Source organism: Patella vulgata, chromosome 5, assembly GCF_932274485.2.
Source record: "Patella vulgata chromosome 5, xgPatVulg1.2, whole genome shotgun sequence".
NCBI classification, from domain to species: domain Eukaryota; kingdom Metazoa; phylum Mollusca; class Gastropoda; family Patellidae; genus Patella; species Patella vulgata.
Window position 1 is genome coordinate 23070084 of NC_065883.2, and position 288358 is coordinate 23358441.

The 288358-nt window shown below is 36.3% G+C and overlaps 9 protein-coding genes and 2 long non-coding RNA genes across 18 annotated transcripts; 7 read left to right on the forward strand and 4 right to left on the reverse strand.

Annotated features, from left to right (window-relative positions):
- The first annotated feature begins 60262 nt into the window (after window positions 1-60262).
- Window positions 60263-68192, forward strand: LOC126821975 (zinc finger protein OZF). Of its 3 annotated transcripts, none has more exons than XM_050550654.2 (2): window positions 60263-60308; window positions 64643-68192. In XM_050550654.2, exon 2 carries the CDS (start codon window positions 64664-64666, stop codon window positions 66110-66112), a length of 1449 nt encoding a protein of 482 aa, XP_050406611.1. In that variant the 5' UTR covers window positions 60263-60308; window positions 64643-64663; the 3' UTR covers window positions 66113-68192. The 3 variants fall into 3 exon arrangements, with proteins under 3 accessions (XP_050406611.1, XP_050406612.1, XP_050406610.1); XM_050550655.2 differs by lacking the exon at window positions 60263-60308 and adding an exon at window positions 62879-62966; XM_050550653.2 differs by lacking the exon at window positions 60263-60308 and adding an exon at window positions 62895-63026.
- Window positions 68193-92570: 24378 nt separating this feature from the next.
- On the forward strand, window positions 92571-136126 carry LOC126821980 (uncharacterized). 6 transcript variants are annotated; one of them, XM_050550680.2, is made up of 5 exons: window positions 92571-92676; window positions 129227-129409; window positions 131160-131379; window positions 133523-133646; window positions 134709-136126. In XM_050550680.2, exons 2-5 carry the CDS (start codon window positions 129250-129252, stop codon window positions 135222-135224), a joined length of 1020 nt encoding a protein of 339 aa, XP_050406637.1. In that variant the 5' UTR covers window positions 92571-92676; window positions 129227-129249; the 3' UTR covers window positions 135225-136126. The 6 variants fall into 6 exon arrangements, with proteins under 6 accessions (XP_050406637.1, XP_050406636.1, XP_055957444.1 ...); XM_050550679.2 differs by lacking the exon at window positions 92571-92676 and adding an exon at window positions 106970-107345; XM_056101469.1 differs by lacking the exon at window positions 92571-92676 and adding an exon at window positions 113363-113557.
- A 7231-nt stretch (window positions 136127-143357) lies between these two features.
- Window positions 143358-158807, forward strand: LOC126821973 (solute carrier organic anion transporter family member 2B1). The gene is made up of 10 exons (XM_050550652.2): window positions 143358-143488; window positions 147678-148451; window positions 149431-149517; window positions 149874-150065; window positions 150552-150716; window positions 153106-153295; window positions 153810-153948; window positions 154401-154555; window positions 155481-155545; window positions 156897-158807. Exons 2-10 carry the CDS (start codon window positions 147701-147703, stop codon window positions 157220-157222), a joined length of 2070 nt encoding a protein of 689 aa, XP_050406609.1. The 5' UTR covers window positions 143358-143488; window positions 147678-147700; the 3' UTR covers window positions 157223-158807.
- On the reverse strand, window positions 158428-174022 carry LOC126821981 (uncharacterized). Its single transcript, XM_050550683.2, has 4 exons — window positions 173694-174022; window positions 159798-160378; window positions 159128-159173; window positions 158428-158634 (listed from the first exon to the last, which is right to left on the reverse strand). Exons 1-4 carry the CDS (start codon window positions 173799-173801, stop codon window positions 158428-158430), a joined length of 942 nt encoding a protein of 313 aa, XP_050406640.1. The 5' UTR covers window positions 173802-174022.
- A 6486-nt stretch (window positions 174023-180508) lies between these two features.
- Window positions 180509-207006, reverse strand: LOC126821971 (cap-specific mRNA (nucleoside-2'-O-)-methyltransferase 1). Its single transcript, XM_050550648.2, has 24 exons — window positions 206912-207006; window positions 205223-205311; window positions 204478-204559; window positions 202750-202991; window positions 202205-202363; window positions 201962-202054; window positions 201172-201243; window positions 200439-200533; window positions 199731-199803; window positions 199251-199443; window positions 198092-198210; window positions 197416-197512; window positions 196422-196554; window positions 194672-194857; window positions 193847-193903; window positions 192833-192890; window positions 190832-190900; window positions 190200-190334; window positions 189838-189951; window positions 189330-189421; window positions 188454-188570; window positions 187587-187699; window positions 186995-187103; window positions 180509-184999 (listed from the first exon to the last, which is right to left on the reverse strand). The coding sequence occupies exons 1-24, from the start codon at window positions 206943-206945 to the stop codon at window positions 184864-184866; spliced, it is 2667 nt and encodes an 888-aa protein (XP_050406605.2). The 5' UTR covers window positions 206946-207006; the 3' UTR covers window positions 180509-184863.
- A 204-nt stretch (window positions 207007-207210) lies between these two features.
- On the forward strand, window positions 207211-218584 carry LOC126822653 (peptidyl-prolyl cis-trans isomerase G). The gene is made up of 13 exons (XM_050551634.2): window positions 207211-207267; window positions 208566-208630; window positions 209224-209298; window positions 209446-209553; window positions 209794-209838; window positions 210558-210645; window positions 212640-212669; window positions 213132-213277; window positions 214104-214281; window positions 215931-216056; window positions 217624-217744; window positions 217998-218206; window positions 218533-218584. The coding sequence occupies exons 2-13, from the start codon at window positions 208567-208569 to the stop codon at window positions 218582-218584; spliced, it is 1242 nt and encodes a 413-aa protein (XP_050407591.2). The 5' UTR covers window positions 207211-207267; window position 208566.
- An 11497-nt stretch (window positions 218585-230081) lies between these two features.
- Window positions 230082-234750, reverse strand: LOC126822654 (proteasome subunit alpha type-2). The gene is made up of 7 exons (XM_050551637.2): window positions 234602-234750; window positions 232877-232953; window positions 232362-232494; window positions 231826-231948; window positions 231494-231581; window positions 231041-231114; window positions 230082-230394 (listed from the first exon to the last, which is right to left on the reverse strand). Exons 1-7 carry the CDS (start codon window positions 234637-234639, stop codon window positions 230220-230222), a joined length of 708 nt encoding a protein of 235 aa, XP_050407594.1. The 5' UTR covers window positions 234640-234750; the 3' UTR covers window positions 230082-230219.
- Window positions 234715-237826, forward strand: LOC126822655 (39S ribosomal protein L32, mitochondrial). Its single transcript, XM_050551638.1, has 3 exons — window positions 234715-234849; window positions 236289-236543; window positions 237185-237826. The coding sequence occupies exons 1-3, from the start codon at window positions 234756-234758 to the stop codon at window positions 237406-237408; spliced, it is 573 nt and encodes a 190-aa protein (XP_050407595.1). The 5' UTR covers window positions 234715-234755; the 3' UTR covers window positions 237409-237826.
- A 3113-nt stretch (window positions 237827-240939) lies between these two features.
- Window positions 240940-243818, forward strand: LOC126821310 (uncharacterized). The gene is made up of 4 exons (XR_007680398.2): window positions 240940-241041; window positions 241928-242016; window positions 243143-243212; window positions 243751-243818. It is a non-coding gene; the product is annotated as an uncharacterized LOC126821310 (long non-coding RNA).
- A 3178-nt stretch (window positions 243819-246996) lies between these two features.
- On the reverse strand, window positions 246997-251667 carry LOC130013052 (uncharacterized). Its single transcript, XR_008788341.1, has 4 exons — window positions 251509-251667; window positions 248892-248980; window positions 247984-248044; window positions 246997-247414 (listed from the first exon to the last, which is right to left on the reverse strand). It is a non-coding gene; the product is annotated as an uncharacterized LOC130013052 (long non-coding RNA).
- A 184-nt stretch (window positions 251668-251851) lies between these two features.
- Window positions 251852-275012, forward strand: LOC126821285 (PHD finger protein 14). The gene is made up of 23 exons (XM_050549686.2): window positions 251852-252002; window positions 256627-256749; window positions 257879-258129; window positions 258936-259012; window positions 259260-259315; window positions 259676-259776; window positions 260298-260353; window positions 260764-260875; window positions 261205-261299; window positions 261725-261773; window positions 263835-263975; window positions 264359-264434; window positions 264999-265093; window positions 265675-265765; window positions 266371-266477; window positions 267192-267287; window positions 267952-268046; window positions 268517-268648; window positions 269230-269368; window positions 269581-269685; window positions 270947-271086; window positions 272537-272654; window positions 273533-275012. Exons 1-23 carry the CDS (start codon window positions 251942-251944, stop codon window positions 273644-273646), a joined length of 2430 nt encoding a protein of 809 aa, XP_050405643.1. The 5' UTR covers window positions 251852-251941; the 3' UTR covers window positions 273647-275012.
- The last annotated feature ends 13346 nt before the right edge of the window (window positions 275013-288358 follow it).

A 288358-nucleotide genomic window follows, 5' to 3' on the forward strand; every position in this document is an offset into this window, starting at 1 on the left:
ATTGTTGACGATTTTGAATAGCAGTAAAATTAAGCTTCTTGGTTATTACAGCAGATTTAGAAATTACGTTCGTTTCATTTTTTAAATCGCTTTATCATTAACTGTACCGTTAAGAGCGGTATCTTTTGGTTTAGTACAAATACTATCTCTGAAACACTCGGGTTAGACAGGAACATGATACTAGCAGTAGTTTCATTTTACTTTTACAAGCTTCTTAAAACAATTGTTGAGCTAGCTAACGTGCTCATTTCTAAATTCAATTTCTTGTTCTAGCTTTCTGTTATGTTTCGTAAAAAAGTAGTCTTGATTATCCCGACCTGTCAATCAGCCTTAGAATGGTCGATAGACTGGTTAAGCGAGATTAATTTCAAAACAAGGGCACGTAACCTATCTTTTACTCAAAAGTGTCTGGATGTTATGGACGACACATGGAACCAGTTTTCAGTCTATTATTTATAGATGATTAATTGTCATAGCTTATTAAATACAACATGATCGTTTATTTAGTGACTATAATTGTGTGAAACTGATTTGAGGCTTGGCATATATATAAATATTGTGGCGAAATTGTCGAGATATATGGAGATATTTATTTATGGTGGGTCACCCTACTGTTGCATTTTAATCTCAAAATGAAGAAAGTGAATATATTGGACAATCTCACCGAGTTTTTAACTCTGTCACGTATCGCCCTCACAAGATTTTAGAAGTCCACACGTAAATAGGGAGATAACTCTGAACACTTGCGATCGGAAAATTGTGTATTTGTCACAGATCACTAACGATTTCCCCATTGACTTTAATGTTAATTTTCGTCTCTTAGACCGGCTCTAACTTTCTACCACAGATAGATGGAGCAACATGTGGCAACCTTTTGCCCAGAAGCACGTATGAGGTTCTTCATGAAATACTTGAGATACACAAGCTTCAAGTAGAGACAAGTAAACATACAATTTCACCCAGGCCCCACACTCACCAACAAACCCCAAGGACGATGTGCACCGCACTGCCATTCAACCGGACAAATCGACCTAACCGTCATAAAACGTTACTGTCTTCTGTACATATATATAAATATCTAATAATTCATTAATCCTTTTTTCACTAATCACATTGTAAAATACTGCACCATGTATACATAACATGTTATTGTCTGCGATATTACCTCGGTGGAAGCGGACGTAAAATACAACTAACTCACACACACCTACATTTTAACCTAACCGACCTCTCAACTCGTGTATCCGCTTCCGCCTCAAAACCATGAACATTCACCAAAACCTGGTAGAAAGTGTATTTTCAAACCCTTTTCCTCGGTTCTACACCAAAAAGTCAACACAAATCGCCATGCTAAATGGAAAGGGAGAGAAAGACTAAAAATAACTTTCGCGCTACATTCGTGACGACGTAGGCATATTTGGTAAGCTGTATCCATGTCGGCATGGGTTTCGCTTATAGGTGGTTCAGGTTATAACAATACACGATTACATTCAATGTCGGCGTATAAAAATGTAAGCTACATATACAACATAGGACTAGCTCTAGAACTTCATTTGTATACGCCCACATTTCCATGAGGACGTATAGTTTCGTCGCCCCTGCCGTCAATATATCAGTCCTTTCTTTTACATTTTGTTTGTGGACACTCAATTTTGACGAAAATTGAAATATAGGTTTATATCCCAAGGATCTTGCTTTCTTTCGATGTTGGCATGTATTGGATCGGAACTTCACGGATTGATTATGCCCCCTGATAGTACGGAAAATCACGTTTTTACATGTAGCTTGTGGACACAATTTTTGTCAGATTTTGATTAAACTTAAAATGTATGTTGATAACCCAACGATTTCGGTTCCCTCGTTATTGGTACATATCGGACAGGAATTTACTGGATTATGGCCCCTTATTCTACCCAAAAATCGCGTTTTTAGCTTGTGGACCCTCTAAAGGTTGCAATGTTTATTTGATTTCAAAAAACGTTCATATATATACATGTATATCACCATAATTTTGGTTGAATTCAAATATATCACTTTTACACCATAATGACGGCCGAGATGGAATTTCGTGAAAGTCAGACCTAAAATGTCGGACAAAATGGCCGCTCGTCTGTTTGCAAATAGTGTAAACGTACAATACCAAGTAAAGGTTTTGGACCCTCTGTTGGTCACAATTTTTGTCCGATTTTGTGAAACTTAAAATATATGTTTATATCGCAAAGCTCTCGGTTCCTTTCGATATTAGCATATATCAGACAGTAACTTCATTGATTATGACCCCTGATTGTAAGAAATATCGCGTTTTAGCTTACGTTTATTTGATTTTTGAAAAAAAAACCCTTGAAATATAGGTTTATATCCCACAGATCTCTGTTCCTTTAGCTACTTGCATGTATCAGACCGTAACTTCGTGGATTATTCCCCTCTAGTTGTACGAAAAATCGCGTTAATAGTTTATGGTTCCACTTAAGTTCACAATATTTAATTGATTTTCAGCAAAACTTCACACATATCACCGCTACACCATAATAACGGTTGGGTTCGAATTTCGTGAAAATTGGACCCAAACCTCCGATCAACATCGCCGCTCCCCTTTACGCAAATAGTTTAGTAGGATGCAATACCAAGGTTGTGGGCCCTCTAGATGTAACACTTTTTATCTGATTTTGATGAAACTTAAAATGTATGTTTATAACCCAAAGATCTCGATTCCTTACGATATTGGCGCATATCATGGAGTATGACACACGATTGTACGACACATCGCTTTTTTAGCTTGTTCTCTGTCCATCTCTTGCGAAATGTGGACTATCGTGCATGGCAACCATTTGTTGTACCTGAAAACACATCGAACAGCTTTTATATCCGAATACTGTTTTAGTGAGATCGAAGCTAAGTAGTGGTATAGCAAGATATTTGAGGACTAGAGTGAAAAGTGTAATTCTGCTTGACAGCATGTTAATAGCGTTGATTAAACCCTCAATCACTTTAACGACACCACTGATTTCCATAAACATGCAACGCATTGCATACTCAATAAGCTAACTGGTCGCAGCGTTGAGAAACACAACAACGATTCCAATGTTTTTGTCATTAGTTTCAATTCGCAAACGTCAATTTGTGACAGCGATCTGCTTCCTAACTTTTCAGAAGGATAAAATCACCAGCCTGATATAAAGAAAGTACTTGATGCTTCTATATGGCAGGAGACGATTTAATGAATGACATCACGTGCCTTCAAGATTCTTTACATGGTTCCTGTATTACAAACAATGTTATACTTAGGTTGTACATAGACCCTTCACTGACAATCATCAGGATTTAATGGAACCATTCTAGCTGGATCGATTAGTTTAATCTCTATGATTGCGGTTATTTGTAACTTTGGATACTAAAATTGTGGCGAATTAGACAACTTGAACGTTATGTTTATGCCAAGGAAGAATCTGAAGAGTTTCAACATTTAATAACCTCTCGTGCTTTTCCTGGGTGTTTTTTTTATATTTTTTTTTAGAAAAGTCGATTAATAGAAATAATCAAAACCATGGAGAGATTTATAGGCGTGGGTGACATAATATTCCCGTAAATAACACCACTGTTATATCTGTACCCAAGGAGGTGTAGTCAAGTTTTACCGGGGGAAATGTTTACTTGCTCTTGTATCCATGGCAAAAGGCACTTGGGACTAATGTTGTATAAACATACAACCAAAGAAATACAGCAGACATCTTAAATATGCATAATGACAGTTCTCGCTGTACTAGTTTAAAAATAGATAATGGAAATGGAATATACTGAACATGTTAGTCAAAGTACTTCATTGTGAGTTATGTAATGGCTGTTTGAAGAAAGGCGTGGTCTCGGCTTTCATTACTACCGTTGATGCGATAATAAACAAAGTCTCGATTATCCACGTTTAAATAAAATTTGTAAATGGCGATCGTGTTTCAATAACTTCAAAATCACAACCTTCTGATAGTCTACAGGGTTGCCATGTAAATAAATGTCAAAATGAAATGAGGTTTAACGCCCTACTGTTCTGCTCCGACTGGGCTAATGGAGGGTACGAAAGATCTGCAGTAGGCAGATTCGGCTCTTACATAATGCATCTTTAAGTAGAGAATAGTTCTATTATCGCGACGAATAGAATTCCGTGACTATGGGGATCTTTGAAAGTAAGTTGTTTCGTATAATATATTGAAGATTTTCACGTGTCATTGGTGAACTTTTGTGCTTAATCATCTTGGCAGGTGGTCATTCATTCTCTTAAGGTTGTTTTCTATCCAGGTACCTGGTTGGTATAGATTCGTCTCTGGAAAGGGCGAATCTATACGGAAACGTCAATTGTCTTTAAAAGCGACGTATGTCGAGTACAAGACAAGACATCCTTGCTATTCCCAAATCACCCCTTTGAAACTTCTAAATACAAAACAATGTTTGAAAAAAGAAATAGCACGTGTTCTATAGTTGCAAAGTACTGTTATAGTGTATCCTTGTATATTTTGTATTACTGTTGAATTTTTTTCAAAATAGTAATTGACCCATTTCCGGATAGATATATCACTAATCTTTCATGTTCATACTTAATGTAACGATGGAATAGATGTTTCATATTCCACTGTAACTTTTGTCTGGGGATCGGCTCGCCCTAGCGATCGATACCTATCTGGTTATTGTGACCGTTAGGCAGTTCTGAACACTCGTTTATTAAAAGTACAATTTTAACTATTATCAGAGTTAGTTTTGGAATAAGCTGCAACCCCCAGAATAGTAATACAGCACAATGGCAGTACAAACAAATTTGTAATTAGTAATTCATGATTTTTGTAAAAAAAAAAAAAAAAAAAGCTTAAAAGCATGTCCAGTTAAATTCGATATTAATTCAACAATTAGCATAATTATTGTTATATCATTTTTATTCTCCAAGTGACTACATTAAGACAATGGCGTATTATGGGTCTGAGTGTCCGGACGTAGTAATAATTTTAAGAACGGCGCTCAACGTCAGACTCCGTAGTTATCGAGGCAATTGAATTGCTTGATTGATATGGCCGATCTAATTTTCAAAATGACTTAGACTTAATGTTCTTCCTTATAAACCGGTTATCCAACTTGGACTATGTTTATTATTCTATATAATGATCTCACTGTAACCCAATCTATAATGATCTATAAAATCCCTATAATGATCTTACTGTAATGTTATTTGATGCTCTACATAATTTGAAATCGGTCTAATAATGATCCTGAAACAGTACTTACTGTGGCGGTATTGTAGAATATTGAATAAGTCATCAATGATTTTATGAGTTAATGATCACCATTGATAAGAACAAATTCGTCTTGTCTGCATACTGATGTATAGGAAAGAATAATGTATAATTCTTAATAATTATCAACAGTGAGGTGTGGCACGCACCCGGGTACGTTTGTTTTGTTTTTTTAACTCGGCGAAATTATTTAATCACTACCTCATAATTAAGATCCATACCAAAATCATAAATTGTTCGATTGAAAATTACCTCCCTTTAAGATTTGGACGGCACATTTATATTTGATAGGTGACTCTGGAAGATGTCTTATTTTCGCAAAAAGTAACAATCCCACAAGCTTCCATTCGACAATCTCTCCTATACGGTAGCCTTTCGGTATCATTCATTATTTAATATTAAATATTTCTATCAAAAGTAAAATTGAAATAACAAAAAAAAGTAAAACCAAATTGCAAACAAAGTTAAATAAACATGAAAAAGTAAAATGAGTTTGACCTAACTGACCTATGACCGTTTTGACACAGGAAAAGATGACTCGCGATGTAACATGTGGTTGTCATTTAGATTATATCCATGAACATCGTTTCTAAACAATTAAATTTAATTGAATTAATCAATGAAATCTTCGTTGTGTAGAGAAACCCGTATTATTTAATGCATATGTACATGTAAGACACTTAAACGATGCCGGAGTGGAAATGGTTCAAGTCAAAAACGGATTTAAGAATACCGAAGGGAATCTCTCACCCGTATTCCAGCACCCGGGCGCCAATAAAAATCTATATAAAATTATCACCTTTATATTAGAAAATAAAATTTTAAGACATATTAATGCAAAGTATATGTAATAGACACCCCCCCCCCCCCAAAAAAAAAAAATTACCGTAAACATACTAAAATATCACATCAAAAAGCACCCACACCAGCATTGGTGGCAAACTGTTATTTATTTCACAAAATCAAGGGATGAACAAACTACCAGACTGCAAAATTCCAGAAGCCGCCTAATGCTCGAGATATATTACCGTAACCAAACTAAAAATATAGAGGAATGGGGTTAGGTTAGGCTCATTGCGCACACAATAACTTCTAAACTAGATGTCACGAACTCGACAGATGCATAAGGTTGAACATGCCAAATTTAATTAACTATCTATGTTGGCGTATCGGGTTCTTAGCACCCGGATTCGAGGCGAGGATCGTGGGTTCAATAAACAAAGGATATGTCCACGCTGCATCAAAAAGCACCAGCTTTGGTGGCAAAATGTTTATTATTTCACAGAATCAAGGGATGAATAAAGTACTGAACTGCAAAATTTCAGAAACCTCCTATGTTGTCTTTTCGAGATATATTATCGTAAACATACTACAAAATGGGGGAATGGGGTTAAGGTAGGCTCACTTAGCACATAACTTCTAAACCAGTCTGATTAAAATACAGATGTATATTTCGTTAGTTTTTTTGGTCTGTTTTACTTTCGATGGCCTACACTACATGGAGATCTGACCGACTGTGGTAAAAGGTCGCGTCAGAGGTCGTGCGAACGGCTTTTGACCTATGACGTCAGACATTGATTAATCAATCAGCGTTGACGTTTCTAGTGGTTTACCCACAATTCCGTGCATTCACGCCAAGAAGTCGCCGTAATAGATGGTTTTATTGGGTAATCCCTCGTGCTACTCCATCTAACGCACAGCAATTAGTCCAATGAGTAAAGAGACTTTTTGTTGCAGGGTTGGCGTACCCTTTGTTTATTGAACCCACTAAGAAATTTGCGATGATATAACTCGATACGCCAACATAGAAAGTTAAACAAATTTGTGATGTTCGTGCCTTATTCATCTGTCGAGTTGGTGAAATAAAGATCTTCGAGCCACCCAAGGTAGCTTAGAGGTTATGGTGCGCAGTGAGTCTACCCTAACCCAATTTTCCATATTTTTAGTGAAATGAAATGAAATGGGGTTTAACGTCCTACTGTTCTGCTCCTATACTGGGCTAATGAAGACGGACATAGGCCATACAGTGTGCTATGGGGGAAATTTTGCCCGGGCAGCGGCACCATCGCCTACTATTATATCGAATTCCAACTGCCAGGGGATCTTTTACGTGCATTCCAATATATACACGGGACCTCGGTTTTTCGTCTCATCCGAAGGACTAGACAGCTGTCCTTGCCAGGCCCTCCGTCCTGCGTCACTGACAAGGAGGAACCACGCCGGAAAATCGGGATGAACTTTCTCGGCCAATGCAGGGATCGAACACCCGACCTCCAGGCTAGCGAGCCAGCGTCTTACCCACTTAGCCACGTGATCCCCCATATTTTTAGTATATCTCGGAAACCCAACAAAAAAGGCTACTGGAATTTTGCAGTCTAGTAGTATATTCATCCCTTGATTCTGTAGAATAAAAATATTTTGCCATCAAAGCTGGTTTGGGTGCTTAAAAATATTTTGCCGTCAAAGCTGGTTTGGGTGCTTTTTAATGCAAAATGAGCGTACTCTTTTCTGCATGGTCAGTTAGCCTAGTTTGCGTTATTTTATTATGTTTACGGTAATAGGCCTTTTTTCTCTATACTTTGCAGTAATGTCATAAAATGTTATTTTCTAATACAAAGGTATTATATATATAAGATAATTGTATAAGATAAGATGGCGCTAGGAATATGTTTGCTAACTTCATTTCGAATCCGGGTACTGAAATACGGGTGAGAAATTCCGCTCGGTCTTTTAAAAGACGCATCTTTTGTGTTACAAAGTATGACCCCAAGTAAGTAGACAAGAAGAAATAAACACCCACATTGGGGTTAAGGAATTTGTACCTTTCCAATACGAAAACGTTAGCATCCATAGCACCAATAAGGCCATGCTCTTCGCAGTGTTTATTTTGATTAGATGTAATTCCAGGCAACCACTGCTAGACTGACTGATAATTGCTGTCCGAAATTTATGACTGGTTAACAACCAATCCGTTGCAGCGTAAAGAATTGATCTGAGTTAACCAGAGTTCTACATATACTCTTAAAAAAGTAGGGGATATTGAAATGCAAATACACTGTACATATGCAGGTTGTGATATGATAAATAGTTATGGACACTTGACATGCTTTGAGAGTATGTTCACGGATGAAGAACATATCGTCCGAACAGAAGCACTGAGCTACATGTGCGACACGTGGGAGGGGTTCATTGTCAAATTTGACACTTCAAGGTAGGGTTGATGAAAACTGCCGCTTGCTTGTTTATCCTATCCATGTTTGCTTTCCTATCGGTTCTTGCATAAGATTTACTGTATAACGTATCTTTGCTTTAGTGTGTTACGTTTAATTTGATCGGGAGACGTGTTCGTCAACGTCAACGGACAACGGACAACACTGCAAGAATTGGCCGTGGCACTGCAAGAGGAGTGGGTCAGATTGTCCCAATAATAATTATTAAGACAAAAATCAAAAACGTCCTTTTCACTTTTGACAGTATATCTCTGCGAGTGAAATGGGGCCGTCAGATAAGCCGCCCATATGAACTCTTTATGTTGATGTGTAGACAATTGGCCTGTTATTAACATACACTGGTTACCTCTAATATTTGTTCTTTATTTTGGCGGAGAAAATATATGGCTAATAAATTAAAATGAAAATTTGGCGGAAATAAATGAAACCCAGAGTGAGCACTGAAAACAGCAGTGCATTTCCGCAGTTTTGTATTGTTTCTGAATATCCCCTACTTTTTTTGAAGAGTATACGTTAACATCAAAAGTGTATAATGACCATCATCGCGGCTACTTATGAAATTCATTATGAGCGATTAACCAGAGAATAGCAAAATATGACAGAAAAACTAATTAAATTGTGCAACAAACGAGGATGCAAACGTAAACATTGGATAAACGCCACATGTAGAGTTATTTAACCATCTGTTGGACCACGCAGATATTTTCGCCATTACTACGACTTCAAACGGTGGCACTTAGGCGAGATTTTATTGGACGATAAAACTAAACACAAGTGTGTCAAAAAAACGTAATGTTTCGCTCCAGATGGATGAAGCTATGGCCAGAGAAGGATTTCTCTGAGCCATCGCTTCAGGAATATGCAAGAAGGCATATATCTATATATATATCTATAGCGAAAAAATTAAAAATAATACTCCGCAAAAGAATAAATATCTATTGTTTATAAAACACATAGCTAATATAAAAAATAACATTCACTAGCAGGATACCCGGCTTCGCTCGGGGATCATAACTCCGAAACTGGAAGGGGTAAACTAACGCCACCTGGCCTATGTTACTCCCCGGTCCGAGCTACCCCTATACCCCAAATTTCACACTCGGGGCAGACCCAGTGTAGCCGCCAACCCCGAACAGACCGGCTTCGCTCGGGGGTCATAACTCCGAAACCGGAAGTGGTAGACTAACGCCACCTGGCTTATGTTACTCCCCGGTCCGAGCTACCCCTATACCCCAAATTTCACACTCGGGGCAGATGTAGCCGCCAACCCCGAACAGACAGACTTCGCTCGGGGGCCATAACTCCGAAACAGGAAGTGGTAGACTAACGCCACCTGGCCTATGTTACTCCCCGGTCCGAGCTACCCCTATACCCCAAATTTCAGACTCGGGGCAGACCTAGTGTAGCCGCCAACCCCGAACAGACAGGCTTCGCTCGAGGGTCATAACTCCGAAACCGGAAGACCAACGCCACCTGGCCTATGTTACTCCCCGGTCCGAGGTACCCCTATACCCCAAATTTCAGACTCAGGGCAGACCTAGTGTAGCCGCCAACCCCGAACAAACAGACAGACAGACAAACGACAGTCACAAATATAAGTAATTGAACACGTATATGGAAATGAATTTATAATATAGAGCCTACTGTACATGATTTTTTTTTTTTTGATTTTTTTTGATTTTATGCATGCATATGATGATTTTATAAATATTTCTGTTTATAATATACTTATATGTGTGTTGTGTAGACTATCAATATGTTGTATTGTATTGTATTGTATTCTATTGTATAGTTTTGTAATGTATCTTAATTTTAATTAAAAAAAAAGAAGGCATGTGTAGCTCATTTGGAAAGCGACAAAATATATGATATTTTGGAAGGCGGACAGTAATGATAATACTAATAGGAACAGTGCAAGACAGTACCATCAATGGTAGTACTAATAGGAACAGTGCAAGTACCAGCACCAGTAATGATAATACTCATAGAATTAGTGCAATTGAGTGCCAGCCCCAACAATGGTAGTACTACTAGGGGTAGTGCAAGTACCCGCACCAACGGTACTAGTAGGAATAGTGCCAGTACTAGCACCCGCAATGGTTGTACTAGTTGATTAAGTGTATGTACCGCGCCGGCAATGGTGGTACTAGTAGAGGGGTAGAGCAAGTACCAGCACCAGCAATGCTAGTACTAGTTCGACAGTGCAAGTACTAGCACCAGCAATGATAGGTGTAGTGCAAGTACCACACCGACAATGGTAGGGATAGTGTAAGTACCAGCAATGGTAGTACTATTTGATCTAGAGGAGAACACGTCATTTACAGACTTCGTTCCAAATAATCATACCAACGCCAAAACTGGTAATAATAGAAGAGAGATAATTACACAATCCAAATCAGGAATCTATAGCTTTGCCACAACAGACTTTGTTATTAGCTGATATGATAAAAATGGGATAGGTTACAAAACATTTTTGGACCAGGAGTAAACGGCCACTAACCGTTACTGCTTGGAGTGACGCTCTTCGAAAAAGCCTTGAGCCACGGCGGCTAAGTGGGTGGGTAAGGCGTTAACTCGCTAGACTGGAGGTTTGCTGTTCCGATTCATGCATTAGCCGAGATAGTTCATCGGGATTTTCCGACGTCGTTTTCCCTTGTCAGTGGTGCAAGACGGGGGCCTGACAAGGACAGTTGTCTATTCGTTCTGATGATTTATCTTTATAGTATTTGAGTTTTATGATTAACGATACTATATTTTATGCACCCAAAATATATTTTTTCCTGCATCATGTCTGTTTATAAATGTGATGTAATTCTACATCAATTTTTATGCAATTTCTTTTTTTCCAGGTATTGTTTGAGTGATGTGTGTGACGTCATAACCACCATGTTTGATGTCGGATCAAATCACCATAGTAATTTTCTTTTTTCAACAAGAAACAGTGTTCTAGAAGTATCGATATCGCTTTCCCCTGATATTTCTAGTTCTCACAAAAGACCTTTTATCAGATGGCCTCTCTCCCGTTCATCACAGAAAAATACAACGTTACAGTCGAAATGCTATACCCAAGTTTAAAGTAGCTCAGTCTCTAACTCAGTATCATCCAAAGTCTTCCGCATTGAAAACACGAATTATTTGTCAATTTAAATCAACATGGATGTGTGATCTTACCGGGAAAAGATGAGCTTCTGATATCCAATATTTAAAGCTCACCGGAAAAGGTTCATAAATATTTTAAATAATGCAAGAAGAGGGAAAAACGTTATTCCAAGGTATTTGCTTTTCAAAAGTTCAAATATCCACAAATTTGTCAATTGTTATATGAAATATTTTACACTTTCGATATGTGTAGAATATGCATTTTTATAACAAATCGGTCATGGTTGGTTACCTATTGAAATACTTTTGGCGCTTTAGACCCAAAATACCCCTACCCGTTCAAGTGGATATTAGTAATGCTCTTGTAACAAAGCATTTAATAGGTTTATAATGATATTATAAGATAACAATGTTATTCATCATTGAAACTGTGTGATTTTGGTCAATTTCAGCTGTTAATTTACTCGTAAATTGATTCTAAATAAAGACTTACAAAATTTAATTCTATGAATAATAACTGTTTGTAAAACATCATTTGTAGACGAGTCAACTGACTCTTTTTATTTGTGACCGAGTGAATTTTTATTCTAATCAATATGACGCCTTCCTATGATTGCCAGGACCATTCACGATTAAATTAGCTATGTCTCTAACTTAATATCATCCAAAACCTTCGACATTGAAACACGAATTCGTTGTCGATTTTAATCAACATTGGTGTTGTGATCTTACCGGGAAAAGATGGGCATCTGATATCCAATATTTAAGACAAAATAAACATTTTACGATTGGTACACGAATCGTGTACCATGATGCGTTTCAGCGCAATTTGTAACACGTGACTCGAAGAAGGAGGTTCGACATATTCCACAAGTCATGTCAAACGGTGACTCCATATTCTTATCTTGGGAGCATGCGCAATAAATACTATCGGTGTAGACTGGAATAACCAGACGCTAGAGATTTCCATTCGATTGAGACTTCTGGCGTATTTCGCCGAACATAACTGCTTTGAAATTAGAGTAAAAACGGAAACGATTGAATGTAAATCAGTTTATTTACATTCATATTATATTATTATATACGTTGTACCAATTTGCAGGTCCGAAATATTAACTATTTAGCTCCTTTAAAGAAATCTGTGAGCCGGTAATTTCAGCCGAAATATTACTTTATTTATATACAACTTTGTGTACACCGCAACGTAATGTAATATACCGCAACCCCATACCTATATGGGCACAAGCTGTTGTCGCTGTCGCACGTTGCTTGCTAACTCTAGCATCCATCCATTCATCAAGGCAACGTTAAATTGTAGATTGTAACATCGAGTTCCGTAATTGTTCCATCACGAACATTTTGATACACAGATAACCGATACTAGTATATTCTGGCTGTCCGGATGCATTTTTAATGTATCCTTGTCTGATATTTGGTAGAAATGATGAAACATTTAATGATATTGATACGAATGTGTGTATTCCCTGTTTGTGTCTGAGTAAAGGCGCTAATTTGATATTAATCAATCCACGTTTGTACACTGGATGCCCCTTATTGTTTAGATATACTAAAGATAACAAATCTACGTCTTCAGCCGAGGTTATACTTTCCCGAAAACGAGACTCCTGGGAGATATCAATAACCATATCCCGGAAATTGGCTGTTCGGGAAGTGTGTTTAGATGATTTCCGGTTTGTCGATAAGGACACCAATTTCAGTCGCCTTCACCTCTCACATCGTGTATGCACTTCCGTTTCACCTTGAATAGTGAATTATCGGCCATCAAAATATCTTTATAAAAACTTGATTTTAGATTATGGAATACAAGTTAGAATTGAAATATTGGTCACAGCGATAAAATTATTTAAAAGAATTAAAGCTTGGTGTATTAAAACAAGTGATTTGTTAATTAAATTATATTTTGCCAGAATATTGAATTTGAAAAGAGAATGATTATCTAGCATGATTTGGAAATTTACGGTTTTCAGTTTGATGTATAATACTTTCGACAAAAACACCTATAAATTATACATACGTACATTTCCTGCTGCTTGCGTTTAGTACTTCTACGTTTACTATTAAGTGACCACCGTCATCAAGTTGACTATTTTGTCACCGCTGGTGTGCGCATTATAAATTAATGCCAAAATGAGGAATTTTATAAATTGTGTGCAATAATATACTATTCAAAAAAAGTAGGGGATATTTGATTTTGGGGGCATAATACTAAAATATGCAAATGACTACGAAAAAAGTCACTATAGAACCTAACAGAAGAAACATTTCCAGTTACATGTGACGCCCAAACGCACCAATAGCTACCGCATGGAATGCAGGTGATGCTTGGGATCATCATGGGGGTCCAACCCAAGATTTGCACGACTCTGACTTTGAATGTTACAGTCATTGTGGCATTGAATTCCAGGGTGGAAACATCAGTTTAATTGTTTTAGTGACCAGAAAACAAATTTTGATATGCGTCGGCTTACCCAAAATGAAAGGTTACGTGCCCTTGGCATGCTACAGATCGGCACAACACAGGCGGTTGTGGCGCGGACGATGAATGTTTCTCAGTCTGTCATAAGCAGGCTATGGTCCAGATACCGTGATACACAATCTGTACAGGACAGACCACGCTCAGGTCGACCAAGGGCGACAACTCAAGCCCAGGATCGATTTATCCGTACCTTGGCCTTGAGAAATCGTGTCATCACAGCAAATCGGATCAGCGCTCGTCTTCAAACAGACACTGGTGTGAGAGTGAGTGGCCAGACGATTCGGAATCGACTGCATAGGGGTCACCTTCGCGCCCGACGTCCTCGCGTGATCCCTTGTTTGAGAGATCATCACATTCAGGCAAGACGTCGTTGGTGTAGGGATCGTCAACACTGGGATAATCGACGCTGGAGCAATGTGATGTTTTCAGATGAGTCAAGGTTCACTGTTGATTTTTTGGACAGACGTAGGAGGGTGTGGCGTCGTCGAAACGAGCGCTTCCAAGACGTTAACGTCATCAGACATGATCGATTTGGGGGTGGTTCTGTTATGGTGTGGGGAGGCATCACTGTTTCGGTAAGAACGGCTTTACATGTTGTTGCAGGGCGTGTTACAGGCCAGTACTACCGGGACAACATCTTGGCAGTCCATGTTGTGCCATTCGCACGACGTCATGGCCGCCGTTTCATCTTCCAGGATGACAACGCAAGATGTCACAGGGCCCGGATCGTTACAGGTTACCTCCAACAACAGAACATCACCACATTACCTTGGCCAGCACTGAGTCCCGACCTCTCCCCCATTGAGCATGTCTGGGACATGCTTGGACAGAGGTTACGTCAACGTCAACAACGTCCTGCCAATGTCCAAGAACTTGCTGCTGCGTTGCAACAGGAATGGGACAATCTGGACCAAAATGACCTTAGACGTCTCATTAGGAGTATGCCACGTCGGATCAATGCTTGTTTGGCAAACAGAGGAGGATTTACCCGTTACTGACTTGGTTGTGATGCTGTGGTAACTTTGCTGTTTGACCCCGGGTATCATTTTACCCTTATAATGGTCAGTCTGTGCCTTACTTAGTCTAACGATCATTTGGAATAAATCGATGAATGTGAACTTCATTTCATTTTGTCATTTGTTTCTTCGTCAGTTTCATTAGGTGACTTTAATAACACTTAAAAATCAAATATCCCCTACTTTTTTGGAATAGTATATTTATAGAGTGCAATATAAAGGTTACTCTTTGTTCTGCAGTAAATTTTTGAAGGAGTCAAGACTTGTTGCAGATGTCAATTCGGTGGGTTAAGGCATTCCACTCTTTGATAATCTGTGGATAGAAAGACTCTTGTGGTATTACACGGATGCAATTTGAAAGAGTTGGCATTCATAGTTAAGAGTTTTATTTTTTGCATCGATGTTGACTTCTTGGTTGGCTATTTTGTACAGCAGTGTTAGCCATGCATTTTTCGTCTTTCTTCTAGTTCTAGCAATTTAATTTGTTCATTCAGTGAGTCCAAGGATGATGCCTTGTAGTAACGGTTAGTATTATATCGTGCTAATCTCTCTGCCATTTCTAATTTGTCCTTTTGTAGGTATGAATCCCAAACTGAACTCGCATACTCCAATGTCGGTCTTACTAGAGTTATATGTTGGATATGTTCAGGTTATGTTTTAAAAACCCAACTGTTCTACTTGCCTTTTCGCAGATGTTGTCAATATGGCTATCCCATTTTGGGTTGGATGTAATTGTTATGCCAAGATATTTAGCGGCTGTTACATGCTTTAGATATGACCATGGACCGTGTATAGATGGACAGGCAACGCCCACGAAGCCTTTAGAATTCTGTGCCACGGCAAAAGAGAGACCTGACAATCGTGACTAAATTAAATTAGCTCCCCTCGCGCAAATACCTGTATTAAGTTTAAAAGCAAAGAAACAGAAATCAATTCATAATATTTTTATTAATCTTGCTACTCTTTTTTTTGAAACCCATACATTGATACTAACTGATGATTGGGGTGTAAAAATATCAACACATCGCCTTTGTTTACTTCGGACGCGTCTATGTGAATCCGAAAAAAAAACCCGTCGAGTTTTTCTTAAAAACAATCTACTAAAACACTCTTTTAATTTTTACTTCTGCACAATTAATCATCATTCCGGACAGTATTATACCTGAACTTTATTTTCATAACTTTAAAATCCTTCATACATACGGGAATTTGGAGTATTAAGCAAAACCAAAATGCTTACAAAACCTACGAAAATATTGAAATCGATAATTTCACAATTTTCAACTGCTGCATTTGGAAATTTCAAAGTTTCAAACTGGACAAATTCGTCACTACCGGATAGGAATACTTATCAGGTTGAAAAATTACCATGTAACTATAAGAATACCGTAAATTCCAAGGAGGAGATCGAGAAATTAATCAGTATAAAATCCCGCAATGTCAAAAATCACATCGCTTGATTTGCCGTTGACATTGAGATCTCGCCATGTCTCGCGCGAGCGGCAGAGAATCCAACAAACGGGTCTCGTTGCCTGTCCATCTATACACGGTCCGTGATATGACCACGAAGAGTGTAGTTCTTATTAACAAGGTCTTGTTTGGCATTTATCAGGGTGAAATTTCACCACCCACTTTTCTTCCCATGTTGCAAGTTTGTCCATATCTTCATGGAGGATATTACAGTTTGAAGACACAGTTAGGTATGCAATGGTGTCATCTGCGAAAAGACATACTGTTGATGCGATAGCCCTTGACGTGTCATTTATCTAGGAAAGGAATAGGATCGTAGTAACGATCCTTGTAGTACTCCAGAGTAGACTTTGATGTTTTCTGACTTTTCCCCCGTCTACTAAGAAACACTGTGTTCGGTCTAATATGAAACTTTGTATCTCTTGTCGGTTTTTCCTCTAACTCCATAGTGATGTTATCTATGAGCTAGTAGGCGGTGGTTAACCTTGTCAAACGCATTTGAAAAATCCATAAACGACAGTCTGTTTGCGGTCCCTTGCCCATATAACTGGTGACATCGTCAATGAATTCCACTCTCACGTGAAAGTTGTTTTCTAAACCCATGGTGTGACTTGTACAGAATGTTGTTACATTCTTGTACGTGTTACATTCTTGTACAGAATGTTGTTAGATTATGCTGCATGATGTGGCTGGTATTTATATGTTCCATGGGGGGTTGGATGACCGAATGGTTAGCACGTGCGCGCTGCATCATAAGGCCTGTCTTTGAGTCAACTGCCGTGGTTTCTAATCCCCGGTTGTACGTGACAAGGAGTAGGGTCGCCTGTCCAACCTCGTGGGTTTTCTCCGGGTCCTCCCACTGCTAAAGACCCCTACGCGCAAGCGAATTATTGAAATAAAATTAAACCATATGTTAGTCTCGAAATGACCTAGTTTGTGTCGAGTGGACGTTAAACCTCATTTCTCTCTATATATGTTCCATTATTTTACAGCATATACAAGATAGTAAGACTGACCTGTAGTTGCATAGGATCTTTTGAAGATTAGTGCTATTTCCTCAGCTAGTTCTTTCAATACTCGATGTGTTAAGTTGTCAGGACCCCCGGCTTTATATGGGTTGAGGCCTAGTAATAGTTTCTTTATTCCATTTTCAGTGATGCTGATGTCTGATGCCGTTTAATATGTTCGACTCATTTTACATTTTTTGTTGAAATTTGTTATGTTTGGTGTAACTATGTCTTCTATGTATTTCTAATAAGCGTGCCTTACTTTTCAGATTTTTGTAATATGTTCTTTCGGGGTAATTAGGTCGCCTATTGGAACACCCGACCTCAGTTTTATCCTGCAAATGTGTTGTCAGCCATGAAAAATATAATTTAAGAGACGGGATAAGAGACATTACGTGTCGGCAGTGACATAACGTGTCTGCATAAACACGGGGTATAGTGATCATAGGTTTCATTAAAAATATCCACGTTTCTAATTAAAGATGCATAATTATGCAACAGCTTAATCTGTCTACTGCAGGCCTGTTTTCATCAGACTTTAAATGTTATATAAATTGTAATTTAGACAATAATTCACATTAAAAGCCAATAATCAACCCTCAAGATCATCCGGTTGCTGAGATATTAAATGGATTGGAGATCCTCGCAATATACTCGGTTAAGGTTGAAACAGACAACCGTAAAAAGGGAACAAATTAAGCACAAATAAATGTTAGAATTCACTAGAATTTAATACAACCATCATCAATCGAAATAAACACGAAATTGACTATATTATCTCGCTTTGAACATAAAAGTCCCTCTATAAGATGGCGCTAAATCACAGTTCGAAGAGCCGTCGATAAATTCTGTAAATTTATAAATACATTTTTAAGTTTACATTTAGCAAGATACTATGTACGGGTTCGAGAAACACGGAAAACAATGAAATACGAGACATATTGTAGTTTAGATTCACTACACAAACTCTTAACAGGATTGCTCACCAATATGTAACTCGAAACAATAGTCGACACTCAACTATAATATAAATGGAACCACTTTTCGATCGGAGAAGCGAGAACCGAACGAAGGGAAGTGAGCTGTTTGGCAATACTTAAACAATATCAAGGCTATTAAATGTAAAATATCTGATGACCCTAGATTGAGATGAAGTGCTATCCCTTCCTAATTGATTTTGGTTAATAAATACAGAATCGTTGTTCATGCTATTAACTGATGTCTGAGAAAACTGCAAATTTCCATGACATTGATGATGAGGGAGAAAACTTATGGTATAAAAAACGTGTCTCGTTCTCAGGTTTTTAAACAAGCTTAACAACAAAGCTGTGAATTATCTTAGCACAAAATCTAATTGTGTCTGTCAATCTTGAATGTGTATCATACGACAAGGGATTGTTACTACTGATTTCATCTATTAACGAATGCGTTCCTTTAGATAAAAGTGCCATTCTCTTTATGTAATTATTCATGCCCAATGAAATCAATCAACAACATTTCTGTTTCCATATTATTAAAGTGGAATAAATTTTAAAATGCACGCAACAACATTTCGGTTTCCATATTTGTAAGGTGGAATAATTATATGCATGCAGTTTCTTAACAACGATGCTGTGAATTCTCGTAAACGATTCTCTATAATAGTATCACATTTTTTTTTACATTTCAGCCAATTTCACATCATTATTTTTAACTTATAAACTACCATACTAACGTGTCATCAAGTTACTGACTAGATAATGTATAACAAAATTGAGAATTTGAAATATATTTTATTCCTTCTAATAAGTGTGATCCTCTCTTGTTCGTTATGACGCTTGACTTGCCACCATAAACAATTTTCTTCAAGTACCAACTGAAACACCATTGTTTCACTCTAAAATACAATAAACTTGACTCTCAACGTTATGAACATCCTTTCAAGAGATAATATAGGGTGATTTTTCTCGAGGGATAGAATGTCAATGTGATAAGAGCCTCATTGAAGATATTGCTTCAATCCATCCAATGTAATTATTTACTGTAAAAAACGCCCTTGTCCTTCCTCGATTAGTAGATTTGTACGTTCTGAAATGAAAACAGCCCTCTTGAACATTGAGAGGTGGGGTGATAAGGGTGGTGTAGGGCTTGGTAGTTTCATATTATACATTGAAGTATTCCTTTAAGGGTCATGAATCGTTTATTAACAGCTTTATTATTTTTTTCTTGTACGTTTACGATTATTAACATCTTTACTGTGTTGAAACCAATGAGCTAATCTCAGATAGGGCTAATTTCTTTAAAATCCTGTTTTTTCGTAATAAATACTTGATGCTGGGCAAAGAGAAAGGGAATAGTTGAACATACTAAACATACCCAGTTTGGGCACCGAAGCAACAATATTTTATTTGAAGTGATAAAAAAAAATCGTATCGGATATATTTTAGTGAATAAATCTATTTTTTAAAAATAGTATTAGAGACCATCCACGAATCGCATATTTATCTGTAGCTCTATAAATTTTACGACCAGTTTTAAAAGTTAGCCCAGAGTGTCTGCCCGTTTATATCCCATATTACTGTGATGGGTGACAACCACCTGATGCCCAGTCAGTATTTTGTCCATTCCTTCTGAGAGTTGGAATTTGTTTTGAAAATAAGACATTTTTCTCATGGATTCTGCCATGATATTCTTTAAATTATCACAGACCAGCCACGTTTCCCCTCCGAATTCCGAATGATTGAGCGCGCGTGCGTTAGATCACTGTCAAGTGGCGTGATCTCGTAATAAGGAGTCGAGTCGTCTGTTTAACCTCGTGGGACCCCTCCGTACAAGCGAAGTATTGAAATAAAATTGAACCATATGTTAGTTCCGAAATGACCTAGTTGGTGTCGAGTGGATGTTAAACTCCATTTCTGTCTCTCCGTAATGCACCACCGACATCCGTAGATGTGGTAGTTCTGTTGTCTGATAATTCGAAGGTCCGATAGGCAGAGACACAGATAGTTTTAACTCGAAATTACGCGGTCACGAATTACCAAAACAAAACCAAACTAACCGAATTTATAGCCATGCTTACCCAACCCAAAAATATTTAAGAAATTCGACAGTCAAATTCTAAACATAATTAACTAAGAAAAATAATCGTGTGTTTCCCTTTTTATGTTGTTATACAATTTATTAGTAAGATCAACTGTTAATATATATTCAAACTCAATATTCGCGCCAAATATAATTTTATTAGTGATCACTTTTTTTAATAAACTGAGCTTGAATTCTTTTAAATAATTTTATCGCTATGACAAATATTTCATTTCAATTTTGCAGCCCATTATATAAACTGCACAATATTCGAGCAATAATATTTGCTTAGCTATCATTATTATTTTCCATGTGTTTGGGGTTTTTACAATTTTTTAAATTTTCAACTTGCATTCCATCGTTCAAGGAGAAACGGAAGCGAAAACACGACATGAGACGTAAAGGCGGCTGAAATTGGTGTCCGGCTGACAAATGAAATGAAATGGGGTTTAACGTCCTACTCCTAAACTGGCATAAGCCAAACAGTGTGCTTTGATGGAAATTTTGCCCGGGCAGCGGCGCTACGGCCTACTCTTATATCGAATTCCAACTGCCAAGGGATCTTTTACGTGCACGCCAATATGTACACGGGACCTCGGTTTTTCGTCCCATCCGAACGACTAGACAGCTGTCCTTGTCAGGCCCTCCGTCCTGCATCACTGACAAGGGGAAACCACGCCGGAAAATCTGGATGAACTTTCTCGGCCAATGCAGGGATCGAAGTCCGGCTGACAAACCGGAAATCATCTATACGCATGTCTCAAACAGCTCATCTCCGTGATACGGTTAGTGTTATCTCCCGAGAGCCTCGTTTTCTCAAAAGCATATGAATAAACTCTGACGAGATGTACATTGGTTTGGTTTGACTAACCTATTTTTTATATTTAAATGAATGAAATGTTATGTACAAACTTGGATTGATTAATTTCAAATCACCTGAATATTACATAACAGGGGAATAAATGTATGTCTATTAATACCTCGTGGTTCTATTAAAAGCGCATATAAGGTGGTCAGATAATAATAGGGTAGGGTATCAAACATGCACGTGATTTAAGGATCATGGGGCAAATCAGTACCATATAACTTTGCCAGGATGCAGTAATGTGGCTTCGGTTGCCGGGCTAATCCATTCAATATTGGACACCGAACTCTAAACACCCAACATCAAAATTAACATATCATTATTTCTAATTCATATATTATAATATATGTCCAGTCAGCCTTCTGCTTGACTTATTCAGCTTAACTAATTTGAGTGTAGGAGCTGTTTGAGCAGAATCCACAAGATCTAAATATTACCGTTGCCAGTCAGCACGTCAGTTATTTGCTTAACCGGAACTATATAATAAATTGCTAGCTTTTTTAAAAGAGACAAATTTTTATTCCAAATTTTAATTGTATATATTTATCATATATTGTGTTTTAAATATTTATATATGTAAAGGAATTGGTATATTTATTTTTAATTATATTTTCTGTGATATTTGTTTTTATTTGCATATATGAATACAAGTCTGTGATATTGTTTTAATTTGTCTCGTTAAATTCACCATATGTCTGGCGCAATATAGCCCGGTTGGAGCTGACGTGCCATAAAATAACATTTCATTTCATTTCTGTTTGAGCAGAAGCAATAGGTTTGGTTCCTGAGGTCTGACACGTTGTCGAAAGTTAAACAGACTGAGTAACGCGACAATGAAAATAAATCAGGGGTAGACGGTCGGAGGTCTAGAACATACCCACCCCTGCACTGAACAAATGATTTGGGTAATAATTTAACCGACTACAAAGAAACTTCGGCCACCGCCATGCCCCTTTATTAATTACGATGTAATAACATAACTTGATGCGGAACATTTGTGCGGTGTTATGGAAATACAGGTGGTGTGTGCATTGCTTTCCGGTACTCCAAAAACTGCCAGACCAGCCTACTGGATCCAAAGATAAAAGATATGCGGAAAAAAGATTTATCATGCTTAAATCAATAAAGCAATAATTGTTGGAGAAGATTGGACCAAGAAACAGAAAGCCAGATAAAAGTTGGTATAAATTAGAGATATTAGATAATATGATAGAGGGATAATTATAGTCATATTAACAACAGATACGATATAACCATCATTCATTATATAATGACTGGATCTGTTCAAGGGAATCAATGGTGTATTATCAGCTAACGATTAACTATCGACCGTAATTTACTTAATAACTTGGGAAATATCTTGTTCTTTAAGATTGTTATCAAAGTGTGAAAATTTCTAATTTAGTTTCTGTATACATCATTTATATTGAGGTGATTATAGCAGAGGTTAATAGGTATAAATATATTGAAATCGGGATATATGTAATCAGGCATTCAACAGGTAGATGGATATAGCTCTAAACCGGAAGTTAAAACAAAGCTATTCCGCCGTAAATTGCGGAGAATAGCAGGTCATTGATTGGTTTATCATGACATAACTAAAGAAGTTCGCTTGGAATGCAATTGAATGCAATGTTAATATAGCGTTCTTGGTTATTGAATAAATCGGGACATTACTTTTAAAGAGAAATGTTTTCATATTTGAAATTGCGTCACATATACATTTGAATTGTAATCTGGAAGCCACCAGGTTAAGTCGTTAAGGTGTTGAATCACTGATCAGGGGGTCCGGGGTTCGATTCCGGTGATGGCTGTGGATTTTACAGCCTGGATTTCCCTGTCCAGTGGTTCAAGACGGGGGCGTCTAGTCGTTCGGATTGGACAAAAATCTGATGTCGCGTGTACATGTTGGCGTGAACATAAAAGTACCCTTTCTTGGTGGACTTCAGTTGATGTCCGGGTAACATGGATTGGACGAAAAACTGAGGTCGTGTGTACAGGTCGGCGTGAAAATACACGTACCCTTTCTTGATGGAATCCTTTCTTGGTGGAATTCAGTTGATGTCCGGGTAACATGTCCTTCATCGCACGTTATATGGTGTATGCCTGTCTTCATTAGCACCCGTTGGTACAGGGAAGTACGAGGTTAAACCGCATTACGTTTTTTCAGTAATGCATAGAGAGAAGGGGACGGGGATTAACGTCCAATCGACACATATGGTTCAAAGTTGTGTTCCTTGAATGACATTTAGAAGTAGAGGTACAATATTCATAATAACACAACTTTATGGATTATATTTTAGTTAGTTGGTGGCTTCAGTCCCCTATTTAATCAGTATATTTAAGAGAGATAGTGAAGTCATATTCAAAGGGAAATTTTTGTTGTCATAAGTCTTAATTAATGTTATGTTTTGATTGTTATATTGTTTTTACTCATGGATGTACTATAAATGTAGGTTATTATTCATTATTGATCATTGCTTGATAAATATACCTCTAAGAGTATCGAAACGTTGCATGTAATAAACTAAGAATTACTAAATCCATAAAGTTGTGTTATTATGAATGGTTCAAAGTTATTTCAATAATTCGCTTGTGTCCAGGGGTCTTTAGCAGTGGGCGGAACAACGTATACAGAGCCAGATACACACCAGACAACTAACAATATATATATACATTGTATTCGTAATTGCTAAGGCATCTTCAACTAATGCACTATATAACAAGCTTTTAACATATAGTTTTTAACATTCGGTGCGACATAACCTAAATCGCAGAAAAGACAAGTCTAAAATCGTGTGCTGAAAAGAAACTCCTTTGATTTAAAATTGTTGTTAATGTAGGAAAAACTTTTATCATAATTTGATTCTTCCTCTAGTCGACAATGATGTAATAATGTACAGATTTTAGAGAGAAAACTTCATTATTTTCTGATTATAGTTTTAAATTTCATTATGTTGAGTTGCGTCAGTTCATTTGTGACATTTTATGCTAGGGTGTAGAGATTCTTAGCGAGATTTATTTGATTTTCGTTTTAAGATAAATTCTTCTATAATCATTTGTCTGTAGCTACTTTTGTGTACTTACACCGACGTGCACCACTTGTAACAAAATGAAATATTTCGTTAACTTTGTTAAACAGATGTTTCTAATAAAATAAATATATACATAGTTATTGACTCACCAGAATATCGGCGTTTAAATTATTATAAATTTGTTAAAATTGCAATTCACGACTTCCGAAAGTTTGGACATTAAAGAAGCTAAGTCGCTAATATTTGGGATCTAGAAATTGACACAAATGGGTCGCAACCCATACAATAATGTATATGAATGTATATAAATTGATTTACATTCAATCGTTTCTGTTTTCACTGTAATTTCTAATCAGTTAGGTTCGGCGAAATACGCCAGTATTCTCAATCGAATTTCAATCTCTAGCGTCTGGTTTTTCCAGTCTACACCGATAGTATTTATTGGGCATGCTCTCCAGATAAGAATATAGCGTCACCGTTTGACATGACCTGTTGAATATGCCTATCCTCGTTTTACGAGAACCTTATTACAAATAGCACTGAAACGCATTATGGTACACGATTCGTGTACCAATTGTAAAATGTTTATTTTGTCTTAAATATTGGATATCAGAAGGTTATCTTTTCCCGGTAATATCACAACACCAATGTTGATTTAAAGCGACAAATAAATCGTGTTTTCAATGTCGAAGATTTTTGATGATATTGAGTTAGAGACTTAGCTACTTTAAAGATCGCCTCTTAAACGCTAATGATTAGCAGATTATTAATCTTTGGAGAGAGAGAGAGAGAGAGAGAGAGAGAGTATGTAAATGATAAGAGAAAATAAAACAATACTGCGGCAATTTCGAGATTCGTATATGTATTGTTTTATGGTCACGCCTTCGATGCTTTGGTGGAGAAATTTACACGGACAACGGTATTTGCTCCGAATTACAACTCTCCGTGACCCGCCAAGGTGTACAGGGTAGGCTTCGAGGTTTTTGTTTTTTGTCACACTCAAACGAGTAGTCAACATTAGGCGTTCGCACATGCGCTATCCCTGACAAGTGGGAGCCGACTCTACAAAATCCCTAGATTTTTGTCGGCATGCGGTAGGATTTAAACCCAGTAGAATTATTTTTATTTTATTTTATTTTCCGAACATTACGGAGAGGTAAAATTGGTTTTATTCACTATCATCTACCATCTTGGTAATCAGATTCTCTTAAAATCTTTCTTTCTTTTTAACATCACTATTAAACGCTTCTTTAAATGGTTGAATTTTTTCACTTTATCCCTTCGAATTTGATCAATATTGATTTATACAATCACATTAATACTACAGTAAATCGCGAAATCTTGCAAACCAAGGAAGTCTTCATTTATTTCCTTCCTAAATAAATAGCAACGAATGGGTGATTGTCAGTAAAGTTGTGAGTGACATTTAAAAGTGGGAATTTGGATAAAATAGGCTGAGCAGTTCAACTTTAAAAATTGTGGATCACAAATGATTATAAACTTGTTAAGACCTTGAAAATGGTGGATCAGAAATAAAATAAAACCAAGTACGAACAATCCAACCCATTAGACAGAATTCGAAGTCCTAAAGAATGGTACCGGGTACAAAATACACGACAAACACCCGCCATAGCTAGGGTGCCCCGCCATAAATAAATATCTCTAAATATCTCGACAATTACACCACAATATTTATATATACACCAAGCATTAAATCAGTTTCAAACATTAATTGTGACTAAATAAACGGTCATGCTGTATGACCATTTAATCATCCAAAAATAATACACTGAAAGATGGTTACGAGTGTCGGCCATACCATCCGAGCACATGTGCTTAAAAATAGGTTACGTGCCCTTGTTTTGAAAGTAACCCCACTTAACAAGTCTACCGACCATTCAACGCTCGATTGACAGGCCGTGATAATCAAGACTACTTTTTTTACGAAACATAGTAGAATACTGGAACAAGAAATTGAATTTAGAAACACGTACGTTGGGCAACTCAACAATTGTTTTAAGAACCTTGTAAAAGTAAAATGAAACTACTGCTAGTATCATGTTCTTGCCCAACGCAAGTATTTCAGAGATATTATTTGTACTAAACCAGAAGATGCCGCTCCTAAAGGTACAGTTAATGATAAAGCAAACGAACGTAATTTCTAAAGCTCCTGTAATAACCAATAAGTTAAATATCACTCCTATTCAGAATCGCCAACAATAGATTTTTTACGGCTTTAATAGTTGATAGATGTGTAGAGAATTGCACATGCGATGGCTATTTATAGTATCATAGACTCTACGGCTGAGTATTATACTGCGTAGTAAGCGAGAAATCACTTCGAGACAAGCCACTGACGCGTGTACATTCGCCGTGTATAGAAAAATTTGAGTGCACGGGTCAACCTACCATAGCTGCATACAAACCATAAATCGTTAAAGAACCAAATATTATATGTAAAATGACGTGCAAACAATATATTATCGTGTGAAAACTCGGTGGTTAAATAACGATATTTTAGCATGTGCATTTGTAAATAATATGCTTTACGGTTGTTAAAGTGGTTATAAGTGGTAATTAAACAACCTCAAAGTGTGGTAAACCATATCATTCCCTATATTAACATTGATCAATATAATGCAAACACATATCTCATGTCATACGGTCTCAATAGTTCTACAATGACCCACAGAAACAAAAAAAAACAAGATTAAACGGAATGGTGAATTTTGATCGGTAAATTTAAATTGCTCAAGTAACAACAAAGCATGTTCAAATGGCGATTAGAAGCACCGTTAGTTGTGAATTAACTACATACATCTCACGTTACATGTTAACAGAGCTGTTTAAAGATTAATATTAGTGAAATCTGAGTTAAATTAAACATTACTGAACGTTAAAAACTGAAGGAGATTATTGATATAACGTGATGGTTTGATAGGAACAAAGAAAAATTGCAAATTTGGGTGATTGGATAAAGCAGTTATTGGTTTCAAGGATGATCTGATGTGTCTTCACTGTAATATAGGGCAAACAGTGAAGCTGATGTCCCATCCCTCAATCTCAAAATACATAGACGACACTCATTACTTCCACGTGTTTATATTATGATAATATATCTAGCAATCAAATTGATTACCCCTTGGCTTATCCTACGCAGAAGCTCAAGTCAAGATATTGATGTAATGAAACTTTATGCAAGCGTTATCACTGCCTCTCAATTTGATGCAGAATTATTGTGTTCTGAAGTAAAGACATTCACATTTCGAGCATCTACACTATGTTTGAATATTCGCAATCACAGAAGTAAAGTTATTGTGTCCCAAACACTGTTATGGATAGGCAAACACACCGGCCGATGAATTACAGCCTAAGCATTAAACAGTTATCGAACTCTGATAATTCTAAGACCAAAGGCTTTTAATGGTCATGCATGCCATATAAGAACTTGATAATTCACTAGCTACAGAAACATCAACTCAACAACTTCAACAGTACTCAAGAATTTAAACAACAAATCAACAACTTTAGCATACTTAACTTAAACATTAATATCAAATTTATATCTTCAAAATGCTTAACAACTTGAACATCAAATCAGCAACTTCAGCATTCTTAAAAACTGGAACATCAAATCAAAATCTTCCAAAACCAGATCAACATATTCCGCATATTTAACAACTGTAGCATACTCAACACTCTTGAAAAACGACACGTATTATAAACTCCCCCTGAGTATTCAAAAAATACTATTTCTTTTGTGGAAAGGACCATTGGAATCATTGGAGACAGTAGTTGTTTTTTCTCGCTGCAAGGGCGGATCTCGCTGCGGTTCTATCACATTTTTGACCGTAAATCTTGTTTCCCAATGTCTGAGGTCGAGATATTAGTTATTGATCAATTTCCTTTAATATTTTGTAGGTTGAAAACACGAAGGCTGTTAAAGCTATTCTATTTTGAACTGGGTCTGGGATACGTTAAATCCCGTCTATAATGACTATTGTATCATTGGTACTGTATCAATATTTATCTGGACGTTTTCTGCCATATTTGTCAAGAAGTACTTTTCTACTCATGACTTATCACGTTTCTTCTTATCCCTAGACTTAGTTTAACATCACCCAATCAGCGTTATCGTAACAAATAACACACGTATCTTCGATTACAGATTTCGTAACTCCTACAATGTGTTCTTAAGAAAGACGATACTAATCCCAGTTATTATAAGACCTGAGCTACGTTGGTTGCAATCTTTAGACTGTGACCCATTGGATATAAATGTTCGAATCATGAAAGATCGAACATTGTTATGATGGCTTCACTATCTAAGACTAGACAGTTTAAAAAAGCGTTTGCTGAAATAAAACTTTAGATGATTTATAAAATGTGGTTAAAGCCCCCATCACACCAAACTAGTTCTCACTACATCTGGAAAATGTTGCTAAACGGGTCCAAACGATATGCGAACGGTTGAACGTAGTAGCAACTGTTTACGATCTGCTTATGAACTTCCAGGACAGGAAGGTGCTCTAGAACTTTGAGCCTGTTTAACATTTTCCCCTTCCTGCAACTAGGAGTGACTATGAACGGAATTGGTGTACTATGAACAGAATTGCCGTACTTCGACTCTACTATAGGGACGTGTTACAACGTAACGTGGTCGGGTATCAAATAGCAGTACGACCGGATCAAGTAGTAGCTCGAGCATCAAATAACAGTACGCTCGGACATGGTAGGGTATAGATATGTGGGCTGTTTCCTCGCAGGTTCATCGTTTGGCTGGAGATTTCTTGCCGTGCAGGTTTGAATAGAAACCCGTGGCCTTTAACGTGTTGAATATTGGTTTCACGCATCTTCTGTAGTAAGAAGAGCAAGAGTACAATGAAATAGTAGAACTACAAATAAAGAGAAAACCAAGAAACGGTCGGGTTAGCAATTGGCTGAAATATGAGAGCGGAATAGCCATGGGACATTATCATCAGCTTGTGGAGGAGCTCCGATCGGATGATCAAGAGCCCTTCTACGACGTCTTGAGAATCACCCCACCCATGTTTGACGAACTTCTTGAACGCATCACCCTCTTCATAAAAAAAACAACTACAGGGAAGCTTTGGAACCAGGGATGAAGCTTGCCATCACACTGCGTCATCTCGTAACAGGGGGTGTATGGATAGCCAGAAACATAATATGTTTGTTGGTGAAAGAAGTCTATGATGCTTTGGAGATGGAGCTAAAAAATGACACACACATGGAAAGAAGCTGCTGGAGAGTTCATAGTGCGCTTTTGAATGTCCCACATGCGTGTGGGGCCCTGGATGGTAAACATATAGCCATCAGAAAGCCTCCCAAGACTGGAACCATGTACCACAACTACAAAGGCTAATTCTACCCAATAATGTTAATGGACCATTGTCCTTCCGTCTAGTTATAGGACGGCGAAAAAGTTGAATAGGCTCAAAGTTCTAGAGCACCCTGTCAGTCCACGAAGTTCTTAAACAGATCGTAAACAGTTTCTACTACGTTCACTCCGCTCGCACACGGTTTGGGCTGGTGGGAGCTTGATCACCACAGCTCGAAGCAACAAGAGGAATGGCAACAACGCGATAGGTTTTTATAGTCCTCGAGCTAGGACGGTATTGCCCACACAATAGCAGCGCGTTCGAACGCAGTAAGAACGGGACGAGGACGAATTGAACTGTCTCTAAACTTGGTGGTCGGGTTACAAACTAGTTAAGAGTTAGAACCCATTGGGGACGTGGTAGTTCTAGTTACGAACGGGTTTAAACTTACTACGAGCTTAACTTAATATCCACTGACTGTGGACGGGATACTGACGAACGCGCTTGGATCGTATTATAGACATTATTTAAAGATTGTACCGCGACTACAACCCGTTTTGCGATTTTCTACGGCCCTTTCCAGAATGTAGTGAGAGCTAGTTTAGTGTGACATGGGCTTTAGATTTTTAATACATTTTGGACGTTTTGGGTTTAATTGTTATGGTCATAGAGTAACTTTATTTACCTAGTCAATTATCTTGTTTTGTTTTTTTGTTGTTAATCTTTTTTTTTTACATTTTACTTCTCATTGTTATCATTTTTAATCTCTGTAAATGGTTCCATCATGCAACTCTTATATATTCAACTCAAGTTTACTAAATGTCGTTGTGCTTGATAACGATAAGAAGATACTTGTCGAAACGTCGTGCTTCGTGCTTTCTGAATAAAACCCTTGATTGTTTTCTCATAGATATTGTTTTCAGTTAACTTTAACACAATTTATTTCTCTTATTCGCATTCTACAACAGTTGTTATTTGGATGTCTAAGCAATTACTTTCCAAATATTTCACCCGTTGTTAAACTATAATGTATGTCTGCTTTTTCAAGATATAGACCCTGTATTATAGCATTTACCACATTATCTCAATTCATAGTTTCAATATACCCAACTGATCCATACTGATTGACGACAAATAATATAATTAAGGATTTTATAGTGTCAATAACGCGTATTATAAGAAGTAAAAACCTATCAATCCTTAGAAGTCTCCTGAGTATAAGATTTAATATGAAGCCAATAAGTCTATTTGACAAATATAGCGATTGAAGACATCCCCGTGTGAGCGTGATGCGAGTGTTAAACAACCATAATATCCTATTGGATGATTGATAGCCTGTGTTGCTTGTTGCTTGAATACAAAGTCTAGAGGATCTCAGAATGATAGCAGTAATAGCCGTTTATGAGACGGGGTGCAGGTATATTGATTATTGAAGGCTAAATGAAAATTACAACTGCTGATACCTTTTTGCAGTTAATAAAACCGATGAAAACCAAGAGGAGCGGGGCAGGCATGGACCCGAAGATCAAAACAATTCCATTATTTAAAGGGACAATAACACCCTTGCTGGCTTGACAGCTCCAGTAAATAAATATTAGCCTTATTCTGAATATTAGATGTTGAAGTATCCTACCTGTTGTGTAAATTATCCATTACATCCTATTTTACTTGTCCAGAGGGTTCGAAAATATTTTTAAAACCAAGTCATATTTGAAAAGGTTTACGTTAGGCTTTTCAAATCATTTAGTTGAATTTTTCCAATTTTTTAAATTAGGTGTGTTAAGATGAAATTTATATCACCAATTAATTGGAATATTGTAAAATAGTACAATTTGTTGACCAGAATAAAGACTGGGACATATTATTCTGTTACAACAAGAGTGGTATTGAGCCTTTAAATATGACTTCATTTGGGGAATTTTATGAAAAATGACATTCTTTTCTAATATGATGATATTTGTCAGGCATTCTCTTAATCATAAGTATTTTGTCATTATTTAAAGGGTGCTGGCTTGACAGCTCCAGTAAATAAATATTAGCCTTATTCTGAATATTAGATGTTTAAGTGTCCTACCCGTTGTGTAAAATATCCATTACATCCTATTTTACTTGTCCAGAGGGTTCAAAAATATTTTTAAATCCAAGTCATATTTGAAAAGGTTTACGTTAGGCTTTTCAAATCATTTAGTTGAATTTTTCCAATTTTTTAAATTAGGTGTGTTAAGATGAAATTTATATCACCAATTAATTAGAATATTGTAAAATAGTACAATTTGTTGATCAGAATAAAGATTGGGACATATTATTCTGTTACAACAAGAGTGGTATTGAGCCTTTAAATAGTCTATCGATAGAGGTTCTTTGTGGGTGGGATTAGAGATTACAGTAGATTAGGATCTTAGTCTGGGATTAACAAATATGTTTGTTTACCATAAAGTTACTACCGATAAAAGGCGATGAATTTTCCGTTTCAAGGCATCACCCTACCAGATTGTCCAATTATTATCCATGGATGGCATTGATCAGTGGATCAACTAATCAGGCTGCAGATAATTAAATATTAATGGATGGTATTGATGTCCGTCTTGGATTTTTTGATCCACACCCATTCACTATAATTCACATCATTTCGTTTTATAGGATCAACCATTGCAGTAGCCTATTTAAATATGCACGAATGGTGCTGATATTAGAAATTTGTCAAGTAGCCATGATAATCAGTTAGCAGTTGGAAACTCATTCAATACAAAAAAAAGTTGTTGCGTTTCAAATTGTGTGACGGTAGGACGGAATGCCCAATTTAATTACCTCCTCAACCGCTTCCACTGAATACTTTAATAAGTAGATCTCTCGCAGACGGAATAATGTTCACTAGTCAAAAAGTAATAAGCGGGTAGGTTGGTTTTGCGGGACACTTTTAATGATAACTATGATTAAATTACCCCCTAAACATAGTCGCTAATCAAGAAGTTGGCAAGACGTTAATGATGCTAAATACACGATAATCAAGATTTGATCTTAGATTTCTAAATCACGCTTCTTTATTCGACAGGTAGTGGTCTGAGTTTCAGTTTTGATATTTTGCATTGTATTAAAACATTCATGCACAAGCATGGGTTATAACAATATACGAATAGGTATATTGTTTTATATGACATGGGAACCGCGGTGGTTTAGTTAGACGTTGACTCGCTAACCTTCAGGTCCCGTGGTCCATCCCGGTGTCGGCCAGGTGTGTTTATCGTGATTTTCCGGCGTTGTTCCAAGGCACTGGACGTAGGGTCGTTCCTATGGGACGAAAAACCGAGGTCCCGTGTATCCATTGGCGTGCACGTAAAAGAACCCTTGGCAGTTCGAATTCGATATTAGAGTTGACTGTAGCGCCGCTGTTCGGTCAAAATATCCCCTCATAGCACACGTACTGCATGGCGTATGCCCGTCTTCATTAGCCCAGTCGGAGCAGACCAGTAGGATGTTGATTTTCATTTCCTTGTGCCCATTTTCATTAGCCCGGATGGAGCAGAAAAGTGGAACATTAAACCCCATTTCATTTATATGACTTCATTTGAGGAATTTTATGAAAAATGACATTCTTTTCTTATAATATGATGATATTTGTCAGGCATTCTCTTAATCATAATTATTTCGTCACACGGGCGTTGGTGCCTTTCTTTGGTTTATCATTGAACTTATTATACTTCATTGGCCAGGTCATAATATCCCATTATTGTAATTTAGTTTCAGTGCAAAAAGGTGCAGGACAAAGTAGTTGGTATTTGTTACTGGTTAAACAGTGGGAAACTCGCAACTTGTAGTCGAATATGAAGTTTCTATGTAACTTACAAATTACACCCGTTTGTCAAAATGCATGGATATTGACACCGTGATTGGCCTGTCAATACAACTTTTACAGGAGTCACTGAAATCTGACATTTTTCTTGTCTCATTAGCCAGGTCAACCCGTCGTTACATTACAATTCCACCTATGTGTATTGCTCCTGATTAACACTGAATGACATATACCTAATGAAGTGTGTAAGATCAGACGACCTGTTGACTAGGTCTAGTCCCCCAGAGTTATCCCGCTTGGTCTCGTGAGATTACACGTCACTCACTCTGATAGGAAATTTGATCATTCGCTTAACATGTTACAGAGTAAGAAGGTTTGTACAGTCTGCTTTGGCGCCATGGAATTTGTTTAGTGTCGAAAAAAGATACATTACATTTTTTTCGTCTCGCTTCTGTTACTCAATCATGATGTTATCCGTTTCTTGATAACTTAGTCTGTCTGAACGTGAGTGTCGACCATGTTAGCTACTTGTGAATTCGGATACCTGTTTTTATTTCACTCTGTCTCTAGGGTTCTTCTGGCTCGAACGTTTCTCTCTCTGTTATTTATCTGAACTCAAATGAATCTCGACTAATTGTTAATGTACACGTAAACGGAAAGTTATCCCGAGACACGGCTCTAGAATTGCTCTGCTGACGTCCTCAATGTCTCATAAAATGTTAGAATCCGAAAAAAATGTTAAAATCCCAACTAAAATACATAAATAGGAGCACATCAGGATACTATAATTTGTTGAACGGTTGATTTATGCCATTGTTCAAAATCTTCCAAGTCTGTGCATGATATATAGACTTATAAGTCCCTTTCCCCACGCAGGTTCATGACCCCATGCCATTAACGGAAGCTACAGACGAAGTTATCGATATTGTAATTAGAGAATTAATCAGAAGTATAAGATTATTTTTATTCCATGACAGAATGGTCTCGACTAATATCATTTATCATGTTGAATTAAATAGTTTGTCTATATTTCAAAGATCATCTAAATACTCGTCGTATATATCCATTGACTAATTCGGATTTCTGATAATTCATCATCATTAGAGGCCCGGTCTAATTATAGATTGGTTGGCTCTGCCTGTATTAACGATTTCTTATTTCCATTTGATAATTAGATGTCCTATATATGTATTAGAATCAGTAAAATGTAGATTGATTTAATAAGATATAATAGATGAAATGAAATACGGTTATTGCAGATTCTTTATATGTTAGTCATATTACTAAATTACATTGAAAAAAGCTTTGCTTCATTGCGTAGCACGAATCAACTTCCAGCGAGTAATTTCACCAAACAGATGTCACATGTCCTCGCATGACGATTGATATACTATGACCAAATTCTTTCTTTTTTGAGCAATTCAGTTTTCAGCTTTCTATTGATTTCTCGTTGTAGAAAATACATTCATTTAGTTGCCTGGAGTCGCGGTGGCTCAGTGAATAAGGCACTGGCTCGCTAACCTGGAGGTTCCGGGTTCGATCCCGGTGTTAGTCGAGTAAGTTTCTCGGAACGGAAATCCTTATGTCCTTGACAGTTGGAACCCATTTGCTGTCATTCATTCATTTGATTGCCTAATGGGTTACATTAACGTATACTTGTATATAGCATCGAACCTCCATTGAAAAAGGTCTGTCATGAAAGCGATCAAAATCTTCAACTAAATATTTGGGATGACTAAAGAATGGTAATATCTGTAATCCTATTGAATCGCTTATAGTATGTCCATGTGTGTGTCATTAATTATAATTAAGTTTTAAATTTTAACACGGTTCACTAATCTGGGAACAATTAAAATGAGTGTTCGTAGTATTGTCCCTTGTTAGATTACTAGACGATTTCATGATGATCAGGCAATTAGAAGTATTATAATCAATCCATTTAAATCAGCAAAAAATGAAAAGAAACATAAAATTTACTGTTCAGATTTAATGAAAATATAAAATATCAAAGATGGACTTTTTATCATTGATAAACACGTGTACGTGCAACATTTTCCAAAAGTATCATAATTTTTCGTCGAAGGTTCCTATACATGGTTAGCGTTTGAAAAAGAGGAATTTGAGCTATTTTCCTGTTTGAGTCGATTTTCACAGCTAATTTTACAAGAAACCAACAAAGAAATGACGTTTAATAATGTTGGCTCAAACAATACCCATGGATACCTTATAAATGTGATATATAACAACTTCTAATATGGTGTAATAAAATGTCTACACTGTATCGAAATATTGATTTCTTTTGAACAAGTATCAATTTTGGCATTCAAAGTACTCCATACACATCTGACAGCACTTGTTCTGAAAAATGTGATGGCAAATTATTAATCTATATAACATTCTCTTACAAACCCGACAATTTTAAGAATATAGACTAACTAGAAGGAATACAATCAGATTACAAAAATCGAGTCATATAATAGTACAGGCATTGGTCCACTTGACACTGCTCCGGTATATGATTGACACTGGTTAAGCATTATAATTATAATGTTGAAAACCGCATTGAAACCTTGTGATTTTGTGCCATTTGCGAGTGAGCACAAAAACTCGAGGAGGCGAAAAAAAAACCAAAAACATGATGCAAAGCTCGTCATTGCGTGCGTCCCTCTCATTTAGCCCCTGGGATTAACATCCTACATTTTTTGCACCAACTTGCATAACGAAGACGGTGATTGATAAAACTCACTATGTAGTATTATGATCGAATAAACCACTGTCCCATATAATCTATTTACAGTGAAGACACACAAGATCATCCTTGAAATCAATAACTGTTTTATAAATCATTCAGTCCGCATTTTCCTTTGTTCCTATCAAACCATCACGTTATATCAATAATCTCCTTCAGTTTTTAAAGTTCAGTAATGTTTAATTTAACTCAGATTTCACTAATATTAATCTTTAAACAGCTCTGTTAACATGTAACGTGAGATGTATGTAGTTAATTCACAACTAACGATGCTTCTAATCGCCTTTTGAACATGCTTTGTTGTTACTTGAGTAATTTTAATTCACCTATCAAAATTCACCTTGTTTAAGTTTTTTATGTGATATTGTAGAACCATTGAAAGCATATGACATAAGGTATTTATATCGATCAATATTAATATAGAGAGTAATATAGTTTTAACACACATTGAGATTGCTTAAATACCACTTACAACCACTTACACATCTGATAGATAACATATTGTTTACACTTAAACATGACAAAATATCGTTATTTAAACACCAAATTAAGCGGAAAGTGAATTTTTATTTAACTGTATATATGTCTCTTAAAGTATCTAAGTCTCTAACTCAGTATCATCCAAAACCTTCGACATAAAACACAAATTATTTGTCAATTGAAATCAACATTGATGTTATGATCTTACCGAGAAAAGATGGGCTTCTGATATCCAATATTTAAGACAAAATAAACATTTTACCATTATGAATCGTGTACCATAATGCGTTTCAGCGCAATTTGTAGCAAGCGACTCGAAGTACGAGGTTAGACATATTCCACAAGTCATGTCAAATGGTGACCTCATATTCTTATCTGGAGAGCATGCGCAACAAATACTATCGGTGTAAACTGGGATAACCAGGCGCTAGAGATTGCCATTCGATTGAGACTTGGCGTATTTCGCCGAACATAACTGCTTTGAAATTAGAGTAAAAACGGAAACGATTGAATGTAAATCAGTTTATATACATTCATATTACATTATTATATACGTTGCGACCCATTTGTGTCAATTTGTAGGTCCCAAATATTAGCGATTTAGCTCCTTTAAACATAAAAATGAGATTTTATTTAACATGGGAGTATAAATTTTAAGTTGCATTATAAGAGCTAAATCTGTTCATAGTAATTTATCCATATAACAAGCTCATAGATCACGATATTTCGTTTATTATCATTGCAATGTTACTTGACAATCGGCTATATCTTGCCAAAACTTCAAACACCCATAACTTCGCTCAGAATATTCACTTTCTATTATGGTAAGGCATGTCAGCACTCTATCTAAATCGTATGTAAAGCATCTTGATCTGTAGCGACGTGGGTATTTACCACACTGACTTTACATGAACACATGTATAATTCCGACGAACTGTTTGTGGGTTTGGTTTTTTTTATTTTAAAACAAGAAAAAAAAGTATGATCCACATCATTATTCACGAGCTAAATTTACATATTGTCTATGTTTAGGCCTTAAATGTTATATGAATTATTAATTAGACATTTATTAACATGACAAGACCATAATCAACTCTCGGTGCCATTGGATGCTCGAGATTTGAACTAGATTAGAAAGGTTCGGCCATTTAATGATTTAATTTAAAAATGGAGAAGCGAGGGTAAGACTCGAATATATACAAGTACTGTGGTTACGATAATAAATAATCAATGCACACATCTTATCAAAACTACAAACAGTGATAACTTGGCTCTAAATAAAGTAATTTGAATGGAATTTTCAAAACATTAATTGTGCATTATCTATTTTTGAACTATTATAGCACAAACGGCCAGCTTCGTATCTAAATCTTACATAATGTAGAGCGCCCAGTTTAGTAACATGAAGTGGGCGAAAACATTAAGTTCCGTGCAAAAAATTTAGAAAGGAGCCCGCTCATAGTGTGATAATCTATACATTTTATTTGACAGGGCTTTCTACTTATCAAACTTCATTCTCTCTATATCCTTCTCTGGTGATCATCAGTGATAATGGGGAGAAGCAAAGCCGATACCGAAAACAGCCTCATAGCCATGTATAGTATTGAATTACTCTGGAGAACAATGAATTGTTTTTGTTGATTGATTAGACTAACTAACAATTGCTCAGCCACGGCTATTTATTTAGGAAATCAAAAGTAGATACAGACTTCTTAGAGTTGCCATTTCCTCCTGTTTAACTGTAGTATTAATGTGATTTCCTGGGAATCAATCTTGATCAAATTCAAAGTGCTAGATAGAGTTAAAACATTAAAAGCGTTTAAAGAAGCGTTTAGTAGAGACGTTACAAAGAAAGCCGGATTTTAAGAGAATCTAATTACTAAGCTGGTAGATGGTATAAAACAAGTTGAAAGTGATAAAACGGATTTTACTTCCATTTGAACTTCTAAATAGAAAAAAGGGAAGTCGATTTTAGAACAAAGCTAGGGATTTTATTTTTGTCTTTACACGTTTATCTAGTATTAACGACCATTTGCTTGAACAGTTGCTGGGTTACTGCAAAACAGGTTTCCTTTAAGTATGTAAATCAAACGCCGCCAAAATGGCAAAGAGATTACCTTGTTAACAGTTTCAGTTCTAAATACTGAGTCATTTTGAAAAAGATAGCCAATAGGGATCATCATCTGTTGACCACAGTGCTTTACACCAAATTTGAAACGAACCCGTCAAACACCTTCTCGTTCTTGTTCACAGACAATTGTTGAGGTACAGACCAAATGACAGGGTGACGGCATAATACATCCACACTGAAATGTGGGCGTTTAAAAACAACCTCATTTGTCTTGGTTTATCTCCAAAGCATTAGGAAGACCCTGTTCTTCCAAGAACTATAAGTTATTTATGGCCTGCATGCGAAGCTTTAAAATTAATTCCATTGAACTATCAATAATCGACCGTGATAAAATCATAAACAATATTAAATCTAAGAACACATTTCGAATTACGCATCTTTTGATTTTGTACAAATTTTGATTATAGAAACTCTTCAATAGGGTTTTATAAAAGCATATTTGTTTTTCATGATTCTATGTTTTATACCCATCGGCGAATTAATATTTTAGTATGTATATTATATCTAATCAACCGACTAATATTTGTTTTATCTTTAACATCAATTTAATAAACTCATCTACACAACTCACTTCATTACGTGTTCATTTATATAAAGCTCACATCACTGTAAGTACATGTTTAAACATGCGACATAAAACGTTACATAAAAATCAAAGTTGGAATATTCTCATTTTGCTTCAATGGGTATCAAAGAAGCTATCTAAAGAACGAAAATCAAATAAATCTCGCCTGGAGCCTCTACCCTAACATAAAATGTCACAAATGAACTGACGCAAGTCAAAGTAATGAAATTTAAAGCTGTAACCAGAAAATAACGAAGTTTACTCGCACTAAAATCTGTACATTATTACATCTGTGGCAACTAGAGGACGAAATCAAATTGTACAAAATGATAAAAGTCTTCCCTGCCACTTACAATAAGTTTAAATCTAAAAGACTTAAATTTCTCTACGGCAGAGATTTTTATGATTGTATTATCTGCTAAATTCTATCGTGTCGAAAGTGAAACAAGATATATATTTATTGAAAATTGGTTATTGAGTGCATTGGCATTATATTACATGTTGGTTATCGCGGATATATTATCTATTAATTATGCTTAAAGAGCACATGAAACTAACGAATAAAATTAGTATGTGCTTGAAGGGTTTTTATACACTAAAAAGTGGGGTTTACGCATTAACATGGCTAATTTTAATCCACGTGCATATTTTATATGAAATCAGCGAGAAAATGGTTTTAGAACTCATTAAAGGGTTGTTTTAATTTTTGATTCGATGTAGAATTTACTTTACCGAGGCCATCACAGTTGTCATACTTCCGTGACGGTTAGATTAGAATAAACTTGAATAAGCCAACAATACTCCTTTCTAATTGAAACAATACAAGGTGTGTGATATGGCTAATTTAAACAGCAATGAATCCGCCCTAAATAAGTTTTTTGACCATTTTGAGATGCACTAAGAAAATGGAGGACGAATATGAGAGTTATCCTGTACCTTTCAAATGAAATAGTGTATAGGATGCAGATTTGTCCATAGAAATGATTGTTGTGTAGCTTAGTGAACGGACGGGGATGGGTGGGGCTGTTCAAGGTATATTTATTTTTGAGGACACCATATGCTTCAACATCGGCCTAAAATGGTATTTAGCTACATTTGTCACTATTTTTAAAATATGATATGTGTAGTTAACTGTTATTCCCTGGATTGATAAAGCAATCAATAACCTGCCCGTCTTATTGGGGCCCAATTTCTTAATTTGCCATTAAGAGCTTGCCCCAGGCGAATATTGGTAAAACTATCACTGGCTACAAAGATTATTGAGAGTCCTTGTCACTAGCTGAACAATTATTTGACCGGAGCATAATCACGTATACTACAATCGATGTGACAACAATCTAAGCCTGTTTAAAAATAATATCACAAAAAATCTTACATGTCGAGTATTTACCAAAACTGTTAACGGCAATTTCCTCTCTATGGTCATGAAGTGTAGGGGTATAAAAAGCATTTTTAAATAGATTAAAACGCAGCACCAAATGTAATCTGCACAATCAAATCAATTCCTCGCATCAGTGAGGGTTTCTTCAGACTTTGTGTGTTTATATCCAGTGGTCATAATAATTATTTAATTCATTGAGAAAATGAAATGAAACGGGTTTAACGTCCTACTATTCAGCACCATCCGAACTAATGAAGACGGGTATACACCATGTTATGATGCAATAACGTTAGCTACGCCCACACAGAAGCAATGTTTCGACAGCAGCTTATCCGAAAGGAAAACTTGGATGTTGACCGAAGTTGATATTTCAACAAAGAGTGGATAACTCTGGAACTGGAAGTCGCAGAATAGTGAATATCGACAGTGCTCGTGCTCTAATGACCACATTACGTCACATCAACTTTGAATATAATCTGTAGTATTCATATGGGTTTCGGAACAGAAAGGTCGGTCCCCTAATGACCACAATATTGTACACCAAATTTGAAAAGAATCTGTCTGTAGCCCTTATTGCGTTCACATTGCCATTTGTTGACAACTTTGAATAATATCCGTTAAGAATTTATAGTTCGCATCGCATTAACGAGGTTTTCGTCAAAGGGTGTGTGTGTGGGGGGGGGGGGGTACTCCAGGCGGCAGGTCGCCGATTGCTGACCACTGATAGGGTGTGTCCTCTTATGACCTCATTGCTTTCCATCAAATTTGTAAAAGGTAAGTTATAAACTATAGCCTCTATCACGTTCACAATGTTTTCGGAAAGAAGGGGGGGGGGGGTAACGTCAGAGCGGAATGCTAATTAACGATAGGGTTTTTACTCTCATGACCTAAATGCTTTCCACCAAATTTGAAAAAGACCTGTTATAAACTATAGCCTCTATCACGTTCACAAGGTTTTCGCCAAAGTAAGAATAAAACCGGAACGGAATGTCGCGGAACACTGAGTATAGATTCGGTCCTATAAATATATATATATAGAGAGAGAGAGAGAAATGGGGTTTAACGTCCACTCAACACAAACTAGGTCATTTCGGGACTAACATATGGTTTAATTTTATTTCAATAATTCGCTTGCGCGTAGGGGTCTTTAGCAGTGGGAGGAAACCGAAGGACCCGGAGAAAACCCACGAGGTTGGACAGGCGACCCTACTCCTTGTCACGTACAACCGGAGAATCGAAACCCCGTCAGTTGACTCAATGACAGACCGTATGATACTGCGCGCGCGTGCTAACCATTCGGCCATCCAACCCCCTATATATAGTTCCGCGTGTTAAAATATAAGAAGGTCAAGTCATGAAAAAGGTTAATATCATTTGTTGAAAGTTTGTTGTAGATCATCACTGAAATATGATAAATGTGCTAATGTCACTTTTTCCGCCTTTAATTAATAATCAAATTGTTATATGACAACAACTGAAACATCTGCGCTGATTCTTCAATTACAACTATTCAATAATATTTTCAGTGGTTGTCATGCATTTCCTATCATGTCAAAATTATTAGATGTTGAAATGAAAAAACTAGGATAATACCAGTAGAGTAATATGGGAATATAATGAAATATGTCTTCTATTCTGTGAAATATATCCCACACAAATGATATTGCGTGTCGCTATTTATTGATAATAAAATACCAATTTCTAATTTTCTGTTTAATAATATAAGCTAGATTAATCTCAAGTGAAGAATAGATAGCTATGAATTGATTAACTGCGATCAAATAACACAATTTTCAGTACGATATTAATAAGATAAGCAATTTAATGTCAGATTCGATCAATTGTTTTTAAGGGGAACGTCGATTACATGCTTTGATAAAGTGGTTTTCGTTATTCGTTTTGCATTTATCACTCGAGAGGAAAATGACAGAAACCAAGATGGTGACTATATATCGACGTTACGTGATGATTACTTGCGATGATAAATGAGACATATTAGGCTCTTGTAGGATGACACGTGAATCTCCTTGTGTTAAATTTGAAATGATGATTTTTAAATGTCCGTTACTGTCATCCGAAAGGACAGGGTCAATCAAATTGAAGGGAAAAAGTTAAAGATTTTCCCGTGTTTTGTCAGAGGTGTAATGCTACCCAATTTATCATCGAGAGCCCCCATCATTAAAGTTACTGTCATTCGAGTATTATTTTCTAATTAGATGTGTAAAATTAATGGAGGATAAAATGGGGATTTTAAAGGTTTTTAAATCCCCCAGTTGATTTTTTAATCCCACTAACAGTCTAAAAGAGAGGCCGTCGTTCAGGCTTATGACACCATCATTGTTTTTGCTTGACCCACACAAAGCAGCAGGTGGCAAGTTTCAACTTAACCTAAAACATTGGCTTTAAAGGAGCTAAATCGCTATTCCTTGATACCTAGAAATGGATACACATGGGTCAAAATGCATATAATAATGTAATATGAATGTATATAAACAGATTTATATTCAATCGTTTCTGTTTTGCTGTAATTTCTAAACAGTTATCTTCGGCGAAATACGCGAAAAGTGCAAATTGAATGACAGTCTTTGGCTTCTGGTTATTCTAGTCTAACGCGGTAGTCTTCCGTTGTGGGATATGTTTAACCGCGTTCATCGAGTCGTTCATAACAAATGACGCTCGCTGCTCTCAAGGATTCTAGAACGCGATTCGTGTGCCAAGTTTAAAACTTTCACGGTAAGATAACAACATCAATGTTGATTTAAATTGACCAATAAGTCGTGTTTGCAATGTCGAAGACTGTGGATGATACTGAGTTAAAGACTTGGCTACTTTAAAGCCGCAGGTCGTCATTTGCATCTTCTGAGGACAATTCCACCATTTTTGTGCCGATATTCGTTGTAGACATTCCACTTCCACAACCCCGTCTTCATTAGCCCAGCCGGAGCAGAACAGTAGGACGTTAAACACCATTTCTTTTCCACTTCGACAAAATATCTCTAATAGAGCATTTCCACACGAGGAATCACGGTGGCTCAGTGAGTAAGACGTTGACTCGCTAACCTAGAGGTCACATATACGATCCAAGCGTTGACCACGAAAGTTCATCGCTATTTCCAGGTATGGATTCTCCTTGTCAGTGGTGTAGGACAGAGGACCTGGCAATGAACAACCTATAATCATTCGGATGGGACAAAAAACCGAGGTCCCGTGTACACATTGGTCTACATGTAAAAGAGGCCTTTGCAGTTGGAATTCGATAAGAGTAGGCCGTAGTGCCGCTGTCTGAGCAAAATTTCCGTCATATCACACTGCATGTCATATGCTTGTCTTCATTAGCCCAGTCGGTATTGTTTTATTTCACCACCTAAAAAAAAATGCAAATGGACAAAGATAGAAATATGTAGCCACACTCCGGAATTAATCTATCATTCTACTAACACGAAGATTACCTGCAGGGAAAATTGTAATTAAAGGTAAATGTGCAAACAATTACATGTATAGCCAGAAAGATTGTCTATTCATCATAATTTGTCAGACATAGCTAAATCAGGAAACATTGCGTGATTGTTTTAATCGAATGTAAACATTAAACAGTAGCATTGCAAGATGTAGACGGATAGTGTTTCAAATCAAAATAATTTAAAGACTAACGAAATAAAATATATAATTATTTTCTCTGTGGAATTCTAATTTGTTATGTTAGGGTAATAGTATTTTCTCAAATTTATGTGCAATGTGGGAGTTCATTTTTCCAAGGAAGCGATAAACCTTGTGGTCAATCAACGGGATTTGGCCAGCTCAGTGGCCATCCCAAGACCAACATACTGTCAATGATTACATGTACAATGTTAAGCCACAGAATCTTACGCGGACAGCAGCGATTCCAACTATACTCGTCATCTTTTACATATACAACCAATTGTACACGGGACTGGTTTATTACAGTCGTGGACACCCTCGACCCACGCCGATATTCGAACCGGGAATGTTTTGGTTGTGAGTCATGTTTCCTTGTCATGGGGGGGGGGGGGCGGCTGGCCGAACGATTTAGTGCGTGTCATTGAGAGGGTGACGTGGTTTCGATTCTACGTGACAAGGAAAAGGGTCGCCTGTCCCATCCCGTCCTCCCACAGCTAAAAACTAAAGACCCATTCACGGAAGCGAATTATTGAAATAACCGTATGGTAGTCCCGAAATGACCTTGTTTGTGTCGAATGGGAACACTCCTCTCTCTCTCGCACACACACCCACACATACACGACATCGGCAAAACTAAATATTAGTTGTTATTACGATGTATTAACGCAATGAAAAAATTTACAGGATTTAATGAGAATGTAAGTATAGCAGTCACTGATGGCGGGTGAGGGGGGGCGATTGAAAATCACGAGGAACTTAATAGATAGGGGTTAACGTCCACTCAACACTAAACTAGGTCATTTAGTGTCTAACATATGGTTCAATTTTATTTCAATTATTCGCTTGCGCGTAGGGTTCTTTAGCTGTAGGAGGAAATCGAGAGACCGGAGAAAATTCACTAGGTTGGACAAGCGACCATACTCCTTGTCATGTAAAAGCAGGGAATAGAAACCACGTCAATTGACTCAATTACAGAATTGTACCAAGATATCATGTTGCATAATTGTAAAAACAAAACCGTTCAATTATGTACTGAAATCTGACTCAACGTATAGTTCGGGATTATTTTATTCAATAATTTTATACTATTTATACCCAGTATCTACCACCAGACGGTCTAGTCTTATACCGATATAATTATGACCCATAATTCACCATTGGAGGAGAAACGGAAGTGAAAACATGATATGAGTGGTGAAAGCGACAGAAGTTGGTGTCCGTATCGACAAAACGGAAATCATCTATACACACATTCCGAACAGTCAATCTCCGGAATACGGGTATTAATACATCCCTGGGGTCTCAACTTCAGTAAAGTATAACCCCCTGACGAGACGCATATTGGGTAAACTGAGTAACTAAATTTATTCAAGTTAATGGATAAATTGAATGAGCATCTAATCAATAGGCGGCATCTAGTATACTAACTGGGAATGATTAATTTCAAATTAACGCCTTTATCCAGACTAAAATAGGAAATAAATATATTTGGATAAATTCGCCATTTCTGTGAAATTTCAGACAGTGTTACATTAAAAATCCATTCGGCCAGTTCCGGAGGTACTCGGGAGCACCATCTCTAAAGGTATAAAATAGTCGAAGATTATACGATTATCAGGAAATGCGAATCGGGTGGAAATCTAGGCCTATTCCTTCTTATACATTGCATTTATTAATTTAAGGTTAGGTTTGGTAACCCAATCTTTACCACCAAAAAGGTGATCCGAATATATCAACCAAACATACGTCCATTGTCATCTACATTGTTCGTAAAGTAGAAAATATTTGCCATCAATCTGACACAAATGTTAACGTTATCCATAAATGCTGATTTTCTCTCCAAAATTAAAGGGCAAGACGATACAAAATTATAGTCGAATGTTTCGGAAATGGGCTTAAAATCAATAGGATTCTCTATTTTACAAAGGATAATTGACCTATAGAGTGATAACAAGGAGTAAGTCTTTTCTCCCAAAGACTTCATTAAATTTGTGCATCTGTGTTTTGACGAAACAAAATGGTGTACAATCTTGGCATTGTTATAGTACGTGAGAGAAAGTGAGAGAGATAGAGAGAGAGAGAAATGGGGTTTAACGTCCAGTCGACACAAACTAGGTCATTTCGGGACTAACATATGCTTTAAAGTTATTTAAATAATTCGCTTGCGCGTAGGGGTCTTTAGCAGTGGGAGGAAACCGGAGGACCCGGAGAAAACCCACGAGGTTGGACAGGCGACCCTACTCCTTGTCACGTACAACCGGGGATTCGAAACCATGCCAGTTGGCTCAATGACAGACTCTATGGTACAGCGCGCACGAGCTAACCATTCAGCCATCCAACCCGCCTGTTATAGTACGTAGATGTTAAGGTCCAATGTTTAGTCATACATAAGTATACATGCCTTATCACACCTCCTTGAAAAGCCTTTTCCTGCAGAGCCAATGTACATTAAACATGAACATTTATGATAACAAAACGTTGTATAATTATTGAAATATTTAGTTCTTATCAAGATCCCTTACTCAACCTTTGTTTAGTTAGATTCGCAACATTAATTGCGGTTTCCTAGAATCATATGGTTAGAACACTCTTAGAAACTAAGAGGATTAAAAGGTACTTAACACTGGCGATAAGGGTTAAAGCCTTAGGGTATATATGGGAGTGAGGCCTGTGCAGCTCTTCACTCACTCACACTGTATATACCAGCACCCGTAATAAATGTTAGTTGTTCTTAAAAGTATTCTTTTCCTATAGGTAAGTCTAAATATTTTGATTGTTATATTTTAATTGTGTTAATTTTAATTGTGTTAATTTTAATTATGTTATATTTGATGTGTATTATTTTATATTTGAGGGATTAATAGAATAGTCTCCAATATTGAACATACCATGTTGGTACAATTTAAAGACCAAATAAAAATATGAGTTAACGAATAAAATCTTGTATTGCATTATTGATATCCACTGTCATGTTGGGTGACATATAAATAGAGCGGGAGCCCAGGGGGTTAACCTAGCTGAAAAGTGTACCAATTTTCTCCTATATGATATCAATGCATGTATATCCGGTATCATCAGAATGTAAGTCTGTCGGGTTTCTGGTGGTGGGTCTGGTATTCCACGCCCAAAATGCCATGCCCCACAACTAGGCTAGATTAGCTCAAAAGTGTACCACATGAAAATCGTACAGCAGTGTACCGTACATCTTCAGGTGTTACAAAGACACTCTAACAGGCTAGACATTTCTAGTGGTGGGTTACCCCTGACAGAGCTATGTAATTGTCAGACATTTCTAGTGGTAGAGTATCCCTGACAAGAGTTTTCTAATTTCCAGACCGCAGCTAGGCTAGATTAGTTGAAATCTGTACCACCTAAAACAACTTTGGAGTTGTTCAGTACCACTACAGGAATCATGGATGACCACTGCCAGACAGTTTGTGCGGTGGGTTACCCCTAACAGACACGCCCAAAATGCCCCCCACCCACTACGATAGATTAACCGGCACTGTTCCCGTGGTCCAAAAAATTTAAATATTGTGCGAGGATTAACACGGTTCGGCTATTTAAGGATTATATTTAAAAATGGTGAAGCCTGGCTGAGCTTCGAACAACCAGTATGGTTGTTACAATCAGTGCACACATCTAGTCAAATTTTCAAAGACTAATATCTTCGCTTGCAATAAAGTAATCTGAATGAAATTTTCAATTTATTATTCATTTTGCATTATCTATTTTTTTTAAACTTTCTTGCTTTGCTTCTTTAATATTGTGCAATTATTACACGCACGCATACATGCTCCATGTAAAGGTGGGGGTGAATGGTTAGCACATGCGCGCTGTATCATAAGGTCTGTCATTGAGTCAACTGGTTTGGTTTCGATTCACCGGATGTACGTGACAATGAGTAAGGTCGCCTGTCCAACCTCGTTGGTTTTCTTCGGGTCCTCCGGTTTCTTCCCACTGCTAAAGACACCTACGCGCAGGGGAATTATTGAAATATAAATTGAACCATGTGTTGGTCCCGAAATGACCTAGTTATGTGTCGAGTGGACGTTAAAACTCTATTCGTCTCCCTCCATATAAAGGGCATTGCATGCGCTCCGTGTCGTGTACTAGTTTATTACATAAGACGTATATATTAGTCGACATTTTATATTTCTTATAATCCGGTCATTTTGATTTTGGAGCTGTGTAATGCTATATTGGCATATTTGTAAAATGGGAGAAAAATTAATTATGTTTAGCAATCATGTCCTTTTAATTATTATCAATGCAAATTTAATATTTTTATCTTTTCCGAACACCTTGTTAATAAAGTGCACACAATTCCGATCAAAAACATAAAACTAACATATCAAACCAGTATTGAAAAAGCCATCTTGTTGTTTGTTGCTGGCATCGAGCAATTAACAAACCTGACCCCTGGCATCATATTTTTCACACCGACTGGTCATCCGAGTCAAGTGGTCTATTGTCCACAGGCGTTGGCTATTCTGGATGTTCCGGACATACCCTGTGGATATTTTAACCATTTTCAATTAACTTGTTTATTTCGTTTGCGTCTAGGAAATGTGGACATCTCGTAAAAATGCTATTATTTTGTCATTTTAAGTTTCCATTAACCTATATCTAAGAAAAGGTGAAAGTGATAGTTCGAACAATTATAACACCGTAAGTATATGACCTGTTTCAGGGCTTATCTGTGAGTGTAATGAACGATATCATGTGCTGAGTTCACCTTGCTTAAGTACGTCGTACATTAACGCGGTAATAAGACGATAAAAACCAAATAATTTGTCGTCATAAATCTGCTTATATTAACACTAATTGATGAACATTTATATTAATTTAGATATTATAACAGTTTAAGCTCTAGTAATTGTACAATCTTCTGTAGTAATGTTTATCTCTAGAACGTCACTTTCTGTAAACTATGGAAGCCTGTTGCGACCTTTTTTGCAATCTCGACTTTTCGCTCTTACGTCCTTTTGTGTGTGCCAGAGCTGGACGGAGTCAAAAGTTTGGCTTAGCTAGTTAAATAGTTATTTCAAAACCCTGATCTGTAAATAATCAGTGAATATAAAAACCAACAGCGCCTTAGCAACTGTTTTCTTCAGTAATAACGCGCTTTATAAATGACGATATTATTATTATTATTAAGTTAACTAGATAAAATAGGATAAAAAGTCAGAACAAAAGAAAAAACACATAGCAAATGAAGGATATGTTTATCCAACGTGACATTACAAAATATATTTAATCATCTTTACTATTTTCATGCAAGAAAACGATTGCAGATGCCGTGTTTTTAAAGCCTTTCGTATCTGATCATATATGAGTCGGAGTCACGGTGGCGAAGTGAGTAAGACGATGGCTCGCTAGCCTAGAAGTCGCGGGTTCGATGTCGGTTTTGACCGAGAAAGCTCTTAGTGATTTTCCGGTGTGGTTTCCCCTTGTTAGTGGTGGAGGACCGAGGGCCTGACAAGGACAGTTGTCTAGTTGTTCGGATGGTAAGAAAACCCAAGGCCCCATGTACACATTGGCGTGCACGTAAAAGATCCCTTGGCAGTTGGAATTAGATATAAGAGTAGGCTATAGTGCCGCTGTCAGGGAAAAATTTACCGCATAGCACACTGTATAGCGTATGCCCATCTTCATTAGCCCAGTCGGAGCAGAACAGTAGGACGTTAAACCCCATTTTATGTATGAGTCCATGAGTTGAACATTTTTGTACTTAACTCACAAAGAGATAGATTTCCTTGTTAAAACTTTAACTTTAATTTAACTAGTTAATTAACCAGTTAACTCCGCCCAGCCCATTGTGTGTGTGTGTTTATGAAATAGCTTTATTTAAAATACAGGTGTGACGTCATCCTTTGATGTTGGCGTACCATTATTTCAAATAATCGTACGGGCAACTTGCCAATCGTACATTATTTATACTAGTGAAATATTGGACTCGAGTGACGTATTACACTGTAAAAGCACGTGCGGAGTGTCTGTATTTTAAGTCGTTTAATGGTCTCGAGCTTAAAGCGGGGCTTCTGGCGACTTTGCAACCCAAAGCAACTAGTTGCAGTCAGTTGCAAGAGTGCTTATGTCGATCATATCAGCAACTGTGGACAACTGGGAGCGACTGAATCCGGAGTGCTTATGTCGACTCGGAACTGATAGCGATCACACTGAACACGTGACTGTTAATTTATTCAACACGTCATCAACAAAATGGCGAATCACTTAGAAGAAGCAACCCAAGGGCATGGTCGGTCTTGCTACAATTCTATTAGTATATTATTGTCGACATCATCAAAACCTGAAAAGTTAGTGTCTTCGTTCGCTTCCATTTGCTTATTTATAAAGTCACATGACACATGTCTTTTATCACGTGATGTTATATTATGTCGACTGCCACTAGTTGCCGCTAGTTGCAGTAAGTTGAACATCTGCAACTGACTGAAACTAGTTGCTTTGGGTTGTAAGAGGCGCTCTGGTCGACTTTTTTTCAGTTGCATTCAGTAGTTTTCAATTGCAAGGTCGGCATAAGCCCCCCCCCCCCCTTAAGACATTGCGTAATATATTGTAAAAATACTCGGGCCTACGGCCCTCTTGTTGTTACAATATATTACTTAATGTCTCGCTCTCGACCATTAAACAATACTTAACGTACACTTCCACCGAAGTGATATCGCCGACAATGACATATAATAGATTTTTCTAATTGAAAAGCCATATTATGAAATGGCCACAGCAGGCACCCATATTACCATAGTTACCACATGTTGCTAGTCTGCCAATTTAAGAATCAGTTTTCAAAGCATCTTGAGAAATATTTAGGTTTGTAAGATTCGATTCGATAAGTTTGCAGATGACCATAATATAGCATGTTTCAACTCTGTGCAAAGCTTTGGCGTGGATGGATTTTTTTTTATAAATTAATAAGAGTACTGCTACTTTATTTCGTTGTAGGACGCTTTGCCACTCACTTTGACATTTGCAATTATCTGTGCTTACTGTCTGTTAGACCAAAATTTGAAAAATGTTAGCAAGTTAGTAAGTACAGAAAAATAATCAATTGCACTATATCAATAAGGTTGGCATGCAATTACCCATATTAATAGATGTCACCATTAAAGTAGCCAATTTCTTGGATTTAAGTCGATTTTATAACATCGGTTTTATAAACGACAATTCGTCTTTGATAAACATTTTACACCTGTGAATTAAGTCATTGTTACGATGTAACCGATAATGTGTTACACTGTCAACACAGTAAGTCAAAATGAATCTAAAATTAGTAACCAAGCTTTCCACACCACCAATCATAATACCCAATCAGATTAACACAGTTCAATACTTTTTATCAAAATCCCAAATCAAAGAGATTCGACTCCTTTAAGATAACAGAATGTTTGTAAATACATATGACACCGAATGTATGAAAGTAACCAAACTGTGTCTTCCAGAAAAGCATCATTGAAAAAAATAATACTGCTACTTTCAGTTTCAGATGACCGTATTTTCAAAATTGATAAATTCTGTCAAGAAAAATAACAATAAATATTTCTTTCATAGTGATTTCAAATTTCAAATGGCCATGGAAGAGAAAGATGGTGTTCTTTGTTCAGAATTTCGACGGTGATTGACGAGCCAGGGGCTAATTTGAAACAAGATAATGAAAAGCAAGTCTTTAAGTTATATTTTACAAACATTAGACAGGCGTGTGTCGGGTCGCTTGTCGCCGACGCCATTATCTTAATGAACAAAAGGCATCTGAAGAGTTATCTTCTCTTGGGTATAATTGATCTCATAGTTACGTCATTAACCTCCGCGTGTTTCTAATAAGAAGGGTGGATTCGGTGTTGCAATAATGAGAGGTTTGAAACAATGAATTTGGAAAATACATTTTTGATAATATCTCTGTTCCTTTCAAATGACGAACTGGAAATCGACAATACCATCTCGCCAGTCAACCATGAGGAATGGAAGTCCAGTTTATCAAACCATTAGATCTGTTTTTAGTTTATGGATTTTTTTCTGCAAAAGAAAAGACGTTAAATTAAGAGATGGAAAACAATGACAGGTCGCCGTCTCTCATATTTTTCTTTCGCAGAGCGCAGATAACAAAAGCGATGAATTTTCTCAAATTCTTCAATATTTTTTTCACACAATTCTTGTGAAATATCGTTGAAATGTCTGCAAGGATTAAAACTCAAAGATAAATCTGATTCAATGTTATCCTCGGAATTAAAATGGGCATTTCGATGAGCTTGAAACATTATTTTTTTATGACAGGCCGGTTAAGCAACAATACAAATCTGAAACATCACATTATTCACAAAATATTTTTCTCGCCTCTCGGCACAATGACAAATGAGCTTTAGCTACCCGCATATAAAATTAAGGATATTTTGTCATCAATTTTGTTTATCAAGAATGCTGATCTAAATTTGAGTTTTAGACAAATATCCATAAACAAATAACCACGAAAATATCACCGTAATACACCATAATTTCAGCATAGTGGGCGTTTATGGATGTATTTAGTACTTGGTTCGTTAATCTGGAGGTCCCGAGTTCGATACCTGCGTTGGCCCGGAAAGTTCATCGGGATTTTCCGGCGTGCAAGGTTCCTCCCTGTCAGTGGTGCAGGACCGAGGGCCTGGCAAGGGACAACGTATAGCCGTTCGGATGGGACGACAAAAACCGAGGTCCCATGTACACAATGGCGTGCACGTTGAAGATCCCTTTGAAGTTGGAATTTGATATAAGAGTAGGCCATAGCGCCGCTGTCTGGGCAAAACTTCCCCCATAGCACACTGTATGGCGTATTCCCGTCTTCATTAACCTAGTCGGAGCAGAATCAAATGCTTGCTTGACCTTGACACCTCATCTATACAATCATAAGACTTTTAAAATGTAAATAGATATTTATCACGTGTATACATTAACTAGTGGATAGTTTAGGTGCACCAAGCAGACGTATATTTTAATGCTTCTACATAAAGATATCAATTGTTTTAGGAGTGTTCCTGTTTACGTAATTTCGAAGGAAGGGGTGGGTGGGGGGTGTCTATCATCCATAAAGTGGCGATTTCACCTCACGCTTGCTTGTTGCCCCACTCCGGTGGCGCGAGAGTATATCCTGACGTTTCTAGCTTTAGGGCCCCTAAACTAATTCCGAGCATTTACTTCTTTAGGGGCCTCGAGCCTACCATATTCACAGCTTCGTTCTCAGTCCCTGATGTCTTCATACGTACGCTTTTTCCGTTACATCTCATGAAGAATGAGATGATATTTGTATATCTGAAAGGTGTATAAATATATTCAAAAAAATCATACACTTCAAAGTTTCAACTGTCCCAAGGGTCATGACAAGTCATCGTAGTTTTAGGGTGAGTCATGGGCAAGAAACGAATTTGCTTCAATTCCCACCACTTAAACGGTATTCAATTTTCCCTATCTCCGACGTCGTTAAATGGCGCCAACTTCAGGATACAGCAAGAGAAAATTTGATCCGCTAACAGGATACACATACAAAAGTTCTGAAAATTACGCGCGGATATTCGATTTCAACACAGTTTCTTGCAAACAACTTAAGGAATGCAATACATGAGATCAGTAAATTGGATGTTGGTTTTCAGAATATGGAATATGAAGAGAAGAAATCGGGTTCATTCTTAATTAGTTGACATGTCAACATAAAAATCCGATATTAAATCAAGTCAAGGGGGATAACTGATGGCATTCCATTCTTCCGAAATCACTTGTCGCGTGGTATCTTGATGAGTTTTTCGTGTGACAATTTAAAATATTATTTTAATCTCAGTTTCGGATTTTAATGAATTCATTTCATTAACGGGGTTATACGACCATTAACTTGTGGCGTTATGTGCATTCCTCTTGTTCAAGCCCAAGAATTATTGACGTTATTATGGTCCAAAACACAATACTTGAGACACAACGTTAAAGAATCTTTCTCAGTGACATCCAAATCTCATTTAGAAATGCTGATTTATGCCAAAATGCCCTCGAAAGGTCGGCAAATTTCACGATGCCGATGTTTAAAGTTTGAAGGTCAGAATAGCAAGACAATATCTTTGAACTTTTTACCATTTTAAGTGCTTAGGTCCTAATGGATCAGTCTCGTGTATTAGCCATAAAACCTCTGTATCATAACTCATAAAGAGCTTATCAATGGTTTGAAAGCCTTTAAGATGATTATAGTTTTATGTCGGTTATTATTAATGTTTTAATGAGTTGATGTCTTTTTGGAACAATTAAAGTAACGTAGTCTTCGGTCCGTCATCAGTCACCAGCTTCGTGTGTGTTTATAGTGAAGAGCAAAGGACTTCTTCCTCTGTTAAAATACCATTTATGTCATGGAAAAGAGTATTGACCAACATCAATACCATCAATGTATATCAATATGTAATCCATTGGGAAGGAAAAATGACTGGCTCTGCTAAAATACCGTTTATGTAATGAATAGCGCATTGAACAGCATCGACCCTATCAATGTATATTAATAAGTAATCCATAAATGCTGTTATTTAAATGAAGTGGGTGATGGATATTTATTTTCATTAACAAGCTGTGTTAGACGTAAAGGGAACATATGAAGATTCAACCCCAAAAAATGGAGGCGGTTAAATTTCCTACTCGCTGTTCCATTGTTACCCTATGTTAGACTTGCCTCTCAGTCACGACAGACTTTTCCGGAAAGTCTACTGGGAGACACATGTTTACGATGTCTACGATAACAGCCTGGGTGGAAGCGGACGTAAAGCTCCATGAAGAAATATGGCCGCTGGTGGGCTTTGTCCGTGTGCTAGTCCTTCAGGTGGTAGCTTCGGCTTCTAAATTCCAGGTACATACCATCTCTCTATTTGTAATGGAAATTGTACACGTGGCAGTATATGCCTTGCCTTTACAGAACCTCAGACAGTACTTCCTATTAAAAGGCGTTGACGCAGGTAACACATTTATGTTTTACTTTGATCTCAGTAAAATGATTCTTGATAATATATGTTACAGGTCAAATTTTATTTAATCACATTATATGAAATCACTAGCCTATAAATCAATGAATCAACCGGGCGAACTATTAAATGTTTATAAACAAACTTTTATCACATCACAATCTGTTACAAATACTATCGTATAAACAGCTACACTATTTCCACAAACACCGTTCCTTCCAGTGCCACGAATCATCTCAGCACGGTTTGTCACGGCAAACGACGAACGACAAAGGACATGATAGAGCGAGTAAAACTAATCTCCGCTCGGATGTTATTCTATTCCATTATTCTTGGGATGCCTCTTTAAATCGGTGAAAACAATAGCAGCATGATCAATGGTGTTAGTTTTTAGGAAATGAATGGAAACGGGTTGACTGTAAACTATTTAAAGCACTCATCGTCATTAGTTCTTTATTTAGCAAAGATATCGATCAGATTCCATGGTTTTCTTAGAGACGATGATTATACATACATGTAGTTAAATTATTTTTAGTTACACATATAATACATCAAAGTTTTTCTCATCCTTAATCAACTTCATATATTTTATACGAAGCAATCGTGCTTGTGCAAAATTCCTGACTAAAATTCTAAGTTAAAAGTGAATTAAGCCGCTAGCTACGAGAACCTGAACCTACCATGAAACGACAACAGTCCACCAACAAACTAACGGTTATATGGTCTGCAATCATCTATGAACATCGGGGCCAAAATGATATCTAATTCTAGGTTGTTTGCTCAAGTTTGTTAAATCTACATAACCTTTCCAGAGCTTAATTTTCTGAAAGAGGCGTTATGCAAGCGCTAAATCTGCATATTGCAGATCTTTCTTTCGGCCTCAAATGTTATATAAATTACTAATTTATTAAAACAAGCCCATGATGAACCCTCAAGAACGTTAGATGGTTGTAATTTTGAATGGATTGAAACACGATGGCTATTTAATAATTTAATTTGAAACTGGATAAATGAGACTTTCTTTTCTTATCGTAACAACAGTAGCAATGACAATCGAGACTACACTATTTTTCAGCCCAACCGTCATAACTTCGGTCAGAATGAAGTAATTTAACTAAAATATTTCATTATCTGTTTTTAGACTTTCAAACTTTTAAACTGTTATAGTGATAACTGTTATCTCTTTTATCTAAATCCAGGGCTTAATTTTGAAAAATCTATATATGGAAAAGCTTATTGACCTCCTAGCATGTTGGTCCTTTAGGCTAATAGAGAAGCTACTAATACTTAAAAAGATAGCCGTGGAAATACGCCCACACAGAAGCAATGTCTCGATAGCAGCTTATCTGAAAAGAAAACTTGGATGTTGCCAAATTTCATATTTCGCCAAGGGGTGGATAACTCTGGAACTGAAAGTCGCAGAATGCTGAATATCGATAGGGTTCGTCCCACACCAAATTGAAAAAGAATCAGTTAAAATCTACAGCATCTATGTGCTCAAAAGATTTTCGACAGGGGGTGTGGTAACTATCGAAGACTGAAAATAATCCGTTAAAATATGGCCTGTATCGCGTTCACAAGGTTTTCGGCAAAGGTGGAACATTAGATCAGGAAAGCCACGGAACACTGAATATCGATAGGGTTCGTCCCTTCATGACCACAATGCTTCACACCAAATTTGAAACTTGAGGCTCTATCGCGTTCACAAGCCCATTGTTGAAGTAGCCATACATCTAAGTTCTCGTAAATTAAGGCACGTGTCTACCGAGGGATGGGCCTCAGACATTCTAAGATCAACATGCTATTATTGGCCTAATTGTTCAGCCAATTTACTTACAATCAAACATCGTAAGGCAAATGCATTTATCATATCTGAGAATATATCTTCTTTAAACGTTGCGGAGTTAAGACTTTTATGTTCCTAACAACTCGGGACACATCAACGCCAATTCTTTCAGACAAATTACAGCTGATCAATGACGGTCTATAAACATACACCGCCATTATTACAGATGACATCTTTCAATAAATAGATACCCCATGCTCATTTTGTGAACAGTTTTGACACGCTATTATTCACTGATGTCTGATTGTGAAAGAAAGATGGCGACAACATGTCGAGACTCTTGGTTAAATCCATATTCTGAACACATCAATTTACTTCTGGTATAAAACCCCATCATTTCGGACTAAGAGATACATATATGTTTAAGTCTAGAGACAGTCACAGACTTAATATTATTTACTTTGAAGTTTCTAGCAACATTACTGGTGCCATTAAGATCTTGAATTATGGGAAATCACGGTTACAATTTATTTAAGACTATGTACACTTATAACATTGGGTACACAGGGTTTATACATGGTCGATTTTGTGTTGGTAATTCCAACAAAGATGGGTGCCCAACTAACGAACAGATCATTTACAAGTCAAGAAAACAAGGTGGATAATGCTCCATCGATTTCATACGCCCACTTTGCAATAAATGAAAATTCTTCAGGCGGTGAATTCACTAGTTGGGTCATCATCCCCAGTTATTGTCCTTCGTAGAAGCCTGATAAACGATCAATACGAATTTTCCGTTCAGGTCGAAATGACGTACGCGATTTCCTGATACAATTCAAACAGAATAAGTTTAGTTTATCAAACGAACAAAGGCGTTAACAGAACCGAAACTTAGAAAATCGAATGCTCGTATGACGAACTACCCATGACAGACGTATCGTCGGGACCAGGACCGGATTTAACTGGTGAGGGCCGTCATCTATTTACGAATGCAAAAGTTCGAGGGGGGGGGGGGTATGTAAAAAATGCTCATAACCAGATGGACAGCAGTTTGATCGCTTTAACCGACAGAAAGGTATTGGTTATGATCCCTTGATTATTTGAACTGGTACCCGGACCACTCGGACCAAAGACCACTCGGACCAAGACCAGTCGGACCAAAAAAAAGACCACTCGGACCAAAACGGAGACCACTCAGACCAACCTAAAAGACCACTCGGACCAATCAATTTATGTTGGAAGACCACTCGGACCAATATTTATGTTGCCTCTCGGACCAATCAATTTATGTTGGAAGACCACTCGGACCAATATTTATGTTGCCTCTCGGACCAATTGATTTATGTTGGAAGACCACTCGGACCAATATTTATTTTGCCTCTCGGGCCAACCCAAAGGATTTATGTTGGAAGACCACTCGGACCAATATTTATGTTGCCTCTCGGACCAATTAATTTATGTTGGAAGACCACTCGGACCAATTAATTCATGTTGGAAGACCACTCGGACCAATATTTATGTTGCCTCTCGGGCCAACCCAAAGGATCGCTTCTCGATCCAATTATTCACTTAAGAAATAAAATACAGATTTTAAATTAAATAAATATTTTTTATTAAAAAATAACAATACAAAGAAGCAAATAATTTATAGGTGAATCTATACATAATTAAAAAATGTCCTCCTTCCTTACATAAGATAACTTTTTATTTTTAATATGCCCGTGACATATGGTACAGGTAAGGATTAATAATCATGTACAAGGATAATATTTACATATGCACATTTAATAATCTAATGTCTTCAACGGCGATTACATTGTCTAGATTTGTAAGCAATTAAATGTACATACCAGTATTACAGGTTCTATGCTGTCATCTTTCACACCCGTCACACAATACAGCCTCCTGCCTTGGTCGAACTAAAGAATCGCAAACTATACACGTATCGGATATTTTGACAAATGATAATGAAATATGAACAGTGAATGTTAGCCCGAACGTTCGTTCGTTCGTTTCTAGAGTTTTTTACGTCCACTTACTTTTTTTTTTTTAAATATGTTTATTTACAAATATTATTACAATATTATACACTTATACAAAATATAAATAATACATGTAATATGTAAAATTTGCAATATGCAATGGACAACAATATAATACATTTTATAGCTATTTATATGCAGCTATTTGTTGGGGGTTTAGTTTTTTTCAAAATGATTATATACAAATAATATAGATATACAGCTGTGTATTATACGTGTTATTGTTATATCACTAGTAATATTGGATCATTGCGGAAGAACAATCTTCACGAGAAAACAGGATTTTTCAAAAGATCTCTGTCTTCCGCTGTTCGTTTACGCAAGACGAACAATTTTTCAGCAGGGATGGTATATTATCTTGTTTTATATTTTACTTATATTATTTGAGAGATAGAGGGGGAGAGGGAGAGAAAGAGAGAGAGGGGGGATGTGTGTCAATATACAGTATATCATATTTGATATCCACACCTGTAGTTGAGACGGGACATGTAATTAATGTACAATGTTCCGACTAAAAACCACCATTCCGCCCAGCTCTAATAGATTTATTGCTACATTTGAATTCTGATTGTGATGTTAATATCGAGCACCTAGCTAGATAACTACGTCCTGTATTTACATGAGTTACATATGCTCCGTATAAATAAAGTTGATTGTTTCGTAGGTCACTTTACCGATTGAATTCGTTTATTTTACAACAAAACAGAGTAAACAGTTTAGAGTACATGAAGAAAAGCGTAAGATGGGTTTCAGTTGTTTGGGTAGTTTAAATATAACATCGTATTTGAGGTCAAGGCCAAGGGTAAAGTTATTCCCATTATTAATGATTCAACCGTTATGAGTGACGTCATCCAAGGCTTGTCCTGTGTCTAACAATGGTGAGTTGTTTTAACAATTATATTGTCTGATTGACGGTGGTGTAGATTTGAGCATAAATCTCTCACTTAGCAAGCGTTGCTAATAAAGCCACACTGACAACAAACCATTATATGTTTGACTTGAGCTTGGATGCATGTGATATGTTCAATGTTGATAAATTTGACGATTATGAATGAAGGCAAACTAGAAAGTTCAAGGTCGTGTGGAGTTTAATAACGCTAACCATAGACAAAGAGACACGTACGCGTAGACTATTTATTTGCTGAAGTGAACATTATACTTCAGCAAGTACTGCAGATATATACTTTAATTTTACCAGTGGTTTTGTGTAAGTTATTATTCCTTTCCATATGTAATTGTGTTAACATTTTTGATACTATTTCATATTGTTCGTTGACGTAATAACCGCTACTCAGGTGTAGTATTTCTTATAAGTCTAAACAGATAAGATCTTGTATACAAATTGGAGCCACGGCGAGTCGGTCAGTAAGACATTGATTCACTAACCTGGAGGTTCGTTTCATCGGGATTTTCCACCATGTCAGTAGTTGTTCGGATGGGACGAAAACACCGAGATCCCGTGTAAACATTTGCTTGCACGTAAAAGAACACTTAACAGTTGGAATTCAATATAAGAGTAAGCCGTAATGCCGCTGCCCGGGCAAAATTTCCCTCATAGCTCTTTGTGTGGTGTATGCCCGTGTCCATATTTGTTTATTTGTTTACAAATTTATGTAAATGACCCCTATCTCCACCCGATAGATAAAATTCGTAGCAGGATAGGTGGACATGTCTCGGTCCTAGCAAAATTATTCTTAAACATACAAGCGTGCAAATTAAAGATTTTAATAAATAACAGATGAAATGGGCCACGTTCTGTAATCTTTGTCTGGCATTCATTACACATACCTCACAATACCGCGGGGGGGGGGGGGGGGTAACGCCCACTCGACACAAACTAGGTCATTTTGGGACTAACACATGGTTCAATTTTATTTCAACGTGAGGGTCTTTAGCAATGGGAGATAATCGGAGGACCTAGAGAATACCCACGCGGTTGGACAGGTGACCCTGCTCCTTATCAGGTTCAAACTGGGACTCGAAACCATGACTCAATGACAAGACATTGTGATTTCACGCGCACGCGTTAAACCACTAGACCACCCAATCGTCCACAATACCATAATTATAGCATATCTAATCCATATAATTGCATAAGTGATCACAAAAGAAGCCTTTCGTTTCCAATATGTAATCCAATTTCTGTATAATATGAAATGAAATCGGATTTAAGTCTTGCTTTTCTGCACTGACTATCACACAATGTGTTATGGTTTAAACAATATTTATTTACCATATAGTACATACTATATACAATACATAATAATTTATTTGGATTGGGAAACAAGCTATAAAGCTTATATTAATCCGTCAAAATAAAATAAAATTGGCATGTCTAATGTGCATGAAAATTATAATATATTACGTAAAAAAAAGTATAATATCGTGTCATTACTGTCACCGTGGCATCATTATTTTCATCGTGTGTCCTCATCCGCGGGGCGGGGCGGGGGATGGGGGGGGGGTAGTTTAGGGGTTTTAATCGATTACATCACTACTTTATCAGTTTGAATCGTCTTGTAGCACTAATACACGAATGAACAATTTCAAAACAGGCCTGGTTCTCACAATCGTTTACGTTCGGGTTTCCGTCAAGAATTGCTGAAATATTGCGGAAATGGTAGGGGAGATCATCGATGGTACGGATTCGTTCTTCCTTGTACAGTGGGCAAAAAAAAAAAGAAGAAAAGGTGTTCTGTATTTTCCATGTAGTAGCCACGCTTACGTGAAGGATTTTCGGATACATGCATTAGAAATTTATGATAATTTAGTGCGCTTTTACCATGTCTATGTGTTGTATGGACGACATTTACTGAGCGATTGCCAAAGTAGAAGTATAAGGGGGCTTGTTTATTATGTTTGGAAAGATGCTGTGTAAATGTTTTAAGTGAAGAGGAATCTTTAACATTGGGAGGTAGTTCATTCCAATCGTGCACTGTGTTATGAGGGAAATTTGTAACCGTTCTCTTTATTTCGAATTCCAACTGTCAAGGGTTTTTTGGCGCGCAAGCCTATGTGTACACGGGACATCTGTTTTTGTCACACCGAACAACTAGACCCTGCTCCTTGTCTGAATCCTGAATCACTGACTAGGAAACCATTCTGAAAATCACGAGGAACTAACTCGGCCAATGCTGGGAGCGATCCCGAAACCTCCTGGATAGCGAGCCAACCTCTTACTCACTGAGCCACCGGGGCTTCCCAATGATGATGGTTGTTATATTCTAATAATATTTTCGTCATCACTTTCCCGTGCTAAATGTAATTTAGTAAAATGTGTATCGAATTAAGAATGCCATATTTTCAGTTCGTTCCTTCATTCATATAGTTTTACGTCCACTTCCACCAAGGGTGATATCGTAGACAATTATTTACAGTGAATGGCCCAAGGCTTAATAACGAGATTCTCGTCAGATGTTGGTATCCAAGCGAGAATCACGTTAGGTGGCGCTTTTTACACAGCCCCCATGTTTGTTGTTGTATTTTGATAGCTTTAACGTCTGTGTTTTAAAGAGAAGAATCCTATGACTTGTCTGGTAGTGTTAAATATTATATTATGTATTTGTTGTAAAACCCCTGCTTCGTATTCATTTGAGGTAACTATAGAGCGTATAAGTATTTATATCTGTGCCAACCCAGTATAGAGAGAAACACTGTATAGGATAGATCAATAACCGTGTGTGTTGTTGTACAGACGGGAACCTAGTTTAAGTCATGCGCAACAAGGGCATTATGTATGGCTTGTTGTTATAGACAAGTAAGCCAGTCCACATTAAACCACAGTGTGTGTACAATATGGTATTTTAATCCCAGAAGTGCATGTAAGCCTTAGACTCTCTTTATTTCGAATCGCCGATAGAGAGCCGACCGGGTTACAATGACGATGTTACTACTTGCCATAACTTAGGTAAAAATGTAGTGCCATATATAGTACTCTTTTGGGGGGTCTGTTGCTTATTGTCCCCCGCATTTCGAAGAAAGCAGGGGACTATTAAAATGGGTTCGTCCGTCTGTCTGTCCGTCCGTCCTTCAGTCTGTCTGTCCGTCGCACTTTTTGGGACACAATAACTCTCTTTCTAATTGAGCTAGAATGTTCAAACTTGGTGTGGGTGTTTATTCGGTCAATGCCTTGATGGAATTCGAAGATGAACATTTTCTGCTTAGGGTAAGCAGAGATAAGCAATTTGATTGGTTGATGCTTTGGGACACAATAACTTTAGTTCTAATTAAGTGAGAGTGATGCAACTTGGTGTATAGTTTCATTACATCAATACCTTGACTAAGTTCGATAGTGAGCATTTTCTGCTCAGGATAAGCAGAGCGATAAGCAGTTTGATTTGCCGAGACTTTGAAACACAATAACTCTCCTTCTAATTGAGGTAGAATGTTCAAACGTGGTGTAGGCGTTAATTAGGTGAAAGCCTTGACGGAGTTCGATGATGAACACTGTCTGCTTATGATAAGCAGAAATAAGCAGTATGATTGGTTATAGTGAAGTGAGAGCGATGAAACTCTGAAGATAGATTTATTATATCATGAAACTTAGTGTATAGTAGTTTGATTGCTCGATACCTTTGAAAAAAAAATAAATGTGCGATTAATTAATATGTGTCATCTACATGTATTTATTTTGGGAAATCGGCGGGGGATATCAGCCTCACTGCTGGCTTGTTTTAACAATAACGAAAGGTATGGCCAAGACGAGACTTAGTGATATCCTTAAAATAATAATAGTAGTGATAGAGAGAGAAATGGACTTTAATGTCCACTCGACAAAAAAAGGTCATCTCGGAACTAACATATGGTACAAGACTCATATCTGCAATTCAATTGCACGTAGGTGTCTTTAGCAGTGGCGAGACTCCGAGAAAACCCACGAGGTTGGGTCGACCATCCTACTCATTGTAACCTACATTGGGATTGCAAAAATGCCATTTGACTTAACGACAGACCTTTTGATCTAAAGCGCATGTGTTAGACCACTTGAGCACCCAACTCCTCTGGTGGTAGTAGTACACCGTGGTGTGTGTGTGTGTCTGTGTGTTAAGGGTGGGTGGGGAGGGGGTGTGAAAGCCTCACTTTGGCAAATGATAAATACGCTTTTAGGTACAATCGACTTTATATTGTATAAATGTTTATATTTTTTTATGGAATTATTCAACAACATGGCACTATTTTAATATTGATTAAATTATTTATATTATTTCCACAGCCGTGACTCTAACCACTTTCAATGGAAGAGGATATTAAACCAGATTCCTTGGACCTGGCCTTGACTGTAGCCTTCAACATAACTAGTAAACTGTTCGAGGACTCTGGTACATCATCGGAACCTGTAGAACCGTATGTTAAGTCAGTAGAGCCACCAGATACACCCGTTGAACCATTTAGTACACCCGTGGAAGCGTTTAGTACACCCGTGGAACCGTTTAGTACACCCGTAACCGAAACAAGAGTGAAGAAAAAAGAGAACGGATTTAAATGTGATATTTGTTCTAAATGGTTTAGACAAAGAAGTATGGTCGAGATTCATATGGTAGTTCATACTGGCGAAAAACCCCATAAGTGTGAAGTCTGTAGTAAATATTTTACCCAGCGTAGTGCCTTACTAAAACACATGAAAATTCACACCGGAGAAAGGGCTCATCAATGTGATATTTGCAACAAATCATTTAGGACTAATGACCATCTAAAGAGACACACCAGAATTCACACAGGAGCAAAACCTTATAAATGCGATGTTTGTGATAAAGCATTTAGCTCTCAATATCAACAACAGAAGCACATCATGTTACATAGTGGAGAGAAGCCTTTTAAATGTGAGGTTTGCGGTAAATCATTTAGTGACAACCACTCCCTAACAAAACATATAATGCTTCATACGGGGGAGAAATCCTATTGTAGATATTGTACCAAATCATTTTCTACCAGATACAAGTTGAGCAAGCATATAAACATTGTTCATAAAGGTGAATGTCCCTATAAATGTGATTTTTGTACTGAAGCATTTGTTACGAAAACCGAGTTAAAAGCACACGTCGACACACATACTGACGTGGATCCATTCATATGTGACATTTGTCATAAATCATATCTAATTAAGAGTTCTTTTAACGCACACGTCAAACTACATTCAGCATCCAACCCTTGTAAATGTGAAGTTTGCAATAAGCCATACTCAAGTTACGCACAACTTCAGGTTCACATGAGGGTCCACAATGGCGACCGACCATATGAATGTGATGTATGTGGTAAATCATTTATTGAAACCAGCAACTTAACGACCCATATGCGAATTCACAATGGCGTTAAACCCTATAAATGTAAAGTTTGTGGTATGTCATTTACGCAAGGAGGAATTCTAAAAAGACATATACGAACTCATACCGGGGAAAAACCATTTAGATGCGACATTTGTGAAAAATCGTTTGCTGAAAAAAGGTGTCTGGAAAAACACATCATGATCCACACGGGTGAAAGGCCTTTTAAATGTGATGTTTGTAAGAAAGCATTTATTACTAAATATGATAAACAGAGGCACATGGAAATTCACACGAGGGACAAGCTTTATCCATGTGATATCTGTAGTAGGTCATATACTACCAATCGTGGCTTAGAGAAACATCGAAATGAAAAACATAATGAACAACTGTCAGAAGGGGATCTTTACGTTACCAGTTGATTATGAAATATATTTTATTTAATTATTTTTATATGCGAGTCGAGTGTTTTTCTCTTTCAAACAGTTAGATTATGTAGAGCAGAGAGAGAGAGAAATGGGGTTTAACGTCCACTCGACACAAACTAGGTCATTTCGGGACATGGTTCAATTTTATTTCCATAATTCGCTTGCGCGTAGGGGTCTTTAGCAGTGGGAGGAAACCGGATGCTTGGAGAAAACCCACGAGGTTGGACAGGCGACCATACTCCTTGCCACGTACAACTGGGGAATCGAAACCACGCCAGTTGACTCAATGACAGACTTTATGGTACAACGCGCACGTGTATGTAGAGCAGGAAACGTGCTCAACGATGTTAAAATTTGTAGACTAGAAACGTGCTTTACGCTGATAAAATTTGTTAAATACGATGATAGATGATACATTAAAGGAGTAGAAACCTGCTAGATACACTAATCAAATTTGTAGTGAACACTGGCAATATAAACTGATAAAAGAAATATTTGTACATTTTATAAATATGTATATATTTTATCACTTCAGTATATTATAACGATAATCGTAATATAATTATGTTTTTGTAAAAGAAGTATATAAATTTGCAAGTAGAAGATATTTACATAGATGTAAAATATACATAACATTGTTTTTATGTTAAATAATTTATTAATGCATATTTTCTATGAAGTAGATATTCGGGGTATAATTGTTTTTGTATATTGATCATAGTTTTTCTGCTATCGTTTAAAATAAATTATGTAAATGTGTTGGAAGAAGACATTTCATATATACATATGATATGTATTGTACGTTTATGTTGATTAATTTATTAGGGTAAGATTCTATTTATAAATACTGTAGATGAATGTTGATGAATTCATCGCACCGTACCAAAGACAATAATTGATATTTAAAGACTTTTTGTCAATCTTGACATATGGTGATGATGCTAAGGCTGGACCCATAAAATTCTTTCAGCTCACCATCATGGTCTGTAATACGATGAACAACAGATTGGCGTGATAGTCAGACTGGGAGAGGGAACACCCAACCGCGACTTCGATGGACTATCTGATCTATTCACGAAACTACATCTAATGGCATATATTTAAAAGCATGCACCCAAAACAACCAAACAGAACATAGATTGTCAGCAAACACAAAGTCCCTAATTAGTTCGTATCAAAACACGAAGTTGCCCTACATCTTAAAGGCACAATTGTAATGCTATTATGTTATTTACATTTTAGTTTCTGCACCAACCGGGATAATGAAGACGGGCATACGCCATGCAGTGTGCTGTGTGACAATTTTAACAGTGGCAATGACGTAGTACACTGCACTATTTTTCCAACCCCATCTGGTAGGAGATACGTAACATGCTGTCAACGGGAGCACCTCCGTGTTCGTCACAACCGGGGAACTCTTCTCGGCCATGCAGTGTGCTATGTGGCAATTTTAACAATGCCAGTGGCGTAGTACACTACTCTATTCTTTTTTCCAATCCCATCCGATAGGAGATACGTAACATGCTGTCAACGGTAGCACCTCCGTGTTCGTCACTCCCGGGGAACTCTTCTCGGTCAACACCGGGATAGTACCAGGGTCATCCTTAACGTGCTACCAACGGTACGCACAGGACCTCGGTTGTCATGCTGTACCGCTGATCAGGTCAACCTAGACTGGAAAATCCGGAGGAACCAGGTACATCTTGGTTAGTGAACCATCTCCACACATACCGAACCACCAGTGACTCCCGCCTTTAATCGCTACTAGATTACCATACAGACGCTGGTTGTAACATTTCTGGTTTGCTTGATAATACCTATAAATATCACATAACCTATTCAAGTCTCAAATTATATTTTATTATGGCTGTAACAATGGTTAATAACAGACAACTTCCATTAGAGTTTTAAGACATAAAGTTGTTAAAACTAGATAAAATCCCAAATAACACCGTTTATGGTATAAAACGAAGATTTATGGGTATTTTTATAGCGGTTTGCCTTCTTTAGAATCATTAAATTGTGCTGTAGTACGATGGTTACTGGTCATAATATATTAAATATACCCTCCATTCTTATAGTTTGTTGTTATTCAATACATACAAATTCACCCAATTGACATCTTTTAGATTTATAAAGATTTTATGTAATTACAGAGTCTGGGGAAACGGTATTTAATGATGGCATAAACTGGCGAAATGTACAACGAACTTCTTTTCTTTCTTTATAAAATTCATAAGGTTATAACTATAAATAATATGTTATATCGATAACAATGCTTGGTTTCATAACAGGACATAAAAATAGAGCCATTTGAGATGTGATAAATGCAAATCAGGTGAACGAACATTACGTTCACTTAAATGTCAGTCTCTCATTAATCTGAAGTAAAAATGTCAGGGATTTTTGGTTGATATCTGTATTTAACAACAACTCCAATTGTGGATTTCACAAATAAAATGCTATTTTGTTTAAACGCAAAGCTAGATTAGATCATGGTGGTTATTTGGCTGGCAGCAGTAGTGTAAGCTGTCTAAACCGATACGCCTCAAAATAGTGTAACATTACACGTAAATGAAATTGGATTTAACGTCCTACTTTTCTGCTCTTTCCGGGCGGATGAAGACGAGCATACGTCATGTAATTAGCTATAAGGGAAATTTTCGCGCACAGTGGACGATGGCTTGCCAGATCCTTTGAACTGCACCACTGATGGGAGAGGGGGTGGGGGGGCACGATTGAAAATCACGAGGAACTTTATAGTTTCCTCTCAAACATAGGGATGGAAACCGGTACCAGCAGTTAGCGCTTTACTCAATTTTAACGTCCACTTGACACAAACTAGACCATTTCGGGACTAACATACGGTTCACTTTTATTTCAATAATTCCCTTGCGCGTAGAGATCTTTAGCAGTGTGTGTGTATGGGGGGGGGGGGAGACCCGGAGAAAGCCAACGGGGTTGGGCAGGCGACCCTACTCCTTGTCACGTACAATTGGGAATCGAAACCACGCCAGTTGACTCAATGACACACCTTATGATACAGCGCGCGCGATCATTTTAAAAAGTTTGCATATAGATGTATATATACAAACTAACAGTTTACTCCGTGTAGAATAACTTCGAAATTTTAAGTGACAGTCCATCACTACCAGGCCTATGTTAGTCCTCGGTCCAAGCTACCCCTATACACCAAATTTCAGCCTCGGGACATCTCTAGTGTAGCCGCCAACCCTGGACAGGTAGACAGATAAACAAACGACAGTCACAAATATTAGTATAGTTATTGCTGCCAATCCGTTATGGTAAATACACTATCAACATTTTGCGGACTTGACACAATGAAATGGGGTTTAACGTCCTACTTTTTGCACCGACCGGGATAACGGAGATGGACATTTGACGTTCTCATTTCTATATAAACATATGGTTGTAAATCGGTTTCTAAATAAGCACATTCACTTCTCGAAAAAAATAACTGACGGTGTAAACAGTCGTCTTCCAGCTGACGAGTTTTTCATTTTGCATGTTGATTTTGTCGATGCCTTCATTGATTGTAAGTTGGTACCTTTACAAATGAATTTACATTATCAAATTATTAAGTTTCCTCTTCGATGTTTAAAGAATCACGACTTTAATCAGAATTCTAATATTCACACATATTTCTTGTTGTCAGTAGAATTGATGGGGTAATTGGAATAAGTTTGACCTGAAGCATATCTCACACAAACTTTGATCGATAGCATATCCTAGGTTCTAGATAAAGAAAAGTACAAGATGGTTACAAAAGATTTATTTGAAAAGAATCTAAAATCGTATTTGGAAATTTAACCACAGTTAAAGTGTAGAGATGTTTGCCGGAAGTCACCCAATCCTATCTTCTTCATGAAAACATTCGCCAAACATTTACCGTTAAAAAGCAGAACCATGCGGTTTGTTGAGTGCCCCGGGTAGAAACTGGTGGATAGTGAATAGAACGGTTGACTTTTGGTTTTTTGGACTAATTTCCAATCTTATTTTTCTTCCCGTGTAGACCAAGTTTTATTCATAGAGCGCTTAAAGCGTAGCTTGTGGATAGCCTATTGACAGGCAGTGTGTTATTGTAGTAGTCTAGACCAACAAGTAGCAGGTGAAGCTCAGAATACTGATAATTAAGAGATGAGAATAAGAAAAGAAGTGGGAGAGGTCTTGATTCCAGGTTTATCATCTCATGTCAGACTATTATACAGTTAAGGATAGAAAATCTAAACAAGTTCTCTAAAGCTGACTGGCTATAAACGATGTTTTTGTAATGAGAAGAAAACATCAAGTGATTTATTGTTCAGTAGACCAAATATTCTGTTATAATCTCCTAAATTTCAATTTTTGTGTCGCATATTTCTATCAAATAAACGACGTTTTATTGATGAAAAGGAAACGCCGAGTACGCAGTAGACCAAACATTCAACTGACATTAAGTTTGTATAACACTAGGTTTGGCATTGCGTCATATAAATCTATTGTAATTTATATATGCCCATATATTTTGAATGTGATATCAAGTTAAATGACTATATTTTGTCTTTATGGCGTAATCCCATAAATATATTTCATGCACTAAAACTGATTAATGCTGCGTGAAAGGCTCTTAGAACCATTTTAGTCTAGCTCATTGATGCGTTTTCAACCGGTGTGCCTCTTTAGGGAGCGGGAGCCACGGTGGCTAAGTGAGTAAGACGCTCCCTAGCCTGGAGGTCGCGGGTTCGATACTGGTGTTGCCTGAGAAATTTCATCGGGATTTTCCAGCGTGGATTCCCCCTTGTCAGTGGTGCAGGGTGGAGGATCTGACAAGGACAGCTGCCCAGTCGTTCGGATGGTATGAAAAACCGAGGTCCCGTGTACACATTGGCGTGCAAATAAAAAAAGATCCTTTGACAGTTGGAATTCGATATAAGAGGAGACCGTAGCGACGCTGTCCGGGAAATATTTCCCTCATAGCACACTGTATGCCGTATGTCCGTCTTCATTATCCCAGTCGGGGCAGAACAGTGGGACTTTAAACCCCATTTCAATTTTAGTTCTTTAGGGAACAGCTTTAAGTAAATGATGTATAATAAACATCATATTTGTATGGTTGTTGTAGAGTATGAGTATGACTTCTCACGTGACCACTCATAAGATCTATTAGACACTTAGGAGTTAGTAATTTCATATGTTCCCTGCTAGAATTATCATTTACTGCTAGGTATACTTTATCACGTTTAATATGTTTATTAAAACAGGAGTGGCTTAGTGTGGGCCGAGAAAGTTCATCGGGGTTTCCAGTGCCCCCCCCCCCCAAACACACACAGACACCCTTGGCAGTGGTGCGGACCTGAAAATGGACGAAAAACCGAGGTTCCGTATACGCATTGACGTCCACGTAAAAGAAACAATTGACAGTTGGAATTAGAAATAAGAGTAGGCCGTAGGCCCGCTGTCCAGGCAAAATTTCCTTCAAAGCACACTGTATGACGTATGCCCGTCTTCATTAGCCTAGTCGGTGCAGAACAGTAAGACGTTAAAACACATTTCATTGAACACTTCGCAACGATTCATTTTATTACAAAGAACAAATATGTTTTTTTATAATGAACTGTTTCAATAGCATTTATTAATTAAACAGGAAATACACAGGAAACAATTTCATACAATTACTGAGCTAGGTTTATCTCTGTAGACCAGGTTTTAAAACATTTATCACTAAATAATTGCTCTCATTGAGAATTGTTTAGTGCACCAATATGCATTCTTCTGTATAAATTACTTTCAGAGATATTTATTACAAACATCACATTTATAGCGTTTTCAAATAAGAGAGTACGCTCGTTTGTTTGAGTCTGTTACCAGGCCAACAGAGGATTTACTTCTCGTTTCACACTTCATCACTGACAAAATATTCGAATTGGTCAGATTCTCGTCTTACATTTTAAATTTCAATTTAATATGTTAAATATGTTTTATACATTGATTTAAAAAAACATCAGCTTTTAATATCATTAATATTTAAACCATAGCCATCTTACAATATAAGTAAATTTTGTATAACGTATAGTCAGTCTGTAAATCCATGATTTAGATATCTTGCCAAATTTGACCAATTATAAAAGCTTCCAGAAAATAGGAAACTCATTACAGGGCGATAAGCAGTGTAGACATGTGTGGAATCTCATCTTAAAGGGCGACCAAGCGTAATATAAAATTAATTCCCTGATAATGGTGGTGTCTAGTTTGGCTCCGTTAGTTCACTTGATTGGTGATCTTTTCAGTTTAATACATACATGTATATGACCTAGCACAATTCTCATACTTCGAATATAATCTGATATACTTCGAATATAATCCGCATGTCCGGGTTCCTAATGAAATAAACGGATATCGCTACTAATTGAAATTTCTCGGTGGTATCAAGTGTTTTATTATTTTCTTGTAAATTTCAGACGAAACAACACCATTGCGAATGGTTAGCGCATGCGTGCTGTATCATAAAGTCTGTCATAGAGTCAACTGGCGTGGTTCGATTCCCTGGTTGTACGTGATAAGGAGTAGGGTCGCCTGTACAAACTCGGTGGTTTTCTTCGGATCCTCCGGTTTCCTCCCACTGCCAAAGACTCCTACGCGCAAGCGAATTATTGAAATAAAATTGAACCATATGTTAGTCCCGAAATTACCTAGTTTGTGTCGAGTAGACGTTAAACCCCATCCCCCTCTCTCTCTCTCTCTCTCCCTCCTCCTCGTAGCATACTGTGTGTCGTAGGAGCAGAACGGTAGGACGTTAAACCCCAATTCATTTCATTTAATTCCGGTTTAATTTCGCTTTGTTGTGGGTTTTGCCGTCAAGCATTAGTCGAAATTATGCTGTTCATTTTGGCTGATTGATAGTGGACCAACTGATTGCTAATTGCATGCCGTTGCTGACGGAAATGTAGTTTCGTTTCAGTAACAGTAGGTCATAACATAATAACTGAGCCAGAGAGTAGTGGGTTTTACAGTACCGATTTGGTCGAAATTGATACTAGGCCCACCGGTTACTAATTGTAACGGAAATATAACTTGGAAACGGTAGTTCGTGTGATATGTGGACCGGCCACTGCCAATCATTATGGAAAACAAGGCAAAACTCAATTAAATTAACCATAGACTGTTACATTAAACGTTCTGACTGGCAGGTAGGAGATGTCAATGTCAGACCGTGTATATCAATAATCACTGAATAGTGCGGATATATATTGATGGTTAATCTATAATACGGGTTGTCTGTCTTTAACTACTGATTAACTAAAGACTGTGATTGGGAGTAAGTTGTGTCTACACAGATATGTCAAACAGTAATAAGAAATATCAATCAACGTATAGACTTATAATCATTTCCTCGACTTTTTTTTCTCAAGAAGGATAAAGATAACGTATACGTTTAATGAAGCACAGACAATCAGATTCAGTAACAACGTTTATTTGAATAGAAAGAATGCAGGCCCGTAGCTAGCGGGGCGGGGGGCAAGAGGGGTTGCTGCCTCCCCTGGAAAAATCGCCGCACCCAATGGTGCCCTTGCTCAATGGAATATTTGTGGATTTGTTTCCCTTTAGAATCATATCCAATGTTATAAAATCTGGCCCCGAATTCAAAAAGCATTCTCTCAGAGTTAAGTTTAGAATTTACTCAAAATTGTTCTCCTTATTTTAACTAAAATATAGCCCTTTATAAAACTTTTGTTGTTTTAATGTATCAAACACATCAATAAGAAACTATGCAAATTTTTGTGCTTCTTGATCAAAGATATTTCTCATAAACAGTGATTGAAATTTGAGTAAATTCTTAACTTCAGTTTGAGAATGCTTTGTGAAACCGGGGCCAAGACTTTATTTTATTTCGTATTGATGGTTCCGATGTTCTACATTGCGTATGATCTAACGGTCTTCATTTATGCTTCAAATGTTATATAAATTATTATTTAAACTTTTATTAACATGGCAAGCCTATAATCAACTCACTAGATCATCGGGTGACCGAGATTTAAATGGATTTAAACAACCGTTAGGTTTTAAAATTTAACGATAAAATGAATAATCGAGATTTGCTAAGATGATAAACAATCTACGCTACAAAACTTCGCTCAGAGTAACGTAATTTGAATGCAATATATTGATGTTTCATTATCTATGTTTGAACTATTTATAGCAAGAATGTCATTTATTTATCTAATTCTTACATAATGCATCTTTAATATCTGCTATCACTAATGTCTGTGTGATACATTCTCTTTTTGCAGCAAGACGAAGATAAAAGTTATTAAGTGGTTTGTAAGAAATGTGAAGCCGTTTGTCTGACTTGATATCGATTTTACATCATAAAAGATAAAACCTAATAACCATCGACTTATTCCATTTAAACAGAGACAAAGTTCAGCTAAAAATTAATTCCTTCTGTCAAGAGAACTGTAATCTAATCACAGAGGTAGGAACTGGTGCTGAACCTTGCTAACACCTCATTATAAAACGAAAGTAGATAAAGCAATGGGTTTTTCCCTAAAGATCAAGATGTCTAACCTTGTTGTGGATGTGATATTATATAGAAAAGCTTATTGTCGCCTATATACTAGTGGCTTTTGATGAAGTATTATTGCTTTACTGTTTATAAATAATAAGTAAGTTCGTATTTACTGGATGCCAACTGGCGCGCGTCGATATAATATTTCGGACTGCAGCCCATTAAATCATTGCCGTAGTCACCCCATATATTGGACCCACTCTGTGCATAATATCCACAATTTCCCTAACCGAATATGTTCATATAAGGTTGGTTTAGACTAGGTGGGTGGGGGTGGCGGGGGCTGGTGGATAGTCATATGTACGACAACGATGTGTGCATAGCTGTTTCGGATGAGACGAAAAACCGAGGTCCATCTATATACACATTAAGTAAGACATTATTGCCATCCTTTAAATACATCTTCTCTTTTTCATCCCATAAACAAAAGTTTGACAACTGCACAAACAGTTTCATGCTTCAGAATCAACCAGTTTGGCATCTGTCCACATGACTACTGGAAAATAGAGAGTGCAATGTACCAGCAATGTGTACCTCTGAAATGAGAAGTGACACCAGACCTTCTAGAAATACTAAGTATAACCTGACCCGTACATGACACCTATCACTACAAATGAATGTGAATTCCAAACTTGAGTTTTATATATCAAATTTACTATATTTCAATTATAAATGTACTCTTCAAAAAAGTAGGGGATATTGAAATTCAAATACCAATGCAGGTTGCGATATGATTAATAGCCATGGACATTTGACATGCTTTGAGAGTATGTTCACAGATGAAGGGGGGATCAGGTGACTAAGTGGGTAAGACGCTGGCTCGCTAGCCTGGAGGTCGGGTGTTCGATCCCTGCATTGGCCGAGAAAGTTCATCCAGATTTTCCGGCGTGGTTCCCCCTTGTCAGTGATGCAGGACGGAGGGCCTGACAAGGACAGCTGTCTAGTCCTTCGGATGAGACGAAAAACCGAGGTCCCGTGTATACATTGGAATGCACGTAAAAGATCCCTTGGCAGTTGGAATTCGATATAAGAGTAGGCGATAGTGCCGCTGCCCGGGTAAAATTTCCCTCATAGCACACTGTATGGCGTACGCCCGTCTTCATTAGCCCAGCATAGGAGCAGAACAGTAGGACGTTAAACCCCATTTCATTTCATTTCATTTCACAGATGAAGAACTTATCGCCCCAACAAAACGACTGAGCTGCACATGCGACACGCAATAGGGCCATACACGTGGGAGGGGTTCATTGCCAAATTTGACACTTCAACGAAGGGTTGATGAAAACTGCCGCGTGCTGGTTTATCCTGTCCATGTTTGCTTTCCTATCGGTTCTTGCATAATATTTGCTTTAGTGTGTTACGTTTAATTTGATCGGGAGACGTGTTAGTCGACGTCAACGTCAACCGACAACACTGCAAGAATTGGCCGTGGCACTGCAAGAGGAGTGGGTCAGATTGCCCCAAATCGTGATTGGACGGTTGATTAGGAGCATGCTACGACGAATTGCTGAATGTCTGAGGATTGGTGGAGCAATTACTCATTATTAGGACAAAATTCAAAAACGTCCATTTTCACTTTCGACTGTGTATCTCTTTGCGAGTGAAATGGGCCCGTCAGATAAGCCGCCCATGTGAACTGTTTATGTTCATGTGTATGCAATTGGCCTGTTATTAACATACACTGGTTACTTCAGTGCATTTCCGCAGTTGATAGTTTTATGCTTATGGGGCTCAAGTAAATAAATATAGGTAAAATACGTAAATGTGTAACTGTAGAGGCCACTAAGTCACTTGTTAATTCTCTGGTCACGTCTCGATTAGAGAACTTTAATTCAATTGTAGTTGGTTTACCTTTAAAGCTTATAGATAAATTACAAAAAGTACAGAATACTGCAGCTAGACTTGTTACTTTAACTAAGAAATGTGACCACATAACTCCTGTTTTATATAATTTAGACTGGGCTGTTAAATATCGAATTGATTTTAAGATTTTATTACTTAATTTTAAATTTTTAAATAATTTAGTTCCTGTTTACCTCTCAGATCTTTTAGAACTTTATACACCTGGCCGAACAATACGTACATCAGATAAACTGCTTTTAAAACCCAAAACTGTTCAACTAGTCTCTTATGGTCAGCGCTCTTTTATGGAATAATCTACCATTTAGTTTAAGATGTTGTACATCTCTATATTCTTTTAAAAAACAACTTAAAACACATTTAGCCTATTTAATCAGGCTTTTAACTGACTCTGTATACAATCGTTAACATGTCCATAATCGTGTTGTTTATTTATGATTACATTGTCACTTTGTAAAGTGCCCCTGAACATGTTATATGAAAGGGCGCACTATAAATATGCTGTAATAATAATAATAATAATAATATCCCCTACTTTTTTTGAATGAAGAGTATACATTCAATCTATTTTGATATAATTTACACATTTTGATTAAAATATTATTCACTTAGTTCTCACATAAACCATCGTCTAAACCTGGTCATAGGTGAGTTAAATGAATTAATATTTGGTTATCCTCTTTCAGCTGATAACTCCTCTTCCTTTCATCTTATATTCTATATTAACAAACTATCAGAATTCGACATTAATCTAATGGAGAAAAAAAATTAAAAGTGTAAACCAAATTTTTTCTATGTATTTGTTTCTTTATATGAATGGAATGATAAATGTTTAATCTCTGGTTAGAGGCAGAGTAAAATGGGATAAAAAATCTAACAAAGGTTAAAGGTCACGTGAGACTGCAAACCAATCTATTTTTTCTGCATGTTTGATGGATTATCGCTATATTTTATAGTTGAAGCATTTATACAGTTCTCATGTATCAAATACACATACTGCTCACGAATTAACAAAGATGTATGTTTTGTCACAGAATGAAATGAACTGGGGTTTAACGTCCTACTTTTCAGAATCAACCAGGCTAAGGAAGACGAGCAATATTTAGAATTCCATATGTCAAGGGTGCTTTTGGGGCCACGGTGGCCCAGCGGGTAAGACGTTGGCTCGCTAACCTTGAGGTCGCGTGTTTGGCTGAGAAAGTTCATCGGGATTTTCCGGAGTGGCTCCCCATTGTCAGTGGTGCAGGACAGGAGGCCTGACAAGGGGCAACGTATTGGCGTTCGGATGGTACGAAAAACCGAGGTCCCGTGTACACATTGGCGTGCACGTAAAAACATCCCTTGGCAGTTGGAATTCGATATAAGAGTAGGTCGTATTGCCGCTGTCCGGGCAACATTTTCCTCATAGTACACTGTATGACATGTGCTCGTCTTTATTAGCCCAGTCGGAACAGAACAGTAGGAAGTTAAACCCCATTTAATTTCAAGGGTGCTTTTACGTTTCAGCCAACAGTGTGCTATGAGGGAAATTTTCCAATTGCCAATATCCGAGATCCGGGGTTTAACGTCCACTCGACACAAAATACGTCATTTCGGCACTAGATATGGTTCAATTTAATTTCATTAATTAGCTGGCGCGTAGGAAAAACGCACGAGGTTGAACAGGTGACCATACTCCTTGTCACGTACAAGCGGGGAATCGAAACTACGCCACTTGACTCTACGACAGATCTTACGATGCAACGCACACGCGTTAACTATTCGGCCATAGATCATTTCGGGACTAACACATGGTTCATTTAATTTCATTAATTAGCTTGCGCGTAGGAAAAACGCACGAGGTTGAACAGGTAACCATACTCCTTGTCACGCACAAGCGGGGAATCGAAACTACGCCTCTTGACTCAACGACAGACCTTATGATGCAACGCGCACGTGTTAACCATTCGACCATCCAACCCCCTATAAACTAATCCAATAAATGTTATATGATTATGTTCTAATAATATGAACATAGTCCCACATCTTCCTATAATTACTTGGCAAACATCGTATCGTAATAAATACTCAGTTTTATTGCCAATACACTTATTATAAAAATTCAGTTTATGTTAACGGGTACATCCTTACAAACCGCATAATTATGAATTCAGATAGAATATTCAAAAGGTTTATCATTATGCTACTTGAATTAAAGAAAATCATCATCCAGGAATTTTTGAAATTTTGGAGAAAAGGAGATTACGGTAATAAACCGGTTTACCACTAAAGTCTGACAGAAAGAGTTTTACATCCTTCCAAGACAAACTAGTTCCATTCGCGACTAACATATGGAAAAATTTATTTTAATAATTCGCTTACGTGCAGAGGTCTTTAGCAGTAGGAGGAAACCGGAGAAAATCAGCAATGACCGTACTCTTTATCAAGTATACAAGCTAGGAATCGAAACCACACCACTTGACTGAGTGACTGACCTTATGGTCTAAAGTTTGAGGTGAAGAGGTTTGATTTTTGTTTCTATTAACATAATCTTCTTAACGATATAAAGGTCTTATTTATTATTTCTCTTTCTGTGCCTTTAAAAAAGAACTTATAAACATTTGCCTGTTCACTCACTTTCAAATGAATAACGTATTGTTTAAACTGCTTGAAATTTTTTCTTAAAAGTTGTAATCAATTGACAAGCGTAGTCTTAAAATAAAATCGGGAAAATAAACGTAACGAAATTTGTAATCAAATGGAGATGAAATGAAATGAGTTTAAAGATGTCTTCCCGCTTACAAACTGGGTGATTTGATGATATATTTGGACTAAAAACCTATTCAAACTTATTAATCGCTTCAAATCCCTCTCAAAACATTGTAATAGCGAGGAAATACCCTAAGATGTAAGAAATCTATTCTTAGAAGCCATGTTTGGCATGTAACTTGATTGAGGGAGGGCCCATTTTCAGAATGTATTTGTCGTTATTTATTGTCCACTTCGAATACATATTGAAGCCTAAGTAAATTCTTGGACTTCTGCCAACATCTTTTTCCGCCGTTTAATTGCAGAATCTGCTATACGCTTAAACCCGTCAACGTTTCCAAAACCGCCTTACCATTCGATCATGAAATAACAACCGCTCCCTAAGTCAACCTGGCAGACAATAAGCCGTCGGGTTGCCAGTTAGTGATACCCTGAAATGTTTACCCAGGGCTTGGCCCATGGGTGTTTTTCAGGGAGTTTCGGTATTTTACTAGTAGGATTAGACGGCTCTGCTTTCCATATATACTAAATTTGCCATTGGAAATAAGTACCCTATAATTACTTTCGTGAGAATGTATCTTTAAAGTTCTACTTTCTGAACCAACCGGGCTAATAAGATGTACATACGCCACGCAGTGTGCTATGAAGAATATTTTGCCCAATGAGCAGCGTACGGCTTAGACTTATTTATTTATTTTTTTGAGAAAACAAAGGAAAACGTAATGAATGAATATTAAACCCCAGCTTATCCACTGATTTGACTATTGAGTTACGGTGTTAGGGGGGTAACTGCTTACAAAATCAAAACATTGGAATATCTAGTACAACAACAAGAAGCACATACCCTAGTAACTACAAATTTGGTCCTAACTCAATTTTGCTAAAAAAAAAAGTGAGTTACTAGATTTTGACTTTTCAGTTCCAACTTCCAAAGATTCTTTAACGTTGTTTTTTGCCCCATCCGATCGCCTAGAAAATGTGCCTTATCAGACCGTCCGTCCTACAAAACTGCCAGGCTGAAGCGACGCTGGAAAACCCAGGGGAGCCTTCTCGGCCAACAGTGGGGTCTTACCCACTGAGCCATTGGGACCCCAAATTGAAATGGAACAAATCCAAGATAGTCTTCGATTTGTACGGATGAGTGTGTGGGTTAATATTTAATGATACCAGCCATACGATATGACATTTTGTTATGGAAGTAAATCAGTTAATTAGAGCAGGTTTAACGTGTCTATTTCTGTCTTGTCTAGACGCAATCATATTAATGTGTCGTATCATGTAGTTATATTTTCAATATAACCAGAGGGATTGCTCGCCTTATCTTTATAAAATGCTGACAGCCATATACAATATTGTCAAACAAACATAATTTGATCTGGCCTTTGCATTTTATGATCCATTTGTCATTCAGGAAACATAAAATACAAGGAGGACATCTGGGTTTTATTGATGCCCCTAAAATCAGAAGATCTCTTTTAAGTAGCACACTCAAGTTTTTTAAGGTAAACAAAAACCTTATGGTCTACACATTCATGGTGGTAACGGTTAAAGGTAAAACGATTAACGCTGAGTCAACTAATATCTCTCCATTTATAATCTGATTTGGGAGCCGCGGAGGCTTAGTGTGTTGACGGTAGCTCGTTAACAGGGAGTTCCAGTGTTCGATCCCAGTGTTGGCCTAGAAAGTTCATCGGGATTTTTCGGCGTTGTTCTCCGTTGTTAGTGGTGCAGAACGCGTGGCCTGGCAAGATACAGCAGATGGGACGAAAAACCGTGGTCCCATGTACACATTGTCGTGAACGTAAAAGAACCCTTGACTGTTGGAATTCGATATAAGAGTAGGTCGTAATGCCGCTGTCCGGGCGAAATATCCCTCATAGCACACTGCGTAGCGTATGCGCGTCTTCATTAGACCAGTCGGTGCATAACTTTAGACCCTAGTTTACTCAGTATTTCATCATTTTATAAACATAGACCTTCCTACTCATCAACAATAGGCTATGTTCTTGGTAAAGTATCAATTTGAATATGTTCTTGGTAAAGTATCAATTTGAATATGTTCTTGGTAAAGTATCAATTTGAATATGTTCTTGGTAAAGTATCAATTTGAATACAACAGTTACTGTGGATTTTATTAAATGCACCCTGAGCATACACATTATTATTATTTATTATCATTTAATCTCCATAAATTGGCTGTTACATGTTTTATGGAGTACAATCAACAATCATCGATTAATAAGCTTTTGTCTAAGTAAATATTTATAATATTTTATCTTCAGATATTTCTATACTTCCAGATATAAAGTTTCAACTGTGAACTGAGAAGTCATAAAAATGATAACAATGCATCTTCAATACAAAACAACAGACCAATTTCAATGATATACTGACTATTTTTCGTATAAAGTTGAATACATGAAATGAACTGCGTTTGAACGTCCTACTGTTCTGCACCGAGTGGGCTAGTGAAGAAATGCATACGCCATACAGTGTGATACTCTTATATCCATTTCCAACATCAAAGGGATCTTTTACGTGCACGTGCACGGCAAGGTATACACGGGACTTCGGTTTGTCGTCCCATCTACACGACTAGACAGCTGTCCTTGTCAGGCCCCCTATCCTGCGCCACTGACAAAAGCTTTAATACAAAGAATGTTCGAAATAGTGTACTTTATGCATACAAAAAAGGTTAAAACTTGTCCTTTAAAATAATGGATTGTTAATATTAGAAAAAATAGCTTGTATTTATCAACTCGATGAGCTAAAGCTTACATTATATTTTTCAAAATCTGAAGACTTGTGGGGGTTTTTTTTATCATTTATTTATAGTCCTAATCAGTTCGTGTTGAAGGATGTAATCGGCTAAAGGGGACTAACTCTTATTAGCAAATTTTAATCAGACTACTATATTTTTCTCTTATAAATCCAATGATAGCACCCTTAAGTTTAAACTTCTAAATTTGAATCAGACCACTATATACTTATAAATCAAATAATAACATCCTTAAGTTTAAACTTCTAGATTGTGAGGGGGCGGGGTCTAATGGTTAACGCCTGCGCGTTGCATCACAACGTCTGTCAATCCAACCCCGTTGGTCTTCTCCTTCCCCCCACCCAATCCTTATCTTTTAACTGCCTGTTGGGAGCCGAGGTCGCTCGGTGGGTGAGACGTTGGGTCGCTAACGTGGAGATCCCGTGTTCGACCCTCGCGATGGCCGATATAGTTCACGTTAAAGAACCCTTGGCAGTTTGAATTCGATGTAAGAGTAGACCGTAGAGCCGCTGTCCGGGAAAGATTTCAGACATTAGCCCAGTCGGAGCAGAACAGTATGACCCCATTTCATTTTTTAACAGTCTGTTACACTGTATGAGTGACTCACTATGCTTTTTCTGAAAGTCATGAATATCTACCACACATACTAACAGACAATCAATTGTATTAAAGGGACTATCCCGAATTGAACAGAGTCTCAAAATTAAAAGTCCGAGTAAGTATGAAAGTTAAGCGCTAAAATATAAAGAAATGATGTATTTACCCTGTCTCAAAATTTCAGCTCAAATTATTGAGTCATTTGGACGTGAACGTCAAAACTGCTTATCCGGACACGTAACCCTTTTAAGATTTTGGGTCAATTCTTTCGTTGGGTGACCTGATAATCGATTCCCGTTTCTTTAGACCCATGTGCTGTACTTGATAACGAAAGGTAAATTTCACCTACACATTATTTTTATAAAATAAAAGGCTGGTTTTTTCTTGACACCGCATAATACAGTTTTGGGCACCGGTCCCCACTTCCAGATTAAGACGGGTTTAAGTTGTTTGAAAACGTATCAAATATATTGAGTTAGTTGCTAGGCCCTAAGGTAGAGGATTTTAAGTGATTTTAACACAAAATTAACCAGGTTTATTCTCCAAAATATTATCGGGATTTGCCCTTTAACAAAAATGTAAAATTGATTACATGTATACCATTGACATCTAATGCTAGGTTTACATTGCCAATAAATAAAGTTGAAAGCAAGCACGTGTGTATAAATCGAATTGTACTTAAAGTAACGTACACGTAAGTTCATTAGAGTTGTACGCTAAGTTTTTTCAGTACTCGTAATGTTGTCTAGCGTATGCTTGTGAAATGGAACCTTGAAGCAGCTTTTCCTCATCTAATAAATGTTAATTGTCGTCACCCCTCAACTCAAGCGTTTGAACTACCGCTTTTTAGTCTGCAAAGTCGTCAATCCTCAACTCAAATCGGAAAATATAAATATTTTACACAGTACCGTTAAAAATATAATGTCAAGCATTATCTATCTCTATGCTCCTGTCATTCAATTCTTGTGGAACCCTTTTCCGTGCTAAAAGTTGTGATGAAAGGGAAACAACTCTGATCTGACTACAAAAATAAATATGCAAAATTGGTTTTAATCCCCTATGCCTGCAAGGAAACGGAACAGAGATTTGTGTCATATACTAAATAACATGAGAAAATAGTCAAAATAATATAGACACCCCCCCCCCCGAGCTTTTAATTCTCGGGAAAATATTGAACTATAATTTCCAGATTTTAAATGAGTTTTATGATCAATTGATAGGTCCTCAATCTAATGACCTTTTTGATAAAGTTGATTAGGATGTTATTTTCAGTCTATTTGTTTCTCTGATTGGAGTGTAATAGTTCTTTTTGGATATGCGGTTAGTTATTATAATCTAATTTCTCGTTCATTAGTGTCCATTCACTTCAAAATCACACATCAATGGATGAAGGAATACAAGAAATGATATTGTGTTTAATAATGCACCCTTCTACCAATATTCAATCACCGCTATATTTTAGTTAATTACTTTATCGTATCAAGTAGCAGAATATCAACCACTCATAGTTTTATTGTCAAGAGATTAAATGTCATGCAGATTCCAGTAGCTGAAGTTAAGACGTGGCTACTGTAAAGCGCGATACCCTTACACTGTAAAAATGAAGATGTTTTTCACACTATATAGGTGTTGCGGTGAATTGAAATTGGGCTTATTGCCTTTTCTGCAATCAACTGGGCTAATAAAGACGGACGCACGAGGAAAACTGTTCAATGACGGCCTACTCTTATTTTGGTTTCTAACTTTCAGGGGACCTTTATTGTTATGCCAAGGGAATGCACGGGACCTGACTTATTGTTCCATCCGAACAACTAGATGCGTCTCTATGCCATACCATCCGTCTTGTACCATTTTGACCTCGATGTTCGTGTATAAAACTGAAATAGACGAAGGCCTAAAATCAATAGATGAACATTAGATGACTACAACTTCTGATATGATCGCTTTATTTCAATACTTTTTGGCTCCATTTGCTTTCATATTTTTATAACATTCGTCTTATTTAATGACGAATTTATCTTCTTGAATTAAATCCAAACATTGATAATATATGATAATATTTTTATTTTAAAAAGTAGTAAGACAATCTCCATCATACTGAACTATTGAAATTCAAAACTATGTACAATATTAGTTCCTTGGTAAAACAAAACCAAAACAAAACACGTGTACAACATTCGATATGGACAGTATCGTTATTATTATTATTTATTATTATTATTATACAACACCTATATAGCTCTATCTTCCACGTACGTTTTCAGGTGCGCTTTAACAATAAATACATGTATAGAAAATAGAAAATCAGTAAAAATTAATAATTATAGAAACAGTAAGAAACTAAATAACTATAAAATCAGTATAAAAATAAATATATAAATATCTATAAAATACATATGGTGAAGATTTAAAATGAATTCAACAATTAAAAGCCTCTTGGAATAAGAAAGTTTTAAGTTTAGATTTAAAAGTTGTTAAAGAGGTACAACTGCGGATACTAAAAGGCAAGAGATTCCACTGCTTTGGTGCTTGAAACGAAAACGATCGCTCTCCATAACTTAAAAGGTTGGCTCTTTTTCCGTTAATAAAAAGTTGTCTCTGGATGACCGTAACGTTGGAGAAGGTTTATAAGTATGAAGTATGAAGGTAATGATAATAATAATAATAATAATAATATAATAATAATAATAATAATAATAATAATTAATTAAAGTATCACAAATCATTCTATACAGCTAAAACATAATATTATGTTTAAAAAACAAACAAATAAATTGACCTACGAGACACGACTACATAAAACACATTTAATTCTTTTAGTTCAATAAAATAAACTTTTCACTTCAACGCATATCAAACTTCAACGCATATTATATTGTAACATTTTGTTTATTTGGATTATAAGGTTATGAAGCATGCGCAATACTAAGCTATAGTCATCTTAAATTTAACACTAAATTCTAAGAGTGTGTCATTTAGTCTACTTTTGCTCATCTTTATTGAAAAGTCAAACAAGGGCAAGTGACTCAATCAGCCTATAAGTGAATCGAATGCACAATACAAGAGTGTTCGAGAGAGTGAAGTGTTTTGAGGTAGGGTCATGACTTCAATATCCTTGATGGCTACCATTAGAGATAGAGCGTCTTGGCCCCGGGCTAACTTCATCATCTGGAAGGATTTTCCCGTATATTTGTTTTACCGTATGTTGCTACCAGGTCTCTGTGGACTAAATAATGTTAAACTTCTCTCTCGGGTGCGCAGATAACCTTATCACACTTAATGAATTATTTATCTTTCTTAATGATGTACAGTGGGATTTTTTTACTGAATGAATCCTTTATTCAAAATTCGTATTCCGTTACTTTGACCTGCGGCCAAATTTTATACCGGAGGTCTTATATCATGAAATGGGGTTTCACGGCTTACTTTTCTGCACCAACCGGGTTAACGAGCATACGTGCTATGAGGGACATTTACCCGGACAGCGGCGCTGAAGCCTACCCTTAATTCGAATACCAAATATCTTGGGGCTTTGTTTTTTCGTCCCATCTGAACGATTAGACACCGTTCCTTGCCAGGCGTTCCTTTCTGCCAAGGAGAAACCACACCAACTTCTGGATCTACCCAAGACCATGCGGTTGATAAAGTGTGTTATTATACCGCTCTCTAAACACTTTAAATATCATTTACAAATTAGAAATCACTATTATCTAAAACAAAGGCGCGGACCTGGATAGATCCGAGTGTATATTTTATAATCTCCACATTCTGCCTATATGTAAAATAATCCAAGTATGCTTTATCATTTTGTAATATACAGACTAAATGAAATGTATGAAATTAAAATGAAATAAAATGGGGATTAATGTTCTTCCATGCTAATGAAAGCGGGCATGCATACGCAATACTCTCTTCCTCGAATTCCGACACAACACCTCCGTATTACGTCCCATCCGAGCGACCGGGTGCGGTTTTTCTTGCCAGACCACCTCAGTATTACGTCGCATCCGAGCGAGCTGGCGCATTTTCCCTTTCCTGATCACCTCGGTATTACGTACCACCCGAACGACCAGACGCTTTCTGCCTGTCAGACCACTGCGTATTACACCACTGACAAGAGGAATATACATGTCACAATTCTATGGAATACAATTACTGCTTATATTATTGAACGACGGTCGACTGGGCTTATTTAGTCAACATCAGGCACTGATAAAATATAATGGGACAATATATACATAATGCATTGGTTAATGCTGACCAACTAGGGTGAAACAATTCGACTAATGGAAACTAGACTGGAAAATCAGGACGATCCCCCTCGGCAAATACCGAGATCGAACCCAGGTCGTCCTGGTTAGTGAGTGAGCCAACACTATACCCACTGAGCAACGGTGTCTATATATATCGTTTTTAAAATACATGAGCTAGGCGTAAAATTCGATTAATGTTTTTATATTAAAGATGCGTTATATAAGAGCTAAATCTGCCTATTGCAGGCCTTTATTTTGGCTTCAAATGTATAAACTATTATTTAGATATTTATTCGGATGGCAAGCCTATAACCAACTTTCTAGACCATCGGATGGCAGAGATTTAAATGGATTAGAACGCCTGCGAGATTTAAAATTTAACAATAAAATGGATAATCGAGACTTATTCTGGATTGCCCAGTACCGTTGCTACGATCATAAATAATCTACGCTACATCTTCCAACACTCTTAACGTCGTTCAGAATAAAGGATTTTTTTAATGAAATTTTCAATATATTCAATGTTCATTATCTATTTTTGCACTATTATAGCACGAACAGTTAGCCCTATATCTGAATCATACATAATGCGTCTTTAATGAGAAAAAACAAGACAGAAATCCTGTCAGACAAAAATGCATGCAAGTCACGTACTTTCGCAAATTTACGGCTTTCTTGGCATTAAATCACCAGAGAATCCAGAGCGTTACAATCAAACATGACCCTAATACAAAACCAACTAGAAAAAGAATGAATAAAATTATAAGAAAAGGATATTATTTGTGAGTTTGTGTACACTGTGAATCTGTTCCTGTCTTTCTGTGATGGAAACGGTGTAAAGTGATTACTATTCTATCTGGCAGGCTGATCGAGATCTCTAATACAATCAATGCTTCTGTATGATAGACACCGGTCAATTACTCGTGGTCAGTATATTACACAGCCACGGTCGTATCAATTGCTTGAAATGGATTGCCAATGGTCAATGGTTATTATTGATAATGTTTTTACCCTGAAATCAGTCGATCAGAAAGTTTGTTTTGTTTCGTCCCCGAAGATGGAACATGGTCTAATAACACTGATGTTCTGAAACATGCCCAGAATACAGAACGTTCAAAAGATGCCATTCCTAATATTATTATGTGTCTTACAATAGCTTCAAAGTTCTGTTCCCGTGGCCAAATGTTCAAACTCTATTATAAATTCATAACCTTGTTATAAGTATTTACTCATTACTGCTCTTCCATTAGAAACGTGTGATTCACATTATTAAAGAACACGAATTGTGTTCGTATTTCGATGATGTAAAAGACCAAAGAAAGATTTGAATAGCCGAAAGCGTCGTTTTTCAATGTTGCTATTGGCATCCTAAAAGCCAAGGATGTGTTTAAGCAAACATAAGGAAGATCCGCATTTAAAAAAACCCAATACAAAACGATACAATACAGTACAGTACAAATATATGTTTATGAAACAAATTTATCTATAAGTTTCAAAATTACTTTTTTAAGAATGCGACCGTGTTGCAGAGCAAGTAAGCATACCATATAATATAAACCGTACTTATAGGACCTATTAGCGACACAGAAACCTTTTGATAGTATGAGGCGACTGTTCGTTCCTGCTGGAGTTTTACGTTCACTTCCACCAAGGGTGATATCGTAGGGGATACTCGATTGAACGTTCCAGAATTAAATTCTCTCAATTCCAAAAATAGTGTCAATCGAGTGAAAAGGAGAATTTCGGAGTACAGCGCATGTGCCCACTGCATAAAAAAATATCTCAACCAATCATGACAGCTGAAACATATTTGTTACTTAAAATACGTCACGATTCAACTCGCACCATCCCGGCTGTTGGGACTGGCAGAACTGTGACATGGCTGAATTCCGTGTCACTTGATTGCAATTCTGTCAATTCGGGACGTTCCGGACTGACAATCGAGTACCCCCTAAAGACAACTCTTATTAAAGCGGTATTAGGTAAGATTAGATAACGAGCTGACAGTTCTCCCTATAATAGTAAAAAAAAAGAGAATGACAAGAGAATATTCGGAAAATTTCAGTCAAATTACTTCACCCCGAACTAAAGAATCGGCGATATAATTATAGGCTAGCCTCGATTGCCATTAATACCGTCGTAAACAAAGTCTCGGTTATCCATTTTTACGGTAACCGCCGCATCCAGCAGTAAACGTATTTGAATCCACTAAATATCGCAGGCATCCAGTGGCATCGAGAGTTGATAATGGTATTGGTAAAGTTAATTAATGTCTAATTAATAATTTAGATAACATTTCAGGCCTAAATACAGACTTGCAATAGGCAGATTTAGCTCTTGCATAACGCATGATTAATAATTCAAAATAAAAACATTGACACTTAGACACTGAAAGAAAAGCATCTCATTTTTCTCAGATTTACTTGAAAAATAAGCGAGTATCGATTTTTTTTCTCCAAATTATATCAAATTAAATTGTTTGTAGGCCAATTAGTCGATAGAATTTATATTACATTACGATCTAAATATAAACTACCAAGGGTGGTTCCAAAAGAATAAAAGGCTGGCTTTAACGCGGGAGTAATCATTAAACATTTACAAATCACACTTTAGATAATTAACCACCGGAAATTTGAGAAGGCGAGTCACCACGAACAGGCGATGTAAGTAGCAAGCAGTGCATCAATTTAGCCATGCGAAATTGAGGAGTGATTTTAATTCGGGTGCAAATTGTGGAAAGTAATCCTAGCCCGAGGCTAACGGTTTTGTCCCATTTGCGCTATCTTCCAACCCACGTGTTTCAGCTTAGTATAATCTTCAAACGATACCCCATTGCTTTGATCTCACTCAATAGGCTCGGATTGTCAGTCTCTTCTAGAAATTTGATCGTTCTGTTTCAATTATTTTCAAATTTGTTTGTTTTGTAAAGCTTGCAATCTGTTTTCAGGAATTTGCAACTTTTATTTAACGGGATATCTTCGATTTTCCCCAGCATTTCTGGAATTCTATTGAATGTTTTTAGGTTTGTATTTTTAAAAACACAGTCACCAGATGATATATACATGTACAAGAAATACTCGCTTTTTTCACTGTTTTAAATATTCTCTTTGATAAAAATAAAACACGTGAAATCTTATAAAATATGCAACACGTTTCTTTGTTTTATGCCTTCAGGATCGATTGCTATAATATTTTAGAAATAAAAAAATATATATTTCTATATCTGTTGCTTAATAGGTCGTCAAAGACCACCTTATATGCAATCACAGGAGCCATTCTATAGCTCTTAAAATATTAAAAACATCTGAAAAAATAGCAAAATTACCTCCATTGTTTTCTATACGCTCCGTGGAATTGGCAAAGTTCATTAGTGATGTTTCAAATTCAAATCTATCTATCTATATATATATTTGTGACTGTCGTTTGTCTGTCTGTCTGTCTGTTCGGGGTTGGCGGCTACACTAGGTCTGCCCCGAGTCTGAAATTTGGGGAATAGGGGTAGCTCGGACCGGGGAGTAACATAGGCCAGATGGCGTTAGTCCACCACTTCCGGTTTCGGAGTTATGACCCCCGAGCGAAGCCGGTCTGTTCGGGGTTGGCGGCTACACTAGGTCTGCCCCGAGTCTGAAATTTGAGGTATAGGGGTAGCTCGGACCGGGGAGTAACATAGGGCAGGTGGCGTTAGTCTACCACTTCCGGTTTCGGTGTTATGACCCACGAGCGAAGCCGGGTATCTGTCTGTCTGTCTGTTCAGGGTTGGCGGCTACACTAGGTCTGCCCCGAGTCTGAAATTTGGGGTATAGGGGTAGCTCGGACCGGGGAGTAAGATAGGCCAGGTGGCGTTAGTCTACCACTTCCGGTTTCGGAGTTATGACCCCCGAGCGAAGCCGGTCTGTTCGGGGTTGGCGGCTACACTAGGTCTGCCCCGAGTCTGAACTTCGGGGTATAGGGGTAGCTCGGACCGGGGAGTAACATAGGCCAGGTGGCGTTAGTCTACCACTTCCGGTTTCTGAGTTATGAACCCCGAGCGAAGCCGGTCTGTTCGGGGTTGGCGGCTACACTAGGTCTGCCCCGAGTCTGAAATTTGGGGTATAGGGGTAGCTCGGACCGGGGAGTAACATAGGCCAGGTGGCGTTAGTCTACCACTTCCGGTTTCGGAGTTATGACCCCCGAGCGAAGCCGGGTATCCTGCTAGTATATATATATATGCCAACTAATAATAGTGAATTATAACAGTAATAGAATTATACTTAAACGTATGACTTTTAAATGAAATGGGGTTTAACGTCCTACTGTTCTGCTCCTAAATGGGCTAATGAAGACGGGCATACGCCATACAGTGTACTATGAGCGAAATTTTGCCCGGACATCGGCACTACAGCCTACTCTTATATCAAATTCCAACTATCAAGGGATCTTTTACGTGCACGCGAATGAGTACACGGGACCTCGGTTTTTCGTACCATACGAACGACTAGACGACTGTCCTTGCCAGGCCTTCCGTCCCGCATCACTGACAAGGGGGAACCACACCGGAAAATCTGGATGAACTTTCTAGGCCAATGCAGGGATCGAACACCCGAACTCCAGGCTAGCGAGCCAGCGTCTTATCCACTTAGCAATCGTGACCCCTCATATGACTTTTAAAAAATGAAACTATCACTTTAAGAATAATTGTAGAATAAAAAAACGTCTCATTTTAAACTGATTATTATTACTATGTTATACAATGTTCAACCCTTATTTGGATTTTGTTTTAATTATGAATAGTATGAAAAACAATACAGTATGAATTGTTTATATGACGATAAATTTTTTAAAAAAGAATGATCAGGAAATTTTGGAATTCGTATTTACACTTGACTGAAACAGACTATCATAAAAACATACGTCAATCATCTGAACCAGATGTGGCTGTTGTGTACCCGAAAATAACCCGCTGTCAAAAATGTATTGATACAGAGGTCAGAGTTCCTATATACAATAGCTGCCAGGTCAGAGGTCAAATCATTTGTAGTTGATTTACCATGCTGGTTGACCGAATGAAATCATGTGAACTGCAAAACTTCTTTAGTCGTGTTTTAGACCATTGTCCACTCAGTTTGTGTCCATATGTGGTTAGTTGTGTGGTGTTTAAAATAGACTGTTTAAGTGTATTATTTTGAGATATTCTTTAAGGCTATTGAGTGAATAGTGCTACCTACTTGAGGGTATGGAGAAAGTTCAGTGGACTTGATTGTGGGTATATATTCTCAAAGACACGTAGAAAAAGGTTATATGCATGATGTCAAGACCATTCATAACACACAATTTCACAATGTTTTAGTGTGGCCAGTTTCCAGATCAAATGAAATCGTAGCGAAAAAAAAATTGTTTACCATCACACCCAGCAAGTCACAAAATCAACATAAATTGAACTTTATTTTTTTTTTTGTGTGTGACGATGTATGTTTTTTTTTCTGTTTGACATATGTCAAATTATTTTAGTAAGATCCCTTTCTGAATAAATCCATTTGCACTGTTTCGCGGAAAAACATTAGTGGACGTGTTATTGTTTTGACTAGTGTCTGAGCGAATGGCAGTTAAGTTGACACTACTTCTATATGTTTAGACGACTTTACATCATTTTAGGTTCAGACAGAGGTATTGTCAAGCTATATTATATGTGCTGTTGGTTTAGTGATTTCGATTTAAAAATCGATTTAAACATTTAATGGGAAAGTTTTATAAAATATCAAAGATCTGCAGATACCAGGTAAGTTGCTTGATACACAATGAATTGTCACTTTTTAAAATCTTTTTTGGTCGGAGTAGTAGTCTTGTAGTCATGGATCATGGTGCTTGAAGCTTACGGAAATTACATACACATCGATTTTGTAGTTATCATGGTGCTTGAAGCTTACGGTAAGTTACTCACACATGGATTCAATAGCCCTGTATGTCGCTGATATCTTCATTTTTTTTACAAAATGTCTGGGGTTTTTTTTCAGCTAATTTCGATGTTGCATATTCGCTAATGAACTTTTGTACCCGATTCTTCCATATGATCTATTCCGCGCCGAGTCAGTATTTTACTGTCACAATCTTTGATATGTAGCACAACAGTTTGTCTATCTGATTAAAATACAGATTTATATTTCGTTTCGGTTTTTTTATACTTTCGATGGCCTACACTACGTTAAGTTTTGAACTATAAATAACGAAATTTTTTATACTTTCGATGGCCTACACTACATTAAGTTTTGAACTATAAATAACGAAACGAAACAGGATCTGTGTTTTAATCAGATTGGCAGTTTGTTGGAATGGTTTTCATAATCATGCCAACATTAGATATGTAATAGACCAAGAGCCAGTGACGAAAAAATTGCCCCATTTATAAAGAAGATGTCACTGAATTAAAGATAGTTCCCTTTTCCAAAAATGTCATCGGTATAGTTGATATAAGTGTACTTTAATATTGTTCCTTATAACAGCAATTGTTATCAACCGTACATTTTACGTAGGTATCCGTTTATTTACGTCTGAAGCACATTTAAACAGCTGCAGCGTGTTAGACATAACAACTGAAATTTATTAGAACATATGGCCTACCTTTTTTTCATAACGGAACCGTGGTGGCTCTGTGGGTAAGACACTGGCTCGCTAACTATGAGGTCTTGGGTTCGCGCCTGGTATTGGTCGAGAAAGTTCCTCGAGATTTTTCGTCGTGGTGTCACTTAATTGGCGATGGTGCAGGGACAGTGTCTAGTCGTTTGGACGTGACGAAGAACCGAGGTCCTATGTACACGTTGCCATGCACGCAAAAGATCCCTTGACAGTTGGAATTCCATATAAGGGGAGACCGTAGTGCTGCTGTCTGGGCATATTATTCATTATATTCATAATGCCCCCCCTCTCTCTCCCTCTCTCTCTCTCTCTCTCTCTCTTGATTTCAGACAGATCGAAGTTGTCTGATTTATTATATGTACATCTTTCATCTGTTAATATTGGCTGTCTATAGTACGAGTACCGTAGTACGAATTGTCCATAAATTTAATAATACGCCAATAACTGACAGATAATAAACATAGCTTTCATTTCAATATGTTCATGCGCTCCCGATCTATAGGATATTAGTTGGAGAAGTTTGCCTTTAGCATTTCAGCTATATAACTAGTTTGAGAATGAAAGTGGTCTACTCTGATGTATAATTGTTAAAAATTGGGTCAATTTGTTCTTCATTAGTAAGGACAGTAAAACCTACACATAAAACCCCTCACTTTTGGATGGTGAATGTTATGTCCTTATATAATTGAGTTGCTGTAGTTCGAAGGTGACTTAGCAGACAAGTTTAGTATATTCAGCGCATGCGCAGGCATCGAAACCAGGATCGCAAGCCAGGGAAGACCGGCCAGCTAGAGATGGAAGCACGACGCCCTAGACCCCCCCCCCCCCCCATATAATTGAAAGTTTGTTTTGTGTTTTATACGTGTACACCCACATTGCTTAACCACTGATTTATTTGGGCCGAGAAAGTTCATCGGTGTGGTGCAGGGCATGGGGCCTGACAGCTGTAGCGCCGCTGTCCGGGCAAAATTACCCTCATAGTACCCTTCAGAGCAGCATGACGTTAAACCCCATTTCATTTCTGATTTATTTGCAATTCATACACATGAATGTCCATTTGGTTTCAGCGATTACCGATAATTAATGTAGAGGTTATTATTCCCATAGAAAAATCTCCATTTAAACCCTTTTTCATATCATTACTCTTTATGTATATAATTGTAAAGGTACAAATATTTATTGGCTACCTTATAATCCGCATCATTTAACCGTATTAGTTTATAATGCCGGTGTATGTATTGGATATACGCGTATCATGTTCATACCAGTTGTGTAATTACTCTTTGGTCTGGTGGATACAGACTGCCTACTTTCTTTTAATCCTTTTGATTACCTGTCCGTGGTAAAGTGTCTGAAACATATCAATACAAAAGGATTCCTTTATGAAAGAAGCAAGTAAACGTTTATCAGCTTAAGGTAATGGGAACTATTTCCTGATTCCAACGGAAATAAAGAGTTCAGTTTCAAGACAGTGAAAATAATGCACAATTTGGTTTAATGGAAACCACAGTCGAATAAATTTTAGATAACATATATTATTTTGTAATTGTACGCCTATTGAATCGGTGTCGTGTCTAAATAATATTGCTTCAAGCGGTCTGTCCGTGTTAACACGCCAGTATCGTTTTGAAAGGTATGTATTATATATACAATAATTAGTGAGAGGAAGAATCCTATTGGTTTCAGTAATTGCTTATAATTATTGCCATTAATCACTTACAAAAAAAAATGCGATGGAAGTATAGAGCGTTGACTCCAACGTATCTGTAGATGGCTGAATGGATATTGTTTGAATTTTGGTAGGGAAAGAAAATCACCACAAAGTCAACTTAACGTCATTATCAGAGAAACCGGGACATGGCTTGACTTCGTTGTATAATCTCCCTAAAACGTATAATCATTTTAATCTGGAGGTTGCGTATAATACCGTGTTGTACTAGATTACCCTGAGGAAGCTACACATGCGATGTTCAATCAGATTTAATAGGTCATGTTCAAATAGGCATTATGACTGGTGAGTCGGTCATTTATAATTTATGGCTTCTCAATGGCTTGTTATTATTGGTGATGAAATGCAGCCGAGTGGCAAATATTCCTACATTTGTGCAAGAGTTTTCCAGTTCGTTTCAAACGCAACTCATTTGTTGAGAGACTGAAACCGTGTGTAAATGAGAACGTTACAGATCAGAGAAGATGTCGGTTCATTTTCTCAGAGATATTTCAACAAATAATTTACAATACTTTGATTGAATAGCCTTGTCTGTAATTTGGGTGGATTCGTAAGAGAGATTTATGCCGTTTAATTCCATAGAAGAATAGAAACGGGTTAAGCAGGTAAGAATGATATTCTCTTGGACTTTGAACGCTCGTCGATGCAAGGTGAAATGAAATAGAATGTGGTTTGACGTCCTGCTGTTCTGTTCCGAATAGACTAATGAAGACAGACAAACGCCAAGCCATCAGGGAAATTGTGCCCGGACAGCGGCGATACGACCTACTTTTATATAGAATTAGAGCCGCCAATGCAAGGGCTATTTTACGTGCGAGCCAACGTTTTGCCCTTGCCAGTCCCACTGTCCTGATCCACCGATAACTTGAAAGGAAAATGTTTCCCACATGATTATAATTACTATGGAATCGCCGAATGATCATCCGTTTTTTTTTTTGGATGGGGGGGGGGGGGGGTAAAAATATCGACTTGATTAAAGACACAACATACCAGGTAAAAAGTCAGATATAGACTTCCGTACACATTAAAGCATTCAAGGGTAGTCTTAACAAAAAATATATCAATCCAAATATTATTTAAATGGAGGTTAAGATGGCATATAACCCAGGGCCCTGTTTCACGAAATTTTAACTAAAGATAAAATCCAAATTTTAGTAGATACTTCAATTTTGATTGGCTAAGCACTAAAATCAAGCGAATATTATCCAGTCAAATTAATAAAATTTGGATTTTATCTAAGTTAAAATTTCGTGAAACAGGCCCCAGGTTGTTTTACATTATTTATTTGCTGATATCTAAAGAACACCTTTCAGTCCAATTTTTAAAAAATTCAAATAAGGAAAGTAACTATTAGTCTATGTCGTGATGGGGCGTTAAATACTCATAGTAGATAAACAGAAGTATAATATATATTATCTTGGTCTATTGTAAGATATTTCATATTTGTGTGAAACAAACAGTACCTATACGCCTAGAATGATAGCAATGTCCGGACTGGGTAGTGATATGAGGCATCACTCTGGCTGCAATCGTGCTGTAAGCATAGTACCCTTTCTTAAAATAAGTATATCCATTTGTTCTCTATCAAGTTGCCTAAATGTTAACACCAAATGTGTGTCGAAAAACATTTGAAACTAACGTAAATGAGGTCGAATGCTTTGAAAGGCGTCAAAGTGTCATGGCGGGCCTTGATCCACAAAAACGCTATTTGACTTAGTTAATGGACATTATTTTAAACAGTGGTGACGTTTTATCAGTTCTTTTGAGTAAGTTAAGTTAAATTAAGTGTTATTGTATTGTAAAAGTCATTTGCAAGAAGACGCGTTTGAATGAAAAAATGGTTTGCATGGGGTAAAAGATAGACCTTCAATCGTAGCTAAAAACAAAGACATACGGTAGACCAACGTTTTTAACAAGTCACGTCTTCGTGGCTGCTATGCAGGAAGTCTTTAATCCGATCCTACCCCGCAGTATGGAATGGTTATGGTTGATTTGCGTGTCGACAAGGTCATTGTCTTAAACCTTTAGAAACAGTCAAATGAAAAATCTAACTACAAATAGCCCCCAAAGGAGTTGACGTGACATTAAGGGTACAGTCATAATTAATCACGGTCGAATGCGCAATATTACATGACATCTAAGATAATATTCACTATAAAAAGAAAAAGACTTTTACTTTTAGTTGTACGGTTTGAAATAGCTACGAAATTAATATTAGTTATACAAGAGTCTAAACTTTTGGCGGGATTATTATACCACAATATTTGATATGGCCCAAACCAATCAGTATCTCCTAAAGACAATATCCTGGCAGGTCGCAACGCTGAAAGGCCGAATTATTGGAAAAGTCAAAAACGAGGACTTTTTAAAGACATGTTGAATATAAAAATCACGCATAATCGATCTCAACCGGACGTCAGAAGGCATCCATAAGTCGTGATATCACTTCCGTAGGCGATTTTTCTAATTCATGCCCGTTTTCTTCCTCCAGGTCTTTCCGAATGAAATTTAAGAGTGTTCACAATAACCTGGCTCAAAATGTGAAGACAAGCTCTCTTCTTCGATTGTAGACCGAAAATTCAACAAAATCTGCAAGAATTGCGATAAATAGATGAACTACTTATAAATACTATATTTTAATCCAAACGGCCGATATTAGCCGTGAAATCTATTATAGAGTGCTAAACGGTAGTTTACCTATAATATACACGATCTAACAGTATATATAAGATTAAGAATAGTGAAGTTCTGTACCGATTGTGTGTGAATTCTATTATAAGATCCATACTGTCTGGGTAATATAATATTCTAATTAATCACGTCATTTTAATTAAAACGTCTCATCTTTTATAAATGCAGTTTTTATCACTTTCGTGTATATACTCAGCCATCTTCGTTATATCTCTTCATATAAGTGTATTTCATAAGTTTGTCCAATATCAGTTCTGATTAAGTCAATTTCCTGTCTCTTCAGTCTGTGTGTTTTTAATGAAATGAATAATTTTATCAAATATATCACTTCCATCATAGTGACTGCGTTTTTCGGCCGTTTTAATAATTCAAGTTCGTCCTCGGATTGTTCTGATAGTGTGTATCCATATGATATGGTATTCCGTGATAATTTCAAATCATACAATTGACTGGACGCCGCACTAATTAACTTGGCTATTGACTGGAAAACAAAGTAAAGGTCCCTGTGACAATAACAGTTCGATCCTATATCATTATGTGTTTAAATGGTTGTTGGTGTCCTGTAGGGTGGTATGCTTACTCTTGTTGGAGCACATGATATCACTTCTCAGTTAAGGAGATGACGTATATGATTGTGTATGCATGTTGAATGTTGATGTTCGTAGCTCATTTGATATTAAATGAAAGTAAATAAAAAAGTACGGAGAAAGAATTCTGAAACATGTTGAATGAACGACTCCTTTTTAAAATGTCAAATTTGTATGTTCTGTCAGTGCTTTATTCCAACCAAAAGTCTTGACCATGTCTACACATAAATGGTCTCACCGGGCCGAGAAGAATCCTTGGGAGCCTGCGGGACTGACAAGGAAATTACCTAGTTGTTCAAGTGGAACTAAAACCTGAGGTCCAGTCGTGTGAACATTGTCGTGAACGTAAAAGAAAACTTGGCCGAAAGAACCTTGACTGTTAGAATTCGAAGCAGAGTAATCAGAAAATCCGACGCTCAAGTCCCCCCCCCCTCGACTTCTCTGGATTGTACGCGTAATCAAAATCAAAATACCATATGTGTTAGTGTCAGAACGACCAATGTATATCCACTCCATTCTATATATAATTGAAGTACGAAGAAGCGTTTAAAGAGAGGCACCGTTTACCGAAGACCAGCTATGTACCTTTATTTTCCTTCATGCCAACATCTTAATAATGTCAACAGACAAGTGCTCCTCCACATTTTAATTTTCTGCCTCTTGCGTGTAAATGTAGACGAGATTGGTCTGATTGCTTTATTCTTTAACCTTAACAATAAAATGGAGAGGGGGAATTAAATGGTCGTATCATAGTGATTGATTAAAATCACGATCTGTCTAGCAAAGAGAAAGAAGATCGCGTCAAATCTCTGACCAGTTCGATCTCTTGGAATTATCCAGGTCTGGACGAGCTTTGGCCTTATCCCCCAACCCAATGTTCCTCGTGTGTGAAGTCGAAATCCGCGAAAATTATCTTAAGGAATGTCGGAATCAACCGATCGTGCGGATCTTGTGTTTCTTTCATGTGTAGGGGATCGCATTACTGTTTAATAATGGTCGTGCAAGATTTGTAATTTGTGTTCTCTGTAAAGGACATGCTATTAGAATTCTTAACAATGATTAGACGGATACTACCCGAAGAACGAAATAGATTGCTTGTGTTCAGTTATTTTCTTTTCAATAAAATACGTGATTGGCAGAAAAAGTTTCGATTTTTTTTTCTGCAACGTTTATGATAGAGAAATTGATACACGCAAATCTCATTTTGTTTCGTAAACAACAAACCAATAATGAAATTGGAATTGAAAAAAAGAAAGCATTTTATCAATAGTTCCATCATCTAGAATTGCATGTTGTGATGTATTACATAAAAACAAATTAAACTTTCTGATGAAGTATGCTGGTTGAATGTTTGCGGGTTTAGAAAGGGTCGGGTTACTAGGGGGATTCTTGACACGTTAGGTCAATTTAATCAAAAACGCTAAAAAAAGAACTTATGAATATAATATTGGTAACTGGTATTGTTTTGTAACTGATTTATCCAGATTCAGATTGTTACTTAAATAATCACATGCTTAAAATGATTTAAGTGGGTATATTAATACGAACTTTCGTTACATTTAAGTCACAATCTTCGTAGAAAACTGTCTCGTTCTGCTCTTAATCAGTCAGGGAATTGATGAAACACAAGGTTGGTTCCAAACCCGTCAAATGTTCGGCCAATGTCCAAATCAAAACGCAAAGATTTTGTTATGTCTGTCGGATAGACGCCGCAACTGCTTCTCATTTCTTTCGAACGTTCACGTGGTTAACGATAACTTCTGAACTCTCTTATTGAAACACGATGAATTAAAAACTTATCGTAATGGTTAAGAAAACCGTTAAAAAGTATATCTGTAATCCGATCGTAACCCTTACATTATTTCACCAGTAGTTTATTTGGTGCAGAATGACTGTAAGTGGGGATGATGTGGACGCACAAATTATTAGTATCATATATCGACATGACCTTGTATTGACCTTAATGGGGTCGTTGGAGGTCACAGCATAAGCTATCGGTAGTAGAACAATCGCAAATATCTTTTAAATTGATTTTTCAGAAATACTTTAATTTGATCAAGTTTCAACATATTGAGACGTCTGGTCGTTAACTTGATGTTGTTCTTCTATTAGTGTTCAACGGGCGTTAACTCTCCATCCCCAGTGTTTTATACCTTCACGCCTCAATGAATATACATCGGTTATTCAAACAATGGTTTGTGTATTTGATTTATTTTTAATGGAGTCTATGTTGCGTATTTGTTTGCTGTTACACACCCACAATGAAGTTCAAATTATCATCCCATTGATTTGAAATTTATATGTAGTGTTTGTATTCAATAGAAGAAAACGCCTATCGATTTTCAACGATTTCCGACAATTCCAACAGCTAAAGTTATCATTTGATTATCGGTACATATTTTTTTGTGTTAGCTAAAGGAAGAACTGGTGTCTTGTAAATGCTCCCATTACCCATAAAGGAATAATAAAGGGAAACCGTTTTACCTTGTAGAAAAACGTATATTTAGCTATGGTTCCTTAATCAAAGTCGCCCACACGTACATCGATCAAAAATAATTAATTTTAAATATTAACGTATTCTATATAGTATTTCTCCAAAGACTACCTTCTTATTGGGATTCGTATCCTAAGTTAACCTTTGTATTTAGGCACAGATATTTCGGGTAATTTGCCTCGAGTAAAATGTGTAGGACCTGGATCCAAAGTTTTGGGTAGCAATTCGTTCTCCATACCATGTGTTGTCAGGGGCTTAGTGCCTTTCATAACAACAATTTGTAATTTGTTAGGAATTGCATTAGCGTAGTCCATTGTCTAGTTCAATCATCTATTCTGTCCACAGAAGACAGCTGTAAGTGATTGACGTGTAATCCGAAACACGTGAAATCGTGAAAGTCACACCTCGAGACATGTTCAGTAGCCCATCCAGTTACTTCCCCTTTAATTAATATCAGATCGGGGTTCCTATCTCTAGGGTCAACTGGTATGTAACCCCACTGGTTATGTTTCATATTGGTCAGCTGTTTGTAATAATCCATGCGAAATGGTCAGTTGGCCTGTAACCTCGATGACTCTTGACTAACCAGTCTAAACGAAAGAACAATCGTAGTGCGTCACCCGAACCATCTTTTGCCATGTCAGAACGTGGCTCACGATCGGTTTTATACGTGTAATTGAAACTATTTACTGCAAGTAAAATGCCCGAGTTGTATACAGTTTTTGAGAATGATTAAAGTGGGGAATCTGTCAAACAAGCCAAACAGTCAGCAATTAAATCTGAAGTGTGCTTATTTATTTTCCACTCTACTTCTCATTTGTCAGGGAGCAGCTCTTGCTGGCGTGACATTGGTGTGTTTTATGGAATAATATAAAACGTACTGCTGGGTACAAGATGCCTTCACTGAAGGTTAAGAAGAGAGTGTATAACTGTTTCAGCGCTGCACAATTTTCAATAACATGACGCTTCCACACATCTTAGTAATAATACATTTTCATAAGCACAGGGGTGGATTGTGAGGTCGGGAAGAGTTAGGTATCCGCCCCCGCCCCTCCCCCCATTTCTGTCATTTTTCTTGGTCAAATTTCAGGTGACTATCTTACTTGTATTACAGTCAAAATTGCTAAAGGATCCACAACTCGTTTGTAGGACAAATCCAAAATAGATAAATGCAGATCGAAAAACACACTATTTATGAATAACAATTAACACACTATTTATGGATAACAATTACATAAATAGTGTGTTATTCGGTTATGTTCCAATTACTAAATGCCATTCAAAGAAGATAAATGCAGAAGTAGAAAAAAAGTAGCCCCTCCCCCATTTCGTGGGAAGAAACTGTATTTACTGTTCATTCGAAGCTTAGAGATAAATGGGGTTTAATGTCCACTCGACAAAAACTACGTTATTTCGGGACTAACATGGCAGTTGGAGGAAACCGGAGAATACCCATAAGGTTGAACAGACCACTTACTCCTTGTCACGTACAAGCGGGGAATCGAAACCGCGCGACCTGACTAAATGACATATCTTATTATCTAACGCGCATGGTTTAAACCGCCCATCTCCTCTTTAAACTTACCCATATCCGATCCATCCTGAATGTGAAAGCCAGTCTTGTAGCCAAATGTTTTGCAGTCGGCTTAATTATCTTTTCTTGTCAAATTGCAAAGAAAAGCTAACTGCCTAACTGCGTTGCAATTCTCTTTGAAAAAAAATGATTAGCAGTGTGTTAGTAAATGTCTCCCGAATAGAGGTATCGGGCCTATGTGATCTACGGGTCTACAATCATCTGCGGTCGTCTGAGGATAAATGAGGTCAAAGTACATGTATATCAAACATTTATAATTATTAATAATTTGCGATTATATTCTACATTTGCATGACATGAATAGTATATTTTAAATATGTTTGGGTGATTAATAAACAGGGACCTTTCGTTTCCTATACCTGGATTAGAGAATAAGTAAAGCGGAAAAAACTTTGTCTTGAAGATTGATTTGCTCCAAAAATCTTAGATGATAAACTGGATGAAGACACTTTCCTGTTGTTGGTTTCGTGGAAATGTCACCATATAACACAAAAAAGTTTGCAGCCTAATTGTACCTTTCCGCTATATGTACATTAGTAAATTCCAACATTTTTCGAGGGTAGTGGTAGGTCGTTGCCCCACCGCCACCCGTGCCACCCGCGCCACCCGCGCCACCACTACCACCTTCCCGCTGTCAACGCCCATCAGAAATATGATATAGACTTATTCGGTCGGTCTAAATTCCAAAAATATATAAAAATAACAGATATCTAATTATGGAAAGAGTAAAATCGTCAATAACAATTATCTTCAAATGTTTCATTAGATAAATCCATGTGCTGTACAGTAACTAATTTATTTTGTAACATCATGTATGTGATACATTAAGAAATTTTGATGCCCTGTGGTCTGTGGCTGCTTTTAACAAGATTATAAATATTTTATTAGAAAATTTATGTGACTCTGATTAAGTTGTTTGATCAGTGAATGGAGACGAAAACCTCTAACGTCAACTTCTTGTTCGGATGCTTCATTAGAATCAAAAGAAATGAAAAGGTATCCATTTGTCCATTGATATCAGCACACGTATTAGCTCTCGGTTGATATCCCGCAAACATTAACAAGAAGATGGTTTTGCTTCGTTAAGAGCCATTGAAAACGTTATTGTTAGATGGTTAAATGAAGCGGAAATGAAATAGTTATGACGTAATAAATGGACGTGAAGTAATAGCTTGTTAACGATTGGACAAAAACATCAAACGGTTTGTTGCGGTATTGTTATAGTGTTGAGTGATGGAGTTAAGTGAAGCGATGCTTGTAGATGGTGTAACGTGTTAATTGTTGGAAGATGTAATCTATATGACATCACACCATCCATTAATATACCTATCACCGTTCGTCTATATCATCATGCACATGGTACATTACAGATGAACTTCTAACTATGAAAGAAAGGCTATGTGTATACATTAATAATAAACTATACAGGAAGCAAACAAATATATATGAAATGAAATGAGGTTTAACGTTCTGCTTTTCTGCTCTCTCCTGGCGTAATGAAGACGAGGATACGCCATGCAGTGTGTTTTGGCGGATATTTATCCTGCACAGCTGTCAAGTGTTCTTTTACTTCGATATTTTGTCCCAAACACATACATTGTTATAGGTACACACAGATGGTTACCATAACATGAATGCTTGGTATACTAACTAAAGCTCCTGAGGGTTTTAATAGTTCCACAGTTTTGTTCAACATCTATATTTTATATTGTTAGGAATCGTTCAATTCATTGAAAGTTGGTTCTTGATAACATCAGTCGTCTAAAAAGTTCTTTTTTATTATTATTTATGCATTTAATGATTGTTTTTTGCAGGATGTAAGATAATGAATTTCATGCTCCACCTCCTGGCTTATATTACATAAGGATCTTTAACATCTACTTTGATATATCTTTCGTTTTCAATTCTTACTGCATGTGTGCGTCTGTTCTATGTTTTCCAGTATTTATTGTTTCTAAGTAATTTCTTATCACGTTTACATACAAGGAAGGTGGGGCTATAACAATTCCAGTGACTAGATTTGATATTGTCAGTGTTCAAATATTAATTTAAAAAAGGATATAATTATAACATGAACACCTTTTACCACTTCTCAGCTAGGAGAAATTCATACCCTATCTAATTAGAGGTGTCATGCACGAATGTCTTGTATGATTTATGTTTGTGGAGCATTGATACCACTTTTTCCTTGTCATATAGCTGTCGATGTCTATAGTGCTGCAAACTGTGACAAATAATGGATCGGTGTTCTCTTTAACGTGTGACGATAGTTGGTTTAAGTATAAGATGACACCAAAGATATTCGATTTCTGGTCTTTTGTACATCCTTCCTTTGATCTTTGCTGATAAAACATAAAAGAAGGTCAGACTTTAATCAAGTGAAAAAATTGTATTTGAATGACACACATCAATAGATGTTGATTTCTCTCCGCTTGTTATTCATGGTGCAATATTGGAAAAGGATGGTTAAATATTTTTCAATCCTTTATTGAGGTATTTGTTGAAAGTCGAATGGAAATGAGTGTGTGTCTTTTTTAACTTGATGCTTTCGACAGTCTATTAATTTTTTACGATTACATTGCAGGCGCGTTTCCAGAGGTTGGGTGGAGATGAGGGGATGGAGCCCCCCCCCCCCCCCCACACACACACATACACACACATTTGCTGGCATAGAGAATATCTATTCTCTCCTACATTCATGGAAATAACGCCGTTTTGACTCATATGCGTCTAAATGAGCAGAAATATTGTCTCAAAGCTTCCAAATTCATCAAATGCCAAACTTGACGTTGTCTCCACCTTGGACGCCCCCCCCCCCCGGTTGCACAAATTCCTGGACACGCCCCTGCATTGACATAAGGACTAATCAGTGGTGCAGAGTGGGGGGCTCAACAAGAAACACGTTTACGGGCATGTTTACGTGCATGTAAAATGTAAAACTCTTTGACTGCAATTAGAATTCGTAATAAAAGTAAGACGTAGCAGAACAATAGGATGTTAAACCCCATTTCATTTCCTTTTATAAACATCAAGAAACTTCGTTAATTGATTTTAAAAACACAATCTTTATAACGTCACTTTAATATACCCTCTTATTTGCTAGCTATAAAAGCACAACTGCTTAAACATGTTACATAAAATTAATTACAGGTCCACAAACTTGTAAAACAGGAAGAATAATTATGTTACAATATTTGATTGATTATTAAAGTTAACTGTACTGTACTGTCATCTAACATCTAGGTTATGAATGTTTAACGGGTGTGTTGCGTGCAGACAGAGGTCAACTACTTTAAATTTTTAAATATATTTAAATCCCTTTGATCGCAGCAAAAAGTACCCCCCCCCCTCGATCAAGAATTCGACATTGTAAATCAAGTTATCTGTGTTGCAATTGAAAAAAAACCACATCTAGTACAAATCTTAATAAAATACAAATTTATTTAATATTACAGATATTATCAAACTCTGCGCACATTACTGTTATGATTATGTGAAAAATATTGGTGTCATGCCATATAGCGTAGTCATAGGATTTGAACCAGGTTAAGAAATAATATGGTTAACTTTCATGTACTAACTTATCTACCAATAATCAGAACGATTCAATGGTCCATTTAGAACATTAATCAAAAATATTGAGGAAATATCGTTTGAAGTTTTCATTCCTCGAATTGGATTGTTATCAACAGTAGATTGACTTGTGATGCAATCTGTTGAAGTATATCGGCTTATAATATCGAATATATCGACGTGTTCCGTCTTCAAAGACTGGGATTATGGTATACTTACTCTGACGGGGACAATCAATTCCTAAGATTCAGCGACGTAGAGACGTTTCGGTTCTGTCAGTATATAGATTATAACATCTGAAGACGCGAATTAAGGGCAGACAGCAAGCTTATATGATTTGAGAGAGGAGGGGGCAGGTTTCTTTAGAAGTGAGGGGTACCAGGAGAAAACGAACGAAATGGAAGTTGCTTACATGTTCCTGCAATTTTCTAGCGTGTAATTAAGTTGTCGGCAGTGTCGTGTGGGGTATGCTGTTAACCACAATTGACGCTTACATGTACTTGAAATAACGATAATATGGACATCTTGATCTGATAACTTTTATTATATCTTACGTTGTCTGTGCTTTCTGTGTATATTTTGCTATTTTTCTGATTTTGTATCTGTTCTTGAGTGTGGTTTGGTCTTCCAATGCCTACTTTTAGGTAATTCGCCGTCTGAAAGATAATGGAAAACAAGACCGATGAGCCGTAACCTTCCTTGTTTCTGACATAACATTAATTATTTATGAATATTGAATTGGTTATTTGACTCTGGGTGTTGATTCCACATTCTGTCGACCTCCCTCCTGTGTACTAGGGTTATAGAGATCTGTTAGCCATCTCGTTGTTCGTCTTATTATCAATTAAACTATCAGCGCAGATGCTGATTGGCAGATTGATTGACAAGCGCCTTGAAGATCAAGTCTTTACATCACAAACAACTATTGACGGGGAGGATGACAGAGCGCGAGCAAGGCACGTGGAGTTGAATAGTATAGTAACAGGTAGTTGTTTGTGTAGTTCGTCATCACAACATGTGGTCTATTATTGTATCTATAATAATGGAGATAGTAAACAATACACTGGTAGCTGTAGGCTATGGAAATACTAGCAGATAGAAAAACATTTTCTACATTTTAAAACTTGTTGGATAAACACAATTACAGGTAAGAGAATCGAATTCTTCGTCTGCATTTATCTTTCATACGTACATGTAGCCGCCGAATAAGCCTTGTTTACTTGGTCAAAATTCCCATAATGTTTTAAAAATAATTTGCTTCAAATCATAATATATCTGATACTCACAAATAGCTTGTTTCAGCTACAGTTATCAAGCTAACTAGTCTGTGTATGCAGAGGAGTGTGGATGTTTCTGTTTATTTTTTAAGAATATAAGAAAAAACCCGAAATAAGAATGAAATATATTTGATCAGGGTGCTTATTTTCTTTAAGACTGTGATTTTCTAATCTATCAGGAATTCTTGGAATTGCATTTAATGCAATTTGATGATATTATGCTAAAATAATTATCAAGTCTCCCAAACTTGTTTTTCTGGTTGAGTAACATGATTATTTTCCACTAAACAGCGGGATTAGGGGTTGTCACATAACCTTAAAATTGCGAAAATGCTATTTGGTTAATTTAAAACAAGTATCATTCATTGTGCCAATGACAAATTTGTTAATAATATACAAGTTACAACGTTTTGAACTAAAAAATAAGGATCAAATACTTCGAAAGAAATAAACACAACTTACAGTTGTTGAGCATAGTTTGGAACATTTCAAGGTGTATATTATACACAGAATCTGTAATATACTATATACATCTCAACTATACTTTTACAAAAAACGCAAAATATTATAGATTCCCTACGTTTGAACTATATTATTCAAATGAAGGGTACCAATTGAAGACACATGCATTTCGCTTATCTTTTGGAATTCATCGATATCGACGTTGATCTCTATCATTTTTCTTTCTATACAGAAACTACAAAGCACGGATATTTCGTGATTAAGTTGTATTTTATATTCATCAAGTATTGGATAGGACACTAAGCACACAGGAGTCCAGTAAAATGGGACTTGGAGTGTGTGACTAAGCGATATTATGGTATTGGTTTAACCGAAACAAGTCGTGTGTTATCAACCGTATGATATAGCAATGGTATGGGAATTTCCGCTATTCTAGGATAGAAATACTATTACATCAAGTAGAGATGGTGCAATTATTAGGGTCTTATTCATATGTTTGGTCGACGTCCTGCTGCTTATGAAACAGACATAATGCAACAGCTAAATCTGCCTATTGCATGTCTTTCTTTATGCCTTAAATGTTTATTATCGTAACAACGTTAGCAATGACATCCGGGTCTGTCGTGTTATTGAAAGTTTCAACATATTACCTTTACATTATCTATATATAAACTATTTTATCGAGAACTGTCAGCTCTATCTGCTTTAAACAAACACGACTGAATTTGGTGACATAGGGATATTTCACTACCGTGTCCTACAGTATACAATGAAATTAACCAGAAGTATATCTCCTGTAAAATTTGGGTTTGAAAAATAACTTTTTCAAACTAATGGGCAAACGATTTAACCAGAGTTATGTTGATACTAATTCCGCTAGCGGCGTTTATAAATAAAATAATCGAGGTTATATTTTCTCTTGTACACAAAATATGTTCATAAAAAGCGAAAAAAGTTAGTAAATTTACCTCGATCACCCACGTGATATTGAGACATTGATAATTATTTGCGAGGATGTGTTCCAGTCGGAATAAAGATGAAAAAGACACAAATGTTGTAGGAATTGAAAGCGCATATTGCATGCATTTGCAATATCTGAAAACCATTGGTTATATTAAAGTTTCAGATTTACTCACTCTGCTCAATTATAAAAGTTTCGTTGTGGTATATAGGATAATCTAAAGTGGTTGATAGTTTGTTTCACGGGCAGTAGATGCCTTTGGCATGTCCCCAGATCCGTTCATTTGATTTGATACTTATATGTCTAAGTTTCATCTCGGCGTCCCAGGGTTTGCTTTGTGTGTTTCCAGCTAGTGTTTGATGGCTACTGTGCGTGTTGCGGTCCCCATCATTTAATACGAGTACGTGTTGATCTCAAAAGAGTCGGCTTTGTTTACTAAATTATTCGTCATGCTCATGTTTTCGAAAATTCGCCGTATCTGGCTGAGAGATTGGCCTCCGAGTTGTGAAAATCAGCACGGATTGAGAACACTGCGACAGTACGGTACGTTTGATCGAGTAAAATGGTATATGGTTGTTACACGTTTTAATAGGGAAAAGGTCAGAAAGCTAATACAGACGTTGGCGAGAAAAGAACCAAACCAAAGTTGTTGCATATCAGAGGTCTTTAAAGTATCGAACAGTAACAACAAGTCGGCCTTTAGAAATAGTGATGGAGACTTCAACAAGTTAACATGATAACGTGCTGTTAGGTTTCTGCCACATCAGTTTCACTATCTCCCCAGCTTTTTATCTTAGTTGACTTCTAATAGGATCGATGCGATTGACTGCCACAATAAGTCGCACAGAAAACACGATAATACTGACACTTCAATCACCAAGCTTTCTATTTCAGTTTAGCATCCCTGATTTTATAAATCACTGTAGCCTAATGTTGTTTCCATATTCAATTTGCGTTGATTCGGGTTTCATTTTATAAAAAGAGTAATAAATAATCACTCTTGATCGGGTTGGTAAGCGTATCGGGATTCGAATACTATAAGAGTTGAAATTGGTATGCTACAAGAGTTGGGATTGTGAGTCTTTCTGAAAAAATTAATATAGCAATTTCCCTTGTAGTGTTTGAGGGTTTTTTTTTTATTTGAGTCTAGTCTTTTTAAAATTTGGGAGCCGCGATAGCTAAGTGAGTAAGACGCTGGCTCGTTAACCCGGAGATTGCGTGTTCGATTCCGGTGTTGGCCGAGAAAGTACACATGGATTTTCCGGCTTGGTTCCCCCTTGTCAGCGGTGTAGGACGGGGGCCTGAAAGGGGGACAAGGTATAGTCGTTCGGATGGTACAAAAAAGGCGTATGTGTAAAAGAACCCTTGTTAAGAATTTATCAATATCCAGAAATCTAAATATTAGCACAAAATTAAACAGTTACCTACAAAAGATATTTCTACTAAAGTGGGTGGGGTTGAGAGAGAGAGAGAGAGAGAGAGAGAGAGAGGGTAACTTCCACTCGACACAAACTAGGTCATTTCGGGACTAACGCATGGGGGGAAACCGGAGGACCCATAGAAAACCCACGAGGTTAGACAGGCGACCCTACTCCGTGTCACGTACAACCGGCAATTCGAAACCACGTCAGTTAACTCAATGACAGACCGTATGATACAGTGCGCACGTGCTAACCATTCGGTCATCCAAACCGCCCCCACCCCCTTAACGCTTGAACTTTAGATTATCTACTATATAATCGTGCTTTTAATCAGTGCACCGTGGTTTTTCCCGGTTCTGCACTTTCTTCCCACTCAAGATACCTGCGCGCAAGCAAATCATAGAAATGTAAATATAAACCGTCTTAATCCCTAAAAAACCTGAGATGTATGGCCGTTAAATCCCATTTCTCTCTCTCGCCTACCTATTAGATTCATAATAGGTTAATTTCATATACATATTGTGTACATTTCACCTACATGTATTTACTTTAAACTTCTTTGGTTTAAGATATACATGTAGCGAGAATTTTTGATTAAGAATATTCTTTTAAAACTTGAAAGGGATCTCTATTTACTTTAGTTGTCTCAATTGCAACCTTAATCAATCTCAATCTCTTTTGATTTAGCAAGTTACCAAAGACTGAATTGCCACCCAGTGGAAGAAGTCAGGACTCTGTCTGTGCTGTTAACTTTTTATTCTTCTCCTCATTAACTATTGCTTCATCCTAATCAACTAACCGTGGAAATAAGTGATAGCTCGAGACATCAGCACGATAAATCTGTCTAAAGTTGAAACAAATGTTTATCAAATTCACGCTTTTTAAAAGCCCTAATCGTCTAGAGACCCCCGGATAATAAAAAAAACGATGGAAAAATCGAAACAAAGCTGCTATAAATAACCTAAAGTGCAGAACAATTACATGATGTGAAGCGATGTTGACAACATTCAATGGATTTTAAAAGATTTTAACGTCCTTTGGTGACTCTTTAGATTAATATTAAATGTATCGCAATGATTTATTACTTGAAACAACTCGGCCGATGATTCTGCTTGTGGCCATTTATCCGAGGTCCCCGTTTATTAAGAAGCTTCTGAAATTTAACATCATACTATGTTTCCACATATGTATATAGGAGTTGAGGATGTCACCTGGACAGGTAAAATTACACTTTCCAGAATATCTGAGATCACATTTCGAACACACAGAAAATCGACAATGACCTAGACCAAAGTCGGCACCCGTTTTAAAAGTGGCCCTAATTGGGAATTTGCTTTGATCGCATCAGATGTGTACGACTGGAGCTGCATAGCCAATATACAACCTTTAGAATATTATTAGTATTTCGTTTCGTTTTATCCTCATTCCTTTTTTAAGCTCTCGCTTTATCATACCAAGGTAAGGACAGTGCTTTTTGCGGAATGGTGGGTTCTACCGTCGAGATCTGGTCGAATTTATTTCCTTTGTCGATTTTGCACTACTGACAGAAGACGAATTGCTGTTACTATTCCACGTTGTTGATAAGGAAAATCGTCTTGTTTGACTAACTTGAGCTGACAGGTCACGCCAGTTGGTGACTCCTTTGGAAGATTTGATTTCTGCTCCCTCGGTCCAGTCTATGAAAAAAGGCAAAACCCGATCCAAATACTACAGTATCGTGAGCTAGTATTTCTACAGACCGGAATCGAGTCTAAGAAGAACAGGCCACCATAAATACACTTCCATTCAGCACCAAGTTTCTACTTTTAGACGTGAACTACTTGACAATGTTTTGTACCTAAAACGAGAAACAAACAGATTATTATATCATATTAGAATTTCCCTTGACAAAATGACACCACTTCATATCTAATAATAAGATTTTGCACAAAACCTTGCTCTGGGCAATTGGTTGCAAACTAGCTTGCTCGTTAATCATCAACACAACATCTGTAAGAAATTTCCACGCCAAGCCTTTGACAAAAATAGGATTGTGCAGATTGGTCCAAAACCTTTCGCCACGGTCTCCCATTGATTGTAGGTGAGACAAAGATAGGTCGTTTGTCTAAACGCTCTGCATGTCAGAGCTTTTGCAATTTAATTTACAAGGGTTGTTTTTTTCTAGTCTCAAGGAGTCCGGACCCTTTCATAAATTAGTGTCGGGCCACGAATTATCACAGAATTAGTCCATAGGTCATCCAAACCGGGTCTGAGCTTTGAGATTTTGTTTCAAATGTTCTGGGATTGTTCGCTCCTTACTCTAGATACGTTTAATTGGTGTTCCTCTAGATATGTTTAATTGGTAAGACGCTGGCTCGCTGTCTGTGCAACATTTCCCTCATAGCACACAGCTGTATGGCGTCTGCCCGACTTCATTAGCCCAGTAGGAGCAGAACACTAGGACGTTAGACCCCATTTCATTTTTGCGATAGATTGGCGGTATACTCGGCAAAAGGTTTGCCAGGAAATGTTATATTAAAATGATGCCCTTCAGCAAAATGTAATGGGTATAACGCCCCCCCCCCCCCAAGGAAAACCACTCCGATGCCATTGATGATTGAGAGAAAAGTCCATTTTAAAAGTTACAGAATTCGTTATTCGATGTGTAGTCTGGTGTACTGTATCTTCAGGTTGAAGTCATATTGGAAACTACTAAAGTACATTCTACATTCTAGCCTCAGGTTTCCAAGAATCATAGTAAGTTTGTTCTAAGACATTGGCTGTCCCCGCTTTCATGCAGTGTTAGTTACTTGAAAATAAAATGTTTTGGAGTGTTGGAGCGCAGGTTGAACAGTCAAATTGGGAGCTTCTAAAGTGCATTGTACATTCTAGCTTCAGGTTTCCAAGAATCGTAGTAAGTTTGTTCTAAGACATTGTGTGTCCTCGCTTTCATGCAGTGTTAGTTACTTGAAAATAAAATGTTTTGGAGTGTTGAAGCGCAGAAGAGACGACAGCTAGACAATAACACATTGCAATAATTGTTTGAAGTTTAAAGATGTATAACTTGTCTTTGTCGTTGAGGTGTCAACTTGTGTACGAGCGACAATGTTCAAAGTCAACATGGTGAACAAGTTAAGCTAACATTAGACTCACTGACAACTAATCTTCTAACACTGTGCAAACCCGTCTTTATTTAAAAAGGGTCAATTACACATGTTGATGTCGTGCGTATGAAATATGTGTATGGTTGCACACACAGGTTAGTTGCCAACCGACACATATAAGATATGCCATGTATCAATGTTGATGTTGTGTAGAAAAGATCATTTGAAGTAACACGACAGAGGATGGTCAAATAATTGATCAGATTTGTTAAATTTTGCCTCGAAAATGTCATGTAAAGGTTTTATTGGAAGTTAAAATTATTGACGAAGATTTGGTATTGGTGTGTTATTGATATCCTTTGGCCAAATTTCGACCAGGTAAGTCCTGATCTTAATTGTATATGATTTTCTGAGATTCGTTGATTATATGGGTTTCCTGTTCAAACATAGACAACGGGTTGAGCTAAGAATGGTTCAAAGTTGGCAAGTTATCGGATAGGTTTATAATCTAGCGAGGACGTCATGTTGGTTAAAGATGCATTATGTGAGAGCTACATCTGCCTATTGCAGGTCTTTATTTTTGGCTTCAAATGTTATATAAACTATTATTTAGACATTTATTAACATGAAAATCCCATAACCATTTCTCTAGATCTGCGGGTGACAGATATTTAAATGGATTAAAACGCCCGCGAGATTGACAAATTTAACGATAAAATGGATAATTGAAACTTAGTCTTGTTTATCCAGTACCGTTGCTACGATGATTAACAATATACACCACATCTTCTAACACTCATAACTTCGGTCAGTATAAAGGAGAGAGAGAAATAGGGTTTAACGTCCACTCGACACAAACTAGGTCATTTCGGGACTAACATATGGTTTAATTTTATTTACATAATTCGCTTGCGCGTAGGGGTCTTTAGCAGTGGGAGGAAACCGGAGGACCCGGAGAAAACCCACGAGGTTGGACAGGCGACCCTACTCCTTGCCACGTACAACAGGGGATTCGAAACCACGCCAGTCGACTCAATGACAGACTTTATGATACAGCGCGCGCACGCTAACCATTCAGCCATCCACCCCCCCTCTCAGTATAAAGGACTTTGAATGATATTCATTATCTATTTTTGAACTGTTATAGCAAGAACAACCAGCTCTTTATCTAAATCTTACATAATACATATTTAATGGCAAATATTTTTCCGTCGTATTTACATGTTGACAATCTACCTCTGAGATCTGTGACAATAGTGAGCACTGAATTCCGGAAGCTGTCCACCAATTGCTTCTAATAATTAAACAATTCCTGATACCGAACATTTCTTCCCCACATATGTAAATTAAATTAAACTGGGTTTAACGTCCTACTGTTCAGCACCGACTGGGCTAACGGTTAATTGTGAGTAGTGGACAGATTCTGGGACCAAACTGAGTTAGTCAAGCGGTAGGGGTTTTGGATTCCCAAGATAAAATATCACTGATTGTCTTGTGTGAAGTCTTTGGGGTTGTTAACGAAAAACTACTTAGTCCTTCAAATGCTACTAAAAACTTTGGTTCACTTTGGTTCATCTATGTACACTGTTGGAAACACCGTTTGGCAAAACCATAAAAATAAATATTAGTCTAAAAAAGTATTGTATTGGCGAGATATTGAACCTTATTATATTTCTATTTACTCAACTTCACGTTTGATTTATTCGAAATCGTTTGGACATCATACCGTTGAGTTGTATAGATAGATTTGCGCCTCTTTTATCCCACATGTTAATCGTGTTAACTTAATTGGAAGTGACCAATTATGTATGACCTACTTAGAGAAGGTGAAGATTAATCTTAAATTTAACAACACTACAAAGGGGGTTAATCCCAAAACCCTTAGGCTTAACCACCATCTCTATTGGTCTTTTGTTCTAATATAAGTGATCGTAGTTCTGCATCAAAAGCTTAACAGATGCATTATTTTCTTTTTGTTTTACTCAATTGAGTTACCTTCCCTTTGTACAATACTGCTTTGTTATTCGTTTAGTCCACATAACCCTCAATTAAAATCAGTCATTAATATCTACGTGATTACGCTTTACACGACATCAACTACCAGTTAAGTATTATCTCTAGTTTCAAGTGGCTGGAGATATAAATTCGTTCTGTAGCTACTAAACTATAGTTGAACACTTTTAAGTCAAAGGGAACCCTTAACTTAATCACGAACCATCCCACAACGTTAGGACAATGTAGCAGAAATCCGTAAGTACTAACATTAATAATGGATATCTCTTTCATTGTAATTTAAGTATGATAATAAAAACTGGTATAAATACCACGCTTAGTTATCAACATTCGACAGCCTGATCAGAATTGCATTGATTTTAATTTAGTTAATATTTTGTGGACGCATACACGAGAAGAAAAAGTACACAGAGGTCCGTGGCTTTTTTGATAATAATGAAAAGGCCCATGATAATTCAACGATCCAGCTGTGTTTATACTGGAAAAATATTTCACAGCCATCAAAAACCATAATACGTTGTTTTGAATACATGGTTTATGTAATTATACTTATTTATATATCACAAACTTTGAAGTTGATGACAGATTTTAAAAATACATTAGTTAAAAGTTTAATTTTAAATGGACGACTGTTTAAATCCAAGCTATCCGGTGGTCTACAGATTGGATGTTGTGCTTGTGATGTAAATAAAGGTCTAATTAATAATTTCTATAACATCTGAAGCCTAAATAAAGACTTGCAGATTTAGCTCTGGCATAATGTATGTTTAACACATCCTGCAGCTGTGGAAAAAGTTGTATAAGTATAGTTATCGTTTTAAAGCGCTGGTTTTGCTTTACAAAAATAAACGCAAAAAATGTAGTTCTTAAAGAGATATATTCGAGAAACTGTGTTTTTATATCTATATATCAAATAGAGTCAACGAGGGTCGCCCACAGTGTTCCAGAATATGTCAAATATTTTTAACATCTTCAAAAGCCCTTTAATGATGTCAAGATTTTTATACTTGAAAGGGCGGACTGATTAAAGCTGGTTGACATCACCGACTTTGATGTTACTTAACGAATGGCGGAGTTTGGTTGAAGCTCAGACACTCTTCTGAAACATCCGAGGATTTTAAATGAATATTTACAGGTTTAGAGAGAGATTTTTACCGTAATCCTGTTAAATTCCACAGTCAATTTGTGAGGCTGTCAAATGAGATATATAAAAAGATGGCGTATAAGCAACAGGAACTCAAAACCACTTGAGACCTAAAAAAACAAAAAACCAAGATCTTCAAGGATTGCATGACTTAACTAGTTTCGATAAAATTTAACTTGAAACATATATATATATATATATATAGGGTATATTTTTTTGTAATTATAGCGGTCAGTTATTTGACAGATGGATGATTGTTTTCTAGTGAGGTGTTTGCAGTGAAAATGTTAGAGTAAAAATATCTGCCACATTCATTAATGAGGCAAGATTTTTAAATTTCTTGGTTCCATGTATTTGAAAGACTTAAAATTACGAAACTATGATTTTTTATTTTTTTTTTTTAAAAAAAAGCAGAGAATAAAGGGTTGAATATTGTTTCTTTACTTGGACAAGGAAATAAAAACTAAAGTTTAAATCTGAGCGCAAAATGATTGTCATTATATTTAAATAAACAGTATCCATTATAAACGCGTGTATTTGGAAATACAGATTTCAGCGTTGACGGTTTGTGGACAATGCCTTTTCTATCAGTAGCATACTGTTTGTGCTGTACAGTTCTGCAGATACAACTCGGTGATGGAAAAACGCCGAAAAATTAAATTATTTCTGCACTACACAGGTCTAAGGATAAGATACTTTAAGAAATTATACATATATTTTTTTTTTAATTTCGTGAATTTGACGAATTGATTTAGAGCGTAACACATCGAGATACCATTACCCTTTAGGAATGAAAATGTAGTACTTGCCTCGTCGTTAATTGCAAAAACGAATCAGATCAACCAAATTTTGAGGTCATGCTCCCTTCGTATGACCTGCCCAGTTATCAGTCTGATATAAGACTTGATTTGTCTAGGCTTCCACTTCATTACTTTAATCACACTCCAAGGAAATAGCTAGACGATTAAATATACAAACGTTTGGTATAATATATATTAGGTTTTTAAATCAAGTGTGACAACCGTTACAAATATAGATACTTTAAGAGTTAATCAAAAATTATACCGCTTGGCATTTTTATACGCCCGCATTTATATATGGACGTATTGTCGTCGCCCACGTACGAAAAATTACCTTTTTAGCTTGTGGACTTGATGAACAAGGAACTGTAAATTTATAACCCAAAGATCTCGGTTCCTTTTCCATATTCGCGCCTATCGGATCTTAACGTCCTGGGTTATGACCCTTGATTGTACGAAAAATCACGTTTTTTGCCTGTGGTCCATCAAGAAGTCACACATTTTATCCGATTTAACAACTGTTCGAATATATCACCGTTACACCATAATGACGGTTGAGTTTGACTTTCGTGAAAATCGGACCGAAAATGCCCAATAATATGGCCTCTCCTTTACACAAATAGTGTGACCGTATGGTATATCAAGTTTGTAGACCCTCTAGACGACACAATTTTGATCCGATTTTGATGAAACTTTAAATTTATACCATAAAGATATCGTTTCCTTTCGATAATTGCGCATATCGGAACGTAACTTCTTGGATTATGGCCCCTGATTGTTCGAAAAATCGCGTTTTTAGTTTGTGGACCCCTAGAAGTCACAATGTGTATTCAATTTTAAAAACCGTTTAAATATATCACTGTTACACACTAATGATGGTTGAGTTCGAATTTCAAGAAAATCTGATCGAAACTTCCGGACAAAATGGCCGCTCCTTGTACTCAAATAGTTTAAATGTATGTAGTACCAAGGTCCCTGTCGATATTAGCGCATATAGGACCGTAACTTCCTGGATTATGGCCCCTGACGAAAAATCACGTCTTTAGGCTGTGGCCCCTCTAGATGTCACAATTTTTATCCGATTTAAAAAACAAAACAAAACAAAAAACAACTTTAAAATGGATCACCGTTACACCTAATGATGGTTGAGTTTGATTTTCGCGACAATCTGACCGAATACCAAGATTGTGGACCCTCTAGAAGTCACAATTTTTTTATCCGATTTCGATTAAACATAAAATATATGTTTATATCCAAACGATCGCGGATACTGTCGATGTTCGTGCATATCCGACCGTAATTTCCTGTATTATGGCTGCTGATTGTACACAAAATCACATATTTTTTTATCTCGTTCTCTGTCCATCTCTTGCAAAATGTTGGCGTATCTTGCATAACAACCACTTGTCAAGCAAAACAAGAATTCTCTACTGTCAATTAGTTGTGTCGAGTGGACGTTAAACCCCATTTTTGTCCCTCCCGTCCTTTGCATTAAAGCACAATAATTGAAACCCGTTGAAATATAACAAACGGCTTTCTGAATTATTTCTTAGGAATTCTCATAAAACAAAATTGTTTTCTAATTTAAAGAGAAATCTTTCAGTTAAGTTCATATTTTAAAAGTGAACAATTTTAAAGGAAAAACACCCTATGTGATTGCTTATTGTTATTATATTAGCACGATATTGCATGACATGGGGAATAAAAACATTAAATGCTGTAGTTTTAAAAATATTTTAGCCGTAATTATGTTAAGAAATAAAATACAAGCGTGAATAGAGCTCATTAAAAGCACCTCATATTGCTCCATTTCTTTATAGAAAAGTGCATTTCTTTCTTTCAAAGTTCAACTGGCAGTAGTTTCCGCAACAGAATTCTGTTCTTTTCATTCGAATACGATAATGGTGTTTTTTATTATTTGTTAAAGCTTTTAAAAGAAATAAAAAAGAGTAGGCCGACTTTACGAATGTAGAAACATGTCTCCACTTATTGTAATGTTAGAGAAAAGACCCACAGGCATATTAGACTCGTCTTCTACTTCCTGGGCTTTTGTTAATGTTTGAAATAAGATTTATTTTTGTCTAATGATTGGCTTATTTGCTATACTCATATTATATACAACTAAGAGGTTTGCGTGATAACGCACACAACCAATACTTTCTTCTATTTTCTTTGTTTAATGTCTATTTTATATATCCACGCTTGCCATTCTAAAAATGTTGAAACGAAAACCCGATATGATTAGAATAGTGTTAAATTATCCGAATTATGGGAAAGTTAAAAGGCATCCACTTGAATAAATTTTTGTTTTCTTTATCTCAGGTCATGACTCATCTTTATACGTTATTTCTTTGTGGCAGTAATGAATGATATTATGTCTCTTGTACGAAAATTCTGACCCGGGTTCTGTCCTCCTAGGTAACTAATTTCCTGAAGGTTTGGTCTCGGGTTGTCTGTTAAGACATCGCTCCGAACCAAATAATCTTAAAGGGAGATAAGTATGGATTCCCATGTAGTGTTCTTTAATTGGGGAGGTACAAAATGTCCAAGAAGTTTCACACTTGAGAAATCAAATGTGTAAAACGTAGGTGAGGTGATATATTATTAAGATATATTGATTCCCATTGGTTAATAACACATTGTCATACCGAAGTCTTGATGTTCCGAGTTATATCAATGATGACAAGAGCTAGACTCGGAGCCATAGTTTACAAACTGTAGCTTTGCCAAACCCTCGGCCTTGCCTTCTTGTTCAACCAGTGTACGTAGTGTAGACGATAACTATAGCCTACTACCGATTGTGTAGACCAGTATATAGTGTAAATTAAAATATCCGCTGAACATTAGGTGGTGATTATGTGTAGCCCATTTGAGACTTTCAGTTTCATTCAAACTCCATTCAATGTGACTTCTTAGTCCTATTAGCTAATTAGTGCCTGTGTTATCTGAAGTCGCTTCATTTAGACAAGCCTTAATATTACCGATTGTCTATAATGAAACGCGACAGTGTGGTCAAGTCTGGCCCTTTTTTATATCCAGTTCTCAAGGAATAATGTAAAACCAACCGAACACCGTTTGATTTAATCCACCGAAACTTGCCACATGAAGGATAGTTGGCACCTTTTAATCAAGATTAACCTACCTCTTTCCGTAGAGTTGCAGTTGCTTAAAATTGTTAATTCGAATTAACTTTACCTTGCAAACGTGATTGAATTACAAAAAAAAAACAAAACTAAAAAACTACCGGACACGCGCGCTGTCTGTAAACGCCATGAAACACATAGCGGTTTTTCTGTTGAATATGCAAGTCTTTCTTCAGTCCACGTTCTTTCGTTGCCAATAATATAAGTTAAACGTATGATCTCACTACCCTAGTGCATAGAATTATACCCTTTTCTTGGTTAATATGAATATAAATCTTAAGCCAGAACGGGGAAAAAACCCTGTCGCCCCATTTTTAATTCTAATCAACTTTTGCCGTCGGATACAGTGTCATGGCAAAAGGTATCCCATCATAATGATTAGCCTACATTACACGTTTGTCACTTAAACATACATTGAGCTAAATCTGCCTATTGCAGGTGTTTCTTTAGGCCGGAAATGTTTATTATCGTACCGACTTTAGAAATGGGGGATCACGTGGGTAAGACGCTAGCTCGCTAGCCTGGAGGTCGGGTGTTCGATCCCTGCATTGGCCGAGAAAGTTCATCCAGATTTTCCGGCGTGGTTCTCCCTTGTCAGTGATGCAGGACGGAGGGGCTGACAAGGAAAGCTGTCTAGTCGTTCGGATGGGACGAAAAACCGAGGTCCCGTGTACACATTGTCGTGCACGTAAAAGATCCCTTGGCAGTTGGAATTCGATATAAGAGTAGGCCGTAGTGCCGCTGTCCGGGCAAAATTTCCCTCATAGCACACTGTATGGCGTATGCCCGTCTTCATTAGCCCAGGTTAGGAGCAGAACAGTAGGACGTTAAACTCCATTTCATTTCACTTTAGAAATGATGATCGAGGCTAGGCCTAAAATTCAATCTCTAATATCTCGGTTCAGTGTGGAGCAATTTGAATGAAATTTTCAGTATATTCTATCTACGTTATCTATTTTTATACGCCCACATTGAAATGTGGACGTATATTGCCGTCGCCCCCGTCCGTCCGTCCGTCCGTCCGTCCGTCCATCGTCCACAATTTCTTGTGAACACTCTAACGCCAAAAGTTATCATCCAATTGTTTTAAATTGATATATGTTGTTTACATTAGTGAGATGAAGAAGCCTATTTAATTTCAATAATTTCCGTTTATTACGTCTAGAGTTATGACCCTTGTTTCACTTTGTTGAACCTTGTGAACGCTCTAATGCCAAAAGTTAACATACGATCTTTGTGAAATTTATATGCAATATTTAAGTTAGTGAAACGAAGAAGCCTACTGAATTTCAACAATTTCTGTTTATTACGTCTAGAGTTATGGCCCTTGTTTCACTTTATTGAACCTTGTGAACGCTCTAACTCCAAAAGTTATCATCCGATCTTTCTGAAATTTACATGCATTATTTAAATTAGTGCAACGAAGAAGCCTATTGAATTTCAGCAATTTCAGTTTATTACGTCTAGAGTTATGTCCCTTGTTTCACTTTATTGAACCTTGTGAACGCTCTAACGCCAAAAGTTATCATCCGATCTTTCTGAAATTTATATGCATTATTTAGATTACTGAAACGAAGAAGCCTATTGAATTTCGGCAATTTCCGTTCATTACGTCTAGAGTTATGGCCCTTGTTTCACTTTATTGATCCTGGTGAACGCTGTCACGTCAAAAGTTATCATCCGATATTTCTGAAATTTATATGCATTATTTAGATTGGGGAAACGAAGAATCCTATTGAATTTCAGCAATTTACGTATATTACTTTTAGAGTTATGGCCCTTGTTTCACTTTGTTTAACCTTGTGAATGCTCTAACCCCAAAAGTTATCATCCGATCTTTCTGAAATTTACATGCATTATTTAAATTGGTGAAACGAAGAAGCCTATTGAATTTCAGCAATTTCTGTTTATTACGTCTAGAGTTATGGCCCTTGTTTCACTTTATTGAACCTTGTGAACGCTCCAATGCCAAAAGTTATCATTCGATCTTTGTGAAATTTATATGCATTATTTAGATTAGTGAAACGGAGAAGCCTATTGAATTTCAGCAATTTCTGTTTATTTCGTCTAGAGTTATGGCCCTTGTTTCACTTTATTGAACCCTGTGAACGCTCTAACGTAAAACGTTATCATCCGATCTTTGTGAAATTTATATGCATGATTTAAATTAGAGAAACGAAAAAGCCTATTGAATTTCAGCAATTTACAATAATTACTTCTAGAGTTATTGCCCTTGTTTCACTTTGTTAAATCTTGTTAATGCTTGATTGATAATAGTTATCATCCAATATGTATGAAATTTATATGCATCATTTAAATTTGTGAAACAGGTCTATTGAATTTCAGCAATTTCCGTCAATAATTTCTAGAGTTATGGCGATTGTGAACGTTTGAATGACAAAGGTGATGATGTGATCTGTATGAAATTTATATGCATTATTAGTAAAACGAAAAAACCTGTCAAATTTCAACAATTTCTGTAGATTACTTCCAGAGTTGAGACCCTTGTTTCAGTTTGTAGAACCTTGTAAACCCTCAAACGACAAAATTTATAATCTGATCTGTATGGAACTGTCTTGTAAAGGCCCCCAATTACCTACAAAAGAATAAATATGCGACAACCCTTGACGACCGTCGGACGATTTAGCTGCCGTGGGCGTATGTTTTGTTGCCTGGCAATCTATCTTTAACTATTATAGCGAGCACTGTCAGCTCCTTATCTAATCTCCCATAATGCCCCTTTAAAATATTCATACAACATCATTTTGCACACACAGGGATCCATCTACTTCATACTTTCAAGCGGGGCGAACTATAGACAGACAACCTAAGTTTGGGATGATACAACATTAAAGTAGCTAAGTCCGTAACCCAATATCATCCAAAATCTTCGACTTTGAAAACACGATTTTTTTTTGTAATTTAAATCAGCATTGGTGTGGTAATCTTACCTGGAAAATATGGGCTTCAGATAGCCAATATTTCAGACAAAATAAACATTTTACCATTGGTACACGAATCGTGTACCATAATGCGTTTCAGTGCAATTTGTAACAAGGTGCTCAATGATGCTAGACATATATTCCACACGTCATATCAAACGGTAATGCCATATTCTTATTTGTAGAGCATGCACAATAGATACTATCGATGTTGACTGGAATAACCAGACGCTAGAAACTGACTTTGGGTTGAGACTTCTGGCATATATCGCCGAACATTACTGATGACAATTCACAGTAAAACAGAAACGATTGAATGTAAAACAGTTTATATAACTTCCTATTATATTATTACATGTGTTGCGACCCATTTGTGCCAATTTCTAGCTCCAAAATATTACCAATTTAGCTCCTTTAAACTAAATTCTCTTTTTAGGCGTATAAACAACGTACCTACTACAAACTTTTATTTATTCATGTCAAAAATATTTGTTGAAAGTTTTCTGTTGCTGAAGGACGTGTCAGACTGTCATACATTTGTTGAACGAATAACTACTATCATTAACAGTTTTAACACACCGTTTAACCCGTTTAACTGTAAAGACAATATTTGACCGAACTGTGTTTAATACAGTTATGATTGCTCACAAAATGTCATTAGATCCCAGAGAATAATAGGCTCATAAAGGGTTAATTACTGGTTCATATTGTACTTGGTTATCTATTTAGTGCTCGATAAATTACCCTCTTGAACAATTCGACCAGGTTCTTACAGCCGTCTCAAGAATGTCAAATAATACGTATTGTTGAAATATAGACACATCTGTGGTGAAATTATCAATATAGACCTATGGCGTGAGTTTAAGTGATCATTTACAATGATTATCATTCAATGCCATGCAGGCCTTAATCTTCGTGAACGTTTTTCCTTGGGACTCGAGTGAAAGTATCTATTTCGTTTACCGAAATGAAACGAAATGGGGTTTAACGTTCTACTCTTCTGCTCCGAACTGAGCTAATGAAGACGAGGGAAATTTTGCACGGACAGTGGCACTACGTACGTCCTACTCTTAGATCGAATTCCAACTCTTTTACGTGCACGCAAATGCGCACACGGGACCTCGGTTTTTCGTACCATCCGAACGACTAGACGGTGTCCTTGTTATTTCGTTTAACGCTTTAATTACTAGAATAGATTCGTTTTATATGCCCATATTTAAAGTAGCCGTATATTGTCACGTCTGTCGCTCGGTATCCAAAATTTCGTGTGTTTTATACGCCCACATGGAAATGTGGTCTTATATTGCCGTCGCCCCCGTCCGTACGTCCGTCCGTCGTCCACAATTTCTTGTGAACACTCCACAGACTACATTTATCATCTGATTGTTTTAAATTGTGAAATTGATATATGTTGTTTTCATCAGTGAGATGAAGAGGTCTGTTTAATTTCAATAATTTCCGTTAATGTCTTCTGGTCCATGTTTTACTTTGTTGAACCTTGTGAACGCCCTAACGACAAAAGTTATCATTCGATCTGTGTGAAATTTTATATGCATCATTTAAATTAGTGAAACGAAGAAGTCCGTTGAATTTCAGCAATTTCTATTAATTAGGTCTAGATTTATGGCCCTAGTTTCACTTTGTTGAACCTTGTGAACTATCTATAACAACAAAAGTTATCATCCGATCTTTACGAAATGTATATATTAGATCAGTTCAACGAAGAAGCCTATTCAATGTCAGCAATTTCCGTTAATTTCTTCTAGAGTTATGGCCCTTTTTCGAATGGCGACAGTTATCCCTTGATTTGTGTGAAATATATATACATCATTTAAATTAGTAAAACAAAGGATATTTAATTTGGGCAATTTCCGTTAATTGCCTCTGGATTTATGGCCCTTGTTTCTCTTTGTTGCACCTTGTGAATGCTCTAACGACAAAAAGTTATAATCCGATCTGTATGAAATTTATATACGTTATTTGAATAAGTAAAACGAAAAAGCCTGTCGAATTCAGTTTGTAGAACCTTGTGAACCCCCAAACGACGAAAATTATAATCTGTATGAAAAAGCCTTGTTAATGCCCCCAATTATCTACAAAAGAATAAATATGCGACAACCTTGTCAACCACACGGACGATTTAGCTGCTGTGGAAGTATGTTTCGTTGCCTGGCAATCTATCTTATTTGTGTATAAACATATAGGGGTGCTTTATTTGGTCTTATATACGTTTTACTTCTTTTAGTTATGCTTATTGGTTTTGCATAGCAATAGGGCTGCAATTTTACTTGCAAAATGTCATGTTAAATGTCGCTCATTCTGTAACTTAAAGGACAATATTGGTGTCAGTCATTATCACATATATGTGATAGAACTAATTAAACACGTTCCAAAAATAACTTTAACACAGAGATCATTGCTACGATAGCTGAGTAATACAGGTTTCCTGAATCGGAAGTGACGAACGCCAAAGGAAAACATGAGTCATCCCTCTATATAACTGACTGAAGTGACGAGTAATAACAGATACATGGGCGAATTTCTGCTCACTAATAATTCCTTCAAGACCAAAAGTTGTTGTGTGAGACTGTGAGAGGATATCTGACAATTCATAAAAAGAATTGACTGCCACTAGATAAGAGAAGAAAAACAGAAAAAGTGGGTGCATTACCATGTTTTTATGAGGTATAGAATGAATATAGGGAATGTGCGGACTATTTCTATTTATCTAGTGTTCTCTTATCTAATGACATTCAATCTCTTACAGTCCCATGTAACAACTTTTGGTCTTCGAAGGAATTATTAGTGAGCAGAAATTCAGCCGTGTATCTGTTATCACTCGTCACATCGGTCAGTTATATAGAGGGATGACTCGTGTTTTCCTTTGGCGTTCGTCACTTCCGATTCAGGAAACCTATATTACTCAGCTATCGTAGCAATGATCTCTGTGTTAAAATTATATTTGGAATGTGTTTAACCAGCTCTATCACATATGTGATAATGACTGGCACCAATATTGTCCTTTAATAGTCAAAGTAAATACCGTTTTAGTGGCTTAGTCAACAGTTATGAGGCAAATGACCTACATAAACAATACCAAACAAATATTACTTGAATATGGCACAGATAAAGGGAAATGTCCCTTTGGGTGTATGGCAATATGAACAACATAATTTTCATATGAAGTATATTTATTTAAGCTTACAATAATCCCCAACAAATCTTCTAAAGTACTCATTAGTAAATGGAATAGAAGTAAAGACCCTTTTAGTTACTATTGTGGAAGGAAATCTTGAACAAGATACTATATAATCGTTATGTTGGATTGTAGATTCTCCGCTGAGAATTATATTGTCAGCAATTAAGCTCTTATTATCCCGAAATGTCAAGTCCACGATTAGTGCTCTGAGACGAAACGGACAAAACCACTCCCTAAGGAATGGTTGCTTTGGACGTTTAATAATATTACAGATTACTAGGACACTCTTATCTAGAAATACTGCTGTGACCTTATGATATGAATGTAGCACTTTAAAAGCGTGTCTTGTCTTCATTATCCCGGTCGGTGCAGAAAAGTAGCATGTTAAGCACCATTTCATTCCATTTCATTTGAAAAAGCTCGTTAGCTGTCGTCTGAAATCCTCAACTTATACATTTGGGAATTGATAAAATGACAATAAGTTCCTACACGTAGTCTAGGCTTTGGCAAAATCCATCCAGATAAGGACTATCTAGTGCTAATTGTTAGCTGTCGCCGACATACATTAATAATTACTGGCAATAACCATTTAACTACGGTGTTTGATACTATTTCCCCCAATTTTGTTTACAGGAATTTCAACTTAATGACCTAATCAGGGAAAATCTCATTTTGATAATGGTCTATGACAAAGTGTTATATAATAATGACTGTAGTAGCAGGAGTGTGTTGACAGCAATATCGTGTATATGACAAGGAGAAGAGTCGAGCGTTTCTCGGGTTACTACCAACTGCAAAACATAAAAATCATGTGTACCACCGTTTATGTTAGTCCCGAGAAGTGGTTTAATTTGTTTAGAATTGTTGCTAGATTACTCTTTTTCTGTATTTCCGTCTGCTCGTCATCGAATTCCACCCTGTCCCGGGTTCCTTGTTCACCTCATACAAAGGAGAGGTGAGGGGGGGGGGGCTGTGCTGGAGAATCCCTAGGACTTTTCTCAGCCAACACCTGGATCGAATCAGGGACCTCCTCGTTAGTGAGCAAACACCATTCTCTCTCCGAGCCACTGTGACTCCTCAAAGCTCATACTCTCCCCGAGCCACAGTGACACCTCGAAGCTAAATTCAAGAGATGGATTATACAATTAATATAGTAACGACTTACTAACAACACTCGAGTCAATCTATATTCGATCAATGCGTATTACTGAGGACTGTTCTCAGCCAACACCGGTGATCAAACCAGGGACCTCCTAGTTATACTGAGCCAGCGCCGTACACATCGAGCCTCTGTGACTCCCCAAAACCCCTATATTGAGGACTTTTCTCGTCCAACACCGGGATCAAACCAGCGAACTCTGGGCCAATGCCGTACATCCCAAAAGCTATTGATTCCCAAAAGCTATTGAAGAAGACAATATAAGTAACGACTTACTAACAACAGTCCAGTAAATCTATATATACGATCAATACGTATTACTGATATTGAATGTGGTATCATGTAATGCCAATATTGGTTCGTATTATATCTTAATGAAACTGAAAGATATTTAGAGACGTATAGAAGAGAACAAATACTGCATGGCACGGTCATTAATAGAAATGTATCAATTACAGTGTACAATGTGTCTATAACGAGGATGATTCCCGGGTTTCCTTTCCAATACTCCAGTCTTTACTGAAATAGATATGCAATTGGAACATATATTTTATCCAGACGTCGGGAGCCACGGTGGCTCGTAGTTAAGGCGCTGGCTCACTAACCAAGAAGTCACGAATCCGAATCCGGTATTGGTCAACGAAGTTCTTTGGGATTTTGCAGAGTGGTTTCCCCATGTCACTAGTGAGGGACGGGGTGGTCTGACAAGGGTCAGCATCTAGTTGGCATGTCCGTAAAATAACCCTTGATTGTTGGAATTCGACGATATATATGTGGTAATGCCACTGATAGGACATAGACCACTGCGTGGCCGTTTCATTAACATGCGGTTGGTGCAGGATATTTATCCAGACATCGGTGTTTCCAGAGCGTCTAGTCGACGTATTGTCTTTCCGAAAAGACTTTATACTATCAATTTGTTCCCTCGTCTTCATACAACTTTGAACAAATTTCCTTGTTGGTCCTCAAACATAACACCTGACAAGTACGAAGAATACCAAACCCAAGTCTAATAAAAGTTGTCCCGCCTCTTATAAACCAAATCTAAAGTGAAATGAAATGGTATTTAACGGCCTAAATTTCCTAACCAAATCTAATGGAATACTAACAATACTTAGTGTGCTCACCAATAATTTAGTTATACAATCTATTTCACATTACTGTTCGGCACGATATCTTTTTCTAATGTTCGACATTATAGCTCATCTTTAAGAGCCAAAACGATCATTTGAAAAGAAGGATTACTCGAGTTTTAGCACCTGTCTGTGTCCTTCATTAGAGTATTGTTTAGGTTATTGTAGGTTAATCCCTGGGGGTGATCAATAATCTATGTTTGTTCATTGTTCGGATCAGCTGATCCTTTACATGATTAACACTCATTAACTAAGTAATATTATGAACTGTTGCGCTTTTATATTTTTCAGTAGCTGACTAGCCACAAGTCTGTATGATTACGACGGAGCCCTTATTCTTACTTCGACCAATCATGACAGAGAATCTGGATCCTATATTAACTTCATTCTGGGAAGGTTTTCCGTGTCCCCCACCGTGGAGATCAGGGATTCTACAACAGTTGAACTTCTCGGGTTGTTTGGGCTCTTCTGTAGGTAAGTGCCCTTTAACTGTCTTTTATACTGTGCTGAATTTTTTATGCGAGTTCAGAAGATTTTGCTATAAATATTCATTTGCATGGCAAGGCAAGGTTAATGAATGTACAAATGGATTGATCAATTATGGATATATACACCAATCTACATGCGTGTCATGTTGAGTTATTATGACATACGTCTTATATCCGGACTGCAATGGTCGACTTTGGTGTATTTACTGAATGCGGGGTCTGTTCAAGGCACAAGAAACTCGCTCCATGCTCTGTTACCCGAACTGCATTAGTCGACATTTGACTTAGGTGTATTTATGGAAGGTGGTTTGTTAACGACACATGAAGTTCACTCTTTGCTGTGCTCCCCGAACTGCATTAGCCGATGTTTGGGATATTTGTGGAATGGTGATTTTTAACGATGTAGGATACATAATCGATCCAACATTTCGTCGATGAAGTGTCAAAAGGGTGTACCTAAGAATTTCTAAAGATTAAGAAATAGAACCTTTTGCAATTCAAAATTTCAACAAATCAAGATACAACATTTAGACACCTGATACCCAGAATAGTTCTAATTGGCGTAGAGATACACAGCTTAAACAGAAATGTGCATATTAATTGGGAGATTTTATAAATGCACAAAAAGTGTATTTGACTAATTTCCCGAGATACACCCTTTTGACATTTCACCGACGATTTGTCTTTATTTCGTTTTAGTTACACATTATTCACTCATATAACAGATAACATTTAAAAAATGCGCGTACGCTTTCTTCAAAGTCGACAAATGCTGATTACTGTCATCCAGTAATTTTATGTGAGCTCTGGTTAAAACTTTCCGTTGGGCCATGTATGTCCTATTTTATATCTTTGCCAATTAGTTGCATTGAGAACATCAGGGGAGCTACATTTATGGACAGATGGATTCTATAAGTATTGGAATCGCCGGATTCAAGAGTCGAGTTGTATAATATCGTCAACGGCAGTAGTCAAAAGACCAATAGAAATCGATATCGAAGATAATAATGAATAGCTTTAGTTGGAATTCTTCACTAAAAAATTCCGGGTTTGTCATAGCGTAAGTCCAAATGTGCAATATCAAGAATACACCTCCCAAAAATGTGTTGCAATACGTGTAATTATTGTCCCTAAATGACCCCTTGTGCTTTCCATACCAATTGTGACTTCATGTATGTGAAAAGGAGAAATCAAATGAAATGGTGCTTAGCTTCCTACCTGTCTGCGCCGTCTGGGCTAAGGAAGACAGGTGTACGCCTTACAGTGTGCTATGAGGGTATTTCTGTCCGGACAGCGGCGCTAAGGCCTACTCTTACATCGAATTCCAACTGTCAAGGGTACTTTTACATGCTTGCCAACTTGTACACGGGAACTGGCTTTTCCGTCCTCCCCCCCGTTCTGCACCATGCCGGACCTATACCGGACCAAACCAAGGATCTCCTGGTGAGCCAGTGCCTTAGTCACCGGGCCAGATTTGCGTGACCGATCGATCTAACGCAAGCACAAGGACTGTCGTTGAGCCAAGCTGATTAAACATGAACTTATCAAACCTCTTTAATCCGGTATGCTCCCACTGCTAAAGACTCCTATGCGCAAGCGAATTATTCAAATAAAATTATACCATGTTAGTCCCGAAATTACATAGTTTGTGTCGACTGGAATCACTATCCCTCACTTCCCCCCAAGTGAAGATAAAGTTGTCGAGGAAAACACTACCATCTTATTTTTATCAACAGGTAACAGAATAAGATCGTTAATGTTAAAACGCTGTAGTGGAACTGGTTTCAAGGAGATCTCCGAGATTATTATGGAAGATAACTCTACTTATATCAACGAAATACCAGAACACGTGTTTGTCATGGACGCATGTGCACTCAACTGTCGTCTGTTGATTGTGTCCGTCTGCGTTGTGTTTTTGGTTGGAATGTTGGCTGGGATTATATATTTATTGTACAGGTAAATGCCAGTTTATATCAACATTTATTTTTATTAGAAATAAAGAAATCGCTTTTTATGTACATAGATAAACCTCATACATTTAGGAGATATCCTATCAGATTTTTTAGAAATAGAAGCATACATTACATCTTGTACAACACTCGTTACTTTCGGTATTTAAATGGAACGATTCTCGATATACAGCTGGCTCGCTAAACTGGATGTCGGGTGTTCGATCCCTGCATTGGCCGAGAAAGTTCATCCCGATTTTCCAGCGTGGTTACCCTTGTCAGTGATGTAGGACAGCTGTCTAGTCGTTCGGATGGGACGAAAAACCGAGGTCCCGTGTACACATTGGCGTGCACGTAAAAGATCCCTTGACAGTTGGAATTCGATATAAGAATAGGCCATAGTGCCGCTGTCCGGGCAAAATTTCCCTCATCGCACACTGTATGGCGTATGACCGTCTTCATTAGCCCAATTCGGAGCAGTACAGTAGGACGTTAAACCCCATTTCATTTCTCGATATACAGTTTATTTCTTTTAATTAAAACTAACCACTGTAATAACGGACACAGATCAGATTGCCTTTGGCTTGGGTGTAGTTTCGTTTTCGCTTCTATGATTCCAACTAAGACATGGCGTCACTGTTTAGTGTTATTGGACCCCTTAATAGACGAAAAGTTGAATATACAAATAATTGTGAATCAAATGATGTTTCGCTCTCTTCATCGAGATACTTCGATCATTTCGAGATTAACTCGTGATAATTTGGTTATTTGGGAAATGCGAGGTTGGGGAATTTTGCCCGGTCAGCGGCATTTCTGCTTATTCTTCTTCGGTTTCCAACTGTACAGGATTATTTTACGTGGAACGCGTTCCTAGTCACACTCGTCCACAACGGGGTTCTAAACCGGGTCATTCAGATCGAGTGTCTCGAACAATTCAATTGGAAGAAAATATTGTACGGTTGATCGGGTCGTTTGCGTCACGACCGTTTCTAGTCAAATTCGGTGATATAATTTGTCCGTGTATTTTGTTGCTATTTCCAAGTTCACCAATGTCAGTGCTCACTTTGCGTGGAATTATTCAGTCTTGAACATTAGATGAGATTTTCGAATCTGACATCAGTTTATCGGTTGTTGTTCAGGATTGCTGACATATAGATCGATTCAAATTATTACATTTCCTTTCACATATCGATCGGGAAGGAATATATTTCTCCGTCAGAAGTATAGCTTAATATCGGTTACAAATTTTGATTAATTTCAAATGGATTATTGAATAATATTCACCCTAAATAAAATTTTATACTACTGAAATTATTTTGATCATAACAAAATAGAAAGATATTCAATATACACTGCTGATTTTCATATGAGGATTTTGAATTCCTTGCAAAAATCAATATTGTGAAATTGAATCTCTTAAAAATGATTATCAGACCGTTGAGTATTCACCAAGGGTATGATGAAATGAAAATTTTCGCAACATTCTGTCTCCTCTGCAGACAAGACAAACAAGCCAGCGCCACTCTTTAGTCTGGTGTAAAATCCTTTTAATGGGATCGAATACAAGGCGGGAGATTAATCACCGTATATATTAGTTTTGTTGTTTTAATTAAATGAGGGAGTCACTGTGGCTAAGTGGGTAAGACGCTGGCTCGATAGTCTGGAATCGCGTGTTCGATCCCTGCATTGGCCGAGAAAGTTCAGCGGGATTGTCCGACGTGGTTTCACCTTGTCAGTGGTGCACGACTGAGGGCCAGATAAGGACAGTTGATAAGTCGTTCGGATGGGTACGAAAAACCGAGGTCAAGTGTATACATTGGTGTGCACGTAAAGGATCCCTTGGCAGTTGGATTTCGATATAAGATATAAATTTCCCCCATAGCACACTGTATGGCGTATGGCAGTCTTCATTAGCACAGTCGGAGCAGAACCGTAGAACGTTAAACCAATTTCATTTCTGTGGTGAATACATATAAAGGGGGATAACTTCTCCCACACCAGGGACAAAGCCAGTAGTTTTCTGCTAAATCTATGAAGTAATTTGACTGAAACTGTCAACGTATTCCATTTCGTTATCTATAACTGTCAGTTCTTTATCTAAATCTTACAGAATGCATCTCTAAATGAAATTATTTCATTTTTATTTTTAGAAACCATTTTCATAAACCTTCGAATGGAGTTCCACGTGGTGTGCAACCAGGCAGACACGACGTCTCAAAAACTTTTAACAGTTGTCATTATGCGTCGGCCCCAGTGATTGGCCGACTTGATGAGGTTTGTACCAAAACGATTTCCAATTAAACTTATTAACCGTTTATGTTTAATTGGCCCAATAATAGTACGACTACAGGTTCAACCATTTCCCAGTATCGTTGCCGCCATTAAACTCATCAGTAACACAATCTAGACTACTATATTCAAAATTGTTATACCGGCTTTATTGTTGGTGATGGCGATGATGTTTGTTATGATAGTACAAGCAACCATTGCTAGGATAATCCTTGTAATAGACCGGTCATGTATGCAAATTTAGGATCCAACACAGGTGCTGAAGATCATAAGGCCTGTCTTGAGTTGGATTCCGCCTTTATTAAAGGCATACCAGCCTTACGATATGGAATGCTATATATTATCTAATAATCTTTTCCGCTTACCTGAGACCATGTGTGATTAGATTTACCAAACATGTTCTAACACCCTAAATTATATTACTAAGAATACTGCCCCCCAACCACCGTCCTCTGCCCAGCCCGGTTATGATTTCGGCGCGGGTCGAGAAAAACCAGTGGGATTTTCAAGCCCTGTTCCAATTGTTTGGATCTGACAAGGATACTGTATCTAGCCCTTTGGGTGGAAAGCCTAAGTCTACGCCTGTACACATTGACATGCACGTAAACGATAGATGTCCGGTTAAAATTTTCTTTTCTACCATTGCACTCGTGACCAAGAAACCAGATGTTAGTCTCAAAGTAACTGAAGTATTGTGTTGACGAGGCATTAAACCTCATTCTAGTTCAATTTCGGGGAGGGGGGCGAATGGTTAACGCTTGTACGTGACAAGGAGTAGGGTCACATGTCTAACCTCGATGGTTTTTTCCGGGTCCTCCGGATTCCTCCCACTGTTAAGAGACCCCTACGCGCTAGCGAATTATCGAAATAAAAGTAAATCGTGTGTTAGTCCCGAAATGACCTAGTTTGTGTCAAGTGGACGTTAAACCCCATTTCTCTCTATATTCCAATGTCAATTGACCTTCTATTTGACGGGGTTGAACTATTTTTACATTTAATGATCGACGTTATTTTATATGTAATGTATCAAAACATCTTTCTTTTCAGACGAGTTTTTGTCAAGGTAAAGAAATGTGCAGAAACCGGCCTAGAAATGGCGTCACGGGAAATCGATACGATAAACTTCGTTTTCCATCGGACAAACGTTCTCAGATATACCCTGGGATGCGCGACAGTCGATTACCCAACTACGAAAACGATCTAGAAACATCGAATGATTACGAATCTATTGACGATTTGGATAAATGTGATTCTAAAAATAGCAGTCCCATGAAATTCGGATGCCATTATCAGTTCGGTAATGGGGAGACAATTCTATCCATTTCCTCCGATCTCGATACAGACGACAATCTGTGTCAAGTGTCAACAGACAATCTCAACGATGAGGAAAGTTTTAGTTCCGTCGCATGTAACGAGGCTTTTGAACCCGAGGCTAGTGGAGATGATATTTCGTGTGACTATTTAGCGGATCTGAAGTTAGATCTCAATATGTGTAGTACGTCACGTCCGGTTAATTATGTGCCCACGTTCTCAACATTTAAGAAAGAAGTTTCCTATACTTGAATATTGTGCAACAACTGTGTGTTTTAGCTGGTGTCATGAGTGTGTAGGCCTAGTAGGCTACAATTCGCCAATAAATAAACTCGACATTTAACAGAGAAGTTTCCTATACTTGAATTATGTGTATTTCAGCTGGTGCCATGAGTGCGTAGGCCTAGTAGACTACAATTCACCAATATATACTGTTACGAAGTTTAACGGTATAGTGTAATAAATATAGGATGTTTTCAGATTTCAATTTCACGAATACAAAGAATCTGTTTTAGTGTTCTAAGGTCTGTGTTCATTCTATCTCGGCCTTCAACCCCCGGGGTCATTAAATGTCAAAGAGTTCATTTCATATTTGAAAATTATATTTTTGTGTAAACGGATATCGTAATAACCAATCCGTAACAGTAATGTGAAAATTAGGTGCTCTTTATTATAAAACATGGGATTTCGACATACAGCAACAATACCCTATTACGTATATTCGAAGAAAGCTATAAAATACAAAACGTGAACTTAGGGTAACGAACGCACGTGTTCAAAATGAAATATGCAACGATTATATTGTGTTGTTACAGTCGTGCTTTTGAAGTTCAAATTCGAGAATTAAATACAGGGGAAGTAAGTCTATTTCGGGATTGTGCCAGGTTGCTTTAGAAATTGTCATATTTCGACGTAACAATAGAGAATTGCACAAAGCGTCGTCGTCTTGGAAGTTGAGATTTGAGAAAAGCTTATTGATAATTATAAATAAAGGGAAGTAAGTCTTCGCATTAATTCGGGGTTTTATTAACATATTAAGCCATGTTGCTATGGTAATTGTATATAAATGATTAATATAGTGTATATAATTACTTGTTAAACATTAACACTACATTTACCGGAGTTATGTTTTAAATGTTGTCAAATAATGAAAAGTGCTCATTAATAAATATAATTATTGTATTTTTCTACAATATATTTAGGATTTATTAATTTTGTTTTGGAGATAAAACTCTACGGTGTTGTAACTGTCATACATAACTTCTGCCACTGCATCCTAATGCCATCTGTGTGTATAAAGTGAGCGTGCATCTGGTCTGAAAGAAATGAAATAAAATGAGGTTTAACGTCCTACTGTTCTGCTCCTATACTGGCCTAATGAAGACGGTCTGAAAGAGATTGTTATTGAAAAAACCGAGGTCCTTGTACATATTGGTGTGCACGTAAAAGAACGGTTGATATTTGGAATTCTAAATAAGAGTAGGCCATAGCCCCGCTGTCCGGACAAAATGCCCCTCAAAGCACACTGCATGGCATATGTCTGTCTTCATTAGACTAGTCAAAGCAGAATGTTCAGTAGGACGTTAAACTCACTTTCATTTCATTTCTGTTTGCTTTCATACTTATTTTTTTATTGGAGGTCACAGTGGGTAAGACGCTGGCTCACTGTTGAAGGTCGGGTGTTCGATCCCTGCATTGGCCGAGAAAGTCCATCCATATTCTCCAGTGTGGTTCCCACTTGTCATTGATGCAGGACGGAGGGCCTGACAAGGACAGCTGTCTAGTCGTTCGGATGGGACGAAAAATTGACATTCACGTAAAGTATCCCTTGACAGCTGGAATTCGATATAAGAGTAGGCCGTAGTGCCGCTGTCCGGGCAAAATGACCCCCATAGCACACTGTACGGCGTATGCCCACCTTCATTAGCCCAGTTCGGGGCAGAACATTATGTTAAACTCCATTTTATTTCATTCCTTTTTGTATTGCTGAGCAAAATAGTTTTAACGAAACATCAACTTCTATACACAATAGCCCCCTATAGTCATGTGATCCCCAAAACATTATCTAACTGTCCTTGACATATGTCTGTCTACCCAGTTCAAACAATATAAGTAAAATCTATTCAACATACTTACATAAATCATGAAATACTATACCCACAACCAAACAAATCTATATGGTTTTGTTTATTTGGAGACGTGATCGAGAAAAATAGTACTGATTCAAAATAGATTGTACGTGTCGGCTATTCACAGGGCAGTGTTTAGATGTATTTATTGAAATAAGAATTAAAAGTACACGCGTAAACGACCCCTATCTATACATAAACTTTAATAGTAAGTGCATGAGGACCGCACCACACACAAACTAAAACCGATAAGACAATCTCACAGACAAGACACACAAACCACCTAAGACACTGCGAGCAATATACAACAATCGTATATATCAAATTAAGGAAGAGCGTCGTATATCATATAGAACGAAGAACTGAGGTCCCGTGTACACCTTGGCGTGCACGTAAAAGAAGCCTTGACAGTTGGAATTTGTAATAAGAGTAGGCCTTAGCACCGCTGTTCGGGCAAAATTTCGCTCACAGCATACCGTATGGCGTATGCGAGTCTTATTAGCCTAGCCAGACCTAAAATATGGGACATTAAACCCATTTTATTTCAGACACACACGACATCCTGACAAATCAGAACCTGTCTTGGGGAAATCCCAAGGTCTTGGGGGTTGGATATTGGCCTAAAGATTAGCACGTGCGCGCTGTATCTAAGGTCTGTCACTGAGTCAACTGGCGTGGTTTCGATTCCCTGGTTGTACGTGACAAGGAGTAGGGTCGCCTGTCCAACCTCGTGGGTTTTCTCCGGGTCCTCCGGTTTCCCCCCACTACTAAAGACCCCTACGCGCAAGCGAATTATTGAAATAAAATTGAACCATGTGTTAGTCCCGAAATGACCTAATTTGTGTCGAGTGGACGTTAAATCCCATTGCTCTCTCTCTCCCATTGAATTTACCATATGACAGCTCAACTACCACAGTGTCCAGTCAAATACATTTCTATCTGAGAATTAAGTATACTTTAATCACACGGACACTAAGTGAAAAAAAAAGGCACAAACTAATTGTCCATCACGCTCCCAATGTATTTCAATTTCTAAATGTCAGAATAACTGGTTGAAAGAAGTCTTTCGCAAACATATTTAGCCTTGACCTTTCATATTGAATAACCCATCTTTGTGATGATGAATGTTTCTACATGATAATATGTATCTTGTTTATTACGATTATTGGCCTGAGAACATCGAGGAAGATATCATTTGACAATCTTCATCGTTTTCGAGGCAATCGTACTTTACTATTGTATGATCAGTGAGCATGTATTGGCTATCTCTCGAATTGTTCCAATGATTTGAGGACCTAACAATGTAAACTTTAGTAGAGATTTTTATTAAAAGATTGCAATGTTTGACTATTAATAATCCACCAGTTCATTCCATAGAGCAAAAAAAAAAAATAAAAAAAAATAAAAAATAATAAAGAGCGACATCTTTAGGGTGATTGAGTTTGCATAGTAATTAAAGTAGCTACGTTAGCTACGTCTCTAGCTCAATTGTAACAAGGGACTAGAAGAACGAGGCTAGACATATCCCACAAGTCATGTCAAACGGTGACGTCATATTCTTATCTGGAGAGCATGCGCAATAAATACTAACAATGTAGACAGGAATAACCAGACGCTAGAGATTGCCATTCGATTGAGACTTCTGGCGTATTTCGCCGAACATAACTGATTTGAAATTAGAATAAAAACGGAAATTTGTGTCAATTTCTAGATCCCAAATATTAGCGATTTAGCTGCTTTAAGAGGTCATCATTTTCAGATTTTAGAACGTTGGGAATAACACATTCATATTGGTTGCGTCGCCTTTGAATTCGGTTCGGAGTAAGTCCATCTCGTGTTCAGTACCTTGTCACTACGTCTAATTGCAGGACGGGGAAAATTTTGGAAAGGCTGAATGTTCTATAGAATCCTACTCGTCCAAGCCAGTCATAAATTCCGCGCATAAGTTCCTTAAACAGATCGTAAACAGTTGCTACTACGTTCGCACACAGTTCGAGCCCGTTTGGCAACATTGTCCAGGTAATGGCAGATTTAATTTGCGCATTTTGAAAAACGCTCAATGGTCCCCGGATAGCATCCCACAGTTTCCGGTTCTACACATCTCAAAGACATAGAAAAAAAAAGAAAAGAACTTCTTGGTGCGCAACTGCACAGTTGCCATTTCACTGAAATTTATAATGAAATACTATTATGTAAACATTCTAATAGATGTATATATGTTTCTATATTTTATTATAACTTTAGTCTGGCCACTAGTTCAGCCTAGCGATACTTATCGTTATTGTGATCGTTAACCAGTTTTGGAAACTCGTTTATTTGAAGTACTGGAGCCACAGTGGCCCAGTGAGTAAGATGTTGGCTCGCTAACCTGGTGTAACGCTTTTAGTGATAAAACAGATCAGTTTCTTAAAGATACATTATGTAAGAGTTAGATAAAGAGCTGACCATTCTTGCTATAATAGCTCAAAAATAGATAATGTAAGATGAATAATTTGAAAATTTCATTCAAATTACTCTATTGCGGCCGAAGATATTAGCCTTTGAAGTCTGACAAGACGCATGCAATAATTTCAACTACCGTACTTGTTGTTCGAAGCTAAGTCTCGCTCCTCTATGTTTAGCTTAAATCAAAATATGGCTGAACTGTTCTAATCTATTTAATATCGGAGAAATCCGTACCATCGAGAGTTGATTATGGCCTGGATAAGTTAATTAATGCCTAATTAATAATTTAGAAAACATTTCAGGCCTAAAGAAAGACCTGCAATAGGCAGATTTAGCTGTTGCATAATGTATGTTTAAATATAGGATTCATCTACATCGGGAGCAACTCATAAATACACCAGGAACATAAATAAAACAGGAACTAAACTACACCAGGAACATAAACAATAACATTAACACAGTACATTACTATAGTACAACCATTCCGCCCTTCTGCCACGGCAGCGACTGAACTTGGGTGAGTCTACACGCTCGTCTCTGATCGTCTTTGCTCCTCTCTGCTCCTCTAACCAAATCTCTCGTCTCAGGGTCTTCTATACTTCCGTATATCTGACTTTGCTTTCTATTTAATCAAGAACATTGTCACTACAGGAAAATTATTAAGTCCGTAATTAAATACGTGTATATATGTAGTGGACAGTATAGTTTATATCGGTCAAAATTTATTTCCCTAATAGCACACTATATGGCGTATGCCTGTCTTCATTAGAGCTTCGTCGGAGCAGAAAAGTAGGACGTTAAACCCCATTTCATTTCATTTATTAGAAGAAGTACTTTATTTATATGTATTTGAGTTTTCGTCGTTAGTGTTGGAATTAGCTACACACCCTACAAAACAGCGCAACGAAAGTTATATTAGTTTAGTCGCCATGTTTATGTCTGATTAACATTGCCCGTCTTCATAAGATCATTTGGAGCAGAACAGTAGGACGTTAATCCCCAGTTCAATTTCTTTATTAACAGTGATATGCATACAATAACGCTCGTACACATTTAATTCAAGCTGTCGCCCGAAAGAATCATGTTAAGCTAAGGCACAGCCATGTGAATTTACGGCATAAAAAAACATTATTTTCATTGTTTAGATCTACCAATTGAATTTATTGGAATATGATTAGATAAACATTGTAAATTATGTTACATAACCTTACACTGTTAAAACCTGGATGTCATTAAATCATATGAGCGATGTCAATTAATTCACACTATAGCTAGCGTTTTCATAACGTGAAACCCACGCATGTGACACAGGGGAAGAGTCCCCCCCCCCCCCCATAAAAACAAAAAAAAGGAGTGAAGTCAATAATGGCCGTGTTCTTGCAGGGGGAGAGGGGGTGGATGAGCAGGGGGGGGGGGGGGTGTCCTAGGTTGGACTCCCACCCTACCCCATCATAAAAAAAACTATGGTTAAGTAATTTTATGAAGTCAATATTAGCCGACGGTCTATACGTGATCCGAGTAGCGGTTAATGACCTTTACCTATAGTCTACAGTCCTTTAGTTGTTTCAAGTATTCTGGCCATCGAAGCCATTTACTAGGCTAAAGAACAACGTTTAACGTCCACTTGACACATAGTATCGCATGTACGTTAATTATTACCCCGTTATACACGTGTACTCAAGATGGATAATAACAAATTTTAAATATGATTATCAGTATATGATTAAATCCTACAGGTATCTCATAAGGTGACATAATATTTTGAAATAGATTTACCAATTAAATAGATATATGTTTCGCATCAATAAATATATCTACACAAGCCTAAATCTGTAGATTTAAAGGAGCTGGACCTCTAACTCGATAATATCCAAAATCGAAATTAAAAACTCCAACTGGAACTAAATACTGGTCCATTTCAATCATTTATCTTTCCGTGCAAATATGGGATCCTAATATCCAATACTTAAGGCATATAAACTCTGTGGTTACAATGATTTCGAGTGCCATTTGTAATAAACAAAGAAAACATATCACTGAAGACAATTAAAAATGGCTGATTCACAAACGACAAAATAATATAATAATTTTTTTAAAAAAAACCAAAACGTGTGTAATGGACTAAGCAGGCCCAAATGACGCCCGTTCTAGTTGGACTATTCGTGTATTTCACCGAAGATAATTGATTACAAATTACAATAAAATGTTTATAGATTTTATGTAAATCAGTTCATATACATTCGTGTGCTTTTAGACCCATTTTCGTATAATTTAAGGTTCTGAAGAACAGACGGAGGGCCTGACAAGGACAGCTGTCTAATCATCCGGATGGGACGAAAAACCGAGGTCCAATATACACATTAGCGCACGTAAAAGATGCCTTGGTGGTAGTCTGAATTCTAGTAGGCCATAGTACCGCTACCCGGGCAAAAGTACCCTCATAGCACACTGTATGACGTATACCCGTCTTCACTGGGTCAGTCGGAGCAAGACAGTAGCGACACACGCCCTTTAAATATTCTCTTTTTTTCTTTTCTTTTGCGTATTGTGGAAAAGGGGTTTGGCTTTCTACAATTATTTTGCGATTTTCGTACTAAAATATATATCGAGCATTGTATGAATGGAGGAACAAAGGAAAATGCATTCTCATTTAGTCACATCTGAATGGAAAGTGACTATAATCACAAATATTACATGTCGGCATTGAATAAAATTTACATTGTATCTTACAGGCATGTATTGAATAAAAAGTTGCATGGTCATTGTATAATCTGATAATAGTTATCGGTTAAAGTAGAACGTCAATTGTACACAATCTGTAGTTTTACTTTTAAATCGGGTGTTATTATGTGAACTATCAGTTACTGTATAAATGTCTTCTTTTTATAGAGTGAAATCGCATACAAGTTACTATAAAAGAAAAACACCAAACGCGATTGTGGCTCTCCTTTATATAATTTACACCACATTTCTGTAACGGCACACCAAGCAGGACACGTTTTGTTTCCTCTTACATTCAATGAATTAACGTCGAAATGAAATTACAGGGGCGGAAATTTTGCCCGGACAGCAGCACTACGGCCTAATTAACTTCGAACAAACAAACGTGCGAAGCATTGCCACCGTTTGGCCCCACTCACTTTAATCCTCCAGGCTTCATGTAACCACACACCTCTCCTACAATCAAATTACTGAAAACACGTCCTTGCGGGACTATGTAAAACAAAATGACGAAATGCCAACATCGGACCTGAATATTATTTTATTAACATTACTTAAAACTCGCGTTGTCATACAGTACTCGGGGAATAATTACTGATTTCATGGCACATCATTCTTTCTTTTAAAAAATTGACAAAATGGCAACAGTCAAATGGGATTAAAATCTAGCAGTTCTGCATCAATTGGACTTAAGACGAACATGAGGGTATTTTTGCCCTGACAGCTATTGAACTCAAACTGTCAAGTGTCCTTTTACATGCACGCTAACGTTTAAAAGAGGCCTAGGTTTATCGTCCCACCCGAACGACTAGACGCCTTTCCTTGTCAGGTCCCTCGTCCTGCACCACCAGAAAGGGAGAACTACACTGGAAAATAAATCGGAACTTTCTTGCCAGCACCGGGATTGAACCCAACCCCACTAGCTAATGAGCTAGCGCCTTACTCAATGAGTCACCGTGGCTCACGTATGTAATAAGAGAAAAGGTGTTCGTTTACAGTAAAGTCAACTCCGTTGGCTTTTTTACAGTGTAGGTCTATTTAACAACATGTCACGTTGAAGGATATATAAGTATGTAAATATATAAACTGTCAACATTTTAACCTATATCACCAGTATACAGACTCCCAATGTTTATTACATATAAACAACTAATGCGGATATATTCTTCTTCGGAACCCTGTAAATGTGATAACTGTTTCTAAATATTAATTTATGTGGAGGTAAGTCGCCTATATTAATTTTTAACATTTTTCACAGAAGTATAATACACCTCGATGATTCCTTAACTTTATCTTTTAAAAAACGTTTAATATTATGGTGAATTTATATAATAACGGATACTGTGGTTGTCCAAAGCGAGAGAAGTGAGGTTATTTCGGGACTGATATAGCGGTTTGACTCGTTACCCAGGTTCGCTCGTTTTTCTTATATTTTTAGTTATTTACAACCAATCTTGACAATGTCATGTTCGTAAGTAAAACTGGATGTACATAATCGAAATGAAATGGGGGCTAACGTCCTACTGTTGTGCCCCGACTGGGCTAATGCAGGCGGGCATCCACCACAAAGTGTGCTATCGGGCAACTTTTGATCGGGTAGGTAAATATACGAAGAAATAAATTACTCGCAAGACCCCCCCCCCCCAAAAAAAAAGCAAATTACGTCAACAAATGAGAAATACAAAGATATATACTAATAATAAAGAGGTTGGTTGTTGAAAGGCTCTCTAGCAGAACGCAACATTTTTTCTCATAAGTCCTTTATTATCTACAATGCACGTACTAGACCCCTCTTTGCCCTTTCCCCATTTCTTTAAATGATCAGCACATACGATTCAACAATAACATGTCTCTTACTGCTTTATTATTATTGTCTAGTTAACTGAAAAGATTAAAATATTAGAAGGGAAGTAGATAGAATTACTAGCCGTCTGAAACCTGAAATCTCTATAATATATGTTCCCCCTTGTCAGTGATGCAGGACGGAGGGCCTGACAAGGAAGAACTAAAGCTTACACTGTCCGACAGCGAAGAACTGCAGCTTACATTGTCCGACAGGTTTGAAGTACAGCTTCAACTGTCCGAAATATTTACACTGGATAAACTATGTATAAAATCCAGACCATGACTAACTATGTAGGGTCGGATTTACCAATGTCGCCCATTATCCAAACTCTTTAGTTGGACCTCAAATTTATGGTTTTCAAATATTATATAATGAAATACACAGTGTACACTTCAACCAGGTCTGGCACGCTGCCCGACAAATTAGTTTCAGTGGGCCCCTCAAGTTACCAGTAGGCCTTAGGTCAATGGCTTACTATACCTATTGGTATATCCGACCCGGTAACTGAGTGATAAATAGATATGCAATGTAACTCATATACAATGTTTTTTTTAGTGAAATTGAATGAAAATTAAAGTAGCCAAGTCCGTAACTCAATATCATCCAAAATCTTCGACATTGAAAACACGATTTATTTTGCAATTTAAATCAGCAATGGTGTTGTGATCTTACCTGGAAAAGATAGGCTTCTGTTACCATTGGTACACGAATCGTGTACCATAATGCGTTTCAGCGCCATTTGTAACAAGGTGCTCAATGAATGAGGCTAGACATATTCCACAAGTCATGTCAAACGGTGATATCATGTTCTTATTTGGAGAGCATGCGCAATAAATAATATCGGTGTTGACTGGAATAACCAGACGCTAGAAACTGACTTGCGGTTAAGACTTCTGGCGTATTTCACCGAACATAACTGATGACAATTCACAGTAAAAAGGACACGATTGAATGTAAAACAGTTTATATAAATTCTTATTACATTATTATAAGTGTTGTGACTCATTTGTGCCAATTTCTAGGTTCAAAATATTAGCGATTTAGCTCCTTTAAATAAGATAAGCGAGTTATAAGAGCTCATGCATGTCTCACCAATGTGCGTGATATAATCACAAACAATCACTTGTCTGTAGCTTTTGAAATGATTTAAATTTTGGACATAGATATGCTGTTTAGAATATGCATATCTGTAAGATATCTTTCCTTGTCTGTCACTTTTTGCAATACTTTGGGCGCCATTGTCAACAAAGCGCTCCTGTCGGTTTTTACCAGTGCTTATTAGGACCGGGGATTTGAAACTAGTAAGACTATGGATTTAGTTCCCTGACTCCATTTGAAACATCGTGATTACCTGTCATCATATTGCCATCCAATCAGCGTAATCTTACGAATCTTGAGGAGCCACACTCGCATTCGCCCAATGCCCAAGCAGGGGCGTGTTCAGGAATTTGAGTAAGGGTGGGGAGGGCGGGAGCGCAGGGCGCGGGTGGGGGATCTGGGGTTACTTAACGAGCATGCCAACCAGTATATATGGGTGGCAAATCTCTCGGAACTTACTTGGCCAACACTAGGATAGATCCAGGAGCCACAATGACTCTGAGTCAGAAGTAAATAAAGTTCACGTTTAAATGAAATAAAATGGGGTTTAACGTTCCACTTTTCTGCACGAGCTGAGAAAATGAAGATAGTTATACGATTATACGCCATGCAGTGTGATATCTGGAAAATTTTGCCCGGATAGCGGTTCTAATGCCTATAAACCTATATCTAATTCCAACTGCAGCCAATTTTGTTTTATTACGTGTACGCCATGTCCATCCGAACTACTACACGCTGTCCTTGTCAGACCCTCTGACTTGCACTACTGACAAGGTGAAACCACGCTTGAAAATTCCGGATAACTTTCTCGGCCAACACCGAGATCGAACCCAGGACCTCCTGGTTAGCGAGATGGCCTAATGTTTAGCGCGTGCGCGTTGTATCATAAGGTCTGTCATTGAGTCAACTGTCGAAGTTTCGATTCCCCCGGTTGTACGTGACAAGGAGTAGGGTCGCCTGTCCAACCTCGTTGGTTTTCTCCGGGTTCTCCGGTTTCCTCCCACTGCTAAAGACCCCCTACGCGCAAGCGAATTATTGAAATAAAATTGAACTATATGTTGGTCCCGAAATGACCTAGTTTGTGTCGAGTGGACGTTAAACTCAATTTCTCCCTGCGCCTTACTCACTGAACCACCGCGGCTCCCGCATTTACGTTTAAAGGTCACGATTTGTTTACGATACAAGACAGCGACCGGGTCACGATCTAGTTTTTCTGTTTATTCTGTATATCTCTCATTTCACCTGCCGACATTGACAAATATACATGTGCTTTTTTATATAACAATATTTCTTAACAAACAGTCTACAACAATTTAAAATTCAGTCTTAAGTCACAATGGGTTAAAGTAAGATACAAATATAACCGTATTTCTTAACAAACAGTTTAAAACAATTTAAAATTCAATCAAACGTCGCACTAGATGAAAGTAATATAAAAATATAGTCTACAATAAAATAAAGATAAAAAAAAATCAACTGTTTTATTTTTGCACAATCACATCCGTGTAAATCTATTATGTAACCATTAAGAAGTTTTAACATGTAGGTCATCATGTTCTTTTTTTGTTGGGGTCATTGTTTAAAGTAGCTGGTATACGTGTAATTAAAATATATGAATCCTATGCAAACTGCAATATCGTAAAATATGAATTTCTAACAGGAATATTAGTGAAGTATTTTCAAAAATATGATGAAGCGAAATTCTATACATCTATGTAATGGCACACTTTAGTTTTTCATTTTTCTCTCTTCTCTATGGCTCAGTGAGTAGGGCGTTGGATCGCTAACCTGGAGGTCCCGTGTTCGATCCCTGCGTTGGCCGAGAAAGTTCATCGGGCTTTTCTGTTGTGGTTCCCCCTTGTCAGTGATTTAGGACGGAGGGCCTGGCAATGGACAATGTATAGTCGTTCGGATGGGACGAGAAACCGAAGTCCCGTGTACACATTGGCGTGCACGTAAAAGAACCCTTGATAATTGGAGATCGAAATAAGAGTAGGTCGTAACGACGCTGTCCTGGCAAAACTTCCCTCATAGCACACTGTATGGGGTATACCAATCTTCATTAGACCAGTAGGAGCAGAAAGGTAAAACGTTAAAACCCATTTCATTTCATTTCTCCTTCATTTTTTTATTTTTATTTTTTATTTTTTAGAAAAAAAAACAGGCCTGCATTTCTTTCAAATTCCACTTTCCGCCATTTTGCAATCTGCAGTAGGCTGGTCGACAATAACAAGTCTGTTTATTGTCGGATGACGTCATGGTAGTAAAACATGACCGCCGTCTTAACGAAATCTGATTGATGGACCTGTTTTGATCCCACTGAATCCTAGCCGAGAGATTATCTAGCGTTGATATTTGGATTTTTTTGTTCTTAATTAAATGTTAAATAATCGTGGATTAAGCCGCGAGAAATTTGAAACGGTACTTTAATAATATAGTTAATAATAATAATACCTTTGTTTTCAGTTGCCGAGGCCTGATCACTGACAATGCCTAGTGGGTTATATAAAGTTGAGAATGGCACTGCCTCTGCTGAGAAACCTGAAGAATATTATAACAACCTAGAAAACGGTAAAGGTACCGATAACAATGACACGAACACGGAGAAAACGATAGATAACGATGACGTCGATGTTTCAGACACGAGTTGTGGTATTGGTGCTTGTAAACCAACATCATTTCAACGTTTTGCGAACTTAAAACTGTTTGTTTTTTTCTATAGTTTTACTGCTATGTGTACGCAGACGAACATGGCTTATCTTTCGTCACAGATCAGCGCCATTGAAAAACAGTTCCAAATCAGCAGCGTTGTTAGTGGCACTTTAATATCTTGTAATGAAATTGGACAACTGTGCTTCGTATTAATAGTTAGCTATTTTGGTAACCGTGGACACATTCCTAGGATAATATCAAGCTTTGCTCTTATCTACAGTTTTGGAATGCTTATTACTGCTGTACCATATTACTTCAATCCGTATTACCTACCTAAAGACGTGTCAACCACAAATGTCTCTAATACAATGGATGCGGGGATTTGTTCAGCGGTTAATACAACCAGTAAGACCACTGAGCTGAGCGTTGATAATGAAGGTGGTTTACAAGGAACCGGTCTAATTACTGTGTATATTATGGGTGCATCTATAGTGGTACAAGGTATTGGTAAAACTGCTAAACGATCCCTGTCAGCAACATATATAGATAACAACGTACCAGACAAAACTAAAACTGGATTATATCTAGGTTTGTAACTGGTTTGTTTCTTATGTTATTTGTATAATTCTAAGCTTTGAAGAAATCTTTAAGAACACCGCTGAATGCCAGGAATGAGAGAGAGAGAGAGGAGAGAGAGAGAGAGAGATGGGGTTTAACGTCCACTCGACACAAACTAGGTAATTTCGGAACTAATATCTGGTTCAATTTTATTTCAATAATTCGCTTGCGCTTAGGGATCTTTAGACGGGCAACCCTACTCCTTGTCACGTACAACCGTGGAGTCGAAACCACGCCAGTTGACTCAATGACAGACTTTATGATACAGCGTGCACGCGCTAACCATTCGACCATCCAACCCCCCTGGGTGAAGATGATCAGAAATGAAGACTAATGAAGACGGGCATACGCCATACAGTGTGCTATGAGGGAAATTTTGCGCGGGCAGCGGCGCTACGGCCTACTCTTATATCAAATTCCAACTGCCAAGGGATCTTGTACGTGCACGCCAATTTGTACACGGGACCTCGGTTTTTCGTCCCATCCGAACGACTAGACAGCTGTCCTGGTCAGGCCCTCCGTCCTGCATCACTGACAAGGGGAAAATTTGGATGAACTTTCTCGGCCAATGCAGAGATCGAACACCCGACTTCCAGGATAGCGAGCCAGCGTCTTACCCACTTAGCCACGTGATAGACACTAGATGATATAAACAAAAATCAACAACAATCAATACTAGCTAGTGTTTAAAATATAAAATACAGTGGACGAATTCAGCAGCATAAAATGGTACCAGGTGTTCATAAAAGGGTAAGCAAATCCTGCATTGCGCGTGCCATATCATCGCGATAAACAATATACTTTACCACGGACCACATAGTAATATAAAACGAGCATGCTCTGACATGGTGACTAAGCTGCGATTGTACGAATCAGTTACAGATGATAATCGTAGGATTAATATATAGATATATTTTAAAATAAAATCTTTATTATGTTTTTTTTTCAGGATTTACCATAGCAGCATCTGTTCTAGGACCAGGTGTTGCTATATTGGTAGGATCAGCCATGAGCAGCATACCCGTCGATTTATCAGGTCATTATGTCTATATCTACCTACCGCTATATGTATATACCGCTATTTTCGGATTTTCTATTATTAAAGTAAGTTACCGTATCAAGAGATAAACAATAAAACATTATGTCAATTTTATAAATAAATTGTGTATGTCCAACAATTAGTTTAATTAACATTTCATTAATGTCGACAAATGGCGGTACAAGTAATACAGAATGTTCGACTCGCTCTACTCCAAGCACAGGGAATGTGACCTTTCTGAATCCGGTTTCAATTCACCCATCTTACCTTTTATTAAACAATTCGTGGATCCGCGCTGGTTAGTCCGAATGAAAATAAGTGCCCTAATTGGTTTTAATTTATTTATATTTCAGATACATCTTTATCGACTACAGACCCTAGATGGATTGGGTGTTGGTGGTTAGGCTTTGTGATATTTGCTGGTTTAGGTATAATCACCAGCTTACCAGTTTTATTCTTCCCTAAGCGAATGAAGAATGTAGCGGCCATTCCTGATGACAAAAAAACAGAGACCAATTCCAAGTCACTTTGCACGACATTGAAAGGTGGGTATAATTTACTATTAATTGATATATTAATGCCACAAAGTTTTAGTGGTGTTTCCAAAGACCATAGGCTTGCTGTGTTTTGGGCTCGAATAAACGTATCTACTGAACAAATGAATAACGATTCGATTGTCAATCGTTATAAAACATTTCCAAACAAGATTTGATATCTGCTTATTCAGTCCAGTCTTCCAGCCTATACAAGAAAAGACAAGAGTCTGCCCAAGTAGCAGACTGGCCATAGAGTGGGAGACTTTGTTTCTGACATGTATATATGGTACGATAGTACTATATGGATCCGGTACTCAGAATGCCGTGATCGCGACCATCTTGGAATTGTGGCGACATATCCCAAATCTTTGAATAGGCTTTTTTTTTTGAAGAGCTTTGCCCCCAAGAACAACAACAATAAAATGAGTAGTGCCTTGGAGCCAGTTCCTGAACCAAACAGTCAATTTTGTATGACTTTTTCTTTTTGCTCTTCAGGTTTACCAATGACATTGATCAGAATATTTAAAATACCTATATTCACAGTAGCTCTACTTGGCATTTCTGTTATAAGTTTCTCTATAACTGGTTTAATTATCTTTGGACCAAAATATCTTCAAAATCAGTTTTATATACCGGCATGGAAAGCAAATCTTATAAGCGGTAAGTACTTTAATCGTGTAATAACGTCTTATTATAATTTCACCTTCCATGTTGGAAGATGTAAATAGAAGTAGAAAGAACTTTACGCATGCGCAGGGCTATACCACCAATCAAAAACGACTATTGTGTTTACTTGCATAGCAACAAGCCAATTCGTCATGTGGAGGCGGGGGTTACCTAAACTGCTTTGATTGGACCCAGACGTCTATGACATCGATTATCCTACTATATTTGGAAAGAGGAGATCCCAATCGACATTTACATTGGCAACAATGAAAGGGAAATCCCGGAAGCGAAGGAAATACGAGCGCTGCAAAGTTTGATCTTTTTACGCAATTAGCGATACAATTATCGTTCTGTTTTTTTCACAGCATCCACCAAATTTTATATTTTATATATTTTAAATAATAATTTCACCAAAACTATCTACTTTATTAAAAAATATATGCTTTTTCGGAACATTTAGTGCCAAAATCGAAATTTCAATAACTTTGACCCATATAGTGTATTTTGACGTTTCTGTTGAAATCAGCTCGTGGGAAATGCGACTGATTTTGAAATGGACGGACACATATATTCTTTTAAACTTTTAACACAGAGAAAGCCCTAGTTGCTTAATATTGATAGAGATCCATCTACTTCATACTTCAAGAATAGATCTCTGCCTTGAAGGGCCGCTATATCCAAAAATTGATATGGTATTTGGAATGCAGTTCGTCCCCGTTTAACATCTTTCATACACAAAACGAGTAAATACATTTTTACAATTTTCTAAATGGAAGTGGAATAAATATTTCTAAGAATTCTCGAAGTATACTTAAACATACATTATGCAAGAGCTAAATCTGTCTATTGCAGATCTTTCTTTAGGCCTGAAATGTTATCTAAATTATTAATTAGACATTAATTAACCTATTCAGACCATAAACAACTCTTGATGGCATTGCTAGCCTGCGATCTTAAGTGGATTGTGAGCCGATTCACTGCATAACTTTTCTTCTCGATTAAACGATTAAATAGATAATCGAGACTATGCTGTTTATCGTACTGACTTTAGTAACGATGACCGAGGCTAGGCAGAAATTTCATTCGCTTAGTTTTCGGTTCATAGTGGATCAATCTAAATGAAATTTTCAGCAAATTGCCTTTACATTATCTAGTTTTTAACTATTATAGTGAGAACTGCCAACTCGTTATCGAATATCCCATAATGTATCTTTAATGTTTTCGACTAAAATCGTCGATTTAGGACTCAAAATAAATGCCTGTTATCAAGTGGAGCTAACTGTATAGCAGACAGCCCAAGTTTAGTATGCATAAGGCCATGATATCGAGTAAGGGAATCTTATACTCCAAACACACCTGCTCCCAATTATCGACGATTTAAAAACCCGTAGAACTATAATAATTACATAAAAGATGAGATTTTTGTATCTCAATCAATACGGTAATAACATTTTGAATTATATAACTGGATGGGTGGCCAATTACTTAAAGTGTTATCTTTTACCCAGTAACTCCAGGCTGTTTACTACAATTCGTAACGTACAAAAAAGTTAGAAGGTGGAATTAAGTACAAGATGCATTATGTGAGAGCTTAATCTGTCTATTGCAGGTCTTTTTTTTTAGCTTCAAACCATTTGTAAATTATTATTTAGACATTAATTCACATTAGAATCAACTCTCTGGACCATCGTATGGTCGAGATTCGAATGGATTTGAACACCCGCGAGATTTAAAAAAAATTGAACGATAAAATGGATAATCGAGACTTAGTCTCAGGTGTCATGTACCGTTGCTACGATTTAAAGCGATCTACGGTATAGCTTCAAACAGTCATAACTCTGTCGAGCATAAAGAAATTTTAATGGAAATTTGAATATATTCATTTTACATTATCTAATTTTGAACTATTATAAATTAGAAAGAAGCACCAGCTTCTATCTAATTCTAACATAACGCATCTTTAATTGGTGAAGTGTCGAAATGCCGACGTCTGAAGCGAGTGGCCCCCAGGAACATTTTCTCAATTATGTCGATGCCACTTCTTAGTTTCGCGTTGTTCATTTCTTGCCCTCGCTTCGCTATCCGTCTATAACCGGAAGACGAAGCCGCGAAGGCAAGAAGAAGCAAAGTGATTTTTCTTCGTCTTCCGGCCTGTATCTGTTAACGCAATATCTCAATGTACCTTCATATACATATGTCTATATTTATAACCGGAAGATTAAGTCCTGAAGGCAAAAAGGAGCAAAGTGATTTTACTTCGTCTTCCGGTCTGTATCTGTTAACGCAAAAGGGTACTTATCGGCTTCCATAGGTGCTAGATTTTGAACCAATATTTTAATGTACATACAGCTAGAAAGATGTTTATATTTATTATTTTATTTAGGTGTATTAGGGTTATTTGTGAGTGTATTTGGAACAGTTTTGGGTGGTTGGTTTACGTCAAGATTTAAGATGGACACCTATAAATGTGCCAAGTTCAATAACTGTATTCTCATACTGGTCTTGGCCTTAACCGGAGCACTAATCTTTATAGGTTGTGATGATCAGCGGATATTTGGTTTAGATACAGAGATGTAAGTTGGTATATGTATAAATATGTATAAACATATTGAATGAAAATTATTAGTAGTGCTCTGTCAAATCAGTTGTCAAAATGTTACAAATGTATAACAAGTAGTTAAGACGCTTGACCTTGTGGAATATGGGGAAATAAGTTTTAAATTCGCATCGATGCAATCTATTACGATTAAAATTTCAATAGCTGGTTTCTTGAAAGAAAATTTGATAACATCTAAACCGAGGATTAATCTACGTATGTAAAAGCAATGTTTCAATTTCAACGGGTTACGTTATTAATCTTCCACCCTTGACCCCCCCCCCCCCCACACACACACACACACCCCACCACCACCACCACCTCCACCAAAGAAAAACCGCTAACAAATCAAATCATAACATACCTTTTATTTCAAATAAACCAAAAATTCAAAAGCAAATGTAAGCACGGTTTTCTAGAAGTCGGTGGCTATTAGACTGATACCAATGTCGAGACTGTATTGTTAAAATGTCTTATTCAATTTATTCAAGTGTCACATTAGATGATGGTTTGCGAGCAACTTCACCAGAGTGTTTCTGTGATGCAAAGGCGTATTTACCTGTTTGTGGTGAAGATGATAGAACCTATCTTAATCCTTGTGTTGCCCAATGTTGGAATAAAACAGATACAGTAAGTCAAGTAACTGGGTTACAAAATAATTCACCACATCTCTACTTTTTTGTCCAGGAACTGAGCTCCAAGAGTCATCTTGTTTTTATTGTTTCTGTTCTTCTTCTTGGGAAGGACGCTCTTATTAAAAAGCCCTTGGCTCCGCCAAGTACGATCGACTTGACACTTGGCATACATATTCCTTGGACAATAGGACATCCATTCACATACTCTGATCTAAAGATGTCTGCAGTGACGTCATCTTCGATCTGGTCCATAGTACGCTCGTACTAGTTTGCAAAACAAAGAAGCAGTAGTCTTGCGCTTGAAAACGAATGGGCTTTTGGTAATTGCGCCGAAACCTGTACCAATAGCTTATTATGAATGTAAAAACTATTTGTGATTAGGTAATTGTTGACCTATCATCAGTGTAAAAGTTATTTGTAAAGCATTGAAAGTTTATCTTTTTGCAGAGTTATGGTGGTTGTATGGAGTTAGATGGCGGATCAGTTACGACAGGAATATGTGCTACAGGTTGTTCAAATCTCATTCCCTACCTAGTTGTATATGTAATACAGAGTTTTTTAGGAACCCAAGCTATTGTACCCAGCTATCTTATTTTAATCAGGTAAATTTCAAATGTTCACAGTGGAGTCGGCGTAAATATATTCAAATTTTAATATTGTTCATGTGCAGCACAGATATATCGGCATATAAAATATATTAAAATATAGTGAATACATCCGTTCTTAATATTCTGTAGTGGGTCAATGTAGATAACACCGTAACTAATAAGTTGCAATAATTCACACTTTCAGTGTTGAGATGCCAATGAAATCCGTTATGACTGCAACATAGATATTGACTTAGCATAAATTATATTAAGATATCGACCAAAAGTTTTTAAATTTTATGTGGTAGGTCAAGGTAGATAACAGTATAACTATTTATGTTGAAATAATTCACACCTTCAATGTTGGGATGAAATCCGTCATGACTGCAACACAGATGTAACTTAGCATCTGATATAAGAATATAGTGAATAGATAAGTTCTTTATATTCTGTGGTATCAAACTGTGGATAAGAGCGTAACTAATATATTGGATCAATGTTTTGCATTTACTGTTTACTGGTATTGAATTAAAGGCAATGTTTTACTTCAATCTGATTAAAACAGAGATCCTATTTCGTTTCGTTTTTATTTGTTCAAAATTTCGTTTTACTTGTCTTTACTACACTGGGATCTGGAAGAGTTGTTATTTAAACCGTGTTCTGGTTGATGTAAGGGATTAAACAGTCTGTTACGGTGAATTCTTGGCGCCCTGAGCGGAATTGTGGCTAAACCACTAGAAACGTCAACGCTGATTTATTAATCAATGTCTGACGTCATAGGGTTAAAGGCCACTCGTATGACCCCTGACGCGACCCCCGCCCCCACTACAGCTGGTCAGATCTTCATGTAGTAGGGACCATTGAAAGTATAAAAAAACGAAACGAAATATAGATCTGTATTTCAATCAGTTTGTGTTTTACTTGTGTTTCATTATTGTAGGAGTGTTCAAGATGTTGATAAATCTGTTGCCATTGGTCTGTTAGTCTTTGCTACTTCTATATTAGGTAAAAACTTCATTATTATTTTCTTCATCTTCAAGGGTTCTTAAGAAAATAAAATGTCGGTGGATATGGGGTTTCACGTCCTACATTTCCGCACCGACTGATTTAATGAAGACGGACATACGCCATGCAGTATGCATTGGATCAAATTTTGCCCGGACAGCCGTATATGTCCTACCCTTTATTTCGAAATCCAACTATTTTATAAGCAAACCAACTTTAACTTTTACACAGGACCTCGCTTTTTCGTCCTATCCGAACGACTAGACACTGCCCTTGCTAGGCCTCCACCCTGCAGCACTGACCAGAGAAACTCACACCAGATACTCCCATGGAACTTTCTCGGCCAACTCGTAGATCAAACCCGAGACTTCTAAGTTAGCGATCCAGTGCGATTCCCTATAACGAGAGAGGAGTTACAAATCTGAAAGTTTTGCTACAAGTATGATCGCATGAAAAAGAGATAGAGAAAGAGAAATGGGGTTTAACGTCCACTCGACACAAACTAGGTCATTTCGGGACTAACATATGGTTTAATTTTATTTCAATAATTCGCTTGCGCGTAGGGTTCTTTAGCAGTGGGAGGAAACCGGAGGACCCGGAGAAAACCCACGAGGTTGGACAGGCGACCCTGATCGCATGAAAAGCATATTCAGACATAGTAAAATATATGCTTGCTAATTTGACAGGAGATTGCAATATTTTAGGAATTTTAGACACAATGTTTTGCCATATGTTACATGAGTATATTCATTCTACTTATCATGGGGATCACGGTGGCTAAGTGGGTAAGAAAAAAAAGACGCTGACTCGCTAGCCTGGAGGTCGGGTGTTCGATCCCTGTATTAGCCGAGAAAGTTCATCCAGAATTTCCGGCGTGGTTCCCCCTGGTAAGTGATGCAGGACGAAGACCCTGGCAAGGACAGCTGTCTAGTCGTTCGGATGGGACGAGAAACCGAGGTCCCGTGCGTGTACACATTGTGCACGTAAAAAATCCCTTGACAGTTGGAATTCGATATAAGAGTCGGCCGTAGTGCCGCTATCCGGGCAAAATTTCCCTCATAAGCACACTGTATGGCGTATGCCCGTCTTCATTAGTCCAGTTCGGACCAGAACAGTAGAACGTTAAACCCCATTTCATTTCATTTCATTTTGACTTTCATAGGATTAATTGAAGTTTGGAATTTGGTCAACGAGTTCATTCTATTTCTATTTAACATGATTATTCTATTGGTTATTTCTTTTATTTCCATTTATATGAAAATATTTATAACTGTTCAGTTGGTGTTGCATTTCTGTATAGTTTGGATTGTCTGTGTTTTGTTATACAGTTTTCCTATGTTATTTATTGCAGGTTGGTTACCGGCTCCTATAGTATACGGTCTAGTCATTGACGGAACGTGTCGGGTTTGGAACATGGTGGACGGAAAACAAGGATCCTGTCAGCTTTATTATCTGGATCAATTAAGAGCGCGATTCCTGGGTCTGGAATCGGGATTAAAATTGTTTTCTTTGTTCTTTTATCTGGTTATATTGTTCTTGTCTCGACGACAAGCACTGAAAGAGAACAACGAAAAGACACAGATTGAAAAAGACGAAATGGAGAAAGGGGCAGATAGCGACGATTTAAATGAAATACAAATGACGGAAAGGGTCGAAAATGGTGACGTCACTCATTGAGGCTTACAACCATTGAACAAGAACATATTTTAGCCCACATTCGCTGAATGTATTTTGTATATTTGATTATAGGAGCATTTATATAACTGTTCTATAACGGGTTCTGGTGTGGCACAGAGGCAAACCGTCCAATTACGTTTTATTTCTGAATCAAATGACTACAACGAAAGGCGGTGGTGGAGTGGGGGCAAAATGTTTAGATTATTTGAATTTATATTTTTGTGCTTAAACTACAGCTTCACTTTGATTCACCGAATCGAGTATTGGGCGTGCTTGGTGTGCTGTCCATCCGCCTGCTGTATTCGACATCCCTATTACGTATAAAACCATGTGGAATTATATTGCACAGCAATTGGACAAATGCATATCTCATATAACTCCCCTCAGTTAATAATGCAGTAATTTGGTGCTTTAAATCTGATACGATCAAACACTGAAGTTTGGGTCTCCAGGCAGTTTGTTATTATCCTAATGGTTCCAAAGATCTTAGCTTAAAATTAATGCTTTGATAACTTGCTACATATTGAGGCACGGTTTAGAATAAAATAATTGCATTTTGAAATCAAGGGGAGATAAATCTTGCAGTGACATGGTGTTTCTGGGGATACATCCCAACATTCATCGGATATTAGTATGGACTGATTGATCGAGTTTAAATAAAATTTTATTACTTTTGGGGGGTTGGTTGGTGTCAAAATTTATTGAATTTTACTCTCCACCTTTTTTTTTTAACTTTATGTACATCCCTCACTGTGATATAATATACACAGTAGGCCCATATTGCTTTGTAAATATACTGAAACCTGTTAAATTAATAATTTAAAGGCCATACCCTTTAATTATTACCTTATACATACAATATGTTTAGGGATTAACAATGTTAATATCAGTTATAGACTTATGGTTAACTATTTTGATAATTATATTAAAGTAGTATCACTAATGTTTGTACATAATCGTGAAATCCAAGATGGCCACCAAAAAGCCACTGTACTCTGTAAAACTGCAATAAATATGCACATAGGCATGCTAAAACTCTGTTTTTAATATATAGTTCGTTTTTATATCAGTATTATGCTTGATGAGAGGAAGAGAATCGTTGTAAAATCGTAGCTCCGATTAATAACCGAGAAACTAAATAAATTACCGGGCACCTTAACATCCACAGTGTAAAAATAATCGTAGTTACACAATATTGTTATATTTTAAAGTGAATCCTTTTGGTTCGGTGCGCTCCCTCCGTTAACATGTATATATTCGTGATTCCACCCCACTGATATTGGTCTACCTATTGATGTTATCCGAGGTTTCGTATCTTCCTGGAAGCTGTGTGGTCTGGGTTTATTATCTTCATGTAAACTGTATGGTCGTATTTTATCTAATGGAATTATATTATTTTCATACGCTGGAATCTACAAAAACAATATAGCAATATATTAATCCTCTAGTTAATGAGCGTCTAGGGGTTATTTACCAAATTCGAATCCCGACGTCTTTTTCAGACATGTTATAACGACTATGACTGTAACAATAATAACCTGCCTCCTTTATACTTAAAGATGCATTATGTAAGAGCTAAATCTGTCGGCTTTAGGTCTTTTTTTCTGACTTCAAATGTTATATAAATTATCAATTAGACATTTATTCACATGGAAACCCCCATCATCAACTTTCTGGACCATCCGATGGCTTAGATATTGGATGAAATAGACCATCATCACCATATTATAGGTTAACGTTAAAATGGACGTCATTCAATAAAGAGAATAACAATTTTACTTGACAATCGACTATTTCTTGTCAAAAATTCAAATACCCATAACTTTGCTAACCATACTCATTTTTCATTATCTAAATCCTAAATAATGACTCTTTAATGATAATGGAAAGAAAAAAAGTAAATACCTGTAATTTTTTCTGTAATTCTTTATTTTTCTTCCCCTCCTTGTCTCTGAAAAATGAATTAATTGTTAAGTTACACCACAAAACAAACTGAAGACGCGCTGGATTTCAATCGGCAATTAATATAAGGAGTCATCAATGCGTAAGAATTTGTTTATCTGACCCAAACCAAGGATCTAGATACCTTTGCGGTTTCTTTGGATTTGATAGTAATTTATGGTTTGAAATGTACCGGGGAGGGTGGTTATGGGAGTTTTGGCTGCGTGTTTGTCCCCCCCCCCCCCGAGGTTACTGTGCTAATTAACTATCATTAATGGTCTCATGAAGAGGATGAGCAGAATATCCATCTGAATGGGGTTTAACGTCTTACCTTTCTGCACCGACCGAGCTAATAAACACGGGCATGCACCATACAGTGTGCTATGAGAGAAATTTTGTCCGGATACCGGTGTTTCCGCCTACTCTTCGTCGAGTATCCTTTGGTGTACACGCCAACGTGAAAGTGGGGCCTCAGTTTTTCGTCCTATCCTAACAACTAGACGCTATTCCTTGCCAGCCCCTCCCCCACCCCGGTCCTACACCTCTGATAAGGGGTAACCACGCTGAAAAATGCCAAGGAACTTTCTGTGCCAAGACTGGGATCCAACCAGGGACCTTGTTCATCTATACTTACTGTTTGCATAAAACGACAATGGCTGTAATAACACCGATGATCAGTAACAATAACAATGGTATAACGATAGACAAACACAATATATCACAATTAGTTAATGAAGACGCTGACGTCATCGTCGTTATATCCGTCATGACGTCAGGTGAACTTGTGTACGGGGATTCTCCACTTGGTTCATAATCATCGGGAGTCGAAGCCTCCGACGTATCGTCAAAAATTGATTCTTGGGAATGATTTGTCGATGGTGCGTCTGCACATTTAATAGGACACAGTGCGCATGTTGCTGTCAGCATATCGTGTAATGTTTGACACAACGAGGCAACAAGACACGCCTTCAGTAATTCCACTTTTTGTCCACATGAAATTGAATCCTGATAATTAGTGAGACACCTGTTTAATACCAGAACACTCTGATCACATGACATGTTAGTCTTGGTAAAATATCCCAGGGTTAGGGTTATATTCCAGATCGGAGGACAAGGTGCCGAGGTCAAGAACACGTCCATATCTGTTGCGTTGTTTTCATTGGTCCCGTTACTAAACGTCGTCATTATTTCATCGTTCCAAACATTATGTGGTACCTGTAAGAAAAGAACATATAATTTTAACGTCTAGTAATGGTATCAAGTGTGGCGAGCCACTCGTGCTTCGAGGGCTATTCCGGCAAAAGGTGGGAACAGTTCAGAGAGGAGGAGAATTTGAGATGATGCATCGGTAATGATCATTAAAGCGATTTTATCTTCTTTGCCAAGCTGCATATACCCATTTGGGGTTAGGCGAAGTGGGTAGGGTGGGTATGGAAGGGGTATCTAAACCATACATCATTCCAAAGTTACTGTTGGGATAAGAGCACACGTAATTATAATCGTCAAATTTAAACCATATTATATTTTGCCATAGAAATATGACCCCATGTGCTTTCCATATCAATTGTGACTGCATATACATAAAACCATAACAGGTGATCCTAAATATCAAAAGCTTCCTGTGATGGTAATTAATGCCCTCCAGCAAATAATAAAATCAACCCTCCCCACCCACCCGGAAGGTACCATCCACCCTACACCCAACACCACACCTTTTCTCCCTTCCCTCACTCTTTCACAAGTTTAAAGCGTATTTTGTATCATTTCACATCTGATTGGTAAAGAGTTAAACGTTTTAACATGGGATAAAATTATGTACATCATCAGGGGGAGTTGGATGGCAGAAAGGTTAGCACGTACGCGCTGTATCATAAGGTCTGTCGTTGACTAAACTGGCGTGTTTTCGATTACCCAGTTGTACGTGACAAGGAGTACGAACGCCTTTCTAACCTCGTGGGTTTTCTCTGGGTTCTCCGTGTTCCTCCCACTGCCAAAAACCCCTACGCGCAAGCGAATTATTGAAATAAAATTGAGCCATATGTTAGTCCCGAAATGACCTAGTTTGTGTCGAGTGGACGTTAAACCCCTCTCTCTCTCTCTCTCCCTCCTCCCTCCTCTCTCTCTCTCATCATCAGATTATGTGTTTAAGCGATGTGCGAACATACAGTAGTATAGGTTGTGAAAGTTTTCAAATTCTTAGATAAAAGGAATTAAATTCCCAACATATGTGAACCTTAAGATAAAACCAAATTTAAAAAATTTAAAACCAGACAGGATTACATCATTTAACTAGCTAAATTAAACGCCAAATTCCCAAGTAACTGATTTTGTATTTGTATTTAGATAAAAGGAATTAAATTCCCAACACATGTGAACCTTAAGATAAAACCAAATTTAAAAAATTTAAAACCAGACAGGATTACATCATTATCTAGCTAAATAAAACGCCAAATTATCAAGTAACTGATTTTATATTTAGTGGCATTTAAGATTTTAAAAAAATGTTTTGTTCTAAGAGCCATACAAAATAGTTATTTATAAACGTAACAAATACTTTGTTAATGGTACTAAAGATTGAAAAATACGTTGGCATAGCTCTGCTTACAATAAATTAGTCAAAGACAAAAAAATGTTTCTGGATCTATAACAACAGAAGCAAAGAATGGTATTATAGTTGGCGAGATCAACTCTCTACTCTTAATTCAATAGTCTAGACAGCAGATACGTTTGCTGTTTCACTGGCTAAAATATTAAATGTTGATACCAAGAAAAATAGAAAAGAACGTTAACATAAATAGAAAAATGAATAAATAAAAGACAAGCACAGGTGAACACATACTAATAATATTTTGGTGCGAAATAAGATGCCAGATTACTTAACAAAAATGATTGATTCATGTGGCCTTGTATACTTTGATAAATTGAAATGGGGTTTGATATCTCATCAAAACATACGGTGAGGTCATTTTCTCTGGCAATCAAAAGTCTTGTAAAAAGCATAGTTTTCTCAGCATTTGGATCATCGTATTATTGACTAAAATGAGTGGGTTTTAAGTACGTCCCAACTTTCTGCTCCATCCGGGCTAATGAAGATGGGTATTAGTCATGCAGCGTGCTATGGGTGAAATTTTGTCCGGAAAGTGGCGCTACGGCCAACTCTTGCCCGGAATGTAGCGCTGCAGCCTATTCTTACATCGGATTCCAACTGCCAAAGGTTCTTTTCTCTGTGCACGCCAAAACGTTGTCGCCTACCTTCTGCAATGCGCACCAGTGGGGAACCACGCCGGAAAATGCTGATGGATTTTCTCGGTCAATACCGAGATCGAACACGGGACCTCCAGATTAGCGAGCAAACGTCTTACTCTCTGAGCCACCACGGCTTCAACATTTGCATAACAGCTATAGATATCATATGCATACACCTATTGTATGCCATGACCTAAAATACACATTTGGGGATAAGAATATCAAAGTAATTATATAAGACGATTATATCGTAAATAGTTTAAGTTAATCCAGATATTGATATGTCAGATTATTATGCCCGGCTGTTGTTATGATTTGTGGAATCACGGAGACTCGTTCATTAATGAAGGTTCCGTGTTCTCTGAGATTAGACGGACCCGATATCTAAACTCTATTGTACAAACAGGACATCTACCACTCCAGAATAGAGTGGCATATATGATGTGAATACCACCAAACGTTACGTTCTATAAGGGAAGGAATTCTCACTAAACCAATCCATGGTCATACTCATAGATCGCAAATGGAATGGTTGCAATATCATGCAAGCTTCTGCTTCTCTTCGGTCTTGTCTGTGATAACTTAGCAATAAGTTAAAGATACAATAGTTTTAAATCGATCGAAATAAGCGCCACAGTCCAGGAATAATTTCATTCATAGCACATTGTCCGACTTCACTAGTCCAGTTGCATACTGATCAGAAGTGAATATTCGCTAGGCCGCTACAATCACTGATAAGGATGACATCGATGCGACTTAATGAGCCACAAATATTAACTTTTTTCCTCCGACAAATTAAATTCTAAAACATTTTTTTTTTTAAGGTAATAGAAAAAGAAATAAAGACGTTTGACGCATTTGAAGGTAAATATTATTTCCTATTTAGTGTACCGTTCAACCCAAACCAGTAAGGTCTTATGTAAACAATGCACGCCATTGAGCCAATGATGACGCCGCGTAATGAGCCGAAACGTGTTGAAAGTTGTCATCTTTTACAGAGATATTAGAAGAATTTCGTAATCCTCTGTGAAACAGATTGGTCCAATTGGAGCAGTTAAGTGAAATGAAATGAAATGGAGTTTAACGTCCTACTGTTCTGCTCCGAACTGGGCTAATGAAGACGGGAATACGCCATACAGTGTGCTATGAGGGAAATTTTGCCCGGACAGCGGCACTACGGCCTACTCTTATATCGAATTCCAACTGTCAAGGGATCTTTTACGTGCACGCCAATGTGTACACAGGGCCTCGGTTTTTTTTGTCCCATCCGAACGACTAGACAGCTGTCCTTCTCAGGCCCTCCGTCCTGCAGAGCAGATAAGTAAGACGTTAAACCCCATTTCTTTAAATAATTCGCCGATCCACGTGCTCAAAAATATGTTGTTTTGCTCCACTGTAAATATATTGATAGTTACATGGCGTTTATTTTAACAGGCTGATCAAAGAACTGAGATATTGTTCTACATGGGTAACGAACAATTATATTTCTTCCTCCACCCTTTTAAAATAAACAGTATTAGGAAATCAGATCATTGGAAGAATTTATTAGCCTAATAAATAACTAAAAAAGAAAGTTTTGGCAACACAAGATGTTCATGATATTTATTGGTATTTGGAGAACCGCCGGGGACGATATAAAAATTGTATGAGCGAACGGGAATTAATTACAATATATCTATATTGGCCTTTTAGTTTGGAATAGTGTGCTTTTTACACCAAGTTCCTAATTCAGAAACGAATGTTTTAATACAGCAATTGTAGCAATTGTTCCATTTTCTATCCGACTGAAATCAACTGCGCGCTATATACTTATAATAGGAATACTCGATCCCTTCAAGGTGTATAATGTCTATCAATTCGCCCTAGTGGGGTTTATAATCTAAGTCATTTTGAGACTAGCATACGGATATATTTGTTTCCTATGACTAACTGTTCAATACTTGGGAGTACATGTATATACATTGTCCAGCTGTGTTTCCATTTTCACCTACACTTCTTCGAATACCACCAAGGGTTTCCTTACCTACACGCCATCGGTAAAACCCTGGAATTCGTTTTTTGTCCCATCCCAACAACAAGAAAACACTTGCTTTGTCAATCCCGTAGGCGTTAGCCCTGTTAATGTGTATTGAATGTACGACTTGTAACTGTTTGTTATGTTTATTCAAGATGTCTGTAGTGTTTTGAATACAAACTACACTTTGATATATCTTTACCTACAGTGGAGATCTATTTTCTGAGAAACACTTGCAAATATTTACTAAACAAGCTTAGTATTCTGACTTTGGGTCACTTCACTATTTGGGTGGTGATCTTGCTAATGGATACACACCATTAATAATAATATCGTCATTTATAAAGAGCATTAATACTGAAAAAAACAGTTTCTAAGGCGCTGTTGGTTCTTATATTCACTGCTTATTTACAGATCAGGGTTTTGAAATGAAATGAAATGAAATGGGGTTTAACGTCCTACTGTTCTGCTCCTATGCTGGGCCAATGAAGATGGGCATACGTCATGCAGTGTGCTATGGGGGAAATGTTTCCCGGGCAGCGGCACTATCGCCTACTCTTATATCGAATTCCAACTGCCAAGGGATCTTTTACGTGCATTCCAATGTATACGCGAGACCTCGGTTTTTCGTCTCATCCGAAGGACTATACAGCTGTCCTTGTCAGGCCCTCCGTCCTGCATCACTGACAAGGGGGAACCACGCCGGAAAATCTGGATGAACTTTCTCGGCCAATGCAGGGATCGAACACCCGACCTCCAGGCTAGCGAGCCAGCGTCTTACCCACTTAGCCACGTGATCCCCCAGGGTTTTGAAACAAGAATGTTGAAATTTAAAATAGCCCACAGACGGTAATTGTTTCATTGACTGTGGTAGTTTAATGAAAAAACCCTTGACCAAATATGGTATGATTTTATCAAACAAAATGATACATATAGAATGTAACAGCATTGCGATTTTATTAAATTCAAACCAGAAGGGGGAGGACATATTTTAATCTGGAAAATGTATTCCAAATATTTTCTGATGCACTTACAGTATATAACACAATAATTGAATAAACATAACAACAGAAAAGTTTCTTTTGCTTAAAGATGCAGTATGTAAGATTTAGATAAATGAATATTGTTATGGTGATAATTTCAGTCAAACTACTTTATTCTGGGTGTTTTGACAAGAAATAGCCTAATTGTGTAGAAGTTCCATCGCCACGATAATAAACTTAGTCTCGATTTTCAACCCTTCAATCAGCAGACTCCGTGCGTGGCGTCCATATTATTGTTTAACGAAAATCTGGCATGCAATGTATAATCCACTCAATACCTCGTCAGCTATCTGAGGTAATGAGCTTGTCATGTGAATCAAAGTCTAAATATTAATTTATATAAGATTTGAAGCCAGAGCAAGAAAGAAAGTACCTGCAATAGACAGACTTAGCTCCTACATAATTTATCTTTAAATGCTTTTAGACTCCATTAAACTAATTATTTAGCGAAAAAAAGAGATAAAATATCAAAATTTAATCTTTAATCTTTAACGCTTTAATTTTGGTCGTCGTAGACTAAATGAGAATTCTGGTTATGTCTGAGTTAGTGCTTGATATAGCGATTTTAATTCCAAACAATATTCATTTTTCCGGAACATTTCGATAGATTACACGACAGTTTTACGACTTTCTACCTCCATAACTGTTTTTTTTTTTTATTTTAAGCAAAACTAAATTTTCAATGAGAGAGAGAAATGGGGTTTAACGTCCACTCGACACAAACTAGGTCATTTCGGGACTAATATTATTTCAATAATTCGCTTGCGCGTAGGGGTCTTTAGTAGTGGGAGGAAACCGGAAGATCCGGAGAAACTCCACGAAGTTGGACAGGCGACCCTACTCCTTGTCACGTACAACTGTGGATTCGAAACCACACCAGTTGACTCAATGACAGGCCTTATGATACAGCGTGCATGTGCTAACCATTCGGCCATCCAACCCCCCTAATTTTTTAGTATACTATTCAAAAAAAGTAGGGGATATTTGATTTTGGGGGCATAATACTGAAATATGCAAATGACTACGAAAAAAGTCACTATAGAACCTAACAGAAGAAACATTTCCAGTTACATGTGACGCCCAAACGCACCAATAGCTACCGCATGGAATGCAGGTGATGCTTGGGATCATCATGGGGGTCCAACCCAAGATTTGCACGACTCTGACTTTGAATGTTACAGTCATTGTGGCATTGAATTCCAGGGTGGAAACATCAGTTTAATTGTTTTAGTGACCAGAAAACAAATTTTGATATGCGTCGGTTTACCCAAAATGAAAGGTTACGTGCCCTTGGCATGCTACAGATCGGCACAACACAGGCGGTTGTGGCGCGGACGATGAATGTTTCTCAGTCTGTCATAAGCAGGCTATGGTCCAGATACCGTGATACACAATCTGTACAGGACAGACCACGCTCAGGTCGACCAAGGGCGACAACTCAAGCCCAGGATCGATTTATCCGTACCTTGGCCTTGAGAAATCGTGTCATCACAGCAAATCAGATCAGCGCTCGTCTTCAAACAGACACTGGTGTGAGAGTGAGTGGCCAGACGATTCGGAATCGACTGCATAGGGGTCACCTTCGCGCCCGACGTCCTCGCGTGATCCCTTGTTTGAGAGATCATCACATTCAGGCAAGACGTCGTTGGTGTAGGGATCGTCAACACTGGGATAATCGACGCTGGAGCAATGTGATGTTTTCAGATGAGTCAAGGTTCACTGTTGATTTTTTGGACAGACGTAGGAGGGTGTGGCGTCGTCGAAACGAGCGCTTCCAAGACGTTAACGTCATCAGACATGATCGATTTGGGGGTGGTTCTGTTATGGTGTGGGGAGGCATCACTGTTGCTGGAAGAACGGCTTTACATGTTGTTACAGGGCGTGTTACAGGCCAGTACTACCGGGACAACATCTTGGCAGTCCATGTTGTGCCGTTCGCACGACGTCATGGCCGCCGTTTCATCTTCCGTCATGACAACGCAAGATGTCACAGGGCCAGGATCGTTACAGGTTACCTCCAACAACAGAACATCACCACATTACCTTGGCCAGCACTGAGTCCCGACCTCTCCCCCATCGAGCATGTCTGGGACATGCTTGGACAGAGGTTACGTCAACGTCAACAACGTCCTGCCAATGTCCAAGAACTTGCTGCTGCGTTGCAACAGGAATGGGACAATCTGGACCAAAATGACCTTAGACGTCTCATTAGGAGTATGCCACGTCGGATCAATGCTTGTTTGGCAAACAGAGGAGGATTTACCCGTTACTGACTTGGTTGTGATGCTGTGGTAACTTTGCTGTTTGACCCCGGGTATCATTTTACCCTTATAATGGCCAGTCTGTGCTTTACTTAGTCTAACGATCATTTGGAATAAATCGATGAATGTGAACTTCATTTCATTTTGTCATTTGTTTCTTCGTCAGTTTCATTAGGTGACTTTGATAACACTTAAAAATCAAATATCCCCTACTTTTTTGAATAGTATATAAGGCAAACATACCCATAAGCTATTGAGTGCAGTATATATTTAAATTACCGTGATAATTCATGGAGAGAAAAGCTATATAAACACACAAAAATATTCAAATCTTCAGAGCAGAAAAAGTAAAATAAATTAAGTATGCGTCAATTACATGTATGCTGACACGTGTATGTATGTAACATCATATCATATTACTGCATTAAATAGATAAATTTTATCTTTATTCCGCATTTTACTTATCTTTATGAAATAATTCACAATTTTAAATGCGAGTTCTAGATAACTAAAGATTTGTGTAATTTGTAGTAATAGAGTGTGACCGAATAGACCACGGTGCAGTCCAATGAATAGTCCATAGTATGAGCAAACGTGTGATTTTGCTATAGTCATAGTGTAGTGCAAACTATAAATTAATAGTCCATAGTTGGATCAAACGTGATTTTGCTTTAGTCATAGCGTAGTGCAAACTATAAATAGTCCATAGTATGAGCAAACTTGTGATTTTGCTATAGTCATAGTGTAGTTCAAACTATAAATAGTCCATAGTATGAGCAAACTTGTGATTTTGCTATAGTCATAGTGTAGTTCAAACTATAAATAGTCCATAGTTGGATCAAACGTGATTTTGCTTTAGTCATAGTGTAGTGCAAACTATAAATAGTCCATAGTATGAGCAAACGTGTCTTGTCTACGATATCACCTTAGGTGGAAGTGGACGTAAAACCCCAGAAACGAACGAACGAAAGCAAACGTGTGATTTTGCTATAATCCATAGTGTAGTGCAAACTATAAATAGTCCATAGTTGGATCAAACGTGATTTTGCTTTAGTTCATACAAACGGGATGGACGCAAAAGTTGCCAACACAACAAACCAGATTTTACTAATCGAATTACTTTCAGTGTGTAATACAGGCGAAAGATGGCGGGAGGGGGTGTCAGTCATTGATATTAGATTAAATTTACTATTCATTTATTATTTTATTCAAATAATTGTTATGTTTTAATTATTATTCATTTATTTATTTAATGTGCATGCATTGTTACACTACGCCATTTATTTATTGATCATTTTTGGGGTATTCATTTATTATTCATTCATTGTAATGCTACGCCAAGGCAATGTTATACGTTTAAGCAAGTTTTCTCGAGAGTTTTTTTTTTCCAAACCATAACAAACACGCATTTTAGTATTACTATACAAAAATACCTCAAGTGGTATCAGATGTTCCACAAGGTAAACATAACATGGCTCGTGCACGACAGCTGTCACTACTTAAAGCCTAACGAGGTTATGGAATTCAGAAGCAACTGAAATGGATAGACGATAGCCCCGTTACCAGAGGCCACCAGCGGAGTCAATTTCCAGGGTAATATCGAAACAGATTCGTTATAAATAGAAAATGGCTGCCTGGGAAAATCCGTTATCCTGGTGTAAAACTAATTAGTATAAGTATTTGTGTATATAATATTATAAAGGTTAAATACGTGAGATATTTGCTAGAATGTAAATATAGTATGTTATTTTTTGTGTATGTATGTCGTCGAGTATAACAACTATGTTAAAATTACGTATGTTTACCTATATTTGTATTGTCAACACATATGTTAAATACATTATGTTACACTGGGCGTTTTCCCTCAAGGGCGTATCATTGATGGGTTGAGATAACTGATTTAAATCATAATGAAGAAATATTTGCCCTTGCAGTAAAAATCTTCCCATCGTTCGTATGTACATTATTTACTGAGTATTGTTTGTTATGAATTATGTTAACATAGTAGCCTACACTGCCTGCACTTTATAATTTTCAGCACACCTATCGGATTCGAACCCGGTACGTGAACGTGGTGAAGAGTAGGTGGGAATGTACATGTTAGTCTTAAAAGTATTGTGTTGCAGAGACGTGAAACCCCACAATTCCAGCTATCAGATAGGATTATTTACATTTAAAAGGACATTATGAAAGAACTAAATCTGCCTATTGTGGGTCTTTCTTTAAGCCTGAAATGTTATATAAATTATTAACTTACCAAGACCATAATCAACTCTCGGTGCCATCAGATGGCTACGATATAAGTAGATTTAAATACGTTTTGTGGTCGATGCGGTTCCCGTTAAAATGGATATCGTAACAACGGTAGTAATGACAATCTGGCTAGACTATTTGTATGGCCGATATCTGGGCTCAGATTTAAGTAATTTGACTGAAATTTTCAGCATATTCTCTTTTCATTTTCTAGTTTTTACACTATTATAGAGAGAACTGTTACCTCTTTATCTTATCTTACCTAATTCCGCTTTAAAATATAGCAGTGGGGTTTAAGTGTACGAGCAAGATTCATTCTATATTATATGGGTGTAATTTCCTATGCCACCCGAACCCAACCCTAAATGCACCATCGTAGAAATTCCGAATACAAGTCATAAGAAGTCTGTGTCAAGAATTGTGCACTTATGTAAACCTATGTCCGTAATTTCCTTTGATCTTCAGAGTTAATTAGAATTCGCAAGACATATTTACTGAGTACAAGGTTATTATGTCGTTTAACTTTATTCATTGTGTAGCATTAGTTGGCTTCGAATATTCGCGTCTTTATATTGCATGTTCGCTTTCGATATACTAATGAAACACGAAGGAATAGATGTGAAAATCAGAATAATGTCGCATCTTCACATAAAGGTACAAACAAAAAATCGCCGTTTCCGGTCAGCATACCGCTGAAGAAAATGAACTAAAATTGTGTTTAATTGTTTAAAGGGCGCATGGCTCTATTTTTTGGAACTATTTAATGGTTCTTAAATCACATATTAATGTAATATGAGTGTATATAAACTGATTTATATTCAATTTTTAAAAAAAAAAATGTAATTTCTAATTTTATGTTCGGTGAAATACGTGAATAATACAAACTGAACGACAGTCGTTTACGTCTGCTTCGTCCGTTCTAAAGGGATTTTTTATATTATTTTATCATTTGTGAATCATTCATTACTATTTACTGTCGCATTGTAATTTAGGATATGTTTTTCTTTGTTCATTGATTTTGCGAACGAAACCATACGGAACAAGACTCGTGTCTTTAATTTCGAATATTGAAAATATTGAGTTAGAGATTTGGCTCCTTTAATGTCCTACTGTTCTGATCCATTCGGGTTAATGAAAACGAGAGACTTCAAGGTAAGGAGCCGGGGCCTTCATCACTGAGCCACAGTGGCTCCCATTCCACTGCAGATAACATCTATTTTGTGTTTGTTTATGTGACGGTTCATATATCAGAGTAATATAGCACCTCTGTTTTCTTTTACCTCGGATTATACCCACATGTTTTACCACTTTGACATAATCCCGGAAATCATTATCCCTTAAACACTGTATATAACTCCAAAATCAGTTACCGGAAACATAGCTAAGAAGATGGTCTGTTTGCTTGTGTTGTGAGTTATTCAGGTAACGAGTGGTATTATGAATGTAAGTAAAGTGAGTTATTTGGGTAATTGGTATTTACTGATGAATAATGGAGACATTCCAAGAGCTTTACAGTTGAATTCAACTGACGGGTGGTATATAGGTAATAAATGAAAGCCATTAGACATTTACCAAAATACCTATCTTCTTTATATACATTATCATATATTTACAAATAGTTTTGGCTAGTGTTAGCCTCCAGCATGAAACTATCTTACTTACGTTGTTGTACTTTCTTCTGAAGATCATTTGAAAGTAAGACACAACACTTTACTTTTAATACAACATTATATTTTTAACACAACATTTTATTTTTAACACAACATTTTATTTTATTTGTAACACAACCTTTTATTTTTAATAAAACCAGCTTGGATCAGCTTTGTTTACGAATTCGAAATGGTTTTGAGTTTTTATTTTATAATTATGGAAAAGAAATCATTGTATCAGTCTTTATGAATTAAATGTTGGACAAGTCTCACAGATCTGTGTCTGAATGTTTTTCATTGCTAGAATTGCTGCAGGTATGTATAGGTGTACATGCAATGACTATCTGTGATTTCACCTAGGTTGGAAGCGGACGTTAAATAAAACATTGCAAAAAAATAGTGCAGCGGTATTGTAATACCAAAATAAAGACTAAGCGTTAGCTTTGCAATGGTTGTCTGTGATAAGGCCTAAGTTGGAAGCGGACGTTAAATAAAATATGACGTGGATACATTGCAAAAAATAGTGCAGCGGCATTTAATTGTTCATGTAATACCAAAATGACGTCTACGCATTAGTTTTGCCAAAAGGTATTATCTATCATATATATAATGACCTAGTGCCTATGTCACGGCATAGGTCAGGTCAGTAAAGGTTAGAGCTAAATGGTCTGCATTAAAACATGATTCCTAATAGGTTTACGTGCGAGAAAATGGTACGAAGAGCCAACAATTTGTTAGATCATTTGGCACAATACAGTCACATTGTGTTTCATTTTCATTCTGTTAGATCATAATATCAAACGTTGAATAAGTTTCCAACATCTACCCCGCACTTCTGAATTTATTAGATATTTGATCTTTTGTTGAAAAATCACTTTAAATATACATGTAAACGTTTGTTAAGAGATTTGGTTTTAGCATGTGGGTGTTACATATTAAGAGATCGGGATGTATATAAGTATCTGTTTGATATGTAAACTAATTAATATAAATAACACGCGGCAAGTGTCTAGTAATTTGAATATGTATATAATGGTGTTCTTGTTTTACATTAATCAAGTATAAGTAATTATAGTAGAAGTTTATATAGAGTGGTTTGGCTTACGTCTTTAGTGTTTGAATATTATGAAAGAATGTCGTCATTGTGACTGACAATTCTTTTATAAATCTAGCTCCTATTTCGGCTTCGGCTTCATTTTATTGTGAGTAGTGGTGGTTTTCATACAGTAGGCGTTACATGCTGAATTATATAGACACGAAAAATTGCTGTAATTAGTTTATGGACAATTCTTAGATAAAAGACTTAATTTCAGTTTCTGAAATCCAAGGGAAAGTCCGCGCTCAATCGCTCAGTTTAGCTGCAAGTAATGGGCTATGCTCACTTGATACTTATTTAAAATTTTATTTACATTTAATAGTAAGTTTGGTTACATGTTACATTTGTATACGGATATAGTCCCAGTGTGTAATTATCGATATGGGGTATAAATGCACACATACAAGTAGATAGGAAAATGAATACAACATTATCAAACGACCTTTTGTTCCCTAGCTTGTTATGTATATACAAAAGTTAAAAATTGAACGAAATGCAAGGAAGCGGGGATTACCGTTCTACCTTTCGGTACCAAATATAAACAACCGACTTAAATGATTGTATTTCTTTTCATTTGTTCATTAATACTATATTTTTCAAAAAATAAAATACAAAAATCATTTTACGTATAGCCAAGTTTAGCACATCTTTTCTGTTAATCATCAGCTAGTGCGGCGTCTTCTTTAGTGCAAATAAAAGAAGAAGTCGTTATATACACGCCTAACAAGGACAGGTGTATAGTCATTCGAATGGGACGAAAAACCGAGGTCCCGTGTATACATTGGCGTGCACGTAAAAGATCGCTTGACAGTTGGAATTCGATATAAGAGTAAGCCATAGTGCCGTTGCCCGGGCAAAATTTCCCTTATAGCACACTGTATGACGTATGCCCGTCTTCATTTCGGAGCAGAACAACAGGACGTTAAACCCCATTTCATTTCATTTCGTAATATAAAATATATAGTTACCTGTGGTTGACAACAGTTCTGACATCTTGTACATCCAGTCATTCCATTTATACTCTCAAATATAGCTATCACCATGGTTATCACTTCAATACCATTCCTAGACAACATGGCATCATCGTTTTATACAATCGTCTTTCAACAGTTTAACATCCAATGTCAAAATTTTAGCTCTTTATCCTCAAAGACGTCGACGTTGTCTTCCAAAACAAAGTCATAAACACAATTAAATTTCCCAATTCTATTTTATTTTTTCATATCATCGGTTGAATCACTCTCATCTAATCGATAATGGTCGCTTTATATCATAATCGCTAAAATGATTAATTCATTTAATCTAATCGATAATGGTCGCTTTATATCATAATCGCTAAAATGATTAATTCATTTAATCCGTTATCTAAATTGATCTTTCCACTAATTTAAAACAAATCTCACTAAATCATAATCACAAAAAAATTAATTCCCTTGCGAGAGTTTCACAAATTTCACGTCTTCCCAAGATTTCTGGCTGTAATCGACAACACTGACTAACCACGTCCAACGGACTAGAAAATCACTTCGGTTACATATATAACCTGAATATGACACCCAAATTTTACAAGTAAGTAGAGAGGGTAATTAATTAAACATGTCGACTCATAGAAAACCACACATTTCAAGTTGTTCCACTATTTCTGATGTGATACTTGTACATAATTTCCTTTTTAACACACTAATAATAGACAGCTATCTAATTCATGGAACTAATTCGCTGAACTTTCAAAACCTTTTACACTGCAATAAAGAGATATAGAAATGGGGTTTAACGTCCACTCGATACAAACTACGCTATTACGGGACTGACATGATAATGATACAATTTATTTCAAGAATAAGCTTGTGCTTAGTGTTCTTTGTTTAGCAGTAGGGTTAAACCGTGGACCCGCGGGGACCCGGAGAAAACCCACGAGGTTGGGCAGGCCATTTGACTCAATAACAGTCACCCCCCCCCCATCCTACACTGCAGTAAAGAGAGTGTTGACAAACGAGACCTAATCTTCTTTGCTTTAGAAATGTCAAGGGTTCTTTCACGTGCACTCCAAAATGTATACCGATGAACCTCGGTTTGTCCTCCCATCTGAACTGGTCAGAGTCGTAGGTGCTACCCCTGATATGTTGAAGCTGGCTTGAACAATCCCGAGGTCCCTCTCGACCCCCACCCGGGGTTCTTCCGATGTTCAAATAACGTACACTGGGTTTCCAAATAAAGCTAAAGATCCAAAGTCAAATGTTTTTGGCGCCATTTCCTTAGAATACATAATATTTGTCTTTGTATCTTTTAAGCGACCAAATAAAAATTTAACGGACGATCAATTGAATGCACGTTCCCCATAAAGAACAAACCATTAATTTAATCTCCTAAAATTACCACTAGAACCATTAATAAACTCACCCACAATTTAATTTGTATTTGACAGCACTGTATAAATTCTGGATAATAAACAGACACTTACATATGCACGTACATCACACCAACATATTATTGTGTATGTAACACACACGTACTCTGTGCTATAATCACATGGTATGTTAATATATATTATAATTACACTACCATGTATTACACCTGCATGTCATTACATTAATATATCTACATCAATGCCAATCACTAAATGATAAAACAAATATACAAAAAACGTAATGGAAGGAAATGATGTTTAACGTCCTGCTGTTCTGAACCAACCCGGATAATGACGGCGGATACAAAAATTGTATTATCACTAACTCTATCTGTAAAAAAGAGGCGGAGTTAACGTTTCACTAACACAAAACTTTGGTTATTTTAAGACTAATAGACGTTCATTGTCTTATTTCTATTGTTACTGGTTTGAAAAAATAAAAAAAAAGACCGGCTGATCACGATAACACTAACTGTAAGAAAGGGGCGGGGTTAAAATCTCGTTAACATTAAAACTTCCGGGGGGGGGGGAATGGCCTAGTGGTCTAGGGTGTCGCGCTTCGACCTCTAGCTTGTGGTCCCTGGTGTGAGCGTAGGTGACTTGGAGATAGGGGGCGCTTTCACAACCTCGTGGGTTTACTCCGGGTACTCCGGTTTTCCTCCCACAGATAATAAAAATGAAAATAAGACAACTTATGCGATATCACCTACGGTGGAAGCGGACGTTAAAGTCTAAGAACAACAACACAACGAAACTACAGGCGTTCGGTTTTTTCTTTCTAAAGTTACGTGTGCAATGCTATAACGGGTGATAATATTTCTGCTTACTAATCTTCCAGTTCAAACTACAATGAGTTATTTTACGTGCACTACAAGTAATTCACGTGAGTTCAATATTTCGAAAGACTGGACTTGCCTTAGAAATCTTTTGGGATTATTTTTGGTGAAAGTATCAAAACCAAAAATAAAATTTCAGGGAATATTTAAAATACTAAGTGAAGTGCTTTACGGCGTTATCCCAATAAACATCAAACATTTTCAATTTACCTTTCTTTCCATTTATGTTTTTCTGATCTAGAGTGGCACTGATTAATATCTATCACCTAGCAATCTGTCTTAGTGAAAGTCACTCACTAAATTTAAATCTGTCTATTGCAGCAGGTATTTCTTTTGGCTTCAAATGTTATTTTAATTATCATTTAGACATTTATTCACATGCCAAGCCTCTGATCAACTCTCTAGAACATCGGATGGCCGAGATGTAAATAGATTTGAACACCCGCGAGATTTTAATATTTCACGCTATAAACTACCGTTGCTACGATAATAAACGATCTACGCTACAACTTCAAATGGTAATTTGAATAAAATTTTCAATATATTCATTTTTCATTATATTATATATAACAAGAACGGCCAGCTCTTTATCTAAATCGTGCATCATCCATCTTTAATGAGCAAGATAAGCAAATATGTAATTTTCAGACTGGTTTCTCAATTTCTATATGGAGCCTGGCAAGCAAACTAGTCCTTCGGGTGGGGTGACAAAAATGGCAAAAGCCGAGGTTCTGTTTTTACCATTGGCAGCGCATTAAACATTCCCTGACAGACGGGATCCGAAATATAGATAGGTCGTAAGGCTGCCAGTCACGGCAATATGACCCTAATAGCATTCGTCAAGGTGTAGGCCGGTTGGAGCATAAAAGTAAGACGTTTAACCCAATATCATTTAATTCCATTTCTCCATTAAAACCAGAGTGCATTATATAAACCTTACTTAAAAAAATAACAATCTTCAGTTAAGAAAGTAATTCAGAATATTCCTCAGATATCAGTTCTGGTTCTTAAGATAATGTCTTCATTGCTTTACAAAAAACATTAGCATTTTATCATCGTTTATCTAGCATTCGCATGCAACAATGTTTTTTTCGGGATTGGATAGGTTTTATTTTGATCAAGAGCACGCTAAACGTAGATAATAAAAAGACTATACTCACAAGACTTGCAGGATCTATTCTACACAATATAATGTATGTGTTACTGTACGGGTCTAAGATATCTGTTAAAATGCACTCAACTCGTCTTACGTGAACTTACATCCCGACTCAAGGCTTTTACTTAAAATTAATTTATAGATATATCTGTGGTAAGCAGTGTTAGCACGCGCCGTGTATGTATATATATATATGAGGCGTTGTTCTACCTATGTTGTTAACGAGAAGCAAACCACACATTTACTTTTATATGACAGTTTTAAGTAGAATAACAGATTATACTAATTTCCTGTATCCAAACTCTTTTTTTCAAAGGCTTACCTTTTTTATCTCTCAGAAAACCAGGTAGATGGGGCGAATAAAAGAGATTGGACTTTAAACGCCAACAGTATGAGTATTAAATTTAAAGGATTGGTAAGCCTTGGGGCGCAGACGGGTGGAACTGAGAAAACTGGATTTTTGTTTTAGTTACCCGATGTTGAAAGTCACCATATATTTCTATTTTACACAAAGCCGTCTTTATCATAAGTAAATGGTAGATAGGCTACAGTACCCAAGAGACAAATGAAATGAAATGGGGTTTAACGTCTTACTGTTCTGCTCCTACTGGGCTAATGAAGGCGGGCATACGCCATACAGTGTGCTATGAGGGAAATTTTACCCAGGCAGCGGCACTATGGCCTACTCTTATGTCGAATTCCAACTGCCAAGGGATCTTTATGTATATAGACTATAGACAGCTGTCCTTGTCAGACCTTCCGTCCTGCACCACTGACAAGTGGAAACAACGTTCGGAAATCTCGATGAACTTTCTCGGGAAATGCAGGGATCGAACACGCGACCTCCAGGCTAGCTAGCAAGTTAGTATACCTGATAATAACAAATAAAATAGTATATAAATACATGTACATAAGAAAAACAACCCAAAGATTTACACTAGCTGAGTGGTCCATCATGTAACATAGTAAAACTAATTCGCGATTGTTATAAAAAATGTTCCATACGAAAACAGGGAACCAAACAGATGTGTAACTGATGCTCTTTCACTCCGAATCACATGAACAAGGAATCGGGTATCGGATACCGGGTGAAACTGCATCACGGGACGTCAATTATTACAACAAAACGGAGAAATCAAAGAGAGAGAGAGAGAGAGAGAGAGAGAGAGAGATGGGGTTTAACGTCCACTCGACACAAACTAGGTCATTTTGGGACTAACATATGGTTTAATTTTATTTCAATAATATGGTTTAATTTTATTTCAATAATACGCTTGCGCGTAGGGTCTTTAGCAGTGGGAGGAAACCGGAGGACCCGGAGAAAACCCACGAGGATGGACAGGCGACCCTACTCCTTGTCACGTACAACCGGGGATTCGAAACCACGCCAGTTGACTCAATGACAGGTCTTATGATACAGCACGCACATGCTAACCATTCGGCCATCTAACCCCCCGAGAAATCAAAGAAAGGAAAATGTGCAGATGCCTATTTATGTTAAATTACATACCAGTTCATAAATGACGTATTTCTCAGAATGACTGTAGAAAATGTTTCAGATATGGTCATTAAAAAAAAGTCAATTTTCAGGTATAACCAGTTTCTTACAACTGCGAAATATCTCCTGTAAATTTACAATATTATATTATGATTACTACTTACTGCAAAATTTTAGAGGTTTTTCGGTAAAAGGATTTTAAGACGTTGACAGATTGTTCTATATTAGAAATAGCATCTTTTCAAATGTTTTTTTTTTTTTTTTTGATTGACACCACGCCCCTTTACATTTTATTTTTCATATTTAACTCAACAAAACGTTTTCACGTGGAACTGCTGCAACACCTCTCTCCCCTCCCCACCTTTCAAGTGCTGATCCAGGAACATCAAAATCTGTCAGATTTAACGTCAACTCAACACAAACTATGTCATTTTGGGACTAACATATAATTCAATTCTCTTTCAATAATTCGCTTGGGCGTACGGTACGGGAGAAACCCCACCAAGTTGGACAGGCGACCCTACTCCTTGTCACGTACAAGCGGAGGATCGAATTAACCACACCACTTGACTCAATGACAGACCCTACGATCTAACGAGCACGCGTTCAACCATTCAGCCCCGGCCCCTCTCGCTCTCATGAAAGTGACTTTTACCCATCTGATAAATTTTAAATAAGTATTTTGTTATTGTTACTTAGCTACTTTTATAAAATGGGAATATAGATCCGCGTTTACTCTTTAACCTACATTGTATTCCCCACCACAGTCCCTTTGCGAATATTATACGGTACGCAACTGGAATGTTCTAATCAATTTCAGCAGAATGTATCTTCTGAGTTATTCAACAGTTTCAAATTTCACTATTTTAAACATCTGCTACTTCTATTTTAAAATCCTATAAATCAGGAAGTCTTCAAGTTTTAGACAAAGCAAAACGTCTTATCTCTTGAAATGTCTTATATAGTACGTCTCTTAAATATCCGCAATACTATACGTTCATACTTGTACGTTTTGCTAGGTACATCAACTTCACCATCTAATCCTCTTTTGTATGAAAATCATTTTGTGACTTTTAGTAACCCAGAGAGGTATTCACTTTGCTATCACATTGATTGAAGATAGCTTGCCAGACAACGAAACACGCGCTGCGGCCGCTAAGTCGCCCGGATATTCCACAGGGGTTGTCAATTAATTTGTCTTTTGTCGACAATTAAAGCATTTGCATGACATCAAAAACTTTTTAGTAAAAGTAAAACTGATTAAAAGTAACAATCTATTAACTAATTAGCTGGTCCATGAATTAGCTGTTCAAGTTATGGGAAATCGCTGAAATCAATAGGATTCTTTTCCTCTCATGACCATAGAGACAGTGTATAAATACACAAGGCCGAAGGCAAACGTGAACACAGCGCGAGAAAATGTCCCAAAAATTACAGACTTGAAAAAGTCGAGTTCTCACAGCTTTCCAGGACAAATCGCATAACCTTGGCGTTTGCTTTGAGCATGCTCAAAATAAACGCCGTGACTCGGCGATCATTAGCGATTATGGCGATGTTGACGCGCTCTGAGACCATTTTCCGTCGCCGTGGCAGCGCAGTAAGGACGCCACCCAGGTTTGACGGTGGTATAAGCACCTTTAAAATATAAATACCGTGAGTTTGTCTAAAAATTCACTGCCGGTACTGTGAATACCGAAATTTCTGTATTGAAATTTGTCGCAGAAAACCACACAAATGCCTATTTAATGGACATGGGAAATGAGAAATAGATAAATAAAAGTTTAGGGTAGGCGATTCTGGATCTTTAGATTTGGTCCATGCTCTTAATTGGATGCTTTACAGACCAATACTGACTAAAAGATGAAAATGGTGTGTCATTTTATTGAGGTATAATCAATGAATTGGACATATTTTGGAAACAGGGTAGTATAAATCAAACAAAATGGTGATAAAATTAGAAAAAAAAACCTTTAATGTTAGAATGAATAATAACCAGTTTGACTGAATGTTGATGATAAACATGATATTATGTAAAATATAACACAACAAATATAACAAATGATACCATTTCACTGATTATTTACTGAGCCACAATAAAAACACACAACTTTTATAACTGGATGAGGGTAAATCTTGTTTGTAAGACGCCATCTTGCAATTCTAAGGGGAACAACATCTGGGCCCTGTTTCTCGAAATCTTAGCTAAAGATAAAATCCAAATTTTAGTAGATACTTCAATTTTGATTGGCTAAGCACTAAAATCAATCTAATATTATCCAACCAAATTACTAAAATTTGGATTTTATCTTAGTTAAAATTTCGCGAAACAGGCCCCAGATCACGATGATAGCACCTAAGAAAATTGAATTAAACAGAAAAGAAACGTTGAAACGAATTTATGGTACAGGCATGGGGTTAAAAATGTGGACATTAAGCAGATAAGGTCAGGACAACTTCTATAATTCTGTGGAAGACAATGATATGTGAATATTGACACCTGACTACAGAGAACCGCCATTGCATTAACTTTACGGCACGATTTCCAGAGCTAAAAGAAGAAGCATTACAAAGGGAGTGCAAAAAGATCTCATTGGCAGCCATTTAGAGACATATCTCGTCCATGTGGCATGTCTGACTACTAGGTGGACAAACAACTTAACGACTTTGATACCCTGATATTTTACCCCTTTTTTTGTACCAACTTTTCACTACAAAATAAAGGTGTTGTGGCCTCCTGTTGGTTGATTTTCTTGCGTCAGTAACTGTCCAGCCTAAATCATGCCAAAAATCACATTTCTGCTGCATTAATATTATGGCTTGCCTGAACTTCCAGTTAAATCAGTGGAGCATTTTCATTGGGTCTCAGTAAATACACCACAAACTTTCTTAACCAATTATTAAGCATTTAACACAATTACATGTATATACATTTTAATTGTATATCAATATCTAACACAGTATTGTCACAACGTATTTCATGCATATGACAGATATAAACATTTGTTTGAAGAAAATACAACATGTAGACACAACAATTTATAAATTTTCTAGACCAAGCTTATGGAGATTTAAACATGAATTACATAGTGAACTAAAGACAGAGTTTTTAATTAATATCAACAAAAGCATTATGCAGATAGGCTTCAGGCCCCGAGTTCACAAAGCATTCTCAGACTTAAGTTAAGAATTTACTCATCTTTCAATCACTGTTTATGAGAAATATCTTTGATCAAGAAGCACAAAACTTTGCACATAGTCCCTAATTGATGTATTTGACACATTAAAACAACAAAAGTTTTATCATGGGCTATATTTTAGTTAAAATAAGTAGAACAATTTTGAGTAAATTCTAAAATTAAGTCATAACCATAACCAGGGGGTCTAATGCAAATATGTCACCCGATTAGATTTTATTACATAGTTCGAGAAGGTATTTGTTGAGTAATAAAACCTTCTAGTAGTTTATCGAGGGCTGGCCGTCCTTACCGCACGGTACAAATAAAATCTTCTAGTAGTTTATCGAGGTTCGGGTGCTTCCGGAGTCCAAAATGGCCGCTTTATATACATGAGAATTTTGGGGATAACTAACCCGAACCCTAACCCTTTTTAAAAAACTGAACTTGGGTCTAATTTAGTTTTTACTTCTCTTAAAAGGGTTAGGGTTAGGGTTCGGGTTAGTATTCCCCTAAATACTCATTTGTATAAAGCAGCCATTTTGGTATGAGTTCTGGCTTGTTCTGGAATTTGTTGCTTCTAGTGGTGATAATATTTGTGCCATGTGGTAAGGACGGCCAGCCCTCGATAAACTACTAGAAGGTTTTATTACTCAACAAATACCTTCTCGAAGTATGTAATAAAATCTAATCGGGTGAATATGTATAGTTTTAGTCTTGATGATGTTTATTTCTTTTTGTTATGACTATATATTCCAAGAATCTCTTAAAGGCTCAATACCACTCTTGTTGTAACTGAATAATATGTCCCAATCTTTATTCTGGTCAACAAATTGTTCTATTTTACAATATTCCAATTAATTGATGATACAAATTTCATCTTAACACACCTAATTTAAAAAATTGGAAAAATTCAACTAAATGATTTGAAAAACCTGACGTAAAGCTTTTCAAATGTGACTTGGATTTAAAAATATTTTTGAACCCTCTGGACAAGTAAAATAGGATTTAATGGATAATTTACACAACAGGTAGGACACTAACACATCTAGTACTTAGAATAAGGCTATTTTATATTTTTTGGAGCTGTCAAGCCAGCAAGAGTGTTATTGTTCCTTTAAAACATTTGGAATAGTTTTAAAAAAATGAATTTGTTCATTTTATCCAAAATTTTCAATTTTATGTCATTATATCCCAAATGGTTTCATAACTGGGGTTTAACGTCCACTCGACACAAACTAGCTCATTTCAGGACTAACATATTGTTCAATTTTATTTCCATAATTCGCTTGCGCGTAGGGGTCTTTAGCAGTAGGAGGAACCCGAAGGACCCAGAGAAAACCCACGAGGCTGGACAGGCGACTCTACTCCTTGTCACATACAACCGGGGAATCAAAAGCACACCAGTTGCCTCAATGACAGACCTTGTGATAAAGCGCGCATGTGCTAATCATTCAGCCATAAAACCCCCCACACAATAATGAAAATTGCTAATCTACGTGTATTCACTGAAGCAACATGCCTGTATCCTGTATATATAATATATGTATAAGTAATAATTTACAATGATTATGATCAATATGACAGAAATATACAAATGACAAAAATTATAACAATAAAATACGTAATGATAATGTTGGATTTAATAAAAAAAAAAAAATATATACAAATTTATGAACGTCATAAATTAGTCGGAATTAAGACACCATATAAGAGTCATTTAAGTGTAGTTTTGGTTAATTGGCAAATAAATGAATGAATTATGAAAAGCGGTATAAATGATATGAATTGGTTATCTTCAGCAACAACTCCATAACATATGTAAAATATTTTAGTAGAACTCAGGGATGAATAATCATTGTGCATTATTTTGATACAAACATGAAACATATAAAAATAATTCTTAACAAAAACAAATAAAACATTATTGAAGCGTAACAAAGCGTAACTGTAATCATATGACGTGAAGCGTAACTTTACATCATATGACTTAAAGCATAACAAAGCGTAACTGTACATCATATGACTTAAAATGCAGCAAATGAAATGAAATGGGTTTTAACGTCCTACTGGAAATGCAACAAAGTGTAACTATACATCATATGACTTAAAGCGCAACAAAGCGTAACTGTACATCATATGACCTGAAGCATAACAAAGCGTAAATGTACATCATATGACTTGAAACATAACAAAGCGTAACTGTACATTATAAGACTTAAAGCTGTCTAACCTGTTAAATCACTAATGCATTTGATGCATTAATTTCTAGCTCACATTAATTTCTAGCTCACATTAATTTCTAACTCATATTAAATTCTAGCTCATATTAATTTCATGCTAGAATTAATTTCATGCTAGGATTAACTTCATGCTAGATTAATTTCTAGCTCACACTAATAACTTTCTAGAATAAAGTTTACGCTCACATTAATTTCTAGCTCTCATTAATTTCTTGCTAACAATAATTTCTTGGTACCAATAATTTCATGATAGCATTAATTTTCTTGTTGTACACCTACCCTATAAAGATGAAAACATACATGACTAAATCTGCCGGTCTTTCTGTTGGCTTCAATTGTTATATAAACTATCATTTAGACATTTATTCACATGACAAGCCTCTGATCAACTCTCTAGATCATCAGATAGCCGAGATTTCAATGGATTGGAATACCAGCGAGATTTATCGAAACTTAGTCTCGGTTGTCAAGTACCATGGCTATGATAATGAATGATTTAGGCTACATTTTCAAACAGTCATAACTTCGGCCAGAATAAATAACTTTGAACAAAATTTTCAATATATTCATTTTTCATTATCTATTTTCATTTAAACTATTATAGAAACAATGGTCAGCTTTTATCTAAATCGTACATAATCCATCTTTAATGACTGGTTGTAAAGGTACTGCCCCCTCTTCTAACAGATAGCAAATATTTCTACACAAAACATAGCACATTATTCCAATTCTGTGTTTTTCCTCATCCATCATAATCTCGTTTCTATAAATCTCAAAATCTCTCAAAGTTTGTTGCTGCCCTTGACTGTATTATTGACTGTGTATTCATACTGGTATTAATCTATGTATAAACTCTAGAAATGAATCACGCGATAGTTTATTTATATCTGTATGTTCCTGACTATCATGTACACAGACACCTTTCTCCCATTTCCAAAATAAACTCTTTAATTTACTGTCTCTACAAATAAATATATAAATCAATAATTAATAATAAAGAGAGAGAGAGAGAAATTGGGTTTAACGTCCACTCGACACAAACTAGGTCATTTCGGAACTAACATATGGTTTAATTTTATTTCAATAATTTGCTTGCGCGTAGGGGTCTTTTAGCAGTGGGAGGAAACCGGAGAAAACCCATGAGGTTGGATTATTAATAAAATAACAGAGTGCATTCTTCAATGTACTGTTATATCGGAGGAAAAAAAAGAGAGAGAGAAATGGGGTTTAACTCGATACAAACTATGTCATTTCGGAACTAACATATGGTTCAATTTTTATTTCAACAAGCCAACAGTGAGGCTGATGTCCCCCGCTGAAATCCCAAAATAAATAAAGTTATCGTGTCCCAAAGCATCAACCAATCAAATTGCTTATCTCTGCTTACCCTAAGCGGAAAATGCTCATCTTCGAACTCCATCAAGGCATTGACCTAATCAACACATACACCAAGTTTGAACATTCTAGCTCAATTAGGAAGAGAGTTATCGTGCCCCAAAGTATCAACCAATCAAATTGCTTATCTCTGCTTACCCTAAGCGGAAAATGCTCATCTTCGAACTCCATCAAGGCATTGACCTAATAAACACATACACCAAGTTTGAACATTCTAGCTCAATTAAAAGTTATCGTGTCCCAAAGCATCAACCAATCAAATTGCTTATCTCTGCTTACCCTAAGCGGAAAATGCTCATCTTCGAACTCCATCAAGGCACTGACCTAATCAACACATACACCAAGTTTGAACATTCTAGCCCAATTAGGAAGAGAGTTATCATGTCCCAAAGCATCAACCAATCAAATTGCTTATCTCTGCTTACCCTAAGCGGAAAATGCTCATCTTCGAACTCCATCAAGGCATTGACCTAATAAACACATACACCAAGTTTGAACATTCTAGCTCAATTAGGAAGAGAGTTATTGTGTCCCAAAAAGTGTGACGGACAGACAGACGGACAGACAGACGGACAGACAGACAGACGGACGAACCCATTTTAATAGTCCCCTGCTTTCTTCGAAAGGCAGGGGACAATAATTAACTTGCGTGCAGGGCTCTTTAGCACTGGGAGGAAACCAGAGGACCCTGAGAAAACCTGGGGAATCGAAACCACGCCAGTTGACTCAATGGCAGACTTTATGATACAGCTCACACACGCTAACCATCCACCCCCTCGAGGAAAAAGAGCACACCGTAAAAGCTATAATACTATTAGTACCCACTAGACTTTTTGTTCTTTAGGACAATAAAAGAGAAAACATCCATTTAGATCTCATACAGATGTTTGGGAATTCATATCTATGTGGAGTTTTAGTTTGATATACCAGACATGTGATTTGGATCATATAAATTTAATATTCTGACTTTTCTAGGATTTTGAAAGACCCAAGTTCATACCTCTTGACAGTAATCATTGGAAATTGTTGAAAATATTCTTTTTTGTCAAATGAACATATACTTTGTATAAATTTCAAATCAATCTGACGATAACTTTAGCCTCTAGAATGTTTAAACCAATGAAAGAAATAAATGAAATGAAACTGGGTTTAACGTCCTACTATGCTTCGACTTGGCTAATGAAAACGGACATACGCCATACAGTGTGCTATGAGGGGAATTATGTCCGGACATCGGCACTACAATCTACTCTTACATTGAAAACCAACACCAAGGGATCTGTAACGTACATGCCTATGTGTACATGTGACCTCGGTTTTTCATCCCATCCAAATGACTATATGTTGGCCCTTGCCAAGCCATCGGTCCTGCACCACTGACAAGGAGGAACCATGCCAGAAAATACAGATGAACTTTCTCGACCAACGCAGGGATCGAACTTGGGACTTCCAGGTTAGCGAGCCAATGTCTCACCCACAGAGCCACTCGAACGAAAAGACTGGGCAACAACAATATATAGAACCAAATTTCTATGTGGGCGTATAAAAACATTTTTATTACCTTGCAGTAGCAATGCTTTCTTTACGACAGTCATAAACAGCTTCCTTCGTATGAGTGTTGTACCAGTATTTTCTTTTACTGGATCTACTAATTGACATCATCCATGGTTCTGTAAATAACAAAAATTTTATTCAAAATGATGTGAATATTATTTAATATGAAGTTTACAAGATTTATAATCAAATGTAATGTTCATGGTGTCTGGACAAATAACAATCATCCTGTCCAACTCCGTGGGTTTTCTCTGGGTCCTCCCACTGCTAAAGACCCATACGACCAAGCAAATTATCGAAATAAAATTGAACCACATGTTAGTACCGAAATGACCCAGTTTTGTGTCGAGTGGACGTTAAACCCCATTTCTCTCTCTATCTTCCTTATGATAAATGCTGTATTCACAGACAATTCTGATTTTCAGCTAGGTTACATATAATTACATATGAGATAACATAAAATATAATATGAACATTAGCAGTTTTTAAAAAGTAGATACCACCAGGATGATAGTAGGTATTATCAATCAACTCACCTTTAACAGTTTTTAAAAAGTAGATACCACCGGGATGATAGTAGGTATTATCAATCAACTCACCTTTAACAGTTTTTAAGAAGTAGATACCACCAGGATGATAGTAGGTATTATCTGGTGTAAGAAAACACAATCTTGGCATACCCTGACTTCCTTTAACAACCTTCATATCTAATCTAAATATATAAATCATTTAATTTCAAATATACATATCCTCTAATACATGTACTTTTATTAACCAAATGCTTTTAAAATTAAGTAGCGGTGAAATGAACAATGATAATAAAACCTTTTCTCAGTTCAGGCCTCAGGCATCTATATTAATGTTGGTGGGGGGTGGGGGGGAAATGGCCGAAATGGGGTTTAATGTCCACTCGACACAAACTTGGTCATTTCGGGACTAACACATAGTTCAATTTTATTTTAATAATTCGCTTGTGTGTAGGGGTCTTCAGTAGTGGGAGGAAACCCGGAGGACCTGGAGAAAACCCATGAGGTTGGACAGGCGACCCTACTCCTTGTCTCGTACAACCGGGGATTCGAAACCACGCCAGTTGACTCAATGACAGGCTTTATGATACAGCGCGCACGTGCTAACCATTCGGCCATCCAACCCCCCCAAAACCGGAAGGAAATAAATAAAATGAAATGTGGTTTAACATCCTACTGTTCTGCTCTGACTGGGCTAATGAAGACGGGCATATGCCATACAGCGTGCTATGAGGGAAATTTTGTCCGGACAGTGGTGCTACGGCAAACTCTTAAAAAACGGAAGGGTTAGTACAACCTCATCTGACCAAAGTCACTCCCTGGATCAAGCTGCCATTATACCCCAAATTTCAGCCTCGGGCGAGCCCAGGTGTAGCCGCTAAACCAGAATAGACAAACAAACTAACGACAGTCCAAAATATATATATATTTAAATCTGACCTGTTAAAGACTTGATCAACTTCTTCTAGTTTATAATAATGTGATACAACTAAGGGAGATAAATCAGATCTACTTGGTTTCTGGACGGCTTTTACAAACTTCTTTAAACTCTCTAATCTACAAAAAAACAAAACAAATTTAAATACATAAATGTACATCACCAATGGTGAAACTAACAAATAACTTCAATAACAGGAAGGTCAAGCAATTTTACTTTAACTTTAAGGTATTTCATTTGTCATTACATGTCAGTACAATTTATGACATTGTGATGTTATTATGACAAGTTATTTCTTTGACAATGTTACATTGTTACCGACTGTTCATGCTACATGAATTTTATCTTGCACTATTCTAACAGTATCTTATTATTGAAATACAAGGTTAAAGTCTTTCTTCAAGGAAAAGAGAATTTGAAAATAAACGTGGATCGAGAATGAACATGCAATAATGCCTTTCCATCATATTTTGGACATATTTTGTGTAAAATCAAAAGTATTCTTAACCAAAAATAATGCCTTGTTTATGACAGAAAAGAAATGAAATGAAATGGGGTTTATTGTTAAATTGTTCTGTTCCGACTGGGCTAATGAAGATGCCATACAGTGTGCTAAGGGGAAATTTTGCCTGGACAATTGCGCTATGGCCTACTCTTGTATCAAATTCCATCTGCCAAGGGATCTTTTACGTGTACACGATACCTTGATTTTTCGTGCCATCCAAACAACTAGATAGCTGTACTTGTCAGACCCTCCGTCCTGCACTACTGACAAGGGAAATGTTTATGACAAGACAATTCATAGAGTCTGATGGGGTCGAATTTCAATATTTTACAAATAAACAAGCAAATTACAAATAATCACAAGTTACAATTACCTTTCTTTAAAATGTAGAGATCGCACATCTTTACCACATAAAAACAAAGCATCTAAAATGTGAATGGTTTTAATTCTTTTTTGACCTCTACCCTACAATAACAATATAATATAAATAAAACAGAGAGAGAGAGAGAGAGGGATGGGGTTTAATGTCAACTCGACACAAACTAGGTCATTTCGGGACTAACACATGGTTCAATTTTATTTCAATAATTTGCTTGCATGGAGGGGTCTTTAGCAGTGGGAGGAAACCAGAGGAACCGGAGAAAACCCTCGAGGTTGGACAGGTGACTCTACTCCTTATCACGTACAACTGGGGAATCAAAACCACGCCAGACCTTATGATGTAACATGCACGTACTAACCATTCGGCAATCCAACTGCCATAAATAAAATAAATAAAATATTACTTCTGTAAAATAATAACACAAGGATTATTCAATAAATATTTCTATTCTGTGTATTTTACTCTAAATGAGTTAACAATTTAATCGATTTTTACATACCTCTCCGCGTATTTCTTGTACTGTTTCAGCCTCTAGTAATGTTCGATATGGTAATTCTATTCTTTCTTCAACTTTTGTCCACTTACCTCTATCTAATTTAAATACATGTGATTTCTACAAAAAATATACAACAATATTTCAGATTTCTAAAAATATACAAAAATACAAAAAAATATACAAATACTAGCGATTTCTACAAACATATATAATAATTGAGATTCCAACCCCCAAAATATACTATTCTCCAACTTTAATTGTTATACTTTTATCTGAACTTTACTGTCATAGTCAAATTTCCTACTTTCAATTTAATTTTGTCTGATTGAATTGATCAAGTCGATTGAGTTCAAAGGTTAACTTACCCCTAGTCCTAGTAAATAATAGGTATTCTGATCACTTCTAACTGTACACATATAATCGTACACACTCTTTATATGACTTTTAGAAAACTCATCTAATAGATCTGGTGAATGATTTATATAATCATACGGATCATTCTGAAACAGAGAGAGAAAGGTGGTTTAAAGTTCACTCAAAACAAAATAGGTAATTTAGGTACTAACATATGGTACAATTCTATTTTAATTTTTTAACTTGGGAGTGGTTGGAAACTGGAGGTCTCAGAAAAACCCCACAAGGTTGAACGGGTAATCCTACTCCTTGTCACAAATACAAGCTTGGGATTAAAACCACACCACTTCACTCAATGACAGACCTTATAATCTAAAGTTCAAGCATTAGACCACTCAACCACCCAACCCTCACATTCTGAAACAACAAATATTACATATATATTATCTACCTTCCTGATTTTATATAAATATAAACACATCAATATCAAAATCCCTGCCCATGAAAAGGTAAACAGATTGACAAATAACATCTTATTGGCCATTATCGCAGGAACTTTTTCCTGTGGCTTTAGACTTCTTGTGGATCATTGCAGACATTTTATTTTAGTTGGGGGGGAAATATTTCTTAGCTGTGTACTTACATCCATTAAATCTGAGAATTTGCCTTCTGGATCTCTGTGATTAGGAGCTGCTCTAACTTCATCAGGTACCTAAAACAAATAGTTTGGTCTGTCAATAAATTGAAATTGGAATAAAGACAAGAGCATCGCTAACGCGGCAATATATGTCCACATTCCAGCTTTGATTGATATGGTACTTTTTAAAATGAAGAGAATGAAATATGAAATGGTTGTAATATGATCAGAGGCCAAGAAGGCTAGGCGTCGGGTTTGTTTTGCCAAATTTACAGACAAAATACTAACAATAAAGTGGGCTTGACACTACCCGACGAGGCCGGGGCAAGCATCAAAATAAATAGTTGCTGTCTTCATGGTATAAGGAATAAATATGCAAAATTCCAAGATGATCCATTCAGAATTGCAGCCTGTAGACGATAAATACAAAAACTGGGCGTGGCTCTGCCCATGGGGGTTGGATATGGAAACAATATAAATAGGTACCATCCTGTTATTGAAATGACAACATCAATAGTTGCCGTCCTTAGGGTATAAGGAATAAGTATACCAAGTTCCAAGATAATCCATTCAGAATTGTGGCCTTTGGGCGTTAAAGGCAAAAATTGGGCGTTGCTCTGCCCTTGGGCGTCGGGGCATTCACCAAAATCAATAGTTGATGCCCTTAGGCTATAAGGAATACATATGCCAATTACCAAGTTGATCCATTCAGAATTCCGGCCTGTAAACGATAAACATAAAAATTGGGCGTGGCTCTGCCCCTGGGGGTCGTGAAATGCAGTTGTCGTCCTTAGGCTATAAGGAAAACATATCCCAAGTTCAAAGACAATCCATTAAGAATCGAGGCCTGTAGGCAACTCACAGAGACACAAAGAACAAAATGGGTGTGGCTCTGCCCCTGGGGGTTGGGCAATCACCAAAAAAATAGAGGTCAGCCTTAGGGTATAACGTATAGGTATAAAAAAGTTTTTCGAGATGATTGATTAAGCATTGCAGGCTGTAAGTGACATACAGACACACAAAAAGAAAATGGGTGTGGCTCTGTCCCTGGGGGCTGGGCATTCACCACAAACAATAGGGATGTTCCTTAGGATAGAAGGAGTAAGTATGCAAAGTTTCAAGGTGATACGTTAAGAATTGCGGTCTGTAGATGACAAACAATGAATACAAGAAATGGGCGTGGCTCTGCCACTGGGGGTCGGGCATGCACCAAAAACAATAGGGATCATCCTTAGGGTATAAGGAATTCATATGAAATTTTTTCAAGAAAATCGATTAAGAATTTTGGCCTGAAGGCAACACACAGACACACAAAAAGAAAATGGGTGTGGCTCTGCCCATGGGGGCTGGGCATGCACCCCAAACGATTGGGACGTTCCTTAGGGTACAAAGAATAAGTATGCAAAGTTTCGAGATGATGCGTTAAGAAATGCGGCCTCTAGACGACAAACAAACAAATACAAGAAATGGGCGTGACTCTGCCCCTGGGGATCGGGCATGCACCAAAAACAATAGAGATCATCCTTAAGTTATAAGGAATAAGTATGTAAAGATTCAAGATGATAACTTAAGAATTGTGGCCTGTATGCGACACACAGACACACAAATATGGCACCAAAAAATCAGGAAATGCTGTAGCTAATTGTAATTGATAACAAATATTTCTTACAATGATTTTCAATACCAATTAATCTGTGGTATTTTTTTTTTATCAATTTTACACAGGAGTATTATGTAAAGTTCTTGAAGCTTGTTTCAATCTTTCCCTTTGATCAAACATTTTACATAGTGTCTAGTTATTCGCATGGGATGAAAAAACTGAGGTCCTGTATACATTTTAGCATAGATATAAAAGAACCTTTGACATTTTGAATTCGAAACAAGAGTAAAAATTTCTCTCACGTATGTCTGTCTTCGTTAGCCAGTTGGTGCAGAAAAATAGGATGTTAAACCCCATTTCAATAATCACCTACAGTTGAAATAAAAGCGTAGAAGAAAGAAACCTACCTGCCAATATCTTAAACAATCTTTACGTACAGTTGATTGTCTATTTTCATACAGATCCCTGTTTTAAATAAAATGATATAATTATATTTCAACAGCAATTTGATTAAAATACAGATCTATATTTCGTTTTTTTTTTACTTTCGATGGCCTCTACTACATGAAGATCTGACCGGTTGTAGTGGAAGGTCGCGTCAGATGTCATATGAGTGACTTTTGGCCCTATGAAGTCAGACATTCGATTAACCAATCAGCCTTGATGTTTCTAGTGGGTTACCGACAGTTTCATGCACATCACGCCAATAATTCGCCGTTTTATTGGCTAATGCCTCACATCATCCAGAACACAAGTTATATAACAACTCTTCCAGATCCTAGTGTAGTAAAGACAAGTAATTATAAAAAAAATAAACGAAATAGGATCTGTGTTTTAATCAGATTGGAATTAGAGCAATTATGAGATAAACAATTAAAAAAGATCAGATCATAATTGAAGAATCTAAGCGGAATTACTCTGCAAATTATAAGGTTTTTCCTTTCGTAATGAAAACATACTATCACATTAAAATGTAGGTGTAAAAAAAGTATTGTTATGTATTATTCATTTCATAATCAAAGATGGTTAATTGAATATTTCAAAACTCCATTTAACGTTCTATAAACATAAGTTAAAGTTTAACAAGAAGACTACGTCCAAACTGTTTTCATGCATACCCAAATTAAGTTTCATAAAGATCTCTTCAAAGAAATCTGGGAAATGCTCAGGATGGACAAATGGAAGTCATTTCAACATCCCTCCCTCAAGTTTGTTCGGTACACAATAAAATTTGTTAGCTATTTGAAAATCCAAAATAAATGAGATATATGTACCTAAAACAAAACCGAGGACAGAAGGACAGACTGACAGAGCCTATTTCAATATTCATTCCATGACTTTATTCGGCATGGGTTAATAAACTTATTGATATGCAGAGGCCATAGGAAGTAAGGTAATTCAAATAAAAAAAGTTCACATACTTATTTTGACAAAAAGCTTGGATTTTCTTTAAACCTATAATCTGTTTTCTACCAATACTGTAAAATAAAGACATAAAATTGTGAAAAATCTCCACAAAATAGAAGAATTCCTCTGTATAGCTATTTGGGAAACTATCAGGCTGAATTAGTTAAAGTTCTAGAAACAATGTTCACTATAACTTAAAGCTAAACTGTGAAAATAGTTTGGACCAGGATTTAAAGTGAACAAGTGATCAGTTCAAGTTACGTTACAGAGATGTCCTGTTACAATTTCAAGTAGCTAACACTCTTGTATTATCTTGACATTCGGTTATAAATTTGGCACTTGCTGTAAAGAATTTTGCCATTCCCAATGAAACTTTGCAGTAGATCAATGAATAAGTTGCTGCCGCACTAACAGGCTGTCTGGGGTTCGATCCCAGTGTTGGTCGAAAAAGTTCCCCAGGGATTGGTGCAGGACGGAGGTCCTGTATAGTGTCTAGTCATTCAGATGGTACAAAAAAACAAAGTCCCCTGTAAACATTTGTGAGCACATAAAAGAACTGTTGACAGTTGGAATTCGATATAAGAGTAGGCAGTAGGGCTGCTGTCTGGGCAAAATGTTCCTCATAGCACATGGTATGGTGTATGTCTGTCTTCATTATCCTTGTCGGTTCAGAAAAGTAGGACATTAAACCCCTTTTATTTCATTTTATTCTGCTATTAATTTATGCTTTGCTAGGCAATATTATCGAAATGCCTAATAAATTAGTAGTAACTGTTCACTTGCAGGTTTCTGAAAATGATATCTTAATATTTGTCAAATTATTAATCTAGACAACTTACTTTTCATTGGACACCCACATATAATCAAAGAAATCTGTGTCATCTTTCATAGTGTCGTGTGGGACTATTTCATTGACATCCTCCTTCGATGTAGAGACTAAATATTTACATAGATCGAGATTAATATGCTTCATATATTCACAGATATGTTCACTACCAGCACGTTTATTACGACAGACTATATACCTGAAAGATAAAGAAACAGAGAAGTCTTGTGAACAAAGTTTTATTTAAGATTTGAAACTAAAAGAAATTTGTTTCCTCACAGAGAAATAGTAAGCAAATATTTTAATAGAACGAAAATTCAAATAAGTGAGAAATGGGGTTTAACGTTCACTCGACACAAACTAGGTCATTTTGGGAATAATGTATGGTTCAATTTCATTTCAATAATTTGATTGCTCATAGGTATCTTTAGCTGTGGGAGGGAACCATAGGACCCAGAGAAAACTCCCGAGATTGGACAGACGACCCTACTCCTTGTCACGTACAACCGGAGATTCGAAACCACGCCAGTTGACTCAATGACAGGCTTTATGATACAGCACGCACATGCTAACCATTTGGCCATCCAACCCTATTCTAATAGAACGAAAATTCAAATAAGTGAGAAATGGGGTTTAACGTTCACTAGGTCATTTTGGGAATAATGTATGGTTCAGTTTCATTTCAATAATTTGATTGCTCAAAGGTATCTTTAGCTGTGGGAGGGAACCATAGGACCCAGAGAAAACCCACGAGGTTGGACAGGCAACTCTCTTGTCACGCACAAGCCGGGAATCGAAACCATGGTACTCATTGATAGATTCACTTCTTTATACCCACTAAGATGGTCTAAAAATTGATTGAAAAACTTTGTGCTATACTACACATTTATTTTCCATGTACCTCTTAGGAATGGTCGGTGCCACTGTGGATGAGAATTTCTATATGGATTCTTAAAAGACGTAAAAGATATCGTAGACAAAATGACTGTCCATTGATTTAGGGTGTTATTTACTCTTACGATATGTGACATCTATGATTAGTTTATTATAGATGATGTCGGCTCACATCAATGCGATTAAGATGCCCGACAAATGAGAAACTATGAGGTTTATAATCATTCTTATTGAATTGATGAATAGTCCGACAAAAGGAAAGCAATGACTTCTGTTTAAGATTAGATTGATGAATTGTCCGACAAAGGATTAAGTCAGTCAATCAAGGCAGATTAAGTAGTTAAATCAAGGTAGGTTTATACTATAGACGGTATAACACGATAAATACGTTGATCACTTAATTACCTAATAAACCCAGCGTATTATCGACGATAATCGGGTTGAGTGGTAGTTATACACTCAGTAAACTATATTAATTTCAGAATTTTGAATATTATTCACCATGTCTTGATGTCCGATTGGGCATATTCCCGGTCGGACAATTTTGGGCGTTTGGAAAAAAGATTCGGACAAGTCCGGAATATACGGGCAAAATCCCATCACTGGTTAAACCCCATTTCATTTCATTTCACTACTATCGGAATGTCCTGTCGCCATGGAGCCATGGTGGTTAAGTGAGTAAAACGCTGAAGGTCGCGGGTTGTGCTGGTGTTGGCCGAGAAAGTTCATCAGTATTCTCTGGCATGGTTTCTACTAATCAGTAATGCAGGACGGCGGACCTGACAAAGACAGCTGTCTAGTTGTTCGGATGGGGCTAGAAACTGATGTCCCATGTACACACTGGCATACTCGTAACTTATGCTACTTACCTTTCTGAATTAGCTGGTCTACTGGTTACAGGTTTAAATATAGAGACAGTATCAAACGCTAAATACATTAAATATACTAATCCCATACTAAACGGTGTAAACAGATCAAATAATTTACATACAAAATGGCCGTCTGAAAGAAAATAACAAAGACATTAGTCTATCAATTAAAATCTACTCTTAAAATTACACATCTTGTTCAAGAGATATACATACAAATATTATTAGCTGGAAACTTTGTAAATTTCTCCGAAAGCCAAACTGTGAGATCTTTGCAATTCAAATATGTGGCATAGATACGGTAATTGAGTTTAGTGGATGTTGGCATCATTTCATGTTTAATAAATATGAAATCTGGAGAATATTTTGCGAGAATCTTCAAGAATTCTTTGCAGAAATCAAGACTATAATTCTCCAAACCTTTCAAGCCAGTTGTACATATATATTCATCTGTTAAGTAAATCAGATGTTTTTTATTAAAACAATTCAAAGTTCAATATTGGATAATAAAAAGATTCATCTAAATGTATATACAGATGTAAAGTCATTCTTTAATGTTGGCGTACAATTATTTAAAAAAAAAAAACATGTCAATCGTACATTATTTATACGAGATAAAATATTGGACTTGTGTGATTATTTCATTGAGATGAACGTACAGTATAGTGTCTATATTTAAAGTTGTATCACCCGAGGGCTGTATCAATATATTACGCAATGTTTTTTATTGAAATGAAATGAAATGGGGTTTAATGTCCTACTGTTCTGCTCCAAACTGGGATAATGAAGAGGGGCATATGCCATACAGTGTGCTACGAGGGAAATTTTGCTCAGACAGCGGCACTATGGCCTACTCTTATATTGAATTCCAACTGTCAAGGGATCTTTTACATGCACGCCAATGTGTACACGGAACCTTTTCATCCCATCCGAATGACTAGACAGCTGTCCTCCACAAGCTATATGTAGAATGTATAATTATGTAGTATCTTACCTTCTCGAAGAATTGACAAGGCAACTAAACATTGACACAGATAAAGTTGTTTTGATAATATTTCTTGTATGTTTTCTTGTCCTTCAACAGAAAACCCCTAAATAAATAAAAACGATTATTATTTTCCATTCACTGGCTCTGAGAGACAGCTTTAACAAAAAAAACGATATATTATTTACACATTTACAGACTGGACATCATAATTTCAGGACACTTGAATACTGCTAGTATGTTTACATCCCAACAAGGAATGAAAAGATTGGTTGCCAGGCAAAAAAACCTATGCCAACAGCGAAGTTATCTAAACAGTTTTGAGCTAAACAAAAATTTCAAAAAGATCAGATCATAAAGCTGCTTTAAATTTTCTGTTTTAAAGAACTGAAATAAGTACATCTCTATATTCTTTTAAAAAAAACAACTTAAAACACATTTATTTAATCATGCTTTTAACTGACTATGTATACAATCATTAACATGTCCATAATCTTGTTGTTTATTTATGATTACATTGTCACTTTGTAAAGTGCTCCTGAACATGTTATATGAAAGGGTGCACTATAAATATGCTGTAATAATAATAATAATAATCAGTTGGCAGTTGACTATTTGTTTGACTGATAAAACTGAATCAATGAACTAAACCAAATGTCTCTTGTGTTTCATTTGGTTTACTTACTCCGTCAGCCATTACAAAATGGACACCCTTGCCGTCTGTATTATTAAGTACAAATTTAGTAAAAGCGTCCTGATTATCGGGGTTAAATATATCACCGTCACCATCGATTCCACCAACGCCTACAAATATAAATAATAAGTACTGTAAAACAAATTTCTGTGAAATCTTATTAAACTTTGAGTGAGAAACATTTTCAACAATATCTTTGATAGCAGTTAGTAGCCAAAATAGGATCATTTTTCACATCACATTTGCCACCTCTCAAACACTCCCTTAATTGTAATTTATCAATTCTTCCCTTATTCCTTTGATCTCTAAGGCTCTACTTATATAGTCATGGAATGTAGACTATATCCAAACTATAGGGGAGAGAGAGAGAGAGAGAGAGAGAGAGAGAGAGAGAGAGAGTACACTCAGAACAAACCAGGTCATTTCGGGACTAACATATGTTACAATTTTACTTCAATAGTTTGCTTTCGCATAGAGGTCTTAGATGTGAGGGGAAACTGGAGGACCATGAGAAAGCCCTTGGGGTTGGACTCCTTGTAGGATCGAAACCATGCCACTTGACTTAATGACAGATCTTATGTTCTAAAGCAGACATGTTACACCATTCAGCCATTCCACCCTGTTCTTTTCTGCACTGACTGAGCTAATGAAGGCAGCCATACACCAGACAGAGTGCTGTGAGGGAAATTTTGTCTGGAAAGCAATTGAATTCCAACTTTCAAGAATTCATTATGTACACAGCAGGGAGTACATGGGATCTCAGTTCTCCTTCCTGTCTAAACAACTAGGTGCTGCTTCTTGCTAGTCCTTCCATCCTGCATTACCAACAAGGGGAAACGACTCTGGAAAATCAGGTGCGACTTTCTCAGCCAACACTGGGATAGAACTCCAGACCTCCTGATTTGTGACCCAGGGCCTGATCACTGAGTCACCATTTCTCCCCAAACTAGAGGGAGAACTATAAAAGAGAAAGTGTCTAAAAGAATGAAGTTTGAGAAGAAAATTGGATTTTTATTTTTGTTCAGTATAACTACCTGTACATGAGTAACAGGGACATGGAATCCTATTCTCTTTTAAATCTAAAAATACTACAGTTACAAGACAACATCGCTTTGGTAATGCAAATCAAACAACTAATTAATATCTTTACCATAAAATGGTTCAAACATTTCACCAGGGCCAGCAAAAAAATCTTCCAGTTTGAAGTCATTTTGACCTTTCAAGGTCATTCCAAAGCCTTTACTATCTCCCTTCTTCCTCCAGAGAACATATTCACTAAAACCACCTGGTCCAGCACATATATCAGCAAAGTATAATATCTCATTAGGTGCAACTAGGTTTTTCTGAAATGTATATGAAATTGTGAGAATAGTTTTCTGAAATTACAATCAAAGTTCAAATGGAATTAGTACAAAAAAACGTAAACTGTGTGGGTTTCTAACTGTTAGAACCACATACAAATATCTTAATGTCTATAATATTTCTAACCCTTAATCAAAAGCAAAAAATAAGAAATAAACTGATTCTAGACAAAAAGACTGATTTGATAACAGTTAAATAACAAGTATCTGGCATCAGGAAAATAATTAAAACGGCTCTGAAAAGAAATCAATGACATAGTCTAACTTACACCATATGGATCTTTAGGAGTTGTAAACATAAAATCTAACACAGCATCCATGTTAGCCATCTTCATTGCTGCTCTGTAACAAAACATATTAAGATCATACATATAAAAATAAAAATACTATGGTCCTCATCAAATGATGTGATATTTTTGAGAACTTAATTAACCTAGTGATCCTTTGAATAAAAACAAATAAATAAAAATCGAATCATGTTTTTTTTTAAGAAGGATTTTCGTATATTTTTTTGTATGGCCTAAATAGACAATGGATATTGTGATATTCTATTAGTCTCTAGTATATGATTCAATTTTATTTCAATAATTCACAAGCACCTAGGGGTCTTAAGCAGTGGGAGCAAACCAGACGCTCATAATCCTTGTCATGCACAAGCAGGGGGTGGGGGATCGAAACCACACCACCTGACTCAATGACAGACCTTATGATCAAATGTGCACCATTTGGCAACCCACCATCCCAACAAATCCTTACAGATCCTAGGAAGCAGACATTTTCTTTTTAAGGTGTCAATTGATACTAAATAATGAATGAATGAAATGGCGTTTAACTTCGTACTTTTCTGCATAAACCAGGCTCTGATACTATATACTATCTGGCTTGTAAACCAAACCAGAACAACTCAACAAGAGGTGACAAGACTATTATACAGACAATAGTAACCAAATTAAACCAATTTATATTATCATATATACCTGTTGAGAAAGAAAACCCCTCGAATTGTTTCATAGGGATTAGATCTCGTTCTCGCTCGTCTCATTTCTTCTGGATCACAAATATCAAACACATTCTGAAATACATTATTCAGATAGTTAAATAATCTAGCGAAAGGAGGATTCAGAAAAAACATACAGAAAAATGACGTCTTCGACACATGTTTAAAATTATCCCTCTTATCATCTGTGCCAAGGACAAATGCCATAAAATCTGAAATGCCTTGAGGAGAGAGAGAGAGAAATGGGGTTTAACGTCCACTCGACACAAACTAGGTCGGGATTAACATATGGTTTAATTTTATTTACATAATTCTCTTGTGCGTAGGGGGTCTTTAGCAGTGGGAGGAAACCGGAGGCCCCGGGGAGAAAACCCACGAGGTTGGACAGGCGACCCGACTCCTTGTCACGTACAACAGGGGATTTGAAACCACGCCAGTCGACTCAATGACAGACTTTATGATACAGCGCGCGCACGCTAACCCTTCAGCCATCCAACCCCCCGAAATGCCTTGAGGACATTTTATACTAGTAAACATCTTTAGGTCTTGATTAATGTATCTTTAATCATAATTTTCCCAGTATGAGAGTTAATTGTCATTCTGGAAAATGATCATTCAATAAACTATTTTACATCACGTAGAAATCAAATACTAATGGGGGTTGTGATTAACACGCTACAAACAAAATATACCAATCAAAATAATTTTATTACCTTTGATTTTAATATTCCCTGTAATGTTCTTTCAGAAATATATTTCGTTTCATCATCTATTGATCTTTTTTTCTGTAAAAATCCAAGAAAAAAAAATACAAATGAAATGAAATGAAATGGGGTTTAACGTCCTACTGTTCTGCCCGGACAGCGGCACTACGGCCTACTCTTATATCGAATTCCAACTGCCAAAGGATCTTTTACGTGCACGCCAATGTGTACACGGGACCTCGGTTTTCCGTCCCATCCGAACGACTAGACAGCTTTCCTTGTCAGCCCCTCCGTCCTGCATCACTGACAAGGGAGAACCACGCCGGAAAATCTGGATGAACTTTCTCGGCCAATGCAGGGATCGAACACCCGACCTACAGGCTAGCGAGCCAGCGTCTTACCCACTTAGCCACGTGATCCAAAAAAAAAAAAAAAAAAAAAAAAAAATTGGGCCCGGACAGTAGCGCTACAGTCTAGCCTATTATCAAATTCTAACTGCCAAGGGATTTTTTACATGCACGCCAATGTGTACAAGGGAGCTTGGTTTTTCGTCCCATCCTAACTACTAGACAGCTGTCCTTGTCAGGCCCTACGTCCTGAATCACTGACAAGGAAGGAACCACTCCTGAAAATCTGGATGAACTTTCTCGGCCAATGCAGGGATCGAACACCCGACCTCCAGGCTAGCGAGCCAGCATCTTACCCAATTAGCCACCGTGACCCCCCATATATTATGTTTATACTTGAGTTAATAGAAAATAAAATGGAAAATAAAAGAAAATATTGAAATTGTACTCACTTTACCAATAACTTTCCATTGTATCATTTCATCTAGAGTAGGAATAGGCAGAGTACATTTAGGTAACCAATCAACTGTTTCTTCTATTATCAACTAAAGTTATAAATAGATAATAAGCCAGAGGAAAACGATTGTGTAATAATGATTATGATATGTACAAGATTATGCACTGCGCTTACATTTTTCAATTTAAATGTTTCTTCAAAGGTCAAAAGATTAAGATTCAGAACTTTAGAAATATACCTCCTCTAGATCAAAGTTCCATTCAACATCTTCAGCTTCTAATCCTTCTAAAAATAGACCCAAACCTCTTCTTCCTTTCTGTTTGGAGGCTTCTACAATCTCCACTCTACCTTGGCCATGTTTACCTAAACCTTTACCAGCTTGATAACCCATCTTAGCCTAAAATCATAAAATATTAAACTTATTGTAACTTTCGTCATGCATTATTAAATATATATTATGTAAGCTTAAAATAAAGAGTTGACCTTCTTGAACTTATTCCCATAATAGTTCAAAAATAGATACTGAAAAATGAATATATTGAAAATTTCATTCGAATTACTTTATTCTGAGCAAAGTTATGACTGTCTGAAGATGCAGCGTAGATTGTTTATTATCGTACCACAGTACTTAACAATCAAGGCGAAGTCTTGACTATCCATTTTATCTCTGAATTTTGAAATATTTTGGGCGATTTAATACAATTAAATCTCAGCCATCTGATGGCATGATAACAACAGAGCATAAATATATAATGAAAGATACAATTAAAAATTTCATCTTACCATCATTTTACCAACAGCGTCATTCATCTGTACAGGTTGTTTTGGTCCTGTATTCACTTTGATAAATTTAGCTGCTGGTTCACCTTCACTTTCACTCGTGCCTGTTGTTTCACTTCCTGTAGTACTACTACTTCCAACACTTGATGCATCACCCATAGCATGACCTTTAGTAACAAACTTCATTTCACTTCCCATCTTTTGTGTTGGTTGATGAAAACTTGGTCTCTCATCCTCGGAGGAATCTGAAACATAAATTGACAAAAAAAAAACATTGTATAATAATGTTATTTCCCCTATATACGAGCGTAATTTAGAATTTATAATCTCAAATTTTACTGTACAATGAGAAAAATTAATAAATGAAAGTAAATGGTTTGTTTACAAAGAAAATATAATAATTCAAATGATAACTTTTCATTAGTTTTTGATAACTTTCTTTCCCATTATTAACTACTAGGTAAGACTTTAGCGTGGCCATGTAATCTAAAGGAGTCATTAAGTACACAGGGAGCTGTGGTGGTTCAGTGAGTAAGAATCTGGTCAGCTAACCTGGAGGTGCCGTGTTCGATCCTTGTGTTTGCCGAGAAAATTCATTGTGATTTTCCAAAGTGGTTCCGCATGTAGGGGTGATGATTTTCCGTGATCGCGGAAAAAACGCGGAAATCGCGAAATTGTCCACTCAAAACGGAATTTGAAATCTCACACGGAAAAAGACGGAAAAGCCGATATTTGCTGATACTAAACACAAACTCAAAATAGTTTTGCAGTTATCCAAGTATTTTATCTTTTTATTCATAAAAATCGGAAATATTGAATGATATCGCGTGGTTTTGTTACTGTCTATTTTAGTATTTCGCTACTTTCATTTCATCATTTAGGAATCATAATTTTAATCGAAACGAAAACCCGTCTTTCATGTATCCCATTATAAAATTACTCTGTAGTTTAACTTGAATTAAACATTGTAATGTATATATATGTCTTTAAAAAAACTTCTGTCACTTCATAAAAGTAAAAATCGTTTCATTTACTTCTTATTTTACTGCCGGGCTCGTGACTCGTGTTTATCCGCATTAACCACGTGACATCAGAAATATACCGTAGCCTTGTGAATCCAGCCCTTATTCTCGAAGAAACGGTAGTAACTACGAAGATGTCTGGATAAATCGCGACTACACCTAGCAGCTGAGAAACATGACTTCGTCTGCTAAAAAGATGAAACGAGCTCACAAGATGTAATTTTCTGTTATTTAATTCGGGAAACAGGTTTAAAGAATAACTAGTCATTGAACATTACAAGTCATTCACAATTCAACATTTGTTATCATTGGTTTAAAATGATCCGTTTTGTAATAAAAGGCATTTTAAGATGTTTTATTCATTTATTCATAAAATAACATTTTATCTCGAAAAAACGGAATATGGTCAGCTCTGAAACGGAAAATAACGGAATTAAAAATACTTAAAACGGAATTTGCTATTTTCTGAAACGGAAAATCATCACCCCTACGCATGTAAAAGAAACCTTTTCAGTTTAAATAAGAAATAAGATGTAGGCCATAACACTGCTGTCCAGGCATTATTTCCCTCATAGCAGACTGTATGTCATGTATGTCTTCATTAGCCCAGTCGGTGCAGAAAAGTAGGACGTTATACCCCATTTCGTTTTATTTTGTACATTCGTGTATGCAACAATCAGAATTTTTGAGTAATCTCTTTAAAAGTTACCTGAAAAACTCTTTTGTACAGATCCAGATGTTTCTATAACCTCTGTTCCACCTTGTTCAAAGTATCCGGCATTGTAATTCATCTAAATAGTAAAATTACCATTAAAACAATATTGTTATTGATAAAATCAAGCTGAGCAAAAATAAATTTATATATATACTCGCCAAAAGACATGGTAACTGATATATAATGCCAATCGCAATAAAAAAAAAAGCTGTTCTAATTTAACAATCGACACAGATCAGATTGTGATCAAAAACTTTTCAATCAACTCTTTGTTTCATCCCTCAGATGCAAGTGTCTCTATTAAATGGTAAATTCTTATATACAAAGTGAGGAAATGGTTAATTTGCTATAAGTTGGACGAGCTTGGATTTCTAATAACTAGTCTCAGGTTTTTCTATTTTAATAATCCCCTCACAATAGCAGTACAAAATCAGACTTCGGTTGAAATGAGAGGTAGTTTATTCATCTTCATCACGTTTTGGGTTAAAAGACCCTTTAACTCTGTTTTTGTACTGCTGCTGTGTGGGGATTTTTAATTATCTATTACGTCTGCTCTCTCTGCCAGCATCCGTGGTTTGATCCAGCAGCTACACAGATCTACCAGCCTTAGTCTGCTACTCTTTTAAAGGAGTGTTGCCGTTCCTTCTTTCCCCTGGATTTCTCTTTTACAACGTAATTTTTAATAGTACCACTGTCCCTCTAAATAATGAAAAAGATCTAAAACAATCTCCGAGCTCACCATAATATCATGTTTCCTTTTATAAGGTTTGTTTTTCATAATTTTGGATGGAGGCCTACTAAAACTTGGTTTCTCATCTTCTTCTGAATCTAAAACAAGAGAGCAAACAAACATATTATTATTAACTTGGGGAAAAAAGCTTAAAGATATACTTCTTTCACAAATGTGATAGTAATTATATTTATATTATTAAAAAGCGTATTTTGTCATAAATGCAAAATCTTGAATTTCAGATGAACTTTTTAGGAACAGTTACTGATTGAGTGGTCTTTAAAATACTGTGCAGATGCACTGTGTAACACATTAGGTTATTCTGTCTTTCATATTTATCATACCATATCACATGAGTGGTTTCTGACTCAATCAAAATTGGAGTAGTCATAATAATAACCTGTTATTATCATTACCCAATTCTGCCTTAGGGATTTTTAGGAGTCATGTCTTAACCAGGTGAAGATATTTTGTAATCAGTTGTTTTGACTACTTGGATTGTAAGTAAATATACAAATACAATTTATGATCAACAAAGATTTATAATTTGTAGTCTTAAAGAAAAAATCAAAATTTTTTATGTGCAGACTACAGGTTCCAATTCACAGTTAACTGCCTGTTCTTCTGCATAATACCAGATATATACCACAATGGTAATGTTATCCGGTTTGTGTCGTGTGGCTTTTGAATATAGGTAAATTTTGATATAATCAAGATCTAATGATTAGGCAAATACTTTTTTAGAAATTGTTATAGGGAGAGAAATGGGGCTTAACATCTACTCAACACAAACTAGTTTATTTTGGGACTAACATATGGTACAATTCATTTTCAATAACTTGCTTGCTCATACATGTAGGGGTCTTTTAGTAGACTATAGTGGAAGAGGAAATTGGAGGGAGAGAGAGAGAGAGATGGGGTTTATCGTCCACTCGACACAAACCAGGTCATTTCGGGACTAACATAATATGGTTCAATTTTATTTCCATAAGGACCCGGAGAAAACCGATGAGGTTGGACAGGCGACCCTACTCCTTGTCACGTACAACCAGGGACTCGAAACCACGCCAGTTGACTCAATGACAGACTTTATGATACAGTGTGCATGTGCTAACCATTCAGCCATTCAACCCCCCGGAAATTGGAGCACTCATGGAAAACCCACACAGATAAGCAGGAAACCCTACTGTTACTCTTTGTCATTTGCAAGTCTGGGATGGAAATCACACCACTTAAATAAATAACAGGCTATATGATCTTAAGTTTTAGACCATTCGGCCAACTCCTGAGATATTGCTATTGCTATAAACTGTAAATAACAAATTAAGCATACAGGTGAATCTGCTTGGTTTTTATTCTGACTTACAAGGGAAACTTAAAAATAATAAGTAAATAGGTACTAGCGAATTAAAAATAAAGGCCTAGTGTACGTTGACCCAGCTACTTTTGACTTCCACTACTAACCCTAACCCTAAGTAGCCGGATCAACATACAAAATAAAATAGTTAAAAGAATGTAAAGTGATTGTGAATTTTACTTCAGATTTGTTTAAGATTCATAGTGTGTAAATAAATGTTTCATGAAATTGCGCCAATGAAAATAGTGAACTTGACATCAAAGGGGTTGCAAATAGAAGACAATTATGGGCATGACACCTGTTCAAGAAGGTGTTATTTCTATGTTCAGTTAATATATAACCTGATAATGTGCCGTGAGATGTCATTTTATTCATTATTTTCTGTTTTCTTGCAAGATTTTCATGTCAGCAACCGAAACCGGAAATATTGATCTTTTTAGTCTTTTTGTATTGGAAAGTCGAGAATTAGGAGAGTTACCTCCCATTAAACATTATTTTAATTAAAATAATGATTATCTGTAAATAGAAGTGCAGATTTTTATTACTTATTCAAATTGAAAGACAATTTTCCAAATATTTAGCTTCTAAACATTATTTTTGGATAAAAGTTAAATACTTAACTATGTCTACGTGAATCAACTTCCGGTAACAGTCGGTCGTGTTTTGCGGTTTTCAGAAAGGAGAACCAAGAAATCAGGTATCTAATTAAATAAAAAGCAAGAATATGAAATCATTTAATAAATAATCTGTCATATCGTTGTCATTTCATATCATTTGATGTGCGACTCAGCTGGTCTACAAATGAGATTTGTGCATGTGATCTTTACCTTATTGCAATTCACGTCCTTAGCCCTTAGGTATTCAAGTTCCTCCATGCATCTGATTTTAGAAATAACAAGTCCTGTGTGCTACACCATAGATAATACGGTATTAGCTAGTGTTGCACCTCATGTAAGATTGATATAGGATAATTTTAAAAACTTAAAATTACTAGGTTAAATGTATTCTCACAAATTAAACAGATCCAGCCTACAAACTGACACTGCAAGTACCGGTATATGATTGATTGATTGATTAAGTTAGAGTAATTGGCCGTATAAGTATAAGGTTCTTTGTTAATCAAGCAGTGTTCTTCAATGGAAATTCATGCATTATTAGGCTGCATAAATCATGTGCCAACCATAGACATAGGCTACTATCATTAGTATCAAGTATTTCTATACCCATTTTCCATTGGTCTATTGACCTTGTTACTAGGGAGCAGATGCTGGTTCTCTTATCCTGGAAGTCACCTATTGGACCCCTGCATTGGCCGTGAAAGTTCATAAGGATTTTCCAACGTGGTTTTCCCATGTCAGTGGTGCAGAGTGGAGGACCTGACAAGGACAGCTGTCTAGTCGTTTGGATGGGATGAAAAACCAAGGTCCCATTTACACATTGGCGTGCAGTTGGAATTCGATATAAAAGTAGGTCATAGCGCCGCTGCCCAGGCAAAATTTCCCTCATAGCACACTGTATGGCTTATGCCTGTCTTCATTAGCCCAGTTGGAGCAGAACAGTAGGACGTTAAACTCTATTTCATTTCTGTTACTTTATCTGGTTTCCTATTTATGTATAAATACAACCCAACTCTCACCCCAGATATTTACATATTTTTATCATCAATCTATAACAATTAATTATGTGTCTATTTAACAGTAAATAATTAATTACGTGTTTATTTAACAATAAGTAAGTGTTTAACAGTTTATTTAACGATAAGTTGGAAGTATAACTCAGTTAATTACCTGCTAATACAATAACAAGGGGGATGAAACAGCTTGAGAAAAAAATAACTTGGGATGAATAAGCTCGGGGTGATATTGTCATGGGATGAACCGACCCGCATCCGACCTGTTAAATGTTCCTTAATTAATGTTTTATGGGATTATTGGAAAGGCTTGAAATAATTGGTAATATTAATGTTACTTTATTCTTGGTATATGTTTTTTTTAGGATGACCGTTGGTGGAAAGTATCGCCCACGATGTTTCTTTGATATTGAGATTGGAGGAAAGTCAGGTAAGCATTGAAATCAAAATATTTGTGTTGCTATCATGTATCTTTGAAAACCAGTACCGGTACCTTACAATTTATTCTTATCCGGTTTCATGTGAATCTTTATATACCGGTACGTCTTCATTAAAATATTGTTGTATTGTTGTCAAACAATACTGTCATCCATAGGTGCTTGTTAACGTTAATCATGCAATTGACTTGAATTTATACACAATTTTTATATGCATTAGATAAAGAATCCTATTGATTTTCAATAATTTCCAATAATTAGCTGGAGTTATGACCTTTGGTCAATTTGAAAAATCTTGTGGACAGATTAGTAGCTATTGTTGTTATCCCATTGGTTTGAAATGTATACACAGAAAGAACTAAAATAGAAGTAAAAGGTTGTTACTCTTGATCAATTTTAAGATTCTTGTGATTGTTCCCTTTATCTACAAAAGAATAAAGCCTTGTGAATGACTTGGACGATTTATTTGCTGTGGGCGTATGTTTCATTGCCTAGCAACCTATCTTTAACCATATTGGTCCGTATATTGTTTACATGCACTTTGGATGATACTGTATTGATAAACATTTTTTTGTTTGTTTTACAGCGGGGAGAATAATCTTTGAACTTTTCTCAGAAGAATGTCCTAAGACATGTGAAAACTTCCGATCCTTATGTACGGGTGAGTAGTTTAAGATAAATAATCATGCCAAAAGATATTTCCTTTAGAAATTTTTACAGTGATAAGAAAATGAAGCAGCATTTAAAGACTGTTGTATTTGTAATGAATTAGAATTAATTAATTTACTATATATATTTGGAATTACAGGTGAAAAGGGCATATCTGAGAAAAGTAATAAACCTCTCCATTATAAAGGATCCCCAGTTCATCGTATAGTGAAAGACTTCATGATACAAGGTGGAGATTTCACTAAAGGTAAGTCTGCAAAATTTTTATTGAGACTGTAGTCAGGAAAATGTATTTTCAAGTCCAGTTCCCACTTGCTGTATGAAATTCACAATAATGACTCTACAAAATGGAGATATTAAACGCCATTCAGATATTCAGATATTTATCTCAGAAATTGAACTCTGTGGTATTTTTGTGGTAAACTATTTAATAGCATAATTCTCTTTATCTTTGGGTGTCTATATTTGTACTGTTTATGTATTACAGGCGATGGAACTGGTGGTGAATCAATTTATGGAGAGATGTTTCAAGGTAATATATACAAAATTTTGGGGACACCCCACAACCCACCCGTTTATGTCAAAAATTAACATTTGTACTGATTATTTGTGCGTTTATAAAGTGACAAACTATACAAATGGGTTACTTTCAAATTATCATTTGATGGTAGATAAAAAACGTTTATAATCTCCAAAAATCGTGTATTTGCTACTATCGTGTATTTGAATGTTGACCGTGTAATTGACCAGGTATTTTCCTTAAGAGGTGAGTATCAATCAACGTCCTGTTTATCTACGGTATTTATTTATTAGATGAGCAGTATAATTTGCCGAGAGGTGTGTATCAATCAACGTCCTGTTTATTTATCTACAGCATTTACCTATTAGATGAACCGTTTAAATTTCCCAGGATGTGTTTAGCCAATCTGTTTAATTGTTGGAAAGATTGAATTTAGTCACGAACGTTTCATTTTTTTATTGCACAAACAAGGATATCTAGCTTATATTTTGCTTCTTTGCCAACTTGCGTAGGACATTTCCATCATATTGAAATAGCATCCATGCAAGAACAATCTGTGTAGTGGTTCAGACTGTCTGAGGTAAACTAGAATTCACTTTCTTGGCAAGCTTGACCCTTTAGAAAATACTGAAATATTCCAGTACTGAGGGAATGTGAACACAAGATTAATATGAACACAACTGAATTGGAACTGATCATTATGTAAAATATTATAATTTTTATTTTTTCAGATGAAAATTTCATCTTGAAACATGACAAAGAATTTCTCCTCTCAATGGCTAATCGTGGCATAAACACTAACGGTTCCCAATTTTTCATGTAAGTTTCATTTCGATAATCTGTTTTATTAATAAAAAAAAGTTTCTTTTTTGTCTCTAGGTTTTACAGTAAAATTGTACAATAATGGTAATTATATATAAAATGATGTTAATAATTGTTATTTTACTAAAAAATAGTGCACACATTATTATTGTACAATAATATAAACTGGATGATATTAATAGCAAAGATCTAAAAATGAATGAAATGTTTCCAAACTGTTTATTTTACTTTACATGGTACATTTCCTTCAAGTGCCATGTCACTATGCATTATGGCTCTGGGCCCCATTGCACAAAGCACACATAGTACTTAAAGCCACACAGTTCAAACACTTAAAAAACCTAATACTACAAGTACAACTAAATATAATATATAACTTATTGTATGCTTCGTACATAGGGGCCCTGTTTGTCAAGGACAAAGCCCACTTTTCAAAAATTGTAAACACTTTATAAATTTTAATAGCTGTCCTAAGATAACAAGAATTGGACACTAATTTAGATAAGAATTGATTATTTTTATTACTAATCATTGGGACTTTCTCTTGATCTCTAAGCCGCTGTTGTCATAGTTTTAATATTTTTTATTTATCCATCTTGATATGACTCTTGCAAAAGGTCAAGGGCGAGTCCTGATCATGTGCTGGTCGTTAAAGACAGTAATGTCATATATGTAGGATAAACCAGTAAACGAAATCCATATTTGACGTTGGCTGAAGCAGTTTATTCTATTTTCTATATTTTTTATATGTATACAGAGACAAAGTGTGATGGGATCACTATGGAAACAGGTAAAAACAAAACAAGGAACCTTTAAAAATTAAAAACAAAAGTAGGATACATGTAGCATCTTAGCTGATTGAAATACAGGCAATATTTGAATGAAATGTCTTTAAAGTTCCTATTCCAGTTGAAAGAATCATCGTTATGCAGTTAATAAGATTGATCAGCTACGTGTAAATATCAGCTCAAGAGTTAATAGATTTCAAAATTATAAAAATGATCATTTAAATGCTTGCTATTTTTAAGTACATATGGGTTCAACAAGAGTATTAAGGTTCAGAATTTATCAGATATATCAGATTGAAAACAAGTTAAGATGTAGATTTCATTGCTTATCTTAAAATATTCATGTAATCAAGATCTGTAGTAGATAATGCAAGACAATTGTACAACAAAACACATTTTAATTTTAAAGAATACATCATCACTTCATATTGTTTTCTCATGATGGATAGTAATCCGTATTTTTCTCTGTCAACCTGTTTTTCTGATAAATTCTAAGAACCTTTTAGTAGTACTGTTGTTCATTAATGTACTTTTCTGAAGAAAAAAAAAGAAGATAGGACCACATTTGATAAATGGAAAATGTTTTTATATCATTATTTTTAGACACACCTATGTCAAAGAATATTATTGAATTACAAAATTTAACAGACTTATCGAAATGTGTTCCTTTTTGTTTTAAAAATGTTTGACAAATTTAAGTTACTCACACATCTAGGGAAAATGAGTTACATTCTTTTATAAGATCACTTTGATTTAAATAAACTTTATCCCGTAGATACATACAGCATAATACACTTGTTTAAATGAAAGTAATATGAGTTCATACCACAATTCTATATAATTCAATAAAATATCATCTTTGAATTGGCCGTCTTCATTAGCCCAGTCGAGGCAGAACAGTAGGACGTTAAACCCCATTTCTTTAAATTGGCACTGAATTCATAATGATAGATCATTAAAGAACGACGCCCACCCAACATTAATATATGTACACAGCAGGCTATATTTCTATAAAGGATATGTATCTCAATTTCTTTTTTTTATCTTTAATTGATTAGTGAGTTTATTTTAGGGTGTAGAGAAGGTAAGTTCTTGGTTTGTGTCTAGACTAGATGTGTGTGTCACTCTAATTTGAATCTATTTTCTATGTATTGTGATTTTAGTTAATAGTTTGTTTCTGTTTCTTTCATATATCAATAACAGAACCACAAAGCCTACACCTCACTTAGATGGGTAAGTAAAAGATTGTACACACCATACATTTTAATCAAGTCCTATGTTGTGATCATCCTGTCCACATGTCCATCATTCCACAATTTCCTGTTCACACTTCACAGATTAAAGTTCTTGTTGGATTTCTTTCAAATTACTAGAGATTGTTCATATGGTCACAAGGAAGAAACCTATCGAAAATCTTACATATTACATGACAAATGTCCAGCTGGCTCATAGTTATTGACCAATAGATCCAGAAACATTGAAGTCAATTTTTAACTTGAGCCGTTATGACCGGCGTTAATGACCAAGTTGGAACCCTTGCATCAAATGCTTCAAGTAATAGACGTTAAATTTTTTATTTGATGTTAGTCAAACTTGGTTTATGTACAAATCTCGTTGTCGTGGTGAAAATGATTTGGTTCTGCCAAAATTGGCTTTGTAGTCCTTAAAAGATCTTTTGGGAAATTCTATTTTCAGTATTCATGTTGTATTTGGTCAAGTCATAAAAGGTGAAGAAATTGTTAAAGCAATTGAAGATCACCCTACAGATTCCAAAAGTAGACCAACTGAAGATATTCGCATTTCAAATTGTGGAGAATTGGTTCTTCAACTTAAAGCTAAAGGTATTATTACATTTCATATTAAGATGCTCCAACACAATTATTGAGTTAGCTGTCCATGTTTCATCAAAAAAATGGATTACCTTGTCAGTACATCTCTACTTAAAGGATCTAAACCTCTATTCTTTGGAATCTGAAAATGAGTCAAAAATCACACAATAATGTGACATGAATCAGTTTTGTTCTGCGAAATATGTGAGCAGTCTAAATTGAATGACTACAAGTTTATCATTTAGTAATTTGTGGATCTGTCATTTCTAAGTACTTTTGCATTGACTTAAAGGATATGTTTTGCTTTGTAATTTGTTCATCATGCCTTTTCATTACAAATGGCTCCCGAGACCATAGACAACCCGATGTTGGGAACTGATTTTAAAATTTCCATTGTGTCTTACATATTTGCACAGTAAGATAACAACATTAATATTGATTGAAATGGACCAATATTGAATTCTAATTTTTGTTTTTAATTTTAAATATTATGGATATTGGGTTAGAGGTTTAGCTCCTTGAATTTTAATGTAGAAATTAATATCAAATCTCCATGAGGTAATAATATTGCATTCACCAGTGACTATCTGTTAGCGCTTTATTATATGGTAAATAAGTATAAGTTTTAACGTCCACTCAACACAGTAATAACAACAATTTTTGTCCCAAGTAGAATCCTTCATTGATGGTACCAGTAATAAAAACTTATTGTTATTTTCAATATTAAGCTGCTTTTAATTTATTCATAGCAAATTTAATATCTCATTGCTTTTACCACTCCCAGTAATAATAACTTATAAATATTTTAAATATAAAACTGATTTTAATTTATTCACAGCAAAAAAGAAAAAAGTTACATCTGGTACAGAAGATTCATCAAGCAGTTCTTCTGAATCCGAAACTGGTTCGATATCCGACTCCAGCAGTGATGAAAAAGACAAGAAAAAACGGAAAAAGAAACAAAAGAAAAAAGATTCCAAGAGAAAGAAGAAAGACAAAAAACCAGAGAAAGAAAGGTAACAATATGTTATATTAATTTTTGATTTTAAAATTTACTTCTAATCAAGCCGATTGGTAAAACATTGAACCAGTCATTATGGTATCATAAATCAATCTATTTTCGGCTAAATCATGAGTTAATTATTACTGGTTGATTAAGAAGTCTATCAACTTGCTTGTCGGCTACAATAACAATCATACCTTATTGAGAATTGGCCACATTGTTCATAATCCAAGTAATTTGCACATTTAATGGTAATTTTGATAAAACAGTAAGAAAACAAAACAGGCTTGCTGATTATTCGTAATGGGTCCAGTAAGTTGACTTTGTGAAAATAAGCCATGTGGGGAATGATTTTAATGAGTTTAGTGAGTACGGTGCTGGCTCTCAATTAATGGGGTTATGGGCGGTGTTGGCTGAGAAAGTTTTTCAGGATTTTCCTTGTCAATGACGCAAGGCAAATGGTCTGGCGAGGAAAAAAATCTAGTTGTTCGGATTGAACGGAAACCTGAGGTCTTATTTATATCATTGGCAGCACGTTAAAGTTCTCCTGGTGGATGGATATCAAAATAATAGTAAACTATAGCGTTTTTGTCTGGAAAAGATTTTCCACATAGTTTTTGTATGCCTGACTTCATTAGCCCAGTTGGTGCAGAAAAGTAAGACATTAAATTTCATTTCAGATTGGATTATTTGAAGGAATAGTCCTTTAACACTACATGAAATCTTTCTTGTTTATGAAATGAAATGAAATGGGGTTTAATGTCCTACTGTTCTGCTCCGAACTGGGCTAATGAAGATGGCCATACAGTGTGCTATGAGGGAAATTTTGCCCGGAGAGAGGCACTCCGTCCTACTCTTATATCAAATTCCAACTGTCAAGGGATCATTTACGTGAACACCATGACAAGGAGTAGGGTCGCCTGTCCAACCTTGTGGGTTTTCTCCAGGTCCTCCGGTTTCCTCCCACTGCTAAACACTCCTACGAGCAAGCGAATTATGGAAATAAAATTGAACCATATTTAAGTCCCGAAATGACCTAGTTTGTTTCGAGTGAACACACCAATGTGTACACAGGACCTCGGTTTTTCATACCATCCGAACGACTAGACAGCTGTCCTTGTGAGGTCCTCCATCCTGCATCACTGACAAGGGGAGCCACGCCGGAAAATCTGGATGAACTTTCTCGGCCAATGCAGGGATTGAACACCCGACCTCCAGGCTAACGAGTCAGCGTCTTACCCACTTAGCCACCCTGACCCCTGTCTTGTTTGGGGGGTTGGATGGCTGAATGGTTAGCGTGCGCGCGCTGTATCATAAAGTCTGTCATTGAGTCGACTGGCGTGGTTTCTAATCCCCGGTTGTACGTGACAAGGAGTAGGGTCGCCTGTCCAACCTCGTGGTTTTTCACCGGGTCCTCCGGTTTCCTCCCACTGCTAAAGACCCCTACGCGCAAGCGAATTATTGAAATAAAATTAAACCATATGTTAGTCCCGAAATGACCTAGTTTGTGTCGAGTGGACGTTAAACCCCATCTCTCTCTCTCTCTCTCTCTCTCTCTCCCCTGTCTTGTTTATGAAAATATATGCTTAATGACCTCAGTGCTTGAAATAAAGCTTTTATTCATTCATAACAAAGTCCTGATAATATCCTCTTATTTATTAGTGAAGAAACTGAGAGAGAGAAAGAGAAAATAACAACAATATTTGCCGAAATTCGTCCAGATGAAATACCTGATATACCTAACAATTTTCTCCTCCGTAACAAAGAGGAACGTCAGGCAGAAAATGGGTAAGTTAATATTTAGGAATTTAACTTCTTAGCATCCAAGTTTCTTCATTGTTTATAACTTATTTCATATGATCTATAAGAAATACCTTGAGTGTTTACAGATCCTGTTAAATCTTTCAATTAATCATTTCTTTAAAGTATCATAGGGATATGACTTTTCTATTGCGTGACATTTGCCCCAATGTTTTTTATATCAAGAAATTATCTTTTATCAATCCAAAACACGTAAAAAAAGTGTCCACCTTTAAGAGCAGTACTTTGCAATACTTTATATAATAAACTAAACACTGCCTAATAGATAACAATCACTAGCAACTTTAATATTGTGATGTTGCAACAAGCATTAGCTTGATAACGTTGAGAGAATACTCTTCGAAACTTCGCCCAAATGTTTTTCCATAAAGTATGTGGTATAGTTTATTGCTCTATCCAATTACTAAATTCCTCCAAAAGATTATTAAAGATACATTATGGGAGATTTTAATAGAGAGTTGGCCATTCTTGCTATAACAGTTCAAAAATAGATGATGAAAGAAGACTATATTGAAAATTTCAGTCAAATTACTTTATTCTGAACAAAGTTATCACTATTGTAATTTTTGACTAGAAATAGGAGTCAAATCTCTCTTCACCATCTCCGAGAATGGACGATCGTTTGATTGACAGGCGTTAACTCCACCTACATAATCTTGATTATCAAGTAACGTTTTCAATGGCTGTGGTTTGAGACAGGGTTGCAATTCAATTCGTATCACATTTATTTTTACTACAAATTAAAAATAAGACTTTTAATATATAGATAAGAAGCGAAAGTTTGAAAGGAATGGACCAAATCAATGAGGCATAATTATAGCTGACTTCTGGTTAGCCTGCGTGTACTCTTGTACGTAACTAGTAGGTCTACGTAACTCCCGAACAGTGATCTAATGGAGCTGCAATTCAACTGGGGTAATGTTAGCTGCGATGCTTATCAATTTCTATAATTTTTCTGTAAACGCAATTAACAAAAGAGCGTATAATACCGACATTCAAACTCTCATTTTAACCACAACTAAACATAATATCAAGGCAGTATATATCGAACTTTCAATCATATTGACTGACATGCGGCCTCGCTCAACAGTGGCCTTGCTTCGTACAATCTATCATTTAGCCTCGCTCTAAAATTATTTCCGGGAGTATGACGTCAACGTAACGGTTAATCTCCGCTTACGACGCCATTTAAAAATTTAATCAATCAACGAAAACCCTGTTTAAATCCAAGCCGAATCCAAGCCATCCGTGGGTCTACAGAGTTGATTTTGTGCTTGTTGTGTAAATAAAGATCTAATTTATAATTTCTATGACATCTGAAGCCTAAATAAAGACTTGCAATAATCAGATTTAGCTCTTGCATAATGTATGTTTAAGTATTATCTTGTCGTTATCAAGCACAAGGCAAGCAATAATATGATACAAAAAGATAATTTTGGATAAAGCAAAACCATTAAACACAGTACATTTATGTATAATATCTCGCTAATATTTTCCATAATTTAAAAGTTTTTGTTGTATTTTATTTTTGTAGAGAAAATGGTAATAGATCTCCACCTGGTTACGGCCAGAGAAGAAGAATAGAGCAGGTTCCTTATAAAGCTAGAGCAGTTTATTCTAGTACTGGACGGAAAATAAAAGGAAGAGGAAGTGTGGTAAGTTGTGTTCTTCATTATAAAACTGACAATTGTGTTTAAGCCCACATCCAGTTTCATGTACAAGAAAACCACTAAGCACTTTACAATTTGAACAAATACATGCATACATGTATGAATACCAAATCCCACAGAAACACACAAATAGTAATTAAAATTCATCAGGTATCAATCACATAGATTGCCTTATCTAACATAATAATTTATAAAACCCTCTCTATCAATCTCTCACAGTAGTTTATTATATTTTCAGAGGTACAGATCGAGGAGTAGAAGTCGAACACCACCACACTGGAGAAGAGAAAGGAATCGGTTGAAACCATTAGAACAAGTTGAACAGGAGAAGGAAGAACGATGGAAGCGAGGAGATAAATTAGAAGCTGTAAGAACTAATCCACAAGATGCCAGAGGTCATCTGCAACAACGATTTGAAACTGGAAAAATGGAAGAGGGAGATAAAGAGTAAGACCTATTTTATAACTTATTTAACAAAAAGAGAAAAGGTCTACCGTCTTGAATGCGGGTGAATTGTTTTTCCAAAACATCCAAATGCCAAAAGCCTGAGGGTTTTGTTAAAAATCAGAAATGTGTATGTCCTGTTTTACTGGAACGAAATAGAATTTATTATATCTACTCAATAAGACAGGCGATGCAGTTTAAGCCTATAGGCTGGAGTAACTTAAAGTCTGTCTAAATGAACCCACCGTTTTGAATGGAACTGTTTATAAATTAATTGAGCCTCCATTAAGAAAAAATGCCTGATATTAAACTTCTGTTTTTCTTTTTAGGGAGAAAGAGGAGAAAAAGAAAAAACATAAACATAAAAAAGAGAAAAAGTAAGTAATGTCAAAATACTTTGAAGCATAAAATTATTCGTAAATGGCCTATCGGAATTATTTGAAAATGGAAATTTATAATCTGTAAGATTGCAGACTTTACCCAGAATTATTTGTAGAACAAAATTATTTACAAATTTGGATGATAGATATGACCCATTAATGGAAGTAAGAACAATTTATCTCTGTGTCATTAGACTGAGAGCCTGGCAAGGATAAGCACCAGTTATTCTGATGGTTTGGAATACCAAGCTCCTAAGATCCCCATACAGTTGGAAATTGAAATTTAAGTAGGTTGTAAAACCTCTATCCGGGCAAAATTTCCATGATAGCGCATTGTATGGCATGTGCCTGTCTCATTAGTCCGGTTGGTCATTTTAAAAAACCGAAGTATTGAAATGTAAATCGTTTTTGTACTATATAATTCAAATCAGAAATTGTTGAAAATTTGATTGATGTATATACGAATTTGTTATACCATTAAAACTATATAGATGATATATATACAATGAGATTAAATATCCGTCCTATATGCCGGCGGTGATCTACTAAACTAATCATCCCAAGTATATTTATATCTTTCCCCTGCCCATATATACTTGCTTACTGTCTATTTATAGTCGGGGGGTTGGGTGGATGAAATGTTAGCACATGCGCGCTGTATCATAAAGTCTGTCATTGAGTCAACTGGCGTGGTTTCGATTCCCCGGTTGTACGTGACAAGGAATAGTGTCGTCTGTCCAACTTCGTCAGTTTTCTCCGCGTCATCTGTTTTCCTCCCACTGCTAAAGACCCCTACGCGGAAGCAAATTATGGAAATAAAATTGAACCATATGTTTGTCCTGAAATGACCTAGTTGTGTCGAGTGGACGTTAAACCCCATCTCTCTTTCTATTTATAGTCATAGAGTTAATAATTGTATCTTGGCCTAAGCTGCAAATGCCATAAAAATATTTTTATTGATTCACATAACTTAGTTGTTTTTTTTTCTTATTTTCTGTAACAGAAACAAAAAGCATAAAAAACACAAGAAGCATTCAAAGAAACATTCAAAGAAAAATGATGAGGATGAGGAGGAGAAATCTGAGAGCGAGGAAGATAGTGAAGAAGAAATACAGAAAGAAATGGAATCTGCGAGGAAAGCAGAACAGGATCGTAATATGTCGCGATCATTTGATAAAGATAATAAAAGATTAAATAGGTCATTTGATGACAACGTATTTAGTAGATTAGGTCCGCGGGATGGTAGGACAGGATGTAATCGTAGTCGGGAAACAGATGGGGGAAGAGGTGATGGAGGAAGGGACCGGAATGAAAGGTCAAGTAATAGAATGAGTATAGGTGAAAGGTTAAAAAATATAGCAGAAGGTGATGGTTTTCAAAGAGAACAGGTTAAGCATGAATCTCCTGTCAAAGAGAGAAAATTGTCAGATAGGCAAACTTCAAGATCGGATGAGAGAAGACCAAGGATTGATGAACGTAAATCAAGGTCGGATGAAAGAAGGCCAAGGTCAAGTGAAAGAAGGTTTTCTAAATCAGATGAAAATATTGAGAGGTCACATGAAAGACGACCTGATCGATCAGATGAGAGAAGGCCATGGTCAAATGAAAGGCGACGAATTGACCGATCACAAGACAGAAGAACAGATAGGTCAGATGAAAGAAGGCCACGAACAGCTGATAGGTCAGATGAAAGACAACCAATTGATAGATCACGGGAGAGAAGGCGAGATGAAAGGTCGTCTGAAGAACGACGACCAGTCAACAGATCAGATGAAAGAAGAAGAACAGATGAAAGACGGACCAGGTCAAGTGAGAGAAGGCCCATTGATAGGTCAGACAATAAAAGGCCTAGTGAAAGGTCAGAAGAAAAGAAACCTATTGATAGGTTAGGAAATAGAAGACAAACTGATAGGTCTGAAGATAGGCAAAGATCTAATGAAAGACGATCAGAACGGAGATCCCCAAGGTCGGATGACAGGCAACAATCAAGATCTAATGAAAGACGGTCAGAACGGAGATCTCCAAGGTCGGATGACAGGCAAGAATCAAGATCTAATGAGCGATCAAGTTCTCGTGCTCAGAAACCATCAAGATCAGAAGATGCAAAACGTTCTCCAGAACGATGTGGAAGAGATAGATCAAAATCTAGAAGTCATTCACCAGACAGATCTCGACCATCTGGTACAAGTTCTTCAAGTGACAGAAAATCACACAGACCTGGAGGTAGATCAAGCGAACCAAACAGAGATAGATCTTTGGAGAGGAGACGGTCGATTGAAAGAAATAAAAGGGCCGACGAAAGAAATAGGGCACATGAAGATGATAAAATTTCAGCTTCTAGAAATTCTAAAAGATCAAGAAATGATAGTTCCTCTTCCTCAGAAGAACGGAAACCCAGTAAGAGAGGGGTATCAGCGGCAGTACAGAAAAGATCTCACTCATCTTCTTCATCTTCGTCTGATTCTGATGATGACAGAAAGGAATCTCATCAACATTCTGCACAACCGGGGTAAGAATTCAAATATAAATGTTCTTTCTGTCTGAAGTACTTATAGTGCAGTTTTACTTACACTTACAGTTCACTACGGGGTATTAGGATCCAGAAATCAATTTGGAAACACATAAAAAAAGCTAATATTTTTAATCTAATGGCATTTCTATCTGTTCAACACATTTGTATTCAATGAAATATTAATATGTATGTTTTTTCAAAGGTTTGACATTATCTAGAAAAACTCCGGATTAAACATATAATATTATGCCCTATTGATAGGTTTGCATTTAGAATTTGAAGGATTTATTGGACTTCAATATCTCTGATGCATTTGTTTAAAAGAAATGATGTGGTTGCCTAGCAACTTTTCTTTTGTTGTGTCAGTAAATGAGTGGTTTGATTAAGATTTTATGTATGATCTGTTTGATATTTGAATTTAGGAAAATCGCCAGCACAACGACACCCCAAAGTAGATCTTCTAATACACCAAGTAAAACAAGGCAACGCTCACCTCAAGGCAGTACATCTCGGATTTCAGACGGTAGTACTTCTAGGCGATCAGAAACAAATTCGTCTAAAATACAGTATAACCTTAATGAATCGTCCTCTGCAATGTTGATGAAAAAGATTGAAAGATCAAGAAGTTCCAGTTCAGAAAGTTCAAGATCTTCAAGGGAAAGGCGAAAGCGTGCATCGTCACCTTCATCATCATCAGAATCTGACTCGGAAAGAAAGACTTCAAATACTTCAGATGTAAGTTCAGCAAGTTTGATTTTTGTCAAGATAATATTTAATAGGAAAATTAGTGTTTTCCATCAATCTAGTAGTAATATATATATAGATGTATATCAAAATAAAGATTCTGGAAAGAATATTCTATTTTGATGTATCATAGGATTGGTTAGTCTAATTTGTGGATTAGAGATTTTTAACATAATAACCGCACTGCTCCTATAGTATAGGCTCCCAGCTGTTGATTTTTCTTGCAACTGTAAATGTAAACTTCAGTTAACATAGCTATTGTAATCATTTTATAACTGTAATTTTATGCCCATAAATTTCAGTTATTAAAAAAGTTATTTTGCCTTTCTGATTCAGAAAAGATAGAAAATTCTGTTTGATAAAAAAAAAATTGTGCTTATCGTGAATACTATTTGGTTAGAATTTTTTTCTACCTGTCGCCTTTAATTTAGTAGTCTTGATTGTCTCTACTTCAACTGCAATGAATATATGTCTGAAAATGGTATCCTTTGCTTAACTAACTGGCGGCCCTTTTGTATTTACAATTCAAACAATGACTTATGAGATATGTCTCAGTCACACAGTTTCCAACGCATTGTACACTGAAAGGCAAACTAAAGCTCAGTTTACAGCTCAACCAACCTTAAAATATACATCTGCTCTGTATGACTGTTGCTGGTTACTTTGCACCAAGTCCATTCCCCTTCTCATTGCCTGGAAATCTCTTCATCATAATTTTAGGGAAAGGATTGGTTTAACAGACGACTTAACTGCTTCTTTTAAGGTATCTAATTGTGCTGTTTTAGGACGAGTTTCTCTATTTAATGTTTAGTTTCAAACTATTGTTGGAAAACTGTTCAAATTCTTTGAGAATCATAGAAAACTATTGCATTTCTACTGCCGCATAGTTTAAAATAGTTTTCTATGATTCTTAATGAATTTGATCAGTTTTCTAACAATGGTTTGAAAGTAAACATTATATTCAGAAACTCCTACTAATACAGCACAACTACATGATATCTGAGTTGTAGTGAATAGAACTGACTGAACACTGTATACACAATAGGTGCTATTATCAGTTATACACTCAATTTGTTAAAAGATTTTATCTATCGTGGTGGTTATTACATTGTATATGGTATGTTTTATTTGAATATTTCAGTTAAAACATGAAGAATACATAAGAGACAAGGAGACAAAAAGGGTTCTACATGTATCTAGATCATCTCCAGTTATCAAGTATGTCTTCTGTATTAACACATCTGATCTGTTAAATATTTCTTTTACTAGCTTAAAGACACAACAAGTCTAAAAGGAAGTCAAAAATAGAGTTGTTTTTTTTAAAAAAACTATACAATCAATTAATTGTACTGTCTAACTATTAATCAGAGTGATCGATCTTAACCCAATTGATGGCCATTTGAATTTTACATTATGTCGTCATGGTGCCATTTGTCTGTGATTGGTTGAAGGAGATATCCCAGTTTTGACTGTCTCCCCCTTAATAGGGTTTGGGACATGGGGTGTGGCTACCAGGCTTATTTCCCAATCTTAAAGTAGCTAAGTCTCTAACTCAATATCATCCAAAATCTTCGACATTGAAAACACGATTTATTTGTCGCTTTAAATCAACATTGATGTTGTGATCTTACCGGGAAAAGATAACCTTCTGATATCCAATATTTAAGACAAAATAAACATTTTAGAATTGGTACACAAATCGTGTACCATAATGCATTTCAGCGCTATTTGTATTAAGGCATATTTCACACAAGTCATGTCAAACGGTGACGCTATATTCTTATCTGGAGAGCATGCCCAATAAATACTATCGGCGTAGACTGGAAAAACCAGACGCTAGAGATTGAAATTCGATTGAGAATACTTTCGTATTTCGCCGAACCTAACTGATTAGAAATTACAGTAAAAACAGAAACGATTGAATGTAAATCAATTTATATACATTCATATTACATAATTGTATGCTTCGCGACCCATTTGTGTCAATTTCTAGGTCCCAAATATTAGCGACTTAGCTCCTTTAAGTCATAAAATTGCAGTAAATACATAAGTGTTCTTTTTCAAAATGCTATGTATCAGTTTCAGAAAACAAAAGGGTAGTGCATTTTGTTGAAGAAAAAAAAGATTGTTTCATTTATCTGAGATCCAGGATTTTCAGAAAGGGGGGGGGGGGCATGCTGTCACCAACCGGCTCGTTTTGGAGTAAATTACGATTTCCAACCTAAACTAACTTACCAGCTGAGGGGTGATCATTTTTGTTCTCCTTTACCGCAAGAATATATGGGGCAAAACACGCAAAAAGGTGAGCCCCCACCCCGGGATCGGCGCCTTTTCTTACAATGTAGTCTTAAACATCCATCATGATCCTCAGCTTTGCTCAATTGCTCTAGTTGTGAGGCTGGGGGATTGGGACGGATTTCATAAAATAAATGGCCTAGGCCTTCTGTGTATCTAAATCTGGCACTATTAGACGGGTGACCTAATAAAATAGAGGATCAACTTACTTCAGGTTCTTATTTATCTTTTACAGACATAAATCTGGTATAGAACCTGTACACCAAATACCACTACCAGGTTCAGACAGAAAATCATCTCGTGCTAGTAGCTCATCATCTTCATCACCTAGTCCGCAACGTAAACCCAGCAACAAAACACCGCTAAGCACTGGTAGCAGAAGATCACCTCGATCTGAGACCAAAATACCGGATAAGCATGAAAGAAGCAGTTCTTCTAGTTCGTCTTCACCTGAACGTAAAACAAAGGACATACCTCTCCCTTCATCCAAGAGAGATACTTCCTCAGATTCTTCACCCTCACCAACCAAACCGAGTTCCAAAAGCTCGTCTTTGGTGAAGAAAACTCCTCGCAAATCAAGATCAGTTTCACCAAAGAAATCAAGAAGACATTCTTCTTCATCCTCGAGTTCAGTTAGTTCAGTTAAAAAGTCAGACACCAAAACCAGGTCAGCTTCAAGAAAATCTGCAGACAGAAGAGTATCACCAAGACGTCCATCGTACCATAAATCACCACCCAGAAGGCAATCTCCATCAAGGCAACGAAGACCAAGGTCAAGGTCAGGATCAAGGACACAGAGAAGACCAAGGTCACCTGTTAGACCTTACAGACGATCAAGAAACTCAAGATCACCCAAGCGTCAAAGGTCTAGGTGAGTAGGTTTTGGTAGAGTTTTTTATAGGTACTAAATGGGTTTAAAAAGTGTCTCTGTGACCCGGGTAACTCATTTCTTTGAAAGTTGTTAATGGCTCAGTCCATGTTAATGTGTGTGTGTGTGTGTGTGTTGGAAGAGAGTGGGGTGTCGAGTGTGCGATCTAACCTAATCGCTTCAGATCATAAGGTCTGTCATTGAGTCAAGTTGCATGGTTTCAATCCCAAAATTTTACGTGACAAGGAGTAAGTCGCGTGCCCAACCTTGTGGGTTTTCTCCAGATCCTCCCACTGCTAAAGACCTATGCGAAAGCAAATTATTGAAATAAAATTGTAGCCCAGAAATAACCTACTTTGTGTCAAGTGGAAGTTAAAGTCTCTTTATTGTATTTACAGACTTTAGTTTAGGATCAGTGGTACTATATGTATATATCTTATTAATTACTAAACTGAGGCATTTACAGGATTTATTTCAAGAAACTTGATGTTCCGTTATATATGTTTTGTCATACCGGTACTACATTATTAAGAGTTTAAATGAGTGGGAAATTTTCAGATGCATTTGATCCATAGAATTCAACTTAATTATTGATGATTCTGTCCCAATGCTTCAGAATTCCAATTAGTTATGATAACTACTTAACATTTTCAGAAGTCGATCCGTTGATCGTAGGAGAAGAAGTTCTAATAGATCAAGAGGGTAGGATAGAACATTACTTTTACTTTTATTTTGATGATCAATTATATGTGTATAAAATCTATAACAAGCCGTTTTGAGAAAAAAAATGCCATAATCTAAATTTGAGTAATTATACATGTATCTCTTGAAATCCTCTAAACATTGTGTGCAAATGCCACCTTTCATGGACGAGTTTCCTCCCCTTTATTAGTTATTTGAGTTCTTTAGAGTTATCTCCCATTATGTTATCTTTGACTTGGAGACTGGAGAGTGAATAAATGTAGTTTTACATTAGTTGTATTCTAATCCATACCATCAATGGCTAACCAGACAAACTACCCCCACAGAGCATTATTTTCAGAATCTAATCTGGATTTATGTATACCTTTTTTCCAATTTTTCTATAGAAATAATCGAAGATCAAGAAGTAAATCAAGGTCACGAGGAAGAAAAAGAAGAAGCAGTAGTAGCAGCAGCAGTTCATCTAGTCGTGATCGCAGGCGACGCAGGAGTAGAGATCGTTCTTCTTCATCAGATTAATTGATAGATGACAAATTTTAAAAACAGATTTTGTAAATAAAAGCTGACATTGCTGTATTCACTTTATTTATGTTTAGAAATAACACCAGATTGTATTATAATTATATTTCGATGAGTTTTTTTCTCGAGATAAGCAAGGTCTCTGGAACAAAACAAAGTATTTACGATAAATGAAGTTTCAGTAAAAGTAAGAAATAATTAAATATTATGAAGCTTTACCAACTCACCAGTAGCCATGTTGTTAGATTTGTTCTTTCTTATAATGAAATTCAGTTGGGGTTTCATTCAATCCTACAATAGTAGGTGACAAGGGTTAGGGTTAGTTGCCTAAATTTTCCCCTTACTATTAGGAGCTTGGATGATTTATGGGGACTAATAATGGACATGTTTGTCTCAAATGAGCTCTTGTTGAGTGGATATTAAAGTAGCTAAGAGACTCGAGGAACGAGGCTAGACATATTGCACCAAACCAAACGGCGTATGTAGACTGGAATAACCAGGCGCTAGAAATTTGCATTCGATTGAGACTGCAGGCTTATTTCGCGAAACATAACTGATTTGAAATTAGAGTAAAAACGGAAACCATTGAATGTATATCAGTTTATATACATTCATATTACAGTATTATATGAGTTGCGACCCACTTGTGTCAATTTCTAGGTCCCAAATGTTAGCGATTTAGCTCCTTTAAACCTAATGTTCCTTCCTGCTGTATGAACTATTGGAATTGTTTATATTACTTAGATAATCATATTTATCATACATTTCTGTAAATTATCAGCATTCGTTGTGAAATGTAACTATTACTGTATATTATCATAGTATTTAACATTTTAAACAAATGGCTTCAGCTTTAGTTCCCTTTCTTAAAATGGGTTCATTGTAAACTACAGTATTGTGAAAGATTAATCTCTAATAGGAATAGCAGTCCAAAAATGGTTCAATTCTGTTCAGTATTTACAAAGTTATGTGTAATTGAAATTTTATTGGTAGGATAGAAACCAGATGGGCCTTGTTTAAATCCAATGGAATTCAAGCCGAACGTTATCTAACTTTGGTATTTTGAATAAATGTTAAATAATCAATCTGAGTACATATTATCGTGGATTAAGGACTGTGAAATTTGATATTTTAGCAACCAATGCCAATGGCACATCAGCACTTTAATGCTTCTGCACCTATCATTAAAATGGAAGTCCCAGACATCACAGGACACTGTTGATAAAAGACCAAAATTTAACGAAATGGCCTATTTACCTTGTATTAATGTTTTAAATCCAAATATTGAGTCCTATCACATAACACTGTGAAATATATGCACATAGTTAGTTATCCAGGCACTAACACATCCTGGAATATGAAGACTTATTGCCAGCCAACCCATGATGAAATTTGAAGTTTGTATTTCTTCAAGAGTATCACATAGGATTTAGAAGTTTTACAGGATTCATCCTAGGTATCCCCAGTGGTCTGATTCCGTTCCACTCCACTATACCTCTGGGTTCGTGCCTGGGGGAGACACTAATTCAAATTATCTGCCCTTGATGATTGTGCTATTTTTTAAATACATAAGAACTGACATAAGCGCATCTTTTTGTGTGCATGTCACTTCTTTTATATTAAATTTCTTGCGAACTTTCTCATAATCAAGAAAAACAAGCCACCATAATGTTGTGACGAGGCTAGACATATTCCACAACTCATGTCAAACGGTGATATTCTTATCTGGGGAGCATGCACGATAAATACTTTCAGTATAGACTGGAATAACCAGTCGCTAGAAATTGCCATTCGATTGAGATCTGGCAGATTTCATGGAACATAACTGGTTTGAAATTAAGAGTAAAAAATGGAAATGATTGAATGTAAATCAGTTTATATACATTCACATTACATTATTATATATGTTGCGACCCAATTGTATCAATTTCTAGGTCCCAAATATTAGCGATTTAGCTCCTTTAAATTAATATGTTGGACTATTGATATTGACACAGTAAAATATGTTTAGAATTTCATTCTGGTTGTATTATTGTTCATACTTTTACGTAATGATTTCCTGTATTATCGATATTAAAGTGCTTGATATTTTGATGGTGAAAGTTGTAAATGGAATATTTGTATTATATACAATTATATTGTATTTTCACTTAGTATTACTGGTTGATAATAAACTGTTTAAATATGTTCTATAAATGTTGTCCAATATAAATTACATTATATCAACCAAAATGATATCTGGAGAGAAAATCTGAGTGTTTAGGCTTATTGTTAGAGAGAGGAAAACTCAAAAGTTACATGTTATATTTATAGCACGGTTTTCAGAGTTAACAGGTTTAAACATCGAGGTGCAGAACGAAGAGCCTGACAAGGACAGCTGTCTAGTCGTTCGGATAGGACGAAAAATACTGAGATCCCGTGTATACATTGGCGTGCTCGTAAAAGATCCCTTGACAGTTGGAATTCGATTAAGAGTAGGCCTTAGTGCCGCTGTCCGGGCAAAATTTCCCTCATGGCACACTGTATGGTGTATGCCTGTCTTCATTAGCCCAGTTCAGAGCAGAACAGTAATACGTTAAGTTAAACCCCATTTCATTTCATTTCAAACCTGTTAACATGAATGAAGCGTGCTATAAATGATTTGTAACATTGACATCTGCTCAACATGCTTGTTGTTATTGCACAGAAAACCCACCCCACTTCTCTATATGATTTCTACTTAAACTAGTGTTACCAGCTAAAGAGTGCAATAACATTGAACATGTCTAGTTATTGCACGGTTAAGCTCCACCCTATCTACTGGAGGGAAAACAATCTGCTTATTCAACGAAAAGAACAAAGGAAGATTTCCCGTCCATGTTACAAGATCATTTGTTGGATTGGAAGTTCAAGTTTTATTCCAGTATTTGTCAATATAGACCTATCCATGAAAGATTAGAATATTATAATATGGACAACATTTTACAGAATAACCTGTGATCAAAATGACTTGTATGTGATCTATAAAATAAATTCACAGATTCCCGATTGAACTGTAAACTAGGTTTATAGAATAACAGTCATTTGACATCTAGTTCATCACTTATTGACTGGCCCTGTTGATTTAAACAACTAATAAGAATCTCAAACTAACCTAGTTATATGGGACAGCAATCACTGGTTTATTATACATATTGAAATGTCGGGTCTGTGTATAATAAACCAGTAATTGTTCTATAAGATTATTTTAGTTTTTTTATGTCTCTAATCGCTATATTATGCCACTGAAGTGTTAATAAGATACCTGTATTATTTCCCCTGGGAACAACTTGTTACATCAATGACAATGGAGGCTTGCCTTCTGTTAGCAATACAACCAGCGGGAATAATTTCAACCATATCTGGAATGCAAGTTCCACCCCACCATTGTGCAAAATGAATAGTCTAAATTCCACAAAGTTCACATTATCCTAATTAAATTTCGAACATTCAAAATAGAGAAAAAGAAATGGGGTTTAATGTCCGCTCGACACAGACTGTCATTTCAGGACTAACATAGGGTTCAATTTTATTTCGATAACTCGCTTGCGTGTAGCGGTCTTTCAGCAGTGGGAGGACCTGGAGAAAACCCACGAGGTTGGACAGGCCACCCTACTCCTCCTCACGTACAAGCAGAGAATCAAAACCACACCGTGTTAACCATTTGGGTCCCCTCTCTCGCCAGTAGGGACTGAATACCGTCTATACCCATACTATCCTGGCCAGAGGAGGATTTGTCAAGTTCCTTTGATGGGTTGGATTGAAGAGAATTTACATCTTCTGCCACATATTAATAATATTCATACTAAACATCATAAAAAATATAAATAAATATTTACATAACAAAAAAAATGATTTTATTTTGTTGACTGTTACAGTACAATTAGATCTCTGTGTGTTTTACACGAACTAGAAATATAATGAAGATAATTCAGATAAACTTCTAAATATGATGAAATAAATTAGAGTCTAATCATATTAGGAAACCGATGCCAAGTAATCCTTAATTTCTGATGGTGCCAATCTTCTGAAGCCGTCTTGATTACAGATGCCGATTTCAATGTTGTCTTCTGTCATTTGACCTTCAAAGCTTTCTTTTAATGTTAAGATAGAAGTGTGAACAGCATCTTCTAATTCCAGCTTTTCACTATATCTATAAATTATTAGAAAAACATTTACATAACAATGGAATCACGGAAGCAAATATACATTTCTTTCTTCTAGCTCTAGTGTCAGAATAGAAAATAATACAACATCATCAGGGTAGAAACTTAAAAGATAATACAAGTTGATTTCTTTTCTCTTTTAATGAAAACAGAACTGGCCATTATAGTGCAATACCAGCAGCATGTCAATGTACATTCACAATTTATATGTAAATTATACCAATTATTATATTACTTCAAATATATCAGAGACCTTATAATTATACTCATGCCATTATGCCTACCCACTCTACAATGTCTACTGTACTAGGTAAGTTTGTGCATAATCTCTAACGAAAATATCAGGCATCCAGTCCTGAAAATAAGGTCAGGCACTACTGAACTCTTACACAATATTTTGAATTTTGTGCTGGTATGTATCAAAAATATCAAAAACAGACAAAAGACAAGTCTTTGCAAGAATAAATCATCAGCACCTGAAATTTTACCTGAAAAAGTCGGTGACATGTGCCTTATTTCTACGCTTGCAAGCATGCCCAGACTGTAACACATCAATGTTCATCATAGTGGTGCGGAAATCATTACAAATGGAGGACAGTTGTTTCTGATTTTTTATAAAATGCTATTACTAACCTTTTCTCTAAGAATGTTTTTCCATTTATGTGATTTTTCCCCATAGCTGTGGCTTTCCAGGCAAAATAAGCTCCCTAAAAAAAAATAAATGGCCAAAATACACTTTATTAAAAAAAAACATTACCATGGATACATGAAAGAGTTTAGATCACGGAAAACCTGTTGATTGGGCGTTTCACACAAGAGAGAGAGAAATAGGGTTTAACGTCCACTCAACATAAACCAGGTCATTTCGGAACTAACATATGGTTCAATTTTATTTCAATAATTCACGAAAATGGACAGACGACCCTACTCCTTGTCATGTACAACCGGGAAATCGAAACCACGCCAGTTGACAGACCTTGTAATACAATGCTCACGCCCCACCATGATTCCCATGAAGTGTGATGACAGGCTATCTTTATCTTTATATGTGCTAAGTTACGTAAATAAAGATAGATAAAAACTTACAGAAGGATCACACTGGTATAAATAAGGTCTTTCTTCATCTTCATCCCAGCCAGCTACTAATAGAGATACACCAAATGGTCGTACACCACTACAATAAACAAAACATTACAGTTATTTATGGCATATATCTCTAAATCGTTGTTCCATAAATTGTTGTAATAATAATAATAATTAAAACCTTTTATTGATAGAAAAGAAAAGAGAGCAGGAAATTCTGTACCGCCAGACTGATTACATTATTGAAGATAGATAAAATCATCATTAAATTGTAGTTTGTCAGGAATCAAGATATTGATCAATTGTTGAAAAACATATTCATAAATACGGCTTACCCTGATTGTGTAAACTCCTGCATGACTGTAGCCACTCTCTGTACTAACTGTGCTGTAGGAATCTGTTCTTGATACGTCAAATAATATGTCTGGGCCAATTTACGTGCTCTAGTTAATAATACTCTAGGAAAAAGATTTATTATTGATCAATCAGTATGTATGCATTTATGAAAATATGTAATAAAATTAACATCTAGAATAAATAGAGAACTTAGTTATGCTGAGATTATCTTTTCAAATTAAGAGAACTTTGTCTGTCACATGTCAACAACCTACTGCCAGCAACTGGTATTCCTCGCATTCCCAATGAAATGAAATGATATAATTTAATAATAAAAGGGTAATAGTGGTCTATATAACATCTTTGGATTTAAGATTTCATGAGATTCTCATAGACTGCCACACAGGTAGAATCCTAGAGGATATCCTTGCAAACACTGTCAAACATTAAGAGAGAGTAATGGGGTTTAACATCTGCTCAAAACAAAGTTTGTCATTTTGGGACTAAAATGTTTAGAAATAAGACTTTTCAATACCTGTAATCTGGTCCCATGCCACTATAGACCATTCCTATATTTTTAGTGATATAGTCAATCTTATGTATACTTTGATCATCATATAAAATAGATTTTTGTTTCTTTTCTGTAGCTAGAACAACTCCATTTACCGCTGAAATTAGTTGATAAAAAACATTATACAATTCCTACATGTTGTCTCAAATTAAAAATAGATCTACATACAGTATGTGTATATATTTCATTTAAATAACAACATTTTATTAAACCACTAAGTTTGCATGTTATTTAGTTTTAAACATGTGTTTGGTTAAGGGCCAGAAAATGGGGACTGAAATTCATTTAACTTTAATTAATATTAAAGACACATTTTCAAAATAAAGAGTTATCGCGATATAAACTTATATGAAAAATATATTTTTTATTAAAAATATTGTCCTGTGAATTAAACTTATCAATTTGGCTCCTAAAAAAACAATATAATAATATAAGACCACACTGATGTCTTTACACCACAAAATAGAAAATATACCTACCTTTAATCCCAACTGATGGGGCACCAGCACTAACTGCGGCTAAGGCATATTCAATCTGAACAAGTTTTCCGGATGGACTGAAAAAGACATTATATAATATAATTTCTTTACATGACAATTATGAATAACATTCAAACGTATTAAATGCAATACACACACATTTTCACAGCAAATTATTCAAAAGCGTTGACTCGTCCACACATTTCAAAATGTCTCAATTGCTTGTTCCTCTCCTTAATGGACATTTTGATGGTTGACAAACACAGGAGTGTGAAGATGACATTTTAAATTAAAGCATTCAAAACATTCTACATAGTACAAGGGCCATAACTCTAAAAGCAAGCAAGAGAAAGCTTAATTCAATAGACTTCTTTTTTTTTCACTAATGCATACCATAATCAATTTCTATTAGATCGGAAACTGAAGTGTTCGCAAGATTTACAAGAACAAGAGCCAAGGCTCATAGCTCTACACAAGTAATTAACAGAAAAATTAATCAAACAATATCAAAATGAAGCAGATCTGCTGGTAAACCTTTGTCGTAAGAAAGTAAGAAAGCAAACAAGATTCTTCAATGCAAACAAGTGCCATAACTCTAGAACTTATTCATAGAAATTGTTAAAGTTGACAAGACTTCTGCATCTGAATAAGTTGAAAAATGAACATAAATTTCAAACCACTCGTGAACAATGTGGATAAGCTTAGAATGATTACCCTCAGAAGCAGGATGACATAAATATTAAGTAACAGACACAGCCTATGGACGTACTTGATTTAATGATCGGTGTACACCAGGTACATGGAATGTAAATGAAGTAATACTAAAGTATTGCTTCGGACATTGTCCCGCTTACTCCATCATCTTAGGTAGAGTAGAGGGAGCAGGACTTATTTCCAAGATGGTTGACATCGAAAATGGTAGGCCTAGCCGCCTACTTGTGTGAAATTTTTTTTCTATTTTCATAAGAATAAAGTTGGTTATTGTGAAAATTCTGTATAATTTGTTTTCTATTGTACCAGATGTATCATTAGTGTTCGTATTTGATTATAATTTCACCCATAATTCAACGTATTTTATTATTTTACCCAGTGTTAAAGTTTCTCGAATACTGAAACAAAAGGAAGACAATAAATAAAATAAAAGGTATTTTTGAAGATCAACTTCTTTTTTAACCCATGGCATGCATTAATTATGTGGATTTAGTTTGATGGACGTGTAACATATCAACCATTTTGACAATATTACCTCCGATTTAGAAAAATGTGAAATGTTCTTGATTTTGTATAGTCTGGAGCAATGCTTGGTCTTGGTGTAATGAACTAACTATAACTAAATCTTTCAAGTACATGTACTCATGTAGGCCCTAAATTTATAGGCCTACTAGATTTATTTATCCAAAGACCTCTAGATAGATTGTATTTATTAAATAATTGTCAGTATAATCTACAATGCCTGTCTGGGTTTTTTTTACTTTTATTTTTAGGATTTACACACTTAAGATTAGAAATAATAACAACATATTTTAACCATTCTTGATCGGTAGATCTACCTCAATCAGTTTTTGTTTCATTGATTGATCTACTCCATCAGAGTCCATGAGTAGGCTATGTTATTATGTATGTAGTGTCCAACTGAAAAGACAGAAGCTTAGACACGTACAGTGAAGTCTAAACTGATAAATGAGTTTCGTGGAATTGTGTAATTGTGTAATTTAGCAATTATACCTGAAAGTTGTCAGTGAAAAACTGTATCGTTCCGTCATGATGTCGATGAAATTATTATGGCCTTAAAACCAGGCTACAATCACAAAAGATGGCAATGATTGGAGGAGAGGTAATTTTGTAGCCAACCAGAGGCAAGATTACAATTGATATCAAGATGGCGGCGCCCTACGGCATGACTCGGCTCTTAGGAGCATTTCGCCGTTTTGAACATGCAGTATTTCAATGGATGGGACTGCATCCACCTCCAGGTAACTGTAGACATCAAAACGACTAGCAAAACACATTAATTGTCAGTAATATTGCCGTATTTTTTTGTTGTGACTTTTTTCTGTAGAGTGTGTTAAATAATGGAGTTGCCTCCCCTTAACCATTCCTAGTATTGTGTTACTTATGAGAGGATTAATTTTTTGCTATTATTAATAAATGTTATAATAAAAAAAAGGCATGACTATTTAGAGGAAGAAAAGACCAATACAATCCTGTACAACAAATTCCATATACGTTGTATCTACTCAGAATATGTTAACACTATTTCTTCTCTAAAGGTCAAATGTTTAATGTAATGATAGGTATAATATGGTATCCCAGCCAGGCCGTATCAATCTGGAACCCTTAGTTTAATTTAATACATTTTGAGAGAAAACCTAATGTTAATTTTTTATTTCGAATTATTTCTAATGGCACCAGCAAATTATGTCTAGAAATCCTTCTATATTTATTTGGTGAGATGGAAAAAAGGCCCACCTTAAGTTAATATGCTAAGTCAAAATCACTCTCCTTATAAATATAAAGCTCTTCCAGTTTGGACAAAGAAGAGTTATTATATGGAGAGTGATTCCTTTCATTCATAGAGAATATATATGTAGTTTAGAAGGCTACTGGTATAACAATTACACATTGACTTTTGACCATTATCAATGATATAAAAATACAGTACAGTACCGTATGTAAATTATGGGAAGTGATTATCAACTGTGTGTGGTCCTGATTCTGGGGAAACCTCAATCAAGGAACGGGTAGTGATATATGAGACTATAATTAGACGACAGTGGCACAGCGGTTGTGAATCATACTAGCTATGCAAAAGCTATAGCACCTTTTCTCAAGATGCGCACATTTGTTCTTCATCAGTTTTCTTACACACCAAGACTAAATTTTTACAGAAGACTTATTGTAGTTTAGAATCCTACTGGTATAACAATTACACATTGACTTTTGACCATTATCAATGATATAAAAATACAGTACAGTACCGTATGTAAATTATGGGAAGTGATTATCAACTGTGTGTGGTCCTGATTCTGGGGAAACCTCAATCAAGGAACAGGGTAGTGATATATGAGACTATAATTAGACGACAGTGGCACAGCGGTTGTGAATCATACTAGCTATGCAAAAGCTATAGCACCTTTTCTCAAGATGCGCACATTTGTTCTTCATCAGTTTTCTTACACACCAAGACTAAATTTTTACAGAAGACTTATTTGAAACTAGCCTGTACTCCCAGATTTATATATAGATGAATCAGTTGTTTAAAATGTATCACTTTCAAAAGGTCTAACTAATCCAATGGTGGGGACATATATATTATAAATGTATTTTTTTTTTATTCATCTACTAAATCGATAAAAAAGCATGCATCTATGTATAACAGAATGGAATATTAAATGACTATTTACCTTTGTAGGTTTTCAAGCTGAATTAGTTTATGATATCCAACCTGTAGAAAATCATGTTAACAATCAACAGTCATCTACTAAATCTATATTACAAGATATATTTGACAGTATCTTGCTGGCAGTTCCAAAAAGTAGAAGAACTGCTGAGAAAAACAGAACAAGAAAAATGTCCATGAAAGGTCATTATGAATATGCTGTTCCTAAGAATAATATAATTGCTTGTTTGGAATGTGGAAATTGGCATGAAAAGGAAACAATTTGTGGTAAGTGCATTTTGTAGAAATGTTTTTAACATTATTATTTTACCAACAAAACACTTTTTTAGGTGAACCAAACAGGGTTTTTTTCTGCAAAAATGTTTGGTTAGACAGTGGCTGTTTACATGTTTTTAATTACTTGTACCGTAATTGTTATTGTGTATGGTGCAATCCTCCTAGTAGTTATGTGTGGTGCAGTCCTCCTCCGCCCTTACCTGAGTAAAAGTGAGTTAAGGCATGGGGGCGCCTCAGTTTTCCCGTTTCTGAAAAATAGTGTTTTCTGTATATTATCACATGTTCAAAAGTACCTGGGCCTAGAAATATCGATAATATCAATAAAAACAGAGAAAAAAAGACAAATCTGACTGGCACCAAACCGATTGTGCCTGACAAAGTCTGACCTTGCATGAAACTGAATTAATGCCTGACAATATATTTGGCAGATATCTTATTACATGTACTAGTCTTGACCAATAGGCCTGGATGTCCCACCTGGCTGTGTCTGTAACTGACTGGGTCTTATCCGTATGACTTTTTCCTGGTCATTAACCTTTAAATATGCTGTATGGAGAATCAGGCATTTTGCACTTGCAGTGGAGGTTTAATTTTTAAGACTTTTATGTCATTTATTTTTCTGTATATTTCAGGTCACTGTTATCAAACTGTTAAAACTGAAACTGAAGAAATGCAGAAAGCTATGGGACTCGATGCCTTAAAATATGATGCACCCCGGTCAGAAGTTGTTTTTTTATATGATGGAGAAGAGCAGGAAAGACCTAAATATAATGGAAAATATATTGTTGAAATGAAAAAACAGAGACCAGAATGGTTTTCTAAAAATTTAATGACTAAAGCACACAATTCTAAATGAATTTTATGTGCATGAACAAAATAAACGTAAACAATAAACAAATACCATAATCGCATATGCCATCAAAAAAGTATATATACATACATATAGTGTGGATCGTGATAATCAAATGATTTTCGATTTTCTCTCTTCTAGTTGACGTAGAACAGTTTTCTGAGCTTTATACAATGGGAACATTGAATTGCATTCTGCCACCATCTTAAAATCAAATTACAGAAAAGGCAGATGGCACTGGATTGAGCTTTATTGTGTAATATTGTCATTTAAAACCACAAATAATATAGTAGCTATTAGTTCTACCGCTTCTGAGAGAGTCAATCTAAACAGTTGACTTTATGTGTGAATGGAAAACATGTGATTGCTACAAGAGCTGGTAATAGTGCTGTGTAATTAAAATTATATTAAAAAATTCATTTTCTTTTGTTTTTTGTTCTGATTTTTACACTTCATTGTAATTTAACCAACTTCCTGTCAAGTGGTCTATCATGTACTGTAGGTCATAAGGTTTATTACATTGTGGTAGATGAGATGTGGGTTTAGATAGAAACTGGAACCGATCATTGATTAAATCTTTGGATAAACAAATGAATTTGGGTTTGCAGTATATAATTCAACATACTTGAATGTCATGCAACATGAAGGTTCCCACATCAAAGTCCCCCGTTATTCATAAAACTGTTCATAAAACTGATAAAACAACCCAAGTCCTTCAAAAAAAAAATGTTTGTCACCCACAAATCATCGCCCCCCCCCAAAAAAAACAAACAAACGGCCACCTCCTCCATGAAACAGAACCGTCCTTCATCACAACACAGCCCTGTACTCTAGAATCCCAATTGTAAATGAACTTTCGCCCCACAACAATCATCACCCTCTATAACAACTGCCTTTCATAAAACAACCCAGATCCTCCACATGCACCTAGCATGACCTTATAAAAAGGAATTGTGTACAGTGAATAAAGATTAATCTATTGACTAGACTGAGTTTATTTCAACTGTTAAACTGGTACTTATCGAATAGTGATTGATCTATCAACTAAATTTTAAAGTGCTATACCAGTACTATCCGAACACAGATTAACTACTGAGTTGATTTTAAACTGTTATACCAGTACTCATCGAATACAGATTGATCTATTAACTAGACTGAGATGATTTTAAACAGTTAAACTAGTACTCATTGAATGCAGACTGTAATCTACCAACCAATGAGATGATTTTAAACTGTTAAAACTTTTATTAAACTCTATTAACTAGACCGAGTTGATATTAAACTGTTATACCAGTACTCATTGAATACAGATTGATCTATTAACTAGACCGTGTGGATGTTAAAGGGACAATAACACTCTGGCTGGCTTGACAGCTCCAGAAAATAAAAAAATAGCCTTATTCTAAGTACTAGATGTGTTAGTGTCTTACCTGTTGTGTAACTTATCCATTAAATCCTATTTTACTTGTCCAGAGGGTTCAAAAATATTTTTAAATCCAAGTCACATTTGAAAAGCTTTACGTCAGGCTTTTCAAATCATTTAGTTGAATTTTTCCAATTTTTTAAATTAGGTGTGTTAAGATGAAATTTATATCACCAATTAATTGGAATATTGTAAAATAGTACAATTTGTTGACCAGAATAAAGATTGGGACATATTATTCAGTTACAACAAGAGTGGTATTGAGCCTTTAAACTGTTATATCAATACGCATTAAATACAGATGATCTATTAACTAGACAAGTTGAATTCAAACTGTTATACCAGTACTCATTGAATATTGATGATCTATAAACTAGACAAGTTGAATTTAAACTGTCATACTCACCGAATACAGATTAATCTATTACCTAGACCCAGTAGATTGTTAACTTTTATACTAGTATTCACCAACCAAGCGATCAGGTGCTTGATCTATTCCTGGACTGAGTAGATTTTAAACGGTGTACTAGTACTCACTGAATATAGATAAATCTATTATCCGGTTGAAGTTGATTTTAAACTGTTAAACTAGTACTCGTTGAATACAGAATAATCTACTTACTATATTGAGTTGATTTAAATTGTTATACTAGTACTCACTGAATGCAGATCAACTGACTAACTACTGAGTTGATTTTAAATTATTATTATACTATAGTACTCACCAAATACAGATTGGAATCTACCTACCGGTAAGATGATTTTAAACTGTTACACTAGTATACTCATTGAATACAGATTAATCTATTAACTAGACTGAGTTTATTTTAAACTGTTACACTGAATACGGATCAATTGACTAACTGCTTACCCTAAGTTATCATTGCTAAAAGGTTTCACAACCCGTGTTCCTTCTGTAGTCTGTTATTTGGTTTTTCTAGAATAGTATTACATATTTTTCGTGTTAAAACGACGGGCTGTTTAATCCATAAATCAGCTTCCATCTCCAGGAGAATAGAAAGCAGTTAGATATTTTCTAACTTGATTTCAGATTGTAAGTTGTGAATGACTTGACAAGGAACAGAGTTTAGTCGTTCGGATGGGACAAAATACCATACAATAACCACTGTCCCCTGAGGTCTGGAATTCGACGAGAGTGGGCGAAAATGTCCCTCATCATATCACACTGCACGCCGTCTACCTGTCTCGATTAGTTTTGGGTAGAGATTAGATTTTTTTTTAAAACAGCGGATTTCTAATTCAACTGAAACGTTTTGATTTTCATCCATTTTAGCTATGTCAACGTTTCGTGTTCCTCATTTTCTGTTTAAAATAAACACCGGCAAATTGTGACACTAAGATTGATCCATTTATGCGTCTGAATTTATATATTTATTTAAAAATGTAATTGAATTATGATTAGAATGTTTTGTTGCTCTCGCACAAAAATTAAGGATTTTATTGGAGCTATCTGTAGCCTTCCCGTTTTTGACAAAATGGCATTTAATTATGTAACACTGGATTTAAAAATATGATTAATTATATAAATGTTTGAAATTAGTTTGTAAATTATTAAAATAGTTTGTAAATTATTAAAATTAGTTTGCAAATTATTAAGATTAGTTCGTAAATTTTTAAAATTAGTTTGTAAATTATAAAAATAAATAATGTACCCCTTTGATGTTTATTTTTTAAAAGCGCAAAAACGGGCTTAGACTAGGCAACATGTTAATTTTCATTCCTTTGAATTCAGACACCGATGTTGTATTCTATTGTGCATTTTAAATTATATATTAGATTGCTGGGAACATTGGTAAATTACTGCCACACAAGATTCAATAAGTAAATGGCGAGATACACCTAAAATTTGCGCAATCTAAAAAAATAAAAACAATTCAGTTGGTTGCCAAAAAAAACATCGGGCAAATAAAAAAATGTGTAATTATTATTATGTACCCCTACACCTGTAAAAATATATAGATAATGCAAATTTTCAAGCAAATATTCAAATTATGTTGACGGTAACAGTTGTGTGCACGCCAAATCATTAGAGGGCCGCAAGGGCGATAATATGTCCCGAGGTTACTATGACGTTATCCGCAAAATTGCGGATTCCTTGACAACACCAACACAGAGACTCTTAGAGAAAAGGAAGACAATCCAAAATGAAAGCTATGCCGGGTTTTACGCTTAAAAGTCTAAAGGCACACTATGCGGTAAGTAGCCTCACCTCTCTAAAAGCTAGTTACATTCAGGGCAAACAATTTCTATTGTGCCCACACAGTAAACTGTGATTTATCCATGAATGGTGATTATAGATTTAATCTAAGTATTCTATCTATGTAAATTTTAATGACTTCAGCATAAAATTTTATTGAAACTGTAAATTTATGACTTAGCATGAAGTTTTTGCCCTTGAACATCATGGTGACATTTGAAATGCGACTGACGTTTTCCAGTTTATGGCGAATGTTTAGCCTTTTAAGCCTTGGTATGCCTACATTGGTGTCAAGTTTCTAAATATTAGCCTCTCGGGTAATTAAATATCAAAGCTAAGGTACAAAATTGAAAATATAAAACCATAGCCTGAATTCAAAGCTAGGCCTATAGGCCTAAGTACCAAATATAGAGTTTAGATTTCAGGCCGGGATACTAATGTTTTCTTATCTATATGCCATGATATTATAACGTACGACAAGGATAGTGCCTAGTCGTTCGGATGAGACGAAAACCCGAAGTCCGGTGTACAGTGTACATACTGGCGTGTCCGCAGAAAACCTCCGACAGTTGGAATTCGATATGAGAGTAGGCCGTAGTGCCGCTGTCCGGGCTAAAGTTTCCTCATCATACCACACTGCATGACACCCGTCTTCATTTTCAGTATCCCAGTCGATCGGAGTCGATGCAGAAAAGTAGGAAGTTAAACCCCATTTCATTTCATTTCATTTTATTAATAATAATTAATAATTCGGCGTGTGGACCGAATAATCAACTCAAGTAATCAAGTTAACATATTTCCCATAATAGGAACTATTGTCTATGTTTACTTTGCCATGGGCTATACAGTTCGCAATTAATAAGTATTCAATATTTTGCCTTCAGTTGGTGCCATTATTTGGTGTTACTGTCATGGGATTTAGCGGTGCCATGTATTATCTAGGCCGCTTAGCTACAAGATGCCCAGAAGTTGGGTAAGTTCGGAACTTTTTTTATTATGAGGTATGTATGTCTATCCTATTTAGTCCAAACCTTATGACTGTTTCCGGGTTAAATTGTTTTCAGAGGCTAGAAGATTCGGACTAATATATTGTTAGTAATATTATTATTCTCAAGGTCATTCCATATCCATGGACCATGACACTTCGAACACTGAAGTATCTAAATAGAAGAGCATGCAACTTTTGTGTCCGAAACCTTGTAAATGCAACACATTGCTGCAGAGTTATTGCCCCCGTCATAATGATTTTCAGATTTTTGCCCCAAATTCACAGAGATTATTTTGCTAGTTCTTGAATGCGATGTACAGGTCAAAGGTTTATATATTTCTTTTTTCTATTGTCAATATTATTCTGTTTAGCTAGTATTAAATTTTATAGTTGTCCATCTGTATGATTCTTGGAGGCCACCCTTGAAATTGCGGCAAAAGTGGGCGTATATATACTCTTCAAAAAAAGTAGGGGATATTGAAATGCAAATACCTATGCAGGTTGTGATATGATAAATAGTCATGAACACTTGACATGCTTTGAGAGTATGTTCACAGATGAAGAGCTTATCGCTCCAACAGAACCACTGAGCTGCATGTGCTACACGCAATAGCACCATAAACGTGGGATGGGTTCATTGTCAAATTTGACACTTCAAGGAAGAGCTGATGAAAACTGTCGCTTGCTGGTTTATCCTGTCCATGTTTGCTTTCCTATCGGTTCTTGCAGAAGATTTACTGTTGGCCGAGAAAGTTCCTCTTAAGTTTTCCAGAGGGGTTGCCCTTGTCAGTAATGCAAGACGGGGATACTAGCGTCTCGTCTTTCGGGTGGGACAAAACCCGAGGTCGCGTGGTGGTAAAGCAATACATGTATTTGACAACTTTGTTTCCAAGGAGTGGGTGGTTTATCCATTGCAGAGCCACTATCCAACGAAATGACACTAAAGATTCTTTCAGCACAAAAGTGCTTATAATAGTTATTAGATGAGTTTGTGAATAAACACTTTGGCTCCGCCGGGAATGTCAGATTATCTGTACCGGGCCCTTCGAACTGATTCATGTGGGACTACATAGAGAGATAATCTAATGTTGTTATAATGATTTATTTACAGCTGGTCGAATCCAACCATTAAAACCCCTAAAGAACACTGGCAGCGGTACAAGCCTACAGATCAGTACAAGGTAGGTATAAATGATAATGACCGTGCTAGTTAGTTTATACCACACGAATCTTCAACCAATCTATCGATTACCGGTACCTTCCGTTTTATGGACGATTTCTTCACTATACTAACATTAGGATTTCTTGTTCACGGACACACAGCTGGTGATGACATGCAGTAGAATGCCCTGTTTGGGGAATACTCCCGTTTTCGTATTTCAGATTGCCTCGCTTATAGAAATGGTTCCATACGACTGATGTCACCCGTCTTGCCACAACCGGTCCACTCTTCACTAATTTTTTATACAATTTCTTATTTTAATACAAACGGTGATGATAATATGACGAATATGTGTCGAGAATTATGGCAGATTGTGCGCTACGCCGCTAGAATATTTAAGCTGCCATCCTTACTGTTAATTTGAGTGAAGACTGTAATTGTCAACTCCGTGGACGCTTACGGCAAACCTCCGGGTCCGTTTACTTCATTTTGTATTACGTTTACCGCTGGATTTGTCGTCTGTGTTTATGTTCATATAGAATTGATTTTCTTTTCAGTTTTATTCACCAATAAGAGATTACTCCAAGGAAAGATTTCCACCCGAGAGACCCAAGCTTGATTAAATATCTCAACAATAGCTCATTCATGCTGTTCATTCAAATTATATTTTAACAAATAAACAATAAAATTAATGTCCATTGGACTGCGCAGACTTGTGTTAACCCTTTTATTTATTTTTTTCAATTTTTATATAATTGTCAAGTACAATCATGTATGTTATAAAATTGTAAATTGTTATTTTAAAAGCTATTAAGATACTGTATGTAAACATTGTACCGATTTACTATTTTTGAAAGCTTATATTATATTATTTTTATAAATCTATAGTGCCATGCATTTGTAAATATTTAATGTTATCTTTTCAATAAATATTCCTATGGCAAATTGTGAATTATTTTCTTATTCTGTTTAGACTCTTAACTGGTTAACGTATAAATGAGATTAACTCATTAATACAAAATAATTAACGCGTTAACAGTCTGTGACGTATATGCAAATTCGACTGGAAAATCATTATACAGACCCATGAAGGGGCTTAATTCATGCAAAATATTCAGAGATCACAGTGCCGCTGCCGCTTTAGTTACGTCTGCCGGATTGTGCGTCTCCGGTCGATGAAAATTGATCTCCAGTCTTCCATTCGGAATCAAGGATCTTGATCGAAGGCACCAAATTCTATTTGTTTTTAAACGTTTTCCCGTCAAAATGCCACCTAAAGCCTGGATTTGAGACCACTTAAAGAAGTATGATGGTGGTAAGACTCGATGTGATCGTTGTACTTTGTTAAGCTGCATGAGCGGCTTCTGCATTATCTGAACGTTTATTCTCGTCATATGGACTTCTCTACGAGCAAAGGCAGGCGTCTCTTCTGGAGGATACAACCGATGCAATAGTATTCCTGCATAAAAATGACGGTTCCTATTAAATAATGATCTAGAATGTCTTTTTACTGTCTGAAATAGGTTGGCTACGAAAATGACCATGTTTTAGGAGCTTCCATATAATTAACTCATATTAACTCGTCAACTTTAAAATTTGACGCGTTTTAAAACCAGTTAAACGAAATTTTAACTTGCTCTCAGCCCTGCTCTCAACAGATTGTTAATTGATATTTGTCGTAGAGGGCGGAATGCCTTTGTTGGGGCAAAGATGCCGGGATATACGTGAACATAGCACTTATACAACAGGAAAGGTTTCCTGCTAGAAAAATGTTCACAAATAGAGCTAAAAGAGACACAATAAACAAGACAGATATGAAATGAAATAAAATGGGGTTTAAAGACAAGAGAAATATCATTTTCTGTGGATACAGAATCTGAATATGAGCATTATATTTTTTATAATGATCTAAAACCAATAAAGATAACGGCGTAAAATCAAAATAAAATACTGCCAACGACCGACGATAGGGGTGCGGGAAAGTAACGTCCATTGTGAAAAAGTGAAACATATTAATCATTACTCTTTCAATTCCAAGAGATTTAAAGGGACAATAACACTCTTGTGGGCTTAAAAGCTCCAGAAAATAAATAATATCTCTATCTAAGTACTAGATGTTTAAGTGTCCTACCTGTTGTGTAAATTATCCATTACATCCTGTTTTACTTGTCCAGCGGGTTCGAAAATATTTTTAAATCGAAGTTTCATTTGAAAAGGTTTACGTTAGACGTTTCAAACCATTATGTTGAATTTTTCAAAATTTTTAAATAAGGTGTGTTAAGATGAAATTTGTATCATCAATTAATTGAAATATTCTAAAATAGTCAGTTTGTTGACCAGAATAAAGATTGGGACATATTATTCAGTTACAACAAGAGTGGTATTTAGCCTTTAATTTAATCGAATGCTCACCCCCAGCTCGTGGAATTTATACATATTTAAGCTTATGTGTTTTCGATTCAATTTTTATACGTACAGTATATATTTTATGGAAGCATATACTGCCGTCATCGTCGCCTTTTTCGTCGTTCTGGCTTAACGGCGACTCTCGCGTTGTATCTAGAAACACGATGATCTGACGGGACGCTTTCAGAAACATTTAATAATTTTGAAGTTACTGACATTAGTGACAACGAGGGCGTTTGGGTCAAATGCAAAGGAGGTACCCGGCACCCGGTCTTTAACGTTCGGTAAATTTATGACCTCAATCATGCGGACATAAATGCCCACGTTCCAGAATATGCGTTATCTTATGACGTGTATGTTTTAAGCTCGATCATTGAGTTATCTTGACTGTGCCAGGTTTTAAATGCCTCCGTGTGCGTGGTGGACCTATGTTTCGCTAGGGTTAGGTTCTTGTAAACTGATTCTATAACTAAAGCACCATGATGGATGTCATAAACTTACTGAACGGTACAAACAGGTTGCCGTTATCTCTTTATAGCCGGATTTATTTCGTTAATATTAACCCCTTCTAGGCGGCAATAATAATGGATCTGGTGCCATTTCATTACAATATGTGTTCAAAACAAAGTAATAACTGTATAAGAGAAACAAACCATGGTTCAACACATAAATCTGCGTAAATCTGAAGCAAGCAATAGAACGTTTATAACGAATTTTCAAATTATAGTAGCCAAATAAACTCCGCATTAGGGCTCTACTGGTCAGAATTCTTATGAATTTGATTAAACTTAAAATATATGTTTATATCCTAAAGATCTCGGATAGGTTCAATTTTGGCACATATCTCACCCTAGCTAGACTATTGCGTCTGATTACACAAAAATCGCACAATTAGCTTGTCGAATTTTTATGGGATGAATTCGATTTTTGTGGAAATCGGACTGTAATTCCCTCCCCCCCCCCCCCGCCCTTACACAAAAAGTGGCAATGCATGTAATACATATGCCAAGGTTAAACTTGAAAAATGTTATGGCCCCTGTATTTTACCCAAAATGCGAAATATGTACAAAGTTTGTACACCTTCCAGAGGCTACAATTTTTATTTGATTTACATGAAACTTGATTTTGGTGCACATCCCTCATATTTGGTTTGAAGCATGGAGATCTGTGTTCATGCGAAAACAGACACTATTGAAATCCAGCGTTCCATATTCTTCCAGTGCAGAATATGTAATTGGAGCAATAATTCTGAAAGGAATTATTTGGAATCTGTAAAAAAAAAAGTTGCTTCATCTCACTGTATTTACAAGTGGGGGACAGACAGACCTACGAGAGTGACCCCAATATATAACCACAATTATCATTCAATAAATGTGAGGGTTTATTAAACAAACACAATCAGTAAAACACATTTATTCTAGATACAGGTAGCTGAATATTTACAAACCATAATTTATATAATCTATTCTGTATAGATGGACAAGAAAAAAGAAAAATACCCAAAATATTGTAAATTGAGAAACCAAGATTTGTGCGCTTGGGGATGAGTCAGAACTCAAATATCTCAAATTGTAAAACTAAACAAAAAACCAAAAAAGCACCATTAACTGATAAAGGTCAAAAGAGAATATTAAATGCTTTCAAAAGTATTTTTAATGGTCAATTAATCATAAAATTTAGTTTATTTCTTCATTCATATCCATTCTTAATTTTAAATACCGGTATTAACTATACTGTCAGTAAGATTATTTAGTCAATTTGGGGTCGTTCAGCTGGGAATCTTTCCTTGGAGTAGTCTCTTGATGGTGAATAAAACTAAAATAAAAAGAAAAGAATGTTTTATTTAAAGAGAGTACAGGATCCAAAGATTATAAATAAAACTTTCTAGAAATCATGAAAGTAATGGTTTATTGTGTATATCTGGGTAGATGATACATGCCCTAGCATTATAATGCATGTACCTCAATATATATCTTGTTTCCATATTTTATATTCTCACTAGTTCAATGTTTTTAAATTTATAGTTTTATTGAATCCCATGGAATAAGTCTATTTGAAAAACTCTTTAAAGTGATTTTCCTATCCCTATCTGAAGCTCTCTGGTATTTCTTTGCAGAAATACTAACTTTCAGTCCGTGGCTATTCCCTGTACTTGCCCAAGTTATAGTGGTGGTATGTGATCTTTGCAAATATCACACCAGTTATACATACGAACAAAAGAATTATTTTCAGACAAGCCATTGATGCTATTTCTCTACATTTGGGTGTTTGGTTTATATGCATGTGCTTAAATATTTAATGAGATTATCAATAAGACACTGGATCCTGCTCTGGCAACCTGAGAAGAAACTTTTGTAGTGGTTCCACAATAGCTTTATTCTTACCTTGTACTGATCGGTTGGCTTCCACTGTTGCCATGGTAATGGGTTTGAGGTTTTGTTCCAACTGTAAAGATTACAACAATATTAATATATGTAGAATGATTTTAATTCACAGAAAAGTAAGAGCTATAACTTTATTACACCTCCACTTGACACAAATTAGGTCATTTCGGGACTAACATATCCATGGTTCAATTTTATTTCAATAATTCACTTGGGTGTAGGGGTCTTTAGCAGTGGGAGGAATCCGGAGGGCCCAGAGAAAACCCACGAGGTTTGACAGACGACCCCACTCCTTGTCAGTACAACAGGGTAATCGAAGCCATGCCAGTTGACTCGGGGACAGACCTTATGATACAGCACTCATCTGCTAACCATTCGACTATCCAACCTCCCTCAGATTAAGAGCCTATAAATAGTATAAAACCAGCAAAGACAAGTAGATCTGTATCTCAACTAGGTTTGCACTTGGCAGACAACAAAACATATACAAATAAGCAAATTTGTTGTTTATTTGGTTTTAAGGATGAGAAAATTTAAAGTTCTTTATACATATACTGGTACCAATGCGGGATGCCAAAATATTACATGCATTTCAATAAATGAAATGAAATGAAATGGAGTTTAACGTCCTACTGTTCTGCTCCTAACCTGGGCTAATGAAGACGGGCATACGCCATACAGTGTGCTATGAGGGAAATTTTGCCCGGACAGCGGCACTACGGCCTACTCTTATATCGAATTCCAACTGCCAAGGGATCTTTAACGTGCATGCCAATGTGTGTCTTTCAAAAGGGGGCAGGTATAGATCTATAATAAACTACTGAACAGAATCCCCAATTCCTCTATTATATTTTAAAGGGAGATTCTTAATTCTGCACATGATGACCTTCAAAAAAAGGAAATTGTACCTCACATCTGGGCATCTAGAAGCTAATCGAAATAAGTAGCCCATTGCTCCAGCAAATCCAATGCCAGTAAAGAAAAACAAAGGAATCAACTGAAAAGATATTTTAAAGCAATAAAATACATGGTATTTATACACAGTTCAACCTAATAATCCTATTAAAGGACAATATGGGTGTCAGACATTATTACATATGTGATAGAACTGGTTAAATATGTTCCAAATATAATTTTAACACCAAGATCATTGCTACTATACATTTGGATGCATAACAAAGATTTCAAGAAACTGAAGTTGCGAAAGCAAAAGGAAAACACAAGTTATCCTTCTATATAACTGACTGAAGTAACAAGCGATAACAGGTACACAGGCTAATATATGGTAACTGATAATTCCATCCAAGACGAAAAGTTGATATATGAGACTGTGAGAGGATACATGTATCTGACAATTTATAAAAAGAATTGACTGCCAGTACTAGTTAAGAAAAAACTAAAAAAAATAGTAAAAATCTGTGCATTACCATGTTTTTATTAAGTATAGAATTAGAATAAATATAAACAAGGGAATGTACGGCTATTTCTATTTTTCTCGTTTTCTCTTACATGTATCTTAATAAGAACATTCAAATATGTTTTTTGGAATTGTCAGATATCCTCTAACAGTCTCATTTAATGTCTCTCGTAACTTCACTCATCTCTCGAATTTTCTACTTTAGTTTTCGGTTATCACATGGTAAATACCTTGATCTCTTAATACTTAACCTCTCGTAATTTCACTCATCTCATAGACCGTCATACCAGGCATTCACTGGGACTGAAACGCGACCGTTTAGCAGTAAAAAGTTGCCCAGTAAAATTGACTGGTGTTCAAAGGTTTTTCGACAAGGATTCAATAGGGCAGTTCCTGAAAGTAGGGACGACGACAAAAACTTCAACTATCCTGTATGGCTTTAATTCTGTTATTTCTGGATAGGGCTTTACAATTACACCAAAATGAGCTTGATAAGCCCTATATTAATGAAGTTATGCCTAATTAATTAACGCCCCTTTAATCTGAAGAACAATGAATGAAAATTGAGGCAATCGTGCGCAGTCGTGAGCGGTAAAATTCCACTAACTTTCTTACATGGCAGACACTTTGAAACAGGATCAAAAATTTTTCACACTTCATATTTTGGCTCCTGAAGCACCTACTGATTTCATTGAAAACGCGCAGAATTAAAGCTGAATACATGTACAGGGCTGGCCACGAATAAATTGATGGCGAGCAGATGACTGCTCACGCAAATTTAGGTTTGGGGAGCAAGGCGAGCAATAAAAATTGCTCACGCAAAATGTTGTTTGTGTGAGCACACATTTTGTAACATTGTTTCAATTTAAAATCATAAGAAAATTGCTATTCCTGGCACAAAGTTTGCAGTAAACATGTGTGACCATCGCTTTCTGTTTTTGACAGTCATACGTACTCTTCTTTATTAAAACCAATTTCCGTATGGATTTCTTCACCCCACGAAATAAATGTGGATAGGGCAATCAGGTTGCCTTTGGCCATTATTACGCTTAGATTGAAAATTATACGACTGCACAATGGAATAAAAACCAAAGTTCTGATAAAATAGGAAATACCGATAAATATTAGTTTGAAACGTGTTCATTTAGCGTGAATGCCAAATGCCGGATGTAAACATTCTTAACTTTAGACTCGATTATCACAAGTTTGTTACTGGTGTTCGTAGGAAAACCAGTCATGACGTTCAGGTCTAAAGTGTATTTTTAGTAACACAAGTTGCGAGTAACTTTATTAGCCAATCAAATTTCAGGAGGAAATGCCGCGTGCAGCTGGGTGAATCTCAGTTTGACAGACGAATTTATGACGTTATTGACATTGTTGGGTTAGTTTCGGCAATAACCTTGTCAATATTTTGATTATTTTTACAGGGTTTCTTAAAATTTTGCGCGAGCAATGAACCGCTCGCGTAAATGTAGATTTACGCGAGCACAGCGCGAGCGCGAGCAGTTGCTCGCGTCTCGTGGCAAGCCCTGCATGTATATATATTTTCAAATCAATATATTATTTACTCTATGCTATTCTAATATCCGTCCCAAAATCGTGTTGTTTTCTACTTTCAATCTTTTGACGTTTAGCTTTCTTCGCACTCGGAGTCGGAGCAGCTAGAGTGAAAATTCGAAAACGAGGTGTAACCACATTTGAAGCCGCAGTTTCGTACCAATCGACAATCCGACGAGGAAGAAAAGTCAATACGCAAATCAAACTGGCGTATACGTGGCATGACTCGCGACGACAAAATTACACCTCACCTGCGGTTCACCTCATCACCGGCGTAAATACTGAACGGCGAGTAATTATAATGACAACTACGTTCTGAGCTGAACTAGGCAGAACTGTGACAGGACTGAATTCCGTGTCACGCAATGACAATCGAGTATCCCCGAGATGAGAATATTGAGAATGATGGAATGGATAGGTGACCGGCAGTGGGGTCTGAAACGTCAGCTGAGTGTATGTGTTTACGTCTACGACTACAAATTAAAAAAAAAAAGGACGTTGTATTAATCAATAGATGACAGATTCTCTATTAAAGGTTTTCGATAACTTACAGAGTTGTGCTGTTTAAGACTTGCAAAGGTCAATCCCGTCATCATTTTCGCTTTACCAGCCATTTTGCCTTCTACTTTTTAAGACTAAGTCCTGTGTGCTTTCACTCCGAAAAATGGCTGAAGGTTAGGGACAGACAACTCTCCAATACCAAATATTAAATAAATCTCAAAACATTTTACTCTTAAAGTATGTAAAACAAATATACAAAATAATGACAATTAATTTTATAAAATTATTTTGAATTGGCCTAATGTGTAAGAAAATCTGAAACAAAGGCTTACACGCTATTTTTTCTACACCTAAGTTTAGCATTAGAGGATATTTCTGGGGCGATAACTCTGATTAAAAGATGGAAGACAAAAGCCAAAAAGAAAAATAATTTACGTAAAATTAAGTTAATATTCACTTTTTAGAATATATCTGACTTGAAAAATGGAGAATTTGTGCATAGAGGAAGTGGACCCAAGTGTCAGTTTTCTTTTTAAGGCCATGCGTAAGTTTTGTATTCTAGAAAAATAAATTCATCACATTCACACTGAATCTGATTGATCATTAGGCCTAATGACTAATAAAAAAGGCTAATATGTAAAGTAAATATTATTATGCCTAAATTGACACAATGTTTCAAATATTAGTAACTATTTAAATTCCAAGCACTGACCTATTGAACTCCTTGAAGGCGTGAAAAGAAATGTCTACCGTACTGCTTGTCAAAAATGGAATGCAATACCAAATTAAGGCTATAATTATCCAAGAAGTTAGATGTTACTCTTTGATATTCTGAGGACGTAACATCTAACATCCGAACGGTCAAAAACTCGTCGCAAAAGTTGATAACTAGTTTACTTCTTTCAGCGGACGGCAAAATTCATAATTTTCAGTTATCTGCACTGCTAACACATTAAACTTACATATCATATCCATCTATGTTCCGAAAAATATTTTTTGCTGTCTATTTTAAGAGATTTCACAAAAGTCTTCGCCTTCAACCATCAAAACACAGTGAAACAGGAAATGACCTACATTGGTGAAAGTTGAAATCTGGCATGGTGCATATTACGAACGGAATTCTTTAAACGAAACGAAATGATGAGACTATAATTTGAAGGCAATCATTTTAAATTTATTTTTAGTGATGGTCCGATTATCGGTTTCACTATTCAGTAGCCTAATTGGCCGATGAGTAGTCTATCAGAAGAAATTTTACCGATATTTGTTCAAAATGACTCGGCAGCCAATAAATCTTTTCATAAAATATTATTCAAATTGTGAACAAAGCATTCTCTCTAGTCTCTTACTTAAAATGGCACTCGGCCCTTTTATTTATTTGCCGTGTGTGTGATACAAGACTCAATGCTTTATTATAGATCTTTTCAACTCTATCGATAGAATAGCGGGAAAATGTCACGTGACATTAACAAGAGAGAAGCTATCAAAATCAAGCTGTCGCGATGAAACATTCTACGTACGCAGACAAATTGAAGGGTTTATATTGTAATGAACATTTAATAACATTTTGTAAATAATAATCTCAATCATACCGCCTATGCTAGAATTTACCCCGGCATAACGGCAAAACTGTTGTAAAAAGTAAAAGCTGAAGCAAACACGAACTGCCACGGTAATAAAAATAGCCCAAATTGCGCCGTTGTCCACGTGTACACATATCAAAAAGTTATGCCTTTTATATACATGTAGACGTATGAAATGCATAGGTAATAACTTTTCAATATATCATACAGTCGTTCAGGGGCGGATGGGCTTGGGATTAGGTCAATAATTGTCAGCTAATTTTTGTTACGGCATTTATAAATTTTTGGTGCCGTTGTAGAAGAATTCTCATTTCAAGCACTGGTCATGATGATCTAATTAGCATACTACTACTAATTAATCATGCAACAAATAATTATTAAGTTCTCAATAGACGTTGTGTATTTTCAACTACGTGTGAAGAGCGACCTAAATTTTATTCTTCAACAAACATCGTCTTCTATCCCGATATAAAACCTCTACAAAAACAGTACATATACGCAATCCATAAAAATATTGTACAAAAATGCATTTCGTTTCGCGTAAAACAGGGATCCTCAAATTTTAATGCGGAGGATATGACGTCAAAAAAAGGTCAAACTATCCCAACATGGCGACTGAAAGAAATGCTGGTGTATGTGATATTGAATAAACCTGTTTCACTGAACAACGTTTGTTTGTCAGTAAGTGTCATTGTTGTTCAGAGATGGATCACACAATAAGGTAGGACATGCATTTAGAATTTATCGACTGACGCCTTTCAGCTTGTGGCTATTTGATGCGCCAACAATTCAGTGGCTCATCGCTCCAAGAAAGAACGGCTTAAAGAACTTTGAGGTTACGTTTGAACGAAACCTCAAGGCACCCTGGAGTATTGAGGCTATAACTCCTTGAATTGAAGGTGTGAATAAAAAATGTCTACTAGTTGTCAAAAATGGAATGCAATACCGCCACCGGTACTGTAACATATTTCTCAACAATTATGGTATGTTGACAACTACATGTAGTGTCGTTCTAGTATTAATTTAGTAGTAGCACCAGTAGTAGGCCTAGTCTAAAGAGAAGCTGGGTTATCATGTCAAATTAAGTTAGCATAGATTGATCGTTTGATGTAACAAACTGAATGACCTTTTCAGTGAAGAACATTAGGCAGATAATATGATATGTACACGAAAACTTGACCCAATAAAAAATTAATGATATTTTCAAGTCTCTAATTATATACATGTACATGGTACTACATGTAGGTAGACATAAAATGGGCAAAACGAAACAGCCAAAACTTTTGGTCGAAATGTCTAACAATTTGCAGGTCAAAACAGCCAACTAAATATTTGTTATTTATTATTACCAATCACATAATAGTTATTTACATAGGACCTCCAAAACGTTTGGCTAAAATGAAAAGGACATCCATTATTGAACTTTAACATCAGGCGTAACATTCTGAAATACCCTCCATGTGGTGGCCTTAAAATCCACATATTAAATTCTGCCAAGCTTTGTTGAAGTCCAATTTTCCGCTCCTGGAAATTAGTTCAGGGCAAAGTGGCATCATCTGCATCTGGCGTCCAAAACTGTGCATAGAGATTTGGTAGATAGGCTTCTAAAAAAATTGAAAGTACCATAAAACCATTGTTTGGAAATAAAAAGAAATGGGGTATACATGTAATATCCTATTGGAAATTTTTTGATTTACCTAATAAAGATAACCAGCTAGTATGGTAGTTGAAAACATCAGATATCTTTTATCTTTCACATTAAAATAAAAAAAAATTAGTATTGATGTTCAGTTTTAGTCAGAAAACCCCCCAAAAACACATACTTATGGAAAACAGTTACTACATGTAGTTTATTTAAGGCGACTTTTCGAAGAGAAGTCTTTCAACATTTTCAAGCTAAGTATGTGTTTTTGTTTTAACTCAATCCAGTTACCAAATGCCATTTAAAGATTATTAGCTTTAGTCAGGTTACATGTACATTATCACTAACAGCTTAGAAGTGTGTTAAGTACTTAATTAACTAATCAATTGATTAGTTTGTACTGGGAATTTTAATTGATTGTACAGGTAATTGTAATGATTAGCTGAAACCACGTTCAAAATGAATTAGAGTACATTCATTGTATTTATTATTTTCATCAAATGATTAAGAATCAGTTATTATATTTTATCAAACAAAAATTAAATTTTTGTAAAATACATGTATATTGTTTTTGCAATATATTACCGGTAATGTTATATTTACTATTTTGAACAAAATACTTTATGGTAGTTTTTTTACCAAAATTAGTACCATATCCCATTATAAACACAAGAAATAAAATTAACATATCTAGGAAAGTACCTATCAATAGCTTTTGAATCGATAAACAAATTACTCAAAAATCTTAACAATATAAATTGACATCTTAAAAATATGCAATGTCTACTCTCCCATAAACAACAACCTCTTAAAATTTATATTGTAAATAATTTCACATTTGTATGTTTTGTATAATATTGTACTGTATTGTATCTGATGGGTTGTTAGCCCAAGGAATAAACAACTGTACTGAAATGGACTGGCAAAATGATTATAACTTTTAGGGATCACACCAGGCATTATAATATAATTACCGTAAGTTTGATTACTGTCTTAAGATTAAAGAAGCCAATATAAATCGCTATTCTTGAGCACCTAGAAACGGACACAAATGGGTTGCAACACATATGATATTTTATTATTGTATAAACTGATTTACATCAAACTTCTTCAAATATAATGTACTCAATTTGAGTTGGTACACAAGACATTATTTTTTAATGTAATTTTTCAGTCTTACTGGTGTTTTCCAAATTCGCAGTCTTCATTGGAATAGATCTAATCTGGGTGCTGGTTTCAGCCATAGGCGTACAGGGAAATTTTTGACTGTGGGGGTGGTAGTGGTTGGTTCCCCAAAAATGTAGTTAGGGTCTTAGTATGTACTATATCGCTTTTGTGATGAATAAGTTCTTAATTTCTAAATCATCAATAAAAGAGAACTAAATTTTATTTGCTTGTAATATACACAACTAAAAACAGTTGTTTATGTAACTGTAACTCGTGGCTTACTGTACTCCAAACAATAGAGGGTTCGAGTCTTAAGATTTCTATTTAATTGCCTAACTATAGACACTCTGAATTTAAGTTCGCTGTTGAATTGGACACATTCAAGAACACAATATTTTTTTATACAACTTTTACAAAGTAGAATTGTGTGACCAAATTTTCCCAGCATTTGGTGCCCAGCTCGTACGCCTATGGTTTCAGCCCAGTTCCCACTTGTCAGGTATAGCCCCTACAGGTCAGAAAAAGCATGATGCTTAGTAATTTGGTTGAATGGGACAAAAAACAAAGGTCTACCAGTGTACATGCTGGAGTGCTAGTAAAATAACAGCTGACCACTAGAATACGATTAAGAGTTAACACCACTGTCCAGGCAAAATTCTCCTCCTTAGCATTGCACCTTTTAACTATGTAAAAAAATAACCATATGTTAGTCTCACAATAACCAAAGTATTGTGTTGATGAGAATGTAACCTCTATTCCTCTCTTATCCTTTTCAGTTCAAAGAGATCCAAAGAAACGTCGTGTTAAACCTGTTCAGAAGCACATGATACAAGTTGATTTTGGTGGAGGAGATGATAGTGATGAAGATTCAGATTTTGACATGAAAAAACACAAAAAAGGTGAATTTTTAATGATATTTAATAGCAGGGATGAAAACCATGTTGCAATATAATGCAATATTTCTATTTATTGTTGTGGAATATATCCTTGGTGATAGTCTAATATGAAAATAGAGTAATATGCATTTTTTTAGTCCATGAAATATATATAGAAATGAACAAAAGGCATAGGAAACTGGAGGACACAGACAAAATCCATGAGGTTGGACAGGTGACCTTACTCCTTGTCAGACCTTATGATCTACATGTAATGCATATCGTTGGTGAAGTTGCAAAAGGTCGTATATTGGGTTTTTGATGAAAAATGATTTTTTGCATTTCTGATTTCCCCATGGTATGGCACATCTTTTTTATCTAATAATCGTATCTCTATTCCAATTGAATAATTTTTTATGATCATCAGAAAAAGCAACAAAAGATCGTATAAACTATATTAATTTCTAATTTTACGTGTCAAATTGTCGTAACTCGGTACACAAAAAAATGACAGTGGATTTCTTTAAATGGACTGCATGAGATTTTTTCCTGGTTTATACGTTGAACCGTAAAAGATCAAACTTGTATTTTTTATAGAAAAACAGTAACTAAGTTTTTAGTCTCTCCTGTAAAGTTAGGAAAAAAAGAGATACGACCTTTTGCAACTTCACCGACGATATGCGTTAACCATTCGACCATCTGTGCAGTCAAAAGAAGACAATCAAGAGTTTGGTTATTTTATTATTCAATCTAATTAAAACACAGACCCCATTTCGTTTCGTTTTTATAGTTAAAAATTTTGTTTTACTTGTCTTTGCTACACTGGGATCTGGAAGAGTTGTTATCATTGACGTGTTTTGAATGATGTGAGCTATTAGCCAAGAAACGGTCTGTTACGGGGAGCCTTAGGCGTGGTTTGCACGGAACTGTGGGTAGTCCACTAGTAACATCAATGCTGATTGGTTAATCAAATGTCTGACGTCATAGGGTCAAAAGCCGCTCATATGACCTCTGACGCGACCTATCGCTACAACCGGTCAGATCTTCATGTAGTGTAGGCCATTGAAAGTATAAAAAAAACGGAACGAAATATAGATCTGTATTTTAATCAGATTGTTTATTATTAGACATTTTACACTGGTTTCAATTATAGATAAAAGTGATAGTGATGATGAAGAAGATAGTGAAGAGAAAGCTAACCAAGAGAGTGATGACAGCTCAGGCTCAGAAAGTGACGATAACGATAGTTCAGGGGAAGAGAGCGATAATGGGAAGTCTCGTCTTAGTAATTTTTTAAACATGGATTTAGATAGTGCCGATGATGAAGACTATGTACCAAATCAGAAAAAGAAGAAATTACTTCCAGCAATTGCTCATACAGAAATTATTGAGGCTATAAATGAGGTATTGTGAAATTTCCAGCGATTAACCCATAAAGAAATTGTTGAGGCTATAAATGAGGTATTGTGAAATTTCCAGCGATTAACCCATAAAGAAATTGTTGAGGCTATAAATGAGGTATTGTGAAATTTCCAGCGATTAACCCATAAAGAAATTGTTGAGGCTATAAATGAGGTATTGTGAAATTTGAAACGGACAACCAACGGAGATAAACCACTATAATAAAATACAAGGGAATGTACTTTAATAGCCTTTTTGAGAAAAATACATTCCCAGTTATTTTAGTTTAAAGAATTTTATGTTATCATTCATCAAGATTTTTTTTTACCTGGATATTTTTCACAGCATTTGCCATACCCTTTTGAGAGCTTACAGTATTATTATTACTTCACTACACACCCTAGCAATTTATTATAATCAATCTGGTCTAAAATTGTCAACTCTTTTGATATTTTCAACCAATCACAGCTGAGTGGTCATTGTTGCTTTAATTCAAAGAGAAATTTCTGTTTAAAATAAGAAATCCCAATAATGCACAATACATGTACATGTAAAATTGACAATTTCATTAGATAATTTAATTAGTTCATGGCACATAGATGTTGTTGTGGGGGGGGGGGCATGGCTGAAATGTGGCTTGTGAAGGTAAAAAAATGTCACGAAATGAAATGAAGGTCTGTTCGTTGTTTAAGGGACTAAACAAAGATTCATCCCACCTAAGACACTTTCCAAAGCAATTGTGACTCCGCTGGGAAACCTTTTAAGTAAGCTTTCAATGTTGAAATTTTAAAGGAAGATTTTTATTTCAGGCACCAACTCCTCCACCGATGCTAGATAATCAGAATATTAAAATTGTAATCTGCTGTGTTTGTTTAACAGATGTTACGTGAGTATGATTTATAATTAAAGTTCCAAATTAGTGATGAATAAACCTTCTACTGATGTTGGTAGAAGGGTGGAAGAATCCCTATTTCAGTGCGAATAATTTATAATGTTAATAATCACAACTCTGCTTCTAAGGGAGAGTGTTCTGGTCAAATCTTATTCAAAGAAGATTTGTAGCTGTAAAGGGCAAATGGCAATGTCTGTGTATTGTTAGTTTCTTGATATATTTTATTTGTTGGTTATTTAAGGGGTGATGATGATGAGATTGTTGAATGTGATAATTGTGGAGCATCAGTCCATGAAGGTATAATATACTATATTACAATAAATCATATTTAATAACTAGTTTAAAACAAACAATAGGATTAAAGCAGTTCATGAAGGTATAATATACTATATTATACATATATTAAATCATGTATGTAACATGATATGGGTATATCTGATGTGTTCAAATGAGAGATTAGAGATATAGATGTTCCAATTTTAGTTACTTTCAAGGTCTTCAATAAACTCTGGTGTAAAATAAATTTCTCACTGATCAGTAGGTCAGTGATCCAATTTTTGATAATTAAATTAATCTTGATGGTTATTTTCAGTATGGTGTTGTGTATTATGTTTATAATCTTGATGAAAGTGATAATATTTTTGTAATGTTATTTAGGTTGTTATGGTATTAGTGATTTTCAGTCTACAACTAGTACCGATTCATCAGCCAGTACCGAACCATGGTTCTGTGATGCTTGTAAAGCTGGTGTTAAACCTGTAAGTCTTTCAATACTGTTAAAGCCAAACCAATTTAAATTTTAACCCACTCAATTATCGGTGCGATGTTTTAGTAATATTTCAAACCTTTAACATTCAGAATAAAGAGCTTTTTCTTTTTAAATTTGTTTTTTTCGTGAAGAAATAAGAAGCAAAATTTAAATATATGTTTCCGAAGCATATTTGGTGTGGCATAAGTAAGAGGGAGAGAGAAATGGAATTGAAAGTCCACACATTTCAGGACTAACATATGGTGCAATTTTATTTCATTAATTCACTTGCACATGGGGGAAACCAGAGGACCCAACGAAAACCCATAAGGTTGGACAGTTGACCCTACTCCTTGTCACATAGAAGCAGGGAGTGCATGGCCTAAGTAAGATAAACAGAAATTGACAATGACAAATATTGAGTAAAAGTTATAAATCATAGCATTATGACTCTATATTAATTGTTTGTTTTATATTTAATCAAGCACTCAAAGAAAGTAGTAATCATATATTTTTTATAATATTTTTTAGAGTTGTGAATTGTGTCCCAATTTTGGTGGAATTTTTAAAGAAACAGATACTGGAAAGTAAGTCTTTGTTTGTTTTTTGACCAAATGTTATAATTGTTCTTGAACCTTTTTCTCTTTTGCGTTAGTCATCATACTCCATTTAGACATAAACCACCAACAGGAATATAACTGTTGTTATATTATTGAAGAAGAAGTTTTACTTTCATCATCATATACTCCACTAAGTCTATGTCATACCCACATCTTGATAATAATAATAATAAATGTTCATTTCTTGAGCACCAAATCCATCCATAAACATGCTCAAAGCGTTTTTAAGAGCAATAAACTATATACATGTCTATACAAGATTGGTTACATTTATGTAAATCCTCATCAAATGAAATCTTGAATACACGCATACTGTTAAATGATGGGCAATTACTAAGGCACCTGTGACTCTTATATAATTGTTTTTTTTTTTTTAGGTGGGTCCATCTGGTATGTGCCCTGTATACACCTGGTGTAGCATTTGGTGATGTTGATAAACTAAGTCCTATAACTCTATTTGAGATGCCGTATGCCAGATGGGGTGCAAGGGTAAGCTATAAACAGGTTCTATTTTCAAATTTTACTCAAACAATTAAGCCGCCTCCCCCTGAATTGACTTAACATATTTAAACAAGTTTTGAACATTTTATGCAATGTTAATTAATTCACCAAGCAATTTACACTAACTTCATATCACAAACATTTCAAATATTCTTTCTAGATTATCAACTAATCTGACAGAGACAATTGTATAATATATATTATAGGAATATTAAGATAGAAATATATATTATAGGAATATTAAGATAGAAATATATATTATAGGAATATTGTAAGATATATATTATAGGAATATTGTATAGAAATATGTATTATAGGAATGTTCATTATGTGAAGATATAAGATTCAGTAGAACTGGTGTATGTATTAGTTGTGATGCTGGAATGTGTAGATCATATTTCCATGTCACTTGGTAAGTTAAAGTCACCTGGCGTACATTTTTCTATCTAATGTTTCTCATCTTAACCTACGTTAATATGTACTCAAATTGATTATTTAAAGTTTTATTAAGGAAAAAATATCAAACGAAGATAATCACCCAGCTGGCACTGCCATATCTAAATTGTCTGCATCCTGGCAGAATGTTTCAGAATTTTCAATTTATCATATCTTTGTAAATACTGAACAGAATTGAACCATTTTGGGACTGATACTACTTTTAGAGACCGAACCTCCTAAATATTGTAGTTTGCAAAGGATTCAAAAAGCTTCAAATGATGATTATTGTTTTAAATTTGATTAATTCACACATTTGTTTGTTTTGTTTGTGTGACTTAAATTTTCATTTTAAAATTGGATTGTTTTTCTGGTCTTTGTATTATATTTTTTGTATTACAGTGCTCAGAGAGAAGGTTTATTATCTGAAGCCTCACCAGAAGAAGTGATGGTAAGCAACTTGTTGTACTATTGTAGTATTTCTGTAATTGATTATTGATTGGAGCAAAAAACCTGCCTATAAAATATATATACTATTCAAAAAAAGTAGGGGATATTTGATTTTGGGGGCATAATACTAAAATATGCAAATGACTACGAAAAAAGTCACTATAGAACCTAACAGAAGAAACATTTCCAGTTACATGTGACGCCCAAACGCACCAATAGCTACAGCATGGAATGCAGGTGATGCTTGGGATCATCATGGGGGTCCAACCCAAGATTTGCACGACTCTGACTTTGAATGTTACAGTCATTGTGGCATTGAATTCCAGGGTGGAAACATCAGTTTAATTGTTTTAGTGACCAGAAAACAAATTTTGATATGCGTCGGCTTACCCAAAATGAAAGGTTACGTGCCCTTGGCATGCTACAGATCGGCACAACACAGGCGGTTGTGGCGCGGACGATGAATGTTTCTCAGTCTGTCATAAGCAGGCTATGGCCCAGATACCGTGATACACAATCTGTACAGGACAGACCACGCTCAGGTCGACCAAGGGCGACAACTCAAGCCCAGGATCGATTTATCCGTACCTTGGCCTTGAGAAATCGTGTCATCACAGCAAATCAGATCAGCGCTCGTCTTCAAACAGACACTGGCGTGAGAGTGAGTGGCCAGACGATTCGGAATCGACTGCATAGGGGTCACCTTCGCGCCCGACGTCCTCGCGTGATCCCTTGTTTGAGAGATCATCACATTCAGGCAAGACGTCGTTGGTGTAGGGATCGTCAACACTGGGATAATCGACGCTGGAGCAATGTGATGTTTTCAGATGAGTCAAGGTTCACTGTTGATTTTTTGGACAGACGTAGGAGGGTGTGGCGTCGTCGAAACGAGCGCTTCCAAGACGTTAACGTCATCAGACATGATCGATTTGGGGGTGGTTCTGTTATGGTGTGGGGAGGCATCACTTTTGCTGGAAGAACGGCTTTACATGTTGTTGCAGGGCGTGTTACAGGCCAGTACTACCGGGACAACATCTTGGCAGTCCATGTTGTGCCGTTCGCACGACGTCATGGCCGCCGTTTCATCTTCCAGGATGACAACGCAAGATGTCACAGGGCCAGGATCGTTACAGGTTACCTCCAACAACAGAACATCACCACATTACCTTGGCCAGCACTGAGTCCCGACCTCTCCCCCATCGAGCATGTCTGGGACATGCTTGGACAGAGGTTACGTCAACGTCAACAACGTCCTGCCAATGTCCAAGAACTTGCTGCTGCGTTGCAACAGGAATGGGACAATCTGGACCAAAATGACCTTAGACGTCTCATTAGGAGTATGCCACGTCGGATCAATGCTTGTTTGGCAAACAGAGGAGAATTTACCCGTTACTGACTTGGTTGTGATGCTGTGGTAACTTTGCTGTTTGACCCCGGGTATCATTTTACCCTTATAATGGTCAGTCTGTGCCTTACTTAGTCTAACGATCATTTGGAATAAATCGATGAATGTGAACTTCATTTCATTTTGTCATTTGTTTCTTCGTCAGTTTCATTAGGTGACTTTAATAACACTTAAAAATCAAATATCCCCTACTTTTTTTGAATAGTATAGTTGAAAAATTGTGAAATATTGAGATATACTTGATGTACCACAAGCAGGGCCAGATTAATGAATTGGCTTTAGTTATCTATTTACAAAAGAGTGCAATTGATATACTGTCTATATATATATATGTATATATTGTAGTAAGCCTACTACAGCAAAAAGAAACACTGTACTGTGTACCAGGGGTGGTGGGTGGTTAAAAATGTCCTAGATTCAAAAGGCATTACTGACTTTCTGGTGGCCTGATAGTACCTGTAGCCCAGGAATCTACAAATTCTAAATCTGGCTCTGATCAAAAGTATTATGATTATGTACATATTGTATTGTATCCTAATGAATATTCTTTTTCTTAATGTGTTTGATTCATCTTCAATAAAACAAAACAACGCCGGTATACAAAAATAAAGATATTTTATATTCATTATAACATGACTTTCTTTTTTTTTAATATAGGATATTGCTGATCCATTTTATGCCTATTGTAAACTTCATGCTGATAAAAATACTTCTAGAGCTAAACGTAGAAACTGGCTGGCCATTCAATCTAGAGTTAGAAAATTGAAAGAAAAATCTATAGATGACGAAAAGGAAAAGGTACGTAGATTTGTTTGAAAGGATAAAATTACATTTAATTGATGTACATATTGTATATCATTTGTCCGTCTTCATTAGCTGGGTTGGTGCAGAAAAGTAGGATGTTAACATTTTGTTTTATTTCTTATAATTTAAAATATTCAATAGAGAAAATGGTGTTATTGAGGCAAAAATGATGTCTGATAAATGTACAGTACAACATCCCAGATATCAAAGTAATTATAACTCCATAGGGATACAGATGGATATTTGTGGAACAAAAATAACCTCTCAGAGCTGTTTACACAGAGTGAATAGAATACTTTTAAAATCTAACCAGAAACTTAAATGTACGCCTTATTTCAATATATATGTTTAAGAATTTGCGGTACTTTGTTTTGTAGACAAGATTTGAACGAAAGTTAAAAAGACACTGTGAAAAGTATACCATAGCCAGACAAAAACGACCACCATCATGGGGTATGTATATATATATGTAATTTATACATATGTTAAATTTAGATTTCATTAGCCTAGTTGGTGCAGAGCAGTATACCTTAACCCCATTTTATTCATTCATACATTTAAAATAGATATGCATCTTGATATATTTTCATTAGTTATAAGTTTTGTATTTTATGTACACTGTTCTTATTTAATGGTTTGGCTCACTAACTTGGAGGTCTCATGTTCGATCTCTGTGTTGACTGAGAAAGTTAATTGGGATTTTCTGGTGTCGTCGAGGACGAAAAACCGAGGTCAGGTGTACACATTGCTTGCACTTAAAAAGAACCCTTGACAGTTAGAATTGGATATAAGAGTAGGCCATATTGCCGCTGTCCAGGCAAAATTTCCCTCATAGCAAACTGTATGGTCAGGGAGTCGTAAACTTCATTTCCCCCCTCTCCCCTCCTTCACTACTTTCTTAATAAAGTTCTCCTCTTGCTAGCCTTAATTAATTACAATTAAAACTTATTCTTATTCCCCTTCGTTTGTTAATGGTTCTTGTTAAATTCAGTATAACATTATACATGTGTATTTCAGTACCTACACAGAAGATGGTGAGATATCTGTCTTCCAGTCCATCTGCAGTACGAAATATGTTGAGAAAAGCAGAATTAATGGGAGTTATAACACATGTATGTTCATTTATTTTATATTCTTTTTTCAAACATTGAGATAATTCTTATTTCTTATTGAGCTATATGGGAGATGGGTGGCTGAATGGTTAACGTGTGTGCTTTGCAACACAAGGTCTGTCATTGAGTCAAGTGGCGTGGTTTCAATTCTCCGCTTATATGTCACAAGGAGTAGGGTCGCTTGTCCAACCTTGTGGGTGATACTAAGACCCCTTCGCACAAGCGATTTATTGAAATAATGATGGAACTGTGAGTCCCTGAATGACCTTTTTTGTGTTGAGTGGACGTTAATAAACCCTATTTCTCTCTCTCTCTGCCTCTATTGAGCTATAAGTATATATGTATATACCTTCTTAATATAAATATTTTGTCCCTCTTGCAGTCAGGTTGTAATAAATAATACAGTCCAACCGACCGACAAAAAATAAAACAAACAGTTCATATATATGTGACACAAGTTACAACTTTTAGCTTAAAGACTAACTATTACCCAGGTTGATGCCCATGGATGTAATCCCATGGAAGATCAGAAGGCCCTGATAAATGTATTATGATTTAGATTTATGATTGTTCTATTAAAGGTCCAGGCAGCGCCTAATCAGAAACAGGAAACTAGAAAGAAATGGCACACAGCTCCAGCACTCTCTACAGAATTCATATCACATTATTTAGGTAGATATTGATTGAATTAAAACTACTTGGACGCAACTTGACGAAAATTGAGGGTGAGGGGTCAAATGGTTAGCACATGCTTGCTGTATCATACGGTCTGTCATTGAGTCAACTGGCGTGGTTTTGATTCCCCGATTGTACCTGACAAAGAGTAGGGTCGTCTGTCCAACCTCGTGGGTTTTCTCCGGGTACTCCAGTTTCGTCCCACTGCTAAAGACCCCTACAAGTAAGCGAATTATTGAAATAAAATTGAACCATGTGTTAGTCCTGAAATGTGTTGAGTGGATGTTAAACCCCATCTCTCTCTCTCTCTCTCTCTCTCTCTCTCTCTCTCCCTCTCTCTCTCTGTGACGAAAATTAATGGTAGACTGACTCAAGGAGAAGGGCCACCTGTTAAACCTTATGGGTTTTCTCTGGGTTACCAGTTTCCTCCAACAGCTAAAGACTCACTACAAGCAAGCAAACTATCGAAATAAAATTAAACCATATGTTTAGTCATGAAATGAGCTAGTTTGTGTTAAGTGGATTTTAAAACCCATTTCTCTAAATATTTTTCCAAGTAAACAAATTCAAGTAAGCTTCAAACCTATTATATTATTTTTCAGAGCGTAATGTTAGAATTGACAATATGAAAAATAATCAGAAGGAATTATTGAAACAGAATACCAAACTTCACGAACAGGAGAAAATTTTACGACTAAAATATGATCAGGTAAATAAATCAACGATTAGTTTCAGTTCATTCCATGTCTTCTTGACCATTTCAGTCATTTTGTTATGGCTTGTCCATTTGTCTCAATTACTGAAGTCCATAAATCTTTTAAGTTTTATTTCATCGGGATTTTCTGGTGTACTTCCTCCTTGTCAGTGTTGCAGAACAGAGGGCCTGGCAAGGGACAACATATAGTCGTTCGGATGGGCCAAAAAAACGAGGACCCGTATACAAATTGGCATGCACGTAAAAGATCCCTTGGCAGTTGGAATTCATTATAAGAGTAGGCTGTAGTGTCGTTCATCGGGATTTTCTGGCACGGTTCCCCCTTGTCAGTGGGGCAGGACAGAGGGCCTGGCATGACGTGTGCTCGTCTTCATAAGCCCAGTCAGAGCAGAACAGTAGGACGTTAAACTTCATTTCATTTTTAAATTTTTTCAACTTTTTCTGAAATAAAATATGTACGTTTTTGGACTAAAGATCTGTTGAGGAAAAAAAAGGTTGTATGGCCCTGGTTTATTAGCCATGTTGTTAAAACGTACTTCTGCTGGGCTATTTGTATTGGTCATAAAACTGGAATATTTATTTTACTCCCATATATAAAGTTACTCACTGCTACAGCAAAATTTGTTACTAAAGTACAGGTTTGTTTTGTAGTTATTGTTATTGAATTGTTATTTGGTTTTCTTATTGAAATATTTATTTGTTTTGTAGTTATCTTACAGTTGTGAACAGTTGAAAGAATCTAATAATAAATTACGTACAGAGGGTGAAGATATATGGCATAAACTAATGGATATTGGTGGAAAGGTAAAATCTATTACAAGTTTCTACTGTACTTTATACAATGTTCTGAGGATTCTTTATTGATATAATTATAATGCTGTCCTTAAAATGATGCTAGTTTTAATATGTGCACAGAATCAACCATGTTGAGAATAAATGTGACCATGGAGGACTCAGACCAGGCTTATAGACATGAATCCTACCAAACATATGTCCATTTTGATCATTTATATGGAAATTTCTTAAGCATACCTTATGCAAAAGCTAAATCTGCCTATTGCAGTTCTTTCTTTAGTCCTGAAATTTTATCTAAATTATTAATTAGACATTAATTAACTTATCCAGACCATAATCAACTCTGATGTCATCGCTAATTTGCAATACTTACTGGATTTCAATACATTTGGTGATGGATGATATAACATCAAAATGGATAATAGAAACTTTGTTTTTTATTGTACAGACTTTAGTAATGATGATTGAGGCTAGGCTTAAATTCTATCACTAATATCTCGGTTCAGAGTGGAGCAATTGGACTGAAATTCTTAGCATATTCTCTTTACGTTATCTATTTTTTAACTTTATTTAAATGATCATGTACTCATGCACCCTTGGGCAGCAAGATTAGACATTCTTGTACACTTAGATATACCAAGAATAAATAAAATCATCTATCTATACATTTCAGAATATTAAGTTACCCGATTTGTTTCGACCAAAGAAAACATTTAAATCACCAACTAAAAAAGAAATGCCCAAATCACCACCAGCAATCATTCACCAGTAAGTAAACATATCATCAAAACTATTTTTTTTCAAATTACAATGAGATTGACATGGGGTTTCACATCGTACTGTTCTTCTCCATGTGGGCTAATAAAGACTAGCATGTGTCAAACAGTGTGCTATGTGGGAAATGATTCTCAGACAGCTTTTAAATTCCAACTGTCAAGGGGTCTTTTACGTGCATGTGTACACAGGACCTTGTTTTTTTTCGTCCCACACAAATGACTAGACACTGTTCCTTGCTAAGTCCTTCGTCCTGTGTACCACTAACAAGGGGAAACCACGCTGGAAATTCTTTGGGGAACTTCTCAGCCAAGAATGGGATTGAATCCAGGACCTCATCATTAGTCACTGAGCTAATATGGCTAACATTTAGTCTTTCAGTTTGTGATGCAACTAGAAAGTCTGGATATGGCTTCACAATATTAATTTACTGATTATTACAATTTATTTATTTATTTTATCAGATGTGGTATATGCAAGAAAACGACCAGCCAACATCAACTGGCCAAATGTGATTTGTGTAAATTATTTTATCATCTTGGTTGTCTAGATCCTCCATTGTCAAGAATGCCGAAAAAAACAAAACTTATGGGATGGTATGTGTTATATTCTATTGAGAATTTTGATCTTACCAAGAAAATAATATATTCTCTAGACCATCAGATGCTTTTAATTTTCAACGGATTAAAACACAATTGCAAGTTAATAATTTAATTAAAATATGGATAATTGAGACTTTGTTTATTATCGTAATAACGATAAGCAATGACAATCGAGTCTACACTGCTCTTCAAACGGCAATCACTCCGCTCAGAGTGAAGTAATTTGACTGAATTTAACATATTCCCTTTTCATTATCTATTTTTTAACTGTTATAAGGATAACTTTCAGCTCTTTATCTAAATCTTACATAATGCATCTTTAATTTTGAACAATATGATATATACAGTATAATGACCTAATTATCAAAGATCTAAGCCCTGACCTACTGTTAAACTCACTAAATACACTACAGAAGGAATACGATGTGAAAGTGAAAATATGCAAAAATTCAAATACAGTGAAGACAAATAATTAAAATAAAATTATAACTGAAAAAAACAAAGCAGAATAGTAGCTGTGGTTTTATCAAATTAGAAAATTATGAACTTAAGTGCATTAATCTACATGTTTACAGGCAATGTTCAGAATGTGATAAAACGTCAAGTGAAGAAGAAGAAGTCACAGAACAAGATGTTGATGGTCCACGTAGATTACGAGAAACAATCAAAGAACCTTTAAAATTTCAATTTATGGAAATGTACGACTATAAAAAGGTGTGCTATCAATCATATATATTTAGTTCAGTAATATTTCTAAACATTGTGGATTTTTATCTTATATATTAAATATAGATTCAAAATAGAATCAAATTGTTACTTTTGGTGTACATCAACCAAGATTTAATATTTGTAAGCTATATTTATAGCCCTGGTCCCAGCAGATTTCCCTTTTTCAAACAAATATTTATTTTATTATATATTTTTAGAAGGAGAAGAAGAAATCAAAAGGATTAAAGAAGAAGAAGCCAAAGAAAGCGTCAGAAGTCAGTATTAGTTTACAAGATACTGATATAACTCCATCAGTATCATTGGTTAGTAATTTATCTTATTGTACAGACAGATTACTATAACTAGGTGTTGTGTAGTTGTACCGTTTTAGTGGGAGTTTCAGGGGGTTGGATGGCCGAATGGTTAGCATGTGTGCGCTGTATCATAATGTCTGTCATTGAGTTAACTGGCATGGTTTGGATTCCCCTGTTGTACGTGACAAGGAGTAGGGTCGCCTGTCCAACCTCGTGTGTTTTCTCTGGGTTTTCTGGTTTCCCTCTACTGCTAACGACCGCTACGCGCAAGCCAATTATTCAAATAAAATTGAACAATATGTTAGTTCTGAAATGACCTAGTTTGTGTCGAGTGGACGTTAAACCCCATTACTCTCTCTCTCTCTCTCTCTCTTAGTGATAGTTTCTGTATTTATTGTTTAGTTTCAAACTATTGCTGGGATATTGTTAAAATTTGTTAAGTATCATCGAAAAATATTGGGATCCTATTGTCGTATAGTTTAAAATTGCCCATCTAAATTAGATAATGAGGGTCGGGTTTACAACTGTTTACTTTCTTGAGCGGTATGATCATTTAGTAATTCATGTTATCGTATACAGACAGATCACTATTACTATTGTTGGTTTACTACATGAACATACTGATAATACACCATCAATATCAGATGCAGAAAAGTATCATTTACATCAGTATCATTCAGTGATTAGTATTTTATCTTGTTGGTAAAAAGATTCACAATATTATCCAATATCATTAATACTAGATATCAATGATTACATTTGGTTTTATTTTTGATTTTCTACTTTTTGTGACATATTTTCTTTAAAATTGGAGTTCAAGAGAGAGAAAAATGAGGTTTAACGTCTAATCAACTCAAATTATGTTATTTTAAGATTAGCATATGTTTTTTTTTATTTGAATAGTTTACTTGCGCGTAGGGTCTTTAGCAGTGGGAGGAAACCGGAGGACCCAGAGAAAACCCACGAGGATGGACAGACGACCCTACTCATTGTGATGTACAAGCAGCCAATCGAAACCACGCTATTTGAGTCAATGATGCAATGCACACGTGTTAACCATTCATTCACCCAACCCCCACCCCCACCCCCCTTTGGAGTTCAAACGATGGTTACTAATCACATTGTCTGTAATGATACATAGGTTTTATTTTATGGGAAATTACTTGGGAATTATGGCAAGATATGAATAATACTCTTACTCACCATAACACTCTTACTATAACACGCTGAAAAATAAGCCCAGAAAAGAGTTACTTTGCTGTTATTGTAGATAAAGAAAGCTACTAAAGAAGTGGTGGCAGTTGTTCCTAGACCAAAGAAAGTTAATATAATAAAGAAGAAAGAAATAACAGAAGAAATAGTTGAATGTGTTGTCTGTAGTCAACCTGGTGAAACCAGTAATACTGTTAGGTACGTTTTATTAACTTGTCAAATAACACACTATTTATGGATAACAATTACTATAGTTTATTTTACTGCAACATTTCAACAAGCATATAATGCGTCTTGATAAAGACTTGTGAAATCTTGTTGAAACGTCGCAGTGAAATAAACCATAGTAATTGTTGTTCATAAATAGTGTGTTATTTGATTATGTTCCAATTACTAAATGCCATTCAAAGAATTTATTAACTTGTGTTGAATTACTATAGTACAGCTTCCATATACAAAGGTGAATCAAACTCCATTCTCAGCATTCATGAACTAGTAATTTTTTGTTTTTTCACATCTGAATGACTGGCGGGCTTAGTGTACTAATTGACTATATACAACAATACAGATAGCTTAGTGTGCTGGTTGATTAAAGCCTAGGATATAATTGACTGAGTGTGGAAATTTACAATATCAGTCACAGTAAGTGCTGGATAATAATTTCTGTTTTTTACATCTGATTGACTGGCAAGCTTAGTGTGCTAGTTGACTAAAACCAACAATACAAATAACTTAGTGTGCTTGTTGAGTACATCCAACAATAGAAATAGCTTGGTGTGCTAAATGACTAAATCCAACAATACAATTAGCTTAGTGTGCTATTTGATTACAGCCTAAAATACAGAAGCTTAGTGTGGAAATCTGCAACATAAGTAGCCACAGTAAATGTGGGGTATGAATAAAAATGTTCTTTAAATGTATTAAAGTAGACCTATTAAAATACAACTTTATATCATAGTAATGTTGGGTATTAATAAAATGGTTTGTTAAATATATTAAATCTAATAAATTACAACTTGTTGATATGAGAGTAACGCTGGGTATTGCGACTGTAGTCATTGTGTGTAATCTAGTGTATCACATACGATTTGAATTGAGATGTACATTCAGGTCACAAATTTAACAGGAACAAATCAACTTAAAGACTGAATATTTGTACCACACCAAAACAATAATTTGGTGACAGTCTTATGAACAGGGGTGGCCGAATGGTTAGCACGTGTGTGCTGTAACATAAGGTCTGTCATTGAGTCAACTGGCGTGGTTTTGATTCCCGGTTGTACGTGTCACGGAGTAGGGTTGCCTGTTCAACCTCGTGGGTTTTCTCCGGGTCCTCTGGTTTCCTCCCACTGATAAAGACCCCTATGCGCAAGCAAATTATTGAAATAAAATTGAACCATGTGTTAGTCCCAAAATCACCAAGTTTGTGTTGAGTGGATGTTAAACCCCATTTCTCTCTCCCTCTCTTATGAACAGCTTAGATGACCGCTTCTAATGGGGTTATGTTTCATTGCATAGCACCCAGGTTTTAATATTGACATCATCTACATATTTGGAATAAGCAGTCCGAATTTACAGAGACAGTAAATATTAAAAGTTTTGAAATGTTGATTTTAAGAGATTTTAAAATGATTATTTTATCTTACAGATGTGATGAATGTCAACTGTGTTATCATTTTACATGTTTAAATCCACCTGTTAAAAAATCTCCTAAACGTAGAGGTTACAGTTGGCATTGTGAAGCTTGTGATCCTACAGATGATTCTGTAAGTACTAACTAAAACTGTGGCATTGTCAGAATTTCTTGGGGAGACATTCACAGATCTTTCATTAGGTCTTAACATTGTCACTAATTTGTTTACATGTTCTTCCTTTTTCTCTTAATTAATGTCCCAAAATTTCTAGAAATTAACCTTTTGAACACAAGTACACAGATTTCTTCATACTTGGTAAACTCATTAACAACTCATATAAGTGTAATGTTTATTAATGGATCATCCAAGTCTTTACAATTAGATGTTGGTCGAACTGAGTCTGTCTGAAGAGATGTACATGTACAAGATAAGTGGACCTGAGGTCACATGTTAAACAGATTAATTACCACCCAAGTAACTCATTATACTATGAGTAATAATATACTATCCGAGTAACTCATTATACTATAAGTGACAATATACATATTATTATGACAGTATTAATTGTAAATTTATGATTGAAGGATGATTCAGGTATCTTTTGAATTCTTCTCTGATTATATTCAGGTGATTTTAGTGCAATACAAATTCTGTATTTTAGTAATAATACACCATGCAGGGGTGCTACGGTCTATTCTTATTTACAATTCCAACTGTTAAGGGTTCTTTTGCTTGCATGCCAATGTGTTCATGTGACCTTGGTTTTTGTCCCACCCAAACAACTAGACATTGTTCCTTGCCCCCCTCTATCCTTCCCCACTGACAAGGGGAAACCACTCCCGAAAAATGCTGTGGAACTTTCTCAGCCAACATCAGGAGCGAACCAGCGACTTACTAACTTACTGAGCCATCACAGCTCCACTCTTTTTTTTGAAATTCTGTAGAAATTTATTTTCCATTACTCAGTTATCACAAGCCTTTATCTTGATTCCTTATAAATTGTATTGTAGGATTCCATGGGTGCTATAGAAGAAGATGAAGATAGCAAACTATCAGCTGTACCACTAGAGGGTAGTGTCAACAGTAGTGATGATGATGTCATATTTATAGAACAAGTGGACTGAAAATATGAAGCTTGAGGTTTAATATAAAACAACAACCTAAAATCAAACTGCATTTTTAAAACTAATGTGATGCTAACAAATTGGTTGGCACAGATACCAAACATGCTGGAAAATGTTTGACTTTTACACTGTTCCAATAATAGAATGTGGACCCTAAATAAAGATGGCCAAATGGTTAGCACATGCTCGTTGTATCATAAGGTCTGTCATTGAGTCATCTAGCTCTTTAAATAAGAATCCAAACTACATGTATAGACTATTTATTGTTTATTATTTACTTCCTGAATAATCCGACTTTTTAACACAAGTTCATAGTTAACTACTGTGCAATGGTTATAGTGCATGAGTCTAGTAACACAAGTTCATAGTTAAAAACTATGCAAGGTTTATACGATGCGTCTGGTAACACAATTTCATTGTTAACTAATGTGTAAAGTTCATAGTTAACTAGTGTAAAGTTCACAGTTAACTAATATTTAAAGTTAGTTAACAACTATGAAATGTTTATAGTGCATGAGTCTGGTAACTCAAGAGCTAACCACTAAGTTGACTTGAAAATGTTTTATGGTATAAATATATAGATATATACTGGTGTCACGGTTTTACTTACTAGCCGGTTTATATTGGTGTTTATCTAGCTATAAAAAAGAACCATCTTATGCACAAACACTAATGTTTGTTTGGTCTGTATATACCAGATGTGACTGGCCGCAAATATGCCCAACTGGACATCAAGATATGGTGAATTAAGTTCCCAAATACAATACAGTATTCAATAGACCAAATATAGCTGTAATGATAATAAGTATTGATAGAGAAATAAATATATACCTGGTAAATAAATAAGAAATACAACACTATATCAAAGATTTAATCAAAAAATAATCTATATAGTGTTACATGGGAGACATGTAAAATAAGTGAAGCAACAGGATATATCAATTCTTGGTTGTCAAAGAATAGGTTTCATATGAAAATGGGGACCTAAATTAGGCATTTCCATTAGAGTCTCATGAACAAGGATACAAGCCAAACCTGGTAGGAGTCATATAAGTGTTTGTATATGCATGTTTATTAAGAATTCATCTCTGTTTTTTAAATCTTTAATATTTTGAAACGATTTAGTTACTGTATGCTGGGCATTGCATAATTTGTTAGTTTTTGAAACAGCAAGAGTCTTATTATATTGTATTTCATTGATAGATACCTATTTATTGTGGATCTCTTATATTTATAGTGTGGATTTAATTACATCGGAAATGTTCAACTATACCGATTTATTTTGTACATCTTAAATATATATGTTGATTTAATTATATCTGAGTGTTTTGATTGATATGATAGGATTAAAACAGCATTTTACTTACTCAAGGCATTTTTATTATTTTTGATTATGGTAACGTTAAATCTGAATCTGTATGTATGTAATAGAAGCTTTAATGAATTCATTGACTGGAGAAAGCTTAGTATAAGAAAATTAATAATATTTGAGATGTAAATTTTCCCTATTCCATTATCATTCATTGTTATAATACCATTGCCTGTTTTATCAGACATAAATCATTGTCATATTTACTGTTTGTTTTGTCTTTGTTTTTGTAAACAGCTCAAATATTTAGTGATTCACAACTTTTACCACTCGTGGACCCATTGTGACATTTTACAAATCTCCAGGACCATTACATTTGCATTAACTGTGTTCAGTCAGATTTAATAAACCCTATGGGTCATCTTTCCCTGAAAAGTTAAGCTATGAAACAAATAGGCATGGAACAATATGTAGTTTGATAACATCCTACATTTATTTTTCTCTGCAATCAACAACAACCCACACTCATCGTTGATTGTCACGAGCTTTTAACGGTGGGTCTTAAATCATAATGTCCAGGGGCGGATACAGGATTTTCAAACCTTTCGAAAAAAAATAATTAAATTTTAATCTTGGACGCCGAGTGGTAGTTTAACCCCCCACAGTCCGAAGAAAACCCAAATCCCGCTACAATTTTGGAAAGTGCAGTATTACCAGAACCAAAAATAAACATTGATTGTTAATCCCTAGAGACTTCCCATTGTTGGGAAGACATACACTCCACCACTCCCAAAATTAAGGAAGACAAGAAATTGACAATAAAAATGAGTAGGACGCACACTCGGTAGCCACGTCTTATGAACAATTAGTCTGTTCCTCATGTTACAAAATTAGACGTTTATTACAAAACTGTTTCTTCAGGGGCATTATCGGTTTCTTAATTATGGTATCCCAATGAACACCGATCCTGCCCCACTTAAAACTAATGACCATCTATACCAATCTTGCTGTCAGGATTCCAAAGAAAAACTGACTGTAAAGTCACTCTAAAAAGTCTAAATTATACTTATCTTTCAGCAGATAATTTGATATCTATCAAGTAATGCGGAAATTCGTAACACGTTAAATCATCATATCTTTCCTCGCGAACCAACAATACATTTTTCTTTGTGGCTGTAAAATTCCTTTCTCTCAAACGTAATGAAACAATTATTAATCTATACGACGTATCTTATTTTCCACGCACAATGTTGTTGACAATATTTTTTTATTCCACCCATCCATTCGAAAGAAGACATTTAAATGAGTAGCTTGCGGTTGAATGAAAACTTCTTCACTTAAAACAAAAAAAAAGGCTGTCAAAATTATCCAAAAGTATAAATCTTGTTTTTGTTAAAGCTAATGAATAAGGCCATTAACTTATTGGGTCACAAAGTGATGATATTTTACACCACTTATCTCGTTATACATCAACGCTATATAAATATTTATAATCAGCATTAATAAAGATAGTTGTCATTGCCGTAAAATAATATATTGTAGAATTTTAATAATTCAGAAATGACAATTAGAAAGTGTATGTAATTGATACCGTGATAACTCTTGTGTCAAATCAAGTATACCATCTAATCAACATTAAAATAAAATGAGAACAAAAAATTCGACGCAGCCGTCCTCTTCCAGTATTTTTTGTTTGTAAAATCGAACTACAATGAAACGGCTTGGATATGTGATACAGCTGATATTAATGACGAGCATCTTATAGATAGATTAGTAAAACATTAATTTGTAGCACTAAATAGTTGTAGAAGGCGTCCCTTGGACAACCTTTTCGCTCTGAATGGAAGAGTGGAGGGCTGTGAGGGCGGGGTATGTATTTTTGGGGACAAATTGGTCTTTTTAAAAACAAATAGTCTTTCAGAAATAAAAATCTTACGGATGTATATTTGCATTTCTTTTAAAGGATGGGGTAATCGATAATCTGACAGGCTTATTGAGGCTGGGGGGTCACTGCATGGTTAAACTATCGCTGTTCACAATAATTGTCCATTCAAATGATTTTCATATTAAACTAATTATCACCTTAAGGTGTAATTTAGTTTTTTAAAAATTAAACATGGCATTGATTGTTCCCAAGAATAATTGGAACACTTGCTGTTTCACATCGATAGTTGTTAAAACGATTTCTAAATACATGTTAACACAATTGCCAGTTATCGCGCATGGAAGACCTTTTAATGTGATTCATTTTAGCAAAGATCCACAGATTAACATAATCATTTTCAGGTATGTACCATTTGTTATGGAATGAAAAAAACAGAAAAAACTCCGATAGCTTTAAGTATAATGTTTAGAATTTCAATAAACAGATTCAGTAAATATGATCTGCATAAAGTTTGTAAAATTTTCAATTTTCTTTCGGGTCATGTTAAATTTCAGTGAGACAGACAGTCATTTCGGAAAGAGAGGGAGAGATAAATAAGGTTTAACTTCCACTCGACACAAACTATGTCATTTCGGGACTAACATATGGTTCAATTTAATTTCAATAATTCGCTTGCGCGTAGGGAGGACCCTGGGAAAACCAACGAGGTCGGCAGGCGACCCTACTCCTTGTCACGTACAACCGGGTAATCGAAACCACGCCAGCTGACTCAATGACAGACCGTATGATACAACACGCACGCGCGTATCATTCGACCATCCAATCCGCCATGGGGTAATTTCAGACAAAGGGTAAATGTGTGTTGTCCATTACAATGACGGTTTTTATTGAAAATCAGAATCTTACTCCATTCTGCAGAGACACGTATGTGCTGTGTATCTGGAAATTATTTCAACAACTATCGATGCATTTTGCTTTATTGTAAGACCGTCATTAGTTTATTAGACTATGTGTACATGTAACGGTTACTGACTCTTAAGTCGCTGAATGTATCTGTTTTCGACTTCAATAGTATGTAGTGGTGGGGGAGGGAAAATGGGTCCCAGCCCCCCCCCCCCACACACACACACACACCCACGCACACACCCTCACACATCCACACACACGCCCCCCCCCCCCCACACACACACCCTCCCTGTCCTCCGCTGCGGTTCCGACGACACTAATTCAACAGACTCATAAATCTCCATGTGTTGTTTCATTGCCCCAGTTAATGGTGGATAAAATAGATAAAAAATCACACTACTTATCGATTGCTTATCACCGACGTGCCTCCATGGGCCTCGAGAATTTTAACGGTAAGAACAGAAATTTATCATTTATTTACATGGTTGTGTATCTTCGTCTGACTCACTATAAGATATGCATCTGTTACCCACAGTAATACACAAAGCGCATGTTAGATACGACAATGATTCGTTAATGACTCTTGGAAACAGTGTAAATGTGTTACGACTGTAATACGCCGCAGGCTGTTAGACAGAAATCCAGAGGAAACTCCGCCAAAAATACTTTCTCCTATATACTTTACTAACAGCTTGTGTTAATTCTTATACCATGGGGTGGGGGACGGGAGGGGACGGGAGGGGAGGGGGCGGGGCGGTCACGGTGGCTAAGTGGGTAAGACGCTGGCTCGCTAGCCTGGAGGTCGGGTGTTCGATCCCCGCGTTGGCGGAGAAAGTTCATCCAGATTTGCGGCGTTGTTCCCCCTATCGAAAAACCGAGGTCCCGTGTACACATTGGCAGCTGGAATTCGATATGAGAGTAGGCCGTAGTGCCGCTTTCCGGACACTGTATGGCGTATGCCCGTCTTCATTAGCCGAGTTCGGAGCAGAAGAGTAGGACGTTAAACCCCATTTCATTTCCGCCTCTTACCATAGACCATTATGTATCCAATTCGCCATTATGTTGCTATTCTTCTCTCGTTATGATAAAATGATAACGCACTAGGAAACAAAGGAAATCGATCTCTGCAATTAAAGTTACGAACAAAAGAAAGTATAATATTGCGTAAAATAGTTTGTCAATGCTCGAAATATAAACAAAATGCCCAGAAACATTTCTGTAAAATCTGTAAAATAATAATAACTTATATTAAAACACAATTATAGATAATTTAACCATCATCTGTTTATAACTCAATAAATTTAAATTAGTATAAATATCAAGTAACTAACAGATATGTTACGTATTATCACGTGTCGAAATTGGGGTTGTATCAAATATCACTTGACGCCAAACATATCCAGTCAAACACGCACTAAAATATGATGTATGTTTCTATAATAGTATTATGATAAAAAAAAATAATTGTTCACTGAAAGTTTAAAATGTCGTTGTTCGTTCAAATGGCGTTGTTGTGTGTTCGTAAAATATCTTTAAAGTCCGCTTCCATCGAGTGATCTCATCGACGGAAAAACGAGCCCAAAATTATTGTGATAGAACATGCGTCAACACTTCATCTTGTTAATCGATCTACAGTGAAATGTTAAAAAAAAACAACTCATAAAGATTATTAACTTAAATGGTATCATTTTTCCAATCTCTTTTGTTATAAGTTTGCTTCAACACTACGTTTCATGCTGGTTTTCAGAACTGTTCCATTAATGAAAGATTTCAAATGTAATGATTAATGGAAACTTCAAAAGTAATGAGTATTAATATAGGATTTCAAAAAGTAATGAGTAATGGAAGATTTCAAAAGTAATGAGTAATGTAATGAGTAATGGAAGATTTCAAAAGTAATGAGTAATAGAGGATTTCAAAAAGTAATGAGTAATGGAAGATTTCAAAAGTAATGAGTAATGGAATATTTCCAGAGTAATGAGTAATGGAAATGTAATTAATTACATTCCAAAAATCATGTAATGAAGTAATGGAAGGTTTCAAAAGTAATGAGTAATGGAAATGTAATTAATTACATTCCAAAAATCATGTAATGGCCAATTACGTTTCAATTACAGTTTATGGTGCATATCAATATTTCCAACTATGGCAAGCCTCAAATTTTAGCACTAAAGATGTAAATTAATTATATCTAACACAAATCCAATTCATTGGAATTTAAAAAAAACCATGGAATTTAAATCTGTTTTAAAAACACATAACAAGTAAACATAACTATTCAATGTTATTACTTGGTGTTGTTTATTACAAATTTAACGTCCAATACATTTAAATATGATATTATGGACAGGTTGATTTAATTAAGTTATTTTATTACCTTTTATTAGAGACCATTTATAGAAAAAGGATTTCCGAATAGATGTAGATTGCAAACAAAGATTAGCGTCAATTTAGCGTTCATTCTTTCAATAAATCATTTAGATTAAAAAACAATTAGTAGACAGACCTGTTACCCATTAATCTTAATTAGAAGGTGACAAATGGAAAACCAATCAATGGCCTTCAAGTATCACGTCATGTTATGGTAACTTAATATAAAAAAAAAATATATTTTGTTTTACAGTCGTGCTGAATGATTTCCGTGTTATACAATGTTTATAGACAAAGTATTTGGATTGATTACTTGAAATTAAATGAAGTTATAACACTATGCTTTCAATTAATTTTTCAAAGCCATATAGTTACAACATTTATGTATGTGATATTTTATAGAAATAACAATTCACACAGAACACTCTGTTATAGCGAATCATAGAACGATTCTAGAGCATGCTTTTATATGTGCTCCACGGCAGAAAAATAAGGTTGTCTTTTTAATTTACATAAAAATAGGTTTTATTTATATTAACCCGGGAGCCCAGTGAGATTTAATCAAAATATTGAGTCCAAAAGGTTTGAGGTCTACAACACATATTTTTTACCCCTAGATCATTTTGGAAAGCCAAGTCTTAAGTTTTGTAACCTGTGCATATACCAGGGAGCACTCCCCCTAACCCTCCCATATTTAATGGGAGTTAAAATTCAATGTCCATCTACAATGTTTTTGCAAGCGTTTCACCCTTAACACTAAGAAACCGAATGCATGACTTAAGAACATACAATGTTGTGCTAATGCTACTTAAGAGCTTAATTAATTAGTACTTATTAGTGACCGTAATTAAAATTTAGAGTCCATAACTGAAACAAAGCCTAAAGGCTAGCTAACCAAGTCATGAAACCAAAAATATCACTTAAGAGCGACAGAAGCTGAACAAACCTTGCTTAAGACTCGTTCAAAGATGACAAAGGTCAAAGGTCACTAACGAATGGCCGTAATTAAAATTTAGAGTCCATAACTGAAACAAAGTTTAAAAGCTAGCTAACCAAGTCAGGAAACCAAAATTATCACTTAAGAGCGACAAAAGTTGAACAAACCTTGCTTAAGAGTGGTTCAAAGGTGACAAGGGTCAAAGGTCAAATTTTATGTCACATAATGACGTTTGAGTGGATTTGATTAAATTGTCTTGTCCGGGTTTATTTTCTTTCTAACACCATTTCTATGAGTTTCACTGCACAAAATGACTGCTTAAGAGCATGAAATGCTGTACTAATGCTACTTAAGAGCTTATTAATTAGCACTAATTTGTTACCATAATTAAAATTTAGAGTCCATAGCTGAAACAAAGCCTAAAAGCTAGCTAACCAAGTCAGGAAGCCAATAATATCACTTAAAGGGACTATCCCGATTTGAACAGAGTTTCAAAAATAAAAGTCCGAGTACGTATGAAATTTATGCACCCAAATATAGAGAAATGGTGTATTTACCTTGTCTCAAAATTTCAGCTCAAAATATTGAGCCGTTTGGATGTGAAAGTCAAAAATGCTTATCCGGACACGTAACCCATTTAAGATTTCTGGTCAGTTTTTTCGTTGGGCGACCTGATAATCGATTCACCTACACATTATTTTTATAAAACAAAAGTCTGGTTTTATCCAGACACCGTATAATACAGTTTGGACACTGGTCTCCATTTCCAGATGAAGACTGGCGGGTTTAAGTTGTTTGAAAACGTATGACAAATATTGAGTTAGTTGCTCGGCTCTTAGGTAGAGGATTTTAAGGGATTTTAACAGAAAATTAAACATTTTTATTCTCCAAAATATTATCGGGATTGGCCCTAGGGTAGGGTTGGCGTAAGACTGGTGACAAAGGTCATATTTTGGGCCACATTATGACCAATTAACCAATCAATCCATCAAATATTTGTTCTCTGCTTGCCCTAAAGAGACGCGGAAAAACTATGCGACGAATCACTCATTCCTAGGAAATGAAATGCAAAAACTGTTAAGTTTTTCCATTTATTCTAAATATTGAGAATGGAAGTATAGAACTGGATAACTCTCTGGTTTTAAAAAAAACCGCAGACAATTAAATTATGAATTAGTCCATATATGATTGGAAACATTTATGTGTTCTCCTTTACATGGATATTTATGGGAAAAAGGTCGAAATTCATGGAAGGTTATTTTTCGTATAATGCTACCAAGACTGGCTTATACTTATAAGATGTTTGTGCTACATCTAGATAAGATAAGATGTTAATTGCATCAAAACGTCCATGTATACATTTAATAATAACATAGAAAACACATACATGTACACACAAGTAATACTTTCATACAGACATGCGATACTCTTGTTGGATAATAGTCTTGTTTCATCAATTTTCATTCTATTATGGATAATCGCTCCTAAATATTTCCAATTGTAAATTAGATTTACTGTGGAGTGAGGCACGGATTTCGGAATGTGATGCTGTTTTGGGCGATTTCAACACCAGAGATGCTTCTTAAAGGAGGAATACAATCTCTGCGACCGACCCATGACAATTTCTAGATATCAAAAGTAGTTTAGAGCTGTGATTTTAAATTACAATATTCGATTTGTGTATTCCACCAATGCTACTTCTATTTATATTTATATATATGCGAAGTGGATAATTATTTTGATATAATATTTGTATTGTCATCATTGTGTTCCATACATTTCTGTCTCCTCGTTAACTGTATGCTTTTTATCTATTCGTAATAATATTATATTGTTAACGATTGTAAATATGGATCTAGTACTGTCAAGCTTGATGCAGGCTATAGTAACCTGTGATTGTTTCCCATAAAAACTGTGTTCTGTTAAATAAAATGGTGTTGATAAGAAAATTTGTTTGCAGACTAATTGATATGTCCACAATAAATAATTTTTTTAATTTTAACAAGCACACACCTGAGACATTATCGACAATGCGGAAGTAATTTAAAATGGCTGTTTCACACACCCCACCACCGTCAAAAACAGAACAAAACAAACATTGTAGAATATCTGCTGTTCAACAATGCTTGGTGATTAACCGTAAAAATGGATAAGCGGGACTTGTTTATTATCGTTACAACATTAACAATGACAACTGAGTCTACAGTGTTATTGAAATGAGTTTTTTCTTGACTCAGAGTTCAGCAACTTTACTGAAATTTTCAGCATATTCTCTTGACATTATCTAATTTTAACTATTATAGCGCCAAGTGTCAGCTCTCTATCCAATCTTTCACAATAGCGCTTAATAATTGATTTGAATATACAATAAAACAAATTCAAAATTAGGCATATTACTTTATACTCAAATAATATGTGCTTTCCGACCCAATTTTGTTTATTCAAAAGAATAGAGCTAATCACCCTTTAAACAGTTCACTCATTGAACTATGTCTGGAATTGCTGACATCAACATTATTGTCACCCGCCTTTCGAAGAAAGCAGGGGACTATTAAAATGGACCTGTTCGTCTGTCTGTTCATCAAGCCATTTGGGACACAATAACTCTTCTTCTAATTGAGGTAGAATTTTTAAACTTGGTGTAGGTGTTTATTATGTGAATGGCTTGATGGAGTTCGAAGATGCACATTTTATGTTTAGGAGCAGCAGAGATAAGCAATTTGGGACACAATAACTCTTCTTCTAATTGAGGTAGAATTTTTAAACTTGGTGTAGGTGTTTATTATGTGAATGGCTTGATGGAGTTCGAAGATGCACATTTTATGTTTAGGAGCAGCAGAGATAAGCAATTTGATTGGTTGATTGGTCATAATGTGGCCCAAAATATGACCTTTGTCACCAGTCTTACGCCAAGTTTGTTCAATTTTTGTCGCTCTTAAGTGATATTGTTGGCTTCCTGACTTGGTTAGCTAGCTTTTAGGCTTTGTTTCAGCTATGGACTCTAAATTTTAATTATGGTCACAAATTAGTGCTAATTAATTAGCTCTTAAGTAGCATTAGTACAGCATTTCGTGCTCTTAAGCAGTCATTTTGTGCAGTGAAACTCATAGAAATGGTGTTAGAAAGAAAATAAACCCGGACAAGACAATTAATTCAAATCCACTCAAACGTCATTATGTGACATAAAATTTGACCTATGACCCTTGTCGCCTGTGAACCACTCTTAAGCAAGGTTTGTTCAACTTTTGTCGCTCTTAAGTGATAATTTTGGTTTCCTGACTTGGTTAGCTAGCTTTTAGGCTTTGTTTCAGTTATGGACTCCAAATTTTAATTATGGTCATTCGTTAGTGACCTTTGACCTTTGTCACCTTTGAACGAGTCTTAAGCAAGGTTTGTTCAACTTTTGTTGCTCTTAAGTGATATTTTTGGTTTCATGACTTGGTTAGCTAGCTTTTAGGCTTTGTTTCAGTTATGGACTCTAAATTTTAATTACGCTCACTAATTAGTGCTAATTAATTAAGCTCTTAAGTAGCATTAGCACAACATTGTATGCTCTTAAGTCATGCATTCGGTTTCTTAGTGTTAAGGGTGAAACGCTTGCAAAAACATTGTAGATGGACATTGAATTTTAACTCCCATTAAATATGGGCGGAATAGGGGGAGTGCTCCTTGGTATATGCACAGGTTACAAAACTTAAGACTTGGCTTTCCAAAATGATCTAGGGTTAAAATATGTGTTGTAGAGCTCAAACCTTTTGGACTCAATATTTTGATTAAATCTCACTGGGCTCCCGGACTATATAGTCATAAAGTATAAAGTAATGGGTAATGGTAATTAGTTACTTTCAAAATAATGGGTAATGGTAATTAATTACTTTCAATGTAATGGGTAATGGTAATAAATTACATTGCTAAAATGAGAAATTAATTATAATGATTACATTTAAAAAGTAATTGGCAATGTACTGGGTGCACGTATACGGAAATGTTGGGGCTTAGCGTAACAGTTGGGGCTTAACGTTATACAGCCTTATGATGGAAGTATACGTTCGTTCGTTCCTTGAATTTTACGTCCACTTCCACCAAGGGTGATATCGTTGACAAGTGTTTCTTAGGGCCAGAGGAAGCCCCAAAATAGGCTTGATCCAGCTTTTTGAGTAAGATATAATGTCTTTACAGGGAAGCGCCGAAGATGAATTTCATCCAAAGAAGAAGCCCCGGGTGTAAGAAAAGAAATAATGGCGAGCGTGCGCAGTCTGGTTCGCTTTGCCAGAAATGCTACGATCTTAGGTATGGTAGGTAAATTTAGGTTGGGCTGCCAGCCGGGTCCTAGGGCCCATCCGCCTGTCCGACCAAGGTTTAGGGATGCAAGCAATGTTCTCCGGGCTAGGCGTTGTCGTGCCGTTGGCCTTATGAAAAGAAACAAAAACGGCCGCCACAGGGCATCCGACACCCCTTCACATAGGGACGTCCGACTACCAGTAACCCTCAGGATGATCACTTATGGATCCTGTCCGTTGGGTCTTGGACTAAAACCTCAAGTCTTCACAGAGTAGAACACTCTTTTCCTCCCCCCGGGGTCGCATCATAATATCTAGGATACCACTCATAGATCTCGTGTTTCCTGACTTTAGAATAGAGTAAGTTCGGAACACACGAGAGGCGTGTTAAAGGAGCTCAGTTTATCCGTGAAGGGTTCCTTTCGGTTGTGTGGCGAGCACAGTCTACTAGAATATGAGCTGGAGATACGTCCGTGCCGCAATTGCACCTTATGGGCTTAAAGGTATGGTACCTGAGCGTTTCTTTCACCCTCTGATTTGTACTTAACCGGAAGACTTTCCCGCTAGGATGATTTTGCAGGACTCATCGGATCTGAATCTGTATGTGTTGAGCCCCGCAAGGAAATGGACGTATCCAATACTAGGGGGTTTATATAGCCTTATGATAGACTTCTAGCGCATCCGTATCAATGTGTGTGTATTTCTCATACGTGATACGGCACACGGATACGGCAGTACGTATCGAACAGCTTTTATACGAAAAAGGTCCGTATAACATCGTTGTCTTTTTACAGTTTTTTTTTTGCTACGTTTAGACGCTGAAATGTTGTACCATAGAGTTTTTATGAATCTATGTATATCATAGAACACGAAGGTGTATTTTTCATATGATTTAACCATGATTAGCTGGAGTTTTTTCATTATTTTTTATGATTTTTTCTCGGAATATTCCTTGTCTGTCTGCATGCTGGTTGATCTACGTACTAAATTTATGTAGGTAAAGGGGTATATAAACTTTCTAAAATGATACATTAGTGAAACCAAAAGTTGCTGTCGAGTCGAGTTGAAAGATTCTGAAAAAGATTCGACATTAATTTTTCTTTAATAGCTCAGCTACTGTCGAGCGAATTTGTAGGCTAGACATTTGACTAGTGCTGATGGTGATCTTTCTAGATAACTGCCATCATGCTCTAATAGAACTAAGCTCAGCTCAGCTACCCATACTCACGCGGCACGAAAATCCGCCCAAACCATCAGACGACATTGACGCAGCGTATCACGTATCCGTATCCGTATCTTATACGTGGTACGGATGGGAAAAAAATTCCGGTTGCCAAACGTCTCTATTAGCGCTATATAACCTTATGATGGACGTATACCAATGTTGGGGTTTAGTGTTATACATTATGGGGACCACCTGGCTAAGTGGGTAAGGCGCTGGCTCGCTAGCATGGAGGTCGGGTGTTCGATCCCTGCATTGGCCGAGAAAGTTCATCCAGATTTTCCGGCGTGGTTCCCCCTTGTCAGTGATGCAGGACGGAGGGCCTGACAAGGACAGCTGTCTAGTCCTTCGGATGAGACGAAAAACCGAGGTCTCGTGTATACATTGGAATGCACGTAAAAGATCCCTTGGCAGTTGGAATTCGATATAAGAGTAGGCGATAGTGTCGCTGCCCGGGCAAAATTTCCCTCATAGCACACTGTATGGCGTATGCCCGTCTTCATTAGCCCAGGTTAGGAGCAGAACAGTAGGACGTTAAACCCCATTTCATTTCATTTCATTTCGTTATACATTATGATGGATGTATACCAATGTTGGGGCTTAGCGTTATATAATTATGCTGACTACAGTACTGAATGGTGTTGTTTTTCCAACTTTTTATGTTTATTTTAAATATCCACAACCCTATTAAAACAATTGCGAAGAAAAACTGCCAGGTTTAGGGTGCCCACCATAAATAAACCTCCAAATATCTTGACAATTACACCACAATATTTATATATACTCTTCAAAAAGACAGTAAGGGACATTCAGAAACAATACAATACTGCTGAAATGCACTGTTGTTTTTATTAGAGGTAACCAGTGTGTGTTAATAACAGGCCAATTGCCTACACATGAACATAAATAGTTCATATGGGCGGCTTATCTGACGGCCTCATTTCACTCGCAAAGAGATACACCGTCAAAAGTGGAAATGGACGTTTTTGATTTTTGTCTTAATAATGAGTAATTGCTCCACCAATCCTCAGACATTCAGCAATTCGTCGTGGCATGCTCCTAATCAATCGTCCAATCACGATTTGGGGCAATCTGACCCACTCCTCCTGCAGTGCCACGGCCAATTCTTGCAGTATTGTCGGTTGACGTTGACGTCGACGAACACGTCTCCCGATCAAATTAAACGTAACACACTAAAGCAAAGATACGCTAAACAGTAAATGTTATGCTAGAGCCGATAGGAAAGCAAAAATGGATAGATAAACCAGCACGCGGCAGTTTTCATCATCCCTTCCTTGAATTGTCAAATTTGACAATGAACCCCTCCCACGTGTATGGCGCTATTGCGTGTCGCATGTGCAGCTCAGTGGTTCTGTTGGGGCGACAAGTTCTTCATCTTTGAACATACTCTCAAAGCATGTGAAATTTGCATTTCAATATCCCCTACTTTTTTTTGAAGAGTATATTATTATATACCAAGCCTTAAACCAGTTTCGCACATTTATAGTCACTAAATAAACGGCCATGTTGTACTTAATAAGCCACGGCATTTTAACCATTCATAAATAATAGACTGAAAAATGGTTACGAGTGTCGGCCATAACATCCGGGCGTTTTTCAGTAAAAAATAGGTTACGTGCCCTTGTTTTAAAATTAGTCGCTTAACCAGTCTATAGACCATTCTCCGTCGGATTGAGAGGCTGGGATAATCAAGACTACTTTTTTACGAACCATAACAGAAAGCTGGGCCAAGAAATTGAATTTAGAAAAACGCACGTTAGGCAACTCAACAATTGTTTTAAG

Bases quoted from the DNA above. Each gene is read 5' to 3' on its own strand.
- LOC126822653 (XM_050551634.2), top strand. From the start codon at position 208,567: ATGACCGTTGGTGGAAAGTATCGCCCACGATGTTTCTTTGATATTGAG. The intron at 209,839-210,557 runs GTAATATATACA...TTATTTTTTCAG, and splicing joins TTATGGAGAGATGTTTCAAG to ATGAAAATTTCATCTTGAAA. The intron at 217,745-217,997 runs GTAAGTTGTGTT...TTATATTTTCAG, and splicing joins TAAAAGGAAGAGGAAGTGTG to AGGTACAGATCGAGGAGTAG.
- LOC126821980 (XM_050550680.2), top strand. From the start codon at position 129,250: ATGATTACGACGGAGCCCTTATTCTTACTTCGACCAATCATGACAGAG. The intron at 129,410-131,159 runs GTAAGTGCCCTT...TTTTATCAACAG, and splicing joins TTGTTTGGGCTCTTCTGTAG to GTAACAGAATAAGATCGTTA. The intron at 131,380-133,522 runs GTAAATGCCAGT...TTTTATTTTTAG, and splicing joins ATTATATATTTATTGTACAG to AAACCATTTTCATAAACCTT.
- LOC126822655 (XM_050551638.1), top strand. From the start codon at position 234,756: ATGGCGGCGCCCTACGGCATGACTCGGCTCTTAGGAGCATTTCGCCGT. The intron at 234,850-236,288 runs GTAACTGTAGAC...TTACCTTTGTAG, and splicing joins GGGACTGCATCCACCTCCAG to GTTTTCAAGCTGAATTAGTT. The intron at 236,544-237,184 runs GTAAGTGCATTT...TGTATATTTCAG, and splicing joins TGAAAAGGAAACAATTTGTG to GTCACTGTTATCAAACTGTT.
- LOC126821975 (XM_050550654.2), top strand. From the start codon at position 64,664: ATGGAAGAGGATATTAAACCAGATTCCTTGGACCTGGCCTTGACTGTA.
- LOC126821285 (XM_050549686.2), top strand. From the start codon at position 251,942: ATGGAGAATTTGTGCATAGAGGAAGTGGACCCAAGTGTCAGTTTTCTT. The intron at 265,094-265,674 runs GTATGTTCATTT...GTTCTATTAAAG, and splicing joins TAATGGGAGTTATAACACAT to GTCCAGGCAGCGCCTAATCA. The intron at 266,478-267,191 runs GTAAATAAATCA...TTTGTTTTGTAG, and splicing joins TACGACTAAAATATGATCAG to TTATCTTACAGTTGTGAACA.
- LOC126822654 (XM_050551637.2), bottom strand. From the start codon at position 234,639: ATGACGGAACGATACAGTTTTTCACTGACAACTTTCAG. The intron at 232,495-232,876 runs GTAGGTATATTT...AACTAATTTCAG, and splicing joins CCCATCAGTTGGGATTAAAG to CGGTAAATGGAGTTGTTCTA. The intron at 231,949-232,361 runs GTATTGAAAAGT...TCTTTTTCCTAG, and splicing joins GGCATGGGACCAGATTACAG to AGTATTATTAACTAGAGCAC.
- LOC126821973 (XM_050550652.2), top strand. From the start codon at position 147,701: ATGCCTAGTGGGTTATATAAAGTTGAGAATGGCACTGCCTCTGCTGAG. The intron at 149,518-149,873 runs GTCATTATGTCT...TTTATATTTCAG, and splicing joins CATACCCGTCGATTTATCAG to ATACATCTTTATCGACTACA. The intron at 155,546-156,896 runs GTAAAAACTTCA...TATTTATTGCAG, and splicing joins CTTTGCTACTTCTATATTAG to GTTGGTTACCGGCTCCTATA.
- LOC126821981 (XM_050550683.2), bottom strand. From the start codon at position 173,801: ATGTTGTCTAGGAATGGTATTGAAGTGATAACCATGGTGATAGCTATA. The intron at 160,379-173,693 runs GTAACTATATAT...CTTTTCTTACAG, and splicing joins AGAACTGTTGTCAACCACAG to GTACCACATAATGTTTGGAA. The intron at 158,635-159,127 runs GTATTTACTTTT...TTGTTTTTGTAG, and splicing joins AATTACAGAAAAAATTACAG to ATTCCAGCGTATGAAAATAA.
- LOC126821971 (XM_050550648.2), bottom strand. From the start codon at position 206,945: ATGAATAAAATGACATCTCACGGCACATTATCAG. The intron at 196,555-197,415 runs GTAAGATACTAC...ATTTTCTTTCAG, and splicing joins CTTGTCAATTCTTCGAGAAG to ACGGCCATTTTGTATGTAAA. The intron at 187,700-188,453 runs GTCAGATTTAAA...TTATATATTTAG, and splicing joins GTTGATCAAGTCTTTAACAG to ATTAGATATGAAGGTTGTTA.